The sequence below is a fragment of the Xenopus laevis genome, chromosome 8S, assembly GCF_017654675.1.
Source record: "Xenopus laevis strain J_2021 chromosome 8S, Xenopus_laevis_v10.1, whole genome shotgun sequence".
Lineage (NCBI taxonomy): Eukaryota > Metazoa > Chordata > Amphibia > Anura > Pipidae > Xenopus > Xenopus laevis.
In genome coordinates this window covers 5,627,155-5,902,574 of record NC_054386.1, presented here as the reverse complement: position 1 = coordinate 5,902,574, position 275,420 = coordinate 5,627,155, and the positions used below count along the sequence as shown (strand labels likewise).

Below are 275,420 nucleotides of genomic sequence, written 5' to 3'. Positions count from 1 at the left end.
TCAGCTCCTGCTCCAGTGCCCACAATTAAAGGTGGCCATAGATGGAACAATTAGGATCTTTCTTGCAAACGATGTTTCCAAGAAAGATTGTTTATTTCAATACACATGTATAGAGCTGAATGGTCAGATATATAGAAAGAAACAATAGAATTCTACCTGTATCTGACGATTCAGCACTAACAATGGCCGATGTTTGGGTCCCTTCAAAGGCGCCCGATCAAAATTTTCCGTCCAGCCTGATTGTCAAACCGACCGATATCCAAATCTTCTGCCGATATTGGTCGGCTCGTTTCCCACCATAAACTCAGAATATCATACGAAAATTTTCGTACGATATTATCTGTGCGTCTATGGCCATCTTAAGAATCAGACAGCAGCAGTTTTAATATTTTTAGGCAATGGAGCAGAGGCCAGAAAAATGCTACTAAGCAGCACTGCTGGTGGCCATGATTACAAATGGCTGTCAGGGCAGAGGGGCAAATGGGAGAAACCGTAGTCTATATTTCTGAAATGGTGCAAAGTTTTTAAAGCAAGTAAATTGGTGATATGTTTATTTTTGTGTAGAGGACCCAAAAATCAGTTTTTGACCCTTTTAATCTTTTTACATACAGGGGCAGATTTACTAATCGAATGGTTCGAATTTCAAAGAATTTCGAAGTAAATGATTGGGTACTTCGACCATCGAATAGGCTATATTCGACCATTCGACTTCGATTCGAAGTAAAAATCGTTCGACCATTCGATAATCGAAGTATTGTCTTTTTAAAAAAACTTCGACTTCATACTTCGCCAAATTAAAGCTACCGAAGTGCAATGTTAGTTAGCCTATGGGGACCTTCCAGAGCACTTTTCTAAGTTTTTTTTGGTCGAATAGAAATCCTTCGATCGATCACTAAAAATCGCTCGAATCGTTCGATCAAACGATTTGTATTCGACCGCAGGATTGCCAAATTTGTTGAAAAAACTTCGAATTCGATATTCAAATTCGAAGTTTCCTAATTCGATGGTCGAATTTCGACGTTTTTTGTACTTCGAAATTCGTCCCTTATGTAATAGATTTAACAGACATCCTTTGTAGCCCTGTTTCTTATCTATGGGACCCCAAGAATTCTGGGAATTGTAATCCAGCATCATCTTGGGAACCAAAGTTAAAAAAAAACTCTTTCTCACACTTATTTACGTTGCCTTTGTGTTTGTATTTACTTTCCTTTTTTGCTACATACATGTTTTCTAGCAATAAAATTCTTAAAGGGGAAAAGAGGACGTACACCTTTTTGTTAACATTTATCCCATAAGTACGTTAACAAAAATTGCTAGTCTCCCAGCGAGAGTGGTGCTTCTTCCTTGCTCGTTAGCACATAATTAATTGTATTGGCTGATAGATGTTATGCAAATAAGAATGAGAGATGGAGCATTTGGAGTATTGACTGGTGATGGGCGAATCTGTCCCGTTTCGCCAAATAATTCGCGGAACGGCAAAAAAAAAATTGAAGTCAATGGGCATCAAGATAATTCTGACGCGAGTGAAAATTTTTATACACACGACTTTTTTGTCGCAGTGGATTTTTCGTCTGTGAATTTTTGCTGCAAATTTATTCGTGGGCGGCGAAACGCGGAAATTTGCAGCAAATCCATGCCTGGCAAACGTATTCCCCATCACTAATATTGACACCGCTTTGCCCCCTTCCTGCTACCCGTTGCAAAAAAGTATTAAGAGGGGCCAGTGACCCCTTGCTCTACTAGAACAGCACAGGGCACAACTTCAGGTAAGCACCAATTTGATTTGAAAATTTAAAGGGAAACAAGTTCCAAATGTTCACATTTGGCACCCACCAGTGATTTAGTCCTTTTCAATAAACAACAGTAACAAAATATATTAGAAAACTGTTATATTAATATTATTAATGAACCATAAATATACATCATTTTCACTTTTTAAAGATTGCAAAATAATTTGCACCGCTGCAGCCACTAATTTATAGCAATTTTTGTTCTAAAAGTGACTGTTTTAGAACATTTAAAAAAACAAAACCTAAAACAAAGTATCCTAAAACCTATTGTTTTTATTAGAATTCTTTAACTACAATTACAGGGAATTTTTCTGTTTACTACATTGAAGAAATACTGAATTAGCTGCTGCCATTTGTACACGAAGGGGGTCATTTACTAAACTCCGGTAGGTCCCTATCCTATTTTGTTGTTTCTGTGGTCTGCACTGGAATTATCCCGAAAAACTGACCTTTTCAAGTAGAAATCCAAAATATTCAGGCTATTTCGGGAAAAAGCAAGAGAAAAAACGAGCGATTCAGAAAAAAACTCAGATAAAATTTTACAATTTGGGTTTTCGCTCAATTTTATTGAGTTTTTACCTGAACCGACTAAATCAAGATTTTTTTAATAATCGGGTATTAGAATGTGGTGATGGTTTTTTTTTTATTAAAAAATTTGATCAAATCAGATTTTAGTAAAAAACGCTCTCTTACCACTGGTTGCAAAGGTATTCATGAGCAATTTAGAGAATTGTTTATAATGCTAGAGTCAGTAAATATATTTTAAAAACACTGTGGCATTTTAGTAATTACACTAATGAATGGCCCTTGGGGGCAGATTTATCAAAGGTCAAGGTGAATTTTCGAACTGAAAAAATTCTAATTTCGAGCTATTTTTTGTATACTTCGACTAGGGAATAGTCCAAATTCGATTTGAATTTGAAAAAAATTTGAAATTTCGAATATCGAAATTTATTATGTACTGTCTCTTTAAAAATTCGACTGCGACCATCGCCATCTAAAACCTGTTGAATTGCTGGGGGACCTCCTAGAACCTATTTGGAGTCAATTGGTGGACTTCGAAAAATCAGAGGTTTTTTTGGGAAAAACTTTGAATCGAATGCGCTATTCCTTCAATTCGTATGATTCGAATTCAGCCGAATACGGACCTATTCGATCGAAAACTGACCTATTCGACCAAAAAAACTTCGACTTCATTTCAGGTGGTCTTTTTGAATTCGAATTTTGAAGTTTTTCAATTCGAAATTTGACCCTTGATAAATATGCCCCTTGGTGTGTGTGTGTATATATATTTTATTTTTGTTTGTGTTTTGTAACTCCAAAGTATTCCTTTAGAACTAATCTCAGCCATATGCTGTGTATAAATGTATGATTATATTGAATTCAGTTAAGCGTATAATATATATTATGTCGATTTATTTTTAACATTCATGTTTTTATGACTAGCAATATGATTTAATGAATAAACCTATTTCAATAACAGTTTTGACTTATTTGGTTGGTAGGAAAAATCGAATTCAGATAATTACTTTTTTTGTTTTGACATACATGCAGGGCAAACTTAAAGCTATACTATGACAAATAAATTATATGATACAGTTGAAATATATTTTTTATAAACTGTTTTGTTCAGTTAAAGTGGACCTGTCACCCAAACACAAAAAGCTGTATAAAAAAAGTCCTTTTCAAATTAAACATATAATCCAATTTCTATTTTTAATTAAAGCATTCATAGTTGTTGTAAACTCATTTTAAAATCTCAGCTGTCAATCAAATATTGTCTGCCCCTCCTCTAGCCTTAGGCAATTACTTTCACTTTCCATTTAGCACTTCCTACATGTCACTTCCTAGAATGTTCCCCCATTCTCTTTACTATTTAATTGTGTAGTCAATATTCTGAGATGATACAAGGCTTGTCTTAATAACAGTGTCCACAAAATGGCTCCTGCCTGCTTGTTATAATTATCAATTCCCAGACTGAAGGAAACAAGATTCAAATAATTTATACAGTGTAATTAAAGTTCATTTTACTTGACTAATGTGATAAAATAGGATTTGGAATATTTTTTCTGGGTGACGGGTCCCCTTTAAGTTTTATTAAAAATCGAAAGTACAGTTACAACACAAAGTTGTCATTAGCATCCAAATTCAGGATTTCCCCACGATTGAAGTTTTTATTTTTTTATTTATTTTTAAAGATTTTCAATTTCAAAGCTAGCAAGTTCATGTAGAAGTTAACGGGAGTCCTATTGGCAAAATTCAAGCTATTTTTCAGTTTGGGTTTTCGAGATGAATATCAATTTTGGCGGACTCACTGCGTTGTGAGTTTTTAACCATATTGAGTTTTTCAAAAAGTTTTATAGAGTTTAATAAATAAGCACGCATGTAAGATTTTTTTTAAATTAGAAAATTGATATTTTGATACATCTGCCTCCCAGTGTACATTTGGACATTGCATCAGGATATGAGTTTTAAGGTATTGGCATAAGGGAACAAAAAAAGAGCCATGCATGCAAAATAACTAAATACAGATCATACTGTATATTAAGGGGGTTATTTATCAAAATCCAAGTTTTTCAGATTTTTTAAATAAAAAAAGTCTGACTAAACTAGAATCCCAGATTTGCCCTTTTATATCAATAGAAAAAATCCGATTTTGAAAAACCAAAACTTTTTCAAATTGTCGCAATTAGCCAGCGTTACCACTTTGCCGATTTACTAACGGGCGCAGGCGTAACTTCGCTAGCAAAAGAGACAGACACTAGCGGTCATTCGCACTCTATCGCCAGGCGAATTTTCGTTACTCCGCAAATTCACTAAGATGTGGATTTTACTGAACGTTACCTCTTTTGCCAGACTTGCCTTCGCCAGCTCAGACCAGAAGTGCATTGGAGTGAATAGATCTTCTTCAATCTTCTGTTACTTACATCATATTTTTTAGTGGAAAAAGTTTCTAAGTCCAAAAAACACTGGAGTCTTTTTCTTTTTTCAGAGTGATAGGCTGCAAAAGTCCTTAAATTTTTTTTTGGGTAACCCGGTTCCCCCCTCCATTTTCTAACATATGGAACATTAAGGGGCAAATTCATCAAGGGTCGAATATCGAGGGTTAATTAACCCTCGATATTCGACTGGGAATTAAAATCCTTCCAATATCGAGGTCGAAGGATTTTTGCGCAAATAGTTCGATCAAAGGATTAATCTTTCGATCGAACGATTAAATCCTTCGAATCGAACGATTCGAAGGATTTTAATCCAACTATCGAAGGAATATCCTTCAACCAAAAAAACTTAGCCAAGCCTATGGGGACCTTCCCCATAGGCTAACATTGGGTTCGGTAGCTTTTAGGTGGCGAACTAGGGGGCCGAAGTTTTTTCTTAAAGAGACAGTACTTCGACTATTGAATAGTCGAACGATTTTTAGTTCGAATCCTTCGATTCGTAGTCGAAGGTCGAAGTAGCCCATTCGATGGTCGAAGTAGCCCTAACTATACAGTGGGCTCATGTGTAGGGCAATATAACAACTCTATTGTCTTTATTAAGGTTCCTTGGACTTGTGTAATGTAATGTATTTGCTGCAACATATACGTCCATTCAACTTTAAATTTCCCGCCATATGCAAATTAGCCTGCACAAAGACCTCTAACGAAATTGTGCTTGGCATAATTGAACGCTAGCACATCTTTGCTTTGATTGGCGAAGTAAAGCTAGCGAAAATTTGCCAGCGATTAGCGCCCTGGACGCAACTTTGCAGTTTAGTAAATTAGCGTTGTCTGAGCGAATTGTTGTAATAGCTGCGAAGCCATCGCTGGCGAGTTTTCGCTGCTTAGTAAATTTACCCCCTAATGAGAAGTTATACTACCGAGTAAAATGTCGCCTGCAGTTTTCTCAGGTGTCTTATTTGACTCTGACTCATCTGACTGCACGTACTAACATAGAAGAGATTTCTGAACCAGTCATATTAATGGAGACAGAGTAGATGAATGTGGCAGTTGGGTACAGATTGCTATTGCATGACAGTTTTCATCCACTTGGGGTCACTAAAGGCCTGAGCCCAAAATAGAAGGAATATCTGTACCTTACTGGTCATACAGCGCTAAAATGAAATTGGTTCAGTTTGGTACAATACAAAAATCCCTGTACTTTACAATTGTCACTGACCAGATGAAAAGTCTGGGATTCCTTTTTTTTGAGCATCTGCACGTGGTTTATTGTTAAAGCAACGGAGCACAAATGTAAGGTGCAAAGATACAAACTTGCCTTACATTCACATGAGCTCAGGTGTTGTGTCTGTATTTTTACCTCTCTTTTGCCTAATGTCCACCGAAAAATGTTGTGGTCACTTGTGACGGATACAGAGTCACTGCAATATCACTCCCTTTTTGTTTCTGTTTTTTTCCTTTTCTTAATAGATTGTAAGCTCTTTGGGGCAGGGACCTCATCCCATCTGTGTACTAAAACACCTAAGCAGTTAAAGGATATGCAAACCCTACATTCTCCTACCAGGTATATAAGTTGGGCACATCTCCCCCACTCAAATGGCATCATATGTACTGCATATAAGGTTGCCACCTGGCCGGTATTTCACCGGCATAGCCGGTAAAATACCAGCCCAGGCCGGGGCCAGTATTACAAATTTACCAGCAATGTAGCTGCCGGTAAATTTGTGATCACCATTCAAACTGCTCCCGGCCTGCCTCCGATGCACCCTCAGCCCACCCTTTTCTTCCCTCTATAGCTAAAAAATACGTACCTATTCCATGATCCACGACTCTGGCCCGCCCCTTGAAGTCATGGCCACGCCCCCCAGTGACAGCGGTATGCCGCCCCGTGACATCACAGCCCGCCCATTTTTAGAACGATCCTCCACCTCGTGGACCTGCCCCCTTCCCTGGCCCATTTTTCAAAAAGGTGGCAACCTTAACTCCCCTACGTTTGCCAGCGCCATCACATTTTCCTAAAACAAACAGCCACTTTCACTCAGCTGCCATCTTCCCTCTGACACATCATCAGTGACATTTACATTTATAGAGCACAAATGCGCTGTAAAGTTCATACAATCAAGAATGCAGGCTTAAGGCCCCCATACATGGGCCGATAAAAGCTGCAGACAAACCGAGTCGGCAGTTTATTGGCCCGTGTGGGGCCATCCAACGGCTTCCCCGATCGATATCTGTCCAATCTCGAAAAATCCTGTCGGATCGCGGGTGCATCTGTGAGGTCCCGTGATCCGACAGTCCTTTTGAATCCATTATGATCCGATTGTTAAGAAGCCCAGACCACACTGAGCATGTGCACAGTCTTGGTCTTGTAAAGATGTATAACAAAGTTCCAAGATGGTGGCCCCTGTGGCCAACTTTGAAAGCATAAATCCTTTGTTTGATTAGGCTTGTGGTGCAGTAAGTTCAAGTTTATGTTTAGTATACAAAATACAGCATTTCTAGCCTTATTCTATTTTAGACTTTACTTCCCCTTTAAAGGACCAGTAACAAAAATTTTTTAAAAAAAATGTGTTTGTATTTAACGAAAAAATAAAACACCAAGACACTTTTAAATTTAAATTCCCAAAGTCTTTATTAAGAAATAACTTACAGATTCTCCGCTTGGGCTCCTCTTCAGAAACAGCGTCAGGGCGACGATCTATCGTGCGGCGCTCGATTTCTCCACCCTGGCTATCTCCTTTAGAAGACAGGGAGGAGAAATCGAGTGCCGCACGATGGATTATCGCCCTGTCGCAGTTTCTGAAGAGGAGCGCAAGCGGAGAATCGGTAAGTTATTTCTTAAAGGGATCCTGTCATTGGAAAACATGTTTTTTTCAAAATGAATCAGTTAATAGTGCTACTCCAGCAGAATTCTGCACTGAAATCCAATTCTCAAAAGAGCAAACAGATTTTTTTATATTCAATTTTGAAATCTGACATGGGGCTAGACATTTTGTCAGTTTCCCAGCTGCCCCTGGTCATGTGACTTGTGCCTGCACTTTACGAGAGTAATGCTTTCTGGCAGGCTGCTGTTTTTCCTTCTCAATGTAACTGAATGTGTCTCAGTGGGACATGGGTTTTTACTATTGAGTGTTGTTCTTAGATCTACCAGGTAGCTGTTATCTTGTGTAAAGGTGGCCATACATGGATAGATCTGCTCGTTTGGCGATGTCGCCAAACGAGCGGATCTCCTTCCGATATGCCCAAGGTGGGCAATATTGGGCAGATCCGATCGTGGGCCCTAGGGCCCAACGATCGGATCCTAGCATTCCCAAACGGGCGGTCGGATCGCGGGACCGCATCAACGAACAGATGCGCCCGCGATCCGACGGGATTTTTAATCCCATCCGATCGAGATCTGGCCGACTTTTGGCCAGATCTCGATCGGGGGAAGCCCGTCGGGGGCCCCCATACACGGGCCAATAAGCTGCCGACTTGGTCTGTCGGCAGCTTTTATCGGCCCGTGTATGGCCACCTTTAGGGAGCTGTTATCTGGTTACCTTCCCATTGTTCTTTTGTTTGGCTGCTGGGGGGGGGGAAGGGAGGGGGGTGATATCATTCCAACTTGCAGTACAGCAGTAAAGAGTGATTGAAGTTTATAAAAGCACAAGTCACATGACTTGGGGCAGCTGGGAAATTGACAATATGTCTAGCCCCATGTCAGATTTCAAAACTGAATATTAAAAAATCTGTTTGCTCTTTTGAGAAATGGATTTCAGTGCAGAATTCTGCTGGAGCAGCACTATTAACTGATTCATTTTGAAAAAAAAATTTTTCCTATGACAGTATCCCTTTGATAAAGACTTTGGGAATTTAAAGTTAAAAGTGTCTTGGTGTTTTTTTTCCCTTAAATACAAAAACATTTTTTTTAACAAAAATTATGTTACTGGTTCTTTAAGTACACACTGGTCTATACATTGACAATTGTACAATGTACATACAATACATGTAATTGATCCTAGGCTAGAAAAAACACCACACCACATGCAAAAGCAATATGCTTAGTCATGTGTTGATGAATTCTATCTTGTGAATGTTGTTGGGAATGATTTCAAAGCTGAATCACATGTAGTCTGCAGGGGGGGGACACAAATTGGCTGTGAATCACAGATAAATATAAATCTGGAACAGAGCTGTGTGTGTGTGTGTGTGTGTGTGTGAGGCATCCTCCTTATAAAGCATTCAGTAGTTATTGACTGTATCCCAGTGTCTACAAGATAAAAATGCAAATTGATGTGATTATATTAATGTGTGTGAATAAATGTATATCTATAAACAAGGTGAAACTGTCAGTTATATAGTGAATAAAGTACCCCCTCTTGTAAAATATAAGGATATTATAAGTTACCGAGGAGTTTCATGACCATATAAAAGTACGAGGCCGAAGGCCGAGTGTTTTTATACTGGTCATGGAACTCCGAGGTAACTTCTAATATCCTCATATTTTACAACTGGGGGTACTTTATTTATTATAATACACAAATTTTAGAGAGTCATGTGACAGAAATGACATCAGAACTCACCGTTTATAACTGATGACATCAGAACTCACCGTTTATAAGGATATAATTTACAAGATATTCATGGCTTTTGTGTATTATATCCTTATAATAGGTACATTCTGGGATCAGAACTTAAAGTGGACCTGTCACCCAGACATAAAAATCTGTATAATAAAATTCCTTTTCAAATTAAACATGAAATCCAAATTCTTTTTTTATTAAAATGTTCATAGCTGTTGTAAACTCATTTAAACTCTGATGAAGTGTCAGGTTTGCTGACACGAAACGCGTTAGTTGTAATCCCCCTCCACTGTAATTTTAATGCGCTTAATAAAGCCAACATTTTGATATTCCAACGCCTGACTCCGTAACTGCTTTGATCGGCGCTCCGTAGCGGTACCATTGAAGTATGTGTGAAGCCGGCTAGAAGGAGCCAGATGTATCGCGAGAGCTGCGGCTGAACGCAGAAAAACGGAGCGCAGGGGAGCGCAGATACAACCGCTCGTCAGTAAGAGCCCTTAGTGATACTGGCACCGAACAGCAATTTATTATGAAAATATAAAGTAGAATTTGGGATCAGATATGATTTGCCTGTTCTTTGGCCTCTCTATTTCAGACTATCTGCATGCAAATTGGTGATTGGTATTTAAAAAGAAAGAAAGAAAATAACCAAATTTTGAAAATCTAATCACACTTCAGGTCCCCTCCACTCCTATCCATCCAGTCACGGCATTGTCCCTTTACTCCTTTGAAAAGTGACTCACAACCCCATACTTACATATCTTAGTTATAAAGAAATATGAATCCTGAGTTCTAATGCCCTAAATAGCTCATCTCATTTACTCATCTAAAAGTGCTAAAAATGAATGTGGAGAACGTCAGCCTGCAGGGAGCTAAATAGCACACATTTCAATCATGTTTGACGTATGCAGTCAACTGGCAGCAAATTGCACTGCTCTACTATCCTACTAAATACTCCCAAAAGCAGAAACCGTGTTACAGGCAGGGGCGTAACTATAGAGGAAGCAGAACCTGCGCCTGCAGGGGGGGCCCAGGAGGTATAGGGGCCCCACGAGGCCCTAATTCATACACAGTTTCAATAAATATTGGTAAAACAAGTCAACTGCTAAAAATTTTGGGGGCCTGAAAAATAATTTGCTGTGGGGCCCAGTAATATCTAGTTACGCCACCTGTTACAGGCCTTGCAGTGTGACCCCAGAGTGCAGAGTCGCTAGTCCTTCATTATCACTTTTATGCTTCTATATCAGGGATCCCCAACCTTTTGAACCCGTGAGCAACATTCAGAAGAAAAAGGAGTTGGGGAGCAACACAAGCATGAAAAATGTTCTTGGGGTGCCAAATAAGTGCGGTGTGGATTGTGGATTGTCAACCTACATTGAGGCTCTGTTTGGCAGTTCACTTGGTTTTTATAAAACCAAAACTTGTCTCCAAGCCAGGAATTCAAAAATAAGCACCTGCTTTGAAGTCACTGAGAGCAACATCCAAGGGGTTGGAGATGTTGCTCACGAACCACTGGTTGGGGACCACTGTTCTATACAATCACTCAGAGTGAGCCTTTTTAACCAAGTCACTGAAGATCTATAGTCCAGTTCTGGTCATTTATATTTGGCCATACACAGACCAATAATAGCTTCTGGCTAAACCCCTGCAAACCAAATCAGCAGCATATTGGCCAGTGTATGGGGACTAGATCTCTATCATGTAGGATTAAAACTCCAGTTAGGTAAGGATTGTTTTGGCTCATTGACACAGTCCTCTCCCAATACATAAGGACTTGTAATAAGCTGATCGTTGGCACATCTTTACTGTCTCTCTTCGTGTCTCAGCAAGATGGCTGCTTTGCTACAGGGGGAAAGTTATGTAATTTGCCCAGTCTGGAAAGTGTCTGACATCTCCATGCCTACAATAGTGTCCTTTCTTTATAAACAGAGCTGTTTTCTCTACACTCGGTGCGGTTTATCAACGTTACGCCCAGGAGGCAATTTCAGCCGGACAAGTTGACAATAACACACTGTACATATACTACATGTGAACATTATATTATGTGTATGAATCACCCACGAGTATAAATGATTCATTATAATTAGGAGATATTTATGCCCCAATCAGTTATGTATTAAGTACATAAACCCCATGAATGAATATCTGTATACATTCATCTGACATCTCATACTGCAATGAAAGAAATCATTTAGTTAGTGTATCTCTCAGAACCATATAGTTATTTCTATGCATAAAGTAACAATATGGGAATTTACATTATTGTGTGTGTATGTGTATATATATATATATATATATATATAAATGCATTTGTGCACTTGTATCACTACACACTGAAGCAGCTACAGCAGGATGAACATTGTCAACAATCAGTAACAAATGTGTTCCTCCCTTTCCCAGCTTTGTAGTAATAGGGTATGGACCAGGTTCCAGCTACTAGAACAATAGTAACACTGAGAAGAATTCCAAAAGCCGGATTCATTTTTTTTTTGGGAGTGATAACTTCTAGCTAGCAATTACAATTAGATCTGATTATTCAGTGGCAGTAAGACAAATGACTGCCCAGTTTACAAAGATTCTGTAAATCTTCTTTTTTTTACTGATAAATGGCAGGATTTGTGCACAAATAAAAGCTACTGTTCTGTAAAGCACCGAGTTGTACAGCATTAGTCACTCCTAGACGTTAACGGCTCTTACACACGGGCGGTTTTTCCTGCGCTCCCCTGCGTTGCTCTTTCTTCCGTTCAGCTGCAGGGGAGCGCAGGAGTAGACTCATTCATTTATTGTGAAGGGGGCTGTACTCGCAGGTGAACGCAAGTAAAATGCAACATGCTGCGTCCCATCTGCGTTTGCCGCTTACATACGTCTGTGTGAGTACAGCCCCCTTCACAATAATTGAGTGCCTCTACTCCTGCGATCCCCTGCAGCTGAACGGAAGAAAGCGAAATGTAGGAAAAACTGCCCGTATATAAGAGGGCTCTTACTCACGAGCGGTTGTAGCTGCGCTCCCCTGCGTTCCGTTTTTCTGCGTTCAGCAGCAGGGGAGCGCAGGAATAGACGCATTAAATTTTTTCCAACGGGGCTGTATTCACACAGGCGCGTGTAGGTGCAGAACGCAGGGAAAATGCAGCATGTTGCGTCTCAACCTGCGTTCGGTGCCTACACGCGCCTGTGTGAGTACAGCCCCATTGGAAAAAATTTAATGCGTCTATTCCTGCGCTCCCCTGCGGCTGAACGCAGAAAAACGGAACGCAGGGAAGCACAGCTACAACCGCTCGTAAGAGCCCTTAGACATGCGCATGGCAACTTTGAAAAACAGCATCATTTTAATTTCCAAACCATGGACAAATCACAATACATAAATAAATCTCTTTTTTTGACCATTGGATACCTAACTAAGTTAAAAATATTAAAAAGCAGTTTGATGGGCCCATTAGACTACGTTTAGCACTGAAACTCACGCAATTGGCGCTGTTACTGGAACAAACGACTACACTGCTCTTGGATTCTGTGTTACGGAGCACTGTGCCCCACGAAGCTTAAACCATGCTAAAATGAAACGGTAGTTGGAGATGCTTTACTCTATCTGCTTTAAGAGGAGCATTCTGTTTGTTATGTAGGTCTCCGTCCCTGTTGTGGGCTAGGAGTGCAAGAAAGGGCATTGGATTTGCAGGTCACAGCTGTTTACATTCACAGGTCTGAGTGGCAGCGTCAGAACTGAAAGACAGGACACCCTGTTCCAAGCACAGAATCCTCATTGATACACACCAAGTGGAGGTCAGGATTTCTGCACCATATTAATGACCTATGTATTTATATACTATAAATAGAGTTAGCATTTATGTGCTCAATCTATAAATAAATAGCTTTTACAAGTACCCTGCTTGCATTTCCCGCATCAAATAGTTTTCTTTCTAGTTCTGCAGAGCCATATAATCATTAAAGGGGAACGCCACAAAAACATAACGTGAGCTTTTTGAAAAGTAAACATCGTTTCAAGCAACTTTACAATATACATCAATTAAAAAATATGCCGACTTTTTTTAATGGTTTGGAACAGTTCCCTAAGCCTAGCCCTCTGCTCTCCTGCTGATCTGTCTGACTACTTTGCTGAGCTGTCTGACTACTGTTACTTTGTATCAACAGCCATCTGTCCTCAGCCTCCAAACCCCACAATTCCCTGCACATGTGACATCAATAAGGAACAGAACATCCCAGTGCAATGCATTGTGGGTTATGTAGTTCCTGCATGTTGTCTGTAAGCTGTGGAGAAGTTGTTACAATTTGTAACATCAGTGTTTAGTCCCTCCTTCCCTGCCAGGATTTCAAATGATGCAGAAAGAGAAGAATTGTTATACAGCTGGATTTCAGCATAGAAAATTACATTTATTCAGACTTTTTGAAGAAACAGGTAACTGTGATGGGTATATTAGTGGTTTCTGTGTTACGTGGGCCTCTTTATCAAATTTTGTTTCGGAAGTTCCCCTTTAAGTGGACTCAAATATTACTATTAATTAATATTAATTCATCACATTACTGCTCCTAAAGACACAATGCATGACATGAAGCTGCATCCTGCACCTACCCCCCCCCCCCAGCAGATATTTCAGTAATATAAGGTTCTTGTATTCAACCCCTGGGCCATATGGATGAAATATATGCATAGTGAGCTGTGATATCTAATGGTAAGTCTACAACATACTCTGTATTGAGACTATTGATATACATTTGTAAAAGTTTATGTCATATCCTCAAATGATATAAGTATTTTTACCTAGCCTTCCAACAAATATCCCACACCGCCCTATTCGATAAACTACAAGTGAATTTTAATTATAGCAGTGAATCTTATAAATTGATTAAAAAAAACGATGACATTGTAAACACAACTGTTCCTTTAAGAAGCATGCAAACAGTGAATTATGTTGTGCTCTTCTGTTTTGTGCTTCTCAATGATTTGATCCTAGTAGGTATATAATGCTTGAGAGAAATGCTTGTTGGAGGTCTAGCAATTAAGAGCAGGCATGTTTAGAGCTGCCTCAATAAAGGGCTCTTACCTGCGCTCCCCTGGGCTCCAGTTTCATGCGTTCAGCCGCAGGGAAGCGCAGGAGTAGATGCACTGAATTATTTTCAATGTGGCTGTACTCACACAGACGCATGTAAGCGCCGACGCAGGAAAAATGCAACAAGCTGCGTCCCAACCTGCGTTCGGCACTTACATGCGTCTGTGTGAGTACAGCCACATTGAAAATAATTCAGTGCATCTACTCCTGCGCTCCCCTGCGGCTGAACGCATGAAACCGGAGCGCAGGTAAAAACGCTCAACTGTAAGAGCCCTGACAGTCCCTAGTTATGGCTAGATGTCCCCATTGGACAGCGTTTCACAGTCTTTCCAGGCTGCCCTTGATGAGCTATTATTAACCCTTTCAGGACTCATGTCATTGGCTGCAGTAATGCTTTTTTTAATGTGTTTTTTTTGTTACAGAAGCATGGTTTTTTTTCTATGCCCTGGGTACTAATATCTTCCCTGTTAGTTTTATGTCCCACCTAGACATTGACATTTTTTTTGAGCTAGTCATATCCATGTTAAATGATGCAGTCCGTCTCACTGTTGGGGGCTTTGCTACAGTATTTCTCTACAGCATGCAGGAAAGCTGAGGTTAACAGGCTGGACATGCCGAACAAGAATTCATTTCTCATTTGTCCTACAAGCCAAAGTGACAGCTTGGGCTCATTGCCCGCTCCTTAGGTTACATTCACGCTCTTTAAAGCCGCAGCCCCACTTAGCATATTCTTTGCAACAGGAATTTTTAGCTTAATAAGACCCTCTTTGCTGTGCTTAAAGGGATCCTGTCATTGGAAAACATGTTTTTTTCAAAACACATCAGTTAATAGTGCTACTCCTGCAGACGTCTGCACTGAAATCCATTTCTCAAAAGAGCAAACAGATTTTTTTTATATTCAATTTTGAAATCTGACATGGGGCTAGACATATTGTCAATTTTATTGCTGCCCCTGGTCATGTGACTTGTGCCTGAACTTTAGGAGAGAAATGCTTTCTGGCAGGCTGCTGTTTTTCCTTCTCAATGTAACTAAATGTGTCTCAGTGGGACATGGGTTTTTACTATTGAGTGTTGTTCTTAGATCTACCAGGCAGCTGTTATCTTGTGTTAGGGAGCTGCTATCTGGTTACCTTCCCATTGTTCTTTTGTTTGGCTGCTGGAGGGGGGGGGGTGATATCACTCCAACTTGCAGTACAGCAGTAAAGAGTGATTGCAGTTTATCAGAGCACAAGTCACATGACTTGGGGCAGCTGGAAAATTGACAATGTGTCTAGCCCCATGTCAGATTTCAAAATTGAATATAAAAAAATCTGTTTGCTCTTTTGAGAAATGGATTTCAGTGCAGAATTCTGCTGGAGCAGCACTATTAACTGATTCATTTTGAAAAAAGATTTTTTTCCCATGACAGTATCCCTTTAAGGTATGGTTTTCCCTAAGACAGATCCATTTTTTTGATATTGAAGAAACTAAAAAGCTATTAAAGAGTTGGTTCAGAAGTCAAATATGCAAAGACCTTACAGATTTTTACAAGTCACTAAGATTCCAGTTAGTGAAATCCTCTTATTTCTGGGTTAAATGGAATTTCTCCAACAATGGTTTCACATCATTAGACGTGAAAACATTGATTGTAGTTAAACATACAAAAGTGGGGAATTTACATGACTCCTTGCAGTTGTGTCTGGTCATGTTGCCACTATAGCTCTAGGATAACACAGTGGGGTCTGACAATGCCCCAATTTACTACACTTTATCTTTAGTCTTGTTTTTGTATTTAAATTGAAATCCCTTTTTAAGGGGGAATGCATAACGTCTCTAATTATACAGCAGACATACACACTGCAATGATTCTACAGGTTAATGCAGCCTGACTCCAACTTGTTGCTCCAGTCTTGTTGCATATGCTCCAAGTAAGTGTAATCCACTCCACAGTATGTTGAAATGAAGTATTCTGAAATGCTTTCAGATTTATATATTCTCGGTGCATGGTACTGCACTCTGCTGCAGAATATGCAGCCTATAGGAATAAGTTCTTATAATGAACCCAAAAAGGCTCTTGCAAAGAGAGCTCCCCTGTTACTAGAAGGCAATTAATCTCTGCAGTGAATTGTAAACCAGCCAGCCCTTCTGTATATGAGTAATGGGCAAAGGAAGACTGTAGAAGGTATGGGCGCTGCTGCATGTTGTTTGTGTGGGTTGGACTGCAGCTTAAGAGAAATTCAATTTGGAAAGGCAGACTAGGGGTTGGATCTCAGCTCTGTTTTCATTTGGGAAGCTGAGCTCTGGCCGTCTGCTCCGCAGCCTACAAAGACCATATAGGAGGACAGCCTTTTCTTCTCCCACTGCAACGCATTCGCAGAAAGGGTATTGTGATAGTTGGAAGGCAGCTCTTCTAATTGCTGGAGTTCCCCCAAAAGTACAGCAGGAATGAAGAGGTAAACAAATGCATTCAATCCTTTCCATGTGCTAAATAAAATGGAAACCATATGGAGAATATTAAATTCTACCTTTTTGTTAAGTGATATTATCATTAGTGCTGAAGCCCACTGTGCCTATACTTGGAAAGGATTTGAGAAATACTGTTGGGACGCATGAAGAGAAGTACCAGAGACATGCAAAGGCAAAAAGACAGATTAGACAAGCGAAGGAGCAACACCAGATTTGTTTTGGTAAAAGCACAAACTGACTGATTTGTCTGCACTGTCCAAATAACTAAAAGACATCTGCAAGGCTGACAGGCGTTCTGTCCTTTTGGATTGTCTGTCTACAGTCTCCCTTGAAAAGCAAAAACTTCACGTGATTCATCTGCAAGAAAGGATTGCACTAATATTTATTTTTCCTGAATCTGGATTTTGGTCTAGAATTTGACGTTTGGGTATCGGTTTGCAACTGTTATTTTATAGGAGCAGGTAAAAGTACAAGAAAAGCACACTGGATTGAAGGCTGAACTAACTGTGGAGTCTCACTGGGCTTTAGAATGTCGTGCTGGGACAGCCGGAGAGCTTCTTCTTACGTTTCTAAACTGGACCTGACATTGTGCCGTCAAAAACCCAAGAGTATTTATTCAAATGTTTCTGATTCTGCTAATAGAGTTCATTGTTTTGGGAAACCAACAGACTTCTTTGCTAACCCGGTGAATAAAAGATTTGCAGATGACTATGTTACAAAACCTAGAGATATATCAAATGCTCATTGTTCCAGATTGGATATCACTTTAGCGCAGAAAGACAGGAGACAAAAGCCTTTAAAAAACCCTGTTTGCACTTGTTCATCATCATCTAACAGACTCCATATGCCCTGGAGATATTCTTCTTCTTGCAGGGATTCACAAGGCAGTCAAGTGTGTATTGGACAAGGAGGGTTTATAAAAGACCATGGGTGTGAGTTCACAAATTATTTGCCCAAAAGACAAAGTCCAGAGGAATCTCAGAATAATGCTAGCCCACCATCAGATGATGGCTATATTCAGCTTGGAGAGTCTTTTCCTTCTGATTCAAAAAGTCAGTCTTCTTGGACCTCACGCTTGGATGTGGTACTGTCCAACAATTCCCCTGTCTCTGCCTCGGAAATTGGTAAGCCATATACTGTTTTTACTTCATGCACCCCCGAACAACCATCTAAAGATTATGTAAAGACCAGGAGCCATATGTCCAACATAGAAGGTGTGAAGATGTATATATCTAGCTGCAGCCTGAATGTTCACCCTGTTCAGTCAAAATGCCACCAAGGTGACAATCATACTCCATCGGTTCTTCTGATGCCCCAGGGAAGGGGTAACTTAAGGGAGTACCCAATAGCATTTCAACCATCCCAGAAAGGATTTATTGTGTCAGAGGCACCTACTTTCCAGATCACACAATTCCAAGTTACTAGATCACCAGCAAACTCTCCCACAGTAGAGCAGCCTTCAACCAAGCAAATATGGATGTCACCAGAAAGGCTTCCAAGAGTGGCTGGAACTCCAAGGAGTCCTAACATTGAGCCCAATGTGGTTGTTTTTCAGAGAAGCTGTTCTCCCATTATTGGATGTAAAACAAACATCTATCCTGTTTTGATACCAACAGAGCACAAGGCCTCCAAAGTTACTTTATTAATTGGGAGCCCAGTCGCTCCAGTGCCTGTCCAGGTGATTCAGGATTGTGGCCGCAGCCCCACTCCTGCGATATTCATTTCAAACTGTGATCGCCCCACTTCTCCTGAAACTATAAGTTCAGGATTTTTACTGTCTGTCAACCCTATTGTTTGTTCCAAACAGAGACACCCGGAAAGCCAGAGATCAAACCCACTATTAGGGGCTCACCCTTCTAAGTGTAAAGACACTGAACCTTTCTGTCCTGTGATGTCTCGTGTAACAAGTGGCCATGATGGCACCTCACCTGTAGTTGTCAGTATTGAAACTTTTGGAAGCCGGAGGGGGGCAGTGAAGATATCAATATCTCATAGCTCATAGCAGTAGGGAAAAAACTTTAATTGTGTAGGCTTTACCCAAAATATGTACAGAAAGAGTTATTGTTCCTATAAATATCAGGTCATATAAAAACAAAGGCACCCATAAAGATATAGCACAATATACTCTCAAAATGGAATGGGATACTTTTTAATCATTACCTTATAAAACAGAACATTGTTAGTCTGGTAGAATCTCTGGGTCCATATGTACAGCCAATTCTTTCTAATGCTTTTTTATTTGATTAATCAATTTGAGTAAGGCCTCAGGTCTTTAGTCTTCGAAATAACATGTTTACGTTCTATATTTATATAATACGCAAAAGCCATGAATATCTTGTAAATTATACGCTTATAAACACTGGGGCTCATTTATAAACACTGGGCAAATTCGCACCTGGGCAGTAACCCATAGCAACCAATCAGTGATTAGCTTTCTTAAGCCAGCTGCAGCTTGAACAATGAAAGCAAGCATTTGATTGGTTGCTATGGGTTACTGCCCAGGTGCAAAATTGCCCAGTGTTTATAAATGAACCCCAGTGAGTTCTGATGTCATCAGTTATAAACGGTGAGTTCTGATGTCATTTCTGTCACATGACTCACTGAAACTTGTGTATTATAATAAATAAAGTACCCCCTGTTGCAACATATGAGGATATTAGAAATTACCTCAGAGTTCCATGACCTGTATAAAAACACTCGGCCTTCGGCCTCGTACTTTTATATGGTCATGAAACGCCTTGGTAACTTATAATATCCTTATATTTTACAAGAGGGGATACTTCACTATATAATCAGTAGCCGCTAATTGTAAGATCAAATGTGAGACTGGAGCTTACAACTAGGGATGCACTGAGTTCAGGATTCGGCCTTTTTCCGCAGGATTCGGATGTGGCAGAACCGAATCCGAATCATAATTTGCATATGCAAATTAGGGGCGGGGAGGGGAATCATGTGACTATTTTCACAAAACAAGGAAGTAAAAATGTTTTTCCTCTTCCCACCCCTAATTTGCATATGCAAATTAGGATTCGGTTCAGTATTCAGACAAATCTTTTGCGAAGGATTCGGAAGTTTGGCCAAATCCAAAAGAGTGGATTTGGTGCAATCCTTGTTTTTCATTTTCATTTTCAGTCTAAGAAATGTCTTGCAGTGTCATCTTATCAGAGAGTATGATCTTGATTTCATATCTCCAACTGAATATTATCATATTAGGACTGGACTGTTAGGGCTCTTACACACGGCTGTTTTTGCCTGCGCTCCCCTGCGTTGCGTTTTCTTCTGTTCAGCCGCAGAGGAGCGCAGGAGTAGACGCAGTCAATTATTTTTAGGGATGCACCGAATCCACTATTTTCGATTCGGCCAAACCTCTGAATCCTTTGCAAAAGATTCGGCCAAATACCGAACCGAATCCATATCCTAATTTGCATTTGCAAATTAGGGGAAAACATTTTATACTTCCTTGTTTTGTGACAAAAAATCACACGATTTCCCTCCCCGCCCCTAATTTGCATGTGCAAATTAGGATTCAGATTAGGTTCGGCAATGCAGAAGGATTCAGCCGAATCTGAATCCTGATGAAAAAGTCAGAATCCTGGATTCGGTGTATCCCTAATTTTTTTGAAGGGGGCTGTACTCTCACAGATGCATGTAAGTGCCAAATGCAGGTGAAATGCAACATGCTGTGTCCCACCCTGCGTTTGGCGCTTATATGCGTCTGTGTGAGTACAGCCCCTTGACAATAATTGAATGCATTTACCTGCGCTCCCCTGTTGTTAAACGGAAGAAAGCGATACACAGGGGGGCATAGGAAAAACCGCCCGTGTGTAAGAGCCCTAATTTATGTTTGTGTGAAGTTCCCCTTTAAACTATGAGTTTCACTTCATTCTATTCTGCTTTGTGACTGTGTGTGCTGAAGCAAGATCTCAATAAGTTTACACAAAAAATAATGTTTGAAAACTTTCAGGTGGTGTTTGTGGTGTTCTTCAATACAAAATACCCAGATGTTCTTCCTTCTAGACCTCCTCCAAAATCTGTACTACAGCGACTGATTGTGCCATACATTAAAACCCAAAGATTTTTCATTTTATTTCACTTTCTGTGTTACTTTGTGCCTGAAATGATTTGTCATTTGAAAGAAGGTCTGTGGCAGGAAGACAAAACGTGGGGCTTTTTTGGAATGTTGGATTCCAGGGAGACAAAGTAGAGGCGCATCCTGAACTCAATGGCTGTTAGTGTCTAGCGTCTCTGTGCTACTTACTTGTATACGCTCAGCTTGTGCCGTGTCTGATTAGTACTTGGCAAGTCAGGACACAGCTGTGGGGAAAGGTTGCAGGGAAAAGTATTCCTCAGATCTGCCAGTCACAACTATTCCACTCTCCAAAGCTGACAGCTAATTTTTTGCATATAAAACAAAATTACCCAGACAGATACATCCTGTAGATACATATACATCCCTGTGCTTCAACACATTTAACAATAACTCTCGGTTTCCTATATAATTAGTGATGGGCGAATTTGGGCCGTTTCACTTTGCGGAAAAATTCACGAATTTCCTGCAAAATTCGTGAAATGGAAAAAAAATTGCGAAATGGTCGCGAAAATTCGCTGGCGTCAAAAAAAATGGATGCCGGCATCAAAAACGAGACGAAAATGCGCTTGGTGTCCATTTCTTTTGACGGTGGCAAATTTTCGTGGCCATTTCGCAAATTTATTCACCGGCGGCGAATTGCGGGAATTCGTTGCGAATTCGCACCTGGCGAATGAATTCGCCCATCACTGTATATAATGAATATGTATACTGGATGTGATCTGTTTTCATTGTGTAGTCTGTAGCAGCTGGGCCTCATTCACTAATAATGGGCACATTTTCACCAGTGCAGTAAACCATACTAACCATCAGCAACTGATCATTCTGTAAGAAGCAGAATAATAAAAGTACTGGTACATATCTTAATGGTTGGCTTAGAACGCTGCTTTCTGATTCTAAATAGCATGTACAGGTATAACCGCAATTATCCAGGGGTGTTTCTGCCATAAAGCAAGGTGACCACTTCTGGTAACATCTAGGGGCAGATTTATCAAAGGTCAAAGTGAAAATTTTAATCAAAAAATTCGAATTTCAAGCTAATTTTTGTGTACTTGGGACTAGGGAATAGTCCAAATTCGATTCGAAAAAAATTTAGAAAATTAGATTTTCAAAATTGATCATTGACCATTCGCCATCTAAAACCTGCCAAATTGCTGTTTTAGCCTATGGGGGATCTCCTACAACCTATTTGGAGTCAATTGGTGGATTTTAAAAAAAAACTAAGGTTTTTTGGGGAAAACTTCGAATCGTACAATTCGAATTCACTATTACTTCAATTCGTACGATTCGAATATTCGATCGAAAATGGACCTATTCAGCCAATAAAAAATAAATTTGATTTAATTTCGGTTGGTCTTTTTGAATTCGAATTTTGACGTTTTTCTAATTGGAAATTCGACTCTTGATAAATCTGCCCCCTAAGAGCCAAATCTCCAATTATTAAACCAAGAATTCAGCTTTTAAAGCTCAGAGTTTCACTCTCTGTACTAATGATACGTTCCCCCTGGACCCCCACTAGCGATGTAAAGGTAAGCGTTGGGGGGCGGCATTTGCGGCTTTAATGCCAGACACGCCCCTGACTTAACATCTACTAAGAAAAAAAAATCATTTACACCCAATGGTATTTTTTTGCCTCTCGTAAGGATTTGTTTTTTCTTCGTTGGGATCAAATACAAAGTTCTGTTAGTATTTTAGAAAAGAATCAGTAATCATTTCAAAAAACATTATTAGATTAAAATGGAGTCAATGGGAATTGGCCCTCCCTGTAATTCAGAGCTTTCTGGGTAACTGGTTTCCAGATAACATTTTACAGATAGAGACCTCAATAATTAAAGGGATTCTGTCATGATTTTTATGATGTAGTTTTTATTTCTAAATGACACTGTTTACACTGCAAATAATTCACTGTACAATATAAAATGTCATTCCTGAACCAGCAAGTGTATTTAGTTGTAATATTGGTGTGTAGGTGCATCTCAGCTCATTTTGCCTGGTCATGTGATTTCAGAAAGAGCCAGCACTTTAGGATGGAACTGCTTTCTGGCAGCCTGTTGTTTCTCCTACTCAATGTAACTGAATGTGTCTCAGTGGGACCTGGATTTTACTATTGAGTGTTGTTCTTAGATCTACCAGGCAGCTGTTATCTTGTGTTAGGGAGCTGTTATCTGGTTTTTAACTAAAAAGTCGGCTATTTCGCATGCGTCTCCCCCGGGAAATTTGAAGAAAGAAGAAGCCGGAAGAGGATGGCTCCGTGGTGCTCACTGGTATAACCCCGAGACGGTGCAGTTTTCTGCTGATAGGAGCACCGGCCCGGGGTTATTTTGGTCGAAGGATATTCCTTCGATCGTTGGATTAAAATCCTTCGAATCGTTTGATTCGAAGGATTTAATCGTATTTGCTAAAATCCTTCGACTTCGATATTCGAAGTCGAAGGAATTTAATTCCCAGTCGAATATCGAGGGTTAATTAACCCTCGATATTCGACCCTTGGTGAATCGGCCCCACAATGTGATGCAGAGACTTCTTTTTCTATAGTGCTATTCTGTGATTAATGCAATGCAAAGAATTTATTTTATGCAGTATATTGCTAGTATTTACATTTAGTTACCGCTCCCTAAACTGTATTACCAGCCTACATGGATATCTAGAATCCTTTAACGATTGGTCCTCTTGCTGTGCGACAACTCCCAGATACAACCCTTGTAATTAACAATAATTTGGAGGGGCTTGTCATGCAGGGGTTAAGGGCTCTTACACACGGGCGGTTTTTCCTGCGCTGCACTTTCTTCCGTTCAGCCGCAGGGGAGCGCAGGAATAGACGCACTAAATTATTGTAAAGGAGGCTGTACTCACACAGACACATGTATGCGCCAAACGCAGGTGAAATGCAACATACTGCTTCCCACCTGCGCTTACATGCGTCTGTGTGAGTACAGCCTCCTTTACAATAATTTAGTGCGTCTACTCCTGCGGCTGAACGGAAGAAAGCGAAACACAGAGGATCGCAGTAAAAACCGCCTGTGTGTAAGAGCCGTAAAGGTGTTTCCATTTACCTTATGCGAGAAGCTGAAATGAACACTCCGCACCCACCAATGATTCAGGCAAAACCCACAATTTTGTTGCATCTAATCTCCCAGTTTGGCAGGTCTGTATCCATGAGAACGGTGAATAATCCAATCAGCAAATGTTTATTTTCATGATTTTCAAACTCGTAAGTAGGCAGAGTTTAAATGGATGGTTTGTGCATTAGCAGAACAATTAATTTCTATCCTCTTAGGTGAATCATAGACAACATTCTGCATAAGCTCACGTTTGTAATCGTTTTGGATCATGTAATGGACTACACCCAGCTGCTTATATATATATTATATATAAATATATGATTTTTTTTTATTTTAGAAATGTTTGTTGCTAACGACAATGTATTCTTTTACTGTTACCATTGTTGCCATGTTAAGTATCAGAAACTTGGCATTAAAAAGGAGCTGACAAATGATCTGTACCTGGTATTGTAAATAACAAATCTACTGTATTTCTACTTAAATAAGGAGTAAGGGCAGAGACACACGTGGAGATTCAGAGAGATTCAGTCGCCTGGCAGCAAAGCGACTCTTCTTCGGGCGACTAATTGGAGCGATTTGTTTTCCGAAGTTGCCTCACAAGGAAACAACTTCTGAAAATGAAGCGCTCCGGCTGCCATCTTGCCGACAATTTAGATACTAGCTGGCAGGAGGGAAATTTGGGGAGACTAGTCGCCCGATGAAGAGGCGATTTGTGGCCGAGCGACTAATCTCCCCGAATGTCCACGTGTGTCTCTGCCCTAAGACACTCCTGTTACATCAAATAAAACGACCATGGTTTGTGTGATATAAAGGCATAAGGCTTCAGGTAAACTGCTTGTCTGTAGGGTATGGGCAAGTCAAAAGGCACAGAGTATAGGGGTGAAGGGGAAAAGCCCAGACTTTGGGACTCATATTAAAGGTTCATTTTAAAAGGACGCTACATTTTTTTACATGTGCTTTTTCAGTTCCAATTTGCCAGGACTGTCAAGCCCTCTCTCAACAGACTGCCACTGTCTCTCGGGGCATTGTCACTCTCCTCTTTAGGTGACTACTGGCCAATAGGAGTTCAGGAAAGTTCCAATTAAAGGAGGAGGAATTGTCTCTCACATGGCAACTGTGTCCAGCGTCAGGTGCCATTCGGTTGAACCCAAAGCCAACTTCAAAGGTTCAAAATGTTTCTTTGCTCCATGAGAGAAGGATATCAGGCAGCAAAGAGATCCCTTATTACAGGGTTTCAAAAGACCAGTGTGCTCCTGGATAGATCCTATTTGCACTCTATCACTAAACCTCATTCACTAGGGATCCTGATTCTCTGCCCATCACTGCCCAATCCCAGATATCAAAGAGAGTGATTACTCCCTCTCTAGCCACCAAAAAGTGATTACTCTCTCTCTCTAGCCACCCCAAAGAGGTAGAGAGCAGGTTGCTGGTTATGGAAGTGGTGAAACAATGTTCTTAGAGAGACCCTTATGAAGCCAATCTGCAGCTTTTATGTCTCTTGTTGCATTACACACACCAGCGCCCCCTGATGCGCCTCCTGATGCTCCTCCTGATGCACCTCCTGATGCACCTCCTGATGCGCCTCCTTCTGCGCCTCCTGATGCACCTCCTGATGCGCCTCCTGATGCGCCTCCTGATGCACCTCCTGATATTCCTCCGGATGCTCCTCCGGATGCTCCTCCTGATGCGCCTACTGATATTCTTCCTGATGCACCTCCTGATGCTCCTCCTGATGCTCCTCCTGATGCTCCTCCTGATGCACCTCCTGATGCTCCTCCTGATGCGCCTCCTGATATTCTTCCTGATGCACCTCCTGATGCACCTCCTGATGCTCCTCCTGATGCACCTCCTGATGCCCCTCCTGATGCGCCTACTGATATTCTTCCTGATGCTCCTCCTGATGCACCTCCTGATGCACCTCCTGATGCGCCTCCTGATGCGCCTCCTGATGCGCCTCCTGATGCCCCTCCTGATGCTCCTCCTGATGCGCCTCCTGATATTCTTCCTGATGCGCCTCCTGATGCGCCTCCTGATGCACCTCCTGATGCGCCTCCTGATGCGCCTCCTGATGCGCCTCCTGATGCACCTCCTGATGCACCTCCTGATGCTCCTCCTGATGCTCCTCCTGATGCTCCTCATGATACTTATACACAGTAGTTCAAAAAAGAGCTGTGGGTTGATATTTTTTGATGCCACTCAGATAAAGTGCACCAGTGTTAGCTGTGGCAAGACATAAATGCATTTTATTTCTTAGTTTATCTATACTTCCTAGTATCAGATCTGTTAAATTTGTAATTTCAGTGTTATCTTTAATTTTTCAATATCCATCAAACAGATTTATAGTAAAGGGATCATGAAAACTGTCGAATTACATTTGGCTTAGGTCCCTCTCACCTATTACACTGCACATTTAGCTTTTCCTTTTTCATTTTCTGTTCACACCTTTACCCACACCTGTACTTATACCTATACTCACACACAAGTCTGCACCTATATATATATAACTTTACTTTGCCTTTATTATAGTCTCTTCATTATCAACTTTTTTCAAAAAAATGGGTGTTGGTTTGGGCAGTCTCCCTTTTAAAAGCCGCATATGCCGCATATCTAGTCCACAGATTGAAACTAAACCTCGGGAGATTTTTACTCCAAGTAATGCTGTTTAGCAGAGCGGTATATGACCTTTTATATTTTGATTACAGATAAACAAGTTGGGGACCACATTATGGGGTTTACCTTGACGTGGTCTGGTGGCTTATTAACTTTATGATCATAATTTTGTAACAAAAAACCCTGTTTTTCTCTTTTTTTTAATACATGCACTTGCATATTCATTGAATCATTTAGACAGGGGATTATTGTACTTAAATATGTTTTTATATGGCCTTAGTAGTGCACCCACAAGCCTCCTTTTTTTGTACCTTCTCAGAACAGACTCCCTTAAAAATAGCAGTCTGACCAATGTCAGGGCTCTCGGACGAACTGGAATTATTTTTAGGCCTCTAAATGTTCAGGCTGTGATTGTGCCGACAAGGCTTATTATTGCACTTGAGCTTTTCTGAAGAGTACGAGCGGCTGCTTTTAACCCTGTCTCACCGCATGCTGAAAATTGTGTTATTAAATAAATAGCATTTGTTTGTAGATAAGGCTTAAACTTTCCCCAAGAAGCAATACAATTACTTATTATAAAAAACAGCAACATAGAAATGGAAGCAAAGCTGCAGAATAAAAATATCGCATTCCTCCTGAGAGTGTATATTTAAAGGGTCCCTTGCAGTGTAGTAACTAAATGTAAGTGACCGTATTTAAATAGCTTTCATTCCATAATCCCATTGCTAAGAATCCAATTTGTTATGCACAATACATTATTTTTGTGTTGCTTTTAGGGGTGATTCACCTTTAAGTTAACTTTTAGTATGTTATAGAATGGCTTATTCTAAGCAACTTTTCAATTGGCCTTCATTTTTTCATTTTTATAGTTTTTAAATTATTGGACTCATTCTTCTCCTGATTCTTCCCAGCTTTGAAATGGGAGTCGCTTACAAAAGCTCCATGAGGATTCAAATGTATTGTTATTGCTACTTTTAATTGTTCATCTTTCCTATTCATATTCTTGTCTCTTATTCAAACCAGTACATGGTTGCTAGGGTAATTTGGAACAAGGCAACCAGATTACTGAAACTGCAGACTGGAGAGCGGCTGAATAAATAACTCAAAAACCATTCGATAGTCGAAGTACTGTCTCTTTAAAAAAACTTCGACTACCTACTTTGCCACTTTAAACCTACCGAGTTTCAATGTTAGCCTATGGGGACCTTCCCCATAAGGTTTCTAAGCTTTTTTTGATCGAAGGAAAATCCTTCGATTGAAGGATTTAATCGTTCGAACAAAGTATTTGCGGTAAATCCTTTGACTTCGATATTCGAAGTCGAAGGATTTTACTTCGAGGGTCGAATATCGAGGGTTAATTAACCCTCGATATTCGACCCTTAGTAAATGTGCCCCTGTATGTGTGTATATATTGTAGGGATGCACCAAATCCACTATTTTGGATTCGGCCGAACCCCTGAATCCTTCACAAAAGATTCGGCCGAATACCGAACTGAATCGGAATCCTAATTTGCATATGCAAATTAGGGTTAGGAAGGGGAAAACATTTTTACTTCCTTGTTTTGTGACAAAAAGTACCCCCAAAAAAAATCTACGATCTTTTTCAGCCTATCACCCTTAAAAATGGGAAAAACGCTAGCGTTTTTTGGGACTTTCAACTATTTTTGAAGCAATCCCTATCTACTCTATTGCACTTCGCCTGGTCTGAGGTGGCGAAGGCAAGTCTGGCGCAAGAGGTAACGTTCAGTAACATGTGCAATTTAGTGAATTAGCGTAGTTACATTGACCCTTTGCCAAAGCGCAACTTCGCCTTGCGTAAAGGTGCGACGTAGCACTAGAGAAGGTCCACTTTGCTAGCGAATCTACGCCATCTAGTAAATCGGCGAATTATCGAAATGACATGACGCTGGCGAATTTGCGCTAACGTTTGAATTTGCCCCAAAGTCTTTAGGGAGATTATTATAGTGACATTTTACAGTATATTATCCTGCACATATTCAGCAGACGTGTTGCTTTCCAGAAAGTAAACCTACAAGGCAGCCGTGCGCCAAATAAAATATGAGACATACGCGCGGTCTTCTAAAAATGAGATCTGAAATATCAGAACTGAATGAAAACATAAATTAAAGTTACGAGGAATAGTTCGCCAAATGTCACACTTTATTCACTGGCAGGGGACCAAGAGCTTTCGCTCGACTTCAAGCCCAGCAGATTCATGTAACTACAAATGGAAAAACACTTTTTTTTCTTTCTTGGGTCACTCATTCTGTTAGAGGATTAGAAATGAAGAAAGTATTTGGGGTTTTTTCTCACTTGGATGAGGAATTCTATGCAACACCTGAGTTGTGTAAGAGTTTGTGGATTTGCATGTTCATATAAAACCTGAATAATTACTCGCATCAAAGAAAAGTGTAGCTCCAGCAATTCCTTTAGAAGTGTATAAAAAATGTGCCTGCAGAAATGTTGAAAAGATTATCTAGGAAATTAGTGTCAGTCAGGATTATTAAAACCTACATATCTGCTTTTGACTTGCAAACAGTGATCATGTCTGTCTCGATTCTGATTTATCATCCCTGATTAACTCTTTACAGCACTTTGCAAATTAGACAGCACCAACGATGAAGGTTTTTCTTAAAAAGCCTTTATTACGAGGGCTTTTCTCGGGCAGATATAAAGCAACGTTTCAGGCTTCCATCTCAAGCTACTCCTCAGAGTCTGTTTTGTTACAGATCACAAGCACATAACAATTACACAGTTATTTGTGAAAACGCTGGAGCCTACGGGACTATTACAAAATGATTAACCTTATTTTTCTGTAGCAGCCATATCTGTCAATATTGTGATTAAACGTATATTATAGCAAGTGCTTAAAGGAGAAGGAAAGGCTAAAACTAAGTAAACTTTATCAGAAAGGTCTTTATAAATACACCAGTAAACCCTCAAAGTAATGCTGCTCTGAGTCCTCTGTCAAAAGAAACATCACATTTCTTTCCTTCTATTGTGTACTCATGGGCTTCTGTATCAGACTTCCTGTTTTCAGCTTAAACCTCCAGGGCTAGGGCTTGAGCATGCTCAGTTTGCTCCTCTCCTTCCCTTCTCTGCTGTAATCTGAGCCCAGAGCCCATCCACTCACTGCTGAGACCGGAAATGATGTCACACCTGACTCATTTCGCTGAGGTCAGCTACTTCAAAGGTGGATCATGATACAAGCGCAATGGGACAATTTGTTTGGAACAACTACCGTATATACTCGAGTATAAGCCGTCCCGAGTATAAGCCGAGGTACCTAATTTTACCTCCAAAAACTGTGAAAGCTTATTGACTCGAGTATAAGCCTAGGGTGAGAAATGAAGCAGCTTCTGGTAAGTTTCAATCAAAAAATTGAGGGCTTCTGCTCCCATTGGAAATGCCAGCGTCTCGTTTTTGGATGCCGGCGACCATTGTTGGACGCCGGCAATATTCTTAGAGACTATTCTTGGATGCTGGTGACTATTCTTAGACGGCGGCGACTATTCTTAGACGCCAGCGACCGGTTTTGCGCTTGACCCGAGTATAAGCCGAGGTAGAGTTTTTCAGCATATTTTGGGGGCTGAAAAACTCGGCTTATACTCGAGTATATACGGTATGTTGTGTCTACCACAATTGTGTCTAATTCACAAAAAAAGTGTGTGCACTCTATACAGGGAGCTGAGGAAACCCTGGAGTTACCAGCACCATTTATGTTGAGGACATAAATGAGCTCTGAGGTCAATGCCATAGGGATAAATCATTGATCCCACTAGTGCTGCTCAAACTACAGTTTAAGCCACTTCCAAATGTTGCTCTGCTGCTTTTTAATAGACGACTGATTCATTTACCAGAACTAGACTGTCACTGAGGTCAGTTGACCATGTACTGGAGATACATTCTAAGTATTTGTAACATTTTCTTTTCATCTAAAAGCTGTATTTTTTTAGATAAGCATTTATTCATTAAAAAAAAAAAAAACTTCAAGCAGATGCATGAAACAGTTAATGCACTTAGTATACACACCAGCCAGCAGTGGAAAAGTTAAAGAGAGCCAGGCACACTGTACAGAGTAAATACATTATCAAGTTAATAGCTTGGTGTGGTTTCATATAGGCCTATCCAGTAACAGCGAAGCATCCAGACCTAGACGCTTGGTTTAGTCTTGGGTTTCCATTTCAGTTTTCCAGCTGTTGGTTTCTCCATCCCCCCCTGCTGGGAATCCCTCCCGCTTATAGTGTTCGAGCCCTAATGTGTTTGTGCACGACCCCAAGGGCAGCATTTTAGGATCTATGAAAGCTCAGCTCGTTGCAGGCACCACATGACCAGGTCAGACCTTCTTTGTAAAACTACAAATATAAGACTCAAGCTGATCTATAGTTCTTAACCCCATCCGTGCATACTGAATTCACTAAATTCTCACCAGTTGTGTTACATACAAACAAAATGTGACCTCTTCTCTTGAAACTAAATCAGGAATGAAATGCATTTGCAGATTGCTACATGAGTGCCTTGACATAGTAGTGCCTAATAGAGGAGGGCACACATTAAGTTTCCAGGCCGGAACTAGGGGTAGGAAGAAGAGGCGCCTGCCTAGGGGGGTCAGATAGGTAATGTAAAAGCATTGAACAAATTCTTTATTGCAAAATTATAAGAAGCATACAAAGTCAATTTTATTGTAGATGTAAAAAAAAGGTTAATTTTCTGGTGTCAGTATCTCTTTAAAGAGTATTCTGCCTACACATATTTCATGTTCACTCCCTTCTGCTGCTCTGTACTTCCCCTCTCCCCAACCCTGTCTTCCCCTCTGTCACTCTCCCCACCCCTGCCTTCCCCTCTGCCTCCCCCCACCCCTGCCTTCCCCTCTGCCTCTCCCCACCCCTGCCTTCCCTTCTGCCTCTCCCCACCCCTGCCTTCCCTTCTGCCTCTCCCCACCCCTGCCTTCCCTTCTGCCTCTCCCCACCCCTGCCTTCCCCTCTGTCACTCTCCCCACCCCTGCCTTCCCCTCTGCCTCTCCCCACCCCTGCCTTCCCCTCTGTCACTCTCCCCACCCCTGCCTTCCCCTCTGCCTCCCCCCACCCCTGTCTTCCCCTCTGCCTCTCCCCACCCCTGCCTTCCCCTCTGCCTCTCCCTACCCCTGCCTTCCCCATACCTCCCAACATTTTGGAAACATAAAGAGGGACAAAAAGATTTGTCGCATGTAGAGCGGCCATTTTTTGACCACGCCCATTTTTGTGACCACACCCCCTAATTACCATGTCCATTTTACAAAATTTGTCAGGTTATGAAAGTTTGAACATATTTCTCTGGTTTAGTTCTCCTTTAAAGAATAATTTCAAGAAACTCTGTACTCAGTTATACTGTATACATGTTACTGGGGCAAGTGTTGACACATGCAGTATCGTATGTTTAATATATTCAATCTGTGGTGCAATGTTCTCTACATTGTGATTGTCCTATCAGTACTACATTGCCAGTGTGGAAAATTCACAAAATGTATTTAACGTTTTCTCATGAGTTAAAACCCATAGGAACCAATTACATTTTCACTGGTTAGTTGTAAGGCAGCTAATAAAAACGAATGAATTGTTTGCATGTGATTATTGTACAACTATTGTACTTTAAGGACTGAATTCATACACATGTGTTAGATAGAACCTTATACAAAAAGAATAGCATACTCTTCCACATACCAGACTCCCAACATTTTGGAAATAAAAAGAGGGACAAAAAAGTTGCCTCATGAAGCGTGGCAATTTTTTTGACCACACCCATTTTTGTGGCCACACCCCCTAGCCTCACAAGGAAACTTGGGGCAACTTCGAAAAACAAACCGCTCCGAGTGCCATCCCGCTGGCGATTTAGATTCAAGCTGGGGAAAAAGCTTTTCGGGGAGATTGGTCGCTCGAAGAAGAGGCGATTTGTCGATTTGATAGCTTCCACTTAGCGAATGCCCTGACCCTGTTGTGTAAGTCGCAGTGTAACCGATGCTCACACCAATAGCTGGCCACTGTAAAGGGATACTGTCATGGGAAAAAATAATTTTTTTCAAAATGAATCAGTTAATAGTGCTGCCCCAGCAGAATTCTGCACGGAAATCCATTTTTCAAAAGAGTAAACAGATTTTTTTATATTCAATTTTGAAATCTGACATGGGGCTAGACATTTTGTCAATTTCCCAGCTGCCCCTGGTCATGTGACTTGTGCCTGCACTTTAGGAGAGAAATGCTTTCTGGCAGGCTGCTGTTTTTCCTTCTCAATGTTACTGAATGTGTCTCAGTGGGACCTGGATTTTACTATTGAGTGTTGTTCTTAGATCTACCAGGCAGCTGTTATCTTGTGTTAGGGAGCTGCTATCTGGTTACCTTCCCATTGTTCTTTTGTTTGGCTGCTGGGGGAAAAGGGGAGGGGGGTGATATCACTCCAACTTGCAGTACAGCAGTAAAGAGTGATTGAAGTTTATCAGAGCACAAGTCACATGACTTGGGGCAGCTGGGAAATTGACAATATGTCTAGCCCCATGTCAGATTTCAAAATTGAATATAAAAAAATCTGTTTATTCTTTTGAGAAATGGATTTCAGTGCAGAATTCTGATTCATTTTGAAAAAATTTTTTTTCCCATGACAGTATCCCTTTAACTCCTTGTGGTCTGGATAGCCCAGCTTAGCGTTACACTTTGAAGAGAGTTTTTGATATGTTTTTAAATGCGTGTTAAACACCTAAACTGGATTTTCTGTACCTCATACTAATTATTGCGATATGAATCTTGTAAGACAACATAGGAAGTTTATAACCTCTTTATATTGTCCCTTATTTCCCTTTAGATGGAACAGTTTCCATGAGGACCTAAATAAATAGGAATAGCGGGAGCACTAAAGGTTCACTCCTTGATTCGTCAAATTGATGACGTTAATGAGAGAATCAGTGAAAAGGTGTGGGAATGAGTTGAATAATGGCAAATATGTATAAAGGAAGGGACTATATTGGAACTGTGCTGTAATAAAAACAGTTGGGATTTACCGGCAATCGCTTTATGATCACAGAACGCCAAGCTGCTGTCTCATGCCAAACTAACATATTTTTTCAACATTACTTTTCTGGGTTGTCTTAATGAAAACTTTACAATTTCAAATAGCACCAGAATTAGTGATGGGCGAATTTGCGCCGTTTCGCTTTGCCAAAAAATTTGCGAATTTAGTGAAACGGCGAAAAATTCACGAAATGGCGCCGGCGTCTCGTTTTTGACGCCGGCGCCCGTTTTTTCAACGCCGGCACCCGTTTTTTACGCCGGCGTCTGTTTTTGACGTCGGCGTCCGTTTTTTGGAAAAAAAATTTTTTGACGCCGGCTCATTTTTGCCGCAAATTTTCACGGGCGTTTCACTAATTTATTCGCTGGCGGCGAATCGCGCGAATTCGCCGCGAATTTGCGCCTGGCGAATAAATTCACCCATCACTAACCAGAATATTCCCTGAAATACATTTTGCAGATTCAAGGATACTGGTCATTTTAAACATCAGTGTAATTGTTCTACCTATTTTCTTTTTACAATAACTGTAATTTAATCTTTTTTTCACCATTTATGGAAATTTTTTGCATTCCAACAATATAAACTTGCTAAAGTTTGAGCTTGTCAATAGCAGCAATGATCCAGGACTTCAAACTTGTCACAGGGGGTCACCATCTTGGAAAGTGTCTGTGACACTCACATGCTCAGTGGGCTCTGATTGGCTGTTGAGAAGCTAAGCTTAGGGCTCGTTACTAATTATCCAGCAGAAAATGAGCTTCCCTGGCTGTAATATAAGCTGATGCTACAGGTTTGCTGATTATTCAATTCTGATGCTAATTGCACTGGTTTCTGTGCTGCCATGTAGTAATTATGTGTATTAATTACTAATCAGCCTTATATTGTGACATTTCTATTCTATGTGTACTGTATATTGTGAGTGGCTCCCTAAGCTCAGTAAGTGACTGCAGCACAGAGCATGTGCAGTGAATCAGCAGAAAAGAAGATGGGGAGCTACTGGGGCATCTTTGGAGACACAGATCTTTACTGCTAAAGGGCTGTGGTTGCCTTGGGCTGGTACAGAAGCACAAAACATCATGTACAACATTTCTAGCTACTTCTTTAGTTAAGCTTTAGTTCTCCTTTAACGGTGTTATTTATTAAACTCCGAATGCAAAAATCACGAAAAAGTCAGGTTTTTTTTTTTTTTTTATAAAATCTGTCTTTTAAAAAAATCACGAATTTTTCGGAATTTATTAAACCCCAAGGATGGAAAAGTCAGAATCAGAAAATCCAGCATCTCAGACCTGTCGATATAAGTCAACGGGAGAAGTCCCAATGCTTTTTTGATGTGCGCTGGTTACGCGCAATACCCAAAGTTTTCGGGCAAAAAAATTTCCGGGTGAAAAATCCGGAAAAATCCGAGTTTTTGGGTGGAAAATCTGAAAAAATCACGAATATAGAGTGAGCTTATGCAGTCTCTTGATTATGGCAGACGTGGAGATCGGTGAAAACTTGATCCGCAGAAAAAGAAGAGAGACGAAGAGAGACATCAAGCTCATTTAGGTTTAAAAACAGGTACTGAACTCAAGCAGATGAGATACCGAGTTATAAAATCTATATGCCGTGTCATGAATGGATGGATGAAATGAAAAATGACAGTAAAAGCATATTTCCATAGGTTACTTTCATTTTCCCTTTTTCGTATCCAGAATAAAATCAAGGCTAAGTCTACCTGAGGCAAAAGAGTTAAATATTCCAAAGCTTGAGCCACAGTTTGAGCTGCTGTTTATTATCCATTTCCTTCATTTATCGGGCCCTGATCCATAATTATTCTTGGAAAAAGTGTAAATTTGCCAAGTGGCTTCAGGAACTAAAACTCTTTTTTTCTATATAAATATCCCCTTGCGGCACTTGAATCAAGAAGCCAAGCGGCTGTCCAAAAAGAACCAGTCAATGAGCGAACGTCTGACCTCAAAGCAAAAAGAAATGGCAGAAGCTACAGATTCAAGCTCAGGTTTACATAATGTCTGAATCCCTTGGTTTGGTTCCCATTGATATTCTGTACTACGTATATGGGATCTATTATGCAGAATGCTTGGGCTTTTATAGACAAGGGATCTTCCCATCAATTTTAAAGGGGTTGTTACCTTTAAGATAACTTTAAGTATGATGTAGAGAGTGATATTTTAAGACAATTTGCAATTGGTTTTCATTTTTTATTATTTTAGGATTTTGCGTTATTTAGCTTTTTATTCAGCAGCTTTTCAATTTGCATTTTAAGCAATCTGGTAGCTAGGGTGAAAATTCCCCTAGCAACCATGCATTGATTTGAATAAGAGACTGGAATATGAATAGGAAAGGGCCAGAATAGAGAGATGAGGAATAAAAAGTAGCAATAACGATACATTTGTAGCCTTACGGAGCATTTGTTTTTTTTAGGTGGGGTCAGCGATGCTCGTTTGAAAGCTGCAAAGAGTCAGAAGAAAAAGGCAAATAATTATAAAAGTATAAAAAATAAACAATGAAGACCAATTGAAAGGTTGTTTAGAATTGCCAATTCTATACCATACTAAGGGGCCCATTTACTTAGCTCGAGTGAAGGAATAGTATAAAAAAAACCTTCGAATTCCAAATGATTTTTTTGGCTACTTCGACCTTGGACTATGACTTCGAATCGACCGTTTCGAACTAAAAATCGTTCGACTATTAGACCATTCGATAGTCGAAGTACTGTCTCTTTAAAAAAACTTCGACCCCCAGCTTCGCCACCTAAAACCTACTGAGGTGCCATGTTAACCTACGGGGAAGGTCCCCATAGGCTTTCTATCAATTTTTTGGTCGAAGAAAAATCGTTCCATCAAAGGATTAAAATCCTTAGAATCAAGCGATTCAAAGGATTTAATTTTTTGTTCGATCAAACTATTTGTGGTAAATCCTTTGACTTCGATATTCGAAGTTGAAGGATTTACAATCGGCAGTCGAAAATCGAGGGTTATTTAACCCTCGATATTCGACCCTATGTAAATCTGCCCCTAAATGTTGCCTTAAAGGGGAACTATCACAAAAATGAAAATTTAATATAAGCTTCATCCCACTGAAATAAGAAACTTTCTAAATACACACAATTAAATATTCTGTACTGAAATATTCAAGTTTATCGTCACTATTCCTCTCTCAGCATCTGTTTCTCTTCATTCTGTCTTCACGCAGCAGTTGGGTGTCAGATAATCATTTCAGAAAAGGTACAGAATATTTAATTGATTGTATTTAGAAAGTTTCTTATTCGACCCTTGATAAATCTGCCCCTTGGCCTTCAGCCTGAATAAAAGTAATAAAAATGTCCCACTTACACCTGCTGGGAGAGAATGGTTCCCCATTTGTATCTGGCTGGAAGGATAATGTCCTCCTGTTTATTTTTAAAGGCAAAAGTTGACTGTTATTTTTAGTTCTGCATTACTACTTTTAAAAAAAAGTTCCTGCTTGTTTTTAAGTTGGATGGACTTCATACAGGGTTGATCGTAATTAGGAGCGCTCAAGCCTCGTTGATAAGACCTGGGATACTCAAAGGGGCCGATTCACAAAGGGTCGAATATCGAGGGTTAATTAACCCTCGATATTCGTCTAGGAACTAAAATCCTTCGACTTCGAATATCGAAGTCGAAGGATTTAGCGCAGATAGTACGATCGAAGGATTATTCCTTCGATCGAACGATAAAATCCTTCGAAGCGAACGATTCGAATGATTTAAATCCAACGATCGAAGGAATAATCCTTCAATCAAAAAAAGTTAGCCAAGCCTATGGGGACCTTCCCCATAGGCTAACATTGACTTCGGTAGCTTTTAGATGGCGAACTAGGGGGTCGAAGTTTTTTTTAAAGAGACAGTACTTCGACTGTCGAATGGTCGAATAGTCGAACGATTTTTACTTCGAATCCTTCGATTCAAAGTCGTAGTCGAAGGTTGAAGTAGCCCATTCGATGGTCGAAGTAGCCTAAAAAAAAACTTCGAAATTCAAAGTTTTTTTACTTCGAATCCTTCACTCGAAGTAAGTGAATCGGCCCCAAAATGTCAAGTTTCCTAAACAGTACCCATACCTCTTCTGCACAAGCTTCAGTTTATGTTCTATACTTTCCCCGTATAAAGCGCGTGCTCTTGAAAATGAAACACAATTAATTAAGAGTTTCTTACTACAGGACCTATGGATTTTTATTGCCTATTAGGATAGAACTACACAAATGCTTTTTTTCAGCATCTGTTCCGACACGCTGAAATGAATCGCAGGCGTCACGTTGGACGCGCCGAATCGAAAGTAATAGGAATGTCGGAGGTTGTTGCTCCGTGCATCCGACAACTGCCCATTATTTATTTCCAAACCGCCAGCATTCTAGCTGTAACCTATTTCTTCTCATATAAAATGATTGGGGGTGAACAGACAACATGATGTATAATAAATGCATTTTTAATTTCACTTTAAAGCTATGTCCTACCTTTCAAGTCTGATTGTTTTTTTTTTTTTATTTGGAATAAAAAATACTGATATTAAGATAAACAAGTGTAATACTCTGGTTATTGATGGTAATGGTGGAGTTGTACTTGCTATTTAGTTCAGTGGGCTTACATCGTTTATAGCTGTATTTCTAGTATTTGTCCGTTTTTATTTTTGACAATGTTTTCCTCTAACATGAAAAAAAATGTTAATGTCTAAAAAAGTGATTTAATAGGTGAGACTGGAAAACAAAACAAGTCCAGCACATAATTAGAAATAAACTACTATAATGTTACTCATGTTGTAGCCAACTCCGTAAGGCCTTCCAGTCTTGCCCAAGAGAACCAGCAGGCAGTGAATAAACTGTAAGCTCCTCAGGCTTTTGTAGTATCTGCTTTGGTGCATATTCCCCACCTAAGGATTGCGGTTTGTTCCACCGTTGCTCCTGCTCTTCTGTTTTTGTGCAATGGCGTCACGCAGGGACTGCAAAATGGCTTCCTCGTTGTTCATCACATTGTACTCAGTCATATTCAAGAGCTTGTCAAAGATTTCTTTGGTGTAAGTCAGTTTAAGGAGGCTGTAAGGTGACCTGTCTGAGAGTTCAACCTCCCCTCCCTCCATTTCCTCAGGGCTGCGCTTCACCCCTATAATAAAAAAAAAAATAATTAAAGTTTTATATATATGTTGCCCCATATTGTCCAATATCTTGGCATTTCTGGAACTGTGTGAATGGCTTTTAATAGACCATCCTGCAATCCTATTAGATCCCAGTGTATATGCTCTTCTAATTTCTGCTTCTTTCAAGTGCTTAAAGGAGAACTAAACCCTAAAAATTGATTAATATAGCTAAAAGTGGCATATTTTATACAGTGAACTTATTGCACGAGGCTAAAGTTTCAGCTTGTCAATAGCAGCAATGATCCAGGACTTCAAACTTGTCACCATCTTGGAAAGTGTCTTGCAGAATAAAAAATCCTGAGGCTAATTGCTTTTTCTCTTCTCTTATATTTATTTTCCTCTCATATTTATTTTCTAGTCTACTTCTCGTTGCTTGGATAAAAAGAACTCTAGCAAAGCATATGTTGCACACTGGAGAGCTGCATGAGAATAATATGTGAGTATTAAAAAGATTTTAAAAAATAACGGACTACTGTATACATAGTACAGAACTATTAATTCCAAGGTTAGTTGTCTTTTGAAAACACATGTTGAAAAACATTGTGCCAAGGAGCACCTGTATGATATTGGCAAGTTGATGTGGCTGTAGCATTATAGAACAAGAAATGTAAAAAGATCAAGCGTTTGGAAAACGGCAGTTAAAGGAGAAGGAAAGTCAACAGTTAAAGCTGCATTTTCACTCTACTGCACATGCATCTGCTACAGCAGGGGTTCTTTGCCAATGAGGCAAGTTAAGGGTTATCGCCTAAGACGGCAGCGCCCCACTAGGTACCAGGGGCAGAAAAAATGCTGCTCCTGGTACTTTAAGAGCGAATTTCTGGGGGAGGGGGCAACTGCTGCTGCCTCAGGCAGCGGAGGGGCCAGGATCGCCCCTGCAGGGGTCCCCAATGTTTTTTTACCCGTGAGCCACATTCAAATGTAAAAAGAGTTGGGGAGCAACACAAGCATGAAAAAGTCCTTTGGGGTGCCAAATAAGGGCTGTGATTGGCTATTTGGTATCCCCTATGTGGACTGGCAGTCTACGGGAGGCTCTACTTGGCACTATACTTAATTTTTATTCAATTAAAACTCATTTCCAAGACTGGAATTCAAAAATAAGCTCCTACTTTGGGGCCACTAAGAGCAACAGCCAAGGGGTTGGGGAGCAACATGTTACTCACGAGCTACTCGTTGGGGATCACTGAGCTACAGGATTGTGATGAAAAAAAGAAGTGGAAGAGGAGGATTGCTCCATTGTAGCTAGAAAGCACCACTGAATGTTCCACTTCTTCCACTTCTATCCGGTAATTGAATAGAATCAATTAGTTAGAGAACTGAGAGAAAGCAAACGAAGAGGCAGAACTTGCTACTAGGTGCTCTTTATTGCACACAACATGTTTCGGGCCAAGAGCCCTTTATCAAGGGGCCGATTCACTAACTTCGAGTGAAGGATTCGAAGTAAAAAAACTTCGAATTTCGAAGTGTTTTTTGGGCTACTTCGACCATCGAATGGGCTACTTCGACCTTCGACTACGACTTCGAATCGAACGATTCGAACTAAAAATCGTTCGGCTATTCGACCATTCGATAGTCGAAGTACTGTCTCTTTAAGAAAAAACTTCGACCCCCTAGTTCGCCATCTAAAACCTACCGAACTCAATGTTAGCCTACGGGGAAGGTCCCCATAGGCTTTCCTAAGTTTTTTTGATCGAAGGATATTCCTTCGATCGTTGGATTAAAATCCTTCAAATCGTTCGATTGAACTATCTGCGCTAAAATCCTTCGACTTCGATATTCAAAGTCGAAGGATTTTAATTCACAGTCGAATATCGAGGGTTAATTAACCCTCGATATTCGACCCTTGGTGAATTGGCCCCCAAGTGTACAAATCATTAGGTGAACAGGCATTTTAAAGTGTAAAACAGGAAGTGAGGTCATAAACATCTTATGTCAATCAACCGTGGTATAGTGCTGATGTCATCTTAGTAAGTGCTCATAAAATCAGTAATAAAAAATGTATAAAAAGTACACATGTTGTGTGCAATAAAGAGCACCTAGTAGCAAGTTCTGCCTCTTCGTTTGCTTTCTCTCAGTTCTCTAACTAATTGGTTCATTTCCTACACCTGGAGCGGGGGTGTCTTACTGAGATCGAGAGCACAGCTGCCAAATCCCCAGTCATCCCAATACATTGTCCAGAATTGAATAGAATCACTTGGGGGTAACTAATTGTTGTGGTTGTGACTTTCCCTTTTCAACAGTATTTTGCAATCAATATTACACCTTTTAAGCCTTAATAACTAAAACTAAAGGAAGTATTTCCAAAGATTCTTTTAGGCTGGTTTGGTCTCCTTATTTTGAAATCTGTAACTCCAATACTGGCGATCAAATAATGCGCTTTCTTCAATAGTTAGATGACCTATCTGACACTCCAGATGATAAATGGGCTTTTTCTTTCTTTTATTACTTGTGTATCCACTGGCTTAGTTAATTTTTAGTTAGTTTTTTGTTATTTTTCATGAATGATATAGTTTTGATACTATCATGCCATTGTCTCCTTTGCAACATATTTTCTTCATCTGCATAACATTTGTTGTCATTTTGATTTCATTTGTTTAATATGAAAATCAAATAAAATATTTTAAACAGAAAAAAAAAAAAAAATCATTACACTTTTTTTATGATCATTTTAGATTCAAATTCTGTATTTTGGTTTCATTGAGGTTTAATCTCATACCTGGTGCCTTGTGGGTTTTGAATGTGTCATTTATAAGTGGAAAGTGCAGAAGAATGGGTGCCTCTAACTCCTCTGAATTGGTGAACACGTGGCATTCCTTTGGCGTCTCACGGTCTTTGTCCGTCACGTTGACTTTGGGAAAAGCAATTTTCTGATTGGTGCAATATTCACACGTCTGTACCACAGACTGGAGGGAAATAGAAGTTAGTTTCACCATATAGAAACCATTAATAAAATTAATATTCAGCTCAGTTCCCTGGGCATAATGCCACCTACCTATATTTAAAAAAAAAAAATGGCTATTTTACCATTAAATATTGTGGGTGAGAATATTTATGCTCAAAATATAAATATATATCTTCTGTCACCATCCCATGAGAGCAGGTTTTATTTGCTTTGCTTTTGAGAGAAAAATCTAAAAAAAATCTTCACTGCAGATGGAATTTAAAGATGGATGATTAAAGGGGTTGATCACCTTCAAATTAACTTTTAGCAGGAGAGTTTCAGCCTGTAACGCTCTCTGTGCTAGAAAAGCCGAATTTCCAGTTAAATTACCGGAAATTTGTCTCTTAAAGTTACCAGGAGCGGCTTTTTGCCACCCCAGGTAACTTCTGGGGAGCTGCCGCCCCTGACTTTTAGTATGAGTATAATATTCAGTTATAAGATGCATTTATTTTATTATTTGGGGGAGTTATTGAGCTTTTTATTCAGCAGCTCTTCAGTGGTTCAGCAATCTGGTTTCTACGGTCCAAATTACCCTAGCAATCATGCATTGATTTGAATAAGAGGCTGGAATATCAATAGGAGAGCTTGTGAATAGAAAGATGAGTGATAAAAAAAAAGTATAAATAATAATAAAAATTTTAAAAAAGTATAAATAATAATAAAAATGATAAATAATAATAAAAATTTAAACAAAGTAGAAACAATAATACTTAGACCCACATATAATTTATTTTTAGATGAAAGCTGGAAAGAATCTGAAGTAGGCAAATAATTAAAAAACTAAAAAATAAAGGAGAGTTGAAAAGTTGCTTAGAATTAGCCATTCTATGACATACTAAGGAATTTATCTCAATATTTTCTGTAAAAAACTCTGACCAAATCCACATGGGTTTTATGGGTTTATTTATGAATACATTTTCCCTAAAATTTTGTTTGCGGGGAAAAATTCGCGAAACATCAGATTTTCACAATTTTTACGGATTTTTCACCCGCAAACTCTGAAGTTTGCCGAAACCCTCCGAAAACTTCGGTGTATTGCCAAAAACCTAGCGCACATCAAAAAGCATTGGGACTTCTCCCATTGACTTGTATGCAACCTCGACAGGTCTGAGATGCCGGATTTTCAGATTCTGACTTTTTCCATCCTTGGGGTTTAACGAATTCTGAAAAATTAGTGATTTTTTTAAAAAGTTTGATATTTTGAAAAAAAAAAATCACAAATTTTTCGTGATTTTTGCATTTGGAGTTTAGTAAATAACCCCCGAAAAGTTAACTTACAGGCGAACCAACCCTTTAACACCTCAGTGTGAAACACAATGCTCGGGGATATGTTTTTCTTTATTGCAGTCCCAGTTTTTTACCTTGAATCTTCCCGCAAGGCTGTAATCAAACGAGAGTATGACATCCGCCTTACGCTCTTCACGTAGCAAAGGTGGGAAGCTGGCATTAATGTAATAGGCACTGTCAACCAAGCAAAGGTCATCGGAGTACGGCGTCAACTTGTTCGGAAACGTATCCAGTTCTGTATCTGAAAGAGCAATTGCAACTATTATTTTCCTTCCATGCAACGAAAACTGCACGAGATGCAAAGTGAGCCCTATGCTGCTATTGGTAAGTACAGAGCTCTTCAGCTCCTTGTATCCCCTTTTGCTCCCCAACTTGTGTTTTTTGAATGACATGCAAGTGAGTGCAGTCTAGTAGACATCCATGTGCTGCCCAGCTCCTGTGCCTTGTGAATGCAGAGTTGTTGAACACCAGCAATGGTGCATGCACTAGGCATGTGAATTTTGCTTTGCAGTGGTATATTTGCATATAGTAGACCCTGTGGGGGGGTCCAGGGTTAGAAATGGGGCCAGATGGTTGAGGGGTCTTCTGTATGCTTGAAGCAGAGGGTTTGAAACTGCAACATTTGTATATAATCTGTATGCCGAATGTTTACACCCATGAATTGTTCAGCCGTGTGTGGAATATGTCGGCCCAGCAGAATGTGCAACTTGATATGACAAAGAGATTGTTTACCTTTAAAGTAGGAGAATCCCTTATGGGAGTGATAATCTTTATGGATCTGAAGTCCTTTCAGAAAGTTGTGGTGCTCCCCATCAATGGGCCGGCTAGTGAGAATATCTCTAATGGTGCTGCCAATGTACCCAGCAGGTTGAAGAAGATGAGTGGCCAAACTGGGGGAAGCTGATTTTCTTCGTAATGCTTCTTCTCCATCTATGATAAAGACACCCCAACTGAAAGAAGCTCTAAAATGCAATGTGTTGTTTATGACTGGAACCAACTTGCGATGCAATTAGAATACACACAGAGGAGGAAAGAATTTTTTTTTATAAATACCTGAATGAATGAACTAAGGGTTGAACATCCAACTAGTGTAAGAAGCAGACTGATACCAATCATACCCCAGAGAATGTGTCAAGCAGTGCAAATGTTTTGCAGTTGGCCATTAAAATTGAACATTTTTCTTCTGCTGAGAAGAGTAAAGCCAATCCCAAATGAAATCAATAATTACAATTAGCAGGAGGGAGTGGCACTGTTGGCATCAGAACCAGGAAAACAAGAGCATAGGATTCTGGTAAAGTAAATTCAGGAGAGAAGAAACATTTTAAAAATAAACAAAGGTCCATGACCTAACGGTATTTCCCCACATGGGAAGCTCAAATCAGTCTGATGAAACACCCAGGCAGGAGCCTGATTTTATTTTCACATCCGGAACCCTTGTGTTGGGTAGAAATACTCAATTTTGACGTGAAATGGAAAGTCTCACGTTTCTTTGCCAAAAACAGCCGAGTGGGTTCGCACGGAGCCTACACAATGGTTCCAAATGGGAAAGGGAGAGGAGGCCCCTGCCTGTTTACTAGGGTGAATAAAAAAGAATCCAAAAGCTGCTGAAATAAAATAAACTGGAGAGATGCTAAGCAAAAAGATGAATAACTGAAAAAAACATAAAAAAATGGAGACTCATTGCAATCTGTCTTAGAATATCAATGTCTACCTCATGGGAAAAGTAAATATAAAGGTGAAATACCCCTTTTAATGTGCGGCATTGTAGCAAATGATGTGGTTATGTTATTAAAAAAAAAAACAAGGAATGAATGATGATGAATGCGATGCTTTCCAGTTCAACCTCAGTGTTATTAGTGTATTTATGCTGTGCAGTAACACTGATTAAAAGTCATTGGGGTCATTGACCCCAGGGCAAAAGTGTCCATTTTACAACTTATTTCTCTTTATTTTGGATCTACAATTCTTTTTTTTAAAGGACAGAGCCACACACCATTGCTTATGTGTTTAATTCCTCTAGCTGTTTATGACTATAAAGTCTGGCATCTTTTTGCCACGGGATGCAGATAATTGTAACCCTGTAGCCGTAAAGCATATATCTGACACCCCAGACACAGAGTAGGCTTCATCCTCTCGATGTTTTCACTGCTGTTATGTCATTTAGAGATAAGGCAGCAAGAGATTCCCCACTCCAATCCCAGCTCATCACACAGTGTTTCTAATTCTGATAAAGAATCCATGGGTGGCATATGTGTTAATGTATACTGGGATCTCTAGCATAGTGCCTGCTGAATCTAAATTAAGGGTTCTTAGAGGCATTGGCACCCCAATATAAGCTGTGGCTAGTGATGGGCGAATCTGTGGCGTTTCGCTTCTCCAAATAATTTGCGAATTTCCCACGAGATTCGTGAACTGGTGAAAAATTCACAAAACGACACCGGCGACACCAGCGTCTCGTTTTTGACACCGGCATCTGTTTATGAGGTCCGTTTTTTTTACACCGGCGTCCAAAAAAAATTTAATGTTTTCGCCAGTTTCGCAAATTTATTCGCCGTCTGCAAATCGAAGGAAATCGCCACGAATTTGCGCCTGCTGAATAAATTCGCCTATCACTAGCTGTGGCTTTGAGCAGACGGTTAAAACAAGGCACTTGTCTGCTGACGCTCCCTAACTTTGGCGTTGATCTGTGTGCCTTACCCAAAAGAGTGCAGGGACCTGTGCCCATTCTTCAAATGCCCCACTCAGTGTGAATAGGCTAAACATTGTGAATTGTAGTCTGTCTTGAACACTGTGTGGGGCTTTGGAAATTACCCTTATTGTCATATATTTTTCAAAGGCAACCAGTTCCATTTTCTTCTCCATACAATAAGTGTGAATGGCATTGCCTGATTTGGATCTTTCTGAATAGAAGGTTGTTGGACAACAGATTTCAGAACTGCAGATGAGAATGTAAAGCCTCTTAATGATGAAAAACGAATTACGGAAAACTTACCAAGATCTTGAATGTTGTCCCTGGTGAAGCGGTGCCAGAAATTATCAGAACTCACTGCAGCAAACCAGGCGTCCATCAGATTTATTGAAAAGATATTACTCCATAACCCTTGGATGTCAGGGGAGAAGAATGTAAATAATGATGCAACTGGGAAGTGTAGTCTGCCACACATTAAGGAGCACATTTACTAAGCTTGAGTGAAGGATTCGAAGTACAAAAACTTCGAATTTCGACCATTCGAAGGCTACTTCAACCTTCGACTACGACTTCGAATCAAACGATTCGAACTAAAAATCGGTCGACTATTCGACTATTCGATAGTCTAAGTACTGTCTCTTTAAAAAAAACTTTGACTACCTACTTCGGCACTTTAAACCTACGGAGCACCAATGTTAGCCTATAGGGACCTTCCCCACATAATAATTTTTACCCGAAAACACGAAACCCAGTGCACATCAAAAAATCATTGGGACTCCTCCCATTGACTTATATGCAACCTTGACAGGTCTGAGATGCCGGATTTTCTGATTCAGACTTTTCCATCCTCAAGGTTTAATAAATTCCGAAAAATTCGTGATTTTTTAAAAGTCAGATTTTATTAAAAAAAATCAAAAAATTATCGCGATTTTTGCATTCAGAGTTTAGTAAATAACACCCTTAGTCTTAAGACAGTATTTAAAATATAAATTGTTAAACAATTTAAGATGTTTAGTAGAATAATACAAGAGAGAGAGAGTATAAGTAATTACCCGAGCTATTTAACATGCCCCCTATACATTAGCTTTGGAGGATTGCCCACAAACAGCTTCCTTATAATTTCAATTTGCCCAATGATAAATATCTGAATCTCTGCCACTTCCCATTCCTTGTACAGTTGCATATACCTTGCAGAAAACAAATCCTTGACTCTGGGAGTTTCTTTATAAGTCGCCCCATGTAAAAGCTGCTTCCAAAGTCTTCCGAACGAATGTATGCACCGTATTTTAGAAGACCAACCTCATAAGGAGAGAACTCACACCACTCTGTGGAATAGTAATGAGGGCAGGCACAATGTTAGTTATATGTTAGTTGCAGATTTTACTAATATTAAGACATTTTCCTGGATGAGCAGTCAAGTCAAACAGTGTCAAACTGGGATGCCCAGGGGCCCACCAGAAGACCTTAGGCTGAGGACCCACTTTCCCAACTATTATACTTCTCCTCACTCAACTTCTTTATTCTCCTAGTCTCTTCTCTCTACATACTACACTATATGCTTCCATTATTTAGCCACTTTGTTCCCATAAAGAAAAAGGGAATGACCATGAAATAGGCCAAATGGTTAGAAGCAAGAGGCCCACTGGCACCTGGGCCCATCTGGAGTTTTCCTGGTAGCCCGGTGGGCCAGTCCAACACTGGTCAAACATCATTCTGTTCTGAGCTCAGTGATAGCACTGACTTTAACACTCCTCAAATCATCCCCAACCCCCAATGCAAATTAAGAGCACCCAACACACTTTTTTATTTTGATTGGTAGTAGGGACCATCCTATAGGCCTGTCTTCAATGGTTCATGGAGCGAAAAAAAGGCAGAGCCTAATGTCAGGCATGTTTCTAATGCGTGGGAAATCTAATATATGGCTACATAGCTTCTAGGGATTCATTAACTGCTCGAGTGCATTTGGATCCTGCTTCAGACTAGAGATAATTTGAATTAATAATAAGTCATTGGACGTTAGAACCAGTGAGGTCTGAAAGAGTGGTTAGTCATTGTATATCTGTCTTTCAAATATAGATCATCAGACTTTTGGAATTAGAAGTTTTGAATTTCATTGAGGGGGTGAGGTAATTTAGGGATTATTATTAACATGTATTTATATAGCGCCAACATATTGCGTAGCACTGATTTGCAACTAATTAACAGTATTTGAGCCTTAAGGTGGTCATACATGGGCCGATAAAAGCTGCCGACAGACCGAGTCGGCAGCTTATTGGCCGGTGTATGGGGCCCTCCGACGGGCTTCCCCGATCGATATCTGGCCAAAAGTCGGGATGTTGATCGGACGGGACTAAAAATCCCATCGGATCGCAGCCGCATCTGTTCGTTGATGCGGTCCCGCAATCCGACCACCCGTTACCCATCGTTAGGATCCGATCGTTGGGCCCTAAGCCCATGATCGGATCAGCCCGATATTGCCCACCTCAAAGTGGGCATATCGGGGAGAGATCCACTCGTTTGGCAATGTCGCCAAATGAGCGGATCTCTCCGTGTATGGCCACCTTAAGTCTTTAGGGTGGTGGCAGACGGTAAGATTCCGGGGAGATTAACCGCCCAGCAACAAATCTCCCTAAGTGCCAAAGAATGTGAATGGACGGTGGGATGGCACTCGGATCAATTAGTTTTCCGAAGTCGACTGAAGTTGCCTCATGAGGAAACTTCCGCGACTTTGGAAAACCGTAGTGATTTAAGTGCCATCCCGCCGGCAATTCACATTTTTGCCGGCAGGAAGATTAGTCTCCCGAAGAAGAGGAGATTTGTCACTGGGAGACTAATCTCCCCGGAATCTTACTGTGTGCCACCAGTCTTAGGGTGTATAATTCCACTGTGACCACAACACAGCAGGATTATGTGATAACATTTGCTTTAGTTTAGTAACCCATATCAGCAAATCAGCAGGCAGAATTTATAGTTCTGCTGTTTTTTGATTGGCTGCTATGGGTTTGTAGACCTGGAGTCAACGTTGTGCCTGTTATTACATTACCCAATAAATAACAAAGACAATCAAATATGTTTACACAAATAGTATTCGTGTTATTGCTTATCCTTACCTTTAAAATCCAGAGTGGTGTTTTCTTTATTTTTGACATTCATCGCCAGACATAGGGGCAAAGGATTCTGTCCATGTTCAAGTGCTTTCCGCTGACTAGAAAGAGTGGCTTTTCCATCCTGATTAAAGATGAAAGAGAAATTATTTTGGAACGTGTTTAGTAACACAGACATCAAGGATTACAATGAAAAGGGGAAATCTAAACTTCTGGTTAAATGGTACATGTTTATTGCTCACCCCATTGTGGAACATGGATTCTATTGCTAGACCCCAAATATCAGTGAATGACGTTTTGTATCCCAGCTCTGCTCTTTTCTTCATTTCTTCCCGGTATTTGAGAATTTTTTCCAAGGTGAAAGAAGCTTTTTTGTCTTTGGTCACATTCTTCCTAGCGTTTTCAATTGGCCTGTCCAGGTCCTTCTGTGACCATTCAGCATCTTCATATAGATTTGATATTGCCCTGTAGAGACAGAGAAACACAACAGCATTGTAAATAGAAATTGTGAAAAAATTGTGTAAAATCCTAATACTTAAAGGGATACTGTCATGGGAAAAAACATTTTTTCTAAATGAATCGTGTTAATAGAGCTGCTCCAGCAGAATTCTGCGCTGAAATCCATTTCTCAAAAGAGCAAACAGATTTTTTTTATATTCAATTTTGAAATCTGACGTGGGGCTAGACATATTGTCAATTTCCCAGCTGCCCCAAGTCATGTGACTTTTGCTCTGATAAACTTCAATCACTCTTTACTGCTGTACTGCAAGTTGGAGTGATATCACCCCCTCCCTTTTTCCCCCCAGCAGCCAAACAAAAGAACAATGGGAAGGTAACCAGATAACAGCTCCCTAACAGAAGATAACAGCTGCCTGGTAGATCTAAGAACAACACTCAATAGTAAAAACCCGTGTCCCACTGAGACACATTCAGTTACATTGAGAAGGAAAAACAGCAACCTGCCAGAAAGCATTTCTCTCCTAAAGTGCAGGCACAAGTCACATGACTGGGGCAGCTGGGAAACTGACAAAATGTCTAGCCCCGTGTCAGATTTCAAAATTGAGTATAAAAAAATCTGTTTGCTCTTTTGAGAAATGGATTTCAGTGCAGAATTCTGCTGGAGCAGCACTATTAACTGATGTGTTTTGAAAAAAACATGTTTTCCGATGACAGTATCCCTTTAATTATCTGCTTATGATCCTTTTTGGCTTTATAGATTGTTTAATCACACTTAGCATAGTGCAGACAAACCAGATTGTAAGCTCTTCAGCATGCTTACAATTAAGTAATGTTACTAGGCTCATAGAGACGGTGATTTAGCTTTACCAATTTCTCCCATTAGTCTTTTCCAGCCACAGCTTTGAACCAATTTATAAAATATGACTGATTGTGAAACGGAACTTCTCTCATACTGTATTAAGTGAATGAATACTTCTTTATGGGACAGAAAGTGAGGGCAAGTACACCTTACAAACTGCAGCTTCCTAATTCCATCCTCTTGGTCATACAGACATCTTTTTTTATCATAATAATGTAATCATCTAGACGTCAACCAGCTGTGTTGACTGGAGCCATAATGATCCCCAAAAGGAGAGTCCAAGAGGCAGAGAAGTGATGCACTCAGAAGAAGCCAGGCTTGTGGTTAGCTAGGTGCTTAGCCAACCATTATATTATTCTCTGTCAAAAATGTAGGGCACCTATTCTACAATATCAACATCATTGATTGATATTATGACATAATTGTCACAATTTCCATAAATATTGTCCCCATTGGTACACAGTAGCTTAAACATTAACATAGGGTCCACAAGCGTAATACATCAGGCTGTACATTTAGACTGAGAACAGGTATATTATTGACTAGACCAGTGATCCCCAACCAGTAGCTTGTGAGTAACATGTTTCTCTCCAACCCCTTGGATGTTGTGGCCTCAAAGCAGGTGCTTATTTTTGAATTCCAGGCTTGGAGGCAAGTTTTGGTTGTATAAAAACCAGGTGTACTGCCAAACAGAGTCTCAATGTAGATTGACAATCCACACCGGGGCTACCAAATGGCCAATCACAGCACTTATTTGGCACCCCAAGAACATTTTTCACGCTTGTGTTGCTCCCCAACTCTTTTTTCTTCTGAATGTTGCTCAGGGGTTCAAAAGGTTGGGGGTCCCTGGTCTAGACTATCATCACATGATGTCACTGAATGGTAGAACTTCATATTTTTATCAGTAGTCCTAATACTTGATGTCTAGTTCCCAACAAAAACTCCTCATACCCACGTCAGTTCAATTTACGTTGTTTGGGATAGATCCATTAACCAGTTGCTTATATTACATATCCACAGCATTACAACGGCCTTATTGTTAATGGACTATTAAAACGACAAATTATGTGATTCCCAAATTGTTTGCTAGACCTCCATCACTTTAGATCACAACTTGCCTATGGGGGACAGGACCAAAACATTTGAAGAAAGTCGTCCCCAGGAGAACCGCATCACAGGGTTTTCCTGCTTTCTATCAATACTTTTCAGTTTAAGCGTGGTAACATATTTTTGTCTTTCCAGGATAATGTTGTGTATAAATATCATGCCCACTCTCCAAATCAGCAAATTCACCCAGACCCAGTGAAGATAAAACAGAACATGAGCAAACACCTCAACTGGGCTACATTTATGCCCTCTCATTGTGTCTTTTTAAATAGTGTACCCTAATAAATTACTAATTTGTTATTTATAAACTGTAATGTAAATGGAAATGTGTTATTTTTTTTTTTAAAAAAACGCCATGAATAAATATCAAGAAATCCTGAGTTTGCTGAGCAAGTTATGAGGCTTAAAGGAACAAGAGGACAAGGAGCATATGAAATAGGAATAAATAGGACAGACTATGGAGGGGATTGTTATAATAATTAATAATCCAGATTTGTTTGTTACTAATAAAGTGGATAGTAATTATGGATTCAAGGAAAATGTATACTAGTGACGATAGGAGAAATAGAACAGTTTTTCTCTTACCACGTAGAACCAGAAGCCCCAGTAATATAAAACACACAGTCTAAAAGATTCAGCTTCTTCAGACCAGACAGGGTGCCATAAAGGGCAGTCATTGCTCGTGTGCCACCTCCAGTTGTTGTTACAGCAATCACAGGAACCTAATGGAAGGAAAACAATTGAATCAATGTTCAGGGCTGGATTTGCTGGCAGACAACAATGGCCCAGGCCTAGGGCTGTAGAGAGATGGGGGTGGCATGTGGCCTGCTGGCCGTATCTCAACTGGAGATTTTGACAGTTGTATGAATCTCCCACCCAGTACCCAGTGCTAGTAAACGGGGAGCTGTGAAGGTGATGGAGCAGTGGGTAGTGCGAGTGGGGTGGGTTTGCGAGTGGGTCAGGGCAGGGGATGTGTGAGTGGGTCGAGGGACCAGTTTGGATAAGCCTGGGGGTGCACAGTTTTTAAATCCAGCCCTGTCAATGTTCTGCACACACAATAACTTTTCCCCCTCATACCCTAATACTTATTAAAAGGAAAATAAAAGGACAACATTCACTGATCATTAAGATTTACTTAGTACATAAGGCAGAAAAAGACATATGCCCATTATGTAAATTCTTGTTGAATAACTGATCCTGAGGAAGGCAAACAAAAAACATCTCATTTGAAGCTGACGTTTGTTACTGATGCAGCGACGTAACCTCTCAAGCTCAAGTGCCTCCAGCCTAAAGCTTGTGCCACAGGGGGCAAAAATTGGCCTGCGGAATGCATGCGTCTGAGCCAACACAGCAGTTTCGGACGAACGCGATTGTCACCAGCCGACGGGATGGCACTCAGAGCGCTTTGTTTTCCAAAGTTGCCCTAAGTTGCCTCACCTTTGCACCTTTGGAAAACGAAGTGCTTCGAGTGCCATTCCATCAGCGATTTAGATTTTGGTCGAAGGGAAGGCAGAAGAAGAAGGGGAGAAGAAGCGATTAGTTGCCGAGCAAATAAATCTCCCCAAATCTTCGCGTGTGTCTCTGCTCTTAATAGTATAAATAACAGAAGCCATACAAAATGTATTGTAGCCAAATGAAAAACAGATACCAACCTCGTCTTCCTCCAAGTCCCTGTCCAGCTTCAAAGCCTTCTTTAATGCAGCAGCAGCTACTTTCTTTCTTTTATGAAGGAAATCTTTCTCCTCCTCACAGAGATCAAACCCCAGGCGAACGTCCAACTTCTCCTCGCTGCACATAGACAGATAACAGAGAATGATCTCAGATGAAAGAGAAAAAAGATGAAGCAAGATAATGGCAAGTGAAGTTGTAATGCTGCTGAGAGGAATCTTAAAGTAGAGTAATCTGTCAACTCTTAAAAGTGGTTTCTAAACTCGTGGTCTGACCTTCTATAATGAAGCCTAGAACAGTGGGGGGCTCAGCCTTAAGACCATTTAGAAAGAGATTTGGGGATAATATCCCCAGATTTAAATATTCAGCAGATGAGTTGGGAGTTCCATTTTGCCAGTTGGATGGTAGGGGTATTTGTGTTGATTAGGCAGGAGGATGTAAGTGTAGGAAAGTGATAACATGATTGTGTGATTCATACAAAGGTGGGTTAATGCAGCCTTGAAAGAAAGGAGAGGGTAGGATCTGGGTAGAGATAGTGGGGGAGTTTAAGGTGGTACCACTTGTGAGAGACCTGATCACAATAGTGAGATTTTGTGTGTTCCGATTAACTTTGGTTGTGTGTCTGGTGCTGCCTGTTCCCACTGCTAATACAGCCCCTCTGTTATAGTGCTCAATTAGATCCATGTCGGGCTCAAGTGACTTCCCTAGTACTTCAAAGAGGTGGAGAAGCTGGAGTCAGCCTCTTGGATAGCCCTCAGGATAGATGATGTAGTAACATAGGATTGAGCCCAAATGAAGACTGGGGAACACATGGGCTTATAAATATAGAGTCATGGTAAACTTCGAAAAGATGGGATACTTTACCATTTTTGTGTTTTAACCTTCATCTCTAAGCGTGTCTCCTATGAACAAAACACACACACAAAAAACGAAGTCATCAAACAGATTACGTGATACTATTTGTTTAGATTAAAGTCTCTCAACACAATATTGTATTATCTTGCAAACATTCCAGTTGTGCACATTCTTCATTGTAGAAAGTCTGATTATGGCTTCCTCATCATAGCAATCATGGCTACTCCCTCTTGTATAAACACTAGAAAGGAAAAAACAGTCCCTGGCAAAATTAAATGATGATTGATTGCTATTAGTTACTGGACTGGGGACTTTTTTTTTTAGGTTACTGCACAAACCTAGATCTGTGTTCAGGGAAGAAGAAAAGGAGTTAATTTTACACTCAGTTCAGTTAAAGGGATACTGTCATGAGAAATTTTTTTTTTTTGCAAAATCAATCAGTTAATAGTGCTGCTCTCGCAGAATTCTGCACTGAAATCCATTTCTCAAAAGAGCAAACAGATTTTTTTATATTCAATTTTGAAATCTGACATGGGGCTAGACATTTTGTCAATTTCCCAGCTGCCCCTGGTCATGTGACTTGTGCCTGCACTTTAGGAGAGAAATGCTTTCTGGCAGGCTGCTGTTTTTCCTTCTCAATGTAACTGAATGTGTCTCAGTGGGACATGGGTTTTTACTGTTGAGTGATGTTCTTAGATCTACCAGGCAGCTGTTATCTTGTGTTAGGGAGCTGCTATCTGGTTACCTCCCGATGACAGGATCCCTTTAAGGTCAACATAATAGAAAAGAGATGTCTGAACACTCACAGGCTTTGCATGTAGATGAACGGTCTCTTCCTTTCCTTCAGAAAGTGAATTTAGAGGCACATTTACTTGTGATTTAATGTCGTCTGGTTTTGCTCCCTGAAAAAGAATAAATAGTAAATGCATTTACCTACTGTATAAGCTCTCATTTACAGGAGGTGTAATGATATGTGTAAAAATGTAGGCACAATTGTGGTCCCTAGACCCAGCAGCTGATACCTTATCTAGGTGTAAGTACAGTGCTGTGTTTAAATTCTGCACTAGTTAAATGACACACAACTGAATTGGGTTACACCTCCGTGTGTCCCATCTCCTTCCTTCACAAGCACAAGCAGTGCCCATATCCATGCAGTTTACTGACTGATTTATTTATTCCTGATTATAATCATTTTGCCAGAATTTTGGAAAATAATGCAGTCAATTTGGCCAAAAAATATGTGGATCTTTCTGTGCCCAGTCTATTTTAGTCTGTACTTTCAAAATGTTTACACTGATTGTAGCAATCATGACATTATTATCTAAAGGTGGCCATACCCAGGGACATCACCAAACGAGCGGATCTCTCCCCGATATTCCACATTGAAGTGGGCGACATCGTGCTGATCTGATCGTGGGCCCAACAATCAGATCAGAATGGAGGCCAAACGAGCAGTCGGATCGCGGGACTGTATCAATGTAAAGATGCGGACGCAATCTAACGGGATTTTTTAACCTGCCCGATTTGCATCTGCCCGACTTTCGGCCAGATATCGATTGGGGACGCCCGTCGGATTGGCCCCACTCACAGGCCAATTAGCTGCTGATTTGAGTACTTTTAGCTTCTGACATTATTAATGTGTATTATCCAACGTTAGACTGAACAATAGTGGCCAAGTGGGGCTAAACGGCTAAAATACTTCAGGACTTCAAAGGGAAAATGTTTTGTGTACAGGATTTAATAGAGCAAAATGACATTCTCATCTCCTCGTATAAATTCATTGAGAGTTATTTACATTATTTACCAATTTTCATACCTTTTTTTTTCAACAATGAAGTTGGCAAAAAAAAAGCATTGTATAAAATAGTTTAAAATGAAAACAATGGTAATTACCTCGATGGCCATCACCGTTCCCTAAACGACACAACTGGTACTGATGAGTTAAAGGAAAACTATACCCCCAAAATGAATACTTAAGCAACAGATAGTTTATATCAAATTGAATGACATATTAAAGAATCTTACCAAACTGGAATATATATTTACATAAATATTGCCCTTTTACATCCCTTGCCTTGAACCACCATTTCGTGACTCTATCTGTGCTGCCTCAGAGATCACCTGACCAGAAATACTGCAACACTATGGGGCAGATGTATGAAGGGTCGAATATCGAGGGTTAATTAACCCTCGATATTCGACTAGGAACTAAAATCCTTCGACTTCGAATATCGAAGTCGAAGGATTTAGCGCAAATCCTGCGATCGAACGATCGAAGGATTATTCCTTCGATCGAACGATTAAATCCTTCGAATCGAACGATTCGAAGGATTTTAATCCAACGATCGAAGGAATATCCTTCGATCAAAAAAACTCAGGCAAGCCTATGGGGACCTTCCCCATAGGCTAACATTGACTTCGGTAGCTTTTAGCTGCCGAAGTAGGGGGTCGAAGTTTTTTTTAAAGAGGCAGTACTTCGACTATCGAATGGTCAAATAGTCGAACGATTTTTAGTTCGAATCGTTCGATTCGTAGTCGTAGTCGAAGGTCGAAGTAGCCCATTCGATGGTCGAAGTAGCCCAAAAAACACTTCGAAATTCGAAGTTTTTTTAATTCGAATCCTTCACTCGAGCTTCATGAATCGGCCCCTAACTGTAACAGGAAGAAGTGAGGAAGCAAAAGGCAGAACTCTGTCTGTTAATTGGCTCATGTGACCTTACATGTGGTTTGTATGTGAGCACAGTGAATCTTACGATCTCAGGGGGCGGCCCTTATTTTTTAAAATGGCAATTTTCTATTTATGATTACCCAATGGCACATACTACTAAAAAAGTATATTATTATGATAATGGTTCATTTACATGAAGCAGAGTTTTACACATGAGCTGTTTTACTCAGTATCTTTTAATAGAGACCTACATTGTTTGGGGGGTATAGTTTTCCTTTAAAAGGTACCTGTAGGTGGGCGCTCAGCTGAGAATCGTATCTTTTGATGCTGTGGAAAGAGCAGGTCTCGGTGTGATCAGGATTAGCTGTTGGATTCAGGCCTATTTTATGGGATTTTTCACAAGAGTTTTCCACCTTTAACAGAAGTTCTTCGCCTACAGAAAACAAGGATCATTTTTGAATATCAACAGCAGAACAAATTACCGCCATGTTCTGATAAAACAATTCTGTTGAGAAGGTTCTAAATGAAGATAAAATGTGAATAATTGTCTATGGCAGTGTAGGTAGTTGTGCAATAAATCAGGGTCGGACCTCTCCCTGCACTTCCTCTCACCTCCCGGACCCGGGCAAAAGGAATGGACACGCGCAGCACGAGGGAAAGGTGGTTTCCCTGCAGATTGGATTTTGTGGCTGGGGGGCCCATGGGATGGTGTGAGGCTGCAGTCCGGTGGAACCTGGGCCCCCTAGTCCGACGCTGCAATAAACTATTTACTTTTGTAAATGTTATGGCCCACTATTTTCACTCGTACATAAACCATTTTTACTAACTCTGAGGCCTGAAGAATTGTCTGTAACTAGTTTAGTTATTTTTTAGAAGGATTCGGATTCTGCCCGGCCGAAGTGAATCGGAATCCTAATTTTCATATGCAAATTAGGAGTGGAGAGGGAAATTGCGTGACTTTTCGTCACAAAACAAGGAAGTAAAAAATGTTTCCTCTTCCCACCCCTAATTTGCATATGCAAATTAGGATTCAGATTCGCTTCGGTATTTGGCCGAAACTTTCGGGGGTTCGGCCGAAAACAAAATAGTGGATTCGGTGCATCCCTACACAAAGAACTTTATTTTTTCTGTGTTTTATATCCATTATTATCGGTGAGGCTGTTATACTATATTATATATTATTATATATTAGGGATGCACTGAATCCACTATTTTGGATTCGGCCGAACCCCCGAATCCTTTGTGAAAGATTCGGCCGAATACCAAAGCGACACTGAATCATAATTTGTATATGCAAATTAGGGGTTGGAAGGGGGAAAAAATGACTTCTTTGTTTTGTGATGAAAAGTCATGCGATTTCCCTCCCCACCCCTAATTTGCGTATGCAAATTAGGATTCCGATTTGCTTCGGCCTTCCGAATTCTGCTGAAAAAGGCCAAATCCTGGCCGAATCGCATACCGAATCCTGGAATCAGTGCATCCCTATTATATATATTATGCAGAACTACATTAAGCACCAAACAGCCTCCTCGCTGCTTACTAGACTCATCCATTTATAATACAGAGTTTCTAGCAATTTTCATAAGTGCTCATTAGCATGAATACTCTAGGCACAGCCTTATATAAAGGAAATACAAAAGAAATGAGAGGGATCAGAATAACAAGATGTCCAACGTACCTTGCAAAGTCTCTGGTATCTTCTGTTTGTCCACACAAACATCCAAGCAGCACAACTCTCTAGCCTGGAACAGGAACAAGGAGAATTCATGGTCATTTGTCATGTGAGCCTTAGGTTTTCCTTCTACAAGTCACTGGAGATAATGTTTTCATTCAGCAGTGAATCCTTTCTCAGGAATAATTGTGAGCAATGATAGGCTTCGCATTGTCACTTTTTCTAATGTCTCAATTAAATCTTTGAACCTTCTACAATAAGATCACAAAGCAGCGTAAGGAGTATTACCACAATCATGCCGTTCGTCACAATGGTCTCTGGGCGAGCAGGCCTGAAAACAACAAACAAACCAGATTAACACTTTACTGTTAAATTCTAGTGGTACCCAGGGCCGGGCCAAGCTGGCCGAGCACCCTACCCCCACCCACCCCGCTCCCCCGTGCAGCAAACACGGACTAGGGGTAGGCAGAAAACAATTTAAGAGGTACCCGCCCAGCACCCCCTATCGTTGGCCCGAAGCAGGTGCCTCTTCTCTTCCCCTAGTTCCGGCCCTGCTGATACTGTATAACAAGTACACTGGTAGACTTTTAGTTATCCCTGTATGGCCACTACAACAATTCTCTATTTTGTCTGTTTAAAAGTACATCCAGTTGTGTTACCAAAGCTGAAAAATCAATTTGGCTCCCAGGTCATTATACCAAATGACTGGACATTGCATTTTAAATTCTGGTTAGGTTAAAGGACATGTAAACCCCTCACACAAAAATGTAATCACTGAAGAGCCTCTTTGAAATCTCAAAATACCTGCCAACCACTGGTTGTTTAAAGGTTAAATGTAAGGCTGCAGCATCCTTAGGATTCCTTCTGCTCCTCTAACCCACTCAACCCCCTCCCTTGGGAATTTCCTTTGGCTGTTGGCTACAGAGCATGCTCAGTTCTTCTCATCTTAGATTAACACACACACCCTCCAGTGTAGCAGCTACTCTGCCGTAGCTGTCTGATCCTAACCCCTCTCCTGAGGTTGCCTCACAAGGAAAATTCCGGCGACTTCGGAAAATGAAGCGCCGCATGTGCTTTACCGCAGGCGACTTTTCTTTATAACAGATGGGAAGACACGCGGAGGCAGTTCGGGGAGATTGTCGTCCAGAAGAAGAGGCGATTAGTCAACAGGCGACAAAATCTCCCCGAATCTCCTCGTGTGAACTAACCGTTACATCTCATTCAAAAGTAATCCAGCCATTGTACTGAAACTATCTTTAGTCTATCTGCCTGAACAATGTTTTTAATATACTCCTACTTCTGACACAGAAAAGGAAACCAAAAACAAAATCACAAGGGAAGATAAACACCATAAGGCCAAAAATATTCAATCACATTCCACTATCTGACAGTCAGACAGATGACATGAGAACACTACCAGGCTGAATGCATATGGCTGACAGTAGGAGGAAGAATAATGGTCTGGGGCTGTCTAATATGGTTTGGACTTCTATACAGCGAGCCTTGGTTTTGAAAGGAAACCAGACGCCCCCAGATTTAAATCTCTGTGAGACATACATAAGAGCAATAAAACAGAAAAACAAAGTAATATTTGGAAAGTTTCAACACAAACATCCAGTATTCCAAGGAATGCATTGCATTACTCACATTTTCTTCATACTAAACTCAACTTCAAGTGTCTCTTTCCCCTGTAGAGATAGTGATAGGAACAGATATAATAAATGGTGAGAATATACAGTATATGGCAAGAATCAGCATGATGTTAGGAGTAAAGAGAAATAATATACACAGACTTATACACACCAAAGGGTTTCAGTTATATGTGAATTAGTGATGTGCGGGCCGGCTTGATACCCACGGGACTCACGTGTCGGGCAGGTTGGGGCCAACCTCATACCCTTATTCGCGGGCAGTGGGCGGGTCCGGGTTGAGCTCTTCTTCCTGCTCTCCCCACCTGCCACCTTACACTGCCGACTTCTGGCTTCTTCATTTATAGACGTGTGCCTGCTCATCCCGCCCCTTTTGTGACATCATTGGTGGGGCGTCGCGGGTTTATAAAAGGAAGCCGGAAGGTGGGTGCAGGGTTTCAGGCAGGTGTGGGTCGGGTAAAACCCAACCGGTACATCATTAATGTGAATGTGTATTTTTTCAGGGCCGGAACTAGGGGTAGGCAGAGTAGGCATGTGCCTAGGGCACAATTCTGGAGGGGTGCCAGACATGTACCTTCTCTGGCTCCTACCCCTGGTTCAGTCTCCTCTCTGGACTGCTTGCTTGCACAATGGTTCGCACTTGCACTACCTCGCCTATTCCTGCATGCACTTCCTCTCCTATCCACGCATGCGCTTCCTCTCCAATTCGCACATGCACTTCCACTCCTCTTTGCGTGGCAGCATCTATTTGTGCATGTGCTATGCGCACGCCTGTTCACACATGCGCGCTCCCAGTCCGCAATGTGGCTGGCCAGGTTGCCTAGCGCACCTGCCCGGCCTGGCCCGGATCTGTTATTCTGAATGCAAAAATTTTTATATCAAAAAAGATATATGTCCCAAGGCCTCTTAGAGTAAAAACAAGTAATTTATTAGTAATCACATTTAAAAAAGTTTTCGGTACATACTAACCCCACATATCCCACCTTACGCGATTCGCACCCTCCGGCGCTTAGTCATAGGTGTGTCTGCCGGAGGGCGTGAAACGCGTAAGGTGGGATATGTGGGGTTAGTATGTACCGAAAACTTTTTTAAATGTGATTACTAATAAATTACTTGTTTTTACTCTAAGAGGCCTTGGGACATATATCTTTTTTGATATAAAAATGTTTGCGGTTTGATTGCCTTTGGAACTGGGGCGGGTCCCTTTGGCCTAGTTAAGAGATTTACGTAAACAGTCATATGGACTCCTGACCCCCAAATGATATATCAGTTTTTTCTGAAGTCTGCAATTTACAGATCAAACCAGTCAATTTGTAGCAAACCAGTAACACCGGTAATGTCTATGAGCTTTTGAAAGATCTATTCACTCCTTGTGATCAGATCTCATGTTTATAGGCAAATTGGATCTTGCCCCAAAATACTAGTTATTAGGCCAAAAGAAACAAGAATTCACATTTGTTATCAGTGTTCATTATGGCATTGCAATACTACATGTTGTGTGTTTACAATTTTATGCATAAATCACATACCGTATATAAGTATAAGCCGAGGTACCTAATTTTACCTACGAAAACTGGGAAAACGTATTGACTCGAGTATAAGCCTAGACAAACCTACAGCCCTGTCTCCCAGCAGCGCACATTCTGCCAAAGCGACCCCCCCAGAGATCAACCGGACTTCTTTGCAAAGTTGATGGTGACAGAGAATTGCCAAACGGATTACTGTGTGCATTGTCCCACTGTCCCACTACCATGTGCAGAGGGTACTGTGTGATATTGCCATCACTGTTATTCTTTCATATAACCAACAGAGGGCGCTGTGTGATATTGCCATCACTGTTATTCTTTCATATAACCAACAGAGGGCGCTGTGTGATATTGCCATCACTGTTATTCTTTCATATAACCAACAGAGGGCGCTGTGTGATATTGCAATCACTTTTATTCTTTCATATAACCAACAGAGGGCGCTGTGTGATATTGCCATCACTGTTATTCTTTCATATAACCAACAGAGGGCGCTGTGTGATATTGCCATCACTGTTATTCTTTCATATAACCAACAGAGGGCGCTGTGTGATATTGCCATCACTGTTATTCTTTCATATAACCAACAGAGGGCGCTGTGTGATATTGCAATCACTTTTATTCTTCCATATAACCAACAGAGGGCGCTGCGAGATATTGCAGTCACTGTTATTCTTTCATATAACCAACAGATGGCGCTGCGAGATATTGCAGTCACTGTTATTCTTTCATATAACCAACAGATGGCGCTGTGTGATATTGCAGTCACTGTTATTCTTTCATATAACCAACAGAGGGCGCTGTGTGATATTGTCATCACTGTTAATCCTTCATACAACCAACAGAGGGCGCACTGTTATTCTTTCATATAACCAACAGACGGCATTGTGGGATATAGAAGTCTCTCCCCAAGTGAACTGTTGGTATAGGAATGATTAAAAGTGACTGCAATCTCAACTGCTGACCCGAGTATAAGCCGAGGAAGCTGAAAAACTCGGCTTATACTCGGGTATATACGGTAAGTGTGGAATGTAATTTTCCTACATGTATTGTGCTCTAACTATTGTCTCTGCCAAGAAACATGATCAGCCATACAGTTTGGTGGTGAAACACGATAAGACTATAACTGCCTCCTCAGCCCAGTCTCTGGTGCTCCAGTGTTTTAGCGTAGCCTTAGATCTCAGCAAACACATAGAAGCATTTGTTAAAATGATATTTCAATGGTGTAATTTTACCGGTGGGTTGAGTAGAAAATTGTGCTTCAGGGTCTCTCCGGCAGTTATTTTTGCCACATCAAAGAACACTTTATAGAGCAGATCGTTTTGAGACACGACATCTTCATCATAAAGCGTCAGCTCCAGCACATTCTAAGCAAAAAACCCAAAACAAATCACAAAGATAACATGTGCATGGAAGAATCTGATAATCACACGATATTACAGAAGTGTTAAAAGATGGTGTTTAATTAGATCTATTTATTTCCCCCAGATCACATGCATCTAAGAGGAACGTTCCTATAGAAGAAGGAGGAGGTACAGGGTATGAGAGAAATCATAAAATACCATACGACATACAACCAAGTTTGCAAACAGTTTAACTTGGTTTAATCTTCAGGCAAGGCCATTTGCTCACATTTTTAATTTCTATATTATTTCTATGTTAAAAAGGAGGAGAAGGTTGGGATTAAGGCCAATCAGGTTGATGGGAATGATAAACATAATAAAGTCTCCGGTCACAAGGAAACTCTGTGAGTCTAAAAAATGTAGATCTTCCCAGCTATAGTCAGGTGATCCCAATGGTGTCTAATAAAAGGGCAGCCAAGTTTGGGAGTTTTACTTTGAAAGCAGCAAGTAAGTTGCAGGTAAAACTTGATCCCTTTATAAAATTTATAAAGAAGCAATTGAATTCTTAAAGAATCAGATGAAAATTGAGCGTAGGACTGGCCAGATATGGGATGACTGTGTCGTAGTTGTTCAGCTTAAATATATTGCAATATATGGACAAACAATCCCTGTGTTGTTTAAAGGGTAAGGCATTTTTTGGTAGTTGTATGCACAATATGTCTCAATGTCCTTAAATTGATACTGTCATGGAAAAACATGTTTTTTTCAAAACACATCAGTTAATAGTGCTGCTCCATCAGAATTCTACACTGAAATCCATTTCTCAAAAGAGCAAACAGATTTCTTTATATTTAATTTTGAAATCTGACATGGGGCTAGACATTTTGTCAATTTCCCAGCTGCCCCAGTCATGTGACTTGTGCCTGCACTTTAGGATGGAATTACTTTCTGGCAGGCTGTTATTTCTCCTACTTAATGTAACTGAATGTGTCTCAGAGTGTTGTTCTTAGATCTACCAGGCAGCTGTTATCTTGTGTTAGGGAGCTGCTATCTGGTTACCTTCCCATTGTTCTGTTGTTTGGCTGCTGGGGGGAAAGGGAGGGGGGTGATATCACTCTAACTTGCAGTACAGCAGTAAAGAGTGATTGAAGTTTATCAGAGCACAAGTCACATTACCAGGGGCAGCTGGGAATGACATAAATAAGACTCTGGTCTACACAATTTTAAGGTAGTTTCCAAAACTAATATTTTATATATATATTCCTAGTATCCTCACAATGTAATTAAATGTAAATATGTCTCACCAAAACAATACAGGCTACTCTGGGACTTTCCAAACTTACATAGTTACATAGTTATATATTTAAATTGGGTTGAAAAAAGACAAAGTCCATCAAGTCCAACCCCTCCAAATGAAAACCCAGCCCCATACACACACCCATCCCTACTTTTAATTAAAATTCTATATACCCATACCTATACTAACTATAGAGTTTAGTATCACAATAGCCTTTGATATTATGTCTGTCCCAGAAATCATCCAAGTCCCTCTTATAGTCATTAACTGAATCAGCATCACAACATCACCCGGCAGTGCATTCCCCAACCTCACTGTCCTCACTGTGATGAACCCCCTACTCTGTTCCTTTAAATGAAACTTCTTTTCCTCTAGTCTGAAGGGGAGGCCTCTGGTACGTGATTCTCTTTATGGGTAAAAAGGTCCCCTGCTATTTGACTATAATGTCCTCTAATGTACTTGTAAAGTCTAATCATGTCCCCTCGCAAGCGCCTTTTTTCCAGAAAAAAACAACCCCAACCTTGTCAGTCTCCCCTCATAATTTAACTCTTCCCTCTCTCCACTGCATATGACTTCATTCTACTTGTACCAACATTTGCTCTACACCAGCGCTGCTCTTGCCGGTACATGACAACGAGGTGGCCTTGTGCTTTACCTTCATCTTAGCAGATATCTTGAATTGAAAAGTTTCATTCCACTCAGGGTTACTTGTATCTGCCGCAGTAGCTGTTTTCAGCAACTTGTTTGTTGACGAGGGAAGCCAGAGAGACACATAACAATCAGCGTTGCTCACTGCATGAAACAAAAGGAAAACACAAAAAATGCAACTGTCAAAAAACTGCAGAAAAGACTTTCATCTGAATTGTACAGAATATGTCATGTAAATCGCCAGTAGCCTAGCTCGTACCTGAAGAAGTTCTGGAAGGAAAAACTGCCCAACAACAGTCCCCCTATGAACCATAAAGAGATACTGACACCAGAAAAGTAACATTTTTAAAGATAATTGTCTTTTTATGCTATTTTGCCATAAAAGTATTTGCCTGATGCTTTTAACTAAAAGGTAAGTTTTAGAAGGTTATTTATCATCATCATCATTTATTTATATAGCGCTGTCAAGATACGCAGTGCTTTAGTTATTTATCAAAATCCGATTTTATCTCAACATTTTCTGCTACAAGCTCGGGTTTTTTACGCTTATTTATTATTACACTTTCCCGAAAATTTGCTTTGCAGAAAAAAAAATTAGCTTTTCACGATTTTTTTGGATGTTTCACCCGAAAACTTTCTTATGCTTTTTTGCCCGAAAACTTCCGGGTATTGCACGAAACCCAGCGCACATCAAAAAATCTTTGGGACTTCTTCCACTGACTTTTCTGATTCGGACTTTTCCATCCTCTGAGTTTAATAAATTCCAAAAAATGTGTGATTTTTTAAAACTCTGATTTTATAAAAAAAAAATCACAAACTTTTCGGATTTTTGCATTTGTAGTTTAGTAAATTTAGTAGTTTAGTTAATAACCCCTGTAGTGTACATTTATATTCTGAAGAGTAGATTTTTAGTTTCAGTATTATTTTACATTCTAAATAGTATGTTTCCTTTACAAAGAAGTCAGAACTGGTCCCTTAAAGGCATACTGTCATTGGAATTTTTTTTTCTGAAACGCATCAGTAAACGCATCAGTTGGAGCGCTAGCTGCTCCAGAAGACTTCTGCACTGAAATCCGTTTCTCAAAAGAGCAAACAGATTTTTTTATATTTAATTTTGAAATCTGACATGGGGCTAAACATATTGTCAGTTTCCCAGCTGCCCCAAGTCATGTGACTTGTGCTCTAATAAACTTCAGTCACTCTTTACTGCTGTACTGCAAGTTGGAGTGATATCAACCCCCTCCCTTTCCCCCCCAGCAGCCAAACAAAAGAACAATGGGAAGGTAACCAGATAGCAGCTCCCTAACACAAGATAACAGCTGCCTGGTAGATCTAAGAACAACACTCAATAGTAAAATCCAGGTCCCACCGAGACACATTCAGTTACATTGAGTAGGAGAAACAACAGGCTGCCAGAAAGCAGTTCCATCCTAAAGTGCTGGCTCTTTCTGAAATCACATGACCAGGCAAAATGAGCTGAGATGCACCTACACACCAATATTACAACTAAATACACTTGCTGGTTCAGGAATGACATTTTATATTGTTTTGTAGAGGGAATTATTTGCTGTGTAAACAGTGTCATTTAGAAATAAAAACGACATCATGAAAATCATGACAGAATCCCTTTTAAGTTTTTCAGACATGACATAACTATGTGTAATCATATAATTTCATATAAATTGTGAGATTTGTAATACAAGGACATACTGTGCTTTAAACTGCTTGATAACAATACATTATATGTCACAATATATATATTACATATGCCTCAACATGTCCATGAAATGAGACGCAGAAGAATACTTACTCCAGTCTGCCCATGGGATGTTCCGGGCTCGTATAACTTTGACAAGTAACAAACTGAGAGGACTTTCCTCCTATAAAAACAAGTAAAGGTTATAAGAAATATAACTACTGCTTTAAAGGAACAGTTCAGTAAAAAAATAAAAACTGGGTAAATAGATAGGCTGTGCAAAATAAAAAATGTTTATAATATAGTTAGCAAGCCAAAAATGTAATGTATAAAGGCTGGAGTGAGTGGATGTGTAACATAATAGCCAGAACTCTACTTCCTGCTTTTCAGCTCTCTAACTCTGAGTTAGTCAGTGACTTGAAGGGAGGTCACATGGGACATAACTGTTCAGTGAGTTTGCAATTGATTCAAAAGCAACAGTTATGACCCATGTGCCTCCCCCTCAAGTCACTGATTGGTTACTGCCTGGCAGTGGAAACCAAGGGAGCTGAAAAGCAGGAAGTAGTGCTCTGGCTATTATGTTACACATCCAGTCTCTAGATGTTTTATTTTGCGGAGCCTAGCTATCGACCCAGTTTTTATTTAAATTAATTTAAATTTAAAAAAAATCTGCATGCTACATTTGTTTCCATGATTGCATGGAGAATTATATTTAGTTAATTACAAAGTCCAGGCTTCTTTTTAGCAAACAACAGAAGCCTCTTACTTATGGCAGGGATTCCCAGAATCAGAACCAGAGCCCCCAAAAGACAAAGGAAAATCAAATGTTAATAAACCTTTTACCTGGACATCAACATTTGCTTTCAACTTGGCCACTCCAGACGGAGTGTCGGCAACTTTATCAAAAATGAGAACCTGAATGACCTAAACCTGACCAGGGATCAGCAAGATATCTGTAGGGTAAGTTTGTAAATCCCATCAAGCAACAGCTGGTCTACATACACCAGTTATGATCCAATGACCAGGTTGGCCTATCACATATTTTTTAGGGATGCAGCGAATCCACTATTTGGGATTCAGCCGAATCCCCGAACCCTTGGTGAAAGATTCGGCCGAATACCGAACTGAATCCGAATAAAATTTGCATATGCAAATTAGGGGCAGCAAAGGAAAAAGTGGAAAAATTCTTCTCTTGCGACGAAAAGTCATGTGATTTCTCTACCCGTTGCTAATTTACATATGCAAATTAGGTTTCTGATTCGGTTCGGCCAGGCACAAGGATTTAGGCGAATCCGAATCCTGCTGAAAAAGGTCGAATCCTGGCCATTCCCGAACCAAATCCTGGATTCGGTGCATCCCTAACATTTTTTGTATGGGTTGTGCATCCCCCATAAGCCTTACTGAACAGAAAACGACAATGTTAAAACCTGTATGACTAATACATTAGGAATATATAAAAAGGAATAATGAGATTAAAGGAGAAGGAAAGGTTAAAGCTAAGTAAGCTTTATCAGAAAGGACAATATAAATAAACCAGTAAACCATCAAAGTAATGCTGCTCTGAGTCCTCTGTCAAAAGAAACACCACATTTCTTTCCTTCCGTTGCGTACACATGGGCTTCTGTATCAGACTTCCTGTTTTCAGCTTAAACCTCCAGGGCTTGGGCTTGAGCATGCTCAGTTTGCTTCCCTCTCCCTCTTCCTTTTCCCCCTCCCTTCCATGCTGTAATCTGAGCCCAAAGCTATGAGTGAGGAGGGAGAGACTCAGGCAGGAAGTGATGTCACACCAAGCTAATATGGCAGCTGCTATCCTAAACAAACAGAGAGAGCTTCTAGAGCTGTTTACTCGGGTATGGTAAAGCATTGTACAGAATAACAAAGTCTTCAAGCTTGCACTATTGTGGCTAATATATCATCAATAAACTGCCTCTGTAGCTTTCCTTCTCCTTTAAATTATTCTTTATACTCTATCAAGTCCAACCTTGTAACTGTGAAATATGACCTGCAACCAGTAACAACTATTAACGCTCACATCCAGTAATGTTTGTCCCGTTGTGAAATTAAATGAAAAAATATATCCTGTATCTGCATTTTTGAATAACAAACTCTGTGCTATGATATGTCAGATTAGCATATTAAATCACCCACACTAATTGTTCTATATTCAGAATACGCAATTTTGTGTCTTATGATGTTCCAGTTATGGATTCGTTTCAGCATATGTGTTAAATAAGATAATTGGGTGAGATCAATGGAACGGGGCAGTGTCTCTGGTTTGGAAATTTTAATTATACAGTGTATAATTTGGAAATTTTAATTATACAGTGACGGGAATTTCCACATGGAATTGTTTATGTCTTATATGTAAAACAGTGACCTATTTAAACAAGAATTCATGCTCAGAGACAAAGGGCTGGAGTAAACGAGAGCCATTAATGATCAGCATCCATATGTAATTAAGGAGGAGGAGCTATTGAGTAAATAAACATTTTAAGTGTTAGAGTTTCCAGGTAGCGGCAACTGATACCCCAATATCTGCCATTAAATAAGATTACTACAGGCATGGGACCTGTTATCCAGAATGCTCGGGACCTGGGGTTTTCTGGATAATGGATCTTTCCATAATTCGGATCTTCATACTTTAAGGGGCAGATTTACAAAAGGTCAAGGTGAATTTTAGAATGAAAAAAAAAAAAAAAAAAGAATTTCGAGCTTTTTTTTGTGTACTTCGACCAGGGAATAATCCAAATTCGATTCAAATATCGAAATTTATCATGAACTGTCTCTTTAAAAATTCGACTTCGACCATTCGTCATCTAAAACCTGCCGAATTGCTGTTTTAGCCCATGGGGGATCTCCTTGAACCTATTTGGAGTCAATTGGTGGACTTTGAAAACTCTAAGTTGTTTTTGAGGAAAAACTTTGAATCGAATTTGAACAATGTGCTATTCCTTCGATTCGTACAATTCGAATTCGGCCAAATACGGACCTATTCGACAAAAAAAACTTTGACTTAATTTCGGATGGTCTTTTTGAATTTGAAGTTTTTTCAATTTTAAATTCGACCCTTGATAAATATGCCCTTAAGTCTACTAGAAAATCATATAAACATTAAATTAACCCAGTAGGCTGGTTTTGCTTCCAATAAGAATTAATTATATTTTAGTTGGGATCAAGTACAAGGTTCTGTTTTATTGTTACAGAGAAAAAGGAAATGATTTTCTTAAATTTTGATTACTAGATTATAATGGATTCTATGGGAGACAGCCTTTCCATAATTTGGAGCTTCCTGGATAATGGGTTTCCGGATAATGGATCCCACACCTTTACTCTGATTTTTTTTGCTTTGTTAATGTTATACCAATTTTGGCAAATAATACAATTCTGATAGCAGATGTGTTGTACTCCCAAGCAAGGATTCCCAAAATCTATTATCTTTTTATTAACTAGATACCAACATTGAAACCTATAATAGGGCTCAATATTAAAGGGGAACTCCGGCCTCCAAACCAAAATTTGATAAAGAGGCCACGTAACACAGAAACCCCTAATAACAGTAACCTGTTTCTACAAAAACTATGAATAATAGACATGATGAAACAATGTTTTAATGGCGGCTTTTATATTTATTTAACAGGCTGACTTGTTCTAAAAATAAAAACAGTGTCATATTTTAAAGGGTTTATATTAAGCAGTCATATCCTATAGTGGCTCCATTCTTATAATTACTCACTAGCATGGAGGCACCACATCGAGGGTTCCTTAATTATTTATTCTTCTTGTTTTTCTTTTTGACTGTAGATACTGTATAAAATGCTATTTGTTTGCTGGCGTCAGTTGTAGCTGGTTTTTACAATGTATTAATATTAAAGGGGAACTTCGGCTTCCAAACCAAAATTTGATAAAGAGGCCCACGTAACACAGAAACCCCTAATATACCCATGACAGTTACCTGGCAGGGAAGGAGGGACTAAACACTGATGTTACAAATTGTAACAACTTCTCCACAGCTTACAGACAACATGCAGGAACTACATAACCCACAATGCATTGCACTGGGATGTTCTGTTCCTTATTGAAATCACATGTGCAGGGAATTGTGGGGTTTGGAGGATGCAGGCTGTTGATACAAAGTAACACTAGTCAGACAGCTCAGCAAAGTAGTCAGACAGATCAGCAGAAGAGCAGGGGGCTGGGCTTAGGGAACTGTTCCAAACCATTAAAAATCATGAAAAGTCTGCATATTTTTTAAATGATGTATATTGCAAAGTTGCTTGAAATTATGTTTACTTTTTAAAAATCTTAAGTTAGGTTTTTGTGGAGTTGCCCTTTAATATTCCTCTCCTATTCTTTATCTAGTCTGCCATACAAAACCCTATCTGGTGACTGAGGCAAATGAGGCCCTAGCAGCCTGATAATATCAGATCCAAACGGGACAGAACAAAATATAGAAATACTCTCATATCACCTTTTAATTCTGTTCCATAGCCATATCCATAATATGAGTAAATGAACTGAGCTGCTTGAACTGGTACGTAAATATGATTTTGCAACCAAATGATTTACTCTAGTCTGGCTTGGGTAACTTTTTTTGGATAATAAGTGTCGGCAAACAGATAGCCGCACTAGGATATCAATGTGAAGAGGCAAGTAATACGCCTAATTCACACACCAATAAAAATGGAGTTCTCTTCGTAGTATCAATCAGTAACTAAAGAACAAAATGATATATCTAATAATTATACATTTATAACAGTTTTAAAGTGGGTAAGAATCAAAGAAATGGCACCAGCCCCTTTAGACACAATAAAAAGCAAACTTTTAGGAATATCCCCCAGAAAGACTGGAAAATGTTGGCTTTACCTGGTAGGAACCAGAAGAGTTGCTACTGGCCATCTCTGTGAGTTCTCCTGAATGCAGACCAATGTTATCAATGAAAGTATATCCCAAGAATATAGCACCAGAGTTTAATGGTGTATAGGTATATGTATTAAATGTTCACCACTCCCATTCATATATCACACACACTCAAGAGGAAACGCCTTCTACATCTCCTTGTTTTAAAGGAACAGTTCAGTATAAAAATAAAAACTGGGTAAATAGATAGGCTGTGCAAAATAAAAAAAAATTCTAATATAGTTAGTTACATGACTTGGGGCAGCAGGGAAATTGACAACATGTCTAGCCCCATGTCAGATTTCAAAATTGAATATAAAAAAATCAGTTTGCTCTTTTGAGAAATGGATTTCAGTGCAGAAGTCTTCTGGAGCAGCACTATTAACTGATTCATTTTGGAAAAAAAATTTTTTTTTTCCATGACAGTATCCCTTTAATTAAACCAAGTGACTAAAGGTGGCCATAGACACATAGATAATATTGTACAAAATACATTTTGTAAGATATTCGGTGCGTGTATGGTGGAAAAAGAACCAAACGATATCGGCAGAAGACTTGGATTATCGGTCGGCTCGTCGATAGAGCTGGACAGAAAATTTTGATCGGTGCCTTTGAAGGGACCCAAACATCGGACATTGTTAGTGCTGAATCATCAGATACAGGTAGAATTCTATTGTCTGTACCTTTATATTCAATGATTCAGCTCTACATGTGTGTATTGAAACAATCTTTCTTGGAAACATCTGTTCCAGGAAAGATCATAATTGTAATGTCTATGGCCACCTTAACGGCAGACACACGTGAAGATTTGGGGAGATTAGTCGCCCAGTGACAAATTGCCTTTTCTTCGGGCGATTAATCTCCCCGAAAAGCCTTCCAGCCTGCTAGAATCTAAATCGAGTGCGGGATGGCACTCGGAGCACTTTATTTTCCGAAGTCGCCCCAAGTTGCCTCACGAGGAAACTTTGGGTGACTTCGGAAAACGAATTGCTCCGAGTGCCATCCTGCCAACGATTTAGATTCTAGCCAGCGGGAAGGCTTTTAGGAGCGATTAGTCGCCCGAAGAGAAGGCAATTTGTCGGCAGGTGACTAATCTCCCTGAATCTTTGCGCGTCTCTACCCTAAGACACTTTAAGGGAAGTAGCCTGGATACATCATCATTACAGTAGAGGCGCCCAGACTTCTCTCCATCATTTTACATGGCGACTGAATACTTCGAATTATGCAGCACTATCCAAAGTTGCATTGCTCAAATGCTGACTGAATAGTAATTAGCCATGTAAATGAAGTAAGAGCTCTAATAATTGGAGGCACGTGGAGAGCCGCTATGAACCACAAGTCTGTAATCCCTGCACATTCAGCAGGAAACCTCAGATTAAAATAATAACATGTTCAGAAAGACTAGTCACCGAGATCATGTGCCGAGTACAGTTCTAACCAGTGACACAGCACAGTGCTGAATGCAAATGACTCCCTGACGTGCCTTATATTACAGACTTAAAGGACCAGTAACATTAAAAAAAAATTTTTTCAAAATTCTTTAGTGTACAACGAAAAATAAACATCAAGGCAATATTAAGAGAGAATTTAGCAAAACTCCACTTCCTGTCCTCTTCTAAAACGGCGACCATCCATGCAGCGGTGTTCAACTTCTCCTCCCTGGCTATTCTAGTGACAGTATGTGAAGGAGGCAGAGGTCTGCTCTGCAGCGCTTCCCCTATTCCCAGCAGTCGGACTTTGACTCCAGCCTTTCCTTGTCCGGCGAGGAAGAAGAAGAGGAGGAGGGCAGCCTCTGCCTCTCCAGCGGCAAGTGTTGTCTGCAGGCGCACTGATCTGCTGAAGAATATCCCCAGGACTACAGTGCACAAGCGCATGGACAAACCCCTTGTTCCCGTGATGTTCCCATCTGAGTGTGCCTGGGGCTGGCAGTCCCTGCTGCTGCAGGAGAAGGTGGCGATTTTAGATTTCAGTAGCGCCGAACCAATTGCTATCCATTGATGCGCTACGATTGTGGTCTACGAGCTGGTAGCACTCCCGGCTCAAAGGCGGATCGGAATTCCACGGTTTGCAGGAGCTGTGCACTTGGAGAGTGCACTTGGCCGCGTGGAAACCCTTGTGTTTGCGCAGCTCCTCCGCGTCGCACTGATCCTGAGCTTGGGGATATTCTTCAGCAGATCAGTGCGCCTGAAGACAACACTTGCCGCTGGAGAGGTAGAGGCTGCCCTCCTCCTCTTCTTCTTCCTCGCCGGACGAGGAAAGGCTGGATTCAAAGTCCGACTGCTGGGAATAGGGGAAGCGCTGCAGAGAGAATAGCCAGGGAGGAGAAGTTGAACACCGCTGCATGGATGGTCGCCCTTTCACCGTTTTAGAAGAGGACAGGAAGTGGAGTTTTGGTAAGTTATCTCTTAATAAAGGCTTCGCAATCTAAAAGTTTTATTTGCCTTGGTGTTGATTTTTCGTTCTATATTAACGAATTTTGAATTTTTTTTTTTAATGTTACTGGTACTTTAAATTATAAACAGCAGAAGAAATGGCAACTCATCATCTATAGAAGAGCAGTCCAATTTCTTTGCCAAAATTTTTTTTACACCTTATGACTTGGTATAAGATAAATCCGAATTATAAACATCTGCTTTGATTCACTAGTATCGAATACCACGACCGTGCAGTTTCTATTTCGTTTTAATATCAGGGAAGCACTAAATCCACCATTTTGGATTCGGCCGAATCCCCCAATCCATTGCGGCCGAATACCGAATCAGAATTTGCATATTCAAATTACGGGGCGGGAAAGAAAAAATTGGTGTACTTCCTTGTTTTGTGACGAAATCATGTGAAAGCCCACCCTGCCTATAACTTGCATATGCAAATTAGGATTTGGTTCAGCCAGGCACAAAGATTCGGCCTAATCCGAATCCTGCTGAAAAAGCCTGAATCGAATCCCGAACCGAATCCTGGATTCCTATTTAATGTGTATAAACAGTGAATAAAAACGTGGCACTGTCCTAGACACACAGAATGTGCTTCTTTCCATCTAATGAGAGCAGTTCACAATTTGGTCAGGGCTCCATTAAAAAAAATTATAAAACAAAAAACGAAGTTTGAGATCTTCTGTTTTATAATGCAGGGAAAACAGGCACATTATAATCAAATTAATACATATTACTGAAGCTCAAAACATCTATTATAAACTTTATTTGACCAATTTTCCTGTATTATATAACATTTTATACAAAGTGGAATTATAGTATTTGTCGTAAATATTCAGTGTTTGCAGCCAGTAACTTATAGGCAGCAAAACTGCTTTCAAAGAACAATATCAAAATGGAATAGTACAAAAACGAAGAAAAGTGGGAGATGCATTTCCCTAATGGCAGCGAGAGCCGCAGGCCAACTCCTCACATGAATCACGACCCTCAGGCCGACATTTACACTAGGCCTTTAGCAACAATTTCACCTCCGAGCGCAGGTGACGCCCACTCTCCCACAAGCACTTGAGTCCTTACACTTGTACCGGCAGTTATACCTGTAGCACCACAGCTACACTTTCCCAGGACAAATATGGTGGCTTGTACCTCTCTTTACTCCCCGTCCCTTATTTATTTTATATTGCACGTTTGGATTCTGTGAACCAACCTCCTGTGCCAAAGAACGAATCTTGGGGGCCTAATGGCCACACATTCACCTCCCCCTGAACCCTGCCCCTATGAGGGAGCTCAGGGTTGACAGGTGGCCCCTTGCCTGTGCCTTTTCTGGGGGGCAGGGATAGAAGGGCTCCCTCTTCACGAAGCCTGAAGAACTACTGGGTCTTTTGGCCAGGGACCATGGAGTTTTTACTGGATTTAGTCTTTTTTAAGACTAAATTACTGCACCATTTGCACTGGGTGAGGAGCGAATCGGCTTCAATATTTTTAAAAATAAATGTATTACCCAACCTGGTGGTTGGGCAGCTGCACAATTAATAGCAATCAATTTAAAAGAAAGGGGGCAAGGGTTCATACTTAGTGCCCATCAAAGTCACATGTTCACTCATTAGAAGTAATAGAAATAACAGAGCTAGCTATAGAATTTATTGACACACACAGGGAGCATAGGGCAGGCACAGTATGACACACACAGGTAGCATAGAACAGGCAGAGTATGGCACATACAGGGAGCCTAGGACAGGCACAGTATGGCACACACAAGGAGCATAGAACAGGTAAGTTAGGCACACACAAGGAGCATAGGGCAGGCAGAGTATGGCACACACAGGGAGCATAGGGCAGGCAGAGTATGGCACACACAGGGAGCATAGGGCAGGCAGAGTATGGTACACACAGGGGGAGCATAGGGCAGGCAGAGTGGCACACAAGGGGGAGCATAGGGCAGGCAGAGTGGCACACACAGGGAACATTACAGGGCTTTAGGGATGTGAACAATAGAGGTGTTACATGTGTTTATGATGCAGGAGTTTACTGTCTGAATTTGAGGTGTAAACAATGCAGGGGCCAGTTAATCTAAGTACTGATAAATTTTAAAGCTTACACAGGCAGACTTTCATGTGGGGGGGCACACAAGGGGGGGGTCTTGCGGCCCACCAGTTGGACAGTACTGATCTTGGCGAGTCTGATGTGTGGCAAAGATTAAAATACCCATAATAACTACTATATCCACTAGTGATGTGCGGGCCGGGCCTTATACCCGCGGGTTTACCAAGGGTTCGGGCTGAACTTGCATGTCCCTGCCGGCTTTCAGCTTTATAGGTGCGCGCCTGCTCGCCCCTGATGTGACATCATTGGCAGGCGGGTCTATAAAGGGAAGCCGGACTCAGACAGGCGCAGATGGAGGGAGGGTTAGGGTCGGGAAAAAATTGACCCGCACATCACCAATATCCACAGTTCTCTGAACACTGGCCAGATACAGCACCATAAGCCATATTCTGATCAGTTAACCATATATTTAGTTGTATTTTGTTTCTAGAGAGACCAGGGATGTGCATGTTGGAAGAAGCCAGCGTGTTAAACACATTCAGTTTCATGTTCCATTTAGTATTTATATTAAGGCACAACGTTTGCCCAGGAGCAGTAACCTATAACAACCAATTAGATGCTTGCTTTTAAACAGGTGACAAGTAAACGCTGCCTGCTGGTTGCTAAAGGTGACAAAAAGTGCACCAAAATTTGCTCCTGATATTACATAACCCCCATCCTTAAAATGTATTATGTAAAGAGGACAAGGAGGAAAGATGTAAAACATACATATGTGCTGCCTTTATTGTCATGAGCAGCTCTTTGTGTATTTCACATGATATAAGATAAATAGTTTACTCAGATGTCACACAGGACATGAAGTCTCTATGAGGAGAACAACTCCCTCAGACTCAATGTAGCTGAATCTTCTTATCCATAGCAGGGGTTTTGTCTGGCATTATGGGGCTGTCTGATTGTGGCATTTTATTCCAGATTCTGATGGCGCTTCTTCAAGTGTCGGTTTTGGAGATAGAGTCAAGAAGCTGGAAATAGTGGTAGCGGATGTCGTACTCCATGTCATACCAGAAATTTACTGTTAAGGAGAAGAAAAGGAGAGATCATTTTAAACTGTGAACTGCAGCGAATTGTAAGCAACACGACTGATACTGATGCCAAGAGACTTATTTTATGCATCCATACAATTTATTATTATTCAATTACAGTGAAAAGGTAGCTGGAGGGGAAAAAACCCCTATTCTCATAAAAATCTTTATATTTTATTAATTGCAACAGCAAACAGACCTAAATGTATCTGTAGGAAAGTTATTACAGGTATAGGATCCGTTATCCGGAAACCCGTTATCCAGAAACCCGTAATTACGGAAAAGCCATCTCCCGTAGACTCCATTATAATCAAATAATTCAGATTTTAAAAAATTATGTTCTTTTTCCTTGTAGTAATGAAACAGTACCTTGTACTTCTTTCCAACTAAGATATAATTATTCCTTATTGGAAGCAAAACAATCCTATTGGGTTTATTTAATGTTTAATTGATGTTTTAGTAGAATTAAAGGGCATGTTAAGGCTTTAATAAAAAAGAAACCTATCTTCAATACACTTTAATTAAAAAATGTGAACCATTTTTATAACCTGACTGTATGCAGTGAAATTCTCCCTTCATTTACTGCTGTGGATAGGAATTGTCAGACAGTTCCTAACTGCTCTGCAGGGAAACAATCATACTTATGAACAGCAGGGGGAGACCCCGCCTTACTTCCCAGCCATGCAGAACTCAAGCAGCTTTGTTTGTTTCCCTGTAGAGCAGTTGGCGACTGTGTAGAGATTTGTTTTGGATTTTATTTTTGCCTTTACATCCCCTTTACTGTTTCCAACTCCAGCTGCAGGGACAAAGATCATGGAGCCAGATTTAAACAGATAAACTGGGATTCTATTTGGAGGATTATTTTGCTGCAGCCACTGGTTCTGCAGAGTTGGAGAAAGTCTGTATTAAACAATACAAAAACTATAAAATCCACATTAGATTACATGACAACACAGGACCCAGTGCAGTCTGTATATTCTGATTATTAATCAGTCTTGCTGTATCGGCTTCTGGCAGATATTATTTGACTTGTGCTGTTTTGATCCCTAAGCAGCCCAGATCACACTGCAAGACCAAGACTGTGCACGTGCTCAAAGATGTTTAACAAAGTTACAAGATGGTGACCCCCTGTGACCAACTTTGAAAACATAAACCATTTGTTTGATTAGGCTTGTGGTGGAGTAAGTTCATGTTTATGTTTAGTATACAAAATACAGCATTTCTAGCCTTATTCTATTTTAGATTTTACTTCCTCTTTAAGGTATGGAGATCCAAATTACAGAAAAAACCCTTTTCCAGAATACCCCAAGTCCCGAGCATTCTGTATAACAGGTCCCATACCTGTACATGAAAAGAGTTAATCTGTTAATGAATGGGTGTCTCACTATTTTGCAACAGCTTGTTTTTATCAAGGAACTGTACTTGTACTGTACCTGCAATGCAGCCGTGAGACTGACGCACATGATGGAACCACAGAGAAGGCAGATAGAGCATTTCTCCAGCTCTCACCGTGCAGTGCAGAGGTTTTGTCTCTTTATAAGCAGGGTAGCGAATCAAGTCTGGCTCTAATGGATCAACAGGAATCCAGGGAACCTTGAGAAAATATGACAAAAAGTTCTACACTTAAAGGAGTTTACAGGTTGTTTTATTTCACAATAAAAGGGAAACCAGAAATACCACATTAAAGAGGAGGGTGCCTTCCTGGCACATTATTGCAAAAATGCAGTGTCAGTATTTAAGAGGACCTGTAAGTCACTACTGTTGTCATCACCTAAAGTTTTGTCATGGCTAGACACACAAAGCTCAATACCAACATGAAATGTACTGAGCCTTATGAGCGGCATTCCAGGGGATACACATACAGTGATTATCTGTTGCTTGTGGCACACTCATGCAAAATACAGTTAGGTCCATCCATCAATCCATCCGAGACAACTTTTTTTTCTTTCTTAATTTTGGTTCTGTTCATTACCACAATGGATTTGAAATAAAACAACTCAGATGCAGTTGAACTGCAGACTTTCAAGCTTTAATTCAGTGGGTTGAACAAAAAGATTGCATAAAAATGTGAGGAACTAAAGCCTTTTTTAACACAATCACTTCATTTCAGGGGCTCAAAAGCAATTGGACAATTGACTCAAAGGCTATTTCATGGGCAGGTGGGGGCAATTCCTTCGTTATGTCATTATCAATGAAGCAGATAAAAGCCCTGGAGTTGATTTGGGGGGGGGGGGTGCTTGTATGTGGAACAGACAACATACGGCAAAGGAGCTCTCCATGCAGGTGAAACAAGTCCTCCGTAAGCTACAAAAACAGAAAAAACCCATCCGAGAAATTGCTACAATATTAGGAGTGGCAAAACATACAGTTTGGTACATCCGGAGAAAGAAAGAAATCACTGGTGAACTCAGCAACTCAAAAAGACCTGGACGTCCACGGAAGACAACAGTGGTGGATGATCTCAGAATCATTTCCATGGTGAAGAGAAACCCCTTCACAACAGCCAAACAAGTAAACAACACTCTCCAGGAGGTAGAGTATCAATTTCCAAGTCTACCATAAAGAGAAGACTGCATGAAAGTAAATACAGAGGGTGCACTGCAAGGTACAAGCCACTCATACACATCAATAATAGAAAGGCTAGATTGGACTTTGCTAAAAAAAAAAATCTAAAAAAGCCAGCACAGTTTTGGAAAAACATTCTTTGGACAGATGAAACAAAGAGTAACCTCTACCAGAATGATGGCAAGAAAAAAGTCTGGAGAAGGAGTGGAACAGCTCATGATCCAAAGCATAGCACAGTTGTGTATAAAACATTTGGGAGGCTGTGTGATGGCTTGGGCGTGCATGGCTGCCAGTGGCACTGGGACACTAGTGTTTATCCATCATGTGACACAGGACAGAAGCACAAGAATGAATTGTGAGCTCTTCAGAGACACTGTCTGCTCAAATCCAGCTAAAAGCACTCACATTGATTGGGAGGCGTCTCATAATGACCCAAAAATTACAGCCAAAGCAACCCAGGAGTTTATTAAAGCAAAGAAGTGGAATATTGTTGAATGGCCAAGTCAGTCACCTGATCTGAACCCAATTGAGCTGCATTTCACTTGTTGAAGACTAAACTTGGGACAGAAAGGCCACAAACAAACAGCAAGTGAAAGAAGCGGCTGCAGTAAAGGCCTGGCAGAGCATTAAACAGGAGGAAACCCAGAATCTGGTGATGTCCATGAGTTCAAGACTTCAGGCTGTCATTGCCAGCAAAGGGTTTTCAACTAAGTATTAGAAATGAACATTTTATTTTCAGTTTTTTAATTTTTTTAAATTACTTTTGAGCCCCTGAAATGAAGTGATTGTGTTAAAAAAGGCTTTAGTTCCTCACATTTTTATGCAATCTTTTTGCCTCTGTCCAAATATTTATGGACCTTACTGTACAGTGATTATCTGGTGGTTGTGGCTCATTCATACAAAACACATGCACAAATAATATCTGGTATAGTCATTTGGCACTATTGGAGTAGCTAATTCAGACCTACAGTATTTATGCTAAACAATCAAAAGCAGATATTTAGCAATGGAATATTACTGTATGATACAGTACCCAAGGGCTGTACTACGCAAACCACCAGACCCTGCCCGTCGACAAATCTTATCTAGTGCAGGGGACTTATCTCTCCGAAATGCCTTCCTATGAGGCAACGTTGGGCGACTTCGGAAAATGAATCGATATGTATGTCATCCGCCAGTGATTCGCATTCTAGCCAGTGGGAAGGTAGTACGGGGAGATTAGTCGCCCCTAATCTCCCCTATCTGCCACCATCCTAAATAAACCACTGGATTATTTTACCTTGTCTGCAGATTCAAGATCAACAACTTTAAAAGACCCATCTTCATATACATGGTATGTTGCTGGCTGGAACATTTCTAAAAAAAAAAACAACAATAGATTAGAGGAAGTCACAATTCAGTGGTTAAAAGAGAAAATAACTTATGGAGAGGGTGTGAAGAAGACTTATAGAAGATCAGGTGTGGGAGGGGGACAGAATAGTCAACACAGGAGTATGTAACCTGCAGCACTTTAGGATGGAACTGCTTTCTGGCAGGCTGTTGTTTCTACTCAATGTAACTGAATGTGTTGCAGTGGGACCTGGATTTTACTATTGAGTGCTGTTCTTAAATCTACCAGGCAGCTGTTATCTTGTGTTAGGGAGCTGTTATCTGGTTACCTTCCCATTTTTCTGTTGTTAGGCTGCTGGAGAGAAAGAGAGGGCGGTGATTTCACTTCAACTTGCAGAACAGCAGTAAAGAGTTACTGAAGTTTATCAGAGCACAAGTCACATGACTGGGGGCAGCTGGCAAACTGACAATATGTCTAGCCCCATGTCAGATTTCAAAATAAAATATAAAATAATCTGTTTGCTCTTTTGAGAAACGGATTTCAGTGCAGAATTCTGCTGGAGCAGTGTTTTGAAATAAAAATTATTCCCATGACAGTATCCCTTTAATGACAACCTGCTAAGTAGGGTAAGAATAAAGTGAGATAAAACTAAAAATATATTCGTTGATCTGTATATTGGTAATGTTTAAGCAAAAGGTGATATGTTTTAGCAATATTTATTAAAGTAACACTGAAAGTTATTTTGGGCAGGGCCCTCTTTACATCTTTTTGTTTTCTTGAATGTTTACTGAATGTTTACTGTATGCACCCGTATAAATACATGTTGAGAATAATCACAATCATAATAAAAGGGAGAGATTTTCTGCGTAAAGTTCTGAATGGTTTGGTTCAGTTGTGCACACACAAAATCACATAGAATGGTGAGCAGTTTGTATGTTGAAAAGATGTTAGTGCAAAACATTCTGTGTGTAGTAGTTTGATATAATATAGCATGGCAACATAAGGCATGCTGAAATAATCATGTCACTAAATAAAGTCAGTCAAGTGGACAAGCTAATGGAGTTTGAAAAAAAAGTGCTCGTACCATAAGGGATAAAAGGCCGGTCACTTGGCGGATGCAGAATAAAATGCTTCTCTCCAGAAATGACACAGTAAAGATTCTCGTAGTGATCTTTGTGTACTGCAAAGAAATCAGCAATAGAAAAGTGATTATTAGGTCTCCAAATTGCCATAAAATATGTTGATTTGGCAGTTAGTGTTACAGTTGGGTCCATAAATATTTGGACAGAGACAATTTTTTTTTTTAATTTTGGTTCTGTACATTACCACAATGAATTTTAAATGAAACAACTCAGATGCAGTCAAACTGCAGACTTTCACCTTTAATTCAGTGGGTTGAACAAAAAGATTTCAGAAAAATGTGACGAACTAAAGCCTTTTTTTTTACTTCATTTCAGGGGCTCAAAAGTAATTGGACCATTTTCAACCCAATTGATATCTTTCAAGGTGGAAGTGTAGATGCTACAGTCCCATTAGCCAACTGCCGTTGTGACATTAACCTTACTCAGTGATCATAAGTCACAGAATACATTCATTTTCAAATGGTATGAAAACACACATTTACATCTTTCACAAAATACCTACTCTAAGGAACGGCATGTACCCCAAATTACAATCAATCCAAATCAAAACTAGTGAATCAAAAGGACTTACAAGAAGTTATCGCCGCTGATTCCCCCAGCCAGAAATTAACAGCATCTGGACTCTTTCCTTGGATTAAAGAAGAAGACAATAACCCAGTGAGTTACAATATTAGAGAAAACATTACACACATTTACAGGGAATACATTTGGTGTTTAAAGGGGTTGTTCACCTTCAAACAACTAGTTGTTTTCAGATACAATAGTTGCTAATACTCCAGAGATGCTGCTGAGAAATGGATCAACTAAATGTTGCAAAATTGTAACAGTTAAAGGCAGGGGCACACGAGCAGATTTGGGGAGATTAAAGGTGGCCATAGACACACAGATCCTATTGTACGAATCGAGGATTCCTACGATTTTCGGATCATCGTAGGAGCGTTCGCTCCCAAAATGGCGGCGCCCATGGCCGCCACGTGGGTAGCGGCGCCGGCCGCTACCCACGTGGCGGCCATGGGCGCCGCCATTTTGGGAGCGAACGCCGGCAGGGAAGGACGCGCCGCCCGGAGCTCCTGGACCTGCTCCGGGCGGCGATCGTGACAGTCAGTCACAGACAGTCCTGCTGGGGCCGGGTCACAGGGGGTCGCACTGCTGGGCTGGAAGTCAAAGCTCTGCGGGACAAGACAGAGCTCCCTCTGTCTCTGCAGGGCTCGCAGGGTGCTGGGTGTAAAGGGGAACATTTCTCCAGCCATTTTATGAGGGATTTTGATGTTTTCACCCCGTCGGATCAGCAGTGGCATCACTATGCGTCTGTGCTAGAGAACTGTGTCCTATTTATAACCTGGCCCACACTGATCCTTCTCAGGGTAAGCATATTTTTGCAGTGTCATGTTCCTGCTGATGGAATTATGGGGAGGCTCTTTTAAATAGTTTTAGATAGATTTCTATGCCATAAAACATGATTACACATTTACACATTCACATTTTGAAATCTGACATGGGGCCCCTAGGCTTATACACGAGTCAATACATTTTTCCAGTTTTCTTAGGTAAATTAGGTACCTCGGCTTATACACGGGTCGGCTTATACACGAGTATATACGGTATTAAATTATGCTCAGAGACAAAAGTGGATTACCGAAGTTGAAAAGCAATTTCTTTTACAGGATTATCCAGTGTGCCCTGTTTTGTATTGTTTGCCGAAAATCCATAAAAGTTTCTGTAACCCTCCCATTGTTTCATCAAGAAATAGCCTATTATACCCCATTGGATTATATTTGGATTATTACCTTCAGGGCACTGTTCAAGCTTTGCCATATCATTTTAAAGGGATACTGTCATGGGAAAAAAACATTTTTTCAAAATGAATCAGTTAATAGTGCTGCTCCAGCAGAATTCTGCACTGAAATCCATTTCTCAAAAGCGCAAATAGATTTTTTTATATTCAATTTTGAAATCTGACATGGGGCTAGACATATTGTCAATTTCCCAGCTGCCCCAAGTCATGTGACTTGTGCTCTGATAAACTTCAATCACTCTTTACTGCAAGTTGGAGTGATATCAACCCCCTCCCTTTCTCCCCCCCCAGCAGCCAAACAAAGAACAATGGGAAGGTAACCAGATAACAGCTCCCTAACACAAGATAACAGCTGCCTGGTAGATCTAAGAACAGCACTCAATAGAAAAAACCCATTTCCCACAGAGACACATTTAGTTACATTGAGAAGGAAAAACAGCAGCCTGCCAGAAAGCATTTCTCTCCTAAAGTGCAGGCACAAGTCACATGACCAGGGGCAGCTGGGAAATTGACAAAATGTCTAGCCCCATGTCAGATTTCAAAATTGAATATAAAAAAATCTGTTTGCTCTTTTGAGAAATGGATTTCAGTGCAGAATTCTGCTGGAGCAGCACTATTAACTGTTTCATTTTGAAATTTTTTTTTTCCCATGACAGTATCCCTTTAAGGACACACAACAATTATTGGGCATATTGGCACAAACAACCCTGACAGAAGGGCCAATTGTATTGGCTAGTCTAGATGTCTGCAGTCTATACTCAATTATTCCCCACCCCAAGGAATAGAAGCAGTACACTGGGCAGTTACATATGAGGGCCCACCCATTGGATTTATGTGCCAACTCTTAGAATTAGCATTGAAATACAACTATTTTCGATTTGAAAAAAAATTTTATTTACAAAAAGAGGGCACGTCAATGGGTGCAGCAATGGCTCCTGTATATGCTAACTGTTATATGGCTTTCTTTGAACAACATAACATTATACATCTTTTTGGAGACTCACTGTTATTATATCTTCGCTACATAGATGATATTATTATAATTTGGCGAGGACATGATAGTGAGCTGCTGAACAAGGGGGAAAGCCTTAATTTGCTGGATACGCCGGTGAAATTTACAGTTACCCATGATATAAATTGTATCCAATTTCTGTATATTGAGATATTTAGATATAACAATGGTTTGGGGCATAAGCGATACCGCAAGCTCACAGATAGAAATACATTGTTATATGCTACCAGTTTTCACCCTCCCAGCTCAAAGAAGGCAGATCCCTTTTCACAGTTTCTAAGAACTAGAAGTAACAATTCTGATCGGCATATTTGTGAAAAGCAATTATTAAATACTTTGAACCGTTTTAAACAGAGGGGCTATAATCAATACACTCTAACAAACCCTTGATAAAGCTCGCAATCATTTAACTCAGGATGATACATTACAGCAGAAGACTCCATCAACGGAGCAAGATCGTTTTATTGCAACAAGTGGCTCTAACGCTATTAGACCTATTGTGGAAAAAAGTTGGCCAATTAAACAAAGTGACAAAAAACTAGCCCAATTTGTAAACCAAAAACCATTATGGGGCTATAAACGTAGACAAAACTTGAGAGATCTACTTATGCAATCGGATCCCATTAAATGTTACGAACACAGTGGAAACATTCTGAGCAAATTGAAAAAAGCGCCCAACGATCAGATCCTAACGAATAGTAATGGGTGGTTGGATCGCGGGACCGCATCAACGAATAGATGCGGCCGCGATCCGACGGGATTTTTCATCCCATCCGATCGAGGTCTGGCCGAATCTCAATCTGTGAAGCTCATCGGGGGGGGCCCCATACACGGGCCAATAAACTGCCGACACAGTCTGTCGGCAGCTTTTATCGGCCCGTGTATGGCCACCTTTAGACATCCCCATTCGGGTAAGGAAATCCCGATAAAACACCGTATTTCTTGCACATCTACTCATGTGATTTACATGATAACATGCCCATGCGGTTTATTATATGTGGGTAAAACGCAGAACACGCTACGTGAACGCATGGGCAACCACAGATCTTCAATAAAACGGGCGTTTGAAACTGGCGAATCAGACTTACCCATATCGCAAAATTTTTTGAAAATGGGCCATAGATTGCCTACACTTAGATTTATGGGTTTAGATCTGGTGCCAGAACCTAATAGATGAGGGAACTGGGATCGTGTGCTGTTACTAAAGGAGGTTTTCTGGATCAAGACATTGAATACAGTAGCCCCCCGTGGACTCAATGAATATTGCTCTTTTACTCCATTTCTATAATTCTGTATAGCCTTGATACTAAGAAAATATTGAAATAATCTTAACTTGCATGTTCTGTATTTACAAGATTTTGATACATTGTTTTTAATTTATGTTTTTTACTGTTGTAACTCTTTTTATAAGCTTTTTAAATACTGTATCCATTTTTATGACATCTAATATAAGGCACTATGCACTTTGTCTTCCAGACCATCGTTTAAAACATCAACTTCCTAATACGGTTCACCAAGGGTTAACCTGCATAATTGAATTAGTGGGAGGAGTTTGGTGATGGGTCACTGGTGGGTGAGTCTTTATAACTCTTTGCATTTTCGTGTGTTGTTATCTTGATAAAGGTCCCAGTGATAACCTTTTTTGATGAGACATATGGTACGGGGACCTGTCACCCAAAATAAATATTCCAAATCCTATTTTATAACATTAGTCAAGCAAAATGAACTTTAATTATTTGAATTTTGTTTCCTTCAGTCTGGGAATTCATAATTATAACAAGCAGGCAGGAGCCATTTTGTGGACACTGTTATTAAGACAAGTCTTGTATCATCTCAGAATCTTGTTTGTGCACCAGAATGGGGGACCTGATGTCCATCCCCATGTCCTGGTTACACAATTAAATGGCGAAGAGAACGGGGGAATGTGAGGAGAGCAGTGACATGTAGGAAGTGCAGGAAAGTGAAAGTAATTGCCTAAGGCATAGACGAGGGACAGGCAATAATTGATTGACAGTTGAGATTTTTAAACATGTTTACAACAGCTATGAATGCTTTAATAAAAAAAACTGAATTTTGATTTCATGTTTAATTTGAAAAGGACTTTTATTATACAGTTTTTTATGTCTGGGTGACAGGTCCCCTTTAAATACAGCATATCAGAAGTTTAGAATGTATTGCATTACCCAATGCTTCACTCATCCAAGGTATATGGTTTTCCACGTCCTCTACAAGCTCAGGGAACTCTTCAGTGAGGTTAGAGCACTGCTTTTGGATATAGAATACCCCCGGGGGCTTTGATTTCTTCTCCACAATGTCCAGGACGTCTGATAAAAGCATGCTTCTCTCTTCAGGCATGACAAATCTGTTCTTGTACACTGCATCCGCATACCCATTTGGGGTGACAGCCACACTAACTTTCTTGGAGCCTACACGAGTGCTGAATAAAGGAGGATATTCACAGATTAATATGTAGTATTGCACAGTGCAATTAAAGAATAAAAGGGCATACGGCATTGTAAATAAAGTGCAAAACCTAATAAAAAAAAAACATTTTGTGTTGTATTCCTCAGCTGCAATATAACGGAACCCACCTGTTTCTCAACAACTAAAGATGTTTCATAAAAAGGACACCTGGTGACTTCCAGGATTCTGCATCAGAGATTATTCTTTTATTAAAAAGTGAAAAAGGGTTAACAAAAGCCCCCTGTAAACCTGGGCGGCAACCATCAGCTGCCATTATCCTACCGGAGATAACCCAATGTCCATTTGTGAAAGGCTGGCCAGTGACTTATGGCGTTGCGAATGATACAGGGTCTGTTTGGGGATATCCATTCTCGATGAAACTGCAACGGAGAGGGAACTGCATCAAGATAAGGGACTGAATCCGTTCCATGGAGCTCTGCAAAAGAAGCAGTTTAGTCCAGTGTAGACAGTGCTTAAAGGAGACATATAGGATAAATAAATAAAAAAAAACTAATTTGTAGGCAATAATATATACTATATGGTCTGGTTTTACTTTCGGCTGTAAATTAATTTTATCTTCAAAATTAGCCCCTTTATTAGAGTTCACTGGTCCCTGTCTATATTTCAAATGAGGGGTGGGTGTGTCCTAACGGTCCCTGCTGGACGCACAGTAGGGGGGAGCAGCCAATCACAGCCCTGCAGTCACAGATAAGCTTCAGTTCCCTATCAGGTCAGCCTAGCTGCTGATTGGTTCTTATTCTACAGTGCAGTGTGTTGAGTGCTGCCTGCTCCCCTGAACAGCCTGTGAAAGGAAGCAACAGGAAGTGGCACAGATGGGCGGGACTAGTGGGGAATTTGCAGTAATTTACAATAAACTAACCAGATCACTTTAGGAGAGAAATGCTTTCTGGCAGGCTAGTAGGATGGCTAAAGAGCGCTCAAGTAGGTTAAAAATCCAACCGTTTTTAAAAAGGGATTGGTAAGAAATAAGGTTAAAATCAATAATAATAAGACGAAGGATAATGCCGACGCGTTTCGCTGAAAAGCTTTTTCAAGGCAAATGGCACCCTTTAAGGTGAATTTTCTAGAAGAATAGGTCTGTCTCCCTTTGCGACTTTTAAAAAATTACACAAAATGTGCATACCTCCCAACATTTTGGAAGTAAAAAGAGGGACAAAAAAATTTTTCCCGCACGTAGCACAGCAATTTTTTGACCACGCCCTTTCTGTGGCCACACCCACTAATTACCATGTTTGTTTTACAAAATTTGGCAGGTTATGAAAGTTTGAAAATATTTCTCCTTATCTAAACTGTGTTTTTGTATTTCAAAATTGTTACAAAGTATCTTATTTGCACCTGTTAGCTGTTCTGGGCTCTCTGCTAAAAGCCAATTAATCGAGAAACTTTGTTTCTTTTTCTGGCTGTTCAGTGCAGAGAAAAGAGGGACTTTCCAGTACAAATGAGGGACTGCGGGTTGAGCTGTCAAAAGAGGGACTGTCCCTCCGAAAAGGGACAGTTGGGAGGTATGAATGTGCTCCTGGGTCTCAGGTGAGAAACAAAATGAAGAGGGAACAGACTGTCGCTGTAAAAGTCAGAAAGATGAAATAAAAGGGGTAAATAAGTCTCATTCTGTCCATTACAATGATATTTACACAAAGACTAAACAGCACTGACAGACTGCGGGGATATCTCACAGATACGAGTTGTATAATAAACAAGAGAAATAACACGTGTTAAAGGTGCAACAACAAAACTCCAAACGGACACGGAAACACGTGCAGTCAGAGGAACAGATACACGGGCTCCTGTATTGGAACATGCGCTCACCCCTAATTTCCTCAGAGAATCTCTGCAGACAACTCCATAAATCGCTCTCTGCCATTCCCTATACGTAACACTCTCACATTTACCAGAACAGCGACAGCGCTTCCGGAAAATTCAACCAATCAGCTGACGCCTGACTAGAATGACGAGCCGCGCTGTCAGCGTCAAGAAAATATCTGTCACGTGAGGAAGCGAGATTGCAACGCAGCAGCGCCACCTGTCGGCTCCCAACAGTACTGCAAGCCTTTCTCTACACACTGAGCCTGTCCTATTTCTTCTATTCAAGTATTGGGCTCAAGGCTCCATTCTGGCCAATCATATCCAGATTTAATACAGAACTAGGGAACACTGGCTACACAATTACAAACATTTAGGGGCCAATCAGGTCTGAACTGACATTCAAAATAAGCCCAAACAGCCCACTCCAGAGTTAGGGGCAGATTTATCAAGGATCCAATTTAGAGTTTATGGGAGTTAATAAAAACTGGAGAAAAAAAAAGACCAATTGAAATTTATTTAAAAAATTCGATTTTTTTTTTTTTTAAATTCGGGTGAATAGGATCGACCTTGATTCGAGTTTTTCAAAAAAAAAAAAATTCATTTTTTTCCCAAAAGTCCACCAAATTGATTGTAGGAGGTCCCCCATAGGCTAAAACACCAACGGGTACAGTTATCAAAGAGTGAAGTCAGAGAATGTGGCGGTCTCTGACTTCACTCTTTCATAAATATACCCCCGATCTGACGCGCTTGTCGCAGCACGTAGGTGTAGTTCTACCCTTAAACTCGAATCAAATAGACGGGCCAATAAAAGCTGCCGACAGACTAACTCGGTAGCTTATTGGCCTGAGTGTGGGGCCCTCTGATGGGTTTCCCTAATCGATAGTTGGCCGAAAGTCGGCCCGGGCTAAAAATCCCGTGGGATTGCAGCCGCATCTGTTTGTTCAAAGCAGTCCCACGATCCGACCACCATATTGCCTCCTTTTTGATCGAATCATTGGACCGCCCATCACTACCCCTAACTGTACTTACCCTCTGTGCAGATTTTTTTGAATTTTGAAATTCTTACCCCTCGGTGCAGATTCAGACATCGGAGTTCACGGGCGCCATCTTCTTCTCTTCGGTAATCTTTGGAATGAGACCGGCAGAGCAGCGCATGCGCAGTTGACAACTGCGCATGCGCCAAAACTCACGAAAATTGCAGAAGTGCTGGTCTCAATCCTGAAGATTACCGAAGTGGCTGAAGATGGCGCCCGTGAACTCCGATGTCTGAATCTGCACCGAGGGGTAAGTAAAACGTTAGGGGCATTTGCCTGGGGTAACAGGGGGAGATGGGGGGGGTCAATGTAGGGTAGGCGGGTCAAATTGAAATATTAAGGGGCAGATTTATCAAAGGTCAAATTAAAATTCGAAATTCAAATTTCGAATTTTTTTATGATCAGAACTGTCAAATTTGATTCGGGAGTTATTTGAGTTTTTCAAAAAAATTTCAAATTCGATTTTCAAGATTTATCATACTCTGGCCCTCTCAAATTCGACGCCTAAAACCTGCCAAATTGCTGTTAAATCAATGGGAGATGCCCAGGGATCAATTTGGAGTTGTTTGCAGCCTTGCTGACATTCGAATCGAGTTTTTAAAATTCAAATCAAAGTTTTCAGGTCTGTTCCATCAGAGTTTTAAAATTTCAATTTTTTTAATAAATTTTGATTGGTCGAATTTGAATTTATCGGAGTTTTTAAAAAATCGCATGAATAAGAAATTCTCTGTTTGATAAATGTGCCTCCTCGTATATTGTGTGTGTGTGTGTTGGCAAGTTTGTAGTTATTTTAATTGATATATTTTTATAAACCTTATCACAGCTCATCTACCTCTGTCTCTGCATATTTCCTACTCCCAGTATGCCTTGGATTGACGAAGGAGGAGCATATTATAATATTGCAGCTATCGGAGCATTCAGATAGGGTTAAAGGAATTTATTGGGACAAAACTGCATTGTATATTTTACTTCAAGTAGATCTTTAGTTTATTTACCAGGCACATTGCTGAAATGAAGGCGCACTTTGTGTCATCACAAGGCAGTGGTATTGTGGTTTTCACCAGTCATAGGCCTGACCAACTACAGTCATATGAAAAAGTTTGGGAACCCCTCTCAGCCTGTATAATAATTTACTCAACTTTCAACAACAAAAAGATAACAGTGGTATGTCTTTCATTTCCCAGGAACATCTGGGGTGTTTTTTGAACAAAGATTTTTAGTGAAGCAGTATTCAGTTGTATGAGATTATATCAAATGTGAAAAACAGGCTGTGCAAAAATTTGGGTACCCTTGTAATTTTGCTAATTTGAACGCATGTAACTGCTCAATACTGATTACTGGCAACACCAAATTGGTTGGATTAGCTCGTTAAGCCTTGAACTTCATAGGCAGGTGTGTCCAATCATCAGAAAAGGTATTTAAGGTGACCAATTGCAAGTTGTGCTTCTGTTTGACTTTCCTCTGAAGAGTGACAGCATGGGATCCTCAAAGCAACTCTCAAAAGATCTGAAAACAAAGATTGTTCAGTATCAGGGTTTAGGGGAAGGCTACAAAAAGCATCTCAGAGGTTTAAACTGTCAGTTTCAACTGTAAGGAATGTAATGAGGAAATGGAAGGCCACAGGCACAGTTGCTGTAAAACCCAGGTCTGACAGGCCAATAAAAATACAGGAGCGGCATATGCGGAGGATTGTGAGAATGGTTACAGACAAATTTCAATTCAAAATCGGGAGTCCATATAGTTAATCAGCCAGGCCCAAGGGACTCGCCCCAGTTCAGAAAGGCATTCAACTACAAAAAAGTCTATATCAAAAACGATATAAGTCCCAAGGCCTCTTCCAGTAAAAAATATTAATTTATTGTTATTCACATTAAAATAGTAGCTAGTACATACTACCCCACATACCCCACCTTAAGCGTTTCGCACCCTCCGGCGCTTAGTCATAGGTGTATACACTAGCTACTATTTTAATGTGAATAACAATAAATTAATATTTTTTACTGGAAGAGGCCTTGGGACTTATATCGTTTTTGATATAGACTTTTTTGTAATGGTTACAGACAACCCAAAGATCATCTCCAAAGACCTGCAAGAAGATCTTGCTGCAGATGCAGGTGTATCTGTACATCGTTCTACAATTCAGCACAATTTGCACAAAGAACATGTGTATGGCAGGGGGATGAGAAAGAAGCCCTTTCTGCACTCACACAAACACAGTCGCTTGTTGTATGGAAAAGCTCATTTAGACAAGACACAGTCATTTTGGAACAAAGTGCTTTGGACTGATGAGACAAAAATTGAGTTATTTGGTCAAAACAAAAAGCTCTTTGCATGGCGGAAGAAGAACACGGCATTCCAAGAAAAACACCTGCTACCGACTGTCACATTTGGTGGAGGTCCCATCATGCTGTGGGGCTGTGTGACTAGTTCAGGGGCTGTGTGGCTAGTTCAGGGACTACTGGGGCCCTTGTTAAAGTCGAGGGTCGGATGAATTCAACCCAATATCAACAAATTCTTCAGGATAATGTTCAAGCATCAGTCACAAAGTTGAAGTTACGCTGCAGGGGTTGGATATTCCAACAAGACAATGACCCTAAACTCACTTGGAAATCTACAAAGACATTTATGCAGAGGGACAAGTACAATATTCTGGAGTCCCCCGACTTGAATATCGTGGAAAATCTATGGGATGATTTGAAGCAGACTGTCCATGCTCGGCAGCCATCAAATTTAACTGAACTGGAGAGATTTTATATGGACGAATGGTCACAAATAGCCACATCCAGAATCCAGACACTCATCAAAGGCTATAGGAGGCGTCTAGAGGCTGTTACATTTGTAACTAAGTATTGATGTAATATCTCTGTTGGGTGCCCAAATTTATGCACCTGTCTCATTTTGTTATGATGTATATTTTCTGTTAATCCAATAAACTTTATGTCACTGCTGAAATACTACTGTTCCCATAAGGCAAGTTATTAAAAGGAAGTTGCTACTTTGAAAGCTCAGCCAATGATAAACAAAACTCCAAAGAATTAAAAGGGGTTCCCAAACTTTTTCAGATAACTGTAGTTCAGCCTCATGGGGATATGGGACAGGACACTAATGTACTCTATTTACTTTGCAGCCATCAGTGGAGCCAAGAACTTTGAGGTTCTCTTTTCTAAAACTTGCCAAACGAGACACATTAGAAATACATTTAGACAGAAGGTCATCACTCATTTATATATCAATAAAACTCAAAAAGAGCCGCGCTTTTATTGAAATTAAGACATGGAGTACAAAGGAATAAAAAATGAGCCTCTCCTCCTGGAGATACGTGCAAAAACACAAACAGAAAAACAGTTGCTTCAATTGGGTAGAAAAAGTTTGTTTTTTTTCTCGGTGGGTTTTAAATCCTTCTCTGTAACAAATGTAATGTATCAGGGTCAGGTGCTTCACTCCGCAGCACCTACAACATGTCCCTTTAAATGGACCAGACAAAGGACATAGAAGAGAGCAGTGACAGTCAAATGGATGCAAAGTGGAGTATATATATATATATATGAATGAGAAAGAAGAATAAGGACCGCACAAGCTCACCGTTTTCCCCACGGTTCAGGTGCTCAGTCTCACAGTGTCCCCACTGTGGATGCAGCAAAGATTCAAAGAAGCAGACGGCACTTCTGAAAATGGGGTTTATTGGAGTACCTGCTGGTGACACCTTCTCAGAAGTGCCGTCTGCTTCTTTGAATCTTTGCTATATATATATATATATATATATATATGACAAACGCATGGCATGCACCTTGCTTACAACTTCAGCATTCTCTAGATAAAGTCAGCATGCATCTCTTCTTCATGCGCCAATGGCTTTAAACCCATCTTTGAGCCAAAGCGAGATTTCTGGAGATGTTGCCCATGGCAACCAATCAGCAATTAGATTTAAACAGCCACCTATAACTTAGAATACAAAAGCAAAGATCTGATTGGTTGCTATGGGCAACAACTCCAGAAATCTCTCCAGATATTTATCTCCAATGTTAGTAAACGTGCCCCTAAACGGTTTATCTTACACTCCTTACAATGGACAGTTCTTGATTATCAATGAGCCTTTTGAAAAGGGAACAATTGCTCTCCACGGACCTGCAACCTATTGCGAAGCAATTCCAGAGATGTTACACTCAGCGTTAGGATTAAATACAAAACAGATCTTCCCATAAGTCATCATGATTGGTTTAAAAGTTTTAAAAGGGATTGCTTTCCTATTTATAATAAGGGCTTATTGGACCTGGACCTTAGAGCCCTGCAGCGGGTCGGGTACCCTGCGGGTAGAAGTTCCAGGTTTGAGGGTCGGGCCGTGGGTCTTCTCAATAGCGATTTTTACTCCTTTTTTCTGATCACATCTACTTCTGATGAGGTCACTTCCGGTTTACAATGGCAGCACTTCCTGATTTTTGATGGTCAGCGGGTCCAGGTTGTGGATAAGGTAATTGCGGGTCGGGTAGCTGGTAAGAATGCGGGTTGCAAGTTGCGGGTACAGGTTCCAAAAAATGGACCCGCGCAGGACTGTACTGGACCTGACCAGAACCCGCAGCCTGCGACCCGAACCACAACCTGCTTATTTACTCACTTTGATCCGCTACCAGACCGGGACCCGTAACTGCCTTATCTGCAACTCAACCTGCAAACCCGCCAACCACCATCAAACAGGAAGTGATGGTGCTGCAAACAGGACGTGACATCATCAAAAGTGGGCGGTGAGCTCCTCAGTTACTGGGAGTCATAGGAGATTTCTGTAATATTATACTGAAAAGGATTGCTTTGCAACAGTCAGTAGTCTGAATAGCACCGTAAAAAGGATATAAAAACCCGACTGCCCCAAATAACACTCTCACCTCTGCAATTTTCCCAGCGTTTCCCTTAACTTTTAGTAAGTGGGCTCACCTTCTTAATAGGGTCACACCGTAAAGACCAAAAGATTCATCAATACTTGTTGTATGAAGGAGGCCACAAAGCATCCGCACTGCTGTGCTGCAAAACTTTTATTCCAAAATACACGACATGTTTCGAGTCAGCAAGGACCCTTTCTCAAGTGACCTCATTCCGTTTCTAAGTATAACTTTACTATTTACAAGACAAATGGCTCAGAATTACCTGAAAAAACCAGGTCAGTCGTAAACTTGCTGCTGAAATGGAACAGTTAAAATGTAAATGGCGAGCGGCTACTGACGGACAGAGAACAGACAATAATATTCAAAAATAAAAGTAGGGCAAACAACAAGCTGGACAGTGAAGGTTTAGGGCACAACTTTGGAACCTTGGATTAGCCCCTTCAGTCTGTAACCTACCAATGTCACTCCTGTTGTTAACCCTTTCCTTGCTTAGAACAGCCAGGCTTAAATGTGCAGGGTTAACCTTAAAGGAGAAGTAAACTACCTTTCTAATAAAAACCCCTACCCTTTCCTCCCTGCTCCCCCGCGCACAGGAGTTATCACAAGGAAATACCCCATAGCCGGTAATTACCCCTTGTTGCAGAGTCAGTACAGCGGAGCTCACGGGCGCCATCTTCAGCCGCTTCGGTAATGTCAGTACGGAAGTGCCGTATCAGCGCATGCTCAGTTGGAGCATTTTTCCAGTTCTATACAAATGTGCATGTGCCGAAAATTATGCTGGGAGAAGACCCAATGATCACCAAAACAGCTGAAGACGGCGCCCATGAGCTCCGCTGCACTGACTCTGCAACAAGCGGTAATCACCGGCTTAGGGGTATTTACTTGTGGTAAACTCCTGAGCAGGGAGGGGAGACTATAGAGCAGTGATCCCCAACCAGTAGCTCGTGAGTAACATGTTGCTCTCCAACCCCTTGGATGTTGCTCTCAGTGGCCTCAAAGCAGGAGCTTATTTTTGTATTCCAGGCAAGTTTTGGTTGTATAAAAACCAGGTGTACTGCCAAACAGAGTCTCAATGTAGGTTGACAATCCACATAGGGGCTACTAAATGGCACCCCGGGAATATTTTTCATGCTAGTGTTGCTCCCCAACTCCTTTTACTTCCGAATGTTGCTCACGGGTTCAAAAGGTTGGGGATCCCTGCTATAGAGGGTAGGAGTTTTTATTAGTAAGTGTGTTTACTTCTCCTTTAAATCAAATTCACTGTTCTATCAGAGGACCAGCCTCACTGCTTTCCTTATATGGAAGGGGTTAAAATATCGCCTGTCCATATGCACAGCTAAACCAAGTATTCATTTCAACATAAATCCGTCCTCTTGCATATACCAAGGCATTCTTATTCAAATAAAATACAAAAACCATGACTATAAAAAGCCCAACAACTGAACAATCTTGGCTAATAAGGTGCATTTTGTCTGCATAGATCATACGAGCTACGGAGTTACAGCAAGTTCTTTGCCCTACTTTACATTTTTAAAAGGGATTGTCAAAGTCATTCGCTTGATCTTTCATCTGAAGCTGCAAATAAAGCTCCTTATAAATGTCAAAAAGTTTACAGATCCCAAAGGCAAAGGCTTAACTCCTTCCCTGTCGTGGAACTGGTAAATCCTGCTCCTCAGCTCTTCAAGCAAAGCCCATGCACCAACTGTTACCATTCCATAGCACAAGCATTATATAGATATTTTTATGTATAAAATGTAAGGGTTATATTAAAGGGATACTGTCATGGGAAAAATTTTTTTTTTCAAAATGAATCAGTTAATAGTGCTGTTCCAGCAGAATTCTGCGCTGAAATCCATTTCTCAAAAGAGTAAACAGATTTTTTTATATTTAATTTTAAAATCTGACATGGGGCTAGACATTTTGTCAATTTCCCAGCTGCCCCAAGTCATGTGACTTGTGCCTGCACTTTAGGAGAGAAATGCTTTCTGGCAGGCTGCTGTTTTTCCTTCTCAATGTAACTGAATGTGTCTCAGTGGGACATGGGATTTTACTATTGAGTGTTGTTCTTAGATCTACCAGGCAGCTGTTATCTTGTGTTAGGGAGCTGCTATCTGGTTACCTTCCTATTGTTCTGTTGTTAGGCTGCTGGAGGGAAAAAGGGAGGGGGGTGATATCACTCCAACTTGCAGTACAGCAGTAAAGAGTGATTGAAGTTTATCAGAGCACAAGTCACATGACTTGGGGCAGCTGGGAAATTGACAATATGTCTAGCCCCATGTCAGATTTCAAAATTGAATATAAAAAAATCTGTTTGCTCTTTTGAGAAATGGATTTCAGTGCAGAATTCTGCTGGAGCAGCACTATTAACTGATTCATTTCGAAATTTTTTTTTTTCCCATGACAGTATCCCTTTAATTCAAGACAGGGGGGGCAATGACATTCTGACTTCTCACTTAACTGTTTGGAGGGGTCAGAAATAGAGCTTAGGTAAAATGTGCACTAATTCTTATATTTAACATAAATAAAACACATGGACTGGCTGCTGTTAAAGAAAATGGTTGAAACCAATATGAAAACCTTGGTGTTGACAGATATTGATACTTAGGGATAAGCAAACCAGTTTGGAATTTAGTTGGCAATGCCTTCAGGCCCTCTTAGGGGCAGATTTATCATAATATGAGCTCAGATTTTAATAAATAGATACCCACCCATGTTTTATTTATTCCTATTGGTTTTTCGAAGCGCACTTATCAAAAGGCGAGCTCTAATTTTCCCCCATTGATCAATATCCTTCTAAAAAGCCCACAGGAATGAATAGAATGTGGGTGAGTTTTTATGTATTAAAATCTGAACTCACATGTTGATAAATCTGCACCTTACTGTTGGTCAGGCAATATCAAGTTTTAATGAGCCAACTTTGCAGACTAACAAGCGGAAACAAGGCAAGTTTCTTTAGAAGCAAAGGGAAGGAGATCGGTCATCCGACGGCTTCCTCCATCTTTGTAGAAGGTTCAGAGTAATGCAACAGCCCCCTCAAGTAGGTGGAAAGGGTAACAACACACGAACAGCGAAGTAACAATTATAAATATATATAAAAGAAAGCAGCAACAATACAATGCTAAGAAAATGTAAACCATCTCTAAACAGAGACATCAAGCGTTCTTAAAGGAATTGTTCAGTATAAAAATAAAAACTGGGTAAATAGGCTGTGCAACATAAAAAATGTTTCTAATATAGTTAGTTAGCCAAAAATGTAATGTATAAAGACTGGAGTGACTGGATGTGTAACATAATAGCCAGACCACTGCTTTTCAGCTCTCTTAGTTTCCACTGGTTGGTTACCAGGTAGTAACCAATCAGTGACTTGAGTGAGGGATGCCACATGGGTCATATCTGTTGCTTTTGAATCTGAGCTGAATGCTGAGGATCAATTACAAACTCACTGAACAGTTATGTCCCATGTGGCCCCCCTTATAGTCACTGACTAACTCAGAGTTAGAGAGCTGAAAAGCAGGAAGTAGTGTTCTGGCTATTATGTTACACATCCACTCACTCCAGCCTTTATACATTACATTTTTGGCAAACTAACTATATTAGAAACATTTTTTATTTTGCACAGTCTATCTATTTACTCACTTTTTATTATTACACTGAACTGTTCCTTTAAAGAAGAACTAAACCCCCCGTTCATCAAAATTCCCCATCCCCTTCCATCCATTGGCCCCTTTGCTGCTTTCTCCCTCCTTAGTAACTCAGTGGAAAAAGTGTCCCTGTCATGTACTTGGCATATTCATGTAGAGTAGTGCAGCGGAGCTCTCCGGCGCCATCTTCTGTATCTTCTGGTTCCTCGCGGAAGTGAGCGCTGGCGCCGTGTCTACTGCGCGTGAACGGAAAGCTTCAAAGATTGCCGAAGGAAAATCTGAAGATACAGAAGATGGCGCTGAAGAGCTCCGCTGCGCTACTCTGCATAATTATGCCAAGGTACATGACAGGGATATTTTTTCCACCGAGTTATGAAGGAGGGAGAAAGCATTGAGGGGGTCAATGGACGGAAGGGGATTTTTGATGAACGGGGGTTTAGTTCTCCTTTAAACACCCTACACTGCCAAAGCTGTGGATATCTGGCACTACCAACAGTGAGTGTGCTTGTGAAAATGAATGGATGGCCTCTCCAGGGGAAAAAAAAGCGGAGATAGCCAACACTGAAACAGTTAAAGTTAAATCAATAATTTAAAAATACATAGCAACAAATAAAAAACACTAGATAAATGCTTTGTTAATAGGATCACAGAGTAAAAAAAGTGTTCTGTGCATCTGCGGTACCAGGTTCCAGTCCTGACCGAAGCAGGGCCAGTTAGGCGGCAAGTGCTGCTGGTTTGAAGAGATTGCTGTAACAGAATAAAATCATCAACATGGACTTCTAGCCATGGACACCAGGATTAGTGTTTGATTTAGTCAAGAGTAAGCTTTGGATCACAAGGGAACCAGCAGAAATGTCCAGTCAGAGGACTTGTTGCTCCTGCTCAGAGCTTCTTGTTCATCTTCTTTTCCACAGCTTGAAGTAAGAGTTCAGAGTATTGCTGGAGAAGAGCGAGTGTTTTGTCATCTCCCAGGCCCCGTGCCCCTTGTTCTTCAGGTAAGCAGAGTGCTGGGAAGTCAGAGACAGCCTCATCCTGGGGTGTCAATGCTGTTCCAGGGCTGCTATTTCCTTCTTTCAAGAAATCAAGCTCTTGCTTCACCAAACCAAATGTTTCAGTCAACAGACTTGCAATCTTGCAGCGCTCCAGGTTAGTCGAAGGATCAGCAGTGGTCACCTGGGAGACAGAACACAATGTTTAGTTTGGCTAAAAGCACATTTATCATGATTTTGTGGTTTTCAGATAATTCTGAATACCGTATATACTCGAGTATAAGCCGAGTTTTTCAGCCCCCAAAATATGCTGAAAAACTCTACCTCGACTTATACTCGGGTCAAGCGCAAAAACAGTCGCCGGCGTCTAAGAATAGTTGCCTGCGCCTCAGAATAGTCGCCGGCGTCCAAGAATAGTCGCCGGCGTCCAAGAATAGTCGCCGGCGTCCAAGAATAGTCGCCGGAGTCCAAGAATAGTCGCTGGCGTCCAAGAATAGTCGCCTGTGTCCAAGAATGATCGCCAGCATTCAAAACGAGACACCGGCACCTCCAATGGGAGCAGAAACCCTCCATGTTTTGATTGTAACTTACCAGAAGCTGCTGCATTTCTCACCCTAGGCTTATACTCGAGTCAATAAGCTTTCCCAGTTTTTGGAGGTAAAATTAGGTACCTCGGCTTATACTCGGGACGGCTTATACTCGAGTATATACGGTAATTCTTTTTTCCATTTACTTTCTAGTTCTAGTTTTGTTTTTCACTTTTTCAAGTCTTTCTGAAGCAGCTGGGGGGGTCGCCGACCCTGTAACTGTTCTAAATTGATACATTTCTTATTCTGCTGAGCAGAATCCCTGGGTTTCATTACAGGCAGCTGTTAGAATTGATACAATAGTTGCTCATATTCCAAAGATGCCGCTGAATAAGGGATCAACTAATGTAGAAATCTGCACCTGGATCACTGAGCTGCCAGACAAATGCCCAAAGCTGCTTTAGAAAGACATAAAAAGGTAAAAAAAATAAACTTCAATATTAGAAAATCCATCACGAATAGAAAATATAAAGGAATTGAAAATGGCGTTATTTCTGGTGAATTATCTGAACCAACTAAACTGAAAAAAAAGTGTTAGAAGGTGAACAACCCCTTTAAACTTCAATTTCAAAGAATAAAACATGGAAAGCAATTCAAAACATTTAAAAAGTGAAAAAAGTGTTTGGAAGGTGAACAAACCTTGTGAAAGTAGGATGCAGAATATCGGCCATGCTGGGTTTTCTCTTACTTTGCACCTATTTTATGTTGCCTACAGAAGGCATTTTTCATTGGCGCTTACCTCCATTGTTTCATTATTTTAGGTTCAATGTACAAACAAATTGGAACAGCAGGAAGTGAAGAGGAGTCTCATAGCTGCAGCTCCTCTTTACTTCCTTTCAGCTAACCAATGGGAATTTTTCTCCAGTTTAAACAACATGGGCTGTCCAATAAGGAGCAAACAATCATTCTGAAAATGAGATCTGGAGACAGCACCATTAATGCCCCAAATAGGAAACTCGGCCTGCTAAAGGTGGCCATAGACGCACAGATAATAGTGTACGAAAAAATTTTTGTACGATATTCGGTGCGTGTATGGTGGGAAAAGAGCCGACCAATATAGGCAGAAGACTTGGATATCGGTCGGCTCGTTGATCGGGCTGGAAGGAAAATTTTGATCGGGTGCCTTTGAAGGGACCCAAACATCGGCCATTGTTAGTGCTGAATCATCAGATACAGGTAGAATTCTATTGTTTCTATATTTATATCTGACCATTCAGCTCTACACGTGTGTATTGAAACCAACGATCTTTCTTGGAAAGATCTTGCCCACCTTTAGGCTCATTTGCCTATTAGCGGAGTAGTCCCATAGCTGGAAAGGCAGATTACGCTCTGTAAAAACTCTGAACTGGAAATAGATTAAAAAAATAAAAACACCACCAAGTTTGGCAACACCCGAATATTCGCAGTCATTGTAGCGACGGTTACTGTGTGTCCCTATCGGACGATTCCCGTTAGGCACTTGTTTTCCCTCATCACTATGCTTCATCACTTGCTTAGGCTCACAAAGGCTGGGTGCACCACTGATGGGCAACCTAAAGGGATACTGTCATGGGAATAAATGTTTTTTTCAAAACACATCAGTTAATAGTGCTGCTGCTGCAGCAGAATTCTGCACTGAAATCAGTTTCTCAAAAGAGCAAACAGATTTTTTTATTTTTAATTTTGAAATCTGACATGGGGCTAGACATATTGTCAGTTTCCCAGCTGCCCCCAGTCATGTGACTTGTGCTCTGATAAACTTCAATCACTCTTTACTGCTGTACTGCAAGTTGGAGTGATATCACCCCTTCCCTTTCCCCCCAGCAGCCTAACAAAAGAACAATGGGAAGGTAACCAGATAGCAGCTCCCTAACACAAGATAACAGCTGCCTGGTAGATCTAAGAACAGCACTCAATAGTAAAATCCAGGTCCCACTGAGACACATTCAGTTACACTGAGTAGGAGAAACAACAGCCTGCCAGAAAGCAGTTCCATCCTAAAGTGCTGGCTCTTTCTGAAAGCACATGACCAGGCAAAATGACCTGAGATGCACCTACACACCAATATTACAACTAAAAAAATACACTTGTTGGTTCAGGAATGAAATGTTATATTGTAGAGTGAATTATTTTCACTTTAAACAGTGTAACGTATCAATAAAAGCTACATCATAAAAATCATGACAGAATCCCTTAACCCTTGTTTGCTGTCCAGCATCACAGTACAATGAAAGCCCGTTGTGTCTCAGCTCACACTAAACAATGTGGTTGGGTAGATTAAGGTGACACAGGGAGCACAGTAGCGGTGTGTGCTGGCGGTTACAGGAATACACAGCCAGATGTCTTTTCAGGTCTTAAATAGTTGTGCTTCCAAACATGGATGTGCTAGTTCAAATAAACATTGCCAAAAAAATTTGAGTTAGAATACTTTAGGTTCACTGTTTTATAAATACTAGCAGAACAGTGATAGGAACATATAAAGCAGTATATGCATACGGCTACACTGCATTTTAGAAAACTCTTTATATACCTTCCAGCAGTTGAGAGTTAAACATAAAAGTTTTGTGGAGTCGGTTGAATGTCCCATAAACTGCACCACAGCAGCAGGACCCAGGGCCCACACTACAGTAAAGTAATTGGGTGCATTGGGAACTGGCAAAAGCGATAGATTAGGCCAGTGATCCCCAACCATTAGCTTGCGTGCACCATGTTGCTCACCAACAACCTTGCATGTTGCTTCCGGTGGCCTCAAAGCAGGTGCTTATTTTTGAATTCCTGGTTGGAGACAAGTTTTGGTTGCATAAAAACCAAGTTTCACAGCCAAACAGAGGCTACTGTAGGATTCAGTCCACACAGGGGCTACCAGTAGTCAACCACAGTTTATAATTGGCACCCCAGAAACTTTTTCCATGTTTGTGTTGCTCGCCAACTTTTTTTTTTTTTAACATGCGAATGTAGCTCATGGATAAAAAGGTTGGGGATCCCTGGATTAGGCAATACCCAATAACAAACACAGGAGGCATAGAAACTTAAGCAATAGGTTCCATCACAGAAGAGAAATATATCATATAACAAGGCACGGAAGGTTGTGTACTCACAGTTCGGTACAAACTAAGAGCCTTTTGGAGACTGTCCTGCAGCTCCGAAGCAATTAGTTCACACTGCTCAAAACTCACAGACGATGCTGAAATGAAGAAGCATCATAACCATAATCATTACCTTTACATGGAGACTACACATCACATACAGGAACTGAACTTTTACACATAAGGCAGATGCCATGGAATGGAAAGTGTATGTATGTAGAATTGTAGAGAAAGACATGTATGTTTTCTGATGCTAGGGACTGTTGAGAGCTAGAGAGAAAGACCAGTGTAATGCTGTATGCAATACTACACTTTCTAAAATGATATACCCTTTATATATGTAGTTTCAAGTTAGCCTAAGTCTCCGTTACTCACAGGAAATCTATGAGAGAAATCCTTTGAGAAATACCATGCACTTATAAAAGAAAAGGCAAGAAACAAAGGCCTCACCATTCTGGGCTTGACTTATGAAACGAGGAGAAAGCGTGATAGTCAAGAAGTTGGACGGAGATAGATGAGATGGAGCTGGAAGGTGACTCACAGACAGAAAGGGTGCGACCACCCGTGATGGATGCTTATGCCCACCTGAATTATGTGTTTGTGCTTCATTAAGAGATGGAGATCTAGGTCTCATGGGTTCAGGAAAAAGCCCTGAGTGATGGTCTGGAGTATGGCTAATGGTAGACGCTCTGCCTCTATGAATGGGTTTCAACGTGTCAGAAAATAACTCTACTCGTTCTTGAGATATATTTGGCTTGGAGTTTGCCTTGACATTTCCTTGGCTTTTACTGTAGCCATAATCCTCTGATGGACTGATTTTTTCTAAAGCAGAAGAAGTCTGGTTCTCATTTCTACAAGTTAACTCTGCGAAGGAATTTTTGACTTTGCAGCCACTTGCTGGTGATCTCGGAGACTCCATCTCCAGTGACCCTTTGCCTTTATTAAAGGACAGAAGGGGTCGATCTGGCAGTGGTTTACCAATATCTAGAGTGAGGTGCGCTCGATTCTTGGTCTGAAAAGTCTTCGTTGAGGAACAGTTCGAGACAGGCTTCAAATGTGGTTTAATGATGACAGTCTCCTTAGCAGTTTGACTGTTTTTCTCCGTCTCTTCAAAACTGGTGACAACCCCTATCTCAGGTTCACGATAGCCTTTTCTATCTGAACTCGATGAAGTGTCCTGATTGTCAACAATATTTAGATTTTCTCCCACCGACATACTCCGAGAAATTTTAGCCATGGAGCTTGTGGTTGGATTCATGTAGGATCTTCCTTTAGCTGATTTGCCATCCTTTGCTTGGGGCGTACCAGGGGCAACATTTTCCCCTTTTATTAGGATGGATGGCATTGTTCGTCGGCGAATGGCCTTCTCTTCTCTTTGGGCTGCAGTCTGCACTTGGGAGCGCATTTTCACCATAATGCCATCGGCTTCTGTTTTATCACCTAAAGGAAATTCAATCACTAGATTAAGTAATGGCAAGAGAAGCAGTTTGTGCCATTTCTAGATAACATCTGAACTCTGCTATGGTGGCAGATAAAATCATTTTTAATCTCAAATCTCAAATGGTTTCACCCCCAAACAATTAAAATGGGATTTATCACTAAGCAATCTGGACATTACCTTCATGTACAAGATCGTGGACTGACTGCGATTTCCGTATTTGCATCACGGAGGGAAAAGGCCCATCTTTACATATAGGCCCATATTCTTGGAGGTGCTTTCCCTTCTTTTGAACGCAAAGATTTTGAGGGCTGGCAAAATCTTGATTCATCATAATTACACCTTTGGGTTGATTGTCCACCGTTCCACTAATCAGCGAGGGATGCTCTTGTGAAGGCTGAATGAATGCAGGGCTGGACTCTGAGGATTCAACAGGTTGATCTTTGCTGAAGGAAAAACAGATTTTTTTTGTTGTTGCTAAAAATGTAACTTTAGGTGATCTCCTACAATATGAATTTTGCATGGTAAACATTATGGGGCAGATTTACTAAGGGTCTAATTTCGTTTAAAAAACCCTCGAATTCGACCCTCGAAATAAAATCCTTCGAATTCGAAGGATTTACTGCAAATACTTTGAATAAAGAAGAACGATTCGAACGATTTAAAGTGATCGATCGAAGGATTTTTATTCGACCACAAAAAAACGTAGAAAAGTGCTAGGGAAGATCCCCATAGGCTAACATTGAACCTCGGTAGGTTTAAAGTGGTGAAGTATGTAGTCAAAGTATTTTTTAAAGAGACAGTACTTCGACTATCGAATGGTCGAACGATTTTTACTTCGAATCATTCGAATCGATCGAATTTGACCCATTCGATGGTCGAAATACCCAAAAAAATACTTCGAAATTCAAAGTTTTTTTCATTCGAATCCTTCACTCGAGCTTAGTAAATCTGCGATGACAAATAGTATCAGTCTTGGCACTGCTGAAATGTTGCAAGCCAGCTGATTAAACGACCAAATGTCCAGTTGTTTTAAGAGTTAGAACCAGGGAATAGAGAGGGATAAGGCTTTCAGTTGAAAGGACTTTTATAAATTCAAAACTAAAAAAAAAATGATGAAAAAATGTTTTAGTTGAAGGGCCACTTTAAAATGATCTGTTAATTTAACTGCTGCTAAAAGTCGTATTTGTATATAGCTTTTTGCTCTGTGCCCTCACTACTGTTCTGACTTGAAGCAGCAGAAGCCAGTTCTCCACCAGGTACATCATTTCAGGAGTCCAAACAACAGAACAAGTAGTGCAGAGAACAACCACACAGTTACTGCAATGACACATGTACAACATTAAAACCATTGAAAAGGTTTAAAGGGCATGTAAAGGCAAAAAAATAAAATCCCATTTTTACTTTCTTTAATGAAAAATATACCTATCTCCAATATACTCTAATTAAAAAATGTGTACCGTTTTTATACGAAACCTGACTGTATGCAGTGAAATTCTCCCTTCATTTACTGCTGTGGATAGGAATTGTCAGACGGTCCCTAACTGCTCTGCAGGGAAACAATCATACTTATGAACAGCAGGGGGAGCCTTACTTCCCAGCCATGCAGAATTCAAGCAGCTTTGTTTATGAGATCCCTAAGCAGCCCAGACCACACTGAGCATGTGCACTTAGTCTTGGTCTTGCAAAGATGTATAACAAAGTTACAAGATTGTGACCCCCTGTGGCCAACTTTGAAAGCATAAATCATTTGTTTGATTAGGCTTGTGGTGCAGTAAGTTCATGTTTATATTTAGTATACAAAATACAGCATTTGTAGCATTATTCTATTTTAGAATTTACATGCCCTTTAATGAACGTAGATTGGATTATTGCTTAGATTTTGGACAGAGATTTTGTCATCTTCGTTTTGATGCTTGGATCAACCTATAATTTAGAAGCTCAAATCTTTGTTTCTTCTTTTACAAGAAGAAACAAGGGAAAGGAATACAAACCTAAGTGCTGGTGGCTGAGCGAGGAAGCGGGAGGTTATGCTGGAGAAGTCATTCCTCTCTGAGGTTAGCAGAGGTCCATCTGTGAATGCAGAAGATGGTCAGATTCAGCACTAGTATAAACTGTATGAATTTCAGGCTCTACAGGACACCAATCCCTTTTTTGTTTCATTTTGTTACATTTTTGGGTGTATGTTAAAATAATTATATGTGGTTAATCTCTTTAGATACCCTTTAGGTATGTGGACAGCTTATTTTTTGTAAGGAACTAGTACCAAACACACAATGGCTAGTGAAGTGGGGTGAACCCCTGAAAGTTTATTGCGTGAGTGATGTAACGTTTTAGGGGCGTACCCATTCATTAGACATGGGTCTGACAAAGGGGTACACTCCTTAAATGTTACATCAATGACACAATAAACGGGCAGGAGTTCACCCCACTTCACTAGCCATTGTGTGTTGGTACTACTTCCTTGCAATATTATTGGGAGAGGTGCCGACCTCTCTAACAAACACCGGGCAGACACAATTAACAATGACGATAGCCTGAAAGGTTGCTATGTGTAACCATATGCTACAGTGCAAGCCAAGGATAAAATGTGTGTGTTTGAAACATTACAGAATAAACAGGGGATGTTTGCCATGATTTTGCCTCATGATTTATGCATGCAAGCTTATATTGTCACAAATATATTTAATAACATTGTTACATAAAGCACTTTAAGGAGCTAAAAATCAGGGTCCAGCTAAATGGAGAAAAGCACAAACCTGGAAGCTTGCCAGCAGTGAGGTTTCCAAAGTTCTGCTTAAGGAACTTCTCCTGGTCTGGTGTCTGTGGGACCTCCTCGTCCATCACAGGGCTGTTTGGCTCCAGCTCATCAGCTTCAACCTGTTCTTCCAGATCAGAAGAATTTGCATCTACACTTAAGGGCTCTGTGCTTTCAGAATCTTTAGGGTTTACCCCCAAGGAAAAAAAAAACAGGACCAAGAACATTACAAAATTTGCAAATCATTCTGGAGACTAGAAGAAAATAAAAAAACAAAACCACGTTTATAAACAAGGTATTAGGGAATATTTAATTGTACAAACATTTATTCTTTGCACGGGATCAGAATGGCTAGTATCCCTGTATGCGTTGGCCTGGGTGGGCCTTTCCCTCTTTCTGAATTTCCCTCTTTTTGCATTTTACCAGGTTCTGGCTGGTGTTTTCATTTATTCCGATGAGTATATCCAGTTTTCGCTAAAAATTTAAAGTTTTCATGGAGTGCTTTAACCAGGGTCGGACTAGCCATGTCCTTAATAGACCCATTAGACCTGTAATATTTATCTCATTGCTGTGACAGTGGGTCTCTGGTTGGCTGCAGGAGGTAAGGTCTGCTATATTGTTTGCTTAGTAACAGGGAAACTTGAATTGCAGAGTTTCACGTCAGAGGAATGCTTTAGGCTAGAGCGGCACTGCCTGCTGGATGTCTATGGACTAAGTGCAGTGATATTGTTTTACAGCCCCCTTGATCGCTGAAGAGTATCTGTATGACATTTTTTAGTCTAATATGAACTATGGGCATGCAGAAAAATGGGCCTACTAAGAGGAACAAATTGAATACAGTGCTGAGTTAGGACAGAGACACATGCTCAGATTCGGGGGGATTTAGTCGCCCGGCCAACTTATCTTCCTGAACTGCTTCCGAAATAGCTGGCCGAGTGGCACTCAGAGAGCTTCGTTTTCCGAAGTTGCCCGAAGTTTCCTCATGAGGCAACTTCAGAAAACGAAGCGCACGGATTGCGGGAGGCAGTACTGGGAGATTAGTCGCCCCGAAGAAGAGGAGATATGTCGTTGGGCAACTAATCTCCCCGAATTTGAGCATGTCTCTTACCTTAGAGCAGGGGTCAGCAACCTTTTCTTTTATCAAAAGAGCCATTTTGCCCCCTCTTCCATGAAAGAAAAATTGTCTGGAGCCACACAACATAACACAGCTTATGAACTTTTAAAAGTTTTAACCTTTTTTTAATTTTAACTGTTACAACAACAGACTACAACAAACAGAAGTGCAGTGTGTATGTGTAGGCCTACTATGAAATAAATTAAACACTGAATTGCCCTATTAAATGCTAGTGTTCTCATCTGTCACTCCTGGGACGTCTATACAGCCCTCGCACCTGCTGGTGGCTTACCGCCGTTAGGTTACCGCGGTCATACACTCAAGAATCCGCCAGCAGGTGTGAGGACTGTATAGATGACGTGACGCAGCAAAAAGGATGAAGAGCCGCATGAGGCTCCGGAGCCATGGGTTGCCTACCCCCGCCTTAGTGGATGTGAATTGGACCTACAACAATAGACATCTTACCTTCATTGGGGTGCTCAGGGCTAGACAGGCGACTACTATAATCCACAGAACAGGCACTGTCAGGGCTGTGCTTCTCTTGACAAACATTGTCATGGTAACTCCTGAGTGGCAAACCTTTCACCTCAAATTCACTAGAAGAGAAATATTTGTAAACTGGTTTTCTAAACAGGCCGGCCTGCTAGTCCCCAAGCTCCTAGCCAAGAATAAAATGATACGTTTGTTTTATAAAATCGCACCAACTCTCTTGCTCATAGTACTGCAATTCGAAAAGTGGTGATATTGAGACAAAATAAAAGTGGAGACAAAATTGTTGGATTTCCAGCCATATTCACAAACCTCTGCTTCTATGAATTTGTCTTTTAACCAGAACAGTTTCCAGATTTTGTCTTTCTCACGACATTTCAAACAACATTTTTTTTTCTGAATTTGTCCTTAGCTCTTCCTAAACCAGTGAGTCTGTCATTAGGTGACTCTCTGCTGTACATTTGACTCATACTAATGATTGTGCCCTTCAGAGAAGAGATTTAGTTCCGGCCCTGGGATGGGCTGTGTACTGGTACAAAAACTAAAATTTGCCAGGGTGGCTTTACTTCCCCTTTAAATAAAAATGTAAAACATATATTCACTTAAAATGCTAACATTGCCTCATTCATTTAACGAAAAAAAAAAAAATATTTCGACTGTGAGGTAAAAATATGGTTTGATCACCTATTTTATGCTGGAAATAAACTATTTACATATAAAATGTTATCAAATATATATATTTTTTTCCATATAAACCTATTGTTATTAAATTGTGGCTATAGAGAAAACAGGGCCTGCATCCTGAAAATAGGCTGCTAATCCCCATAAATATGCAAATTAGTCTCCCATAGTCTCCCATACTGGCGGTTGAGATTGTATTTACACCAGTTTTCACATCAAAAAATGCTTCCTCCACTTTTGTGAATTCACCCGCCCCCCCCCATATGTGCCTGCCTAGTGGTATCTATCGAGGCACAGGGCTTCAATTTAATTCAGTAAACCAGTATTTCTACTACTTACTAAAAATTATAGCATAAGTCCCAGTGGATTGGCTTTATTATTATAATTACTATTATTATTATTATTATTTTGCATGGAATTAATGGGATTATAGAAAGTAATCATAAAAATAGCAAAAGTCTAATTATAAAGACATGCTTCCCTTAAATAACACCAGGGCCACCATCAGAAATCGCAGGACCCCATACGGAAAAATGTCATGGGCCCCCTGGGCCCAAAAAAAACATTGGTGGCTATGGTTCCCACATGTTAATAAAAAAATATTAGTGGCTAGGACCCCACATGGGGAACAAATTGGTTGCCAGGCCCCCCCCACGTTATAAGAAAATTGGTAGCCAGGGCCCCCCTTAAACGTCCATGTAAAAAAACTTACCTTTAGGGGGGCCCTGCCATGTTGCACTTACTTCATTAGTGTGGCCCACCTGCTGTCAGTGAGCTGCCAACTACAGAAGGGAGGAGGGGAGCACAGGTGGCTGCATCTTCTTCCAGTGACAGCATTTTCTTCCCTTATTGGTCACAGAATTCCTGGTAAAGCTGCATGGTGATTGGATGAGGTGGAGGGGAAGTTCAAACCTCAGCTATCCAATCCCTTAGCAGGTCAACCGGGACTTAAACTCAGTGACCAATAAGGGGAAGTAATGGACAGAAGATACCTCCCCTTGTGCTCCTGCCTTCCCAAAGTCAGCAGCTCTCCAAAAGCAGGGGGCCCGGCTAATCAAGAAAGTGCGGCGTGGCTGGGCCCCCCTTACCCTCGGGGCCCCCTACAACTCTCCCCCCCTGATGGCTGCCCTGAATAACACAGTAAGGAAATGAAATTAATTTTAGAAGATACCCGCATCTTTCCAAAGACTCGTCCTCCTCCAATTCAGGGTAGATGGTACATTCTTTGCCTTCTGGTGTCTCCACATCAGGCTTGAACACGGTTTCCTCACAGGACATAAGACGGATAACTCTAGGGCGAGACCGACTGCCTATGGGACCAAAAGGTGACTGGGGAGAAAGCACAGAGAATCAGCAAACATGTAGGTGATGTGCCTTGTCTTGTTCAAGCAACAACTGATGTAGTCACACAGTAAGCTTCCATTACCAACCAGGTGCACAATTAATCTACTACAGGTATGAGATCAGTTATCTGGAAACCAGTTATCCAGAAAGCGCAGAATAAAGGAAAAGCAGTCTCCCATTAACTCTATTTTATACAAATTTTCAAAAATGATTTCCCTTTTCTCTGTAGTAATAAAACAGTATCTTGTACTTGATCCAAACAAAGATATAATTAATCCTTATTGGAAGCAGAACCAGAGTATTGGGTTTATTTCCTGTTTAAATGATTTTCTAGTAGACTTAAGGCATGAAGATCCAAATTACAGAAAGATCCATTATCTGGAAAGCACCATGCCCCGAGCATTCTGGATAACAGGTCCCACACCTGTACAACAACCAACCAGTACCTAACTTTCACTGGTCTGCAATAAAGCAAAGATCTAATTGATCGCTACAAGTTGACAATGGTGCAATGCAATACCTACGTGAATATATTAGGGTTAGCATATGTTAATACTTGCGAATGACCAATAAGAGGCTGTATCATTCCATTGTATATGAAGAGTAACAGTTAACATATAAATGGCTTCCAACAGTTTTCAAATGTTTCAAATGCAGCCAACAAGTAAATACTATAATAAACTTAGATGGGAATATAAAGGAGTAGCGCACTGTTTATTGAAAAGATTGCGGCCCATTATGTGCTAAAAAAGGTCTGAGCACTAAAGAAATGTGCAGTGGTATTTGCGGGGGAAAATGCATTTACACTTTGTGATAATGTACCTGTATATACTCGAGTATAAGCCAAGCCAAGTATAAGCCGAGGTACCTAATTTTACCTAAAAAAACTGGGAAAACTTATTGACTCGAGTATAAGCCTAGACACAACTACAGCCCTGTCTCCCAGCAGCGCACATTCCGCCAAAGCGACCCCCCCATCGATCAACCGGACTTCGTTGCAAAGTTGATGGTGACAGAGAATTGCCAAACGGATTACTGTGTGCATTGTCCCACTGTCCCACTACCATGTGCAGAGGGTGCTGTGTGATATTGCCATCACTGTTATTCTTTCATATAACCAACAGAGGGCGCTGTGTGATATTGCAGTCACTGTTAATCCTTCATATACCCAACAGATGGCGCTGTGTGATATTGCAGTCACTGTTATTCTTTCATATAACCAACAGATGGTGCTGTGTGATATTGCAGTCTCTGTTATTCTTTCATATAAGCAACAGAGGGTGCTGTGTGATATTGCAGTCACTGTTATTCTTTCATATAACCAACAGAGGGTGCTGTGTGATATTGCAGTCACTGTTAATCCTTCATATACCCAACAGATGGCGCTGTGTGATATTGCAGTCACTGTTATTCTTTCATATAACCAACAGAGGGTGCTGTGTGATATTGCAGTCACTGTTATTCTTTCATATAACCAACAGAGGGCGCACTGTTATTCTTTCGTATAACCAACAGAGGGTGCTGTGTGATATTGCAGTCTCTCCCCAAGCGAACTTTTGGTATAGGAATGATTAAAAGTGACTGCAATCTCAGCTACTGCCCGCTGACTCGAGTATAAGCCGAGGTAGACTTTTTCAGCACATTTTGGATGCTGAAAAACTCTGCTTATACTCGAGTATATACAGTAGATCTTACATTTAATTCTATTAAATGGGAACATTACATGAAACAATTTCTTATAAAATTTAATTATACACAAAAGGACTTTTATATATCCTAAACAAGAGATGTACATTTCCCCAAATATATTAATAAATTCTAGAGATGCGAGATGAGTCCAGGATTCCGTTGAGGATTCGGCCATGATTTGGCCGAATCCTTCTACCCGGCCGAACTGAATACAAATTTGCGTATGCAAATTAGAGTTGGGGAGGGAAATTGCTTTTTGTCAAAAAACAAGGAAGTAAAAAATGTTTCTCCTTCCCACCCCTAATCTGCATGTGCAAATTCGGATTCAGTATTCGGCCTAATCTTCAGACGAATCCAAAATAGTGGATTTGGTGCATCCCTAATAATTTCCCTCTGAATGTTTGTACTCCAAGCACTTCAAGTTCCTATCATGCTACTAATCCTACAGTCATCTTACACATGAATAAAATGAGATTTCCACCCAAATATATGTTTTACTATTTCTCACCTGGTTGCTTGAATTATTTGAGTCCACAAACTCCATTCCCAGCCCCTTGGTAGGCTGGAAGCCAATAATGTCATCACACGGGGCAAAGGAATCCAGTTGTCTTAGATCAAGCATGGACTTAACAGTCATCTCAATGTTACCAGCAGGTTGGGACCAACGAACACGTTGTCTGGGCATCTTACTTAGGCCGTCGCATCTTTCTGAAGATTTCTTTGTACCCTGGGGTATATTTAAAAAAAATGAAAAAATGTATTGGGTGCAGACACAGGAGAGAATGGATGCACACAGATTGGCTTTGTACACAGGCCGAGTATTAGCCCTGTATGGCATAAATACATAAAAAAGGCATTTACTTTGCTTAGTGTACAGTTGTGAGTCTTTCAGCTTTTACACTACCTTACCCTAACCACTCCAGGTTTTTTCCTGTTTGTTTGCTCCCAAAGACCTCATAAAAGAGTCAATATAAAACAGATTTTTAGATCTCAGTTCATTTCTTTATTGGTGATCAGGTTACCCAATTTAGCAACTCAGGGTTTCAATTGGGCAGCACAGTGGCCCAGTGGGTAAGCTGGGGTCCTCAGTTGTTTTCTTGTCCGGGAACTGTCTGCAAGATGTTCTCCCCGAGTGTGTGAAGCTTTTCTTCGGGTAGTCCACTTTCCTCCCACAAAAAACGTATAGGCAGGTTAATTGGTTCCTGATAAAATTGGCCTAAAGGTCTCCATACACAGGACATATTAAATCGGCAGCTTATTGGGCAGTGTATGGGGCAATCAGATGGGTTTCCCCCTGATCGTTATCTGCCCAAAAGTTGGCCAAATGTGGATCGTGCAGGTTTAAAAATCCCATGGTCAAGGGCTGCATAGGTTCACTGATTAGGTCCTCGATCTGACCGCCCATATTCTCCTCGTTGTGATACGATCGTTGGGCCCTAGAGCCCACTATCCAATCAAACAAAGTCACCCAAAACGAGCAAATCTCTGTATCTATGACCACCATTAAGGTGGCCATACACAGAGATCTGCATAGAGACACACACAGAGATCCGCTCATCCAAACAAGCGGATCTCTCCCCGATACGCCCACCTTGAGGTGGACAATATCGTGGGCCCTAGGGCCCAACAATCGGATTATAATGGATGGCATAAGGGCAGTCGGATCACGGGACCACATCAACAAACAGATGCAGTCCGATGGGATTTTTACCCCTGCGCGATTCTTGGCCAGTTATCGATCGGGGAATCCCATCGGAGGGTCCCACAACGGGCCAATAAGCTGCCGACTCAGTCTGTCAGCAGTCTATTTGCCCCTGTATGGCCGCCTTTAGTGTGTGAATGTGATAGGGACCTTAAACTGTAAGCTCCACTGGGGCAGGAACTGAAAGGAATGATGTATAATCTCTGTGTCTACACTAATTATATATAAAAAATATATATATATTTTTTTTTAAATAAAAACCCAGGATACATTTAGTATCTTAGATATTTTTCAGCCACATGAATATGAATGGAAAACCTTGAATGGGCAGGAGGCGCACCTCCATAACATTTCTAATAGATCAAATTGATCCTTGCTATCTGTTATCTAGGTATACTGTATGGTCTGTAGGCAATAGTATTTTGCAGAGACATCACTAAACTCACCCTTGTCATATCCCAATAAGAACTGCTTCTCCCAAAAGAACTGGAGGCACTGGAAGTCTTATCAGACCCTACAGAAAAGAAAGCATGTCATACAATAAAGGCTAACTTAATTAAAACCATAAATGTATATAAACAGAGAATTAAGTAACAATTTGATAAAAATCAGCATTAGGGAAGGTCCTTGCCTGCCATATCCTCATCACTTCCATCTTCAACCCCTTCTTTGTCACTGTCTGATGACATTGCAGGGGCAGTAGACATAACAGCAATGGTCTCTCGCCTGTAAATATCAAATTATTAATTAAAACACACACAAATGTTACAACCACAGAACAAACAGGAGAACCATTCTTCACCAACTTTAACGGAAGCACATGCGCCATCAATATGCAGTGGGAAAATGCATGCAACTGCCTAGAGAGTCCATTAAAAAATAGTATTAAAACACAAATAAACAAACAATGTTCACATACGGACATTTATCTTGCAAACCTGTCTTCAAAAGACACTGCTTTGGAGACAGTCCCAGATGCAGAAATGTTATGGGAAATGTTACAGCAAGGACTGTGCATGTTTTAATGTGGCCATAGACGCAAAGATCTGCTTGTTTGGCGACATCGCCAAACGAGAGGATCTTTCCCCGATATGCCATTAACGAGCATGGCTATATCGGGGGTATTCTAATTGTTCTGGCCTATGGCTGAACGATTCGATTATGATGTGCCATGGGCTCCGGTGGGATCGGTCGGGTCAAAATCAAACCTGACCGATCGACCAAACGACCGATCTCCGCCAGACGAAAGCTGTCGGCACTCCCCATACAAGATCCGAAAATCGTACGAATCCTCGATACGTACGATAGGATCTGTGTGTCTATGGCCACCTTTAGACTAGGGTACACTGTCAAGCAGATTGCCCAGTGTGTACCTTTAATTGACCGACCCAGTACCTTGCATTCGGAGTTTTGTGCGGTGCAGACATCTCCACTTGCTTGCTACGCTGTCTGACTTCAGCCAATCTCTGGCGCATATTAATGGTCATCTCTGAGCTTAGCCTCCAGATGAAAATGCAGCTGCAAGGAACACATTTTTATTCTCAAAATGTTTTCTTTAGCTTCCTCCTCAAACATTTTTTCCTACGACAAACAACTCAGCCATGCTGATTTGACAGCAATACAATGCAAATAACTGACCAGTGATGGATTCAAGTGATTCACCTTGAAACAATGAATGGCCAATTCAATGCAACTTTTCAATTGGTCTTCATTATTAAAAAACAAATGCTCGTAAAGCTATAAATGTATTGTACCATGTATTGTGCAAATGTATTGTCATTGAGCTTTTCATTACTCATCTTTCTATTCGTGCCCTCTCCTACTCTCCTAATGAGACCGACATGCCGGTCTCACTGTCAGATTACCGAAGACCCAGAAGATGGCTGCCGTTCAATGAATCTGCACCGAGAAGTAGGTAAAAAGTATGGGGCATTAGCCCGTAGTAGCAGCTAAGCTGAGGGGAGGGGGTCTATGTGGGGTAGGGGTTTTTTTTTAATAAGGGGTTTGTTTCTCCTTTCATTTGTTTGCAGCCAAAAAATGCTTTTCTGTAGAAAATCCATTCTAGAATGACCACTGGGTTATGTTTTATTGGCTGCTTGTTTCTTACCTGTCTCCGGACACAGATATCAAGTGTTTGCAGTCATTGGTAAACTTCATCCCCGTTACAACCTCTGATATGGAAACACCAAAACAAAACAGTCACCAACTTACATGATAATGTACATTAAATGTAATGTATTGTAAATTAAATGTACAGACATTTTCTCCTCCCAATTTAACTAATTTAACACGGTAGGATTACATGTAGTTACTTTCTACTTTACCTGAGTGCCCAAACATGGTGGCCACACACTCGCCAGAGTAGAAATCAAAGACGGACAAGTTCTTGTCTGAGCAGCTTGTGGCAATATACAATCCTGAAGGGTCTGTTTGAACCTAGAGAGACAATTATAGCAATAATTAACTCACACTAAAAAGGCCGAAATAGTGTATGAGCTTTCAACCATCTTGAACACTGTGGACTTGCTATTTGGACAAAATGAGTGCATCGTGAAAGGACTGATGGGCAGGCTGAGCCTATACACACGGGATGCTCCATTATAGACAAGTTGCTACAACTATACTTTTGTAGCGTTGGGTGCATGCTGCTTTGCAACTGCCAAAGGAACCAATTATTCATAGAAAAATTCCCACTGCAGCACTGAATTTATTTGTGTCAAAGACTAGGCAACGTTTTGGGCTCCTGCCCTTTCTCAAGCCTACATGTTTGTGCAATAGACTGACTTATATAATGCAACATAAGGAGGAGCATATCGGCTCCACCCATTCCCCTAAGAGTACAACTCCCATGATCCTCAGTGAACCATCACAAGTGTCAAATACATTTGTTGCCATACAAGTTATCCACAACAAAACATTTTGGGGGGAATTCACAAAAGTGTCGGTAAAATAAGTAACCCCAGAAGTGGCGGTCGACAAATTTGTAAAATGTCGTACGAACGGCAAATTCACAAAGGCAGATGTTACCATCTCTGAACGTCTCGTAAGTCCGACAATTTTCTAAAATGTCGTATATCTTTTCATCGTACAAACGACATTTACCAAGACTTTTCAAAAGACAATTTGACCGACATTTTCATTTTGGAGAGCCTAAAGTGTCTGAAAAATTGTCGGTAAAAAAAATGAGTTTACGAGTAATTCATAAGAATGTCGGGAAAAGTGGCGCGAAAAAACCACGCCCACTGTTAACGACACTAATTCAAAAGTGTCGTACATGTCGGAAAATTGGCGGAGAAATGCTCTGTGAATTTGTCGGCTGTTGCTACGACACTTTCAACGACATTTTAAAGACATTTTTTCGTTCCCGACACTTTTGTGAATTCCCCCCTTTGTGTTATACATAATCACATGGGATGCATTCTGGACAGATGGTTCTGGCCAAACTTCTCATCATGTTCAACCACCGTGTGACTATGGCTACTTTTGCTTTAAATTGGACGGCCATGTAAAGCGAAACAATCATCCTGCCATTTTCACCACACTGTTTAATGGGAAGCTGTAAAGGAGTTGTAGCAGTCTAAAAAAACCAGAGGGAACATTATCCTCAGATTAAAAAAGGGACAGACTCCTAAATGGACAGCAACAGTTTATAGAGATGATAAACCAAAATGCTAAGGTTCACCTCCCATAATATTCTTATATTTCTGGCCAAGGGCATCCAACTTGTGGCCCAAAGACAACCTGAAGCCACCAATGAGCTCTACTGAATTCATTGTACGATATTAAAAATCCATTATGACCATACTTTGAAACATAACCTATAGGGGATATTCAAGCCACATTTATGGACAGTTGCAGTCAATCGGGGCCACAAGATTCAATGTGATATTGGAACGGTATTCTGAGCCTCTCACAATCCAGATTGCTGTAATGTGACCAATAGAATATCTCAACACAAATTTTACAAACCAAGCCTATGCATATTATATTAAAAGAAAAGCTATTCAAATGATATACTGCACCATCCTTGCACTCTAAGGGCAGAGACACACACTCAGATTTGGGGAGATTAGTCGCCTGGTGACAAATCTACTCTTCTTCGGCGACTAATCTCCTCAAACTGCCTTCCCGCCGGCTCGAATGTAAATGGCAGACAGAATGGCACTCTGAGCGCTTCGTTTTCTGAAGTCGCCCGAAGTTTCCTCATGTGGCAACTTCAGACGACTTCAGATGATATTCTAGCCGACGGTAAGGCAGTTCGGGGAGATTAGTCGACCGAAGAAGAGGAGATTTGAATCTGCTTGCCTCAACCCAAAAGCAAGTTATCCAGCTATAGAGTTCCTTCCAAGACAAAACAATCGCTTGGTACAAACACTGGGCCGAGCAGCCTGCCCCTATGCCCACAATACAATGGCTGATTGCTTAAAGATACCTAGAATTATAAATTATACATAGATTATAATATATATACTACATATAAGCAATTTATTCCCGATTGGGTGTTGCACAGTGATACAGTCCTCTCCCAAGGGGCCAAACAATTGCACTTGCACATGGGTGGCCAATTAGTAGGGATGCACCGAATCCAGGATTCGGCCTTTTTCAGCAGGATTCGGATTCAGCGGAATCCTTCTGTCCGGCCGAACCGAATCCTAATTTGCATATGCAAATTAGGGGCGGGGAGGGAAATTGCGTGACTTTTTGTCAGAAAACAAGGAAGTAAAAAATGTTTTCCCCTTCCCACCCCTAATTGCATATGCAAATTAGGGTTCGGATTCGGTTCGGTATTCGGCCGAATCCTTCGTGAAGGATTCGGGGGTTCGGCCGAATCCAAAAAAGTGGATTCGGTGCATCCCTACCAATTAGAAAACAAGCAGATATTTACATGTATGGACAGCGTTTTAGAGGAAGGTAAACAGGGGTTAAGTATCATACAAGACTAGAATGAAAACCTCTAAAGACAGGAGATCTCTTGCCAAGAATAATTGTATACATATTTCTGTATGCTTACTTTAATTAAGGTCCCATCTTCACTTTGTGATCCTTTGTACAACTTTTTTTGCTTTCCGCTGCTAATGTTAAAGATCCTAAGACAAAAGAATAGTGTGAGTAGGGTTATACTCTGTATGCAGAGCAGGGGAATGCTTGGGAGAACAACATAAATTATATACCCACCATTTACAAAATAACAAAGTACAACAAAAGAGACAAAATATCTTTTTTAAAATAGCAAAAGAGACAAAATATCTTATTTAAAAAAGCAATTTTCTCAGTAATAATAAAACAGTAGCTTGAACTTAATTGTCACTTAAGCTGCATAAATCCTTAATGGTGGCAAAATGATCCTATTAGGATCAGTGTTCAGACTAAAGTTAAGGTGATCTAATTTACAGAAAGATGCCATCCGGAAACCCCAGGTTCCAAGCGGAAACCCCAGGTTCCAAGCATTCTGGATAACAGACCCCATACCTGTACTGAGAATTTTACTGTATAACCGTAAAAGAGGTGATCTGGAATGTGATGGGAGTTTGGGACATGATCAACATCAGCAACTTTAGATCATCTGTGAAGTCTGAGCACTTGTGTTCCACGAGGTATAGAAATATGAATCCTACCTTATATTACGGTCTTGACAGCCTATGGCAGCATATTTCAGGCTAGGATCAACATCCATGTCATACAGAGTGGTTTTCTGTACAATATGATGAGTACGAGTAAAGTGAACTGCCGCGTCCCCTACCTAAGGATGAAGTGACATTTGTAAACCAAAATGTACAATACTGCTAGAGAATGTAAATATCAACTTTTTAGAGCACCATGATAACTACTTTTATAGGGACATTATCACCCAGCCTTTTTGTTAACACCTAAGAAATATTTAATTGCACTTTTTTTCTTTTTTTTTTTTTTAAAGAAATAGGCACTTTCTAGTTGCATAAGGACACTGGCAGGGGGTTTTGCCTGTGGACACCGTGGTTTAGTATGAATTTATGTCAAGTCCATTGGGTATATTTATATTTATTTAAAGATTTAAAGAGTGAAGTTAGAGGTCGCCACAGTCCTCTAGAGTGAAATTTCACCACTCTCTATTCATTTCTATGGGATTTTTAAAAGAGTATTTATCAATGGGTGAAAGTGAAAGTTCATCCTTTGATAAATAGGCCTTTCAAAATCCCATAGAAATGAACTAACTTCACTCTTTGATAAATATACCCTCATGACAATCACCATGAAGGGCAGAGAGAAGCAGACGGACACCATGGAAGCCATGCACCATGACACAATGCCCAAAATGTAAGAGTTGTCAGAATCTCTCTGATGACTGTCAGAATCTCTCTTGATGTAGGGTGGCTGATATACAGCCTCTTCCTCTTATTAATACCCCCTCCAACTTCAACAATCAGTAAGCAGGGGTGTTTGCCCCATGGCCAAACAGTAGCTTGTTTATATACTATACTATAGTAGTACTTATCTGTTATCTACTGTGTATCCTGTGCTTGAATGGCTGCCCCCATGGCTACACAGCAACTTGTTTATATAAACTATAGTAGTACTTATCTGTTATCTACTGTGTATCCTGTGCTTGAATGGCTGCCCCCATGGCTACACAGCAACTTGTTTATATAAACTATAGTAGTACTTATCTGTTATCTACTGAGTATCCTGTGCTTGAATGGCTGCCCCCATGGCTACACAGCAGCTTGTTTATATAAACTATATTAGTACTTATCTGTTATCTACTGTGTATCCTGTGCTTGAATGGCTGCCCCCATGGCTACACAGAAGCTTGTTTATATAAATTATAGTAGTACTTATCTGTTATCTACTGTGTATCCTGTGCTTGAATGGCTGCCCCCATGGCTACACAGCAGCTTGTTTATATAAACTATAGTAGTACTTATCTGTTATCTACTGAGTATCCTGTGCTTGAATGGCAGTCCCATGGCTACACAGCAGCTTGTTTATATAAACTATAGTAGTACTTATCTGTTATCTACTGTGTATCCTGTGCTTGAATGGCTGCCCCCATGGCTACACAGCAGCGTGTTTATATAAACTATAGTAGTACTTATCTGTTATCTACTGTGTATCCTGTGCTTGAATGGCTGCCCCCATGGCTACACATCAGCTTGTTTATATAAACTATAGTAGTACTTATCTGTTATCTACTGTGTATCCTGTGCTTGAATGGCTGCCCCCATGGCTACACAGCAGCTTGTTTATATAAACTATAGTAGTACTTATCTGTTATCTACTGTGTATCCTGTGCTTGAATGGCTGCCCCCATGGCTACACAGCAGCTTGTTTATATAAACTATAATAGTACTTATCTGTTATCTACTGTGTATCCTGTGCTTGAATGGCTGCCCCCATGGCTACACAGCAGCTTGTTTATATAAACTATAGTAGTACTTATCTGTAATCTACTGTGTATCCTGTGCTTGAATGGCTGCCCCCATGGCTACACAGCAGCTTGTTTATATAAACTATAGTAGTACTTATCTGTTATCTACTGTGTATCCTGTGCTTGAATGGCTGCCCCCATGGCTACACAGCAGCTTGTTTATATAAACTATAGTAGTACTTATCTGTTATCTACTGTGTATCCTGTGCTTGAATGGCTGCCCCCATGGCTACACAGCAGCTTGTTTATATAAACTATAGTAGTACTTATCTGTTCTCTACTGTGTATCCTGTGCTTGAATGGCTGCCCCCATGGCTACACAGCAGCTTGTTTATATAAACTATAGTAGTACTTATCTGTTATCTACTGTGTATCCTGTGCTTGACTGGCTGTCCCCATGGCTACACAGCAGCTTGTTTATATAAACTATAGTAGTACTTATCTGTTATCTACTGTGTATCCTGTGCTTGACTGGCTGTCCCCATGGCTACACAGCAGCTTGTTTATATAAACTATAGTAGTACTTATCTGTTATCTACTGTGTATCCTGTGCTTGAATGGCTGCCCCCATGGCTACACAGCAGCTTGTTTATATAAACTATAGTAGTACTTATCTGTTATCTACTGTGTATCCTGTGCTTGAATGGCTGCCCCCATGGCTACACAGCAGCTTGTTTATATAAACTATAGTAGTACTTATCTGTTCTCTACTGTGTATCCTGTGCTTGAATGGCTGCCCCCATGGCTACACAGCAGCTTGTTTATATAAACTATAGTAGTACTTATCTGTTCTCTACTGTGTATCCTGTGCTTGAATGGCTGCCCCCATGGCTACACAGCAGCTTGTTTATATAAACTATAGTAGTACTTATCTGTTCTCTACTGTGTATCCTGTGCTTGAATGGCTGCCCCCATGGCTACACAGCAGCTTGTTTATATAAACTATAGTAGTACTTATCTGTTCTCTACTGTGTATCCTGTGCTTGAATGGCTGCCCCCATGGCTACACAGCAACTTGTTTATATAAACTATAGTTGTGTTTCTGAAGCAAACACACAAGTTTTACCAGTGCAGCAAATTCGTTTTTTAGTGTTACCGGTCCTTTAAGATACCTGTATTACTGGCACTGGTGTGGTAATTAGACATTTACCTTGTCAGCAGTGCGGAAGTAGATGCTCTTATCTGCGCCACAGCTGATCATCTGAACTTTTCCATCATTTGCTGGAGAAAAAGAATGCAGTGCTGACTAAAATAAAGTCTCAATCAAATTAATCAAAAGTTAAAAAAAATACTGGAAGGAAAATAAAAAAATCACCAGCAAACTTCACGGCAGTGATGGAAGAAGAGTGATCGTCCAATGTCTGCTGAAGGCTGTAATCCTTAGTGGCATCCAACACGTGGATGAGTCTGTCCCGGCTGGCAGAAGCCAACAGACTAAGCCCTGTACAGAAGTCAGAACAGATTTTCATGGTGGGAAGGAAACTTATTACAGAAGATGAGGTGTAATCATGCATTTCACACAAGCAAAAGAACAGAACAAGAACTCAATACATTTTTAAGTAGGAGGACTTGAACCCACACAGGCATAATAATGACTATTGAGAAGAAGTCATATACAGGACACCTTTTGAGATATCGGAGTAAAAATTGAACATGGCATATTTCAGAGAGCGTGAACATAAAATGGAGATGGGAAAACTGCAAACATATAGACAGGCAGGTTGTAGTGCACAGAATGATGCAAAATAGTGGAGTAAAATTACAAAATTGTATAAAATAAATATAACATATCAGTCTCCATTTATATAGGGAGAGTTTTAATCAAAATAGAGATGCACCAAATCCATTTGGAATCTTGAACCAAATCTGAACCCTAAATTGCACAATTCAGAAAGAGAATATTATAACCGGTTCTTCTTACCTGTATCTGCCTTGGAATACTCTAAACAAAGGATCTCAGAATCATGAGCTTCTACTTTGAGCAGTTCTGTCATGTTTTGCAGTTCATGGACCCTGTTAGTGAAACAGAAAGGACAATAGAGAGACTAAGTCCAAAGCAACATGTCCTTGCAAATCTATATTCCGGCTAAATCTTCAGTGTCATCACCTGAGTGTCCCAGTTCGGTCGCCAGATGCCAAATGCTGCCCATTTGGACTCACACACACAGAGCGTATGCCAACTTTGGTATCCAGAGCTTGGTGATCTACCTTGTCCCCTAGACCAGCGGAGTTGTACTCTGTGTCCAGTAAGGCCTGGGTGTTATCATCAACCAGCATAATTTTCATCAAGTCCTGAGAAGACATTAATGGGATACTGACATGGGGAAAAAAATGTTTTTTCCCCCAAAATGCAAGAATTAATCGTGCTGCTCCACCAGAATTCTGCACTGAAATCCGTTTCTCAAAAGAGCAAACAGAGTGTGTTATATTTAATTTTGAAATCTGACATGGGGCTAGTCATATTGTCAGTTTCCCAGCTGCCCCCAGACATGTGCTCTGATAAACTTCAGTCACTCTTTACTGCTGTACTGCTAGTTGGAGTGATTTCGCCCCTCCCTTTCCCCCACAGCAGCCTAACAACAGAACAATGGGAAGGTAACCAGATAACAGCTCCCTAACACAAGATAACAGCTGCCTGGTAGATCTAAGAACAGCACTCAATAGTAAAATCCAGGTCCCACTGAGACACATTCAGTTACATTGAGTAGGAGAAACAACAGCCTGCCAGAAAGCAGTTCCATCCTAAAGTGCTGGCTCTTTCTGAAAGCACATGACCAGGCAAAATGACCTGAGATGCACCTACACACTAATATTACAACTAAAATATACACTTGCTGGTTCAGGAATTAAATTTTATATTGTAGAGTGAATTGTTTGCATTGTAATTTAGAAATAAAAAATACATCATAAAAATCATGACAGAATCCCTTTCAGCACATTTAAGTTCAGAACAAACATCCATGTGCCATGGATATCCGCCGTTTCCAAAACTGTATTTATGGCTGGTGCTGCACTAGGCACCGGACTTAGCTTACGCCCATCGCCAGCAGCTGATCACAAGGAAACTTTGGGGGAACTAAGCGCTGCATTGGTTTTACCACCGGTAATTTATAAATAGCCCAATGTTTTATATGCATACGTATAACATGCTACTCTGTAGTGGTGAAAAACGAACAGGTTTACATAGCAGATGACCTGTATAGAATACAATGGGTTTTGTTTCTATACAAAAAGAAAATAAACAGTGGTCAAACTTGGTGGAGAAGTCGGTCATGGGAACTAAAATTCACATTTTATTTTCAAAAATGCTGGTGACAAATGGTTTCAATAACAATGAGCCACAGGTTCCTGAGAAGGCACTCTTCTGCTGGCTGAAAACAGCAGTGGAAAATGAGACACAAGTGCCGTGAATTTAAGTCTTCATTTTGGAAAATTAAGCACTTTTTTTTATAGGATAGCACAAGACTGGGAGTCTAAGGGCTGAACTCCACCGACGAATGGATCCATCCCAGGCGCCAAATATCATGGGAGTGATAGAAAAATCGCAGGTATAAACTACATGTATACGACAAGACACAACTGTCGGATGTGAACCCCGCATGCTGTGTCATCCGACAGTCATGTTGTGTGTAGTTTGCACCTTGTCACATGCAATTTGTCGCCTGTGACGGATCCAACGAGAATCGTCTCTGGAGTTCAGCCCTAAAACAAATGTATCCTGCTTGTTTGCCTGTGTGGGGCCTGACCTAATTATATCTGGATGAAAATTGGGCAGATTTAAAAACCCTGTTGGGCTGAGGAATGCATCGGCTTCCTTGCTCCTGAAAGCACTCTTCACTATAAATAATTAAATTATCTGCAGCATCGTGCAGACCTCTTCCATTGGTATGCATTGTCTAAGCTATAATGCACACCGTTGGCTAATACCAAACGTGGCACTTTTCGGCTAACAGATAAATTCTGCCCCACGCCAAGAATAAGCCCCTCCTTTTTTTTTTGCAGGCTGAGACAAATGGATCCGCTACCATAAGCACCTCAATAAAAAAAAAAAGCTGTACAGCTTCTGCCTCCGCTGGGCTACTACACAAAGAAAATCCAAGCAGGGAATGTGAAATCAGTCATTTTTGGGCCATCCCCACTTGGCTGCATTTTGTGGGCACTTTGAGGAGGAAGCTGTACTAATCTGCTTCTCTCAGCCTGCAAAAAAAAAAAAAAAGAATAAAAAAAAAAGCTGAGGGCAGTGGAGCTACCGCTCTGTGTCCTCAGCCTAAACTGTTAGAGATCCATGCAAGCGTCTCATAATATCTGGAGGTCTGTGTTTCTTAACAGCGCCATGCAGGTACAAATAGGAGTATTATTACTCACATTACTTAAGATATTCCGATGCAAGGCAGTGCCATGTATGTTAGAAGTCTCCATGTTCCATAGACGTACTGTACTGTCTGAGGAGCACGTGATGAAGGAGTTGGGTGGAAGGCAGGCCTGGTTGCTATCTTTAATCTCTGGGTAGATCTAATGAAAAGGTGTAAAAAATTCTATATTAAAAAATGAAGAAATCCCAATACAAAAAAATACCAATGAAGTTCCCTGATGTATGACAATACACATCCCAACCCTAGGAAATAACTATTCTTCTTAAAATGATACTGACACTAAAAAAAACGACTCTTCTACAACTACCCATTAGTTTCAATCATTATTTTTCCCTGATAGGGCTGCTTTTGTAAGTAATTGCTACTAAACCTGACTGTCACTTCTCAACTAGTCTGTTAGAATTTCTGACACTAACAGAACAACACACAAATATGGCAGCCACCTGGCAGAAGACCATGGGGATTAGATAGGTAATGTAAAAGCATCTGGTGTTGGTATCCCTTTAAAGGACAAGGAAAGTGTAAAATAGAATAAGGCTAGAAATGCTGTATTTTGTATACTAAACATAAGCATGAACTTACTGCACCACAAGCCTAATCAAACAAATGATTTATGCTTTCAAAGTTGGCCACAGGGGTCACCATCTTGTAACTTAGTTATACATCTTTGCCTGACCCTGACCCTGCACATGCTCAGGTTGGTCTGGGCTGCTTAGGGATTGTCATAAACAAAGCTGCTTGAATTCTGCATGGCTGGTAAGTAAGGCGGGAGCTCCCCCTGCTGTTCATAAGTATGATTGTTTCCCTGCAGAGCAGTTAGGGACCGTCTGACAATTCCTATCCACAGCAGTAAATGAAGGGAGAATTTCACTGCATACAGTCAGGTTTCTTATAAAAGCTGTACACATTTTTTAATTAAAGTATATCGGAGAAAGGTTTATTTTTCATTAAAGAATGTAAAAATGGGATTTTATTGTTTTGCCTTTCCTTGTCCTTTAAGGCTTCATAAGATTAAACATGATTAACTGTAAATTCCTCTTAACTAATCCATTATCCAGAAACCTATTCTCCAGAAAGCCATGAATTAAAGGGAGGGCCATCTCCCATAGACTACACTTTAACCAAATAATTCAAAACATTTTTTAAACTATTTCCTTTTTCTCTAGAATAAAAACTGTACCTTGTACTTGATCCCAAATAAGTAATAGTTTATCCTTACTGGAGGCAATACAACCCTATTGGATATAATTAAGGTTTAAATGGTTCCTGAGCAGACTTAAGGCATGGTGATTCAAATTACGGAAAGACCCTTTATCTGGAAAACCCAATGTCCTGAACATTCTAAGTCCCATATCTGTAATAAATAGTAGTAGCGGTAGTATTTATTGTTATGTTTTCATATCAGAAAGCCACCATCTGCCTTCTTATAATGAAAAACATCTTTACGTGGCTGAATGGCAACTGCTATCATTATTTGTTGCAGTGATGTATGAATGTGTGTTCTGTACAGCATGCAGTATGGAGGGATGAATATCCAGCTGAAGGACACAAAGCCATAAGTGAGTAAGAGGGAACTCGCTTAAAGATGTGAATTTGTCATAGAAACCTAAAAGCAGAATTAATTGCCCATGGCTTCATGGCCATCTAGCTTTCTATCCAGATGCATGTAAAATGCAATCATTAAGACCTTCCGAAGTCACTCAATTTTTGTTTAGCATGCAAGCAGAAGGGCAGAGACACACACGCTCAGATTCAGGGAGATTAGTCACCCGGCGACAAATCTTCTCTTCTTCAGGGCACCTAATCTCCTCGAACTGCCTCCCGCCGGCTAGAATCCCATTGGGATGGAACTCGCTTTGTTTTCCAAAGTTGCCTTAAATTGCCTCACTCATAAGTAATGGGGAACTTGGCTAAAGATGTGACTTTGTCAGAAACCTAAAAGCAGAATTAATTGCCCATGGCTTCATGGCCATCTAGAGTTCTACCCAGATGCATGTAAAATCCAATCATTAAGACCTTTCGAAGTCACTTTCAATTTTTGTCTTGCGCGCAAGCAGAAGGGCCGAGACATGCTCAGATTCAGGGAGATTAGTCGTCCGAAGTTGCCTCATGAGGCAGTGATCAATCAAATATTGTCTGCCCCGCCTCTATGCCTTAGGCAGACAATTACTTTCACTTTCCATTCAGCACTTCCTAGATTTCACTGCTCTCCCCACTTTCCCCCGTTCTCTTCACCATTTAATTGTTCATTCAGGTCCCCATTCTGGTGCACAAACAAGATTCTGAGATGATACAAGGCTTGTCTTAATAACAGTGTCCACAAAATGGCTCCTGCCTGCTTGCTATAATTATGAATTCCCAGACTGAAGCAAACAAGATTCAAATAATTTATACAGAGTAATTAACGTTCATTTTGCTTGACTAACATGATAAAATAGGATTTTGAATAATTTTTTTGGGTGACGGGTCCCCTTTAATAAACATGTTGAAAATGTTCCATTTACCACCACTCTTTGTAGTCTATCTTTTAGCCATTTCTCTATCCAGGTACAAATACTATGTTCCAGGCCAACATTCCTTAATTTAACCTATGACCTTCAGGTTAACTTATTCTCTGTACAGTACAAGAATAGCAGTTGAATGCAAGGATGCAACAAGAAGTGAAATTGTGAATTCTTCCCTTACACAAAGTGCATTTATGTCTTCTGTGCATTCCACAAGTCACCTTACAAACACAGTGCACAGTTAGCCAACCGCTATGAATGAATATAATGTCAAGTGCAGTGGCATAATTAGATATAACCGGGCCCCACAGCAAAATATTTTTCAAGCCTCCAAAATGTCTAGAGATTGATCTGTTTTACCAATATTTATTGAAATTATATAGTGAATAAAGTACCCCCTTTTGTAAAATATAAGGATATTATAAGTTACCGAGGAGTTTCATGACCATATAAAAACACGAGGCCGAAGGCCGAGTGTTTTTATACAGGTCATGAAACTCCGAGGTAACTTCTAATATCCTCATATTTTACAACTGGGGGTACTTTATTTATTATAATACACACATTTCAGCAAGTCATGTGACAGAAATGACATCAGAACTCACCGTTTATAACTGATGACATCAGAACTCACCGTTTATAAGGATATAATTTACAGGACATTCATGGCTTTTGTGTATTATATATGAATTAGGGCCTCATGGGACCCCTATACCTCCTGGGCCCCCCTGCAGCCGCAGGGTCTGCTTCCTCTGTAGTTACGCCCCTGGTCAAGTGCCTTCCTTTCTCCTAATTCATATCTCTATGTTCAAAGTAAGCAACAGAACGAGGTATTCATGCTAGTCTGAAAGAAATATAGTTCCAGTGGCGGAACTACCGGGGGAGTAGGGGGTGCGAGCGGGCCAGGGCCCGCACCCCTCAGGGCACCCCGGCAGTCCGTTCGCCATTGAAAATGTGGCCAAATGCGGCCGCACGGAGGGGGGCAGGGCCCGGCTGCGCGTCACGCACCAGGGCCCGCCCCCCGAAACGAACGCTACTGTGTATCAAAGGACACCAAAAATGCATTTACATCAAATGACAAGCTGGGCCCTGCACTTCTCTGGTGACACTAGAGGGGCAAAGACCTGGAGTTTACAAAACAAACAGAATGCCAGTTCTCTACTCTGCAGTGTATGAGATATGTTTTTATTATATTGAGGAAGAAGAATTAAATGAAACGAAATAACCTAAAAAAAAAATACACTATAGGTTTCAAGTGGCGATGTGTAGGTTGAACCACCAGTTAGGTGGGGTTAGTGTTTATTTATTTGTTCGATATTTGGTCAGCTATTGCTGGTTAGGTTTGGCTACGGATCAGACTGGAGAAACACACACACACTGCTCCTAAAGATTCCCTGTTTAGAAACCAGAGGTGCACATAAAGGTACTGTACAGAGCCAGAGGGCATGGGTTGGACACGGGTGCTAAAATGGCAACATTTTGTGGGTTAGAGTTGGGTGCGGGTTGAGTTTTTCTGACCCGCACATCACTAGTTTCAAGCCAAACACAAAATGTTTCCATTAAACAGAGATTAACAAGATAAGATATACTGAGCACTGCAGATATAGAAATTGCTACGGGTAAAGGAAAACTACATGAGCCATTTCAATTAAGGGAACATTGCATTTTACATAGATAAGGGGCGCCTTGTTTGTGATATATTTCAGATCAAGTTTTCCTCTTATACTATAGGGAAATAGATTGGAGGGAGTTCATGCACACACATTCACAACATATATCATACCTCAATACTCCACACACATGAGGAATGGTACAATGATGAGTAAACCTTCCCCCCTTTCTTGAGGTCCTTGACATCCCAAACATAAAGGCTGTGATCATTGTACACGCAGGAGAGCCACTGGTTGGTGGGGTCGAAGGTCATAGCAATGGTATCGGGGTACTTCGCCTCAGCAGCACTAGAGAATAGTCGACTGGTTTGAAAGAAAGTGGAGAGAAAAAATATATAGTAAGATTCTAAAGGTCCAAACATACCCTAGCAGATAAATGCGCATTTAAAAATGAACAACATACACTGCTTTTTAACATGAGCTCAATATGTTTGGTTATACCCAGAGGAAAAATGAAAATAGTTTCACTGTAACACTTCCAGGATTTGCAGAGCAGAGGTGAAGCTGATAAAACAGATTCCCTGTCCAGTGAGAAGCCCTCTGATAATGAGAAGCTCAAATACTGAAGCTTAGAGAAAAGAGGGATTTATTTGTTTAAAGGCTCTGAACAAATTGCCCTATTTCTGTGGAGAAAATTAAGTAGAAGTGTCAATGTCTATTGAAATATCCTAAATTGCAGAGTAGGCAGAATGCTTTTTCAATACAATTTTTATTTATTGTGGTCACTTTTACCAAAGGTGTTTTTTCGATGTACTGTATACTGTTTCACCGGAATGTTAGGCACAACTCAGGGGTTGTTCAAATTAAAATAAACTTTTAGTTTATTTAGAGGAGGGGCAGGCAATATTTAGAGTATGGGGCAGGCAATATTTAGTAAAGTATGAGCAGGAGTGTCCATACTTTACTAATGCGAGGTCTACTTTTAGTGATGTTGTCCCATATGATCTACATCCATAAAAGCATTGTTAGTATTCTGTTCCATGGAAAACATTACTTAAAGGGGACCGGTCACCCAGACATAAAAAGCTGTATAATAAAAGTCCTTTTCAAATTAAACATGAAATCCAAATTCTTTTTTTTATTAAAGAGTTCATAACTGTTGTAAACTCATTTAAAAACCTCAGCTGTCAATCAAATATTGTCTGCCCCTCCTCTATGCCTTAGGCAGACAATTACTTTCACTTTCCATTCAGCACTTCCTACATGTCACTGCTCTCCCCATATTCCCCCGTTCTCTTCACCATTTAATTGTGTAACCAGGACATGGGGATGGACATCAGGTCCCCCATTCTGGTGCACAAACAAGATTCTGAGATGATACAAGACTTGTCTTAATAACAGTGTGCACAAAATGGCTCCTGCCTGCTTGTTATAATTATGAATTCCCAGACTGATGGATTCAAATAATTTATACAGTGTAATTAAAGTTCATTGTGCTTGACTTACATGATAAAATAGGATTTGGAATCATTTTTTTGGGTGACGGGTTTCCCATTTCAATATTATATTGATTCATGAGAGAATTTCTATTGCTATATTTTAACAAACAACTATTTCTTATGTAACCTTAACACAATAAATATCTGAATGAAAAGCATAAAATAGAAAGGGTATATAGACCAGCTGTTTGTTGGCTGCCTTGAGATCTACTGATCCCCAGCTAAAGATCTAATGGTAGATCCTGGCATCCCTAGTGATATTCTGAGACAATTTACAATTTGATTTCATTATTTAAATTGCATTTTGAATCCACTGCCTGGTTAATTAAGTAATTTGGATAGCAACCAAATAAAAACTGGAATATGAATAGGAGAGGGCCTGCATAGAAAGGCAAGTGTTAAAAAAAGATAGCAACAATTATATTGCAGCCTCAAAAAGCAATTGTTTTGTTTATTGGCTGCTGGGGTCAGAGACCCCCGTTTAAAGCTGGAAAGAGTAAGAAGGTAAAATTCAAAAATGATTAATAAAAATTCTAACACATATGTATGAGCATCATTACTTGCATAAATTACAGACAGTTTATATATATATTATATATTTGTATATATATTTTTAAATTCACTAAAGACAAAGCAGAATCAAATGAGAAAACATTCCTTAAAGGGATACTGTCATGGGAAAAACATTTTTTTCCAAAATGAATCAGTTAATCGTGCTGCTCCAGCAGAATTCTGCACCGAAATCCATTTCTCAAAAGAGCAAACAGATTTTTTTATATTCAATTGTGAAATCTGACACGGGGCTAGACATATTGTCAATTTCCCAGCTGCCCCAAGTCATGTGACTTGTGCTCTGATAAACTTCAATCACTCTTTACTGCTGTACTGCAAGTTGGAGTGATATCACCCCCCTCCCTTTTTCCCCCCCAGCAGCCAAACAAAAGAACAATGGGAAGGTAACCAGATAGCAGCTCCCTAACACAAGATAACAGCTCCCTAACACAAGATAACAGCTGCCTGGTAGATCTAAGAACAACACTCAATAGTAAAAACCCATGTCCCACTGAGACACATTCAGTTACATTGAGAAGGAAAAACAGCAGCCTGTCAGAAAGCATTTCTCTCCTAAAGTGCAGGCACAAGTCACATGACTGGGGGCAGCTGGGAAATTGACATGTCAGATTTCAAAATTGAATATAAAAAAATCTCTTTGCTCTTTTGAGAAATGGATTTCAGTGCAGAATTCTGCTGGAGTAGCACGATTAACTGATGCGTTTTTAAAAAAACATGTTTTCCGATGGCAGGATCCCTTTAATGAAAGCCTGTGGAGTTCAACACAAGGGCTATTGAAAAGTAAATGTACAGCTGTAGACTTGGGGCCAGGGGAAAAATAACCCAGACAGAGATGTGGATCAAACTAGAGCCTGTTCTACTTGATGGGAATGCAGAAATATTGAAGAGTCTGAATTCCAACCTTTGTAAAATAGTACAAGCTGCCCTGGGAGACACCAGATGTGTGTGTGACCTGTCTAAATGTATCCTGACTGCTGGGAGACAGAGCTGACTCAGGCTTCATGCTAAATACTAGAATGTGTTATATCTACCGCTCAACCGCCTCTTCACTTTCCTGCAATGGTGGTGCTGGTTTCGTATGTTGGCCAGACATCTAGGACTGTCAAGATACGGCTAAACGAGCATAAAAGTGTAATAAGGGATTATAAAGCTGAGATGAGTATAGCTAATACTGGTACCGACAGAAATAAAGAAATATAAAGAAATAAACTTTATTGGTGAAACACTTCTTTGAAACAAAACATAATATCTCACAATTGAGATGGCAGATATTGGAAGTGGTGCAGAAGGATGTGGGTAAAGATGTAAAGAAGTCTCTGTTAAGACGCGAGGCCTTTTGGATTTGGCAACTCAAAACGCTTTTTCTCCAAGGGTCTCAATGAGAATTTTAGTCTAACGTGTTTTTTATAATGGCATGCTTTTGAATATATTGTGATACCAATTCTTTTCCCATTTTTTACAGATGAGAATTACCCAGGGGATTACTTTACAATCGGGTGGTAGTAACAATTCACCGCTAGTGAGTAATGTCATTGTGCACTTTAATACATTTTAATATGTGTATGGATAACTTATTGCACTATTTATTGCACTATTTGTTATGGAATCTTGTGAATGTACACTTTTGAATATGAAGGACCCCTTGGTTCTAATGGATTTATATGCAAAGGACTTATTGAAATTAAGGAATGAACATACCTAAGGGGTTAAAAATTTGAGATGTGGTATAGCACTGAATTGTGGGGAAAAGGGTAGGGCTTTGCACTTATAGGTGTGTGTAACACTTTGGAATTTTATCCTGATGAAGGGAGGTTGAAACCCCCCCCCGAAACGTTGATCTTTGTAGTGATACATTAATAAAAAGAGGGGCCACGTCCCCGACTGCGGATATATAGAGTGTGTGTGGACCCGTGATTTTGCTGCTTCATGCTAAATACCTCTTTCTGTTCATATGATATAGAGAAGCCATCCATAGTCTTATTTCTATACATGAAAAAAGGGAATAAAATAATTCCTAAATATTTCAGGTGCCAAGTAAACTTCTACAAGCAAACCCATGTAATAGGAGGTCTTACAGAGTCAATTCTTACATTTCTTGAAAAATTATGGTTCAAGTGACCCGAATAGAAGCAAGTTTGTCAGCTCTTAAGGAGGATGCATTCCACGGGCTCATATAACGGGATCTTGTTTTGTGACCTGTTGCAGAGTAATAGGATCACACAACAGTTTGCAACCAGGACTCACACAAAGGCTGCTGGGTAAGAAACTACGTGAAAAGCAACCATGTCGCCCACATTTATCTATGCAAGGCCAGCAGTATTTCTTAGACACTAAGCATGAAGTGAGTAGTAAGGAAATGAGAGAACTAAGTGAAGCCTTGGCAGAGAAAGTCTCCCCACAAATGGTGGAATTCTGCACTGCAATGGGTAAATTATTTGGTAAGTAACAGGGAATGCTCAATGAGGTCTCACCTGGCCTCGGTAACTGTAGAAATGTCCACGCCAAGGCAGTGGGGTTTTGGCATAGTGCTGAGAAAGTGCAAGTTGCTGGGGTTAAAGATCCGTACGGTGCCATCAGCACAGCCACAGAAGATATTGTCATGGTTCACCAGGAGGCAGTTTGCCACAGTTGTCTGTATATACACACACACACACACACCAAAAAAACAGAGACAATCATTCAGTGATCAGAAGAAAATATGTAGAATATGTACTATACAATCCAAACACTATAAAGTAGGCATTGATATCAGGACACAGTGCAGAATTTTGCAGAAAATGTTGACTACAGTGTCAATGATCAAATACACCCAATTTAGCCAAATGTGTTGGTGGCCAAACTGGGCACATCTCTATTCTCAAGGTGTATGGGCACCTTAAAGGAGAACAAAAGCTTCACATAAAAAGTAGTCTCCCCCCCCCCCCGAGAGCCCTACCAAAACTACACCATACTACCAGGCCCGGATTTGTGGAAAGGCCACCTAGGCCCAGGCCTAGGGCGGCAGGATTTTAGGGGGGTGGCATGCTGCACAACCACACCCACATTGGTTCAAAAACACTGGGGATGCGCTGGAGATACGATCATTTTTTAAATTTCCCATGCGACAATCTCCATTGCTCCAGTTCAGATGATGAAAACTTGCACGAATAAAGGGGAGGGGACAGGGGTGACGAACAGCAGTGGGTCTAGGTGTACCCACTATGTTAATCCAGCCCTGCATACTACACCCCTTCAAAATCTACCACCCAGTTTGCTTACCTGTTGAGTAACACAGCGGGGGTAAAGGATGCCACCTTACTCCACTGAATGTTCCCTCAACATCACTTGCAAGAGAGCATTCACTTATAGGAGATGGTGCCTTTCAACATTGCTGCGCTACTCTTTTTTTCACCAGGTAATGGACACAGGGCAGAATTGGGGAAGGCCAAACTGGTATGTTTCAGGTGGGCCTGATGTTGGTTCGATATAACTCATGTTAGCCCTTGACAATCATTTCCATTCTGTCCTTTGATCCCATGTTTAATTCAAATTCTTAAAAATACATCTAAAATAATACCAATTTCTAAATATCATCATCATTTATTTATATAGCGCTGTCAAGTTAATATTTTAAATACAATGTTATATACTATAAAATAGTACTTCAATAAGCATCTGCTATTTCCAAAACAAGTACTGGCATACATGTCTGGAAGAAGAAAACATTAAATTTGGAAAGACTATAAAGAGAAAAGGATCTGTTTGTAAAGTAGTAGTATTAGGATATTTTAGATTCAAGCACATTTGTTACCCAATAACATCCTAATTTTACATATATGGAAACATTGTGAATCTATTTATTTTACGATAAGCAATTCCAGGTCACCAAAGAAGAATTTAGCCCAAATGTAACCTCTTCTTGGACTTTAGGCCGCCCACATCTACTGCCTTGGGACCTTCGACTTTACAGAAACCATTAATTACCTATACATGTGTACTGAATCATATTAAACAGAAGTCATACCGGCACAAAGGCAGAATTAATCCTCTACATACAGTAATGAAGTCAGGCTATTTATTCATTGTAATTAATACATTGAAATATGTTCCAACTGGATAACAAAAAATAAATGTTGAATAAAAAGAAATCAGACTCAAAGTGGTCTAAATGGAAGACTACTTTAGTTTTTTTAAAAATAGGTTCACACAATCTTTCGTAGAGGTTGGGAGCAGTCCGTAGTCGGGAGAGTGAGCCCATATAAGGGAAAACCGCACGCCGGTGTATCCAAAGTAGACCGCTCTGGCCGCGGCTTGTAAATGCTTCAAGGGATAAAGAGACAGACTCCACCGGACACCATGATAACCACGTGGAAACCAACTTCTTAAAATTAGATAAGCTTTATTGAAACTCCATTAAAATCACATGCGGGCAGGGGATGTGTGCTTGACGCGTTTCGTGACCTCTATGTCACTTCATCAGAAGCAGAATCTTTGTAGTTTTTAATAGGGAGGCACTGAATTCACTATTCGATTGCCGGCCGAATACCGAACCAAATCCGAATCCTAATTTGCATATGCAAATTAGGGACAGGAAAGGAAAAAGTGGAAAAAAGTCTTCTTTTGTGATGAAAAGTCATGCGATTTCCCTACCCGTCCCTAATTTACATATGCAAATTAGGATTCGGTTTGGCCAGGCACAAGGGTTTGGCCGAATCCTGCTGAAAAAGGCCAAATCCCAGCCGAATTACGAACAAAATCCTGGATTCGGTGCATCCCTAGTTTTTAAATTCTATAACCGATCGTTTAATGGCCCTTTAATAGACTGCAGCATATAGGACATTTGGTGCTGTGACTACTATAAGATAAAGGTGTTTAATTTTACACAAACCCAGATAAACACTGACAGCTTGACATTCCCAGAAAGGATAAACAGCTATTGCCCCTTCTCTGCTCAGGGAATGTGTCATGCTGTCAGCAAGGGCTTATCTGCTTCATATGCACCAAGTATCCAGCTGTTCTGGAACGAAACTGGCTAGAGAGAAACGTGAAAATACAGCTGAACGCTGCATTTGAATGGGTAAAGCTCATCATTCCTGGGGAATCTATGCTACAGAAAAAAAAACAGAAAAAGTAGCTTACAGTAAAAGTAGCTTACTTGGCAATATAGTAGCTTAGTTTGCAAAAAAAGACACATGCCCATTGATTTCAACCTTTTATGTCTATTAAAGCCACCTTAAGCGATAGTTGATTCGGAGGAAAGCAAAAAAAAAAAAAACCCCCATCTGAAGCTTCTCCAATTTGCCTCAGATGGTGAAGAGTGTATTTCTGATTCCAAGAGGGCAATTGGAACAGTCCTTGGATCAACTTGTATCGAGAAATTTTCAGTAGAGCAATTTTCAATTTACCCTCATTTGCTAAAAAGCATCTACCCCTTCTTGAAGCTATTTAAAGGGATACTGTCATGGGAAAACATGCTTTTTTCAAAACGCATCAGTTAATAGTGCTGCTCCAGCAGAATTCTGCACTGAAATCTATTTTTCAAAAGAGCAAACAGATTTTTTTATATTCAATTTTGAAATCTGACATGGGACTAGACATATTGTCAGTTTCCCAGCTGCCCCCAGTCATGTGAATTGTGCTCTGATAAACTTTAGTCACTCTTTACTGCTCTTTTTAAGTTGGAGTGATATCACCCCTCCCTCCCCCCAGCAGCCAAACAACAGAACAATGGGAAGGTAACCAAATAGCAGATCCCTAACACAAGATAACAGCTGCCTGGTACATCTAAGAACAACGCTCAATAGTAAAATCCAGGTCCCACTGAGACTGATTCAGTTACATTAAGTAGGAGAATTAACAGCCTGCCAGAAAGTAGTTCCATCCTAAAGTGCAGGCACAAGTCACATGACTGGGGCAGCTGGGTAATTGACAATATGTCTAGCCCCATGTCAGATTTCAAAATTGAATATAAAAAGAATTGGATTTCAGTGCAGAAGTCTGCTGTAGCAGCACTATTAACTAATGCATTTGGAAAAAAACATGTTTTCCCATGACAGTTTGCCTTTAATATACCTGCCAGTATGACCGATATTCCATATCTGCTGGTCAGAAGCCCCATCCAAGTTTTTCTATACAAATTGTGATGTACCACAAATGGATTGAGCGGTAACACAATTGTGGGATACTTAAATATCTCCCTTACATCTTATGGCATTCCCATATACAGGTATGATACCTACTATCTGGAATGTTTGGATCTTCCAATAAAAAAGGACTTTCCGATATGCAGACGCATTAAAAATACTAAAATCACTTAAACATAAGTACAATAAATTTGTTTTGTCTTTATAATGGATCTGAACATTCAGTCTTTTTAAAAAATAAAATTTGCCAATGCGCACACTGCCCACCTGCCATTTTGGTCAGTACACACAGAAGGAATGGAATCAGCCTTTAAAAAGACAGAGAAGCAGTGATGTGTGCCATAGGCATTAGGGCCTGTATTTATTCACACCTCGTTACACTGGTGTTTATAATAAAACTGCAGGATTGTGCCTAAATTCCAGGCTCATACTTTACCATTTCCCTAGATGGTTCCAACTTACCCGGAGCTCCACCCATCTGTCCAGCAACCTCTGGTCATTAAATTCACACAAAAGCCCTGAGGAAGTAATACAGAAAGTGCTGTTTGATTTCTTGCCCTTTCCACATGCCACGTCAGTGAAGAAATTATTCCTGAGCTCGCCCAATAAGCCTGATCGACCTAGCAGGGGAATGGTTGAGTTCACCTACAAAAACACAAGTTTTAAAAAAACAAACAAAATCAAAAATCTACAGCCAGGAAAGACCCACATGCTATAGCTTTTACTATATCATTTCACATAGAAACTCTGTTCACCCTGATTCAATCCTTTAAAGGAGAAGGAAAGAATCAATACCTACCGTATATACTCGGCGTCTAAGAATAGTCGCCGGCGCCTAAGAATAGTCTCCAAGAATATTCACCGGCATCCAAGAATGGTCGCCGGCGCCTAAGAATAGTCTCCAAGAATATTCGCAGGCGTCCAAGAATGGCCGCCGGCATCCAAAAACGAGACGCCGGCACCTCCAATGGGAGCAGAAACCCTCAATTTTTTGATTGAAACTTACCAGAAGCTGCTGCATTTCTCACCCTCGGCTTATACTCGAGTCAATAAGCTTTCCCAGTTTTTGGAGGTAAAATTAGGTACCTCGGCTTATACTCGGGACGGCTTATACTCGAGTATATACGGTATCTCCCTGTATTGTACTCCCCAAGACATTTAAATTCGCTATAGTAGAAAGTCACATAGGCCTTTCTAATCGGGTAGAATCCATATCCTTGTTCGGATTGTTTATTTAGTTTGGCAGGCGCCATCTTAGTAATGTAGCGAACGCTTTCTTCATGCGCCAAAAAAATGTTGACCCCAGGAGTGCGTCACTTTTGACGTGGCGCTCAGTAGTGGTAGTCATTAGTGGTAGTGGTTGTGTCCCCTCTCAGCGCACTGCAACCGCTAGATGCTGATTGTTTGCTGTACTAAATATAATTAAATTGTACAGCTCATGCGTCACCTTAGTTACTGGACGATTTGAATGCGATTGGGTAAGAGGCATGTGCTTTAGGGTCAATGATGACAAGATTTGAATGCGCGTCATCATGATTAAGATAAAGGCATCGCCCACAGGACATGCGCAGTTGATCTAAATTATGCTAAATGCGCCTCAAGGCTGCCTCGGGCAGCAGGAAAGAAGTAAAAAGTGTGACATCACACGCTGCAGTCTTCCTATGAGCGTAACTGCTTCTAGATGAGACCAGGGAGAAAACGCTAAGTAAGTTCTATGTCCACAAGACTTTGCATAGAAGCCTATTTATGGTTTGCCTTTCCTTCTCCTTTAAGGTAAGGTCACACCTGGAGATTGTAGCACATCACTGCTCACTCTTGCCCCTCCTCCCTACCACTCATTCGGTAGCACGATTATTAGCATAGCTGGGAGATCCCTACTTACCTTGGAGGACTTTGCTTCATCGAGGTACCAGAATTTGACATGCCGATTGCCAGCAGTAACAAAGTAGCTGCTATCTTCAGAAAACGAGACCGCTGTCACCTTGCTGGAAACTTTGTTTGCTGCCACAACTACATTTTTCTGAAAAAGGAACCACACATTTAACCATCTTAGTATGCACCAAATAAAATGGCTACATACAGTCATATGAAAAAGTTTGGGAACCCCTCTTAATTCTTTGGAGTTTTGTTTATCTTTGGCTGAGCTTTCAAAGTATCAACTTTCTTTTAATATATAACCTGCCTTATGGAAACAGTAGTATTTAGCAGTGACATAAAGTGTTTTGGATTAACAGAAAATATTCAATATGCATCATAACAAAATTAGACAGGTGCATAAATTTGGGCACCCAACAGAGATATAACATCAATACTTAGTTGAGCTCCTTTTGCAAATGTAACAGCCTCTAGACGTCTCCTATAGACTTTGATGAGTGTCTGGATTCTGGATGTGGGTATTTTTGACCATTCGTCCAAACAAAATCTATAGTTCAGTTAAATTTGATGGCTGCTGAGCATGGACAGCCTTCTTCAAATTATCCCATAGATTTTCCATGATATTCAAGTTGGCTTTAACAAGGGTCCCAGTCCCTGAACTAGCCCCACAGCATGATGGAACCTCCACCAAATGTGACAGTAGGTAGCAGGTGTTTTTCTTGGAATGCCGTGTTCTTCTTCCACTATGCAAAGTGTTTTTTTGTTATGACCAAATAGCTAAATTTTTGTCTCATCAGTCCAAAGCACTTTGTTCCAAAATGCCTGTGGCTTGTCTAAATGAGCTTTTCCATACAACAAGCGACTCTGTTTGTGTGAGTGCAGAAAGGGCTTCTTTCTCATCCCCCTGCCATACACATGTTCTTTGTGCAAATTGTGCTGAATTGTAGAACGATGTACAGATACACCTGCATCTGCAGCAAGATGTTCTTGCAGGTCTTTGGAGGTGATCTTTGGGTTGTCTGTAACATTCTCACCATCCTCCGCATATGCCGCTCCTGTATTTTTCTTGGCCTGTCAGACCTGGATTTTACAGCAACTGTGCCTGTGGCCTTCCATTTCCTGATTACATTCCTTACAGTAGAAACTGACAGTTTAAACCTCTGAGATAGCTTTTTGTAGCCTTCCCCTAAACCATGATACTGAACAATCTTTGTTTTCAGATCTTTTGAGAGTTGCTTTGAGGATCCCATGCTGTCACTCTTCAGAGGAGAGTCAAACAGAAGCACAACTTGCAATTCGTCACCTTAAATACCTTTTCTCATGATTGGACACACCTGCCTATGAAGTTCAAGGCTTAACAAGATAATCCAACCAATTTGGTGTTGCCAGTAATCAGAATTGAGCAGTTACATGCATTACCCAAATTTTTGCACAGCCTGCCGAATACTGCTTCACTAAAAATCTTTGTTCAGAAAACACCTCAGTACTCAGATGTTCCTGGGAAATGAAAGACATACCACTGTTATCTTTTTTGTTGACAGTGGATTAAATTATTATGCAGGCTGAGAGGGGTTCCCAAACTTTTTCATATGTATGTATTGCATTTTTCTATATTCAGTGAAGTAACTACCATATAGCAGCAACCACAGGGGAGGCCCAGGCCTGTATGGTAGTTCTTTTCCCCAGCCATGCGTACATTCATGTAGAAAGCAGAGACTCACCTTCCATGACCACACGTTGACAATCATATCATGCTGGTAGCCAACTGATACAATGTATTTGGAGGTGGGAGAGAAGGCCACACAGGCCACACCATATTTATGCTCCTGGAGTTCGGCTACCTGGGTGCGCTCAGCCACGTCCCATACCCGAACTGCAGGCATGTGCCCACTCTGTAAAAAAAATAAAATGAAGAAAATAGCTATAGAATGATGAAGATCCAACATCAAGGCTCGACAGAATAGGGAGTCCACAGGAGTGGGTTGTTTGGGCGACACCTGAACAAAGATTTTTTTTTTTTGCGAGGGGCCCAATTATTTATGCTCCTTCCAATTAAGGAACTAATCAATCCAATGCTCATTTTTTTAGGGTTAGGATTTCTTCAACAGCACCACTGTCACATGCTAAAACCCCAAGGGCTCACCATTGCTGGAAACAAAGTGAGCATGCTCCTGGTAGGCAATCAATCTATGTGTGTGAGAGACTATGGGGTATATTTATCAAAGAGTGAAGTTAGAGACTGCCACAGTCCACTAGAGGAAATTCTGCACACTCTCCGGTAATTTTTATAGCATTTTAGAGGCATATTTATTAAAGGATGAACGTCAACTTTCACCCATTGATAAATACTCTTTTAAAAATCCCATAGAAATGAATGGAGAGTGGCGGAACTTCAAACTAGAGGACTATGGTGATCTCTAACTTCACTCTTTAATAAACATGCCCCATTGTGACAGTTTATAGATAGCAGGGTCCCTAGCACAGAGGGTGCAGGGTTTAGTTTTCTTTTGAAAAGGCTTTTTTTTAAAAAAAAGTTCCAGAAGGAAAGATTAAGCAAGTTCACTATAAGCTTGTTAATAAAAAAATGTATTTCATAAAAAAAATTATATTTTAAAAGAACAAAAGCCATATATAATGAAGATATTAATATTGATACTTAACCATAAATCTCCTGTGCAGCCCCCAATACCCAACCACATAATCTGTGGCACCCAACACCCAGAAAGGCACAGCTGGGTTGACGGCTGCCATGTCTGGCTGATTGACTTCTAGCCCACTGCACTCTAACAGACGAACACAGGAATATACTGGTGTGAAAATCACAATAGTAGATCATATTGTCAGATAGATGTCCGGATAGATGTCGTATTCAAATTTATGTATAATAAAATATATATAATATATTCTTGTATATATTGTCGCTCGTCTATCGATATGATTCTCCGCTAGGGATATATGATTCTCACCCCCAATGAGTAAGTCTCTCTTGGATTTTAATAAATATTTACTCAAATCGAGCCTGGCCCCGAAGTTCCCCCTGGGCCTGACTTGAACCATTCAGATTCACTCAGGATATTAACCAGACAGCTTTATTTGAGGTATACATTAATACAGAGTAATATAATACAGAGTATTAAATAATAGCTCATACGTCCTGAAAGCTCGTGAGGACGTTGAGGGAACAATTAGCAATACAACAGATGACTATTTAACCATTTCTTCTTCCATGGGGCTGATCCAGTGACATCCAATCATCATTCTTGTTTTAGCATAACTGTGTCACTATTTCCATCTTAGGGGCAGACTCACAGTCTCAGTACAATAGCCAAATAAGATACATCTACTGTGTCAGCTCAGTGTCCAGAATGGTATCTATGCTGTAGGATGAGCCTTGCAGAAGACACTTGCTACTGGTTTGAACAGTATAGTTTCTAAAATGCACATTTGCAGGTCCAGTAGATGAAGGGGTGTGTCACCAATCATCTAGTAGGCCGAAATATTTAAATTCATACAGTTAATTATTCCCTAAAATGCTACAGCCTGTCATTCTGAAGTTATGGATTTTGAGCATTATCAGAACACTAGATTCCAAGTAAGCGTTAAAGAAAGTTTGCCCAGGCTTCTGGAGAAGGTTATAAATAGAGTCAATTCAGGAGGAACTGTTTAATGACAACATGGTAAATAAATAGCTGCACTGCCTAGTGACAAACACAAAGTGCCAGCTTTAGTGTGTCTTGTTTTGTCATGCTTCCTGCTACTGCCAGTCTCACCCTTTATTCACAGAAAACAAAGTCCACTTTTGTAAATAGGGCACAACGGAACTGTTGGTTAAGAACGTGAGGAAGTGCCAAACCCACCGTCTGGTATAACAAGACTAAAGCTAACCATAGACTAACAGATAATATCGTACTAATTTTGTCCGATATTCGGTACGTGTATGTGGAAAAAAGAGCCGACCAATATCGGCAGAAGACTTGGATATCGGTCGACTCGTCGATCGGGCTGGACGGAAAATTTTGATCGGGTGCCTTTGAAGGGACCCAAACATCGGCCATTGTTACTGCTGAATCGTTACTGCTGAATCGTCAGCTCTACACTTGTGTATTGAAACGACCGATCTTTCTTGGAAAAATCTTTTCCAAGAAAGATCGGAATTGTTACGTCTATGGCCACCTTTAGGTACAAACTCATATGTCTGCTTACAGGTAGAGTACTAACTCATGATTATTTCTAAAACAATTAGCTTGGCTCATAATGTAAAAGTGAAGAACATAGCCTTTAATTTATCAACAACCTTCTTATCCCTGTTCAGATGGTTTCCCCTAAAATGTGTTTGGGCCAGAAATTCAATTAAAGGAAAACTATACCCCCCAAACAATGTAGGTCTCTATTAAAAGATACTGAGTAAAACAGCTCATGTGTAAAACCCTGCTTCATGAAAATGAACCATTATCATAATAATATACTTTTTTAGTAGTATGTGCCATTGGGTAATCATAAATAGAAAATTGCCATTTTAAAAAATAAGGGCCGCCCCCTGAGATCATAAGATTCACTGTGCACACATACAAACCACATGTAAGGTCACATGAGCCAATTAACAGACAGAGTTCTGCCTTTTGCTTCCTCACTTCTTCCTGTTACAGTTAGTGTTGTAGTATTTCTGGTCAGGTGATCTCTGAGGCAGCACAGATAGAGTCACGAAATGATGGCTCAAGGCAAGAGATGTAAAAGGGCAATATTTATGTAAATATATATTCCAGTTTGGTAAGATTCTTTAATATGTCATTCAATTTGATATAAACTATCTGTTGCTTAAGTATTCATTTTGGGGGTATAGTTTTCCTTTAAATGCATGCCTCAGCCTCTTGTGACATGGCTATCCCGCAAACATTTTGTGCCAGACTTTGGGAGAGGCCCGTGAATGGTTTTTTTTTTTTGTGGTTCAGATTACTCACCTCTCCTGTGACCAAGAACTTCCCATCCGGAGAAAAGGCAAGAGCGGTGATGGTTTTTCTAAAAGACAAAGCAGAAACTTGACATGAGACCAGCCTCCTTCAGTAATGTTAGGGCAGATATTAGAAATGGTTCAGTGAAGCTTTAAATAGTGCATAGTTACATGTGGCTTCTAGAAGGAATATACAAAAGTTTGCAAGAGGAACTAAATCAACAGGGCTAATTTACAAGCATCAGTGCTAAATAGCACAAGCATAGATGTCCTTAGAAACCTTAGAAATCAGCTGTAAGTTATCAGTCTAGTACCAGAAAAGATCTGTTAAAATATAGCACCTGTCTAGTAAATCAGCCCCTATGAGTAAATGCTTACATTGATTTCCTGTCATTACTGGACATTAAGGGTGGTGGCAGACGTAGGTGCTAGAGGAGATTAGTCACCCAGCGACAAGTCGCCTCTTCTTCGGACAACTAATCTCCCCTAAATGCCTTCCCACCTGCTAGAATGTAAATCGCCAGAGGGGTGGCACTAGGTTCATTTTCCGAAGTCAACCAAAGTTGCCTCACGAGGAAACTTTGGGCGATTTCGGAAAGCTGACGGGAAGGCATTAAGGGGAGATTAGTTGCCCGAAGAAGAGGCGATTTGTTGCTGAACGACTAATCTCCCCCAGTAGCCTTGTGTGCCACCACTCTTAGTCATATTTTTATGAAAAGTGATGCTGTGCTCAACTCAAGCCAGTGGTTTTTAGCCTCCGAATTACAACTGCCCGCCTTTACTTCTGAAGGTGTCCTGGGAGTTCTAGCCCAGTAGCATCTATTGGATGTATTCACTCCACTCAGGATCAGCCCTTGCAGGTACAGCTCCTCCAGGAGGTACAGAGCTTGGTGAGGGGGAAGGATAACTGCCAGCACAGTGATGTAGTGCTTAGCATTGCTGCCTTGTAGCACTGGGGTCCTAGGTTAAGTTCTAACTAGGGCACTAGCTGCAAGGACGTTGTTCTCCTCATGCTTGAATAGGCTTCCCCCCCAAACTTATTAAGGAGGGACTGATGTGAATGATGTTTAATCTCTGTAAAGCGTTTTATGGTGCTAGATAAGAAAAATAATTCCATTTAGTGGGTAAAGAAGCAAAATTCCATATATTTCATTCTTGGACAATTAGACCACTTACAGGAAATTAAACAGCAAGAAGCTTCTGTGTAACTGCCATTCAAAACAGGAACATCACAGTTGACAAACAAGTAGCGACCAGATCGCTGCAACAATCTGTGAGTGAATCCCTGTAGGATAAAAGTGCCAGTGTCCTAATCTCACAGTCAGACATTGCAGATGCATTCCGATCATGCAAATATATTAGGAACAAATTTAGGAACAAATTTAGAACTGGATTTTAATGTGTATTCATTCTCAAAAAATAGATATTTTAGTGCAAAAACCGCCGTAGGAAAGAACATTGCCAGAGGAGACTGATCTTCTCCTTCCTTTATAGAGTGAAAACAGTATACAGCTGCTAATTTATAAAAGCCTGTTCTTCACTGAAAAGTTAGAAGCTTAAGGGTTAGTTCACACGAGGAGATTCGGGGAGATTTTGTCGCCTGGCGACTAATCGCCTCGTTTTCTAGGCGGCAATCTCCCCGAACTGCCTCAGCGTGTCTTCCCATAGGCTATAATGAAAAGTCAAAAATTTTTATATCAAAAAAAGATATATGTCCCAAGGCTTCTTAAAGTAAAAACAAGTCATTTATTGATAATCAAATTTAAAAGGTTTTCGGTACATACTAACCCCACATGGCCCACCTTACGCGTTTCGCACCCTCCGGCGCTTAGTCATAGGTGTGTCTGAGACAAAGCGCCGGAGGGTGCGAAACGCGTAAGGTGGGCCATGTGGGGTTAGTATGTACCGAAAACCTTTTAAATGTGATTATCAATAAATGACTTGTTTTTACTTTAAGAAGCCTTGGGACATATATCTTTTTTGATATAAACATTTTTGACTTTTGATTGCCTTTGGAACTGGGGCGGGTCCCTTTGGCCTATTTAAGAGATTTACGCAAACAGTCATATGGACTCCCGACCCACAAATGATATATATAATGAAAAGTCACCTGGGCTAAAGCACACGCGGCGCTGCGTTTTCCGAAGTCGTCCGAAGTTTGCTCCGGAGGCAACTTCGGGTGACTATGGAAAACTCAGCGCCGCATGTGCTTTAGCGCAGGCGACTTTTCATTATAGCCTATGGGAAGACACGCTGAGGCAGTTCAGGGAGATTGTCGCCTAGAAGACGAGGCAATTAGTCGCCAGGCGACAAAATCTCCCCGATTCTCCTCGTGTGAACTAACCCTTCGATTTTATTACTGTAGGTCCAACCTGTGATGTATCTGTCAGCTCACAGGTTCAAACTATATAAAATGACACCAGAATCATGGGATGTCAGGCAAATGCAATAGGTGGATAACCAAGGCGGACGTTTATCAATTTCCTTATCTCAGAGAGAAAGGAGGACTCAAAGGTAAAATTGTCTATAAATATCTGAATGTTGTTTTGTTGGCTATACAGGAACCACTAAAAGCCACCAACTCGGCCCCTTCAGACTGATTTGGCAGTTTATTGTCCGTGTGTTGGGGGCTTAATATGTTTTGCCTGTTTTTTTAACTTATAAACAGTGATTTGAAAGTAAGAACGGTTAGAAATACAATTCTAATCCATTCAACGTCACGTTTACCTTCTTCACTTTGCTTTTGGCAAATGTTTTAATCAGATTATTGGGGTTTATTCTTTCAGCTGTATCCTGGGCAGAAGGGCCACTCCACTCACTTTCTCTAGGGACATAGCTGTTCCAAGGTAGCTCGATATTTTTTTTAACTTTCTCTAGTGAGGCCACCTTTATGGAATTGCTGTGTCAGGAAGAGGGATTCATTTTTCACATTTCTAAATGTTTGCCAGTATAAGGACTAATGGAGCAGGGGATTTAATGAAGGTCGAATAAGCAATTCCACCTGTTAACCTACCACATTTTCTGCTTTGCAAAGATGGTAGGACTCCATTATGGACAACTTGCCTGCCAGCAAGCTTGGGAGGAACAAAATAATTAAGAAGCAATAAGTGACACTCAATCTAAAAGGCAAATATTTTGCCTCACATCCCATTATTAAGGGTAAGTCCACACTGGGCGTTTTAGGGAGATTTGGTCGCCTGACGACTAATCAGCTCATCTTTGCGCCGATCCAATCACCTTCCCTGACTCTGCGCCGACTTAAAATGAAAAAACACCTGCGCTAATCACAATATCACAAAACGAACGGCGTGTGTGATTAGCGCCGGCGGTTTTTCATTTTAAGCCGGCGTAGAGTGAGAGAAGGCCACAAAAACGAGGCGATTAGTCGCTAGGCGACCAAATCTCCCCAAAACGCCCAGTGTGGCCTGACCCTTGTGAGTCCAATGTTGAGACAGAAAGTACATTCAAAGAAAGGGAAGTCTTTTGCGCAAATGTAAGAAAATCCTGGTAGAAAGAAGAGACGTGTCCGTGAGTCATAAATTGATTATTCTTTGTGGTCAGCACGTGACTCTTACCTGGAGCTATTCAGGATATGCTGCTGTTTGTTCTTCCGAGGATTCAACAAAACGACAACACACCTATAAGGTAGAACAGAGATCAGGAAGTTAGATTTGAATGACTGAAGTCTATACTGTGACCAAATGCTTAGTATATATACTGTAGGTCACTAATGTATACGAGCTGCCTACAAATGGGTTAATGCGGTCTGATCTTTTAATACAAGACACAGTGCTGATTGTTTAGCTGATCTAGGGCAGATTAGCGAATTACAATGCAGTAGTCAAGCACATCCTGAAAACATGTTTCTCAAGTCCTTCTGCATTTCTGCATACACAGTAAATAATCAATATACAAAAATATGATTTATACTATTAAGCAACTAAATAACTGCATATAATACACAAAAGCCATGAATATCATGTAAATGATATCCTTATAAACGGTGAGTTCTGATGTCATCAGTTATAAACGGTGAGTTCTGATGTCATTTCTGTCTCATGACTCACTGAAATTTGTGTATTATAATAAATAAAGTACCCCCAGTTGTAAAATATGAGGATATTAGAAGTTACCTCGGAGTTCCATGACCTGTATAAAAACACTCGGCCTTCGGCCTCGTACTTTTATATGGTCATGAAACTCCTCGGTAACTTATAATATCCTTATATTTTACAAGAGGGGGTACTTTATTCACTATATATTGATGATTAGAAGTATACTCAGGAATTCTGAGCACCCTACCCCAACCCACTGCAAACCCAGACATTACTAGAAGCGTATTATTATTCTACTGAAAGAATATCTGCAAAAAAAGAAAGAAATGTGGCAGTCCTCATCCAAATGTACAAAAAGGCAGGTAAAGACTTAAGGTGACCACAGACACACCAATAATATATATATTAATAATATAATAATAATAATATCGGTTTTGTATGATATTCGGTGTGTATGCGAAGTTGCGGTAGCGATAATGCGATCAGCAGTTCGAAATTACGCTAGCGTTGGCTAATTTGCATACGCCGTGCAGTTAAAGTTACACTACACAAGTCCAGGGAACCTTAATAAAATTATATAGAGTTGTTATATTGCCCTACACATGAGCCCAGTGTATAGTTTATGTGCCATATGTTATCAAATGTAGAGGGGAAGGAGGGTACCCTAAAAAAAGAAAGACGCCAGCGTTTTTTGGTACTTCAACTTTTTTTGAGGATCTCCTATCTACTCTATTGCACTTCGCCTCAGACCAGGCGAAGGCAAGTCTGGCAAGTTCTGAAAAAAACCGCATCTTAGTGAATTAGCGTAGTTATGTCCATTCGCCAGTGTGAAAATTCGACTGGCGTTAGAGTGCGAAGTATCGCTACAGTCTATCTCCTTCGCTAGCGAATTGATGCCAGCGCCTGTAAATCACTTCGCCCTTTAGTGAATTTTCCCCATAATGACACACCAACTTAGTCGTAAATTGCAGGAATGTGGATTTTCACTCAAGAGACTTGAAATTAGTAGCCTTTGTGGGGAAGTAACTGGGATAACCGATTACTTGGTGGTATCTTGTAACAATGCCCTTGGAAGTATCCAACAGGCACATTCTGCAGAGAAGCAAAATCATCAAACCCTCTTGCAACCAAAAGGAAAAACCCGCGGGTCGGGCTGACCTCGCACGCTTCTTCACGGGTCAAAAGACTTGTATGCTCCAGTATAGGGGGGCCATGCACAACCTACATGGTTTAAATTTGAAAAGGACATTTATTCTACAGCTTCTTATGCACAGTTCCCATTTAAACCCTGGTTCTATCAATTACAGAACAGCCCCATTTTGAAAAAGCCCTAGTACCAAGCATTCCAGATAATAGATCCCATTCCTATAATCCTACCAATATATTTCCTTTAATTCTGCTAGCTAGTAGCAGGCAGGGATGCTGCAGGAAGGATTGTAGCTGGTACAGAGCGAGTATATGGAAACTTGGGATGCACCGAATCCACTATTTTGTCCTTCGTGAAAGATGCTGCCAAATACCGAACAGAATCTGATTTCTAATTTGCATATGCAAATTAGGGGTGGGAAGGGGAAACATTTTTTACTTCCTTGTTTTGTGACAAAAAGTCATGTGATCTCCCTCCCCGCCCTTAATTTGCATATTAGGATTCAGATTCAGTTCAGCCAGGCAGAAGGATTTGGCCGAAACTGAGCAGAATCCCGGAACGAATCCTGGATTCGGTGCATCCCTAATGGAAACTCAGTAGTCTGTTCCTCTGGCCCCATGCCCTGAATGTGCTGGTTTAAAGGAAAACTATATCCCCAAAATGAATACTTGAGCAACAGATAGTTTATATCAAATTAAGTGGCACTTAAGAATCTTGTCATACCGATATATATAATTAAGTAAATATTGACCTTTTACATCTCTTGCCTTGAACCACCATTTAGTGATGGTCTGTGTGCTGCCTCAGAGATCACCTGACCAGAAATACTGCAGCTCTAACTGTAACACGAAGAGATCACCTGACCAAAAACACTGCAACTCTAACTGTAACAGGAAGAAGTGTGGAAGCAAAAGGCAGAACTCTGGCTGTTAATTGGCTCATGTGACCTAACAAGTATAGTTTGTTTGGTATGTTTGTGTGACCAGTGAATCATACGATCCCAGGGGGCAATCCTTATTTTTTAAAATGGCAGTTTTCTATTTATGATTGACTAGTAGCTAGGGTTGCCATCCGGCCTGTATTTTACCGGCCTAACCGGTAAAACACCTGCCAAGGCCGGTATTACAAATTTACCAGCAATGTAGCTGCCGGTAAATTTGTAATACCCTTAAAAAGACCCCTCGGCCCGCCCCCAATCCCCTGTAAACTTAGCTTGTCCATCGGTTTTTGTACTGGCCACACCGTGGCCCCACCCATTTGATGTCAGAACCCGCCCCCTTTGACATCACGCCACGCCCCTTTTTGTACCCGCCCCCCACCAGTCGGGAAAAAATTTTGCAAAAGGTGGCAACCCTACTAGTAGCACAAAATACTAAAAAAGTATATTATTATGAAAATGGTTTATTTACATGAAGCAGGGTTTTACATATGAGCTGTTCTAAGCAATATATCTTTATAGAGACCTACATTGTTTGAGGGGTATAGTTTTCCTTTAACAAAAACATACAAGCACACCATGAATACTGCACATCACTCTGACACAGATACAGACACAAGTGTGCAACAAGGTCCAATTAAATCAGTTTGCATGACACCTGCTAAAGCTGTGTGCCCTACAGATTTCCTACCAAAACAAACAGGTGGAGGGATAAAAGAGCCAGAAATGCTGAAATATAAGTCAGTGCCGCTGTGTCAGCTCTTTGCACAAGGATAGAGGAAACTCAGATAACATACAGCATCACAGGCAACAATTCAGCATTTCTACTCTAAAACCAGCTTTTTGACATAATAAAGCGAGCTCTCAAGAAGGACTGTGGATAATTACAGGGTCAGGCCTAGCACCATCATTAAAAACACAGAAGGTAGAGCTTGCTTGTTTTGCCCTGTGCATACAATGAAAAGGAACCAAAATAATTGCTCCTGGTCTGAGGATCAGCAGTTTAACTCAGAACACCTGTTCATGCAATGCCAAGAATGCTAATGATTTCTCTCATTGTGGCCCTTTCATCAGCACAGACCCCTGCCAAAAACTTGATATACGCAGTGTCTGCAGAGTCTGAGCATATCTCCCTGCTTCGGGCAAACAAGACTTTGCTATTACATATATTATATTTCTATATAGCAGTACACTGTACATATAATACTATGGATGAAAAACTAGTATTCAAAAAGTTCAAAAAATGTCAAACTATTTTTGTTTCTTCTGATGCAGAAGAATGGAATTAGTTCACCTGAACAAAGTAAACTTTACACATTAATGAATACACAGGACAGACTTTAGTAAGGGCATTCTAATTAATCATGCAATATTCCTTGGGCACTATCACTTTTGTAAGAGTCATTTTAGTCCAGTTTAGGGGAAAGCATACCCACTTTTCAATGCAATGAATAAGGCTTCTGTATATATTTTTGTTTTAAAGGAGTGGTTCACCTTTAGAATGGCTAATCGGTCACTCATTCTTTGTATGTATGTATGTATATATATATATGTATATATATATATATATATATATATATATATATTTTTATATATATATATATATATATATATATATATATATATATATATATACACATATCCATACACGTATACATACACACACAGGTATGGGACCTGTTATCCAGAATGCTCGGGACCTGGGGGTTTCTGGATAACGGATCTTTCCGTAATTTGGGTCTTCGTGCCTTAAGTCTACTAGAAATTCATTTAAACATTAAATAAACCCAATAGGCTGGTTTTGCTTCCAATAAGATTAATTATATCTTAGTTGGGATCAAGTACAAGCTACTGTTTTATTATTACAGAGAAAAAGGAAATCATTTTTAAAAATTTGGATTATTTGGATAAAATGGAGTCTATGGGAGACAGCCATTCCGTAATTCGGAGCTTTCTGGATATCGGGTTTCCGGATAAGGGATCATATATATATAGATATATAGATATATAGATATATATATATATATATATATATATATACATATATACAGATATATATATATACAGGTTATATATATATATATATATATATATATATATATATATATATATATATATATATATATATATATATATAAAGGTTGGAAGGATCAGCACACTCCATTTTGGGATGAACAAAGTGTTTTTTATTAAACACACATAACTCCAACGTTTCGGTTCCGCCTGGGAACCACATAACTCCAACGTTTCGGTTCCGCCTGGGAACCTTTATCATTGATAAAGGTTCCCAGGCGGAACCGAAACGTTGGAGTTATGTGTGTTTAATAAAAAACACTTTGTTCATCGCAAAATGGAGTGTGCTGATCCTTCCAACCTTTATCTATGATTTATTGATCGTGCACCTCGAGCTCACAAGCTAAGGAGTGCGGACACCACAGACAATTTTATATATATATATATATATATATATAAACCAAATTGCTGTACAAAAAACGCACAACCAGGTCTTTTCAAAGGTGTCCAAAAAACCAAAATTTTATTTCGACGTTTCGGCTTCTATACTGAAGCCTTTCTCAAGAGGTGAGAAAGGCTTCAGTATAGAAGCCGAAACGTCGAAATAAAATTTTGGTTTTTTGGACACCTTTGAAAAGACCTGGTTGTGCATTTTTTGTACAGCAATTTGGTTTACATAATTTTTTGAATTCTGCACCCAGGCAGTTGTTGCTACATAACGAGTGCTCCAGTTTTGTGTACCTATATATATATATATATATATATATATATTAGGGATGCACCGAATCCAGGATTCAGTTCGGGATTCGGGCAGCATTCAGCCTTTTTCAGCAGGATTCGGATTCAGCCGAATACTTCTGTCCGGAAGAACCGAATCCTAATTTTTTGTCACAAAAGAAGGAAGTGAAAAATGTTTTCCCCTTCCCACCTCTGATTTGCATATGCAAATTAGGACTCGGATTCAGTTCGGTATTCGGCCGAATCCTTCGTGATGGATTGGGGGGTTCGGCCGAATCCAAAATAGTGGATTCTTTTCCAAGTGTGCCAGTAATTCCAAGCTTTTGATTGGTCATTACAGAAGGCACTGCAAGATCCTCTGTATGCTGCATGTTGAGAAGTGGAAAAAAACTCACCCAGCTGGATATGCAACAAGGCCAGTTTTTGGGTCGCATGATAGTCCTCTTCCAGCTGACACAGTGATACCAAGAACCTTCTCTAAAGTCACCTGGGAGAGAGACAAAGACAGACATTAGTAGTAAAGAACATATATAAATCTATATTCTAGCAACCATGCAATTAAAGGGGTGGTTCACCTTTAAAAGGAAACTAAAGTCGAAAATAGAATAATGCTAGAAAACTGTATTTTTTACACTAAACATGAATTTACTGCACCACAAGCCTAAGAAAACAAAGTTGGCCCCCGCGGGTCACCATCTTGTAACGGTTATACATCTTTGCAAGACCAAGACTATACACATGCTCAGTGTGGTCTTCACTATACACATCTTCAGTGCATCGGTAAGTAAGCGTCATATTGGCCCATGCGCAGTTGGAGCAGTCTTCTGCTTCGCGCTAACTGTGCATGCGCTGAAAGTGACGAAAATTACTAAAGCGCCGGAAGAAGACCCAAAGATTACCAAATCGCCTGAAGACTCCACTGCACTGACTTTTCAACAAGGGGTAATTACAGGCTATGGGGCATTTACAGTTGTTACACCTGTGCGGGGGGAGCAGGGAGGGAGGGGGACTATGGAGGTAGGTCCGACGAACAATAGTGCTTTGTAATCTCCTAACCTACAAATAGCCATTCAGTTTAAATCAAGTAGTAAAAGAACAAATCAGACGATATTCTGGCCATTAACTGACAGACCGAAATCGTACGAAAGTTATGTCCAACAAATTGTAGTGACAGTCACCCACTGATATGGTCAGATACGTGCAGAGAGATTATCGTTAGCCCACAGAAATCTACTAAACTGTCAGATCAACTAAACGGTTGCAATGGTACAAAACGTGTTGGGACACTCCATGCACGAACCTTTGTTTTGTATGAATTAATCTTTGCATTTATGGCCAGTTTAAGGAAGAAGTACAATTTAAGTTCACAGGTAGTACAAGGAACCATTCAAACTCATTTATTCATTAGACCCCTTTAGTTAAAGTCTATTAAGTGTAGAAGACATCCCTTATGGCTGGTGGTGAAGTTATGAACAACATCATAGTGATGCCAGGAGCACATCAGCTTTCTGACAGCAGAGAACATACGTGACTTGCTTCTACATGTTAAAGTCATTGGCTTTTTCTGAGAAAATTCTCTTTCAATCATATTGTCTCATTCTGAAACTACTAGACAACACCTATGTTTTACATTTAACTGCCTTACTAGATCATCTTCACAGATCCCAACATGCAATTTTATAGTATATTGTGGAAAAGCAATGTAAACAGATGCCGCAGGTACTTTGGAAATATGGAAAAAAAAACCCAGCTCTCCCACAGCAAAGAGGTTTATTGAGCCACTACTACTATAGGAGAATTTTAACACCATAATGACCTTTTTTATAATTTGTAAATGTTATAATAGTGCTTAATTAAAGGACTGTCTCTGCCTCTCTTCCAGAAATAACACAGTAGTCTTAATCAAAGCACTCATAGCACAGTCTGATAATGTCAAATTAAATCTGACAAAACGTTTTATTTCATCTTAAGAAATTTATCTTATTCCCCTGGAATATCAAAGAATAAAATGCTCTCGGATGTGTCCAAAAATTCTCCCCTTACAACTGTGGCCAAAAGGTGTGCCAGATGAGACCTTTGCTACTGAAGGCTGCATTCCTGACCCCCTATTTTTTACCTCTGCTCCTGTTGAGTGTTGTCTTTCACAAAGAACCTCCTGGTACATCAGCTGTCAAGGCACTAGGTCACCGTTGGCATGTCCCAAATCCACTCCAGGCATTTTCAGGTACACATAGCTACAATATGCCTAAAGGAACCTGGACAACAACCCACCGTACAATAAAGGTTAAAGAGATTCTGTCATGATTTCTATGATGTAGTTTGTATTTCTAAATTACACTGCAAATAATTCACTCTACAATATAAAATTTCATTGAACCAGCAAGTGTATTTTTTTTAGTTGTCAAATTGGTGTGTAGGTGCATCTCAGGTCATTTTGCCTGGTCATGTGATTTCAGAAAGAGCCAGCACTTTAGGATGGAACTGCTTTCTGGCAGGCTGTTTCTCCTACTCAATGTAACTGAATGTGTATCAGTGGGACTTGGATTTTACTATTGAGTGCTGTTCTTATATCTACCAGGCAGCTGTTATCTTGTGTTAGGGAGCTGCTATCTGGTTACCTTCCCATTGTTCTGTTGTTAGGCTGCTGGGGGGAAGGGAGGGGGTGATATCACTCCAACTTGCAGTATAGCAGAGTGACTGAAATTTATCAGAGCACAAGTCACATGACTGGGGGCAGCTGGGAAACGAACAGTATGTCTAGCCCCATGTCAGATTTCAAAATTAAATATAAAAAAAATCTTTTGAGAAATGGATTTCAGTGCAGAATTCTGCTGGAGCAGCACTATTAACTGATGTGTTTTGAAAACAAAAATTTTTTTTCCCCATGACAGTATCCCTTTAACAATCCCAATACTATGGCTGTAAGACGCACCGGGAGATCTCCATGGCTCCTTACCTCCCGGTGCACCTCTCGTCGTCTGATGGTGCGCATGCGCACACTTCCGGATTCGTCCACAAGTGACGCTGGCGTTCGGCGCCGAGCATCTTGACGCCTGCGCCAAGTCGCAGGCGTCATGATGTCATCAGAATGCGTCGGATTCGAATGTTTGGTGCCAAAGACTGCTTAAAAAGGGCAGTCCACCATTTTGCTGATGCCCAAGCTGGTTCCAGTTTATCTGTTCCTGCCTAAGCGTACTATTCTGACTTTTGAATTCCTGGTTTTGACTACTGCGTGACCCCTGACTACGATTCCTGCCGCCTGCCTTGAACTCTTCACATGACTCCAACTACGCCTACTCTTAATCCTTACCGGTACCTCGCTTACGGACTTGTTGCGCACTGCCGGTTTGGTTTCTGCAGCAGAAAGCCTAGGGCCCCAAAAGGGCGTCGGTGAACCCCCGGAACCCACAGGTTTCCCCTGTGCGTCCACAAGGTACCATCACCAATTAAGGATCCAGAACGTGGTCGTTACAACGGCATTGCAAGTATAACAAATGAAAATAGTCTTTCAATCCTAACGGCATTAGATGACCAACCTAAGAAAGAGGGCGAGGGGATGGTGTTCATGGGCAGAGAGATCTGAATGTAGGTCTGAATGTAGGTCACATCAATTAGTAGCAGTCTGTGTTCAGACAAAGGGTTAGCTCAGAGAGAAAAGCGAATAAGGACAGCACATGCTCACCGCTCTCCCCTCAGATCAGGTGCACAGTCAGACAGTGTCCCCACTGTAAGTACGACAAAGACTCGAAAGGCAGACGGCACTTCTGAAAATGGGGTTTATTGAAGTTCCTGCTGGAAACCTAACGTAACTCCCGAAACGCGTTAGGTTTCCAGCAGGAACTTCAATAAACCCCATTTTCAGAAGTGCCGTCTGCCTTTCGAGTCTTTGTTAGCTCAGAGAGGCTTCCTTAACCAACAGAATGGAGAAGTAACATGAATATCAAAAAGGTCAAGTGCTGTTGGCATGGTCAGGCCTCATTCAAAGTGCTGCATTTAAAGCACAGTGAAGAACTGTTTGGCAGTGTGCAGAACAATTTATCCTCTGAAATGCTTTAGCCTCCAGGTATATATGTACAATATAGACTATTAAAAAAAACCAACATCGCATGGCTCTGCTTGCTGATTAAAACTAGGGCAATTTGTCGAACATTAATTCAACAGTTCTTATTTAAGCTACACAATCAATCACTTATTGAGAGACAATTTGCTCACAGTATTGAGCTGTTCTATTAAGAGTCTACAGAAGAGATTCAAGAATCTTAGCTAACATGTATCACGTTATGTATAACATGTATTAAAGCAAATTAAGGCTCCAATGGAAAAGTAACCAAGCCCATATGTCTAGTATAACACAAAAACAAACTATAAAGTGGTCTTCATAAGCCAAATCAGGAGGGGAATACAGGGACATACAAGTTAACAGTATAAAGGTAACAGCTAGTGATGAGCGAAAAAAAAAAAAATTGTGTCTGCAATGCATTACGGCAAATTTTCAAATTTTTCTCAAATTTGTGAAACTGATCAAATTCGCCCATCACGATTAACAGCATAGGCCAGACAATCTATGTGGGTAGCTAAAAACAAAATCAGAAAGCCCTTTCATTAATACTTGGTGTGGCCATAGGTGAGCGAGGACAAGATATATTAGTAAATGATGCATTAATTGTGTGTGTCAAGGATGGGCAGTAAAATGACCACTGTTATGACTAAACCAATTGTAATCTATTGCCTCTCTCTCTTTTAACCAGACCAGAAAATGATCTTGTGGTGTATGAGCACCTTGAGGTAGGACATGTTAAAATAAAAAAAAAAACACAACAACAACTTGAAGGCAGCATTTTTACACTTGGAACTTATGTACAAGAATATTGGAGGGATTTGCGCTCAAGTGACCCCTACTGTATTTAGACCAACATCAATGATGATATAAACTGCTTAAAGGGACTGTTCATCTTTAAATTAAATTTTGGTATGTTAAAGAACTTTTCAATTGGCCATCATTTATTTTTTTATAGTTTTTGAATTATTTGCTGTCTTGTTCTGACTCTTTCCAGCTTTCAAATGGGGTCTCTGACCCCATCTAAAAAACAAATGCTTTATAAGGCTACACATGTATGTTATTGCGACTTGTCATTGCTCATCTTTCTATTCAGACCTTCACCTATTCATATTCCAGTATCACCTTCAAATTAATGCATGGTTGGACCCTAGCAACCGGATTGCTGAAATTGCAAACTGCAGAACTGCTGAATATAATTATATCATTTATTTAAATTTTTTATTTAATTTATTTTATAATTTGTATAAATGATTAACTATTACTCCATTCCACTAATAAAGTCAGGGAACTTTGGGCAAGCCCACTGTTAGCTTGAGGTAATACAAAACAGTAAAAGTGCTGGTGCAACAAGTCTCTAATGAGAGTGGCATGGCTAACGGTCTTGTAGATCCTTTCACATCATGTATGTTGGAGAATATCCAATGACACAAATCAGTGGGTTGCACTGAACTACAGATGGCAGCTATTAAGTGTTTGTCAGTAATTCTAGATGCTGTAGGTCTAATTTGTGTATGTGGGTATCACATACTAGAGTTGTGGGTCCGGGTAGCGGATCAAAGTGGCTAAATATGTGGGTTGACGTTCGGGTCGCGGGTTCGGGTCTTAGAAATTGGTTCCGCGCAGGACTCTAACACACACACGAGCATAAACTGGTAAGTACATGTGTCATGCTCATTCTAGTTTAAATGTTTGCTGCTTAGTTGATACACTATAGATGGAGCTCATATAGGGCCACAACAAGAAGCAAGACAGAACCTGGATCCTCAGGGATAAAACACACGCATAATATAAGCCAAATCCATATGTACTTTATTGAAGACAACTGATCATGTCAAATAAAACATTAAAGATCACTATGAAAGTGAAGAATCCTATACTTATCTGCCCTATGTGCCAACTGGCCCCACTGTCTAGTAAATTTTTCTATGAATGAATATTCATGGAGCGCTCTTCTTTAGGGTTAAAAGTATTACGGGGTCTAACTAATGTTGTGATCTTGAATCCCTTTATCATTTTTTTCAACCAAACTCATGTAATGAAATACAAGTAGCTACTACAGATTGAAGCCTCTTACGGGTTCTATTACTAATACATCTGCCTTGTAATTGGAGAGAACAGTAACATTTTGTACTCGGCCAAATGTCCAGCGCAGAGGACACAGCGTTCATTCATGTGCTTTATGTGATTTCTAGTTAGTAAAAATGTTCTTATGGGATTGCCAGATTCCCTGGAATGGAGATTAGAGCTGCTAGCTCCAGCCACCGATCTGCAGGAGGCAGGCAGAGAAATATGCAGGAAAACAAGTTAAGATGAAAAACACTGCATATTATGTTAAAAATAATTTACCTACACGTAATAGTTCTATTTTAGGGCTGTCCAACTGGCAAGCCGGATGTGGCCCTCCAAGGTATTTTCATGGCCGGATGTGGCCCTCCAAAGTATTTTCATGGCCGGATGTGGCCCTCCAAGGTATACTACGTCTAGTAGATAGGCCTACTTTTTGTTTCACTCAAATATTCTTCCATGTAAAAAAAACAAAAAAACATTTCTACAAAACGAGTGTAAGTGTAAAACAATGATTCTACGACATTATTTGAAACAGGGAACACTATCTACACCAGTGATCCCCAACCAGTAGCTCGTGAGCAACATGTTGCTCTCCAGCCCCTTGGATGTTGCTCCCAGTGGCCTCAAAGCAGGTGATTATTTTTGAATTCCTGACTTGGAAGCAAGTTTTAATTGCATAAAAACCAGTTGTACTGCCAAACAGATTCTCAATGTAGGTTGACAATCCACATAGGGGCTACCAAATGGCCAATCACAGCCCTTATTTGGCACCCCAAGAACATTTCTCATGCTTGTGTTGCTCCCCAACTCCTTTTACTTCTGAATGTTGCTCACGGGTTCAAAAGGTTGGGGATCCCTGATCTACACTATCATTATATCTTGTCTCTCTATGCATGTTTTGTCGTTTAGAAGCTTGTGATTATTCTTGCTTTTTTGTTTGTATTTTTAAATTCTAGATTTGTGTTTAACAAAAAGCAACAGAAACTACATTCTTTGCTGCCTTTCTTCTGGAGCCAAACAGCCGCAATACACTGGCCGATACTGATCAATATTCAACCGATGGACAGATGGCCCAGAACGACAGGTACCATACAATATCATTAGATGGTATGTTCAAATTTCTACTGTTCTGCTTTTGGTGGCCAACAGCCCAAGTGATCACAACTCCTGCTCCACTTCACTCCTTCATTTTCCAATGCACTGCACACGGAGCGACATTGTGTATCAGAAGAGAACATTTTCAAAGTTGTCTGAACAACAAAGCAACCCAATCGTTACGGCACAATGATATCAGTAGGGATGGTCTAATTTGACCCTACAACATCTCTGCTAAGAGCTATACAGGTAGAGAGAGTAGTAACAAAGAAAATCTACAGATGAACCCCTGTATGGTTCTCTATTTCCAAAACATGGAAAAGCAAGATTTAATAAGAGCTATTTTATTATCTTCCCATAATATGCTGCAGCACATAATTCCCACGATTCTATGAAAGAATGAATATAGGAACAGGTTTGATTTATGTATAGATTTATCAAACCAACATACTGCAGAATCTCTAGTAGCCTCTGCTCAGCAGCCCGAATATAAAGTGCTACATACAGACATAGCCAGGCACTCAATCCTGAGAAAATGTAAGGCACACGCCAAAGCGTTCCCTTGGGGAACATTGAATGTTATTGTACAGTTCACTGCATCAAACTGTCAACATGCAGGATTCATCATTAAAACCGGAGACGCCGGCAGGGCCAGCCATGATCAGTCTGTCTGAACAGCAATGAGGACTGGTAGCCTTTCCACTGGGTTCTTTTATTTTAAACATTACATTAGATAATTGGAAACGTTCCCATCATGGTTGAACAGTTCTGTTCCACTAGCTTCTTGTTGACCTTGATGAGCATCAAACAGAATTTTGCGTTTCACTGGCTGATTCCCTTTAGGGACAATCCAATAGCAATTGGATAAATACAGATTGCACTAAATGTACGATTAGAATGCTTCTTTGCCATACCCATGCTAGCCAGAATCAGAAGAAATTAACATGCCAATGAGCATGCGACTTCAAAAGTTTGCAACTAGTGTCAAAGCAGCAACAGCTTCTCAAAATTATCAAAATGATAATCGACCTGGACCACTTCGAAGATACTATGGGGTTTTTAACTGCCCCCAGATTGTCCAAGAGCTCCACTAACTTTTAGGGTAATGGCACATGGGATATTTTGTGGCCTCACACTTAATATCCTCCAGCATGGGCGACACTGAAGTTACCCGTCTATTGGGCATTAATGTAAATTGATACAATTTATGCATCACACAGTAGCCCAAAACTGCCTTGAACAGATTAAAACATCTGCCAATGCTTTTGATATTAAAGGGGAACTCCGGCTTCAAAACCAAAATTTGATAGGCCCACAAAACACATACACCCCTAATATGCCCATCCCAGATACCCGTTTCTTCAAAAAGTATGAATAAATGATGTTTTTTTATTCTGAAATCCAGCTGTGTAACAGTTCTTCTCTTTCTGCATCATTTGAAATTCTGGCAGGGAAGGAGGGACTAAACACTGACAAACTGTACCAACTTCTCCACAGCTTACAGACAGCATGCAGGAACTACATAACCCACAATGCATTGCACTGTGATGTTCCTTTCCTTATTGAAATCACATGTGCAGGGAATTGTGGGGTTTGGAGGATGCAGGCTGAGGACGGATGGCTGTTGATACAAAGTAACAGTAGTCAGACAGCTCAGCAAAGTAGTCAGACAGATCAGCAGAAGAGCAGGGGCTAGGCTTAGGGAACTGTCAGTAACCATTAAAAATCATGTAAAGTCTGCATATTATTTAACTGATGTATATTGCAAAGTTGCTTGAAATTATGTTTACTTTTCGAAAAACTTCTGTTTTTAAGGAGTTTCCCATTAAGGTGAACCACCCCTTTAAAGCACAGAACGCATGGTCACTCCTCTTCTGGGCTGTAGATCTTGGCAGGCGGCTGTGCCAGGAATACGGTGTGACAGGCATAAATATCTGCAATGTTCTTTCTTGTAAGCGGCTGCAAGACGAGGGTGAGCCAGGAGTTCCCACCCTGGGAGTGTATTGTATTTCACAGGAAGGGGTCTTGAATGTTCTTTACTTGCCAGTCTGTGTACAGACCAGGCTCTTGCTCGCACAGTTAAGTAATGGGATACTGTTGCATATACAGTAGAGTGCCACACAGGACCAAATAAAAACAGACACAAGCTCAGGGAAGATGGCATGGATAAACGTTAAATACACCATAAGGCTAGGGCCCCATGGGGCCAAAATCAGCAGGTCAAATTCATTCACACAGACTGTGAATTTTGGCATGAAATGCAAAGTTTCAAAACTTAGTCCCTTTATAAAACGTATAATGAAGCAATTGAATTCTTAATAAATCAGATGCAAGTTGAGTGTAGGACTGGCCATACCAGGGATGACTTTGACATAGTTGGCAGCTTAAATATATTGCATTATACAATTTAAAACAATTTAGTAGCTTAAGGCACAAATGTCTCAAAGTCCTTAATATATTGATAATGGGGTGAGTGCAGAGGACCTCTTGTACTTGTCTATATGTATTTTAGGTCACAGCCTCATTGAACCCCCATCTAATGGTTTTAAAAAATTAGTGGTGAGCACAACTTTCCCTTGTTTGTTATAGTTAATACATAAATACATACAAGTATATGCGCAACAATGTTTAATCAAAGCTATAACATCAAACTATACAGGAAGGGAGCCATGCATGAACAAATCTCCTGAAACAAGTTCTATCTATACGGGAGCATCACCAAAACCCAATTACATAGGGTTCAATCTCACGAAACTGGCCAGGTACCCAAATGGGGACTGCTCCCCTTATTCAGACAAGTAAAACCTGGTCAAATTGAGCACAACATAAATGCCTTGGGGCAAATTTACCTAGGGTCGAATATCGAGGGTTAATTAACCCTCGATATTCGACTGCCGAATTGAAATCCTTCGACTTTCGAATATCGAAGGATTTAGCGCAATTTGTTCAATCGAACGATCAAAGGATTTTAATCCAACGATCAAAGGATTATCCTTCGATCAGAAAATTGTTAGGAAGCCTATCGGGACCTTCCCCATAGGCTAACATTGGCCTCGGTAGGTTTTAGGTGGCGAACTAGGGGGTCGAAGTATTTTTTAAAGAGACAGTACTTCGACTATCGAATGGTCGAATAGTCGAACGTTTTTTAGTTTGAATCATTTGATTCGAAGTCGAAGGTCGAAGTCTAAGGTCGAAGTAGCCCATTCGATGGTCGAAGTGGCCAAAAAAAAATATTCGAAATTCGAAGTTTTTTCCCTCTATTCCTTCACTCGAACTAAATGAATGGGCCCCCTTGTGTGTAACTGTGCTGACAGACCGGAAGAGATGATAGAAAGGATGGTAAGACAAATATACAACAGATGAAGCCATATACAGAAGAACAATAGCTTTACAGCACAGAATTCTATATGAAAATAAAAGTGCATTCCTTGCAAGCCACGGTCACAAATTCTAAGCGTCTGCTTCCTTTAATTACTTCCTTCTGTGTCTATGCCACATGTGCCCACCGTCTGCACAACAAACCGCACGCTTGTGTGAAAATCCCTTGTGCAAAGTCCCTGGTGCTGGAAACATTTCTCTGCATTCGTTTAAATCAAAGCTCTACGTTCCCTGTGTGGCATACTGGCTACTCCAGGCCCTGGCCAACTCCACCCATAAAAACAGACAGTCGGTCATATACGGCTACCGGTCATTTACTGAACTAACATTGTTGTCAATCATGCAGCTACTAGCAGAGAAAAGTAAAGTTGGATAGAAAAGAGCAAAGTGGCTTTTCTAAATAAAGAACAATTAGTAATTGCTATTGTATTGTTGTCCCTGCAGTAACTGAATTTAACAAACCACTGTTCCACTGGGCTACTGCAGTCAAAAATGGCAGAATGGAAGGTTTGTTTAATCTGTGTTGGGCTTGTTCTAAGAAACTCCTCAAGCCCTACAATTTTCTGTTTCGGGGGGGGGGGGGGGGATATTAGGGATGCCGAAACAAGTGCCTGGCTGAACCAAATCCAAATCTTTATCATGAGACTTTTGTCACATGAACAAGCAAACTGCTGTTTTTTTCTGCATGCGGTTCTTTTTTACACTAATTTGGGTCGAGATTCATGAAAGATTCCGGGATTCGCCTAATTTCAAAAATAGTGGATACAGCGCATCCCTAGAAAAAATACATATTCATAATTCACTGCAGACTGGAGTCCTGCAGCGGGTCGGGTACACGTGGGTTACCCGCAAAAACCTTCGGTAAACTGCGGGTTGCAGGTTAAAGTTACGGGAGTGGGTATAGACGCGGGTCGGAGGTTCTCCGGGTTTGCAGGTTGCGGTCTTCTCAATACCAAGATTTATTCCTTTTTTTATGATCACGCCTACTTCTAATAATGTCACTTCCGGTTTACAATGACAGCTAAGTACTATAGTAGTACTTATCTGTTATCTACTCTGTATCCTGTGCCTGAATGGCTGCCCCCATGGCTACACAGCAGCTTGTTTATATAAACTATAGTAGTACTTATCTATTATCTATTGTGTAACCTGTGCTTGAATGGCTGCCCCCGTGGCTACACAGCAGCTTGTTTATATAAACTATAGTAGTACTTATCTGTTATCTACTGTGTATCCTGTGCTTGAATGGCTGCCCCCATGGCTACACAGCAGCTTGTTTATATAAACTATAGTAGTACTTATCTGTTATCTACTGTGTATCCTGTGCCTGAATGGCTGCCCCCATGGCTACACAGCAGCTTGTTTATATAAACTATAGTAGTACTTATCTGTTATCTACTGTGTATCCTGTGCCTGAATGGCTGCCCCCATGGCTACACAGCAGCTTGTTTATATAAACTATAGTAGTACTTATCTATTATCTATTGTGTAACCAGTGCTTGAATGGCTGCCCCCGTGGCTACACAGCAGCTTGTTTATATAAACTATAGTAGTACTTATCTGTTATCTACTGTGTATCCTGTGCTTGAATGGCTGCCCCCATGGCTACACAGCAGCTTGTTTATATAAACTATAGTAGTATTTATCGGTTATCTACTGTGTATCCTGTGCTTGAATGGCTGACCCCATGGCTACACAGCAGCTTGTTTATATAAACTATAGTAGTACTTATCTATTATCTATTGTGTAACCTGTGCTTGAATGGCTGCCCCCGTGGCTACACAGCAGCTTGTTTATATAAACTATAGTAGTACTTATCTGTTATCTACTGTGTATCCTGTGCTTGAATGGCTGCCCCCATGGCTACACAGCAGCTTGTTTATATAAACTATTGTAGTACTTATCTGTTATCTATGGTATCCTGTGCTTGAATGGCTGCCCCCATGGCTACACAGCAGCTTGTTTATATAAACTATAGTAGTACTTATCTGTTATCTACTGTGTATCCTGTGCTTGAATGGCTGTCCCCGTGGCTACACAGCAGCTTGTTTATATAAACTATAGTAGTACTTTAAAAAGCTGTTACTATTAATGAGCCAAAAGGACAATCGGCAGCTTCTCTCAGCCTGTGTATGGCTACCTTTAGTAATTCAAGTAGATATTTCAGCAGCACACCGATTTTAATGAAAAAAAGTGTAATTTTATTTGTGCCTCAAGCTAAGCGACGTTTCGAGCTTATCCAGCCCTTTATCATTTGATTAGGCTTTTGGTGCAGTAAGTTCATGTATATGTTTAGTATATAAACTACAGCATTACTAGCCTTATTCTATTTTGGACTTTACGGGCCAGCGGCAAAAAAGTCCCGGGCAACAAAGTCTCCCAAAAGCTCTTTGATACATTCTGTGCTTTAGCAGTTAATACTGCTGTGAATACTACCAAAAGACCTCCTGCCCCAATCCTTCCCTCTATCTCCAAAACTCCTAGAGCTTGAATTCAATATGCCCAGGACAGAAATGGTTCTGTTTCCCCACCTCCTTAAAGGGGTTGTTCACCTCTTTTTAGCTAATGTAGATAGTAATATTCTAGACAATTTGCAATTGGTTTACATTTTTTATTATATAAGAGGGAAATTGTGGAAGCACTCAAGGCTAAATAAAAATCTATTTAAATATAATGGAAGTGCTACTTACAATGCACTCCCCTGGGCCCCTGTCTCATAAATAATTCAATATAAATGCAAGTGCATGTTTACAAAACAGGGGTTTTTAGTTACCAAAGTTATGATCATAAAATTGAAAAGCCACCATACCACGTCAAGGTAAACCCCATATGGCGGTCCCTAACTTACTTATTAAAAAGAAATGTTTCTCTGCATAATAGCATTACCTGTGTTCAGTGTATGTTGAGCATTGGTTTCAATTTGAAGGCTGAATCCTCCCCCGCCAGTAAAGGCTTTTAAGAGAGAGAGATTGCCCAAACCAACGCCCATATTTAAAAGCGTAGGACCACCATTAGTTTTAAGTTAGGGACCGCCATATGGGGTTTACCTTGACGTGGTATGGTGGCTTTTCAATTTTATGATCATAACTTTGGTAACTAAAAACCCCTGTTTTGTAAACATGCACTTGCATTTATACTGAATTACTTATGAGACAGGGGCCCAGGGAAGTGCATTGTAAGTAGCACTTCCATTATATTTAAATATATTTTGATTTAGCCTTGAGTGCTTCCACTATTTCCCTCTAATATAGTATATTGGCCTGAAGCTGTGGCCTAGCTTCATGTGGTTTTTCAATAGCACCCCATACCCACCCCTTAAAACTAATGGTGGTCCTATGCTTTTAAATATGGGCGTTGGTTTGGGCAATCACTCTCTCTTAAAAGCCTTTACTGGCGGGGGAGGATTCAGCCTTCAAATTGAAACCAATGCTCAACATACACTGAACACAGGTAATGCTATTATGCAGAGAAACATTTCTTTTTAATAAGTAAGTTAGGGACCGCCATATGGGGTTTACCTTGACGTGGTATGGTGGCTTTTCAATTTTATGATCATAACTTTGGTAACTAAAAACCCCTGTTTTGTAAACATGCACTTGCATTTATATTGAATTATTTATGAGACAGGGGACCAGGGGAGTGCATTGTAAGTAGCACTTCCATTATATTTAAATATATTTTGATTTAGCCTTGAGTGCTTCCACAATTTCCCTCTAATACATTTTTTATTAACTGTAGTTGGAGTTATTTAATATTTGGACCAGCCTTTTTAACATCTCTAACATTTACACCCCAGGTCCAGTTTTTTTTTTTTTTTGCTTTGATTTTGCCTTTTCACTAAGACACCACAACTTTCACCTGCAGAATCCATCCATTCATCACACAAGGTGGCACCAAATTCGTCACATATTCAGTACTTTCTGCAGATTGACACTATTCCAGTCTCTCATAAATTCCTGTGCCAGGCTCATAAACCTCATTTTAAAGATTAAATTAAAATTACTGGCACAGATGTTGAAAGGAGGACACAACTCCACCCTAGATCTGTTTAAGTATATGAAAATATTCACCAAACCACAAATTACACTCTCCTCTTCAGTGTCTTTCTCTCTCATTACCTCTTCACATACACACATTGGAGGCTTTGCTACAGCTGCACCCTTTCTCCAGAATTCAATTTTACTTCCATCAGACGTTCAACTTGTCAGCCATTAAAAGTATACTTACGTCTTACAATAGAGGTCACGGTAGTGTGCAATGTGCCTCTTTTTTTGGTATATGAGCTTTCCCTGTTATAGAGTGCAGAGACTAACCCCACAAAAATAGAATGTTGCACTGCTATATTCCCTAGGGGTGAGGAACATAGACTTACCCCCTCTCTATCCCCTAACCCTGGGGTAGGCAACCTGTGGCTCCAGAGCCTCATGCGGCTCTTCATCCTGCTTGCTGCGGCTCGGTCTTGCGGCTTTGCCTGTCAGGTCATATATACGGTACAAGCCCTCGCACCTGCTGGCGGCTTTTTGAGGGTGCGAACGCGGTAAGCTATCCGTTAGCTTACCGCGGTCGCACACTCAAGAAGCCGCCAGCAGGTGCGAGGGCTGTATATATTTTTCAGGTTTTTTTCCTCCTTTTCAGTTTTTTTCTTCTATTTACTTGTTTAATACGTTTGTTTTCTCATTTAGGCTATATTTTATTTTCTTATTCCTTTCATTTCTATATTCTATTTTTCTGACCTTAGAATGATACGCGGTGAGACCCATGATGGTCCATTCAGCAGGGAGCCCTCCAATTAATTTGATTACATTTTCTTATTGATATGACATTGCTGATGTGCATTTGCAAGAAAAATGAGAAGGCACATGGGTGGAATCAGAGCCTCCGGTGAGAACTAGCGCCTAATCCATTGACGTGAGGACATAACGCGCACACGCTAACATGCAATTACGTCACTGCGCTTCGCCGGCGCAGCAAGAAGATAGTCGGCACTGCTGATCGACCGACTCCTGCCTCGGGCTGGCCCACTGTGTGCCAATTTTTATCCGGGTCTGCCCTTGAATTGGTGAATCCTTGATTAAGGCTACGGCCAGTCTAAAATTGAAAACGGGCCACAATTGGCCCGCGGGCCAGAGTTTGGCCATGCCTGATATATATGAAAGCATGGTCATAACAGTGACTCTCCTATTGTTCCTGTGACATCCACATAACTGACATTTACCCTCCCGAGTTGTCCGTCAGTCTGGAAACTGGCCTTAAAGGATGCAGTCGCAGAAAGCTGCAGTTTAACTGCTACTGAAAGCAGAGCCATTGTCCCCACTATACACACACTGGTCTATGAAAGAGAGCAAATTGTACATGGCCCCGTCTGTGTGGCAGTTACCTTATCTCATCTGGATTAAACCACTTGTTCAAATTTGTATTCATGGGCTATCAACAAATTCATGTTGATTCTTTATACGTAATTGAGTGCATTGTGTGTTATTTGCACCAATCATCATTACTAAAAAAATGATCATCCCCCTATTATGAAATAAAAATATCAGAGTCCGTATCAAAGTCAGTGTTTGGCTAGGGCCAAAGGTTCGGTGGCAGATTTCAGTGTCAAAACACTGAATCCACAGCTTCTGACTGCAGCTGAATGGAGACTGTTTCTGGGTGCAAGAACATTGAGCAGCAGCGGAAAAGCAGATTTTCTCTGCAGGCCAAGATCCACAATGTCTGGCCCCAGGTGGGAGGGAAGATCATCAGCAGAAGGCAATTAAAAGTGCCAGTTTCCCATGGAACCGTCTTACCTGGTGACTCGGTTGGCACATTGAACTAAAATCAGGCACAGACTGTGAAATGCTAAGGCTATTTGTAATTTCAAACAGTCTCCAACAGGCCCAAAAATAGTGACCACTTATGGCATCTTACAGCAGCTCCTCAGAATCCAAAGATGGCTAGTCTGGGCCTGGACCAAATCTCATGATCATAACAGAATGCCAACTGGCATATTGTCATCTTAATTTCTTTGATCACTGCTTGCTAAGCAATCATTTTACTGTTGCTTACAAAAATACAGTGTAGTGCGAGCACTCCAGCTCATCAGAGTTCCCATTCATGACAGCTCACAAGGGAGTGCACTGAAAAACAGGCTGTGATTGGAGCAGGTTTCCAAAAGCATCATAGGCTACCGCTATGCACCAGAAATAGTAAGCCATCCATAGAGTTAGGGAATAGGTCAAAAGTTTTTGGGAATGACCAGCTCACAGGAGTCAGCACATTACTGGGAAGTTTTATTCCATTGAGGAGCACCACAAGTTTTAACTGCAGTGGCAGTTGCATTATTTGTATTTAGGGTTGTACAAATAATTCAGGATTCAGTTCGGGATTTGGGCAGGATTCTGTTGAATCTAAGTGCCTGATGGAACCAAATACGAACCCTTAAAAGAACTACCTTCATTGTGTGACAAAATGTGGCATGAAACATTTTCTAGAAGCAAGCTATGTAGCCTTTCCTAGACTATGGATGTGGATTCAGGTTGGGATTTGGCCAAATCTTTAATGAAGGGTATAGCATTTCCCTTTAAACATGTTTTTCTTTCATTTAAAAGCCAACCACAAATAATATATTTGGGCATTATAGGGCACAATTGTATTCAATGCTATGAATGAGTTTTTGGAATTTTACATTAGCGCTGTACCTGTATGCAGGGCCGCCATCAGGGGGTCGCAGGGGGGACAGTTGTCCCGGGCCCGCAGGATTTCGTGTCTAAGGGGGGCCCAGCCATGCTTCACTTACTTGATTAGCTGGGCCCCCCTGCCTTCAGCGTGCTGGACAGCAGCTCTGTGCACGAAGCTTTTCGCCTATTAAGATTTCCTTAACCCCATTGGTCCTTTAAGAATAAGTCCCGGTAAATCTGCATTGAGATTGGATCCCCTTATCCAATCCCTGTACAGCTTTACCGGGACTTGTTCTTAAAGGACCACGAGGGAAATCTTAATAGGAGAAAATCTTCTGTGCACCACGATGAAGGCAGGGGGTCCGGCTAATCAAGTAAGTGAAGCATGGCTGGACCCCCCCTTAGACACAAAACCCTGGCAAGCAATTTTTTAAAAAACTTTGGGGGATCTGGCCAATTTTTTTTTTATATACTTGCAGGGGGGCCCCTGATCACCAATGTTTTTTTTAAAAAAAAATTTATGGGGGCCCTGGCACCACAGTTTTTTTTAACTTATAAGGGGGCCTGACCATCAATAGCTTTTTATAACTTGTGTGTGTGGGGGGGGTACCTTTTTTTAGCACTGATGTCTATGTGGTCTTTTAACTGTAGTGTGGAGTGGGCGGGATCTGGGGTAGGGCTTGGGGGCCCTGAACATTTTGTTGTACGGGGCCCCGTGATTTCTAATGGCGGCCCTGCCTGTATGGCAGTTCCCAAAATAGCCTAACACTAACCTTTCTGTTTATATATATAGGGTTTTTTCCCCAGGGGTCATTAAAACAACAAGAGCAATGAAACATGGCCCATAAAACTTGAAATCTGAGTGGTGACGGCAATGTCTGGTGGCTACAAATACAGGACTGACATTCACCTTAAATCAAGCCTATACAAAAATAAAAAGGTTTATATCGGGGTAGAGTAATGTTACTGGCTTGGAGGCAACTGTATTGAAGGATTTTTTTTTTAACATTCTGCATATAAATATATATCTTTAGTACACAAAAATAAGTCTGTATCTAAGGACATAATGATACTTGGATGGACTTTAGCAAGCTCACAAAGGCATTTATATTACATCCAGCTGACTTGCATTTTCTTCCTTTTGCTTTCTGCTCTCCATGAATGGAATAAAGATGAGAGAATAATCCATCGAATTTAAAGCAGAATTAATTCTTTGATTTCTCCCCAGTGGATAAAGGATTTTATACAAGCATTTTATTTGTTCCTGATCACTTTACTTGAAAGATCCATGTTTCCCTAAACTCGTGGAGATCTGGTCACGATGGTGTATTGATGCCTGTAGGAGAATTCTATGGCAGGATCAGGCTGGCACATCTGAAATTAGCTAAGGACAAGTCAAGGCTGCAATTTCATGTTCTATAAGAGAGGCAGAGTATAGTAACAGCATAAACGTGAGGCATTTTTCACTATCTGTAACATTATTTTTAGCTGTTACCAGCAGCACTTAGTCTGAGAATCAGTTTAACACATTTTAAGTTCACTTCAAAACCAATTTCTGTTATTCCCAGTTCTTGCTCATTAGTTCCTACCAGAGCAATTTTGCTTTCGTGGTTGCATGGGATTGACTTCATGAAGCTTTCAACAAACCCGTGAGCTGGATGTAGGTACGTCACCAACACCCTGTTCTCACTCACCCCTATTGCAGCCGATTCCTATGTTTGGATAAATGTCTTTTTTTAAAATGCCAAAGGCAAAATGAATACTTTACATTTGCATCAACCCCCAATATCCATGCCCACAAAACATGACAATCTAAAACTCCCATGATAGCTTGATCGATGTGCATGCATATGACATAAGATCAAGAGAAGTGTCTACTGATCTAGGTCACACGAACGTGCATGTCCCAACATGGCCATGTGCACCAGTAGCTCCTTCCCAGTGCAGGGGCCAGAGTAGAGTCCTGCAGTGGGTCGGGTACACTGTAGGATGAGGGTAGTATTTTCGGGTGCCGGTATAGATGTTGGTCTTGACTAAATTTCTTATCTCATGTTATATTGTCTATGTTTTACAAAACTTTTTTCTGTCCCCGCCCACTGTTGATGATGCCACTTCCAGTTTGCAGCAACAGCACTTTCTGTATAATAGTGGTCAGTGGGTTGCGGACAAGGCAATAGCGGGTCGGGGACGAGTATCGGATCAAAATAAGCGGCTTGCAGTTCGGGTCAGGTCCGGGACTCATAAATTGGTTCTGCGCAGGACTCTAGGGCAGAGCACTCGATAGTGGGATTTTACTTATGAATAGCCAGCACCTACTGAGGGGGAAACTATTTTTAGGAGAAAGGTGCCCTTTAGTATCATTTGAGCTTATCCTCATGTATTGATTTGAATAGGAGACAAGAAAATGAAAATAAAGAGCCCGGAAAGAAAGAGGAGTAATAAGAAACAATACCAATAAATTCGTAGTTTACAAGGCATTGTTTTTTTTAGATGGGGTCAGTGATCCCCCGTTCAAAAGTTTGAGGGCAAATAATTAAAACATTATAAACAAAATGAAGGCCAAATGAAAGCTTACTTAGAATCAGTCATTCTATAACATACTAAAAGGTAACAAAGGTGAACCAGCATTTTAATAACTGTCCCGCACCCACCACAAGTAAAAACGGCATTGTTTTACTGCTAAACAGAAACAAGTTTGCAATTAAAGCCAGATCAAGAGACATTAACCTGTATATTAGGCCTTCCCAACAGCCTGCCTGGCAACATCCGGCTGAAATCTATCCATCGGACAGGCTAGAAATCGCTTCTGACAAAGTGTATTGAACCACTACTACAGTATTCTTCAGAAAAATCTCCCTAGGACCCCATTATAATACAATCATTTTCCTGGGAGCCAAAGGATGTGGGTGAATATATTATTACTATAAGGCCCACAAATCTGGTGACCTTTCCAAACAACCAGATCTCTAGAAATATGCCCAGATTAAGTCAGATGGTGCATGAAAAAGCAGTCTGAATACCCCTATATGCTGCTCACCACTTCCCATAGAGATCTATGCTTTATAGATTAGGGGAGAGCAACAATAAAAAGACTTGATGCTTGATGTTTTGGAGCAGCATCGTTATCCTTAATAAAAAATTAAGAAAGGAGCCTTGTGATGTAATTAAATGTGCCAAGCTCAATAACCAACACTGGGCAATTTTTCACCACTGCAATTAGACATAATGGGTCACTTACAAGAGTGCAAAACGGTACAATGTGCATTTTTTGCACTTTCCTCACTGCCCTTAGCAGAATCCCTAAAATAATCAGTCTGTGACCTTGGGGCCACAGTTCATGGCTAGCTGAGCCAAACACATGAATGCAGCTGCAATCATCCTACCTTGGTGCTTATGTCTTCTTTCTTGGCCCCAGCCTTGTGTCTTCTCAGCTTGATGGATGGAGAGCGCAGCAGGTTTTTCAGGCGGCTGGTGATAGTCGCTCCACTTTCTATAGTTGCCATACTTCAGGTGCACTAATCCGTCTCTTCTGCTAAAAAGCACAATATAAAAGGCCCTTCTGTCCATGCAAGCGTGCTAAAGTAAAACTGGACCTCTGGTACCACTTGGTTGTGCATGGCCCAGGTTCCAAGTTCCTCCGACTGTCAGCATGTCTGGGAGCAAGTGTCACTTCCCATGCTGCAAGGCTTTTGTTTCCAAATAGAAGGGGAGGTGAGGAGGAGGGGAAGGGGGTGATCCGCTGTCAAATTTCACAGGAGCAACCTAAAATAACACACAGACATACAAGAGCAGGCGTTAGGGAGCTGCAATGGAGATTTAAAGTAAAGCAGAGCACTGGTATCCCATATCCCAAAGCTGGGTAATCACACACACAGGAACAATGCTTTCGAAAAATGCCATATTAACTACTTTACCCCAGTGGAGTAACCACAGCGTAGAGAGAGGATTACATCCCAAGCTGCAAACAAAAGGGTTAACCCATGCTATGCAAAACGACTCTGAATTCCTGGGGGTACCCAAGTAAGGTAGCCTCACGTATGAATTGTACCACTCGTTTGCCTGAGAGATGGAGGACGCAGCAAAGGAAAAGTGAGGTCAAAAACAGCATTGTCAAAAGAAAGAAAATGCAATTCTAAGTAACTTTTCAATATAAAGTAATCATTTTTATTTATTTTCTCACAAATCTAAAATCCTGCAAAAGCAATCTCTGTCTTTCCTTTGCTACTCTTGCACTGGTGATTCATTCCCCAAACTGACTTTCGCCTGCTAAAATGAAAAATCGCCTGCGGCAATGCACTCGCGACGCTCCGGTTTCCGAAGTCGCCCGAAGTTTACTCGTGAGACAACTTCGGAAATCATTGCGCTGCTGTTTTCTCATTATAGCAGGCGGAAGGCAGTTCGGGGAGAAAGAGGCGATTAGTCGCTGGGCGACTAAATCTCCCCAAATCTGCCCGTGTTCCCCTCCTCTAAGGTTGTTTCCAGTTAGGCAGGAGTGTCCGTACTTTACCGATACAAGGTCTACTTTTAGTGATATTGTCCCATTATGATCTACATCCATAATATCACTGTTATTCAGTTCCATGGAAAATATTACTTAAATATTATATCGATTTATAAGAGACTTTATATTGCTATATTTATTTTATAACAACTATTTCTTATGTAACCATAACATAATAAATATCTGAATGAAAAGCATGAAATAGGAGATTTATTTAGACAAGCTGTTAGTTGACAGTGTCTTGAGATCTAGTGATCAGCAGCTAAAGCTGGCCATAGATGTTGAGATTTTTAAAAGATCAGATCCTCATCGTGAGACCACGATTTTCTCGAAACGATCGTACGAATTTACCATCAACTAAAAAGACCAATTTGCCAGGAAAACAAAGGGGAGCTGCCTGCTTGGCCCTGCAAACACAGATACATTGCACTGGGACCGACAAAGATTTTTTGACCTGGACGATCAAAAAATCCTGACAGATGGCGGCCGAAAAATCGTAAGATGTCCGATCGTTCGAATCCCACTAACCGCATGATAATTTCGAAGGATTGGTTGGACTTCGCTAAAATCGGTCGTTCGGCAAGAAGAATCGTCGCGTCTATGGGGAGCTTAAAGGTCTACTGGTAGATCCCGATCTAATTTTGGGGAACCCGGCACTAGAGGAAATTCGAAGCGCTGTACATAAATACCAATAGGATTAGCTATCAAGGGCAGAGACACACGCTCAGATTCGGGGAGATTAGTTGCCCGGAGACAGATCGCCTCTTCTCCAGGGCAACTAATCTCCCCGAACTGCCTCCCGCCGGCTAAAATCGAAATCGCCGGCGGGAGGCAACTTTGGGCGACTTAGGAAAACGAAGAGATTCCATTACCATCCCGCCGGTGATTTACATTCTAGCCGGCAGGAGGCAGTTCGGGGAGATTAGTCGCTCCGAAGAAGAGGAGATTTATCTCTGGGCGACTTATATCGGAGCGTGTGTCTCTGCCCTTAAAGGGGACTGATATTTATACACACGGGGGCATACCTCCCAACTGTCCCTTTTTCGGAGGGACAGTCCCTCTTTTGACAGCTCAACCCGCAGTCCCTCATTTGTACTGGAAAGTCCCTCTTTTCTCTGCACTGAACAGCCAGAAAAAGAAACAAAGTTTCTCACTTAATTGGCTTTTAGCAGAGAGCCCAGAACAGCTAACAGGTGCAAATAAGATACTTTGTAACAATTTTGAGACACAAAAACACAGTTTAGATAAGGAGAAATATTTTCACAACCTGCCAAATTTTGTAAAACAAACATGGTAATTAGGGGGTGTGGCCACAGAAAGGGGTGTGGTCAAAAATTTCTGCGCTACTCGGGGAAAAAAATTTTTGTCCCTCTTTTTACTTCCAAAATGTAATAACTGTTTATATTATGATTCCCATATAAGAGCAACACTTAAAAATAAGCAAATACAAGCAGCTGTACTGGATAAGAATCAGCTACAACCCTGTTAATTGTGATTCTAATATGATTTGGCCCCATAACCCTGTGACTTTCTGTCATTGTTATTAGTTCCCCAAACACCAACAGCTCATAGAACTCACATAGAACTCACACCAGTATCAGTCAGTCCCACACACACATCTGCTGTCAGATCTCTCTGTGCGGCTCTCCAGTTGCTTCACATACTCCAACAGTGGCTCCTGGGAGATGTAGTCCAACAGGTAAATACATTTACACGGCGCGCTGCACTTAATATCAGGCGGATCCACTCGCTTCCAGTTCTGTGACACGTACCTGCCGGTCTCACTGTCTCCCCCGCCGCTCGCAGGGCGCATTGATTCCTAGTCCCAGTCTATCCAACTGCCTGCAGTGAGTAGGAGGGAGCGACTCAGCTTCAGAACTACGGAAGCCCAGCGCGCACAAACAATACCGTCTCTCACCACAAGCTGTGTGTGCAAACTCTGTTTTTTTTTTTTTAAAAACTTGGGGGATTGGATAAAGGCACTTCTGTTTACATTGAGTATAAATATCTGCAGAGTTTTTTGTGGAGATGTTGCCCATAGCAACCAATCAGATCTTTGCTTTTGTTTTCTAACTTCTAGGCGGCTGTTTAAATCTAATTGCTGATTGGTTGCCATGGGCAACATCTCCAGAGATATTTATCTCCAATGTGAAGCTCCCCATAGACGCAAAGATTTTTCTCGTCGAACGACCAAATTTTAGCGAAGTCCGACCAATCCTTCGAAATTTAATGCGGTTAGTGGGATTTGAACGATCGTACATCTTACGATTTTTAGGCCGACATCTGTCAGCAGGGTCGGACTGGGGGGGTCAGGGCCCACCGGGGCTGACACATCAGGGCCCTGCCCCCCAGTAGCAGGGACCCCCGCCGCTCCCCCGTAGCAGGGCACCTCTCTGCGGCTCTGCCACAGTCTTGGGACTCCCCCTCCCCCCACCGGCGCATGTCTGCTTCCTTATGCCAAGGGGCAGGGGAGGTCAGGACAGATCTGTGGCTAGCAGAGCTGGGCCCAGGGTCAGACTGCAGGGGGTCAGAGGAGCCCACCAGGGCTGACACATAAGGGCCCCCCCGCCACGTCCCCCCCGCCGCTCCCCCATCACAGTGGCAGGGCTCCCCACCGGGCTCCCTCTGTCCCTCCCTGCCGGCGCACAACTGCTTCAAGTACCGTGCCGGGCTTTTCTTACACAATCAGGCAGGGGAAGGGGAGGAGCGCCGTCTATCGATCCGGGTTTTTTCCCGGTTTCCCGCCGGCAATTGATCGGCCAGGTTAAAAAATCTTTGTCGGTCCCAGTGCAATGTATCTATGTTTGCAGGGCCAAGCAGGCAGCTCCCCTTTGTTTTCCTGGCAAATTGGTCTTTTTAGTTGATGGTCAATTCGTAAGATCGTTCCGAGAAAATCGTGGTCTCACGATGAGGATCGGATCTTTTAAAAATCTCAGCATCTATGGCCAGCTTTAGTAAGGGCAGAGAAGAACGATCAGATTCGTGGGAGATTAGTCGCCCAGCGACAAACTTCCTCTTCATCGGGGAGACTAATTTCCTCGAACTGCCTCCAGCCGGGTAGAATGTAAATCGCTGGCGGGAGGGCAATCGATGTGCCCAAAGTCGCCTAACGAGGAAACTTCGGGCGACTTCGGAAAACGAAGTGCTCTGAGTGCTATCCCACTGGAGATTTAGAATCTAGCCGGCGGGAGGCAGTTTGGGGAGATTAGTCCAGGTCTGGACTGGGAGTCAAAATAGGCCCTGGCATTCCAAATACAGAGAGTCCCACTCAGCTCCACGCCAGCCCACGAAATAGTGACTTTCTATAACATTTTATGACAGCCCCTCTGGCCAGACCCGGGCCACGCTGGGCAGGTGCCCTAGGCAAGCCAGCCAATCTGTGCTCACGTGCGCATGCGCGAAATGGAGTTTGCGCACATGCACAGAAGCTGAAAAGATGCGCTAATAAGCAGAGAGTCGGGCAGAGAAGGGAATCGGACTTGGGAAGCCACCCTCACAATTACATTGGCAGCTGTATATGGAGATAATCTGAGAGGACTCCTGACTGGCTTGTGTAGCACTTGACTGGCACAACTATCAGTAGGGCAGCCGCAGAAATAAACCATTTTAGCTAAGACATTGAAAAACAGAACCCAATGTCTTCCCTGCAAGACTCTGTGGCACCCTTTTTAACTGAATGCAGTGATATCTCTGCAAAGGAAAATTGAAACTAAAACAAGACGATGCATTCTACATTCTTGGTGTGTAAAGCTGATTGTTCAGAAAAGAAGGTTCAGAAAACCTATTTTAGGGGATGCACATAGTTGCAAATGCATTGGGCCCCAAAGAAAACAACAGTTCTCAGTGAGGGCAGCGTCTGAAAGGGCTGAAGTACATGGTGCGCGTCCTTCAGATCCGACGCGATGAGAGGAAGCGCAGGCGTCCCATTGGAAGCGCCCAAATCTAATGTAAGTAATACAAATGTCGCATCTGCAAATTGATTGCATACGACACTAATGTGGGATGCAAGCACTGCATGTTGCATCTTCAGCCAAAAGTCGTGTCAGATGCAATCAGTTTGTAGATGTGACATGTATTACTTACATTAGATTTGGCGCATCTGACATAACGACTGCACTACCTCTCATCGCGTCAGATCGGAAAGGACGCGCACCGTGTAGTTCCAGCAGACTGAGAGTCAAAACAGGCCCTGGCATTTCAGGTACACAGAGGCCCAATCAGTCCACACAGAGGCCCAAACAGTCCCCACCAGCCCACTAAATACTGACTTTCTATGGCACCTTATAGCAGCCCCTCTGGCATTTGCCCGAACCCACAGATTGCCAGTCCGGGCCTGACTCCCACCACAATGCCAACAGTTGTCTGGGGATTCTTGTGTTTGTGTTTAAAAGTTGTAACTGTTAAATATTTTTGTTTTAATATTTATTTATTTTGAGGGGCATGCCACATTTGTTTTAGGATGTACCCGGCCTATTCAAATTGAGCTACGCGTAAGCGTACCAACGGAGTTTCACTAGGCAGAAATGAACGTTAGCGAAAGTTCGCTATGAAATGCTCTCGCTGACGAATTTACACTAGCTACACTTCCCCGGCGTTCGGCTGCCGAGACTTAACTTCGCATTTTGATGGATTATCGTATGCGCTGTGAATTAACGTCTGACAAAGTGGCGCAAAACGTGGCAGAGCCTTCGGAGGCAAAAGTTTGCCCTTTAGTGAATTTCCCCCTATGTGTCAAGTTTGTCACCTTTTAACCTGCTGTGAACTACACTTACTAAGACTGCTGGGAGTTTGCTTTTCAGAACAGATGGGGACAAGTAGGGGCACATTTACTAAGGGTCGAATATCGAGGGTTAATTAACCCTCGATATTCGACCATCAAAGTAAAATCCTTCGACTTCGAATATCGAATGGTCGAATACTCGAACGATTTTTAGTTTGAATCGTTCGATTCGAAGTCGTAGTCGAAGGTCGAAGTAGCCAATTCGATGGTCGAAGTACCCATAAAAAACCGTCGAAATTCGAAAGTTTTTTTTACTTCGAATCCTTCACTCTAGCTTAGTAAATGTGCCTTGTAGACTGAAAAAGGAAGAGTACTTGCACACCCGTGCCAACAGAGAAACAGGTAACTTGGCGCCCAACGATAGACGCAACAGCAACATCCAGTGAATGGAATAGAAACACGCTGGCACACAATAATCTTGTTGCTGGTTAAACCATGCACAAATTTTTAATGCGTAAGTGCGGTGCAACGTTTTGGGGCTTGAGAAAGGGGCGCGGCCCTGAAACGTTGCACCGCACTTAAAGGGATACTGTCATGGGGAAAAAACATTTTTTTCAAAATGAATCAGTTAATAGTGCTGCTCCAGCAGAATTCTGCACTGAAATCCATTTCTCAAAAGAGCAAACAGATTTTTTTATATTCAATTTTGAAATCTGACATGGGGCTAGACATTTTGTCAATTTCCCAGCTGCCCCAAGTCATGTGACTTGTGCACTGATAAACTTCAATCACTCTTTACTGCTGTACTGCAAGTTGGAGTGATATCACCCCCCTCCCTTCCCCCCCCCCCAGTAGCCAAACAAAAGAACAATGGGAAGGTAACCAGATAGCAGCTCCCTAACACAAGATAACAGCTGCCTGGTAGATCTAAGAACAACACTCAACAGTAAAAACCCATGTCTCACTGAGACACATTCAGTTACATTGAGAAGGAAAAACAGCAGCCTGCCAGAAAGCATTTCTCTCCTAAAGTGCAGGCACAAGTCACATGACCAGGGGCAGCTGGGAAATTGACAATATGTCTAGCCCCATGTCAGATTTCAAAAGTTTGCTCTTTTGAGAAATGGATTTCAGTGCAGAATTCTGCTGGAGCAGCACTATTAACTGATTCATTTTGAAAAAAATTTTTTCCCCATGACAGTATCCCTTTAAGCAACAATGCTAAGAAAACTTTACAGAGCCATGTAAAATAGACATATGTTGTGATATGCTAAGGAGAATCAAAGTTACAGATATAGGAAAATACTGGTATGTCCGTTATAGTTCCAAGAATAGTTTAGTATAGCAAATGCATACTTACCTCAAATCTACCCTAACTGATAACCAACCACAGTTTTCTACGAGGACAAACAGGGACTCACTTCTCAACTACCCAAGTTGGCCTTCAGCCTCAGACTCCTGCTCCACCACATCAGAGTTTGGGGTGGTGGAGCATGTCTATTGCAAAATTGCTAAGAAATACATTTTCTTTTATTAGACAAAAATTATTTCTTGGGTTGACATTCCCTTTAAAAATTGTGTGTTTTGTTTTTAGTATCCATGAGCTGCCTGACTTTATCTTTCACTCCATGTTTTCTAGAGCAAATTTTGAGCACACAATAGACATGAGCACAGTTACACTAGTAGCTGTTTGAACAAATATTTTAAAAATAATCTGTATTTGTCACTTTTTTTTTATACAAAGCTTCGTTTTTAATAATTTATAAATACATTTCAATGATAATGTCGCTAGCAGTTTTCCCCATATCTGCATAATTGAAATATTTGAAGTCCATGTATCTATATTATCTGTGGGAACAGCCTATTTATGCAGAGATAACTTGTTACAAGTAACATCATTCCATATTTCACAGCAGCCTTGAAGTCAAGTTTATCAGATGAACAGAAAGCGAGGGCACAATTTGTTTTGGGAAGAACACATGCAGTTTCCTAATATCTTAAACTCTTTGTTTTTTCAGTGTTGTGTATGCGAATTCTACAAAATAAAGCAGCATTTCATTGGAGCAATAGAATAATAAGTGCAAAGGGGCAAATTCCCTTAATGGCGAAATTCACCAGTGACGGCTTATCAGCCATCGCAACACTTCGCCCGGCGCAAATTCGCTAGGACAACGCCAATTCACTAAAGTGTGAAGTTGTGTCCAGGGCGCCGAATGCTGGCGAATTTTTGCTAGCGTTACTTCGGCAATCAAACCGAAGTTGCGCTAGAGTTGCCTTATTTGCATACAGTGGGAAATTATAAAGTTACGGCAAATACATTACATTTCACAAGTCCAGGGAACCTTAATAAAGACAAAAGAGTTGTTATATTGCCCTACACATGAGCCCAGTGTATAGTTTATGTGCCATATGTTAGGGGGGAAAAAAATTTCTACGTTCCTTTGCAGGCTATCACTGAAAAAAGGAAAAGATGCCAGCGTTTTTTGGGACTTACAAAATTTTTGCACTAAAAATTGAGGAAGTCCTATGCACTCCATTGCACTTCGCCTGGTCTGAGCTGGCGAAGTTAAGTCTGGCGAATGAGGTAACGTTCAGTAAAATCCACATCTTATTGAATTTGCGGAGTTACGTATGTTTGCCAGAACGAAAATTCGCCTGGCATGAAAGTGCGAAGCAACACTAGCGCCTCTCTCCTTCGCTAGCGAAGCGACGCCTGTGCCCGTTAGAAAATCGGTGAAGTTTCGAAATGACGTCACGTTGGTGAATTTTCACTAGCGTTAGTCACTTTGCCCTTTAGGGAATCTTCCCCAAAGTCTCTAGAGGTCTGAACACTGTGTCAACTAAGTGTCCCTGATAGACACGAAACGCGTCAGGCCTTGGTTCTTAATTATGGAGAACAAAGTGTAAGCCTTTTAACGTTTTACAAATCTGACTCCGGCTTTACAATTGTGTGGGTCCAGGCTTGTGCCAGACTGGTGTTTGCTCCCTTTGCTAAAGGTCTGGGGCGTGTGCACCCTGGGCCCACCGTGCATCAGCTCATTCAACGTATTTAAAACACTGCATATACTGGTTACATATTTGTATAGTTTGTATATTTTTCATGCAGCAGTAAGGCAGACATAACTAGGGTATTAGATAGAATTCCTATACAAGCCCAACACTATGGTCAGGGCCAGATTTACATAGTGGGCGCCCTTAGGCCCACTGCCGCTCATCGCCCCTGTCCCCTCCCCTTTATTCGTGCAAATTTTCATCATCTGGAATGGAGCAATGGGGATTGGTGCACGGGAAATGTAAAAAATGATCGTATCTCCAGTGCAACCCTGTGTTTTGAACTTACTGCACCACAAGCCTAATCAAATAAATAATTTATGCTTTCAAAGTTGGCCACAGGGGGTCACCATCTTGTAACTTTGTTAAACATCTTTGCAAGACCAAGACTGTGCACATGCTCAGTGTGATCTGGGCTGCTTAGGGATCGTCATAAATGATCAAAACAGCACAATTCATATAATATCTGACAGAAGCCGATACACTGATTAATAATCAGAATATACAGACTGCACTGGGTCCTGTGTTGTCATGTAATCTAATGTGGATTTTAAAGTTTTTATATTGTTTAATAAAAAACTTTCTCCAACTCTGCAGAACCAGTGACTGCAGCAAAATAATCCTCCAAATAAAATCCCAGTTTATCTGTTTAAATCTGGCTCCATGATCTTTGTCCCTGCAGCTGGAGTTGGAAACAGTAAAGGGATGTAAAGGCAAAAATAAAATCCAATACAAATCTCTACACAGTCGCCAACTGCTCTACAGGGAAACAAACAAAGCTGCTTGAGTTCTGCATGGCTGGGAAGTAAGGCGGGGGCTCCCCCTGCTGTTCATAAGTATGATTGTTTCCCTGCAGAGCAGTTAGGGACCGTCTGACAATTCCTATCAACACCGACTGCTCTACAGGGAAACAAACAAAGCTGCTTGAGCGGGGGCTCCCCCTGCTGTTCATAAGTTTGATTGTTTCGGGTTTGTTTAGGGACGGTTTGAACATTCCTATCCACAGCAGTAAATGAAGATTCAGAATGCTGAATTATTCCGGGAGCCTTATTTCAGCATATGCTTGGAGGGGAATAAGTCATCTGTTCTGTAAATGGACAAGTAAAGAATCTGTAACTAATTATATGGAATGGCTTTACAATACAATGCTGACACTTAGGAATAAGCCTTTAAAGTGTAAGCTGCTCGGCTGCACACACTCACTATTTTCTTTCAGTCCTTTTTATTGATAGAAGCATTAGATGTATCACACACATGCCTTAGAAGTCCTTCTTCCTGCTAATGGACTGAAAAAAATCACATTATCTAGCAAAATATTAAAATTGATAAGATCTGGAGCAACGATATAGAATTGGTTCACTTAGCTGGAAAAGGGGATCCAATAAAAAGTAAATGGGACACATGCCACCCTGTTTCTACCAAGGTAAGAATTCATGTACAAAGTAATGCCAGAAAATACCAATTGATATCAGTGCTTCCCATTTTCTGATATATTCCAAAGTCGTAAAAAAAAAAAAAACACTGATCCTGAACAAAGTATTTCAGATATTGCATTTAGATTGGTTGTTGGTGGGCTCAGCATGAGAGCACTGGATGCACAACGTGTTGCTTTCACTCTGTAGGCTGTGATACCGTTAAGTGGACCTCTAACATTGAGCTTTAGAGACTAAAATAATATCCAAGGAGATATAACGGAAGCTCGGATCTAAAGCATCAGTTCATCAAACAGTAGCACAAGGATTTGGTTTTTTGTCTTGGCAATGTAATTCGCCTGAAGAATTAATGTATAGTTTGTAACTGGAAATCAACGATAATAATTCGAATATATCATTTGGATACAGGTATAGGAGCTATCATTTGGAAATTCATTATCCAGAATGCCGTTCCCTATGGGGCCGATTCACTAAATTCGAGTGAAGGATTCGAAGTAAAAAAACTTCGAATTTCAAAGGTTTTTTTGGGCTACTTCGACCATCGAATGGGCTACTTCGACCTTCGACTACGAATCGAAGGATTCGTAGTAAAAATCGTTTGACTATTCGACCATTCGATAGTCGAAGTACTGTCTCTTTAAAAAAAACTTCGACCCCCTAGTTCGGCAGCTAAAAGCTACCGAAGTCAATGTTAGCTTATGGGGATGGCTTGCCTAACTTTTTTTGATCGAAGGATATTCCTTCGATCGTTGGATTAAAATCCTTCGAACCGTTCGATCGAAGGAATAATCCTTCGATCGTACGATCGTAGTATTTGCGCTAAATCCTTCGATATTCAAAGGATTTCAATTCCTAGTCGAATATCGAGGGTTAATTAACCCTCGATATTCGACCCATAGTGAATCAGCCCCTTAGTGTCTAATGTAAAGGAAAATTGTCCTTTTATGAATATAAATCCACAATGTGGTGGATGCTACATTTTTCATTGGTGTACTTCCTCGGTCTAACATTGCTTTCCTACTGCAAACAACTCAGCCTTGCTGTTTGCCAAGAGTGCATAGCAAAAGGATGACTAATGCTGGAATCAGCCTATTAGAGCAGGTGAAATCTGTCAGTGACTTACAGCATGAATGCGTTGGATGCAGCTGGAAACATAAATGTTAGGTTGAGGAAGCATTTGTTAGAAAAAAATGACTGCTTATGCAATAGATTGTCTATGTTGTGCATCTTCTGACGTCTCATGCATGTGCATAATGAACAAGTCGCAGAATTCACTTATTATGTGCCCCAACATGGCCACTCTTGGGGCTCCCTCCCAGTGGCCTAGCGCTGGCAGGGGGCATTTTTTTTTAACCTTAAAAACTACTGTTCCTCCGAACTGGAGTGCAGGCTTTATTAGCCCGCACCTTTGGTTGGGGAAAAATGTTTTTTGCCAACAGGTGCCCTTCAAGAGTGTGCCGAACTAGAGGAAAAAAGAGACCAGGAGGTATGAGACACAGATGAGAATTGTGGAAGCAAATCCAAGTCTACTTTCTAGTTTGTTTGATTAGTAGTCCATAAAGGGTATCACAATCAAACTCAAAGTACAATGCTATATATGAGAGGTGTTTGCTAAAGAGTGATGACTACTTGTTCTTCCTGCATTTCTTCTTCCTCCTCCTCCTCCTCTTCGTGCAAAAGCCCACGCGCTTCCCCATTCTGGGCACTAGAAGACCACCCATTCCCTTCTCTAAGGCACCCTGGGTTCACAATATAGCGATAGTCGCTGGTGATTGCAGATGTGTCACATGTCTGTGAAGGGCCGGCACAATAATCCTCCTCTCTGCAAAATGCAGAATGCAGTCCAGAAACAGCTGCGGCTGCTCCACAAGTCTCCCCAAGGTTCACGTACAATGCGTCCTGACTGGCAGATAGGATTGACAGCCGCCCCCAAATAGCTTCTAAGCGCTGCTTTAGGTCCACGAAGCTGGGTCTTCTCTTTGGCTTAGTGATCCAGCACTGGCACATCAACTCATATCTGAAAAGAAGAGATAGAAAAAAAGAGAGTCACATGTTGGTAACATCAGTATGGCAAATGGTACAGGGTTAGAATTCCCATTCACATGATGTTACATTTTAATCCAAATATGCGTTCCACAAAAATGACTGTATTGCTCTCACACACTTCTCCTATACCAGTTCACTTAATAAGTGTTACTCATTATGGCTTTCTTTCTACTGCCTATTTGCCAATCCTTCATTTTCATTATTAGTTCGGACTTGCTCCCGTCTGCAGCTCTTGCCTACCCCTGTCGCTCACCCCTCTGTCTTTCTCCTCCCCTTACATTTCCCCTTTCGTTGCCCACCCCAATTTTATGGCATGCGAGGGGGAGCGGGGCTAGTCTAGGGTGCACGGTCAGCTTGGCCCGGCCCTATTAAGGCCACCTTTCCAAAAACAGAAATAACAGGTGCCAGGAACTAGTGTATGCGCTACCACAATCAAAAAGTTTGCAATAAATTATGCAATCCAGCAAATCCACAGATGCATATCCAAGAAATTGCAACAATAGTTGTGAATCCCTCCAAAAACAATCAAGGTTATTTAAAAAATGCAAAAATATTTATTAGGACATAGTAAAAAAAAAACGACCTAACGCGTTTCGTGCCTGTTGGGGCACTTACTCATAGTCTAATGGACATACCCCTGTACAGCTTTTATATAGGGGTGGGACCAATCAAAGCAACATACATCACTAAGCCAATCCCCAAGTGGGTAGCCTAATTACCAATTTACCCATTTAGATACATATTAACATACAGGCTTGTCACATTGGGTTACAAAAAAAATAACATTTAAAACAAATAGAATTGCAACAATATATCACAATGAAATGTACAATACAAGGGTACAAAAGAATTATATATATATATATATATATATATATATATTTGCATTGATAGATAATTGTGTGATTAATTGAGTGCCCTGGGAGATTCCATGTCTGGGAGGACTTTTTAAACTTGCATAAAGGGACATGCTTATACAGTATGGGGGTTATTTACAAAACTCCGAATGCAAAAATCACGAAAGTTTTGTGATTTTATTTTTTTTTTATAAAATCAGACTTTTAAAAAATCACAAATCGAATCTGAAAATACGGCATCTCAGAAGTCAATGGGAGAAGTCTCAATGATTTTTTGATGTGCGATGGGTTTCGTGCAATACCTAAAAGTTTCTGAGTTTTTGGGTGAAAAATCTGAAAAACGAATCGTGACAAATCCAAAAAAAAAATCACGAAAATCTGATTTTTTCCCGTAAAGCAAATTCTTGGGAAAATGTAATAATAAATAAGTGCAAAAAAAAAAAAAACGAGTGGATTTGATCAGAGTTTTTAGCAGAAATTATTGAGATAAATTCGGACTTTGATAAACAACCCCCTAAATCATTATTATTATTATTACTGACTAATGAGCATAATGTAAGAGAACTCTATAACTATAGTGCTGCAAACGTATATTGGAAGCAACTGCTATGGAACCACTAGGTGTCGCTGTAGCCCCATAAATATTAAAATCTTTGAAATATTAAAATTATTTAAATATTAAAATTATTTGAAATAAAATGTATAGCCCCCTCTACAATAAATAGATTAAAATAAAAATGTTCATATCATTGCAGTGCTATGTCACGGTGCCGGGAGTGTTAATTAGCTGATGCAGGAAGCATCTCTGGATATTACTCTGTAAAGTTTTTAATTATTCGCTGATAGGCTTTAAAATGTGATGAGGAGCAAAATAATTATTTCAGAAAAATGTCCAGAGATTATTCCCGCATCAGATACTTAATGCTTTTGATGGTCACCCAGTACTGCAGCACTGCGCAAATGTTCAAAATCATCATATTAGCAGTGTAAAACTGCTAATAGTATGAAAAGAAAATATAAAGGTTAAAGGGGTAGTTCACCTTATAGAATGGCCTATTCTTGGCAACTAAAACTGGCCGCCAAAATAATTTTTGATACTCTGGGAGGCTACAATTTTATTTTTTTTATTATTCACTTATTCACTTGTATTCAGGCCCTAGTCATATACAAGCCCCTCATTCAAACCACCACCTGGTTGATAGGGTAAACATTGGTGCCAGGGCCCCCCTTATAAGTTAAAAAAATTGGGGCCCAAAAAATATTTTTAAAAAAAACTTTGGAACCAGGGCCCCCCTTATAAGTTAAAAAAAATTGGAGCCCCAAATTTTTTTAAAAAAATATTGAATATTAAAATAATACATTTTTATACAAACAAAAAAAACACAAATTGGTGTTCAGTAGAATTGAACTTGTGGTTTCAGGACTTCAACTTCGCCTCCGTGGCTTTTGGTCTTTTCGCTGCTTCGGGAGTTCGGCTGTCGGCTTTTCTGCATTTCGGTTTTTCAGGACTTCAAAAATGGCCGCAAAGCTTTGGTGTCTCAAGGGGGGCCCGGCTCAAGTAGTCATGGATGTTGTCAGGAGAAAGAAAGAGGCTGCTCTGATGTTTTTCTATTTTTTTTTTATTAGCAGAAGAACATCAGAGCAGACTCTTTCTTTCATTACATTCTTTCTTACAAAATTCATTCATATTAACCTTTAATATCTTGGAATTGGAAAAAAATAAATAATGAATGTACATTGAAAAAGTTCTTAGAATAACACTCTCATCAATTTTACATTCACTTATTTTTAAGGTTTACTTATCCTTTAAAGGAGAAGGCTAAAACTAAGTAAGCTTTATCAGAAAGGTCTATATAAATACACCAGTAAACCCTCAAAGTAGTGCTGCTTTGAGTCCTCTGTCAAAAGAAACATCACATTTCTTTCCTTCTATTGTGTACTCATGGGCTTCTGTATCAGACTTCCTGTTTTCGGGATAAACCTCCAGGGCTAGGGCTTGAGCATGCTCAGTTTGCTCCTCGCCCCCTCCCTCCTGTAATCTGAGCCCAGAGCTATAAGTGAGACAGGAAGTGATGTCACACCAATCTAATATGGCAATTGTTATCCTAAACAACCAGATAGAGCTTCAAGAGCTGATTACTCAGGTATGGTAAAGCATTCTGCAGAATAAATATAGTGTTATAGCTTTCACTATTGTGGCTAATCTATTGGCAATAAACTGCTTCTGTAGCTTTCCTTCTCCTTTAACTGCACCACTTGAACCAGCTTTACACCTGAGAGATTGTGGCCTGTCAGTCTCCTCATCCCTATCTAGGTGGCACCAGAGAACCTCATAATGTTTGCAGAGCACATTTTCCTATCAAGCAGTTTCCTGGCACATCGGCAAATTCTGAATAAATTGATGTTTTAATGAGTAGTAGAATCTGCACTGGAGATGGAGCAGATGCTCTAATTATGTGCTATTTTTTGATCATCTCTGTCATTGGACTTTGCATCCATCAGCAGTACAACATAAAGAGAGATGCCTGTGCAACTAGGGCAGCCTGTAACCTCTGCTGTGCAGGTGGGCCCATTACTTACAGCTCATCCAGGCAGTCCGGCGGCTGCTTCAGTCTGTTCCCAGCAATGAGGTAGCTGTAGATTTCGGAATTCTCCACACCAGCGTAGGGAGTCTGTCCCCGAGTCACTATCTCCCACAGAGTCACTCCAAATGCCCACTAGGAGAGCAAAACAATAAAGGAACTGAGTGGAGTGGTCAAATGTATATTTAAAAATATATTTCCTTTCGTTTTCAAAAATAAAACCAGCGCAGTCCACATGGTTTCCACAGGGTGTTAAAAAAAGGGATGCGTTCAGTGGGGGCGAGATGATGCCTATAGTAGCAGAGGGGATAATAGTCTCTGGGAAGGGAGTGTGACTGTGGGATAACAGGTATAGTAGGGAGAGTTGGTGCCTATAGTAACAGTGGGATAATAGTCTCTGGGAAGGGAGTGTGACTGTGGGATAGCAGGTATAGTAGGGAGAGATGGTGTCTATAGTAACAGTGGATAATAGTCTCTGGGAAGGGAGTGTGACTGTGGGATAGCAGGTATAGTAGGGAGAGATGGTGTCTATAGTAACAGTGGGATAATAGTCTCTGGGAAGGGAGTGTGACTGTGGGATAGCAGGTATAGTAGGGAGAGATGGTGTCTATAGTAACAGTGGGATAATAGTCTCTGGGAAGGGAGTGTGACTGTGGGATAGCAGGTATAGTAGGGAGAGATGGTGTCTATAGTAACAGTGGGATAATAGTCTCTGGGAAGGGAGTGTGACTGTGGGATAGCAGGTATAGTAGGGAGAGATGGTGCCTATAGTAACAGTGGATAATAGTCTCTGGGAAGGGAGTGTGACTGTGGGATAGCAGGTATAGTAGGGAGAGATGGTGTCTATAGCAACAGTGGATAATAGTCTCTGGGAAGGGAGTGTGACTGTGGGATAGCAGGTATAGTAGGGAGAGATGGTGCCTATAGTAACAGTGGGATAATAGTCTCTAGAAAGGGGCTGTGGCTATAGCAATTATAAACATTAACCAAGGAAGTTGTTGCGTAAGTTTAGTAAATTAGTTTCACAGAAATGATATGTTGTGCAGCCAACTGACTCATGCTGTGTATTCCTAAAAATAACAATGGCATCAATATTGTACTGGCTAGGGAAGCATTTCATCTGACCGAAGAGGAATCAGACCTCGGTCCTTAGCATAATTTGAATCAATACCATAAGTCTAAAGATCGATTTATACTACCGAGAATACTCACCACGTCACTGTGCACAGTGTAAACATTGTCCGCAAGGCTCTCCATAGCCAGCCACTTTACTGGAAGTTTGGAAGCACAGCCTTGGCGGTAGTAGTCGCCACTGTAGATCTTTTTGGAGAGCCCAAAGTCTGCCACACACACTGTCATGTCTTCATTCAACCTTTAAAAGATAAATAAGATACAGATTCTGAATAAACAGTCAGATATGCAGATTATATATGTGTGTGTGATACATGATTTGTTCCTTTAAAAAATTTATTTATTCCATAAAGTTAGTCAATGTAGGACAGCATGGCTTTTTCTTTTCAGAATATTTACATATAAACATATGAGCAGTGGCGTAACTACCAGGGGTGCAGAGGGTGCGATGGCACCTGGGCCGCACCCTCTTGGGGCCCACCGGAGCCACAATAATGGATATCGTGGGTGGTTGGGTAGGGGGAGATTTTACAGCGCACACGATTCATAGGGGGGAGGGCCCGACAGGGGGGCCCAGGTGCTCATCCTATACCAGGGCCTGCCGGTGAGTAGTTACACCACTGCATATGAGTGGTTGCTGCCATAATGGTTGCAAAGAAGGAGGGGGTGATATCACTACAACTTGGAGTACAGCAGTAAAGAGTGACTGAAGTTTATCAGAGCACAAGTCACATGACTGGGGGCAGCTGGGAAACTGACAATATGTCTAGCCCCATGTCAGATTTCAAAATTAAATATAAAAAAATCTGTTTGCTCTTTTGAGAAATGGATTTCAGTGCAGAACTCTGCAGGAGCAACACTATTAACTGATGTGTTTTGAATACAAATTTTTTCTCATGACAGTTTCCCTTTAAGGCAAATATATTCCTCAGTTTCCTATAGTTTCCTGGGAAACCTGCACTGAATTCTGCCATAGTTTGTGACACTTTCCCCTCCTATTAAATAACCCCCTAAAAATGTATATTCTTTCTGTGACAGAAAAGAGATGTTGATGCTTTTATTCCCCTTTGATAAAGAGATTAAAAAATAAATAAAAAAACAAGCCATCTGCTTAATTGGCCTCAGTCTCTTGCAGATTAGGAGCTGTAAATTGAATTAAGTAGAGGAATTGTGCTGGTGTCATGGCGCTTTGCTGAGGGGCTCTTAAATGAAATCCTGTTATCATCTTTCTGTTTGGCCTTCAGTCAGACATTGCTCAAGTGCCTGAATTCCAGAACAGCCAGACCTGTCATTTATTGCTGGATTCAGCAGAGTTATGAATTATTTAGCTATTGTAATTCTGTTTACAATGGATACGCTGATACAAGCTAAAGCAGTTAGACATAGAGATTCCACTCCAGTCCACTCAGGGGGCCCAGGGGCCCAACAAGAAAATCATCGTTTAATGCAGGAAGGTTAATTTGCTCCTAATAAACTGATCATAGCAATTGTGGCACAGGGACCTTCCATTGTCAACTCCACTGGGGCAGGGACTCATGTGAACAGCGGTGAGGCGGTATGACCTATTCCACCACTATACTAATAAATAATTAAAAAGGGGATGTAAAGGCAAAAAATAAATAAAATCAAATTTTTACTCTCTTTAATGAAAAAGAAACCTATCTCCAATATAGTTTATTTAAAAAATGTGTATCGTTTTTATAAGAAACCTGACTGTATGCAGTGAAATTCTCCCTTCATTTACTGCTGTGGATAGGAATTGTCAGACGGTCCCTAACTGCTCTGCAGGGAAACAATCATGCTTATGAACAGCAGGGGGAGCCCCCGCCTTACTTCCCAGCCATGCACAACTCAAGCAGCTTTGTTTGTTTCCCTTTAGAGCAGTCGGCGACTGTGTCGAGATTTGTATTGGATTTTATTTTTGCCTTTACATCCCCTTTACTGTTTCCAACTCCAGCTGCAGGGACAAAGATCATGGAGCCAGATTTAAACAGATAAACTGGGATTCTATTTGGAGGATTATTTTGCTGCAGCCACTGGTTCTGCAGAGTTGGAGAGAGTTTGTATTAAACAATACAAAAACTATAAAATCCACATTAGATTACATGACAACACAGGACCCAGTGCAGTCTGTATATTCCGATTATTAATCAGTCTTGTTGTATCGACTTCTGGCAGATATTATGTGACTTGTACTGTTTTGATCATTTATGACGATCCCTAAGCAGCCCAGACCACACTGAGCATGTGCACAGTCTTGGTCTTGCAAAGATGTATAACAAAGTTACAAAATGGTGACCCCCTGTGGCCAACTTTGAAAGCATAAATCATTTGTTTGATTAGGCTTGTGGTGCAGTAAGTTCATGTTTATGTTTAGCATTTCTAGCCTTATTCTATTTTAGATTTTACTTCCCCTTTAACAATTTGGTTATTCTAAAGGATTCATATATTTCACTAAATCACATTTTTCAGATAGCTAATCACGCAGGCACTGGAACAAACACCCCAGACAAAGTCTCCATAGGCACCAGTAGAGGTCTTCAAACAGAGCTCTGAGCCAATCACCTCCAGTTTTGCCACTCTAAGTGATATCTACGTGCCTCATAAAATCATGGTGGTTGATTCAGTATAAAATGACCAAAGCGGCAGAGCCAATATACATTATACAAAGAAAAGGGTACAAATTGGAGTGTAGTGTTACAAAAATTCCAAACATTCCAGTTATATAGCTCACATTCCAGAATGAAGGTGTAACCAGAGGATGAATCAGGGCAACAAGTATTCCGGCTTCTCTGGCACAAAGTTCACAAGTATTTTTTTTCTCCCCATGTCTGTTGTATCATTTGAATTTTATTATTCCCAATTGGAAAGCAACAGGTAGTGTTGAAAAGTACACAACTGGTTATGATGTGAGATTTCAAATATATGAAAGGCACCAAGAGTTCAGCAGCAAAATGTTTACCAATGGGGTTGAGGAAAGAAAAGACATAAAGGGGAGGTAGAAAATACTCCACAAGTCTCTACATGTACATCATAGTGAAATGGTTTTGGAGTAGTAAAATGTTCTCTTTATCTTTTATTAAATATGCCCCAAGATGTTACATTTTAGGAACTTAAAGGAGAACAAAACCCTTGCTAATAAAAACCCCTACCCTACATAGACCCCCCTCCCTGCTCCGAAGAGAAGAAGATGGTACCCATGAACTCCGATGCACTGAATCTGCCCCAAGGGGTAAGTAAAGAGTTAGGGGCATTTACCAATGGTATAATTAGATTAGATTTTATTACATTTTATGAAATAGACTTCCAGGACAAATGGTAAGAAGTTAAAGGGTCTGATGCTTTGGCAGTAGGCCAAGTTGCCTATTTACCAGACCAATATACATTTTACACATGATTGAAAAATTACACACGCAAGTTATTTTCACACAATGCCAAAAGAATAGATCACAAAAGAAAAGGATCATTTTCTATAAGTGAAATCATGCACCTTTGTGGTGATGACTGGCCAACTGTATTTTGACTTGAACTGTACCACATGTAATAGAATAATGGAAGTATAACTAGGGTTGCCATGTTTTTGCACTGTGCAACCCCGGCAGTGGGCGAGACTGTGATGTGGTGAGGCGGGGCAATGAAGTGACGAGGCAGTGACATCAGGGGCTGTGATGTGGTGGTCCCGGGTCAATCATAGAAAATACCGCCCCGGTTTTCCTTATTTGGAAAACTGTGCAGGCAATTTTGACCTGGGCAGCCCTTCGAAATAAAAATGTCTGTCTGGGTGAAAACTGGGTGGGCGGCAACTCTTAGTATAACTTTGGTGAGATCTGGTCCCGATGATGACAATTTGAGGGAGTAAAAGGGAGAAGATGGAGGCGATGAACAACAGCGTGCCTAGGGGTGCCTGCTATGTAAATCCGGCCCTGGATCTACCATATGTTTCATCATCATCATATCTCTCCCCCTTTCCAGGTGACATGACATCTAGATTAGCTTGTACACAACCTCAGCAAAAACGTATACTGCTGGCAGTGCAACATAGGATATAGGCTAGAGAGACCAAAGATAAGTAGAGGCCATTATAAGAGCAATCATTTAAGATAAATAGGGGATAACTAGGGCTACTTTACACATGAAAAGGCACAGCAGCCATTTAACTTAATATAGGCTTACTATATAAAATGTTGCTTATATGCAAGAGAAAGCAATTTAAGTCCTTAAAATGATGTCCCATCCCATACAAAGTCTTGAAATAAAACATAAATAGATGTTTCGTACAGCCGACTTCCATGTTTTGAATCCACTTCTGAGTTTGATTATGTATAAAGCAGATACAAGATGCCAACTCAGTTGCAAGAGGATGCAGTGCTATGTGTATGGCATGAGCCAAGTAAATACCTCCTGATTTCAGAAGACTTCACTTTGCTTGTTTTTTCTTTGCGCCCAATTATTATATGCAGGGCAATATGCAATACCTTCACTTTCATAAATAAATGTCTGCCTTGTAGCCCAGCATGGACAGAACAGGGAACCATCGCATTAAGTCATTAATTTATTTTTGTTAATTTCCCGTAGGGATGCACCGGATCCACTATTTTGGATTGGCCGAACCCCCGAATCCTTCTTGGAAGATTCGGCCGAATACCAAACCGAATACGAACCGCAAATTAGGAGTGGAAAGGAGAAAAAAAATTTACTTTCTCGTTTTGTGACAAAAAGTCACGCAATTTCCCTCTCTGCCCCTAATTTGCATATGCAAATCAGGATTCGGTTCGGCCTGGCAGAAGGATTTGGCCGAATCCGAATCCTGCGTAAAAATGGCAGAATCCTGGATTCGGTGCATCCCTAATTTCCCGATACTAGTTTGCCTTGGAGGTATTCATAAATTGATCATAAATGCAAACTGTCCAGAGCAAGAGAAAGTCTAATGTTGTAACATGTAGCAAATCACAATCACTAGGAAAAGGTATATTATAGACTATTAAGCAGCTGATTAGAGTACTGATTTTATATGTTACTTACATGCAGTTGCGGGTGGCAAGGTCCCTGTGGATGAAGTGCTTAGAGCTAAGGTATTCCATCCCACTGCAGATGTCAATCATGAACCTGACTAAGGTTTGTATAGGCAGCGTCTGTGGGTGCAATACAAAGCAGAGATTTCGTTAAAAGAAATGTATTTTTAAAACATCGACAGATTTGACAAGGGATGGCACAGATGATAAAATACATGCAAATTTTGCATCTTAAAGGGAATGTAAAGTCAAAAAAATAAAATCCCATTTTTACTTTCTTTAATGAAAGAAACCTATCTCCAATATACTTTAATAACAAAATGTGTACCATCTTTATAAGAAATCTGACTGAATTCTCCCTTCATTTACTGCTGTGGATAGGAATTGTCAGACGGTCCCTAACTGCTCTGCAGGGAAACAATCATACTTATGAACAGCAGGGGGAGCCCTCGCCTTACTTCCCAGCCATGCAGAACTCAAGCAGCTTTGTTTGTTTCCCTGTAGAGCAGTCAGCGACTGTGTAGAGATTTGTATTGGATTTTATTATTGCCTTTACATCCCTTTTACTGTTTCCAACTCCAGCTGCAGGGACAATGATCACGGAGCCAGATTTAAACAGATAAACTGGGATTCTATTTGGAGGATTATTTTGCTGCAGCTTCTGGTTCTGCAGAGTTGGAGAAAGTTTGTATTAAACAATACAAAAACTATAAAATCCACATTAGATTACATGACAACACAGGACCCAGTGCAGTCTGTATATTCCGATTATTAATCAGTCTTGCTGTATCGGCTTCTGGCAGATATTATTTGACGTGTGCTGTTTTGATAATTTATGACGATCCCTAAGCAGCCCAGATCACACTGAGCATGTGCACAGTCTTGGTCTTGCAAAGATGTTTAACAAAGTTACAAGATGGTGACCCCCTGTGGCCAACTTTGAAAGCATAAATCATTTGTTTGATTAGGCTTGTGGTGCAGTAAGTTCATGTTTATGTTTAGTATACAAAATACAGCATTTTTAGCCTTATTCTATTTTAGACTTTACTTCCCCTTTAATATTGTGTATTATTTCAGGAGACAAGTTGACCAATATCGGCAGAAGACGTTGGCCAGAAAATTTTGATTGCCCACCTTTGTAGATAGTCAGATACAGGTAGAATTCTATTGTTTCTATATGTATATCTGACCATTCAGCTCTATACGTGTGAAATGAACAATCTTTCCTGTAAACAGGATCAGGAAAGATCATAATTGTTACATCAATGGCCACCTTTAGTGTAAGTGTTTGATAAAGAGATGGAAATCCCTTTCTGATGCTGCTCCTGATTATCATGATTTTTTCTTGCATTTTTGAATGCTGATATCATTTGTCAACGTAAATAAATATACATAATACCATACACAGAACATATGGCATAGGGAATGTCATATGACACGTCTCATCTGCATAAATGTGTAGACATGGCATTAAGGGATACATGTACTGTTAACATTAATGAATTGTGTCCCACCAGTCTGACCCCCAAGCAGTCAAGAAAGTTGTCAGGAGAAAGAAAGCGGCTGCTCTGATGTTCTTCTGCTTAGGAAAGGTTTAAGAAAGTTTTTTTTTATATTTTTCCTAAGCAGAAGAACATCAGTCTCTTTCTTTCTCCTGACAACTTCCTTGACTACTTGGTGGTCAGACTGGCGGGAAACTGACCAGCAGGTGGCGCTGTTGCAACAGAACACATTCATATGAACAGTACATATTTACATTAATATCTTGGAATAAAAAGAAAATAAATAATGAATGTACATTACAAAAGGTTTACTTATCCTTTAAAATGTTTTACTAATACTAGGCAGTAGAGATGCACTGAATCTATTTTGATATCAATAGATATAATATATAAAAAGCATATACCGTATATAAAGATACGTTATATTTTGAGCAGGGATGCACCGAATCCAGGATTCGGCCTTTTTCAGCAGGATTCGGATTCGGACGAATCCTTCTGCCTGGCCGAACCGAATCCGAATCCTAATTTGCATATGCAAATTAGGGGCAGGGAGGGAAATTGCGTGACTTTTTGTCAGAAAACAAGGAAGTAAAAAATGTTTTCCCCTTCCCATCCCTAATTTGCATATGCAAATTAGGGTTCGGATTCGGTTCGGTATTCGGCCGAATCCTTTGTGAAGGATTCGGGGGTTCGGCCGAATCCAAAAAAGTGGATTCGGTGCATCCCTAATTTTGAGGCAGTTCTGTTTTCTCTTAAGCATAACAAGGCACTGTGACCTCATTCTGTACAGAAGCCAATTTCGTGGACAAATTAGCTTTATACAGTGTCGGACTGGGCTGGCGGTACATTGGGAAAAAACCCGGTGGGCCAAGGCTCTTGTGGGCCCCACCAGCCGAGATCTACTCCCAGATTCACTGGATTCTTCCTGCCACGACCACCCTTTTTTGGGTGGTCGCAGCAAAAGAATGCGCAATCGCACACGCACTGCAGCGCAGCATGGGGGGGCCAGGGGGGCCCTGGACAGCAGCGCCGGTGGGCCCCAGGCCCCTCAGTCTGACCCTGGCTTTATAGTATAGCCTTAGAGCTACTCCCTGCATTATTCTCATATGCAAACCGATAACAGGCTAGGCTTTACCACTTAATTGCTTTGAACTCTTTATTTCCAGAAAAAGTGCTGACAAAATACAACACATCTAGGGGCAAATTTACTTAAGGTCGAATATCGAGGGTTAATTAACCCTCGATATTCGACTGTCGAAGCTAAATCCTTCGACTTTGAATATCGAAGGATTTAGCGCTATCCGTTCGATCAAACGAAAAATCGTTCGATCGAACGATTAAATCCTTCGAATCGTTCAATTTGAAGGATTTTAATCCATCGATCAAACGATTTTTCTTCAACCTAAAAAAGCTAGTTAAGCCTATGGGGACCTTCCCCATAGGTAACATTGACTTTGGTAGCTTTTAGGTGGTGAACTAGGGGGTCGAAGTTTTTCTTAAAGAGACAGTACTTCGACTATCGAATGGTCGAACGATTTTTAGTTCGAATCGTTCGATTCGAAGTCGAGGGTCAAAGTAGCCCATTCGATGGTCGAAGTAGCCAAAAAAAACATTCGAAATTGGAAGTTTTTTTTATTCGTTTCTTCACTCGAGCTAAGTAAATGGGCCCCCTAATGTCATACAATTATTTATGGAAAGCTCAGTGTATCTATAGAAAAGAACAACTAAAAGCAGCCTTTTATTTACGAACTGGAAACAGATCCGTTTCTGGTGAACAGGAGGCGAAACAAGAATTTTGTTCATGCCAAAGATCTGGACTGTGACCCCAGCGGGAAAGGGAGAATAAAGTGTTGCAGATCCCTGGTTTATACAGCGATAAATCATGGTCAATTTCAAAATACAATGTTATCAGTCCATCAGTTAGAAAACACGATTCCCTGGCCAATGGCAGAGCAGACTTGCTGATAAATGTCACGGAGTTTAAGTTTGATGGAGAAAATGCTCAGTCATTCTCCTTTGTCAAGGAACGCTGTCCAGAACACAAGAGATTGGTACACAGAATTCTAAGCAAGAACAGAAATATGCAGAGTTCTGGCAAGGACACCCTCCCCGAAACACTCAGGGCTTCTCTTGTCAAACAAACCATTACTGCAGCATTTTTAAAAGGTTTAACCCTTATTAGAAAAGCAGATGAGCAACAATTCCTTCCTTGCCTGTTCCAGATTATCTGTTACTAATAGGCGCATAAAGAGTATTAAAAATATTGTTTGACATATTTTTTAGGGATGCACTGAATCCATTGTTTTGGATTCGGCCGAACCCCTGAACCCTTCATATGCATATGCAAATTAGGATTCGGTTCGGCCGGGGAGAATCTGAATCCTGCTGAAAAAGGCCGAATCCTGGATTTGGTGCATCCCTAATATTTTTGCAATTACCATTCTGTACATCCCTTATCTTTCATGGCATTTTGTGTCAGCTCTACTTTACATGCAAACAAATCTCAAAAATCCAATTTTTCTATTATCTCAGAGTGCAGGGAAGCTACACACAAAGGCCTGACTGTATTCATGGAGGAAGCCAGCCCATTATTCCTCTGCCTGTTGCATAACATATAAATGATTAATAATGATAACCTTTTAAAGGGGTTGTTTACCTTCAAACAACTAGTTTTCAGATAGATCACCAGAAATAACAACTTTTTCCAATTACTTACTATTTTCTATGTGTCACCGTTTTTCTAATATTAAAGAGTAGTTTCATGTTTCACCTTCTAAAGCAGCTCTGGGAGGAGAAGGGTCGCCGACCCTGTAAACTGTTCTAAATTGATACATTTAGTATCAATGTCCCAACTGTTCTAAATTGATACATTTAGTATCAATGTCCCTGCTGAGCAGAATCTCTGAGTTTCAGAGACTTGATACAATAGTTTCTCATACTCCAGAGATGCTGCTGAGAAATCAACTAATTGTTGCAAAATTATAACAGTTTAGAATCTGCACCTGAATTACTGAGCTGTCAGACTCGAACACCAGAGACACAAACATTTAACTTTACACACAAATTTTGGAAAAACAGTAAAAAATAAATAATGGCGAGTAATTGATAAAAATCGTTATTTCTGGGGAACAATCTGAAAACAACTGAACTTAAAAAAGTGTTTGGAAGGTGAACAACCTCTTTAATGGGCTTTTCCCAGTGGCAAATGTATTGCATATTCAATAGGATATCCCCTCCAATCCCAACTGCTCTTACATACCTCCCAACTGTCCCGTTTTTAGTGGGACAGTCACGATTTTGATAGCTCAACCCGCAGTCCTGGATTGTTACTAAAATGTACTTTGATCTCCTGCACTGAACAGCCAGAAAAAGATACAAAGTTTCTAACTTAATTGGCTTTTGGCAAAGAGCCCAGCATATGTGCCAGGTGCACTTGGATACTTTTGTAACAATTTAAGATAAGCAAAGAAGCAATTGTAACAATTTAAGATAACCAGGTCTCTTGGGGAAACTGTGACGCAGCTTAAAGGGCAATTCATCTTCACTTGCAAAACTGTAATAACACATAAAAACCACAGAAATGTGTTCAAACTTTCATAACCTGCCAAATTTTATAAAGTGAACATGGTAATTAGAGGTGGCCACAAAATGGGCGTGGTCATATTTTTGTACCTCTTTCTATTTCCAAAATGTTGGGAGTTATGCCTTTATACCATCCCTGTATTTTACCAATGTTTCTTTTGTTGCGCAAACAAGTGAATCCAGCTCACTGTGTCTGTGCACTTTATTTGCCTTTTGTGCATTGCCTTATTTTTGTGCCGTATGAACCCACCTTTCCTTTGCTATTCTTCATCTATAGTTTGCCTAGCGATCTCTACAATCTACTAAATCCACATTAAGGGGGTTATTTATCAAGGTCCAAATGTATCTCAGTATCTAAGTTAGAAATCCGAGCAACTCCGAATTCCAGAAAGTCAGAAAAAATAGGGTCTGGCAAACTTCTGAGCTTTCCCCGAAAACTCCAAATTTTTCTGAAAAACTATGGGGTAAATTTATCAAAGAGTGAAGTTCCGCCATTAGAGTGAAATTCCGCAGCTCTCAATTCATTTCTATGGGATTTTGAAAGGCATATTTATCAATGGGTGAAGTGAAAAATCCCATAGAAATGAATGGAGAGTGTCGGAATTTCACTCTAGTGGCGGAACTTCACTATTAACTTCACTCTTTGATAAATATACCCCTATGATTTTTTCTTTTTTTTGAGCAGAAATCCCAAATTCATCGGATATCGGTACGGACATCAGCGCAGAAAGTGGGACCTTCCCCATTGACTTATACAGGACCTCGACAGCTTTTAGATGCCGGGGTTTCAGATTCTGAGTTTTTAGACCATCTCGAAAAATTCTTCGTTTTTTTTTTTTTGCTCCAAAAACTAGGGATGCAGCAAATCCAGGATTCGGTTCGGGATTCGGCCTTTTTCAGCAGGATTCTGATTCTGCCTTCTGCCCAGCCGAACCTGAATCCTGATTTGCATATGCAAATTAGGGGCGGGGAGGGAAATCGCGTGACTTTTTGTGACAAAACAGGGAAGTAAAAAAATGTTTTCCCCTTCCAACCCCTAATTTGCAAATGCAAATTAGGATTCAGATTCGGTTCGGTGTTTAGCCGAATCTTTAGCGAAGGATTCGGGGATTCAGCCAAATCCAAATACAAATTATTCGAGGTTGGGATATTCAGACCTCGATAAATAACCCCCTTATATTCTTTTATTTTATTAGATATAAGCCTTTCATTTTTAATTCCATCTAATTATGGAATCACTGATTTGTTGTGTTTTATCCAAACCTACAGGAGCGATTCAATTATACGTTGGGGTAAACAAGTGCTGGTGGGTAACATACTGCAGTCGTCCGGACTCAACGCAACAAAAAATGAATCATACAAAGGGAGCTACAGTATTAGCACAACCAATTTGATTATGAAATGTCTGTGAATAATTTTCAGTTTTAGTGTAAATGGAATGAGGAGCCCTCCCCCCATGGAGCTTGCCAAGATTTACGCCAAAGGCATAGAGGAAAAACATGGGAAACTGACCCAATTTCATTGCTTCTCGGTGTCTATTGTTTCAGCCTACTGAACCATTCTCTATCTACTCCAGTCTACTAAAATGAAATATAATTGGTGTTATTGTGGACTCATTACATACCCACTCACCCATGCGCTATAATATAATGCGGTAGAAAAAAACATTTTATCATTGAGAGGAATGTCAGAGCACTCAACAGTGAAAACTGAAGCAAAAAAAAAAAAAGAATTCAAATAACCACAGGCAGATTCTACTTGTAGATTTAAAGGAAAATTCAACTGTAAAGTAAAAAAAACCCTTCCCCCCTACCCTACATAGACCCTCCTCCCCCTGACTCTTTACTTACCCCTCGGTGCAGATTCTGTAAAGCGGAGTTCACGGCAGCCGTCTTCTGGCTCTTCAGTAATCTGCAGAATGAGAGGGGCGATTCGGCAATTTCCGTAACTTTCGGTCGCATGCGCAGTTGTCGAGAAACAGAAAATTGCTCCAACTGTGCATGCGTCCATACGCCACTTACTTCACGAAGATTACTGACGAGAAGAAGATGACGCCCGTGAACTCCACTGGTCGGAATTAGTGATGGGTGAATTTATTCGCGGCGAATTTGCGCGATTCGCCGCCAGCGAATAAATTCGCGAAACGCCCGCGAAAATTCTCGGCAAAAATTCGCCGGGCGCCGTCAAAAATGAGACTCCGGTTTTCGCGCGAGGCGAAACGTCGCAAATTCACCCATCACTAGTCGGAATCTGCACCGAGGGGTAAGTAAAGATTAGGGGCATTTGCCCGGGGGTAGTAGCTAGGCTGGGGGAGGGAGGGGGAATGGGGGTCTATGTAGGGTAGGGTTTTTTTTTTTTACTTTACGGTTGAATTCTCCTTTATATGGGAAGTAAAGTGTAAAATAGAATAAGGCTAGAAATGCTGTATTTTGTATACTAAACATGAACCTACTGCACCACAAGCCTAATCAAACAAATGATTTATGTTTTCAAAGTTGGCCACAGGGGGTCACCATCTTGTAACTTTGTTATACATCTTTGCAAGACCAAGACTGTGCACATGCTCAGTGTGATCTGGGCTGCTTAGGGATCGTCATAAATGATCAAAACAGCACAAGTCAAATAATATCTGCCAGAAGCCGATACACAAGACTGATTAATAATCAGAATATACAGACTGCACTGGTTCCTGTGTTGTCATGTAATCTAATGTGGATTTTATAGTTTTTGTATTGTTTAATACAAACTTTCTCCAACTCTGCAGAACCAGTGGCTGCAGCAAAATAATCCTCCAAATAGAATCCCAGTTTATCTGTTTAAATCTGGCTCCATGATCTTTGTCCCTGCGGCTGGAGTTGGAAACAGTAAAGGGGATGTAAAGGCAAAAATAAAAAACACAAATCTCTACACAGTCGCCGACTGCTCTACAGGGAAACAAACAAAGCTGCTTAAGTTCTGCATGGCTGGGAAGTAAGGCGGGGGCTCCCCCTGCTGTTCATAAGTATGATTGTTTCCCTGCAGAGCAGTTAGGGACCGTCTGACAATTCCTATCCACAGCAGTAAATGAAGGGAGAATTTCACTGCATACAGTCAGGTTTCTTATAAAACCGGTACACATTTTTTAAATAAAGTGTATTGGAGATAGGTTTCTTTTTCATTAAAGTAAAAATGTGATTTTAATTTTTTGACTTTACATGCCCTTTAAGGCAGCTAAGGTTAGACACCAACATGCAACACTAACATGTCGTTTTTCTTAGGACCAAAAGGGCCACTTAAAGAGGATCTAAAATAAAAATAAAAAAATGAATGAATGAATGTAAATTTAGTTCTCTGAGCATTTTTACAATTTACATTCCGGCTCTAAAATATTAGCAGTTTTATACTGCTAGACAGACTTTGCAGGTGCAGTGTCAGTAACATGCAGGAGGGTACGTATTCAAAATGGTAACAACCATCACCAGTGGGCCCACTCTTGCCTTCTTTTTATAGACCCTGGCAGTGATGTCACAAAAGGTTTGGGGCAGGCGGAAGTCTATAAATTCCGGCGCCGGAAGTACTAGGTCGCGACCCGAAGATTTTGTGCAGGAGTCGCCCCGAATCCGCCTGACCCGGGTTGGTTTCGGGGTTGGCCCACACATCACTAGTGGGGTCTCATCCCTACAGGTCATCAGTAGTGATGGGCGAATAAATTTGGCTGGCGTGAATACGTGGCGAATTCACGTGTTTTGCCGCCGATCCTGCTGATAAATGGACTCATTCTAAACAGAATAAAGAGCGGAATTGTGTAGTGTTTGCTATGAAATGAACCTGGAACAGTTGCACAACATTTCCCTTAAAGGATAAGTAAACGTTTAAAATAAGTGAATGTAAAATTGATGAGGGGGCTATTCTAAGCATATTTGCAATGTACATTCATTATTTATTGTTTTTTCATTCCAGGATATTAAGGGATACATGTGCTGTTAATATGAATGAATTTTGTTACAACAGCGCCACCTGCTGGTCATTTTCCCACCAGTCTGACCACCAAGTAGTCAAGGAAGTTGTCAGGAGAAAGAAAGAGACTGATGTTCGGAAGATGTGAGAAAGGTTTCTTATTTTTTTTCCCTAAGAAATAGACATAAGAACATCAGAGCAGCCTCTTTCTTTCTCCTGACAACTTCCTTGACTACTTGGTGGTCAGACTGGTGGGAAACTGACCAGCAGGTGGCGCTGTTGTAACAAAATTCATTCATATCAACAGTACATGTATCCCCTAATATCTCGCAATAAAAACAGAATAAATAATGAATGTACATTGCAAAAGTCCTTAGAATAGCCCCCTCGTCAATTTTACATTCACTTTTTTAAAGGTTTACTTATCCTTTAAAATACAATTCATTTCAGGAGTCAGTATTTCTTTGCAAGGTCAGATGTGCCAGTTCTGTAGGCTAAAAGCTAAATAAATAACAGGCAGATGACAATTCTATATTTCCATAAACTGACTGTGCATAGAGTAGTGTCTCTTACTTTGCTATTCTGATTATGATACACAACATGCATCTCATCCATTATATGAGCAGGTGAGTCATCCCTCCCCTGGGATTTATTTGCTTGCTCCAAAAAGAAAGACATTTGTTAATTAAGGAATTCCTGAACTTTAGCAGTATTTTTCTAAAAGACAAGACTTCAGTAAATCTATATAATCTACAGTATATATATATATGCAAGTCCACAAAATATGCCAATTAACTAGTTTCATTTCAAATAAATGTTCAGCCCAATTGTGCATGAGAGAATTTTACAGGAGTTGAAAACCCTGTTATATCCAAAAAATACTGGTACAAAGGAATTGTGGGAGAAATAATGCAAAGATATGCTCTATTGGAATATTTATTGGCTGCATTTTCTTCTTGTAACATTCTCTCTTGGTCAATCCATCTGGATACACTAGCATATGCGTGTCTTTGATTTAAGCAATACTGTCATGGGAAAAAAATTTTTTTTAGAACCCATCAGTTAATAGTGCTGCTGCAGCAGAATTTTTTAAATATTAATTTTAAAATCTGACATGGAGCTAGACATATTGTCAGTTTCCCAGCTGCCCCAAGTCATGCGACTTGTGCTCTGATAAACTTCAGTCACTCTTTACTGCTGTACTGCAAGTTGGAGTGATATCACCCCCCTCCCTTCCCCCCCAGCAGCCAAACAAAAGAACAATGGGAAGGTAACCAGATAACAGCTCCCTAAGGGCTATTCCACACGGGGAGATAGCGACGCGTTTGCGGTCGCGGCGACACAGCGCCGCGACAGTCGCCGCGACCGGCGCAGGCGACAGTTTTGTATGGGCGCCTATGTAAAAACGCCTGTGCTAACCACACGAGGCGATGCGCTTTTCAACAGTCGCCTGAAAAAGCCTGGCGAGGCATTTTCAGGCGACTGTTGAAAAGCGCATCGCCTCGTGTGGTTAGCACAGGCGTTTTTACATAGGTGCCCATACAAAACTGTCGCCTGCGCCGGTCGCGGCGACTGTCGCGGCGCTTTGTCGCCGCGACCGCAAACGCGTCGCTATCTCCCCGTGTGGAATAGCCCTTACACAAGATAACAGCTGCCTGGTAGATCTAAGAACAACACTCAAAAGTAAAATCCAGGTCCCACTGAGACACATTCAGTTACATTGAGTAGGAGAAACAACAGCCTGCCAGAAAGCAGTTCCATCCTAAAGTGCAGGCTCTTTCTGAAAGCAGAAAGATGATTTTGACCAGCACCCAGGCATTTTTTTTTTCGGTTGAGGAGTATACCAGCCAGGACTGATCCTCTAGATAGAGATATATATATATATATAGACAAATACAAGAGTCCTCTGCACTCAACCCATTATCAATATATTTAAGACAGAGACATTTTTGTGCATACTGCTACTGAAACATGCCTTACCCTTTAAACAAAACAGGGATTGTTTGTCTTAAATATATTGATAATGGGTTGAGTGCAGAGGACTCTTGTATTTGTCTATATGTATTTTGTGGTCACACCCTCATTGCACCCCCGCCTAATGGTTTTAAAAATTAGTGGTGAGCACAACTTCCCCTTGTTTTATATATATATATATATATATATATATATATATATATATATATATATATATATATATATATATATATATATATATAAAATCATTCTTACAACCTTCGCCTGCATTGTTTCTTATTTATAACAGTACTGGTTTATATTCAGCAGGTTAAACGTTTTATAACAGTAATGCAGCAAAACAACACGTAAAAAAAAACAACAAAAACATTTTTTAATTGTCGTTAAATAGGTCCCAGGATTAATGGAATTATCACTTACAATAGGTTCTTCCCCAATACGAGACATCAGCAGGAAAGTGTGTAAGTCGCCATGTTTCATAAATGGCAGGATGACCATGGGGACAGGGAGCCTTCCTTTTGTGCGACTTCTTAAACTTACACCTGGGGTTTAAAGAACATACATGATTAAAGGTTGTATAATATATAATAAATAACACTATATTTATTACAGTGGTGGAAATGTAGCCCTCAACTGCTAAAAAAATGTTTTTAGAGGGGAACTAACCTCTAAAAATAAATACTGTATGGCTAGAAATGCCATATTTTATATACTGAACTTATTGAACCAGTCTAAAGGTTTAGTATCTCTAAAGCTCCCCATAGACGCGACGATTCTTCTTGGCGATTTTAGGGAAGCCCGACCAATCCTTCAAAATTATCGTGCGGTTAGTGGGATTCGAACGATCGTACATCTTGAGATTTTTCGGCCGACATCAGTCAGGAAATTGATCGGCCAGGTCAAAAAATCTTTGTCGGTCCCAGTGCAATGTATCTATGTTTGCAGGGCCAAGCAGGCAGCTCCCCTTTGTTTTCCTGGCAAATTGGTCTTTTTAGTTGATGGTCAATTCGTAAGATCGTTCCGAGAAGATCGTGGTCTCACGATCAGGATCTGATCTTTTAAAAATCTCAACATCTATGGCCAGCTTAAAGCAATAATTATCTGGACTTTCAAGGTTTATCAGGGCAAAAGGAGCAAATATATCATATCAACAATATAAATTAGGGCTCATCTATACATTTAAAAAACTTCACCCCAATTATTCTATCCATTTAATTAGGGATGGGCGAATTTGACCTGTTTTGTTTTGCCGAAAATTCACCGCTGGCGAAATGTCGCAGACGCCCATTAAAGTCTATGGGCGTCAAAAAAAATTTGTCGCGCAGCAAAATTGTTTTGATGCGCGTCTTTTTTGAAGCACGCCGCCATACAAATCTACGCCCGTCCTTTTTTCGGCGAAACGAGGCGAAAAAAGATCTTACTGTTGAACACATTCCCGTCTGTCACAACCAACAACAGGTTGAATCTATGAAACATGATCTAATTACCCACAAAAATAAAAACAGATTGAAAACCTTCTGATGGTCGATGGAAGGTAAGAAGGTTCTCTTCTCATGCCCCAGGCTGTTATCTATGTGTGCATTTTGTTTAATGTAAAAGGCCACAAAATGTTTTATTTTCCATTCTAATTTGTCTATTGCAAATACAGGTATGGGACCTGTTATCCAAAATGCTCGGAACCTGGGGTTTTCCGGATAACGGATCTTTCCCTAATTTGGGTCTTCATGCCTTATGTCTACTAGAAATTCATTTAAACATTAAATAAACCCAATAGGCTGGTTTTGCTTCCAATAAGGATTAATTATATCTTAGTTGGGATCAAGTACAAGCGACTGTTTTATTATTACAGAGAAAAAGGAAATTATTTTTAAAAATTTGGATTATTTGGATAAAATGCAGTCTACGGGAGACACCCATTCCGTAATTTGGAGCTTTCTGGATATTGGGTTTCCGGATAAGGGATCCTATACCTGTATTAAGAACTGGATGTATGAATGTTAATAGCCTTTTGCTTTGTTCATCCATGCTCTTACTATCTTAGCTTGCAGAAGCCTCCATTATTTTTATACAACCTCCATCATCACCTACCATAGCCCTCCAACATTACAGTTACAAAAATCTAAGAAAATGTCATGGCCAAAGATTTCACAAAGTCTGGCCTGATGTTTTGGGGAAGAACACCACCCAACCTAACAATGTCAACATAAGTATTGCCCTCTAAGCAAGAAAAGCATTGGATAGTTTTCCTTTAAGTTTTTAGTTGCCCTTTAAATCAGCTTTGGAAATAGATTCATGTAGATTTTACTAAGGGGCAGATTTATCAAAGGTCGAGGTGAATTTTCGAATGAAAAAAAAATCGAAGTTCAAGCTATTTTTTGTGTACTTCGACTAGGGAATAGTCCAAATTCGATTCGAATTTGAAATAAATTTGAAAATTCGAATATAGAAATTTATCATGTACTGTCTCTTTAAAAATTCGACTTCAACCATTCTCCATCTAAAACCTGCCGAATTGCTGTTTTAGAACCTCCTAGAACCTATTTGGAGTCAATTGGTGGACTTTGAAAAAAGTTTTTTTGTGTAAAACTTCGATCGAATGCGCTATTCCTTCGATTTGGCAGAAAACAGATCTATTTGATAGAAAACTGACCTATTAGACCAAAAAAAATAAAAAATTAGACTCAATTTTGGTTGGTCTTTTTGAATTCAAAGTTTTTTCAATTAGAAATTTGATCCTTGAAAAATATGCCCCTAAGTATCTTAACTTGTACTATTTTTTTTTTTTTGCTTCAACATTTTTATTGGGTTTTCCAAAGCATAAAAGATTTACAATGTAGCAGATCATATTACGCTCGAAAGAATAAATAAATGTAAATGTCATGCAGCTGACAACACAAGATTATATAATAACCATATAAATTTAAACCGATAAAAAAAAAACTCGCATGCTGAATTTACCAAATCCAGAATATTTTACGCTGATACATAACCATTAAAGTTAACTAAATAAAATAGTTAACAACTCCGGAATTTTAGTTTTATGCCTAGGGTCAACTTGATCAAAATAAAAAGCATCACATTCGCGGGGTATAGACTGCAGAAACAAACCAAAACAAGTCCTTTCTTCTTAAAACACAGCCTTTTATCAGACAGAGTAGAAACAGAATATAAAATAAAACACCCCAAAAATCTCTCCTAAAAAATTTCTCTCCCACTGAAAAGACCAAAATCATCTGCTTAGGGTTTTTGTGCAATGAAGGCTTTTTCTAAAGCCACTGACGCAAGTAAAAAAGTGATCATTTTTGGAGAACCTAAAACAGAATTGTACAATTTTCCCAGTAAGATCTGGGCATTTAAAGGGCATGTAAATGCAAAAAAAATAAAATCCCATTTAGAAAACTATCTCCAATATACTTTAATTAAATAATGTGTACCGTTTTTATAAAAAACCTGACTGTATGCAGTGAAATTCTCCCTTCATTTACTGCTGTGGATAGGAATTGTCAGACGGTCCCTAACTGCTCTGCAGGGAAACAATCATACTTATGAACAGCAGGGGGAGCCCCCGCCTTACTTCCCAGCCATGCAGAACTCAAGCAGCTTTGTTTGTTTCCCTGTAGAGCAGTCGGCGACTGTGTAGAGATTTGTATTGGATTTTATTTTTGCCTTTACATCCCCTTTAGTGTTTCCAACTCCAGCTGCAGGGACAAAGATCATGGAGTCAGAAACAGATAAACTGGGATTCTATTTGGAGGATTATTTTGCTGCAGCCACTGGTTCTGCAGAGTTGGAGAAAGTTTATATTAAACAATACAAAAACTATAAAATCCACATTAGATTACATGACAACACAGGGCCCAGTGCAGTCTGTATATTCTGATTATTAATCAGTCTTGCTGTATCGGCTTCTGGCAGATATTATTTGACTTCTGCTGTTTTGATCATTTATGACGATCCCTAAGCAGCCCAGACCACACTGAGCATGTGCACAGTCTTGGTCTTGCAAAGATGTATAACAAAGTTACAAGATGGTGACCCCCTGTGGCCAACTTTGAAAGCATAAATCATTTGTTTGATTAGGCTTGTGGTGCAGTAAGTTCATGTTTATGTTTAGTATACAAAATACAGCGTTTCCAGCCTTATTCTATTTTAGACTTTACTTCCCCTTTAAAGTCTAAATATAACTAAATAACTATGCGCTGTATACTTGGTGCTTGTGAGTCACACGATGAAAGTTATGAAACAGATCCTAAATAATGAGAACCTTTTACAATACCCTAATTGGCAGAGTAGGCAGCAGCAGGGAAGAAAAAGGAGTCATATCTGCAGGTCTTACCTATTAATTTGCAGACATTTGGGTGGTCAAACTCTTTCATAAAAGCGGCTTCTCTCAAGAATTCTTCAATATCGCTGGAGCAGAAAATCTCCGCTGGCAGGAGAAAGAAATATGTTAAAAAAGAGGCAAAGATAAGGTCTAAGAGCCAAATGGCTCATTAAAACTCCACTGGAGACGGACATGAGCGCTGGTGCTTTCCTATTGTATCTAACAAAGTTCTTCTTGTGCAGACGCCAGAGATATTTTTGAGTTCTGAATGTTTTAAAGGCACAAAAAGTCCCCAGATGTTTCATTTATAAATGTATAGATAGATTTCAGGTTTAATAGATTAAACCCTTTTACTTTAGCTACGTTCCTGCAATGGGATGATGGTAAAATGTAAGAGAGGCTCTTTGGAAAAGGGATCCATAGACTAATCTAACGTGGTCACCTTTCGTTGGCTGCAACTGTAGCAGAAATTCCTTACAGACTTGCAACTGCTGCAGCGGTGATTTTTCCAATAAGATGCTAGAGCTTTGCAGAATCCCAACTAAAGTCTAGTTTATCTTGTTCTGCAAGTATCAGTGGGCAACGTCCCTCAGCACACTCCTGGTCCAGTCCCTTGCTGTGCTATAGTACTTACCAATTTACTATTGGTAAAATATAACTAACATTCAGAGCCGGGCCGCGCTGGCCAGGCGCCCTAGGCAAGCCGGGCAGTCGCGGCGCCGGCTTAGTGTGCGCATGCGCAAATGGCCGCTCGCGTGCGCATGCGCGAATGGCTGCTCGCGTGCGCGAATGGTCGCTTGCGTGAGCGAATTGCCGACCGCGTGTGCATGCGCGAATTGCCGTTCGCATGCGCTGATTAGATTCTTGCGCATGCGCACAAGCGAAAAAATACCATAGATAGTCGGGCAGAGACGGGACCGGACACGGGATAGGTGACAGAGGCGGTATGTGCCTGGCGCCCCCCCAGCTTTGCGCCCTTGGCATGTGCCAACTCTGCCTACCCCTAGTTCCGGCCCTGCTAACATTAATATAACTCATGGATATTAACGTTGGGTCTTGTGTTACATGTCCCAGCCTACAGCTTAAAGGTACTCTGCCTTGATTTTTATGGTTTCTTTTAATTTCTAATTTACACTGTTTACATCGGAAATAATTCACTCTACCTTTCAGCATGTTATTCTTGAACCAACAAATGTAATTTTTGTATCAGTAATATTGGTGTGGAGGCAGCCATCTCAGTGCATTGTGCCTGATCCTGAGCTTTGAGAAAGCGCCAGCACTACTTTGAGACAGCTATTGCTTATCTCCTTCCCACTGTATTTACCACGACCTAGGTTGTGCAGAGTTTTTTCTGCTTGGGTGCTGTTTGCATGTCTACTACTAGGTGGTGCTAGAAAGCACAAATCCTTCAGCAGGGGTGTCAGTGAACTGCTTATCTGCCCATTGTTCTGTTGTTAAGGTGGCCATAGACGCAAAGATCCGCTCGTTTGGCAACATCACCAAACGAGCGGATCTTTCCCCAATATGCCATTAACAAGCATGGCTATATCGGGGGTAATCTGATTGTTCGATCCGATTACGGTGTGCCGTGGGCTCCGGCGGGATCGGTCGGGTCAAAATCAAACCTGACCGAACGACCGATCACTGCCGGACGAAAGATGTCGGCACACGCCACACACGATCCGAAAATCGCACGAATCCTCGATTCGTACGATAGGATCTGTGTGTCTATGGCCAGCCTTAGGCTGCTGGGGGTGTGATGATATCACTCCAACTTGCAATGTAGCTGTAAAAAGTGATAGAGAGCCCATCACATGACCCGAGGGCAACTGGGAAACTGACAATATGCTTAGCCCCATGCCAAATTTCAAAATTAATTTTTTTTTTAACTGACATGTTTTATTAACTTTCATTGTAGTGTAATTTAGAAATAAAAACTATACCATACAAATCATGACAGAATCCCTTTAAGTGTATTTATTGCTTCATAGTAAAGGGGTGTTTCCCCTTTACATTAACTTTTAGTATGTTATAGAATAGCCAATTCTTAGCAATTTTTTAATTGGTTTTTATTATTTATTTATTTATTACAGTTTTTTTACACACCGATATTACAAATACAAAAGAAACACACTTGCTGATTCAGGAATGACATTTTATATTGTAGGGTGAATTATTTGAAGTGCAATTTAGAAATAAAAACGACATCATAAAAATCATGACAGAATCCCTTTCAGTTCCACGGTTTGTACAAACGTAAAGAAGATTACCCTCTTCCAAACTTACCCTTCAACATCTTTACTGCCACCTTCTGCATCGTGTCATCTTTCATCTTCATTTGGGCTTCCCTGACAGACCCAAACTCACCTGAGAGGAAGATTCGTCAATGATTAAAAAGGTGAACGAGTTCAATGCAAGCGGATAGTGTAGAAATATAACTATAAGTAATAGGGGCCAACAGCAAATGTATTGCCCAACCGGGAAGATTGCCAGTTGATACCCTGAGAAGACAATGTTTTTGTAAGAGGACTTGGTGGTCTAGGGTTCCCTGGTGGTCTGGTGGGTAGACAGCGGGGACGCCGGCATGACCCGGGTGCATCCGTCACACTCGGGTCTTTGTTCCATCACATGCATGAAACCATCGCATGTGGTTTGAAATTCGAATATTTAAAGGGGCCATGGGCAATATCACGCTGCCCAAAGTAGGTTTTGTTTGCTTAGTTCCTTGGTGTGTTTTGATTCTGATTTTTGTGTTTGATCGTTGCCTGCTCCTAACTCTGATATTCTCTGCCTGTCCTGACCTTTTTGCCTGCCTTCTGACTACGACTTGGATTTCGATTTTGTACTACGCTGCTCTTACGGTACTGACCTCGACCTGTCCCCGACTACGCACTGCTTGATCCCCGTTCACCTGCTCTTACAATCTGGTTCCCTTGCCTGCTCAGAACTCCCTCTGATACTCTCACAAGTAAGACCTGGCGGCATCCGAGTAGCGGAGGGCTCCTCTCGAAGCGAAAGGCGGTTGTTAAAGGCAGAAGGGTGAACTGAGACATTGGGGTTTGTTCTTGGGGAACCTGATGTGACAGTTATCTGCTTTCATGTTCACTGGCACCCAGTGTCATCGACCGCTACACAGGGTTTTGCAGAATAACATAACTAAATGCAACCAGGAAATGTATAAAGAAATGCCTGCAAATAAAGGGATAGGTACATGTTATGTATATGAGACATATTAAACTCCTAATGCCAGAAAAGAAGTCCTGTGAGAGCTGCTTATGGTTAAAAAGTGTATATTGGAGAGACTCAGGCAGGAAGTGATGTCACGCCAAGCTAATATGGCAGCTGCTATCCTAAACAAACAGAGAGAGCTTCTAGAGCTGTTTACTCAAGTATGGTAAAGCATTCTACAGAATAAATATAGTCTTAAAGCTTGCATTATTGCGGCTAAATGTCTGTAGTTTTCCTTCTCCTTTAATATCCAATATTCCTCATTCCCAGCAGTAATTTACAAAAAAATGATGCTTGAACTACTTAAATGCAAATGAGAGGTCGTTGCTTCATCTGGGCTGTATAGCATGTGCATTACTGAATAATAGAAAGGAAAGCCATGAATGAAAATGTGACATTCTCCTTGAATCTGAAGCACAGCCTTAACGTGAAATCAAAAGACACAATTCAGTTCTCCAATTGTCGCCTACAGCTGTTCAACCCGCCCGCCTTTAGTAAATTCAATAGAAATAACTCAAGGCTGAGATTGATGAAATCGGCCTACTCCCGAGGCAAGGGATTGAATGTGTCCTGTTGTGACAGCTTTTTATTTTGTGGAGTCAGAAGGATTCCATTATGTATCAGGGGTATATCGAGAGGGGTATTAAGTGTTTCTCTACTGGCTCAAATGTATTCCATTACCCTAAAAGTTTATTTGCCATTTAGAGAAAGTGTATTTGATCCTGCTGTGTCTTAGATTTCCCTATGTAAAAGCAAAAAGCACAACATTTAGGGCAGAGACACACGCTCAGATTCGGGGAGATTAGTCGCCCAGCGACAAATCTTCTCTTCTTTGGGGCGACTAATCTCCCTGAACTGCCTCCTGCCGGCTAGAGTGTAAATCGTTGGCGGGATGGCAATCGGTGCCACTTATACAAAGTCGCCCGAAGTTGCCTCACGAGGAAACTTTGGGCGACTTTGGATTTAGATTCTAGGCGGCGGGGGCAGCTCAGGAGATTAGTCGCCCCTGAAGAAGAGACGATTTATTGCCGGGCAACGAAATCTCCCCAAATCTGAGCATATCTCTGCCCTTAGAATATTTCACAATGTTTTCATGTAAAAGCAAATGCTTCATATTCTGACAGCAGAATCTCTTATTTTTTTTATTTCATAAAAAAGTAAAAAAAAAAAAAACATAATTTGAAATCTGAAAATGTACCTTTTCCTAGTGTCCGTCCCAGAGTAAACTGCTGCTGTTGTATGAGTACATCTTTAAGTTTGGATTTCAGTTCATCACTAATCCCAATGCTGTCCACTGTAAACGAGCAATATGCAAACATTCTATTTACTTACCTGCAAACATATTTATTTATCAACATGCACCAAACATAAGACGCACCAGACCCATTAAGCACTACATAAAGGAAAATTCATTTATAATACACAAAAGCCATGGATATCCTGTAAATGATATCCTTATAATACACAAAAGCCATGAATATCTTGTAAATTATATCCTTATAAACTGTGAGTTCTGATGTCATCAGTTATAAACGGTGAGTTCTGATGTCATTTCTGTCACATGACTCGGAGTTCCAAGGCCTGTATAAAAACACTCGGCCTTCGGCCTCGTACTTTTATATGGTCATGAAACTCCTCGGTAACTTATAATATCCTTATATTTTACAAGAGGGGGTACTTTATTCACTATATAAATGGCTCTTGGTGATGTCATCATTTATAAAAGGAGCTTAGTGATGTCATTTTTGTCACATGACTCACTAAAACTTATATACTATATCCTATATAATAAACAGTCCTTACAAATAGTCTTAAAAAAACTATCCTTACTCTTAAAGGGGAACTCCAGCTTCCAAACCAAAATTTGATAAAGAGGCCCACATAACACCAAAACTCCTAATATACCCATCACAGTTACCTGTTTCTTAAAAAAAGTATAAATAAATGCCATTTTCTATGCTGAAATCCAGCTGTTTAACAGTTCTTCTCTTTCTGCATCATTTGAAATCCTGGCAGGGAAGGAGGGACTAAACACTGATGTTCCTGCATGACAGCATGCAGGAACTACATAACCCACAATGCATTGCACTATGATGTTCTGTTCCTTTTTGAAATCACGTGTGCAGGGAATTGTGGGGTTTGGAGGATACAGGCTGAGGACAGATGGCTGTTTTGATACAAAGTAACAGTAGTCAGACAGCTCAGCAAAGTAGTCAGACAGATCAGCAGGAGAGCAGGGGGCTAGGCTTAGGGAACTGTCAGAAACCATTAATTTAATATTTTTTAATTGATGTATATTGCAAAGTAGCTTGAAATTATGTTTACTTTTCAAAAAGCTCAAGTTATGTTTGTGTGGAGTTCCCCTTTAAGATCAGACATTCATAATTAACTTCATAAGCAGAAATTCCTGCCCTTTAAAAAAGTCCATTGACAACACATATCTGCAACAAGTAGTTATCTGCACGTCTCATACATTGGTTTCTATAATTATCTAACAGGACTATTTCTTGAATGTTTCCAAACCGGATTTACAGTGTTGTGTTTACAATTAAGACTACTGCCCTAGGCCATTTATTGGATGCCACCCTCACAAGCCAAGAATTCTGAAAGCATGTCTTGCATTTTCTGTATAAGATAAACAATGAAGATTTTATATTCACCCCAAAAATACTTGTCGGCCCCTGGTTATATTACGTATACAGACATGAGCACAATAACAAAAGAAGAAAAAAAAAGATTCCTTAAAGATTGCAACCCCTTTACCTAGTCCAAGACTTATGTGGATTAGGGGAAAAGGGGGGTTAGTGTTTCAGTGCTCATGAGCAATAATAACAAATCTTTTCCAGTTATACATAGAATTTCATAGCACTTAAAGGGATACTGTCATGGGAAAAACATTTTTTTCAAAACACATCAGTTAATAGTGCTGCTCCAGGAGAATTCTGCTCTGAAATCCATTTCTCAAAAGAGCAAACAGATTTTTTTACATTCAATTATGAAATCTGACATGGGGCTAGACATCTTGTCAATTTCCCAGCTGCCCCAAGTCATGTGACTTGGGGCAGCTGGTGCGTTTTGAAAAAGACATGTTTTCCGATGACAGTATCCCTTTAATGGACAAAATCTTTCCAATTCAACCCGAAAGTCCCTAATGAGCAGCTATGTAAGGGAAGGGGAGCCCGAAGATTCCGGTTCATTTTGAGCCTTTTGGCCAGGTGACCCTGGAGTTTGGACTTAGCCTTTTTTAAGGCTAAGTCAGCACCCTAATGCCCATGTTGCACTTTTTTGCGTTTGCACTTTGGGTTTTTTGGGAAGAGCGAGGATGGCCCAAACCTGCACAACCCACAGGTATCGGGGCGACCCACACATCACTGTTCTCTTCCAGTGGCACTTCAACTTTGCTGATCGATAAACCCCAGTCTTCCCAACCAAACCATGCCAGGTACTGTAACAGGCACATAGGGCAAATTCACTAAGATTTGAAGTTTCGCCAGGCGTAGTTTCGCCAGCGCTCCGCAAATTCACTAAAATCCGAAGTTGCGCTCAGGGGTAGCGTAAGGTTGCGAAGTTGCGCTAGCGTTGATTCGCTATGTAAAGCGAAGTTACGCTAGCGAAGGCTAATTTGCATACGGCGCCAAATTCAAATTTCAATGGAGGAACACGTATCAGCACTACAAATGCCAAGAAAACCTTCAAATCATCAAATAAAAATTTTATTTTGCCCTACACATGTGCCCACTGTCTAGGTAAGTTGCCATGAGTCAGGAAATGTAGGGGGGAAGGAGGGGAGCCCCAAAAAATTTTCTTTTTCAGCCTATCACCCATAATGTAGAAAACACGCCAGCGTTTTTTGGGACTTAGAAAAATTTTTGACTTTTTTTGAAACAATCCCTATCTACTCTATTGCGCTTCGCCAGGTCTGAGATGGCGAAGGAAGTCTAGCGTAAATGGTAGCGTTCAGTACACTGCGCAAGTTAGTGAATTTGCGTAGTTACGTTGCTAGCGAAAATTCGCCTGGCATAAGTGTGCGAAGTAACACTAGCGAAACTACGCCAGCGTCCGTTAGTGAATTTGCGCAGTAACGAAAATGCCAAACGCTAGCGAATTAATGCTAGCGTTCGGCGCTTTGGCGCTTAGTGAATTTGCCCCATGGAGGGAAGGTTAAGCCCTCTACTAAAAAGATACAGATGCTACTTACACGTGGCTTCCATCACCTCAGGTCCCCTCCTGTTAAAAGATCTGGCAGCTGTAAACTGAATTACTGGCCCTCCTCTTCCAAGTATTGAGCCTAGAATATTCCTTGAAGGAAACAATACAACAGTAATTGGCAGATGAGTCCAGTAATGATATCCACTCTTATTTTGAGACGGCAGAAAACGAGTTAGATATTATAGGACTCGCGGGAAGTTTGCAGAGCAACAATAACACATTTTAATATAAAAATATGTATCAGGAGACCTGTTAAAAATACATTTGTCATTTCTTCCTGAGTCTGGAGAAAAATGACTATTTTTGTTTTTCAGCCAAAGTAAAACATACAGAACAAATCAAGAGCCCACTCCCTTGACAATTTTTGGGAAAATATCCCAAATTTTGATAAACGTTATGTGCTTGTGGCTTAAGGGCAGAGACGGACGCGAAGATTTGGGGAGATTTAGTCGTCCGGTGACTAATTGCCTCTACTTCGGGTGACTAATCTCCCCGAAAAGCCTTCCTGCCGGCTACAATCTAAATCGCCGGCGAGATGGAACTCTGATCGCTTCGTTTTCTGAAGTCGCCGAAGTTGCCACGTCTGGGCGACTAATCTCCCCTTGTGTCTCTGCCCTACATCAGTCAGACCCTTCATAGTGACTGATAATGAAGACGGTGTATAAACTGGGTTAACGGTAACATAAATACAATCTTGCTCCATTCAAGTAACCCATAGCAACCAACCAGCCGTTCCTATTTACTGGCTGTAAAATGAAAGGAAACATCAGATAAGCTGCTATGGGTTAGCAAACCAGGTTAAAACATGCCTCTCTTATTAAATAAGCATCAGAGATACTGACGCACTTTGTAACTTGAGTTGTGTTTATGGTAAACCCAAGGATCTTTGTTGTGCAGTGATGGGTATTACTATTTATACACAGTATTTACCGCTCTAAACACCGCCATTGCTGGAACAAGAAGTGGGACAGATGCGCATTATATTTATGAAAAAACATGTTCATATCACTATAACACTTTGGGGCCGATTCATCAAGCTCGAGTGAAGGATTCGAAGTAAAAAAACTTTGAATTTCGAAGTGTTTTTTGGGCTACTTCGACCATCGAATGGGCTACTTCGACCTTCGACTACGACTACGACTTCGAATCGAAGGATTCGAACTAAAAATCGTTCGACTATTCGACCATTCGATAGTCGAAGTACTGCCTCTTTAAAAAAAACTTCGACCCCCTAGTTCGGCAGCTAAAAGCTACCGAAGTCAATGTTAGCCTATGGGGAAGGTCCCCATAGGCTTGCCTAAGTTTTTTTGATCGAAGGATATTCCTTCGATCGTTGGATTTAAATCCTTCGAATCGTTCGATTCGAAGGATTTAATCGTTCGATCGAAGGAATAATCCTTCGATCGTTCGATCGTAGCATTTGCGCTAAATCCTTCGACTTCGATATTCGAAGGATTTTAGTTCCTAGTCGAATATCGAGGGTTAATTAACCCTCGATATTCGACCCTTGATGAATCGGCCCCTTCGGGTCTTATTTATCAAAATCCAAATTTTTCTGACTATTTAAATGAAAAAAGTCTGGCCAAATTGTAATCCACAATTATGTTTTATTTAAAAAACACAATTCAATCGGATCGGGAACGAACACGTAAACATCAAGCGAAAATCTGAATTAATACCATTTTTTTTTAATTTTCTCCTACTTCTTTTTCCTCTCCCCAGCTTTCAGACGGGGGTCACTGACCCAACAGCCACAAAACTATTGCTCAGTGAGGTTACAATGTTATTGTTAGTTTTTATTACTATTATCTGTATCTTTATATTCAGGTTCTCTCTTATTCATCCTCCAGTCTGTCATTAAAACCACTGCCCAGATCTTGACCTCAACTGGACCCTAGCACCCAGATAACTGCTTACATCAAACTGGAGTTGCAAAACATGAAAATACAAAATAAATCAGAAGCCACAAAAATTTAAAAAAATGAAGATCAAATGCAAATTGTTTCAGAATATCACTGTCTACATTTAAAGGTGAAAGACCTCCTAAATACTATATGCTTGTATAAAAGGCAATGGAGTCTCCAACATCCATATAAGATTGCTCAATCAGCATTTAAAGGAGAAGGAAAGGCTAAAATTAAGTAAGCTTTATCAGAAAGGTCTATATAAATACACCAGTAAACCCTCAAAGTAATGTTGCTCTGAGTCCTCTGTCAAAAGAAACAGCACATTTCTTTCCTTCTATTGTGTACTCATGGGCTTCTGTATCAGACTTCCTGTTTTCAGCTTAAACCTCCAGGGCTAGGGTTTGAGCATGCTCAGTTTGCTTCTCTCTCCCTCCCTGCTGTAATCTGAGCCCAGAGCTATGAGTGAGCAGGAAGTGATGTCACAAAAAGCCAATATGGCAGCTGCTAACCTAAGCAAACAGAGACAATGTCTAGAGCTGTTTACTCAGGAATGGTAAAGCATTCTGTAAAATAAATAGAGAGTTGTGGCTAATCTATTGTGGCTAATCTATTGGCAATGAGCTGCTTTGGTAGCTTTCCTTCTCCTTTAAACCTATTTAAGAGCTATATTCCCAGGAGGGAGGGGAGATTATGAAAGAATAAACAAATAACACAGCAAATACAGCTGGTGAAATACATATGAACAAAGTCAATATAAATATGCAAGTGATTATATACATGAAGGTCCCTGCAAGGATTTACAAGAAGGAACCACTGTCCTCCTATGGCATAAGCTCTGGCCTATTTCAAGCAGTTTGCTGTAGCGGCAACATTCCAATACCATACCTCCCAACTGTCCCTTTTTCGGAGGGACAGTCCCTCTTTTGACAGCTCAACCCGCAGTCCCTCATTTGTACTGGAAAGTCCCTCTTTTCTATGCACTGAACAGCCAGAAAAAGAAACAAAGTTTCTCACTTAATTGGCTTTTAGCAGAGAGCCCAGAACAGCTAACAGGTGCAAATAAGATACTTTGTAACAATTTTGAGACACAAAAACACAGTTTAGATAAGGAGAAATATTTTCAAACTTTCATAACCTGCCAAATTTTGTAAAACAAACATGGTAATTAGGGGGTGTGGCCACAGAAAGGGATGTGGTCAAAAAATTGCTGCGCTATGTGCGGGAAAAACATTTTTGTCCCTCTTTTTACTTCCAAAATGTTGGGAGGTATGCAATACTGAGATGCTCTTGCAGATTTACACAAAGTTCAGAAAATGTTCTTATATTAGGGAAATGATAAATAACCTACCCGAAGCGTGTCTCTTTCCTTCGCTTCCTCAGGAATATTAGGGTCATTGCGACTACTGTCACTAAGGCTGTTAGGATTCCCAAAACCATGGGAACCCAGGACATTCTGGTATGCGGGTGCCTTTGTTTGCCTAAAGAAAACAAAACATTGTTACGGGTTTAAGCCATGATGCACCGCCATATAAATAAAGTATTACCCTTATTATATCAGAATTTAAAATCTATTTAGCATGAAAAAAGTATAAAGTGAAAGAAGAAATCCTTTAAAAAACTATAATGATGTAAAAAAAAAAAAAATGTTGCTTTCCCGAAGGAGCTTTAGAAATTCACCACAATTATTTTATTGCCTGTTGTGAGATTTCATATTTTATTTACTGTACATCCCCAACCTAACATTTTATTTCTCTCTCCAGTGTAACCAATGACTCATCCTGTTTGTTTCTGACGAAGAGAATTACTCAGCACAGCCTGTCATTTTGCCTTATTAAATTCTCCAACTCTCGACACACTCCACTGGTAGGAGAGGGTCACTTTTTTCTAAAGCCCCCATTTCACAGGATATAAATGGGGTACACATGGCACGAACAGGAACTGGTGTGTTTGCTTCACAAACTCTACTATAGTTTATACAAATAAGCTGCGGTGTAGACATGGGGGAAGCCATTCAAGCACAGGATACCCAGTAGATAACAGATAAGTACTACTATAGTTTATATAAACAAGCTGCTGTGTAGCCATGGGGGCAGCCATTCAAGCACAGGATACACATTAGATAACAGATAAGTACTACTATAGTTTATATAAACAAGCTGCTGTGTAGCCATGGGGGCAGCCATTCAAGCACAGGATACACAGTAGATAACAGATAAGTACTACTATAGTTTATATAAACAAGCTGCTGTGTAGCCATGGGGTCAGCCATTCAAACACAGGATACACAGTAGATAACAGATAAGTACTACTATAGTTTATATAAACAAGCTGCTGTGTAGCCATGGGGGCAGCCATTCAAGCACAGGATACACAGTAGATAACAGATAAGTACTACTATAGTTTATATAAACAAGCTGCTGTGTAGCCATGGGGGCAGCCATTCAAGCACAGGATACACAGTAGATAACAGATAAGTACTACTATAGTTTATATAAACAAGCTGCTGTGTAGCCATGGGGGCAGTCATTCAAGCACAGGATACACAGTAGATAACAGATAAGTACTACTATAGTTTATATAAACAAGCTGCTGTGTAGCCATGGGGGCAGCCATTCAAGCACAGGATACACAGTAGATAACAGATAAGTACTACTATAGTTTATATAAACAAGCTGCTGTGTAGCCATGGGGGCAGCCATTCAAGCACAGGATACACAGTAGATAACAGATAAGTACTACTATAGTTTATATAAACAAGCTGCTGTGTAGCCATGGGGGCAGCCATTCAAGCACAGGATACACAGTAGATAACAGATAAGTACTACTATAGTTTATATAAACAAGCTGCTGTGTAGCCATGGGGCAGCCATTCAAGCACAGGATACACAATAGATCGCACAGTGTCACAGCGCAACACTTCGCCAGACGTAGATTCGCCAGGACAACGCTAATTCACTGGAGTTGCATCCAGGGCGCCGAACGCTGGAGAAGTTCCACTAGCGTTACTGCGCCAATCGAAGTGAATTTGCGGTAACGTTGCCTAATTTGCCCCTTAGTCGTTACCACTCTGTAAAAGATAGCAGAGCTTGATAAAGCAGCCTTTTTTAGGGATCAACATTCTGGGACCCCACCAATAAACCGCACTATAGAGCCGAGGGTAATGTTATCCTCCTCCCTCCTATGTACTCATAAAAAGCTAATTTAATATTGGTCTATAAAACTCTTAACAATGTTGATGTGTACAGCAGGCGGTCACAAAAAGGGTTAATCTTGCCTCACTGCTGCCGTTACTCAGTACATAATGGTTGTAGCCTGCAGAGCAGATGCAATAAAACAGTGTGATCACATTATAGAAGTAATTAAGGTGCTAATGCTGTCGGTGTGAGTAAACTGAATACAGTTCAGAGCAGTCTTTATTAGCAGTCAGGATTCTATAAACACAAGGTCTCTGATTGACATTCCCCTCGTGGCTGCGGCACACCGTAGCCTCATTCTTTTTATCTGTTGCAACAAAGAGCAGGAAAAAGAAGTCTTAGGGGACTTGTGGGATGGAATGCAAGGTATCCTATTCTAATAGACAGAACCTGAGATGATGCTTGGGGAGATATATATTTATATAATACACAACAGCCATGAATATCCTGTAAATTATATCCTTATAAACGGTGACTAGTGATGTCATCAGTTATAAACGGTGAGTAGTGATGTCATTTCTGTCACATGACTCACTAAAGCTTTGGTATTATAATAAATAAAGTATCCCTTGTTGTAACCTTGGAGTTCCATGACCTGTATAAAAGCATTCAGCCTCGTGGTTTTTATATGGTCATGGAACTCCTCGGGTGACTTATAATATCCTTATATTTTACAATAGGGGGAACTTTATTCTCTATATATTTTATAGGGATGCACCAAAACCAGGATTAGGTTCGGGATTCGACCTTTTTCAGCAGGATTCGGATTCGGCATAACCCTTCTGCCGGACCAAACCGAATCCTAACTTGCATATGCAAATTAGGAACGGGGAGTGAAATCATGTGACTTTTTGTCACAAAACAAGTAAGTAAAAATGTTTTCCCCTTCCCACACCTAATTTGCATATGCAAATTAGGTTTCGGTTCATATTTGCCCGAATGTTTCGCAAACGATTGTGTGTGTACCCCTCAACCCCATATGTATCTTACATGCCCTCCTTCTAAAATAATAGGGATGCACCGGATCCACTATGTTGGATTCGGCTGAACCCCCGAATCGTTTGCGAAACATTCGGGCAAATATGAACCGAATCCTAACTTGCATATGCAAATTATGGACGGGGAGTGAAATCATGTGACTTTTTGTCACAAAACAAGTAAGTAAAAATGTTTTCCCCTTCCCACACCTAATTTGCATATGCAAAGCCATATTTGCCCGAATGTTTCGCAAACGATTCGTGGGTTCGGCCGAATCCAACATAGTGGATCCGGTGCATCCCTATTATTTTAGAAGGAGGGCATGTAAGATACATATGGGGTTGAGGGGTACACTACGCAGACTATGGGATTTATTCAAATCTCCAACTTAAAATTCTGCATATATTTCCCTAAGAATAGAATCCGCAGGTGCATGTGTGAGGTCAGCGTAAAGAGATAATCGCCAATACCATCAGCCATCCGCCAATTTGGGCATCGTGGAAGTAACAAACCTTGCAGAGAGCCAGGGAGTTATTTTTGGAAAGCTCGTCAGGCACAGCTTATACAATTTCATAATTTAAACAAATGCCAGCTATGCCGGATGGAATTAACGGGCAGGAAATAAAAACAGCAAATGACAAATCACCACTCATTTGTTTTAAAGGGATCCTGTCATGGGAAAAAAAATTTTTTCAAAATGAATCAGTTAATAGTGCTGCTCCAGCAGAATTCTGCGCTGAAATCCATTTCTCAAAAGAGCAAACAGATTTTTTTATATTTCATTTTGAAATCTGACATGGGGCTAGACATATTGTCAATTTCCCAGCTGCCCCCAATCATGTGACTTGTGCCTGCACTTTAGGAGAGAAATGCTTTCTGGCAGGCTGCTGTTTTTCCATCTCAATGTAACTGAATGTGTCTCAGTGGGACATGGGTTTTTACTATTGAGTGTTGTTCTTAGATCTACCAGGCAGCTGTTATCTTGTGTTAGGGAGCTGCTATCTGGTTACCTTCCCATTGTTCTTTTGCTTAGCTGCAGGGGGGAAAGGTGATATCACTCCAACTTGTACTACAGCAGTAAAGAGTGATTGAAGTTTATCAGAGCACAAGTCACATGACTTGGGGCAGCTGGGAAATTGGCAATATGTCTAGCCCCATGTCAGATTTCAAAATTGAATATAAAAAAATCTGTTTGCTCTTTTGAGAAATAGATTTCAGTGCAGAATTCTGCTGGAGCAGCACTATTAACCGATTCATTTTGAAAAAAAAATTTTTTCCCATGACAGTATCCCTTTAAGCTTAAAAATAATTAAACCATTAGCAGCTAGAGCTCAGAGGCTTTGCATGGATGTGCGTTTTTTCCCAGGAGATTGTTGCTTATCAAATCACAGCGCAATTAACCCCTTTGTTATCGGGATGAATAACTGCAAGCGACAAATTCAGTCCCATTAAATAATGAAAACATGTGAGTGTAAAGAAACGGCGTCTACAAATATGCCTTTAATCTGTAGGTGTAATAAACCAATTACAGCACATGTCATAGAAAACGTATAAATAGATCAGCAAGAAGCCGCGCTTTTCTCTCAACTTGTGTGAGATCAGAAGGATCTAGATTGCCGAGATAAATATCAGAATAAACCAAGCAACATGCCCAAACGGCACTTTTGTTTCAGTGTACTGATGATGAAACAGTCTATACAGTATATGAATGAACCGCACAAATATGATTTTATACACCATAAATCTTTTTAAAATCAAACATTTTTTAAATATTTTTTTTTTTCTATGCATAAAAAGTTACTTCCGCTACAATGATAAGTATACATTGGACTGGGCCGGCAGGACACAGGGAAAAAACCCGGTGGGCCCCTGTTGGCCCAGACCCGCTCCCCTGATCTGCCGGGCCCCCTGAAAAAACAAACTGCAACGGCATGCGTCTGCAATTGCGAATGTGTGCTGCCATTCCCGCATGCGCACAGGGGGCCCGGAGTTGTCTGATGCGAATAGGGGCTCGGAATTGGCGCATTTGAACCCGGTGGGCCCCCAATGTCCAGTCCGACCCTGTAAGTATATTTGTAATCTTAAAGGGATCCTTTCATCATAGACCCAAGATTAATGACATGCTCATTTCTGTCATGAGGTTCAATTCATAGATTGTTATACAGTACATTTAGGGGCCCATTTAATTAGCTTGAGTGAAGGAATAGAGGAAAAATAGTTCGAATGAGCTACTTCGACCTTCGACTACGACCCTCGAATCGAACGATTCGAACTAAAAATCGTTTGACTATTCGACCATTCGATAGTCGAAGTACTGTCTCTTTAAAAAATTCTTCGACCCCCTAGTTCGCCACCTAAAACCTACAGAGGCCAATGTTAGCCTATGGGGAAGGAATATCCTTCGATCGATGGATTAAAATTATTCGAATGGCTCGATTCAAAGGATTTAATCGTTTGATCATAGGAATAGCGGTAAATCCTTCAACTTCGATATTCGAATATCGAGGGTTAATTAACCCTCGATATTCGACCCTAGTTAAATGTGCCTCTTAAAGAGCCATTTCCTTTTTCCTGCGCTCCCCTGCATTGCGCTTTCTTCGGTTCAGCCGCAGGGGAGCGCAGGAGTAGGCGCACTCAATTATTGTGAAGGGGGCTGTACTCACACAGACGCATGTATGCGCCGAACGCAGGTGAAATGCAACATGCTGCGTCCCCACCTGCGTTTGGCGCTTACATGCGTCCGTGTGAATACAACACAACCATATCAAATTATTTAAAAGTTCTGGATTCTGCATTTTGTCCTGGTAGCCCTAATGAATTCCTCAGCAAAATAATATAGTCAAAGTCGGGAACTTATCAGCGGTTAAAATAAATCCAAAATATACTGCACATAATTGTAATTACAAAATAACCATACAAGCGTATTTTGAAATAGAACGTAATTAGTGTTCAGTGTATTTTAATCCAATTATCAGCTGTATGACTGACGTCAACAGAGAAACAGATTCAGTACTTCATTGCCGATCAACTGTATTGAATTCCTGAAACCCTGATATGCTCATAACTTACTTACCAGCTTCTTCCTTTGAGGCTGCCAGGAGAAACTCACTCCAAGGTCCGCAACCAGCAGCATTGGCTATGCAAATCCTTATTGTCAGATCCTTCTCTGGGTTCCACTTGGTAAGATTGGCTTGGTTCTCCTGTACAAACAACTCACCCTGAAATGTAGAAAAGAAATGATCCATCAGGAGTGATGAACAGGGTCAGACTGGGCCGGCGGGACACCGGGAAAAAACCTGGTGGGCCCCACCGGCCCATATCCGCATCCTGCTTTTCTTCCTGCCGAGTCCAGTGCGAGTGCGTGCGCTGATGTGCATGCGCGTGACGGTGACGTTGGGCCGGACAAGAGGTCCTGAGATAGCAGCCCCAAGGGTCAGGAGGAGGGCCCTGAGGCAGAAGCCCCGGTGGGCCCCGGGCTCCACAGTCCGATCCTGGTGATGAAGAATGTAGGTTCTGAGAACCTCAAGAATATTTATACATGTATATAAAATAAATATAAATTAATCTCAGTAATGATAAATCTTAGCAGGACATATGATTGTGCCTGATGCCAATAAATCCAGTGACTATTACAGAGAAGTGATACGTGATCCCTCTGTAGATGAGACCATTAATCTCCTGGAAACAAGTCGCAGTTGTACTCATCTGCTTGATATTAGGTTTATGCTATTGCAGGTTTGGGATTCGTTATCCAGAAACCCGTTATCCAGAAATCTCCAAATTATGGGTTGGTCATCTCCTATAGACTCCATTTTATCCAAGTAATTCAAATTTTTATAAAGGATTTCCTTTTTCTCAGGAATAATAAAACAGTATCTTGTACTTGATCCAAACTAAGATATAATTAATCCTTATTGGAAGCAAAACCAGCCTAATGGGTTCATTTATTGTTTACATGATTTTCTAGAAGACTTAAGGTATGGAGATCCAAATTACAGAAAGATCTGTTATCCGGAATACCCACAGTTCTGAGCATTCTGGATAACAGGTCCCATACCTGTACTGACTTAAATGATGTTTCACATCACTTAAAGGAAAACTATAACCCAAAAATGAATACTTAAGCAACAGATAGTTTATATCATATTAAGTGGCATATTAAAGAATCTTGCCCTTGTATTTCTCTTGCCTTGAGCCCCCATTTCGTGATGGTCTGTGTGCTGCCTCAGAGATCCCCTTATCAGAAATACTGCAGCTCTTAACTGTAACAGGAAGAGATCACCTGACCAGAAATACTGCAGCTCTTAACTGTAACAGGAAGAGATCACCTGACCAGAAATACTGCAGCTCTTAACTGTAACAGGAAGAGATCACCTGACCAGAAATACTGCAGCTCTAACTGTAACAGGAAGAGATCACCTGACCAGAAATACTGCAGCTCTAACTGTAACAGGAAGAGATCACCTGACCAGAAATACTGCAGCTCTAACTGTAACAGGAAGAGATCACCTGACCAGAAATACTGCAGCTCTAACTGTAACAGGAAGAGATCACCTGACCAGAAATACTGCAGCTCTAACTGTAACAGGAAGAGATCACCTGACCAGAAATACTGCAGCTCTAACTGTAACAGGAAGAGATCACCTGACCAGAAATACTGCAGCTCTAACTGTAACAGGAAGAGATCATCTGACCAGAAATACTGCAGCTCTAACTGTAACAGGAAGAGATCACCTGACCAGAAATACTGCAGCTCTAACTGTAACAGGAAGAGATCACCTGACCAGAAATACTGCAGCTCTAACTGTAACAGGAAGAGATCACCTGACCAGAAATACTGCAGCTCTAACTGTAACAGGAAGACATCAACTGACCAGAAATACTGCAGCTCTAACTGTAACAGGAAGAGATTACCTGACCAGAAAGACTGCAGCTCTAACTGTAACAGGAAGAGATCACCTGACCAGAAATACTGCAGCTCTAACAGGAAGAGATCATCTGACCTTGAAAAAAAAAACTTGAAAAAATGCATTTGTTAAACTTGTCATCTGCAGGGAGGGCTGGTTTTGAGGTTGAGAACACATGGGTTCTATGAAACTCTGTAGATTAAAGTACATGGATGCAAGGGCACTATTTAAAAAAAAAAAAACACTATGAATAAAATAATGTGATATTTGAGGGTCTAAACATCTCATATGTTCATATTTCTGATCAAGGCATCCATCTGGGGAATGAAATGTCACACAATATATATCACATATACTAAGAGGCACATCAAAGGTCGAACCTCGAATTCATGTGAGTTTTTTAAAACTATTTTAAAAAATTCCTGTAACTCTTTGATGTAAAAATTAACAATGTATTCCATCGAAATTTATTATAAAAATCTACATTTTTCAACTTGGTTGAATAGGATCTACCCCGAAAACTCGAATCGAGACGAATTTGATTCAAATTTTAAAAAACTCGATGTCAGGAAGGCTGCAAACAACTCCAAATTGATCCCTGGAGGTCTCCCGTTGACTTAAACAGCAATTTGGTGCCTAATAGTCGAATTCAAGTTCTTAAATGACCAGAGTATGATAAATCTCGAAAACTGAATTTAAATTTTTTGAAAAACGCAAATCGAATTTGAATAACTCCCTAGTAGAATTTGACAGTTTTGACCATAAAAAAACTTGAAAAATCGAATTTACAATTCGATACCCTTGATAAATCTGCCCCTAAAGTTCAACTGCCCTGGGATTATTCAATGTTTGATTCCGTATGAGATTTACAGTAGCCTGATATAGAAAGTCGTTTGCCAAAAGCTTTCTGCTTTGATGACTAAATGCCTATATTTCTGTTATAAGTTAAAGGGATACTGTCATGGGGAAAAATTTTTTTTTCAAAATGAATCCGTTAATAGTGCTGCTCCAGCAGAATTCTGCACTGAAGTCCATTTCTCAAAAGAGCAAACAGATTTTTTTATATTTAATTTTGAAATCTGACATGGGGCTAGACATATTGTCAATTTCCCAGCTGCCCCAAGTCATGTGACTTGTGCTCTGATAAACTTCAATCACTACTGCTGTACTGCAAGTTGGAGTGATATCACCCCCCTCCCTTTTCCCCCCAGCAGCCAAACAAAAGAACAATGGGAAGGTAACCAGATAACAGCTCCCTAACACAAGATAACAGCTGCCTGGTAGATCTAAGAACAACACTCAATAGTAAAAACCCATGTCCCACTGAGACACATTCAGTTACATTGAGAAGGAAAAACAGCAGCCTGCCAGAAAGCATTTCTCTCCTAAAGTGCAGGCACAAGTCACATGACCAGGGGCAGCTGGGAAATTGACAATATGTCTAGCCCCATGTCAGATTTCAAAATTGAATATAAAAAAATCTGTTTTCTCTTTTGAGAAATGGATTTCAGTGCAGAATTCTGCTGGAGCAGCTCTATTAACTGATGTGTTTTGAAAAAAACATGTTTTCTGATGACAGGATCCCTTTAAAGTAGATGTTTTTCACTTACTTGTGTGGTGTTTTCTTGTTCCCACTGCACTTTGAAACCAAGAATGCTGTATCCTTCTTTATCCGGATCTACCTCTTCCCAATCTAACAGCAGACTGGTATCTGTCTTGGTCATATGGATATTTTGTGGAACAAGTTCTGGTACTATGAACAGAATAGGAAGAAGAGTTAGTTCCACGGTTTTGATTGGTCAGATAAATAAAAATATTATGAAGGTCATCATAAAAATAAGTTTCAAAATGATAAAGATATGTGTATTTTCTTTAATTCAGTTTTTAAAGCAGTTAAAATGTTGTTGTACAGATATGGAACCTGTTATCCAAAATGCTCGGGACCTGGGGTTTTCCGGATAACGGATCTTTCCGTAATTTGGGTCTTCATGCCTTAAGTCTACTAGAAATTCATTTAAACATTAGATGAACCCAACAGGCTGGTTTTGCTTCCAATAAGGATTAATTATATCTTAGTTGGGATCAAGTACAAGCGACTGTTTTATTATTACAGAGAAAAAGGAAATCATTTTTAAAAATTTGGATTATTTGGATACAATGGAGTCTATGGGAGACAGCCATTCCGTAATTCGGAGCTTTCTGGATATCGGGTTTCCGGAGAAGGGATCCTATACCTGTACTGATAAGAAGAATGTTAAGCAATGGAAGTAAAATTCTATTCACTTATCTAAAGCGTATCTGTGCAGTATATGCATTAAATATGGGACCACAACGTTACTTAATTGCATTACAATTACAATAAGCAGAAAAATAACTAAATTCAGCAGCCCAACAGATTTGTTGTAGAATAACACAACACAATTATCTATAATGAACACAGTGTACTGCTGCAGGACAGGGAAATTAGTATCATAATTAGGACCAGAACTAGAAAGCCTGTGCTCAGCATAGTGTATAAGAATGCCAAAACATAGACTTACGGGCAGATTTATCAAGGGTTGAAGTGAAAATTCGAATTTTACATTTTTTAAGTGGAATTCGACTAGGGAATAGTTAAAATTCGATTCGATATTTAAAAAAATTCTAATTCCATTTTCAAAAAGTACTGAATTTGAATTCGACTATTCGCCACCTTAAACCTGCCGAATTGCTGTTTTAGACCATGGGGGGACGTCCTGGAATTTATTTGGAGTTGTCTGCAGCCTTCCTGAAAATCAATGTGATTTGTCAATAACTGAAGTTCCAGTTTTTTTAAGTGGAATTCAACTAGGGAATAGTTAAAATTCGATTCAAGTTTTTTTTAAAAAACTCCATTTTCAAAAATGTATCATGTACTGGCCCTTTAAGAATTTGCTTAGAATTCTAATTTGACTATTCGCCACCTTAAACCTGCCGAATTGCTGTTTTAGACCATGGGGGGACGCCCTGGAATTTATTTGGAGTTGTCTGCAGCCTTCCTGAAAATCAATGTGATTTGTCAGTGACTGAAGATCCAGTTTTTTTAAGTGGAATTCAACTAGGGAATAGTTAAAATTCGATTCGAGTTTTTTTAAAAAACTCCATTTTCAAAAATGTATCATGTACTGGCCCTTTAAGAATTTGATAAGAATTCGACTATTCGTCACCTTAAACCTGCTGAATTGCTAGCTCTCCTGGGATCAATTTGGAGTTGTTTGCAGCCTTCCTGAAAATCACGTTTTTTTTCCAGAGGAAAAACTCGAATCGAATTCGATTCAAATTCTATAAACCTGCCGAATTGCTGTTTTAGCATATGGGGGACGTCCTGGAATCAATTTGGAGTTGTTTGCAGCTTTCCTGGAAATCAAGTCTTTTTCAGAGAAAAAATTCGATACGAATTCAATTGAATTAGATTTAAGATTGTGGGTCGATCCCATTCACCCGAGTTTGAAAAAATTTGATTTTTTTTTTTTCGATTAGTCGTTTTTTTCCCGAATTTCGAGTTCATGGGAGTTTATGGTTTTACAAACTCCCATGAACTGTAAATTCGAGCCTTGATACATCTGCCCCATATATTTCCATTTTTAGTCTTGATTATTTCACATTGAATTTATATTTGAGTTTCCAACGCCATCTGTACCTGTCTCCTTCGTATGAAATGTCTTCCACTCCGTGAAGGGAGAAGCCCCCATTTCGTTTGTGCACTGTACACGGACGCTGTGATTTGTCAACGGCTGAAGATCGTCTAACGCGACGGCAAAAGGAGGGACCGAGATGAGCCGCGAGTACATTTCCCGGTTACTGTGCAACGACTGAACCTAAAGTGCCAAAGAAAAGATTTTTTTTTTTCAAATTATAAAATGTAAAACAGAAATATATAACAGGCTCAACCTGGAAAGGAAATGAGGGCCGATAAAAGTTGCTGAAAGACCGTGTCGGCAGTTTATTGGCCTGTGTATGGGGCCAGATCTCGATCGGATGGGACGAAAAATCCCGTCGGATCACGGCCGCATCTCTTCGTTGATGCGGTGCCACGATCTGACCGCCCATTACTATTCGTTAGGATCCGATCGTTGGGCCCTAGGGCCCACGATCGGATCAGCCCGATATTGCCCACCTCAAGGTGGGCATATCGGAGAGAGATCCGCTCGTTTGGCGACATCGCCTAACGAGCGGATCTCTCTGTGTATGGCCACCTTAACTCTAATATCCGTTTGTGGGTGCTGGGTCAACGGAAATTATATAATTCTTATAGAGGGACCCGCACTCCAGATTCTTGTGTTGAAAAAACTCTTTTATTTATTCATCACTGGTGCGTCCAACGTTTCAGCCCACATTGGAGCCAACAGGGTAAGTATGAAGAAAATGTGCCAGTCAATATACAAAGATATAATAACTTGTGCTGATAATAATCATCTTTTCCCCTTACATAACGCCCATTCCAGCAGAGGTCGGATAAAAAAAATCTCCTTTTCATCCATCAGAAAAAAATGATTTCAATTGAATAGAGACTGGAGATTACATAGTAGCTTTTGTCCAATGACATTGCCCAACACTGCACAGCAATAATATTGAATAGCATGGTCACGATATTTTAGAGCTTTTATCTGATTTTGAGCAAACGTCACTGTATATTTTTCACCCTGGACTAAGTCTCTTAGCTGCAAAGCCTAATCCAACTGTGAGAACCCGACCCGTACCCGCAACCTGCAATCCGCAACCCGGACCCGCAACCCGCATTCTTACCCGCTTGGACCCGCTACCCGACCCTACCCTCAAGTACCTTATCCGCAACCCGGACCCGTGTCCCGCTGACCATCAAGAATCAGGAAGTGCTGTCATTGGAAACCGGAAGTGACATCATCGGAAGTAGACGTGACCAGAAAAAAGGAGTGAATATCGATATTGAGAAGACCCGTGGCCCGACCCGCAACCACTGCAGGACTCTAGTCTGTACTGCCCCTGACTGGCTAATCAGAACGGTGTAAATTAGCCATCCCTGTGTCAATTGAAATTCCATGACACTCATGTTATACAGATAAAATGTTTGTCTAGCACAGTCCTGATCCATAAGCTGCCGCTTAATTACTTCAATATTGCATCAGAGCATGAGGAAAGAACGGAGGGCGGAATCACTACCTGTTTTTCACACAGTTGAATACATTGGCCTGAAAAATCTAAATTGACTGCAAAACTTGTATTTCTTGGCAGGTGTGTGTGGAGAAAATGCTTTTGCACAGCCAGGTATAATGGCATCACCCAGAATCAGCTTTATGCCGTCTCCCTGCGGCAGATCCCATTGCTGCCACAAAATATTCGAGATGTCTACAATTCGTCAAATATTTTATACATAAACGCCAAACTTCTATTGTACTGACGGCCGGAATTTTTCTGGCCGATAATAAAAGGCAGTGTTGACCGTGGCACTTTAATATCCACACCCACTTTAAATCACACCCGTGATATCACAAGAAATATTAAGGCAATACCCACATTAATGGTGGTAGCTCACAAAAAAAATGGTGCTCACGGCCACACTCCGCACTAGTATGTGTATATATTAATATATTGCCTTAAATCCATATGCCTGTGGATAACACAGTACCCCAGCACATAATTAAATGCCTTGGGACCCCCTAATAAGCATTGCCAAATGCTAACAAACCTCCACCAGATTCACCTGCCACAGACAGAGTATGGCACACACAGGGAGCATAGGACAGAGTATGGCACACACCGGGAGCATAGAGCAGACAGAGTATGGCACACACAAGGGACATAGGGAAGGCAGAGTATGGCACACAGAGAGCATAGGGCAGGCAGAGTATGGCACACACAGGGAGCATAGGGCAGGCAGAGCATGGCACACACAGGGAGCATAGGGCAGGCAGAGTATGGCACACACAAGGGACATAGGGAAGGCAGAGTATGGCACACACAGGGAGTATAGGGCAGGCAGAGTATGGCACACACAAGGGACATAGGGAAGGCAGAGTATGGCACACACAGTGAACATAGGGCAGGCAGAGTATGGCACACACAGTGAACATAGGGCAGGCAGAGTATGGCACACACAGTGAACATAGGGCAGGCAGAGTATGGCACACACAAGGGACATAGGGAAGGCAGAGTATGGCACACACAAGGGACATAGGGAAGGCAGAGTATGGCACACACAGTGAACATAGGGCAGGCAGAGTATGGCACACACAGTGAACATAGGGCAGGCAGAGTATGGCACACACAAGGGACATAGGGAAGGCAGAGTATGGCACACACAGTGAACATAGGGCAGGCAGAGTATGGCACACACAAGGGACATTGGGAAGGCAGAGTATGGCACACACAGTGAACATAGGGCAGGCAGAGTATGGCACACACAAGGGACATAGGGAAGGCAGAGTATGGCACACACAGTGAACATAGGGCAGGCAGAGTATGGCACACACAGTGAACATAGGGCAGGCAGAGTATGGCACACAGGCAGTGTAGGGCAAGCAGAATTTGGCACACACAGTAGGGTTTCTACTGTACTAATGACACAATGCCAGTGCTGCTCCTACAGCGTGTCTGAGGTGGAACAGGTGAAGCTTGTGGGTACTGACAGTCTGAGGGGTGATCGGTGCAGGGTCTTAGTTGTGAACAAAACAGGTCCTTACAGGTGTGAACAAAACAGGTCCTTACAGGTGTGAACAAAACAGGTCCTTACAGGTGTGAACAAAACAGGTCCTTACAGGTGTGAACAAAACAGGTCCTTACAGGTGTGAACAAAACAGGTCCTTACAGGTGTGAACAAAACAGGTCCTTACAGGTGTGAACAAAACAGGTCCTTACAGGTGTGAACAAAACAGGTCCTTACAGGTGTGAACAATACAGGGTTTTACAGGTGTGAACAATACAGGGTTTTACAGGTGTGAACAATGCAGCAGGGGCCAGATGATCTCGGTTCTGATATTATTTAAAGCTTACACCAAGGTAAGCAATCAAAGCAGCCACAGTATGGAGGGCTACAGCATCTGGCCCATGTGCTGCCAGTTAGACAGCAGAGCTTTAACACATAACAATGCACTAACAGCAAATAAAGATATTTAATATATTAGATACTGCTGAAAAAAGACAACCCCAGCATATCAGTCAGACACAGGCTGTCTTGTGAAACGTTCTAAAGGGGGTGTCCGCAGGGTTCACATAAACAATAATATATGAGTATATTCCATTGAATCAAATACACAGGTACATACTTGCCTGTCATCATCAATGACTAGAACAGGGACAAGTGTATATAATCCTGCATTATATGTTTAATAGAATTTAGTCCAATGTGGAAAACAGTAAAACAAAAACAAAAAAAAGATCTTTCCATAAGTCAATTCTCTGTGCACCTGCAGGTAATTACTTCCAGGCAACATTTCTTTATTCTTTACAATAATCTGCTGTGCAGAACTGGAACTGGATCAAGTGCTTAGCAAAGTCTACATTTATAGCACAAACTCCATATACCAAGTTCCTAATTACTCTCTCAGGACATAAATATAAGATCAATTTGATTTCAGAAGCCATTAACGACTGTTTCTAATTGCTCAAGATGCTCTCCCGGATACTAGCTCTTAATAATACCTTTAAATAACTTTTTCCATGACAGATACCAGAAAGTGACTCTGCTTATTCATGCAGTATGAAATCTAAGGTCAGAGAGATTATGTTAGATATGGGAAGGTAACCAGATAGCAGCTCCCTAACACAAGATAACAGCTGCCTGGTAGATCTAAGAACAGCACTCAATAGTAAAAGCCAAGTCCCACTGAGACACATTCAGTTACATTGAGTAGGAGAAATAACAGCCTGCCAGAAAGCAGTTCCATCCTAAAGTGCAGGCACAAGTCACATGACTGAGGCAGCTGGGAAACTGACAATATGTCTAGCCCCATGTCAGATTTCAAAATTGATTATTTGCGCTTTTGAGAAATGGATTTCAGTGCAGAATTCTGCTGGAGCAGCACTATTAACTGATATGTGTTTTCCCATGACAGTATCCCTTTAAGCACACGAGATTGACCTATTGGAGAATTTTAATAAATACAACACGACGGGGAATGAAATTCATAAAAATACAAATACAAACATCTACACAAATACAATGCAGTTCAAAAGACAATTAGGGGCACATTTACTATTGGTCGAATATGGAGGGTTAATTAACCCTCAGTATTCGACCGTCGAAGTAAAATCCTTCGACTTCGAATATAGAAGTCGAAGGATTTACCGCATTTCCTGCGATCGAACGATTAAATCCTTCGAAGGATTTTAATCCATCGATCACCGATTTTCCTTCGATCCCAAATTGGCTAGAAAGCCTATGGGGACCTTAACATTGATGCTCGGTATTTTTTAGGTGGCAAAGTAGGTGGTCGAAGTTTTTTTTAAAGAGACAGTACTTCGACTATCGAATGGTCGAATAGTCGACCGATTTTTAGTTTGAATCGTTCGATTCGAAGTCGTAGTCGAAGGTCGAAGTAGCCAATTCGATGGTTGAAGTAGCCAAAAAAATACTTCGAAATTCGAAGTATTTTTTATTCTATTCCTTCACTCTAGCTTAGTAAATGTGCCCCCTAGAGTGCCACTTGGGCATGTTTATTCAGAATCGAAATCAAATACCTGTATTGTACATGAGTTGATCAGGGAGAAGCTATTAAATCCTGGTCTCCATGTCACTGCCGCAGTATTGCCGGTCACTTTGCTTATCGTTACATTGAATGGTGGGTAAGGCAGCCCTAAAAACGAAACAAACAAAGCAAAAAGCCTGTATGTACATATGTACGCACCATGAAACGACATTTCTTTTCATTCTTACCATTTAAAAAAATCAAAATGCACATTCAGAAAATTTCTCAATTTAAGAAGTTAAATATCTCTGCTCATGAAAGAGGCCTAGCAATTAATTTGAGCTTCTTTGCACGCACAGATAATCCTCTAATTTACTCTGAATAATGGACTCCTGCTAACAAAAAAGTGACAAAAAGGAGGGGGGGGGTTGTAATTTAATTATCTACCTCGTAAGGACCAAACATGGAGTAGCTTCAATTCTCTGGTTTGCCCTGTTTATTTACATATATATAGGCCCCTGAGGGCCTGTGCCTAGGGCGACGCGGTTTTGACGGTGACTGTTTTGTTTTTTTAAACCCTCCAACACGGAAATCCGGTGACGGAGCTGAGGGGGTGAGAGTAGGGGGGCCGAGGAAGAATTCGGAAGTGAAGTCAAGCGCACGGAGTGCCGACGTCACTTCCGCTGAATATGTCACATGACGTCAGCGGGCACGACGTAGAATTCGAATCTTGAAATCTCGAATTTTTTAAAAAACTAGAATCAAGTTTGGATAATTCCCTAGTCAAATTTTCAATTCTACCTTTACTAAATCTGCCCCTTAGTATTTAAGCAAAAAAGGTAGAGGAGTAGATGCTGTACATATACACCTAAGGTCCAACATTTGATAAGAACCCCCTTTAACTCATGAAATGTGGACAGAAGCTCATGGAATATGAATAGATATTAGGGATATTAAAGAATTTTTTTCAAAATGAATCAGTTAATAGTGCTACTCCAGCAGAATTCTGCACTGAAATCCATTTCTCAAAAGAGCAAACTGATTTTTTTATATTCAATTTTGAAATCTGACATGGGGCTAGACATTTTGTCAATTTCCCAGCTGCCCCCAGTCATGTGATTTGTGCCTGCACTTTAGGAGAGAAATGCTTTCTGGCAGGCTGCTGTTTCTCCTACTCAATGTTACTGAATGTGTCTCAGTGGGACATGGGTTTTACTATTGAGTGCTGTTCTTAGATCTACCAGGCAGCTGTTATCTTGTGTTAGGGAGCTGCTATCTGGTTACCTTCCCATTGTTCTGTTGTCAGGCTGCTGGGGGGGGTGATGTCACTCCAATTTGCAGTACAGCAGTAAAGAGTGACTGAAGTTTATCAGAGCACAAGTCACATGACTTGGGGCAGCTGGGAAATTGACAATATGTCTAGCGCCATGTCAGATTTCAAAATTGAATATACAAAAATCTGTTTGCTCTTTTGAGAAACAGATTTCAGTGCAGAATACTGCTGGAGCAGCACTATTAACTGAGTCACTTTGAAAAAAACATTTTTTCCTATGACAGTATCCCTTTAAGGATTCGGCCTTTTTCAGCAGGATTAGGCTGAATCCTTCTGCCCGGCCGAACCGAATACAAATCCTAATTTGCATATGCAATATGGGAGGGAAATCGTGTGACTTTTTGTCACAAAACAAGAAAGTAAAAAATGTTTTCCCTTTCCCCTCCCTAATTTGCAAATTAGGATTCAGATTTGGTTCGGTATTCGGCCAAAAGATTCAGCGGTTCGACCGAATCCAAAATAGTGGATTTGGTGCTTCGCTAATAGACATAGGAAATAATATTGCTGTATGTCATTCAGTCATAGTTTCAAGAATATCTAGGACAACAAATATTTTGCCCCAAATCTTACACCTAACTCACCCACAAGCTGGACTTTCAGGAATATCTGACCTTGGGCTGAGCTCCACCTGCCATTGCTCCAAGCTTCCCTTGGTGGCCACTAGTTTAGTCTCAGTCTCATATTGAAAACACTTCAAAGGAATCATTAGAATAGGGGATACAAGTGATGATAAGAGCAACTTGTAATAACAAAACTATTGCAATACACACAGCTTCCTAATCCTGGAAAATCGTATGTGAACCATTTTGAATTACGATGGCATTTTGTTGCACGCAAAAGAAAATTGGTTTCGACACGGTGTTGTTTTCAAGTTACAGGCTGAACATAGAAATCTTCATATCTCAGTGTGCCAAGAAATAGTATTCCGCTGTGCTTATTATATGCAGTAACCATGGCAACACAAAGTACAGCCAATGAGCACACAATGGATTGCCATGATTCTAAAGGGATACTGTCATGGGAAAACATGTTTTTTTGAAAACGCATCAGTTAATAGTGCTGCCCCAGCAGAATTCTGCACTGAAATCCATTTCTCAAAAGATCAAACAGATTTTGTTATATTCAATTTTGAAATCTGACATGGGGCTAGACATATAGTCAATTTCCCAGCTGCCTCCAGTCATGTGACTTGTGCTCTGATAAACTTCAGTCACTCTTTACTGCTGTACTGCAAGTTGGAGTGATATCACCCCCTCCCTTCCCCCCCCCACCAGCAGCCTAACAGCAGAACAATGGGAAGGTAACGAGATAGCAGCTCCCTAACACAAGATAACAGCTGCCTGGTAGATCTAAGAACAGCACTCAATAGTAAAAGCCAAGTCCCACTGAGACACATTCAGTTACATTAAGTAGGAGAAACAGCAGCCTGCCAGAAAGTAATTCCATCCTAAAGTGCAGGCACAAGTCACATGACTTGGGGCAGCTGGGAAATTGACAAAATGTCTAGCCCCATGTCAGATTTTAAAATTGAATATAAAAAAATCTGTTTGCTCTTTTGAGAAATGGATTTAGTTTTTCGAAGTTGACTCGTGAGGAAACTTCCGGCGGCTTCGGAAAATGAAGCGCTCCAAGTGCCATCCCGTCTGCAATTTACATTCTAGCCGGTGGGAGGCAGTTCAGGGAGATTAGTCGCCCGAAGAAGAGACGATTTATCGCTTGTCGACTAAATCTTCCTGAATCTGAGCGTGTGTCTCTGCCATTAACAGTATATTTACAAGTTCAGACTTGGAACTTGAACTTCTATATGGTCGTTATGGCTTAATTACTCTAGAACAGTGATCCCCAACCAGTAGCTTGTGAGTAACATGTTGCTCCCCAAATCCTTGGATGTTGCTCCCAGTGGCCTCAAAGTAGGGGCTTATTTTTGAATTTCAGGCTTGGAGACAAGTTTTGGTTGTATAAAAACCAGGTGTACTGCCAAACAGTTTCCTGTAGACTGTCAGTCCACATAGGGGCTACCAATAGCCAATCACAGCCCTTATTTGGCTCCATCCAGGAACATTTTTCATGCTTGTGTTGCTCTCCAACTCTTTTTACATCTGAATGTTGCTCACGGGTGAAAAGGTTGGGGGATTCCTGCTCTAGAAACTTGATCGCAGTTTTAAAATCTCAGAAGATCAGTAGGCAAGGGGCCAAAATATTAATCAAAAATAAGAAGGTCGGCAGCAGTAATCCACATTGATATAAACATATAGTGGTTTTCTCCCTAGATAGCTAAAATGTTTCAGTTCTGTGCAACCCTTTTGCACAATCCATCTAAAATGATATTTGTCCTTAGATACACGTCTCTGTTAGACGCTCTGCCCATCACAAATCTGCTCAGTGTTTTTCAGTCTTGAAGGCAACGGCTTTCCACTTGGCACAAGAGCAGCAGCTTTTCTCGTGGTCCCTAAACCATATGACAGGGCTCCTTGGCAGCAAACATATAGGGGCAAATTCACTAACACTAGTTTGCCAGCGCTCCGCAAATTCACTAAAATCCGAAGTTGCGCTCAGGGGTAGCGTAAGGTTGCGAAGTTGCGCTAGCGTTGATTCGCTATGTAAAGCGAAGTTACGCTAGAGAAGGCTAATTTGCATACGGCGCCAAATTCAAATTTCAATGTTGGAATACGTATCAGCACTACAAATGGCTAGAAAACCTTCAAATCAGCAAATAAAAATTTTATTTTGCCCTACACATGTGCCCACTGTATAGGTAAGTTGCCATGAGTTAGGAAATGTAGGGGGGAGGAAGGGGAGCCCCAAAAATTTTTTCGATCTTTTCAGCCTATCACCCATAATATAGAAAACACGCAAGCGTTTTTTGGGACTTAGAAAAAAATTTGACTTTTTTTGAAACAATCCCTATCTACTCTATTGCGCTTCGCCAAGTCTGAGGTGGCGAAGGAAGTCTAGCGTAAAAGGTAGCGTTCAGTACACTGCGCAAGTTAGTGAATTTGCGTAGTTACGTCGCTAGTGAAAGTTCGCCTGGCGTAAGGGTGCGAAGTAACACTAGCGAAACTACGCCAGCTTCGTTAGTGAATTTGCGCAGTAACGAAAATGCCAAACGCTAGCGAATTAACGCTAGCGTTCGGCGCTTCGTGAATTTGCCCCATAGTGTGATACAAAGGGATTCAGACAAAGCAAACACACGGCTTGGCAAAACATATCCCTCCGAGGTGACTTTATTTGCTTCTAGTTACACGGAGGAGTGGATTGCACAAACCTGACCTCGTTTTCCTTTTGTTTTCTTCCATGAACACGCAGAGCAGATCTAGGTTTGCATAACAAGCCTTGTTAGGGCTCTTACACACGGCCGTTCCGACCTGCGCTCTCCTGCGTTCCGTTTTTTGGCGTTCAGCCGCAGGGGAGCGCAGGAATAGACGCAAGTCATTATTTGAAATGGGGCTGTACTCACTCAGGCGCGTGTAGGCGCCGAACGCAGGAAAAATGCAGCATGTTGCGTCTGAACCTGCGTTCGGCGCCTACACGCGCCTGAGTGAGTACAGCCCCATTTCAAATAATGACTTGCGTCTATTCCTGCGCTCCCCTGCGGCTGAACGCCAAAAAACGGAACGCAGGGGAGCGCAGGTCGGAACGGCCGTGTGTAAGAGCCCTAAAAAAGCTTCTGGTTACAAACATTCTGTCTCTGGAAATCGTTTCAAGCCAGCAGCAAATCAGCAGAATGTTCTCTAACCCTTAGGCCCTCGGGTCACAATAAACCCATCAAGCAGCTTTCTATCCAGCTATAATATGTGTCTCGCTGTTCTACAGAAACTATTGTTCAATTAAGTCACCTGATCTGTGTAACTTTTGGCGCTGATTGTAAATATTATTCTCCTCTGGCTATTAGAAGGCTTGTACAGGTATAGGATCCCTTATCCGGAAACCCGATATCCAGAAAGCTCCAAATTACGGAAAGGCTGTCTCCCATAGACTCTATTTTATCCAAATAATCCAAACTTTTAAAAATGATTTCCTTTTACTCTGTAATAATAAAACAGTAGCTTGTACTTGATCCCAACTAAGATATAATTAATCCTTATTGGAGGCAAAACCAGCCTATTGGGTTTATTTCATGTTTAAATGAATTTCTAGTAGGCTTAAGGCATGAAGACCCAAATTACGGAAAGATCCGTTATCCGGAAAACCCCAGGTCCCGAGAATTCTGGATAACAGGTCCCATACCTGTACTATCAAACATGCCCTATATATTTCTCGTAAAATCTTACAACAATCTAAAATCATAAAAATCACAAAATACAAAAACCACAAACTATCGAAATGAACCTTAAAGTTGGCCATGGGCGTAACAATTACGATCTTTCTTGGAAAAGATGTTTCCAAGAAAGATGCTCGTTTCAATACACACGTGTAGAGCGGAATGGTCAGATATACATATAGAAACAATAGAATTCTACCTGTATCTGACGATTCAGCACTAACAATGGCCGATGTTTGGGTCCCTTCAAAGGCAACCAATCAAAATATTCTGTCCAGCCCGATCAACGAGCCAAGTCTTTTGCTGATCTTGGTCGGCTCTTTTCCCAACATACACGCACCGAATATTGTACGAAAATTTGTACGATATTATCTATGGCCACCTTAAAGGGATACTATCTTCATATCCTCCTATTTAGGGCAGAGACACTTACTAGAAAGGTTCTGAACCGATGTGGTCCTCACTCCAACGGTATCTGATCAATATCTGCATGATATTAGGCCAGATTTCAGTGGGGAAGCCTGCTGGAAGGCCCCATATAAGCAGCCGACGTGGTCTGCCGGCAGCATTTAATGACTGTATATGGCACCTTTACACTAGCTGCCCAAGCTGACAAAGAGGGAGCATTAAAAGCTTGTTAGATAGGCTTATCAATACTAATATATTCCAGATAAAGTATGTGGTATGCTTGAGTCCTGGGGGTTTTGCATAAGGGGTCTTTTGATAATTTGGTTCTCCATACCTTAAAGCTGGCCATACACTATAAGATCTGCTCGTTTGGTGAGGTCACTGAGCAATGAGCAGGGCAAAGCAGCACCAAAGGCAGGGCAATATTGGGTTAATCCGATCGTTTGGCTCTAGAGCCTAATGATTGTATTACAACAATGGAAATGGGTGCCGAGGGGACTGCATCAACTAGCCAACGCGGTCCTCGATAGCAGGGAAAATAAAACCTGCCCAATCGATATCTGGCCTATTTTTTAAAAAGTTTTGTTCGGGGTGGCCCATCGGAAGGCGATAAACTGCCGAAACAGTCTAATAGACCCAAATCAGCATCTTAAATCTGCCCATGTATGGCCAAGTCAGCTAAAAATCATTTGGATAGAATTTTTTTGCCACCAATTGGATTCATACAGCTTAGCTACCATCAAGTGCAAGACACTCTTTTATTATTATCACAGAGAAAAACGAAATCACTTTAAAATATTAGAATTATTTGCGTAAAGTGGCCTTTCCATAATTCAGAGCTTTTGGACAACAGGGTTCTGGATTAGGGATCCTGTACATGTATTATGGTCTGGCTAAATAAAACTTCCAGCCTGCAGCATCAGACAGATCTGGAATTGAGCTCTCCTCTGGCACGATGCTTGTTTCACAATGGTGAAATAGCTGATATCATTTAATTCAATTATTAAAGGGATACTGTCATGACCAGGGGCATCTGGGAAATTGACAATATGTCTAGCCCCATGTCAGATTTCAAAATGGAATATAAAAAAATCTGTTTGCTCCTTTGAGAAAGGGATTTCAGTGCAGAATTCTGCTGGAGCAGCACTATTAACTGATGTGTTTTGAAAAAAACATGTTTTCTGATGACAGGATCACTTTAAGGATCTAAAACACTAACGGAGAGCATAATAAAATGTGGTTTGTGCAAATAAAATCTGAAACGGTCTAATGATCAATATCACACAGTGAAATGTGCATTTATGACTTTTATTACATTCCGCATTAAGTATAAAAAGGTGAAAAAAAAACACCCGAGGCTTTAAACTAGAATTTATATGCAATGTCTTGGACTGGAGGAACTGTATTAATTAGTAAGAATTAAGGGATTTATGGCATCCAAGTGCAACAGAGAGGAAGACAGAGCTTATAGTAACAAAAACACACAAAAAGTTATAGTAAAATGAAAATTGCTTGACAAAAATGTAATGTAACGAAAAAAACTATTGTGATACACTACATTTGCACTTTCCAGTTATACAAGCGTATGGAATATATTTGATTCTTAGTAAGACCAAAATCCTTTCCATTATATACATCACTAGTCTTGACCAAATGTTCGACCTCAAAGTAGGTCTTGAAAATGTCCAAAAAAAAAAATCTGTTAGACAGACTTTATGAGGATCTCTCTAAAGTGAGACTGACGGATCTTGTGCTTCTGGAACAACACAATTCCACACATTTTTTCCATTTGTCTCTAAACTCAACACAATTATAATCCTGAGCCGCAAATGTTTAATAAGACCTCTTACCTTTAATTTCAACGATGGCTGTTCTAGAGGAAGAAACTCCCTTTGCGTTGTGAGCTTCGCACGAGAATGCAGTTTTTTCACCGATCCCTAAACACGACAATGATATTTATAGAGCTGAATATTTGCGTTACGTTTCTTTGTGAAAGTCAATTGATGATCGGTGTATTAATGAAGTGCTTGTTACACTCCAGTTGCAAAGCGACACTCCTTATGGGAAAGGATCTCATTTAGAGAAATCGGGACGTTGGTCGGAGTTGCATATTCTATCCACAATAAAAGGACCTACATCTAAATAATTCCCAGATAAATCCTCATGCGGATGATGAGTAGGGAACGTTCTCTCAAGGTTAACAACAATATTACACACTACTTGTGCGCCCTTATCTAGGCAGCCAAATAATGAATAGCAGCAAACTGATTATACTGAAAAGAATATGTAAGTGAAGGACAAACCATACTCCTTTATTACAGGGGGTGGTCGAAACATAATATTATCTCCCCCAGCCCAGACCTCCAATTCTGTCAGTAGCATCGTTTTTAATCAAACAGGGTTTGGTGTATGAAAGTCTATCCACGCAATTTTAAATGATAGTAGAAGGCTGGTGTTATTATTTAATTAATAACCTAGACATCAGACTGTATGGTCTGGCTTTACTTTTAGAGTCAGGGCACACGCTCAGATTAGTTGCCCCCAAAGAGGAGGAGATTTGTCGCCGGGCAACTAATTTCCCCTGAATCTGAGCGTGTGCCCTGACCCGTAACAATATATAAAATCAATTGTAGGTTTTTCTGACCCTGGGAATGTATAAATTTAAAAGAGAGAGACAACTATGACTAAGCGCCGGAAGGTGCGAAACGCGTAAGGTGGGCCATGTGAGGGTCAGTATGTATCTATATTTTAATGTGAATTTAAATAAAATATTTTTTTCACTGAAGAAAAAAGCCTTGGGACAGATATCTTTTGATATAAATCTTTTTGCATATGATTGCCTGTGAACTGGGGCGAGTCCCTTTGGCTTAATTAAGGCAGTAATCAGATGTGGACTCCCGATCAATGAATACTTTAATGTATAAATTTAGATATACTCCCTTCCTGCTTGAGAGATGCCTGTTGTTTTAGTATTTATATATTTTTTTCACTTACCGTGGAAATTAATACATTTAGTCAGGGTCGGACTGGGGCCCCGCCAACGGATATCTGCACCTTTTGTTCCACTTCTTCCCGCCACCATTCCAAAGAAGGGCCCGAGGCCCGAAGAACACAATGCGCACACTTCTGACGTGCGCCCAAGCACACACGATTACGTATACGCTCGGCGCATCAGCGGGGGCCCTGAGACTGCAGCCCCGGTGGGCCTCGGGCCCCCCAGTCCGACCCTGCATTTAGTACAGGTATGGGCAGTTTTTTTTATAAGAAATGATTTTATCGTCCGATCAAACCTTTTCCGCTAAAATCAAATTCGAAGGATTTTACTTCGAGGGTCGAATTTGAGGGTTTTTTAACCCTCGAAATTCGACCCTTGATAAATCGGCCCCTACGTGTATAATAAAATAATTTCGCAGAAATACAAGATTCAGCATTTGCCAATCAATTGGGAACCATATGCTGTTTCTCAGCGGCTTGTGTAGAACCACTCCCAGATTTTTTTTATAAGAAATGTTAATTACACCATTAATAATATCTATTGTTGGAACAAATGAGATCACGTTGAAAGCAAACCCACAAACGCATATTCCCAAAACATTGAAGGGCAGGAGAGGTCAAGGAGGACATATTTACCGGGAGAAGAGAAGCCCCTATAACTGCTGATGTCCGGCTGATTCTTAGAGCAAAATAATACTTTTAGCACAGGCAGACTCTCAGTTTGTAGCTACATACTTAAAGGGATCCTGTCATCAGAAAACATGTTTTTTTCAAAATGCGCCAGTTAATAGTGCTACTCCAGCAGAATTCTGGACTCAAATCCATTTCTCAAATAGGTTTTTTTTATATTTAATTTTAAAATCTGACATTTTGTCAATTTCCCAGCTGCCCCTGGTCATGTGACTTGTGCCTGCACTTTAGGAGAGAAATGCTTTCTGGCAGGCTGCTGTTCTTCCTTCTCAATGTAACTGAATGTGTCTCAGTGGGACCTGGGTTTTTACTATTGAGTGTTGTTCTTAGATCTACCAGGCAGCTGTTATCTTGTGTTAGGGAGCTGTTATCTGGTTACCTTCCCATTGTTCTTTTGTTTGGCTGCTGGGGGAGAAAGGGAGGGGGGTGATATCACTCCAACTTGCAGTACAGCAGTAAAGAGTGATTGAAGTTTATCAGAGCACAAGTCACATGACTTGGGGCAGCTGGGAAATTGACAAAATGTCTAGCCCCATGTCAGATTTCAAAATTGAATATAAAAAAAATCTGTTTGCTCTTTTGAGAAATGGATTTCAGTGCAGAATTCTGCTGGAGCAGCACTATTAACTGATTCATTTTGAAAAAAAACATGTTTTCCCATGACAGTATCCCTTTAACAGAGAACAATGAATCATTAAGGGCCACACTGGGAGGCTTCTTCAGCGGCCGTGGCAATAAAATAAAGGAAAATAAGTGGAAGAGCTTGTGATTGGCAAAGAGCTAGAGAGCATACAGAAAGATTCCGTTTCCCAAAAGCTGAAAGGTCAATGCTTCTTTCAGGACACCTGTTTGATCCTTTGCCTGGAACGACCTTTCAGTATTGGCAGGTTTCACAGATATAGAACCTATAGAAACCCAGTCCCATAACATCAATGCTGTTGAAACGCTTGTATTCTTATATTGTGTCACAAATAAAAGATTTCTTCATATAAACAGAGCATTACCTGGCTTTTTCTTCTCCCTCATATTATATTGTCTTTTAACAATAACTTAAGAAATACACACACACTGTTGACATTTAGCTGCTCAATAACTTAATACAAAGAAGTTTAAACATTACCTGGCATGTGCAAGACGGACGGAGAACTTTCCGATTTTCCCAGAGGGGAATCTCCCACCCACCAAATAATGACCAGTGGCTCAGGTGGTCCGACTGCTGCACAAGTCATGTTAAATGGAGAGTTTGGAGTCACAGACAGATCTTTTGGCTCCACAGTAAAATAAGGTACACCTGGAGGCAAAGGTAAGTGTTAGCTGGAGGCCGAATAGTTGATAAACAAATTTAGATTTTGTTTTACTTTAAAGTCCCAGTGTGCATCTATATGTTCTAATGCTGTTAAATGAATCAGTACATAGCACCTGGGCATTTGCCTACCATTTTTGAGTGCACCACTCTCTGGACTATATAAACAATATATATATATATATATAATACACAAAAGCCATGAATATCTTGTAAATCATATCCTTATAAACGGTGAGTTCTGATGTCATCAGTTATAAACGGTGAGTTCTGATGTCATTTCTGTCACATGACTCACTAAAACTTGTGTATTATAATAAATAAAGTACCCCCTGTTGCAAAATATGAGGATATGAGGATATTAGAAGTTACCTTTGGCCTCGTACTTTTATATGGTCATGAAACTCCTCGGTAACTTATAATATCCTTATATTTTACAAGAGGGGGTACTTTATTCACTATATATTAATTATACATTAATGAATCAGATGCAAGTTGAGTGTAGGACTGGCCATCCCAGGGATGAATTTGACGTAGTTGGCAGCTTAAATATATTGTACTATATGGACAAACAAACCCTGTTGTGTTTAAAGGGTAAGGCGTTTTTTTGGTAGCTTAAGGCACAAAATGTCTCAACCCCCCCCCAATTAAGAAAAGCCTGTACCCACTAACCTAGATAGTCCCCCTTTCCTGCTTTCCCACCCACATACTTCAATAGCCCTGAAAATGTCCCCCTAGTTAAAGGGCAAAGTATCAGTTTTTTATTTATTGTTTCGCACTTATAAATCTATATATCGGTGCAGAGGAAGAGCAGCAGAGCTCGTGGGCGACATCTTCCGGGTCTTCGGATTTCTTCGGGGGTCTCGTTGACAATTCGGGTCCCTTCAGCATTTTCCAGCACTTTTGGCGCATGCAAACCGGAAAGACTGCTCCAACTGCGCATGCGCCAATATTACCGATGAAAGACCGGAGATCCGGAAGATGGCGCCCACAAGCTCCGCTTACTCTGCACCGACAGGTGAGAAATATTTTAGGGACATTTTCAGGACTACTGAAGTATGCGGCGGCCAGCAGGGAGGGGGGATTATCTAGGTAGGGGCTTTTCTTAATTGGGGGGGATTGAGTTCTGCATGTAGACAAAGTCCTTAGAGGTTACAATTGTTTTTTATTTTAGCCTTAAAAAATATAAACCAACATTCTGCCAGGATATGTCTGCTATAGTATATAATTATATAGTGTGAAGCAATAAAGGACGGATCTATTCCCCTGTTACTATTAAGCTTCCGTGATATTTTCCCTGAACTGATCTTAAAGCTAATTTTCCTATATATAGAGGAGATAACGTAACTGCAGGCCCACTCTAATCGCTCCATCGGCAGAACCCCCACGCTGCCATTCTGCAGTTATTTATTATTCTTTCCAAACATGAAACAAGGGGCGACGGATTGCATCAACATTAAACAGATAAACGAAATCAATAACAAGCTGATTTTTGCTTCGCTGATTTTCGGAGGGTTAAGTGAACCATCCAGCCTGTGCAAAACAGCCCAGACAGAGGAAAGGATAAAATAAGGCAACTTCTCCCTAGAATATTTAAAAGCCAAGTGGCACATTTCCAGGTTTAATTGAAAACATACAGTGGCGCTTGAATATTCCAGCTGCAATATGGCTTTAAAGTGGACCCGTCACCCAGACATAAAAATCTGTATAATAAAAGTCCTTCTTACATTAAATATGAAATCCAATTTCTTTTTTTTATTAAAGCATTCATAGCTGTTGTAAACTCGTTTAAAAATCTCAGCTGTCAATCAAGTATTGTCTGCCCCTCCTCTATGCCTTAGGCAATTACTTTCACTTTCCATTCAGCACTTCCTACATGTCACTGCTCTCCCCACATTCCCCCCGTTCTCTTAACGATTTAATTGTGTAACCAGGACATGGGGATGGACATCAAGTCCCCCATTCTGGTGCACAAACAAGATTCTGAGATGATACAAGGCTTGTCTTAATAACAGTGTCCACAAAATGGCTCCTGCCTGATTACTATAATTATGAATTCCCAGACTGATGGAAACAAGATTCAAATAATTTATACAGTGTAATTAAAGTTCATTTTGCTTGACTAACATGATAAAATAGGATTTGGATAATTTTGTTTGGGTGCTTTAAATGAGGCAGGTACTGCCAAACGGATCAGTTACTACAGGCCAAGGAGGGACATCTGATTAATCACATTCTGAGAAAGTATCAACTGATCCAACATATTAAACCAGTGACTTTCCATAGCTGATTTACCACAACCCCCAATATTCCTGAACAGAGAAATGAGACAAGGAGTGGTTTATTTATAACTTTCTAAAATCATAACAAAATGGCTCTAATAATATGTCAAGGTAAGGGACTTCTGTAGTGTGGGATACAGGCAGGCCTGGACTGAGAATCAAAATAGGCCCTGTCATTTCAGGTACACAGAAGCCCAATCAGCCAACATAGAGGCCCAAACAGCCCACTAAATACTCAATTTCTATGGCACCTTATAGCAGCCCCTCTGGCATTTGCCAGAACCCACAGATTGCCAGTCCGGGCCTGGATACAGGGTCGGACTGGCCCAGCGGGATCTGACTATTGATAAATGTTGAACTGTAAGGCAAATACAAATACCTACCTTCCACCATAATCCAGATGGCATCGGATCCAGTCTTTCTCCCACTGTGCTCTGCCTCACACCAGTATCTGCCAGCATCCGGGCGCTCCACATTTTTCAAGCTGAAGAGAGAAAATAGACACCTATGATGTAAAGTAGGAGAACTGCGCATTGAGCTACGTACTCAATCCATTTCTGAGTACCAACACTTTGTTTAGATGACATCTACTCAGTCCATTATTCATTTAAAGAACAGAAGGACAAGTAACCTGCTTTGTAGGAAGAAGAACCTTCTCATTGCAGCCCTTATTCTAAGGCAGGGGTCCCCAAACTTGAGCCACATTCAGTTCCTGTGGGTGCGAGAAACTATTCTGTATCGCCTATGAGGGATGTTTGGCAGTACACCTGGTTTTTATGCAACCAAATATGCTGCCAAGCCAGGAATTCAAAAATAAGCACCGAGTTTAAGGCCATTGGGAGCAATATCTAAGGTGTTGGATGTCCATTTTGCTCATGAGCCTCTGGTTGGGAATCACTACAATTGTCCTGTAAGGTGTTTGCACCATGACAATCAGATGTCCCTGGGCAGATCCCTCAAGATTGAAGCAATGCAGAAACCTGAAAGCCCCACATCTATGATACTAAATGACCTTCATTTTTAACTGCACTGCCAACTTAGTGCCTTAATCTTTCAGTAGGAGAGAGGAGAGAACTCAAACGCAGGTTAACTGCTTGTGATTAATATTTATTTAAGCTGCGATACACGACATGTTTCGGGCTGTAATTGCCCTTTCTCAAGTGTGTAGTGCCTTAATGTAGGGATGCACCGAATTCACTTTTTTGGATTCGGCTGAACCCGAATTCTACGCGACAGATTAGACAGAATACCGAACCGAATACGAATTTGCATATGCAAATTAGGGGTGGGAAGGGTAAAAAATGACACTTAAGGAACAGTAACACCAAAAGTGAAAATAATTTAAAGGAACAGAATAATGCTCTGGTGCCCTGCACTGGCAAAACTGGTGTGTTTGTTTCAGAAAAACAATTATAGTTTATATAAACAAGCTGCTGTGTAGCCATGGGGGCAGCCATTCAAGCACAGGATACACAGTAGATAACAGATAAGTACTACTATAGTTTATATAAACAAGCTGCTGTGCAGCCATGGGGGCAGACATTCAAGCACAGGATACACAGTAGATAACAGATAAGTACTACTATAGTTTATATAAACAAGCTGCTGTGTAGCCATGGGGGCAGCCATTCAAGCACAGGATACACAGTAGATAACAGATAAGTACTACTATAGTTTGTATAAACATGCTACTGTGTAGCCATGGGGGCAGCCATTCAAGCACAGGATACACAGTAGATAACAGATAAGTACTACTATAGTTTGTATAAACATGCTACTGTGTAGCCATGGGGGCAGCCATTCAAGCACAGGATACACAGTATATAACAGATAAGTACTACTATAGTTTATATAAACAAGCTGATTTGTAGCCATGGGGGCAGCCATTCAAGCACAGGATACACAGTAGATAACAAATAAGTACTACTATAGTTTATATAAACAAGCTGCTGTGTAGCCATGGGGGCAGCCATTCAAGCACAGGATACACAGTAGATAACAGATAAGTACTACTATAGTTTATATAAACAAGCTGCTGTGTAGCCATGGGGGCAGCCATTCAAGCATAGGACATACAGTAGTGCAAGCGTAGTATTGGAAGTTATTTATTATCCTTTAAGCTATGGATGGGTAGAGCAGAGCCCGTACCTTAAGAAGCTGATCCAGTGATCTTCATCCACTGGAATATACATCTGATCAGCACTCTGCACAGAGACACCGTCCTTAAACCACTGAATCTCAGGCTCTTCCATTCCTTGTAAACTGCAGTTCAACTTGGCTTCATGTCCCTGAGACACAGTCAGGTTGTATCCATGACCCACAAATCCCAGTGCCTTAGCTCCATCTGAAAAAGATAAAATACGAAAGACAGCAGTTCAGCATATGGAAGGACACCTCACCTACATGCTAGATTTATAGACAATCTATATTGGTACAGGTATAGGATCTGTTATCCAGAATGCTCAGACCTGGCACTTCCCGGATAAGGGGTCTTTCCATAATTTAGCTATTCGTGTCTTAAGTCTGCTAAAAAATAATGTAATCATGAAATAAACCCAATAGGCTGGTTTTGCCTCCAATAAGGATTAATTATATCTTAGTTGGGATCAAGTACAAGTTACTGTTTTATTATTGCAGAGAAAAAGGAAAAATTTGAATTATTTGATTATAATGGAGCCTATGGGAGATGGTCTTTCTGGATAACGGGTTTCTGCATAACGGATCTCATACCTGTAGTATTTCAATAAGATGCAGTTATACAGCACCAACATTTTTTCTCAGTGCAGTATAATAATAAATGAGTGAATACACAAACTACATACAAACAATAACTGATCCAACAGGTAAAGAAGGCCCTGCTGCAATTCTAAACAATTTAAAAAAATTCTAGCCATAAAGAAATCGCACGTGGAATAGTACTAGGCATAATTAGGGGAATGTAATAAAAGTCGGTAACGAAAAAACTATTTGCAATGCGAAAAGTTATGCCTTTGTTTTGCACGGATTTAATATAGCTTTAGCAAACGCGGAAACTGTTTAGCGTCTGCTTCAGTGGAAGACCGTTTGCGAATGTTATAGTTTGCGCCAATGCGCAGTAAATGTAATAAAACTTCTTACTGAAAAAGTCAGGTATGTTCGAAAATATTACGCCACCTTCAATCACTTCTTAAAGGAAAACTATAACCCCAAAATGAACACTTAAGCAACAGATAGTTCATATCATATTAAGTAGCATATTAAAGAATCTTACCAAACTGGAATATATATTTAAGTAAATCTTGCCCTTTTACATCTCTTGCCTTGAGCCACCTTTTCGTGATGGTCTCTGTGCTGCCTCAGAGATCACCTGACCAGAAATACTGCAGCTCTAACTGTAACAGGAAGAGATCATCTGACCAGAAATACTGCAGCTCTAACTGTAACAGGAAGAGATCACCTGACCAGAAATACTGCAGCTCTAACTGTAACAGGAAGAGATCACCTGACCAGAAATACTGCAGCTCTAACTGTAACAGGAAGAGATCATCTGACCAGAAATACTGCAGCTCTAACGGTAACAGGAAGAAGTGTGGAAGCAAAAGACACAACTCTGTCAGTTAATTGGCTCATGTGACCTAACATGTGTGGTTTGTTGGTATGTTTGTGAGTACAGTGAATCGTATGATCCCAGGAGGTGGCCCTTATTTTTTAAAATGGCAATTTTCTATTTATGATTACCCAATGGCACATACTACTAAAAAAGTATATTATTATGATAATGGTTTATTTACATGAAGCAGGGTTTTACGTATGAGCTGTTGCAATATCTTTTTAAAGAGACCTACATTGTTTGGGGGGTATAGTTTTCCTTTAAGAGTGCGCAATTAAAATTCACAATACAGTTTAAGAACAATATTACATTGCGAGATGTGGATTTTTATTCTAATTGGTCAGAATTGTTTTGCGACTTTACATTCCCCCAAATGTGTTTATTTCTAACAAGTCCCCGACCCCTTCCCCACCCACCAACAGTGTAATTACTGGGCAGTATGAAGGAAACATGGGAATTCCTTTAGTCTTTTTATATTTGTGGCAGCTCATCTGCCTCCGACATCTCCGGTCTAACGTCTTACGGTAGAGTCCTGCGCGGGTCCGTTTATTTGGGACCCATCCCCGCAATCCGCAACACAGACCCGCATTCTTACCCGCTTGGAACCGTTACCCGACCCTACCCGCAAGTACTTTATCCGCAACCCGGACCCGCTGAGCATCAAGAATCAGGAAGTGATGTCATTGTAAACCGGAAGTGACATCTTCGGAACTAGCCGTGACCAGAAAAAAGGAGTAAATATCGTTATTGAGAAGACCCGTGGCCTGACCCGCGTCTTTACCCACAGAACCGCCGACCCGCGTCTTTACCCGCACCCAGAACTTTTCCTCTCAACCCGCAAGGTACCGCAGGTTTTTGTGGGTAACCCGCGAGTATCCGATCCGCTGCAGGACTCTATCCTATAGCTCGATATTCTGTCGTCCATATTACTGTACAGATTCTCTTCTCCAAAAATCATTTCTAACGAGACTTGTTCAGTTGAAAGAAAACGCAAAGGATGATCACGGAGCATTTAGCTATGTTTAATATTTCAGCCATTAATTAACAAATCTCTAGCTCTCTATGCCCCTTCTGGCCTGTATTCAGTCATCCGCTGTTCCAATAAAAAATGAACACTGCGCATATCTATTAATAGGATTTCTACGAAATACCCTCACATGATTTCCACACATCACCGATGAAATATATGCGATATTATACATTATCATAATCAAATACTTGTAATAAATCATCCTAATATTTTACAAGGGTGGTCCATTATTCACTATATAACACGTAACAGCCAGTAAAATATATCCTTAAAGGGATTCTGTCATGATTTTTATGATGTATTTTTTATTTCTAAATTACAAATAATTCAGTCTACAATATAAAATTTCATTCCTGAACCAGCAAGTGTATTTAGTTGTAATATTGGTGTGTAGGTGCATCTCAGGTCATTTTGCCTGGTCATGTGATTTCAGAAAGAGCCAGCACTTTAGGATGGAACTGCTTTCTGGCAGGCTGTTATTTCTCCTTCTCAATGTAACTGAATGTGTCTCAGTGGGACCTGGATTTTACTATTGAGTGATGTACTTAGGTCTACCTGGCAGCTGTTATCTTGTGTTAGGGAGCTGCTCTGGCTCAGGGATTTCCAACCTGTTCACTCAAGTTGTTGAATTGTAATTCTTCAGTCAAGTCTGTTTGACAGCTCAAGGGCTGCATATTGGACAGACATACCCTGCCATACACTTAGCAACTCAGTGGAAAAAAATATGACTAATTTATCCAAAGATTGAGAGACCGAGGTCCAATTAATTTTAAAACGTTGAGTTCCTGGGCCAGTTTTCTGTAAACTGATAACCCTTTGGGGAGAACAAACGTGGTTGTGCCAGACTCACCATTCCTGCTCCATCTATCCCACCTGTCAGTCTTACCCTCCAACACTTCAACATTATCTTCATCATTTGCTTCCCACTGCAAGAACACCCTGATGCAAGGGATTGTATTGAAGGGATTGTATTGGAGAGATTGTATTGAAGGGATTGTATTTCTGAAAGCACAACCCTGCCTTTCTCACTGACTCTGTGCCACTCACTGCACGACAAGCCCGTAGCCAAGAACATCTTTGCCAGCAGCCCTGTGTCAGTAGTAGCAGGTTGAATGAAGCCCCCCTACTGCAAGATCCCTCACAATCCATTTACCCTCTTGGCAAATGTAAGGGCCCCTATCTAATGGATCCCCCCTGCTCATGCCCCGGGCAATATCTAACAGCTGTGCCAGCACTACAGTAAGTGAATGACAGCGGCTACTTACCTACAGAGCTCAGGGACAGGGCGGCCAGGAGGAGCCCAGTGATGAGGCCAGGGGGCCTAGGGTAGACCATTGCTTTCTCACCGCCTCCCCATACTCCGGCTCTGTGTTTCACCTGCACGGACAGAAGGATCCCCTCCGCTTCAGAACATGGATTCCTGGGGTACCCAATGGCTCCGTTGTAAGAGTGACCCCAGTAACCCCCAGCAGAACCCTAGATCCCTCAAGCAACAGCACCCTAGATCCCCCCAGCAGAACCCTAGATCCCTCGCCCAGCAGCACCCTAGATCCCTTTACCCAGCAGCACCCTAGATCCCTTTACCCAGCAGCACCCTAGATCCCTTTACCCAGCAGCACCCTAGATGCCTCCCCCGCAGCACCCTAGATCCCTCAACCAGCAGCACCCTAGATCAGCACCCTATATCCCTCCACCAGCAGCACCCTAGATCCCTCAACCAGCAGCAACCTAGATTCCACCACTAGCAGCACCCTATAGATGCCTCCCCAGCAGTACCCTAGATCCCTCAGCCAGCAGCACCCTAGATCAGCACCCTAAATGCCTCCTAAGCAGCACCCTAGATCTTTCAACCAGCAGCACTCTAGATCAGCACCCTATATCCCTCAACCAGCAACACCCTAGATGCCTCCCTAGCAGCACCCTAGATGCCTCCCTAGCAGCACCCTAGATCCCTCAGCCAGCAGCACCCTAGATCAGCACCCTAAATGCCTCTTTAGCAGCACCCTAGATCCCTCAGCCAGCAGCACCCTAGATCAGCACCCTAGATCAGCACCCTAGATCCCTCAGCCAGCACCACCCTAGATCAGCACCCTACATGCCTCTTTAGCAGCACCCTAGATCCCTCAGCCAGCAGCACTCTAGATCAGCACCCTAGATGCCTCCCTGTCCAGCTGTCCCGGCTTTTAGGCAACTTGCAGAGAGACTGGCACTTGTCAGGTGTCCAGCCCCGGAGCAACAGATGAAATGAGAGGAGAAGCGGCAGCAGAACGCGCCAGAAACGCTGCCCAGCGCTCGATGATGAGAAGCAGATTCCACTCGTGGCTTCCAGGCAGGTAACCCCGAGAGCTCGCAATTAAATGCAGCCGCCTAGTCTCAATCCATGGCGTCACTTTCTTGTGGAGCAGAATGACAGCGTCTCTCCACCCACGCGGTCCCACTGCTGCTGCTGCGCACGTTGCGCGCTCCTGCTGCTCTCACCGCTTCACTGCTTCACTGCGGCACTGCTTCCAGCCGAGCAGCCAGATATAATCACAGAGGATCAAGTCGGAGTCCCCTCCCGATACAGACAAGATGCCGCCGCCGCCTCCTTTCCTGAAAAACACTAAAGTGCAGTAGAAGAGGATTGAGCCCTGAGTGGATCAGGAAGAGGCGTGCGGACCTGTCGGCTTTCTGCTGTCTCCCTGCTCCCTCTACTGGCACAATAGCGGTACTGCACTCCCAGCCACTGACTTGATTTCTACTGGAAACTCATCCTAAACACATTGGGGCTCATTTATAAACTTTGTGCAGAGCATATTTATTTGCAAATGGTTCTATTGCCCACACTTTTTCCTGAACGCTGAAATATTGCCACTGCTGTGCCCGTCTTTCCGTTTTTTTGCGAATTCACGTTGTGAATAAATTTTCGTAAATGGAGACGGGCGTTTGCGTGAGTGCACCCAGTGTGCAAGCTTGTTCTGCGCAATAATATTGTTCACAGTGACTTAAATATGCAATTTGCGAAACTGTTTTGTGAGTATTTTCTCCGCCACCAAAGTCGCGGCGTAACTCAGATGCAGAGTATTCACAATTTGCATTTTTCGCCATATTTAATATTTATGGACATGCGCAGTGTGAAAAAAAATTACAATACTGTTTGCACATTAAGTACACCACGCTTATCCAGCTTTATAAATATAACCATGCACAGGGCAAATATACAGTATTTAGGGGCAGATTTACTAAGGTTCGAGTGAATTTTCGAAGTACAAAAAGTTTGAATTTCAAAGTAATTTTTTTAATACTTTGACCATCGAATAGGATACTACGACTTCGAATTTACTGTCTCTTTAAAAAAACTTCAACTTCAATACTTCGCCATCTTAAACCTGCCGAAGTGCTATGTTAGCCTATGGGGACCTTCCAGAGCAATTTTCGGAGTTTTTTATATTCAAAGGAAAATCGTACGAACGTACGATTCTATTCAATGGTCGAATTTCGAAATATTTTCCACTTCGAAATTCGACCCTTGATAAATCTGCCCCTAACTGTACGAATCATTCTGCCCTGCGCAAAGTTTATAAATGAGCCCCAGTGAATATAATTGCCCTGCACATGGTTACACTTATAAAGCTGAATAATAGCGTGCAAACAGAATTGCAAAAATTTTTTCACACTCCGAATGTCTTTAAAGGGATACTGTCATGGGAAAAAAAAATTTTTCCAAAATGAATCAGTTAATAGTGCTGCTCCAGCAGAATTCTGCTCTGAAATCTATTTCTCAAAAGAACAAACAGATTTTTTTGTATTCAATTTTGAAATCTGACATGGGGCTAGACATTTTGTCAATTTCCCAGCTGCCCCTGGTCATGTGACTTGTGCCTGCACTTTAGGAGAGAAATGCTTTCTGGCAGGCTGCTGTTTTTCCTTCTCAATGTAACTGAATGTGTCTCAGTGGGACATGGGTTTTTACTATTGAGTGTTGTTCATAGATCTACCAGGCAGCTGTTATCTTGTGTTAGGGAGCTGTTATCTGGTTACCTTCCCATTGTTCTTTTGTTTGACTGCTGGGGGGGGGGAAAGGGAGGGGGTGATATCACTCCAACTTGCAGTACAGCAGTAAAGAGTGATTGAAGTTTATCAGAGCACAAGTCACATGACCAGGGGCAGCTGGGAAAATTGACAATATGTCTAGCCCATGTCAGATTTCAAATTGAATATAAAAAAATCTGTTTGCTCTTTTGAGAAATGGATTTCAGTGCAGAATTCTGCTGGAGCAGCACTATTAACTGATTCATTTTGAAAAAAATGTTTTTCCCATGACAGCCGTTTACAAAAATGTATTCTCAATGCGAATTCCAGTTAAACCATTTGCGAATATTTCAGATGCACCAATAAGGTAGCTGTATTATCAGGGCTGTTATGGGGTGTCAGTGAGAAGGATCTCACTGGTGGTCCACCTACAACTATATACATATTTTGGATAGTACTACCTTCAATCAGGTAAACTAGAATATAATAAGTCAAACAATAAAGGGTTGGTCTGTGTTTAAAAAGGTAGGATTGGGGGTTCAGCTGTACAGCCATGGGAACAGATAACCTATAATTACAAAATAAAATATAGAAATTATGTAACTGTTGTGCCCTCCCAGTGTCTGTTCAGGTGAATGCGTTAGTCAAAAGTTATAGCCAGCATCGAACTTGGATGCCAGGGACCCACCAGAAAATCTTAGACCAGTGCTGTCCAATTGGTGGCCCGCAGTCTTGTGTGGCCCCCTCACATGAAAGTCTGCTCCCTGTGTGCCATACTCTGCCTGCCCAATGTTCACTGTGTGTGCCATACTCTGCCTGCCCTATGCTCCTTGTGTGTGTCATACTCTGCCTGCCCTATGCTCCTCCTTGTGTGTGTCATACTCTGCCTGCCCTATGCTCCCTGTGTGTGCCATACTCTGCCTGCCCTATGCTCCCTGTGTGTGCCATACTCTGCCTGTCCTATGCTCCCTGTGTGTGCCATACTCTGCCTGCCCAATGTTCACTGTGTGTGCCATACTATGGCTGCCCTATGCTCCCTGTGTGTGCCATACTCTGCCTGCCCTATGCACCCTGTGTGTGCCATACTCTGCCTGCTCTATGCTCCCTGTGTCTGTCATACTCTGCCTTCCCTATGCTCCCTGTGTGTGCCATACTCTGCCTGCCCAATGTTCACTGTGTGTGCCATACTATGGCTGCCCTATGCTCCCTGTGTGTGCCATACTCTGCCTGCCCTAAGCGCCTTGTGTGTCCCATACTCTGCCTGCCCTATGCTCCCCCTTGTGTGCCATACTCTGCCTGCCCAATGTTCACTGTGTGTGCCATACTCTGCCTGCCCAATGTTTCACTGTATGTGCCATAGGTGGGTCCCTGGCATCCAAGTCCGATGCCCTGCCCTATGCATCCTGTGTGTGCCATACTCTGCCTGCCCTATGCTCCTTGTGTGTGCCATACTCTGCCTTTCCTATGCTCCCCCTTGTGTGCTATACTCTGCCTGCCCAATGTTCACTGTGTGTGCCATACTCTGCCTGCCCTATGCTCCTTGTGTGTGCCATACTCTGCCTGCCCTATGCTCCCCCTTGTGTGCTATACTCTGCCTGCCCGATGCTCCCTGTGTGTGTCATACTCTGCCTGCCCAATGTTCACTGTGTGTGCCATACTCTGCCTGCCCTATGCTCCCTGTGTGTGCCATACTCTGCCTGCCCTGTGCTCCCTGTGTGTGCCATACTCTGCCTGCCCTATGATCCTTGTGTGTGCCATACTCTGCCTGCCCTATGCTCCCCCTTGTGTGCCATACTCTGCCTGCCCAATGTTCACTGTGTGTGCCATACTCTGCCTGCCCTATGCTCCCTGTGTGTGCAATACTCTGCCTGCCCAATGTTCACTGTGTGTGCCATACTCTGCCTGCCCTATGCTCCCTCTGTGTGCCATACTCTGTCTGCCCTATGCTTCCTGTGTGTGCCATACTCTGTCTGCCCTATGCTCCCTGTGTGCCATACTCTGCCTGCCCTATGCTCCCCCTTGTGTGCCATACTCTGCCTGCCCAATGTTCACTGTGTGTGCCATACTGTGCCTGCCCTGTGCTCCTGTGTGTGCCATACTCTGCCTGCCCTGTGCTACCTGTGGGACGTGAGCCTGGTAGGGTTTGTTCTGGGGGTTTGTTAGCATTTGGAAATTGTTGTTAGGGGCCCCTAAGGTGTTTAATCTCCTCCTCACTCAACATCTTTCTCCAAGTCTTTTTTCTTATCCACTGTAATCTGTTATTCTAATCTATACACCATAATCTATTATTTAGACTTTGTTCCCTTTAGGGATGCACCGAATCCAGGATTCGGTTCGGGATTCGGCCAAGATTCATCAATTTTCAGCAGGATTCGGATTCGGCCGAATCCTTGTGCCTGGCCGAACCAAATCCGAATCCTAATTTGTATATGCAAATTGTGGGGAGGGCGGGATTTCAAGCAAATTTTTTCCACTTTTTCCTTCCCCGTCCCTAATTTGCATATGTAAATTAGCATTCGGTCCGGGATTCTGCCGAATCTTCCAAGATGGATGAGGGGATTCGGTGCATCCCTAGTTCCCATGTAGAAATAAGTAATGACCAATAAAATAGGATAAATGTTTAGAAGCAGGCGGGACACCAAAACCTGGATCCACCTGGGAGTTTCCCTGGTATCATAGTGGGTCAGTCTGACACTGGTTATATTAGATGAAAAGTCTGATGATGGGCCCTGGGCAAATGCCACTGTCTATAGAGTTGCCACCAGGGCTGCTGTAACCATAGGGCAAATGTGGCATCTGTCCTGGGCAATGAGTGGATCATTGGATTTGGAGGGTCAGTATGAACCATTTTTTTACTATGTCTACTTAATAACGATGCTCTTTGACTTTTACATTTAGTAGCTTCCGGGATATTGTTTTTTGAAAATTTGATCTCTCCTTGACAATGCTTACAGCCTCACACAGATTAGGGTGCCTGGTCTGTTTATGTAATTCTGGGTGCTCTCAATTGAGGTGCAGTTGATATACAGTGTATGTGGATGGGCTGTTTGGCAAGACTCCCTCTCCAAGAAGTGATGTTTGCAAATGAAGATGCTATCACTTTCCTGCCATGTGCATTTTGTGAGTTAGAAGTATGGGATGTGTTCATGAGAGATGAAGTTGAAACTGATGCTGATCTGTGCACAACTTACGTTCTCAAGAAGAAGGAGGAAGAGGAGAAGCTAGAGAGAGAGAGAGAGAGAGAGGAGGAAACAATACATATATAGATAGAGAGAGAAGAAGGAAGATGAAATGATAGAGAGAGAGAGAGAGAATGAAGAAGAGGTGAAGGTAGAGAGAGAGAGAAAATTAGGAAGAGGAAACAATATATATTTGGGGGTAAATTTATCAAAGAGTGAAGTTCCGCCACTAGAGTGAAATTCCGCCACTCTCAATTCATTTCTATGCGATTTTGAAAGGTGTATTTATCAATGGGTGAAAGTGAAAGTTCACCCTTAATAAATACGCCTATAAAAATCCCATAGAAATGAATGGAGAGTGGCGGAATTTCACTCTAGTGGCGGAACCTCACCATTAACTTCACTCTTTGATAAATATACCCCCATAGAGAGAGAGAGAAGAAAGAAGAGGAGAAGCTAGAGAGAGAGAGAGAGGAAGGAAGAGGAAACAATATATATATAGAGAGAGAGAGAGAGAGAGAGAGAGAGAAGGAAGGAAGAAGAGGAGAAGCTAGAGAGAGAGAGAGAGAAGGGGGAAGAGGAAATTTTATATATATATAGAGAATATATATATATATAGAGAGAGAGGTAGGGAAGAAGAGGAGAATATATATATATATAGAGAGAGAGAGAGAGAGAGAAGGAGGAAGCGGAAACGATATATATAGGATATATATATAGAGAGAGAGAAGGAGGAAGAGGATAATATATATATAGAGAGAGAGAGAGAGAGAGAGAGAGAGAGAGAGAGAGAGAGAGAGAGAGAGAGAGAGGAAGAGGATAATATATATATATATAGAGAGAGAGAGAGAGAGAGAAGGAGGAAGCGGAAACGATATATATAGGATATATATATAGAGAGAGAGAGAGAGAGAGAGAAGGAGGAAGCGGAAACGATATATATAGGATATATATATAGAGAGAGAGAAGGAGGAAGAGGATAATATATATATAGAGAGAGAGAGAGAGAGAGAGAGAGAGAGAGAGAGAGAGAGAGAGAGAGAGAGAGGAAGAGGATAATATATATATATATAGAGAGAGAGAGAGAGAGAGAAGGAGGAAGCGGAAACGATATATATAGGATATATATATAGAGAGAGAGAGAGAGAGAGAGAAGGAGGAAGCGGAAACGATATATATAGGATATATATATAGAGAGAGAGAAGGAGGAAGAGGATAATATATATAGAGAGAGAGAGAGAGAGAGAGAGAGAGAGAGAGAGAGAGAGAGAGAGAGAGAGAGGAAGAGGATAATATATATATATATAGAGAGAGAGAGAGAGAGAGAATGTGGGCTCATATAACTTTTACTATGCATAAATGACTTTATTTATTAAGTGGTAGAAGACTCTGGACATACAGTAGGTACCTCTTTAGGAAACACATCATTGGTAAAGGTAGGTTTTACTAATCAGTAGAATTCGAATGCAGGACAAATCCACAGCAGTATTCTTAACTGCAAAAACTTTTATTGGGAATGCACAACACACAACATGTTTCGGGCTAGGCCCTTTATCAAGTGTGCAGGAACATACAAGGTGTGGGTATTTAAACATTTTGTGACCTTTCACCTAATGTGATGCATTGTGGGTAAGTCAGAATTGGTATTAATTAAAACCATTTAAAACAATTAAATCAATTAATATGCATACCACAAACAGTTTTTCAGTGTCCATAAAATTCGCTTGAATCCACCAATTTGTGAAGTATTCGTGTAGTGGAAATACTAAAATCTTTTAAAATTTAACACTATTCGAGACAAAGAGTCCATTTCTCCATTTCCACTTGTCGCCAGGCCAATACTCCAGTAGTCTAGCCTATACGTAAAGGAAACTGCCGTTAGGCCTATCCAGGCACTAGCTATAGAAAATGTTGTTACTCACGCATTATTGTTACATTAATAGTGGTTTAACACTTTGTTGTTTTCCAGGTTAATAGATACTTTTTGTATCATGTTGTTACTATGTCAACATTGTTATATTTACTTATAATTGCAACATGATGTAGCCAGCATGTAATTTTAGTCTCCTGTATCAAAACTCACCATTACTTGATACGGCAGGAGATCCGTAAAGACTAGCTGACTGTCAATATCTCCTGTAGAAGAAATAAGTAATTAATACTCTAAAACTTCAGATTTACAAAAAGCATACTAGATTTAGTTGTTCATTCATCCCTTTAGGATAAACACAATCCAGGCGCCTAATCCATCGTGCTTCTCTTTGCAATAACATGGTATTCCTATCGCCCCCTTTAGGTGGTTTCGGCACGACCTCCAATACCTTCCATTTTAATTGGCAGGCATTATGTTTAGCAGTGGCAAAGTGTCTAGATACTGGAGTGTCATTATAAGTGTCTGCTTTAAAATTCCTGATGTTATTTTTATGTTCCTTAATTCTAGTATTGACAGATCGAATTGTTTTACCCACCCGCATGGACATTTCAATACATAGACCACAAAATTAGTGGTGCAGGTGGCAAAGGGCATTAGTTTTATTTCTTTACCTGTTATTGGGTGGTTTATGTTAGCACCTTTTATGATTGAGTTGCAGCAGTTACAGCTCATACAGGGAAAAGTTCCGATCTTAGGTGTGCCCTTAAATATATTGGTTTTATTATCAGAACCTGAAGTGGGACATAATATATCACACAAGGTTCTACCCCTTTTGTAAGCAAAGCGTGGCGGGTTGGAAAAGATTGCTCCATACTTAGGATCAAGTTGCAGTAATGGCCAGTATTTTTTAATTACATTTTCAATATTTTTGCTCCGTCTATCATATTTACTGATAACGGTTAATCTGTCATTATCTCTTAATTTCTGCTTACTACTCAACAGGTCCTGGCGGGGTAATTTTTGAACTTCATTATTAACCTGGGACAATTTGCCCTTAGGGTATCCTCTTTCTAGAAACCTTTTAGTTAACTCGTTTGCTGCCTCTTTATAGGCAGTGTCAGTGGATGCTATTTTTCGCGCCCTCATGTATTGGCCCTTGGGAATAGCATTCAATGTTTGGGGGTTATGAAAACTCTTTTTGTGTAAAAGATTATTCCTATCCATCTTTTTCCTGTACAAATTTGTACTTAGTACATTGTTTGCTAGTTTTATACTAATATCAAGGAAGTTAATTTCACAATCAGAGACCTCCATTGTAAATTTGACCGTATGGTGTGCTTCATTAGCCATTCTCACCATCTCCTCAAATTCATCCACGGTTCCTTCCCAAAATATTAGTATATCATCCACATATCTATGGTATTGTTTTATGTACTGCAAATATGGATCCCTAAGAAACAGCTTTTTTTCAAGTTCATAAACGAAGAGGTTGGCAAAAGAAGGAGCGACCGCTGAACCCATTGAGGTACCTTGCTTCTGCCAGTAAAAAGAATCCATATGTTTGAAATAATTCTTTTTGAGTACAATCTCAAGGCAATCCAGAATAAAGTAAATCTGTGCATGGGGTATAGTGGTTTCAAGCAAAGCCTCCTCTATGCATTTAATTCCCTCATCCTGAGGAATAGAGGTAAAGAGGCTTTGGATATCCATACTGCACAGCAAGGTACCTGGGTTAACATTCAATTTTTGAGAAACTGAAAAACTAATTGACTTAATGGTGTCTGACGCATATGTCAATGGGATCATAGATAAGACAACTAAAGAATTTCTTAATACTGATTTTCCGCGGGTCCCAATGATATATGTTTTACCAAAAATCCACAAGACCCTTGAAAATCCCCCGGGTAGACCAATAGTGTCCGGCATCGGGTCAGTACTTGAACCCCTTTCAAAATATATAGATTATCACCTTCAAAAACTGGTTTCAAATATTCCTACATGTTTAAAAGACACAAAAGAACTGTTAAATAAATTGAACCAAAATTTGAATGTTAACCCAGGTACCTTGCTGTGCAGCATCAAGGGCAGATCAGCATTACTATGAGGGTTTACTGGTATATTTATATAGACCTTTCTGATAAAGCTGACTTAGTTTTTACCTTTCCTTCTCCTTTAGGGGCACCCAATGCAGACCCCCCACTACACATGCGCCCACACCCAAGTTTGCATTGTGCAACAGCGGCATGCACTAGTACTTGCAGCACTTTACAAACTGTGTTTTCCAATATAGACGACCCCTAATTTCTTCCCAGATTTCTTTGTACTATCCAAGGGCCAATGCCATGTACCTAGGAACACACCAGGGGTGTAACTACAGAGGAAGCAGACCCTGTGGCTGCAGGGGGGCACAGGAGATATAGGGGACCCGTGAGGCCCTAATTCATATACAATTTCAATAAATATTGGTAAAATAAGTCAACCTCTAGACTTTTTGGAGGCTGAAAAATAATTTGCCGTGGGGCCCAGTGATATCTAGTTACTCCACCGGAACACACGGTGGGATAAATGCAGTGATGATATAATGTAAAATATGTCCCTGAACAACTTGCAGGATAAATGCAGTGGCAGTTTCATATATAATGCCTTCAGAACATGTCAGGAATGGATAAATGATGTAGGGATGCACCGAATCCACTTTTTTGGGTTCGGCCGAACCCCCGAATCCTTCGCAAAAGATTCGGCCGAATACCAAACTGAATCCGAACCCTAATTTGCATATGCAAATTAGGGGTGGGGAGGGGAAAACATGTTTTACTTCCTTGTTTTCTGACAAAGTCACGCAATTTCCCTCCCTGTCACTAATTTGCATATGCAAATTAGGGTTCGGATTCGGTTCGGCTGGGCAGAAGGATTCGAATCCCAATCCTGCTGAAAAAGGCCGAATCCTGGATTCGGTGCATCCCTAAAATTATGTGTCAATTCCATTTATAATGCCCCTAGTACACAAGGGATTATATACATACAGTGTTGGTTTACTGTATAAAAGCCCCAAAACCTATTGCAGGATAATTGCAGAGCCAGATTCATGTACAGGATAACCATCTATTGTATCAGTTACAGCAACATTTTCTGGTAGAGAATCTGACAATGGCTCAGTTCTCCTTTAATAATAATAATAATCATAAAAATATGTGTTAGTGGGTACACAATGATTTGTAAACAAAGAAACATGGGTCTGGTTTTAAACAAAATTTATAGCACTGTTAAAAAGCAAAACTGTAAACACTGGACCTGTAATTTTGTTGTTTGATAGTAGCAATCAACAGTTAGGGCCAAAAAAGTAAAAAAATTCGAAATTCTAAGTAATTTTTTGGATACTTCGACCATCGAATAGGATACTACGACTTCGAATTTACTTCGACTTCGTTTCGAAAGTAAAAATCGTTCGACTATTCGATAATCAAAGTACTGTCTCTTTAAAAAAACTTCGACTTCAATACTTCGCCAACTTAAACCGGCCGAAGTGCTATGTTAGCCTATGGGGACCTGCCAGAGCATATTTCTAAGTTTTTGGGTTTTGAAGGAAAATCGTACGATTGTACGATAAAATCGCTCAAATCATACGATTCGAAGAACGATCGTACTACGATCAATAAAATCCTCCGACTTCGAATTCGAATGTCGGAGGATTCTATTCGATGGTCGAATTTTCCACTTCGAAATTTGACCCTTGATAAATCTGCCCCTTAAAATCAGGGAAGCCAATGTAATGAATTTCTAATTTTATTTTAAAAAATTCCCACCCAAACAATAGTGGGATACAAATACATTTCTAGCATCAACCTTTTGCTGATAGCAAACAGCATTTGCCGTTGTGGAATCTGTGTAATAGTTGAATATGCAATTTACTGGCTATAGTGTAGTATATGAGTCTGTTACAAATCCAGCTATTAAGGCGTCTGAACTGTTATTCATATAATCAGGCAGGACCAGAGTCAAAATCAAAAATCAAACGTTCAGTCATTCTGATTGCCAGTCTCGCTTCTGACTCTGCTACAATTAATCACTGGTTATTGCTAAAATATCTGCAATGGAGGTTGTTGCAACCAGGTTTTATTAAAACATTTCTTGCTGACAAAGGTGCCCTGACAACAGAGTGAGCCATAGAGCAGGGGAAATTTATTATAAATACTATTTTGAAGGCAAAACTGTGTTTACAATGCTACAATATTTGTCACAGTGCCTGTGGCTGTTCGATAAGTTGGAAAGGTAACAGCGAGGGGCTACAGGAACACCAGGGGTTACAGTAATTACACATTGTAATCACTGAAGTATTGTGACAGATCAATAAATACCCCGGAGGTGCCATCCACAAAATAGGCAGGAAAGCAATTGTTCAAATTCCTCAAGCAGAGTCTGGTACCCAGCAGGTAGATTAACGTTCTGCAAGCATGCTGTGGCACTATCAGAGTGCAATTACTAATGCACACCCGTGCTGCTGCTGCTGGATGCAGGCCATAACATACACACAGGATGGTGTTCAGAAAAAAGTGTTTGGAATGATGTGTTGGCTTTTTTTCTACAAGACAGTTTTAATTACTGCTATTAAGCTTAAATTCGGTATTCATGTCCTGACTGAATGAAGCCAATAGTAAATGTACTGCTAACGAGTAAGCAAATAAGGTCAAATATAAACACTTTGGGGTAGATTCACTGATGTCCCTGCGGATGGTAATGCTGGCAAATTGTCGATAGCGTTAGCCAATTCGTCCTTTAGTGCAGGGGTCCCCAACCGTCGGGCCGCGGACAGTCTTGAACTGGCCCGCCAAACCTAGGGGACAATTAATGCGGACGCCAACCCCTCTGACCCCCAACAACCTCTCCCCCGGTCCTTGCAAAAAAATTTCGCTCTACACCAGTCCCTGGGCCAAAAAAGGGTGGGGGCCACTGATCTATTGGAAAGGCCATCCTTCAAGAATAAAGGAAAAACACTAAAGGAAGAACTAATATCCTATTTATATTATTTGGTTACAGACAGACGAGTGTTCTTTTGGCATCCCAAGCAGAATGGTGCCCCTGGATGTGAGGAGGACCCCCCCCCCCGTGAATATGTTTACCTGAGGTACAGAGCTTACTTAGAGTACCCCAACTTATAATGTATATTTTTTCTGGGAATGCATAATGACAGATTAATGTGCCAGCCGTAGTGAGTATAATGGAAAGGGGGCGCATTAGATCTCTCTTTTGGGATCCTTTCAGGGTAGATATGTGTCTATAGCTTGGGGGCAAGACATCCCTAGATGCAGTTTCTCTAGGGGCATTAGATAGAGAGGACTATGTATCTATGCAGCCCTAAGCTCCACCAAGTATTCCCAATGAGGATTAACATTTATTCTCCCAGCAGATAACACAGCAGTGTTCAAATACGCAAGACTGTCTGTAGTTATTGAATCACCGGGTTATAACCTTGCTATGTTTGTTTAATAGAACTGTTTACTTTTAAAACCAAAGGCACCCAAGCTATTTGTGAGGGCCATTCTGAGTGTGAGGGGTCTGAGCGTAACCCATGTTCTGCCTATAGCCTGAAAATGAAAATACCACCCTATTCCATTCTCTCCTGCTGTTCATTTATGTATTTTCTTCTACTCTCTCTTTCCTGGCATTTTTCTTCATTTTGCATCTCTAGAGCATCTCTGTTGGACTTCAGTATCTCTGGAATGCCTGGTTCTTGCAGCATTACCTTATCTGATATCCCTGGGTGCCATTGCTTCTTGCAAGTGCTGAATTCCAGAATTTTATTGGAGATACATTCCATTGATACACCGCCGATTGCTGTTTCTGTGCTGTAAAGATCAGGCTGAAGTCAGCAAGGAATTAATGACCAAGGGGTGAGCTAAAAACAATTATGGTAACATGAGACCCAGGATGTAATGGAAGGAAAGCTATTAACCCAGGTGAACTGGACCATTTTCAGTTATTAAGAGAAATGTAATTTGGTGAGAGAAACACTGATGCTCTGTTGCATTTGCCATTTATAGTAACAATAAAAACTTGTATATTGGGCAGGAGCAAGGTAAATAGCATGTATAGACTGGTGAGATAAATACACCTTTGGTCTCAGTAGAAATTGAAAATGGTATTAAATAATATAACTCAATTTTCATTCACCTACCCACTACAGTAATAGGAAATAACAGATTTTTTTAAAGGTTTTTCTTACACTGCGAATTCTCATTTATGAGACACAACTATCCGCACTCACCAGTGTAAAATAGCAAAAAGGGGATAGATAGATGGAGAGAGAGAGAGAGAGAGAGAGAGAGAGAGAGAGAGAGAGAGAGAGAGAGAGATGATAGATACTGTAGATAGATGATAGACAGATGATAGATAGATGATATATAGATAGATTGATATATAGATAAATAGATAGATAGATGATTGACAGATAGATAGCTAGAGATAGATAGATAGATAGAGAGAGAGAGAGAGAGAGAGAGAGAGAGAGAGACATAGATAGATGATAAATAGATAGATAGATGATTGATAGACAGATAGATATAGATAGATGATAGATAGATAGATAGATAGATAGATAGATAGATAGATGATTGACAGATAGATATAGATAGATAGAACGATGATAGAGAGAGAGAGAGAAACATAGATAGATGATAGATACTGTAGAGAGATGATAGACAGATGATAGATAGATGATAGATAGATGATATATAGATAGATAGATATAGATAGATACTGTAGATAGATAGATAGATAGATAGATAGATAGATAGATAGATAGATAGATAGATAGACAGACAGAAGGAGAGAGAGAGAGAGAGAGAGAGAGAGAGATAGATAGATGATAGAGAGACATAGATAGATGATAGATACTGTAGATAGAGATAAATAGATAGATGATAGAAAGATGATAGAGAGAGAGAGAGAGACATAGATAGATGATAGATACTGTAGAGAGATGATAGACAGATGATAGATAGATGAGAGATAGATAGATAGATAGATAGATAGATAGATAGATAGATAGATAGATAGATAGATAGATAGATCGATAGACAGATAGATATAGATAGATGATAGAAAGACATAGATAGATGATAGATACTGTAGATAGATGATATATAGATAGATAATTGATAAATAGAAAGATAGATGATAGATAGATATATAGAGATAGATAGATAGATATAGATAGATGGGAGAACAAGTCATACCTCTCTGCAATCATGCTGTTAAAGGAAAACTAAACCTCCACAATAATAAAAACCCCCACCCATTACCCTACATAGTCTCCTTTACCCGCTGGTCGGTCGGGTTTGGGCCAACCTCACAACCCCTTTTGCGGGTGGCACCTTCAACTGCCGCTCTCCCGACTTCCGGCTTTTTCGTTGTGCACCCGCTCGCCCCACAACTTTTGTGACATCATTGGCGGGGCTGCACAGGTCTATAAAGGGAAGCCGGAAGTCGGACTTGGGCAGACGTGGGTGGAGGGAGGGCGGGTGTGGGTCGGGAATAACCCGACCTGCTCATCACTAGTAAGCGCAGTTGAGCTCATGGGCGCCATCTTCTGGCTATTTGTTTTTTTTCGGGTCCTTGTCCTTACCAATTTCAGGCACTTTTGGCGCATGCGCAGTTGCTACAAATGTAATAGAATGAGAGTGCTTGCTATGAAGAACTCTACATGGAAGACTTATTTATTGATTGACTGGTTTTCCACCTAATCACAGGAAAGATCAACCCTTGAGCCCAAAAAAAAATTGGCGCGTGCGTCAAAATTATTGGGACGCCCATTGACTTTAATGCATTTGGACCAAATAGTTTTGCATCAAAATTGACGCACATCAAAATTATTTTGACGCCCAATGTGTTTCACTAATTTTCCGCCGTTCTGTGAATTTCTCGGTAACCAGCACAGATGCGCCCATCACTTTTCATTAGCACATACCAATTATTGCCATTCATTAATTATACAAACCTTCTTTTTGAGCCAGTCCTTGTTTTCACTGTAGTGTGTTTATCTGCTCTCTAAAATCTGCTGTTAAATACACAAAACCTCCACCCAGTCTGTCTTAGCAGCAAGAACACTTGTCATAGAAATATTCATACCGGTGACCCGTATGAAGATCCAAATTACAGAAAGATCCGTTATCCATCATTCTGGATAACAGGTCCCATACTTGTACAGAGAGAAAAGAAAATCATTTTTAGAAATTTGGATTATTTAAATAAAATGGGGTTTATGGGAGACGGCACACAGGCAGATTCAGGGAGATTAGTCGCCCGCAAAATTTGCATTTCGTGAATTTCACTGGAAATTCGCAAATTTTTCGGCAAAGCGAAACAGGACAAATTCACCCATCACTACTGACAAGAAAGTAGAATGGGAAAATCAAAAATAACATAGAGACTTGATGCAGAGTGGATGGAGATTATGGCAATGACATATTGCTGTGCATTTGTAACAAAGAGTTGTTGTCATAAAGTAATTGATTAGCACCGATGTATGTGGAATTTTACCTACTGGATGTTGTAAACTGATGTGCCAGTTTGTCCTTTACCTGCACATTAGTGATGACAAACAGCAATACCTGTTAACTAGCAAGTAATATGTATTCTGAATTCATCTATTCTCTAACACTCCAAAGTTCTAGAATGTAACATTTGGAATGTTGTCCCTGAAAAGGGAATTATTTTATTCCTGAATTCAGTTAATTCTGAATTGTGATGGGGATGTTTAGCCTAAAAGGGCATGTTAAGGTAAAACAATTAAATCCCATTTTTACTTTCTTTAATGAAAAAGAAACCTATCTCCATTATACTTTAAGTAAAAAATGTGTACTGTTTTTATAATAAACCTGACTGTATGCAGTGAAATTCTCCCTTCATTTACTGCTGTGGATAGGAATTGTCAGACGGTCCCTAACTGCTCTGCAGGGAAACAATCATACTTATGAACAGCAGGGGGAGCCCCAGCCACTTCCCAGCCATGCAGATCTCCCCATGTGTCATCAACCTATAGGAAAGCTCAAGCCCAAAACCACCTTTGTCCATTTATTATGTATGGGACTACCTTTCTTAAGAAGCACCTCCATGATTTTCTTCGTATTTACCTTTCAAAGAGACCAACTTGTTTGATACCCTGGTGATCATAAACAAACCCTACACTGAAATTCCCAAAGCCAATGTGGCATACAAGCTTACTTCACAAACAAATTGGAATGAAGCATTCAATAGTAACTGATCTGTAGAGTGATTTCATTTTGGAGCAAGGAAGCAATTTCCTTAAGGGCTTTTAAAAAAAATTTTTAGAATATTTTTGAAACAGTGAATATACTGTAGGTCTATGTTAATATAATAAAGTATGCGTATTAAGCTAAATTTGGATGTGTTTGAGTTTAGCAGATAATAAGCACTGATCATTATTTGAATTTCTCTCTTACCAAAGATTTCTGCCTTGCCGAACCATTTACTTACTGTATAACCTACGATTTGAAAAGGAAGCAAACAA

At 40.7% G+C, this 275,420-nt stretch overlaps 4 protein-coding genes across 7 annotated transcripts; all 4 read right to left on the bottom strand.

The window, feature by feature from the left end:
* Positions 1-38,016: 38,016 nt before the first annotated feature.
* Positions 38,017-71,169, bottom strand: LOC108700467 (cytosolic phospholipase A2 epsilon-like). Its single transcript, XM_041574755.1, has 20 exons — positions 71,066-71,169; positions 66,317-66,386; positions 64,514-64,650; positions 62,454-62,585; positions 59,691-59,731; positions 58,332-58,374; positions 58,050-58,113; positions 56,659-56,804; positions 54,510-54,605; positions 53,713-53,750; positions 52,833-52,968; positions 51,766-51,902; positions 48,998-49,220; positions 48,762-48,879; positions 46,839-46,976; positions 45,955-46,062; positions 43,695-43,892; positions 43,037-43,203; positions 41,451-41,637; positions 38,017-38,703 (listed from the first exon to the last, which is right to left on the bottom strand). Exons 1-20 carry the CDS (start codon positions 71,096-71,098, stop codon positions 38,474-38,476), a joined length of 2,442 nt encoding a protein of 813 aa, XP_041430689.1. The 5' UTR covers positions 71,099-71,169; the 3' UTR covers positions 38,017-38,473.
* Positions 71,170-76,328: 5,159 nt separating this feature from the next.
* Positions 76,329-88,941, bottom strand: jmjd7.S (jumonji domain containing 7 S homeolog). Its single transcript, XM_018232263.2, has 8 exons — positions 88,787-88,941; positions 87,242-87,395; positions 86,680-86,933; positions 82,261-82,317; positions 81,632-81,727; positions 80,497-80,573; positions 78,086-78,245; positions 76,329-76,642 (listed from the first exon to the last, which is right to left on the bottom strand). Exons 1-8 carry the CDS (start codon positions 88,839-88,841, stop codon positions 76,560-76,562), a joined length of 936 nt encoding a protein of 311 aa, XP_018087752.1. The 5' UTR covers positions 88,842-88,941; the 3' UTR covers positions 76,329-76,559.
* Positions 88,942-98,497: 9,556 nt separating this feature from the next.
* Positions 98,498-177,674, bottom strand: mapkbp1.S (mitogen-activated protein kinase binding protein 1 S homeolog). Of its 3 annotated transcripts, none has more exons than XM_018232260.2 (31): positions 177,327-177,674; positions 174,630-175,008; positions 154,383-154,474; positions 148,673-148,735; positions 145,108-145,165; positions 141,871-142,041; positions 140,157-140,294; positions 138,737-138,919; positions 134,624-134,784; positions 130,254-130,443; positions 125,959-126,105; positions 123,701-123,885; positions 123,515-123,606; positions 122,909-123,034; positions 122,744-122,814; positions 119,804-119,928; positions 119,200-119,275; positions 116,513-116,624; positions 116,296-116,359; positions 115,584-115,706; positions 114,820-114,914; positions 114,635-114,702; positions 112,995-113,213; positions 110,625-110,782; positions 108,749-108,879; positions 107,171-107,350; positions 106,406-106,484; positions 104,592-104,857; positions 103,559-104,413; positions 102,986-103,071; positions 98,498-99,505 (listed from the first exon to the last, which is right to left on the bottom strand). In XM_018232260.2, the coding sequence occupies exons 2-31, from the start codon at positions 174,747-174,749 to the stop codon at positions 99,215-99,217; spliced, it is 4,725 nt and encodes a 1,574-aa protein (XP_018087749.1). In that variant the 5' UTR covers positions 174,750-175,008; positions 177,327-177,674; the 3' UTR covers positions 98,498-99,214. The 3 variants fall into 3 exon arrangements, with proteins under 3 accessions (XP_018087749.1, XP_018087748.1, XP_018087750.1); XM_018232259.2 differs by having other exon boundaries at positions 177,338-177,674; XM_018232261.2 differs by having other exon boundaries at positions 177,520-177,674.
* An 8,129-nt stretch (positions 177,675-185,803) lies between these two features.
* On the bottom strand, positions 185,804-259,621 carry tyro3.S (TYRO3 protein tyrosine kinase S homeolog). 2 transcript variants are annotated; one of them, XM_041574921.1, is made up of 19 exons: positions 258,097-259,613; positions 254,361-254,556; positions 252,596-252,696; positions 249,748-249,918; positions 246,794-246,880; positions 238,994-239,109; positions 233,979-234,156; positions 231,931-232,073; positions 228,487-228,631; positions 222,590-222,719; positions 219,324-219,424; positions 216,324-216,419; positions 214,184-214,264; positions 211,910-212,002; positions 207,994-208,115; positions 196,590-196,699; positions 191,649-191,808; positions 190,435-190,571; positions 185,804-186,968 (listed from the first exon to the last, which is right to left on the bottom strand). In XM_041574921.1, the coding sequence occupies exons 1-19, from the start codon at positions 258,164-258,166 to the stop codon at positions 186,563-186,565; spliced, it is 2,643 nt and encodes an 880-aa protein (XP_041430855.1). In that variant the 5' UTR covers positions 258,167-259,613; the 3' UTR covers positions 185,804-186,562. The 2 variants fall into 2 exon arrangements, with proteins under 2 accessions (XP_041430855.1, XP_041430856.1); XM_041574922.1 differs by lacking the exon at positions 216,324-216,419 and having other exon boundaries at positions 258,097-259,621.
* Positions 259,622-275,420: the final 15,799 nt, after the last annotated feature.

Bases quoted from the DNA above. Each gene is read 5' to 3' on its own strand.
- LOC108700467 (XM_041574755.1), bottom strand. From the start codon at position 71,098: ATGGCCAGTAGCAACTCTTCTGGTTCCTACCAG. The intron at 64,651-66,316 runs GTAAGTATTCTT...TGTTTCATGCAG, and splicing joins CATCCCATGGGCAGACTGGA to TGAGCAACGCTGATTGTTAT. The intron at 43,893-45,954 runs GTAAGTTTTCCG...TCTTTATCATAG, and splicing joins GGACAACATTCAAGATCTTG to ATGGAGAAGAAGCATTACGA.
- jmjd7.S (XM_018232263.2), bottom strand. From the start codon at position 88,841: ATGGCAGAGAGCGATTTATGGAGTTGTCTGCAGAGATTCTCTGAGGAA. The intron at 86,934-87,241 runs GTAGGATAATGG...TCCTTTATTCAG, and splicing joins TGGACATTGGGTTATCTCCG to CACTCGTGTAGGCTCCAAGA. The intron at 81,728-82,260 runs GTAAGTCCTTTT...ATTTCTTTGCAG, and splicing joins ATCAGCGGCGATAACTTCTT to TACACAAAGATCACTACGAG.
- mapkbp1.S (XM_018232260.2), bottom strand. From the start codon at position 174,749: ATGGCAACTATAGAAAGTGGAGCGACTATCACCAGCCGCCTGAAAAAC. The intron at 123,035-123,514 runs GTAAGAAGAACC...ACTTCTGTACAG, and splicing joins GTATTCCAAGGCAGATACAG to GGCTTAGTCTGTTGGCTTCT. The intron at 114,703-114,819 runs GCAAGGACCTTC...TCTTTTCTGTAG, and splicing joins AAGTGATGAGGATATGGCAG to GGTCTGATAAGACTTCCAGT.
- tyro3.S (XM_041574921.1), bottom strand. From the start codon at position 258,166: ATGGTCTACCCTAGGCCCCCTGGCCTCATCACTGGGCTCCTCCTGGCC. The intron at 234,157-238,993 runs GTATTTGATTTC...TTGGCACTTTAG, and splicing joins TCAACTCATGTACAATACAG to GTTCAGTCGTTGCACAGTAA. The intron at 228,632-231,930 runs GTAAGTGAAAAA...TCTACATTTCAG, and splicing joins AACAAGAAAACACCACACAA to GGTGAGTTGTTTGTACAGGA.